General features: G+C 40.6%; 6 protein-coding genes and 1 pseudogene across 6 annotated transcripts in view; 4 read left to right on the top strand and 3 right to left on the bottom strand.

Moving 5' to 3' along the window:
* The window catches only part of sntg2 (syntrophin, gamma 2), a 104,169-nt gene extending 38,796 nt beyond the window's left edge, over positions 1–65,373 (top strand). The window contains exons 9-17 of the mRNA XM_085392152.1: positions 11,840–11,964; positions 25,491–25,620; positions 27,348–27,386; positions 28,506–28,622; positions 36,112–36,183; positions 36,456–36,662; positions 63,128–63,220; positions 63,611–63,721; positions 64,714–65,373. Of these exons, the coding sequence (XP_085248278.1) occupies positions 11,840–11,964; positions 25,491–25,620; positions 27,348–27,386; positions 28,506–28,622; positions 36,112–36,183; positions 36,456–36,662; positions 63,128–63,220; positions 63,611–63,721; positions 64,714–64,842 (1,023 nt within the window). The 3' untranslated portion in view covers positions 64,843–65,373. The remainder of the gene's footprint in view (positions 1–11,839; positions 11,965–25,490; positions 25,621–27,347; positions 27,387–28,505; positions 28,623–36,111; positions 36,184–36,455; positions 36,663–63,127; positions 63,221–63,610; positions 63,722–64,713) is intronic.
* An 8,973-nt stretch (positions 65,374–74,346) lies between these two features.
* On the top strand, positions 74,347–96,617 carry tpo (thyroid peroxidase). Its single transcript, XM_085392220.1, has 12 exons — positions 74,347–74,363; positions 74,463–74,623; positions 74,840–74,975; positions 76,303–76,432; positions 77,023–77,217; positions 77,996–78,478; positions 87,373–87,631; positions 90,759–90,929; positions 95,205–95,442; positions 95,520–95,728; positions 95,843–96,017; positions 96,611–96,617. The coding sequence occupies exons 1-12, from the start codon at positions 74,347–74,349 to the stop codon at positions 96,615–96,617; spliced, it is 2,181 nt and encodes a 726-aa protein (XP_085248346.1).
* A 16,274-nt stretch (positions 96,618–112,891) lies between these two features.
* LOC146646423 (uncharacterized) lies at positions 112,892–194,967 on the top strand. The gene is made up of 246 exons (XM_085392459.1): positions 112,892–113,035; positions 113,139–113,155; positions 113,256–113,271; positions 113,450–113,471; positions 113,586–113,658; positions 113,817–113,960; positions 114,054–114,250; positions 114,960–115,063; positions 115,153–115,271; positions 115,374–115,541; positions 115,920–116,119; positions 116,218–116,330; positions 116,483–116,589; positions 116,797–116,964; positions 117,181–117,380; positions 117,479–117,591; positions 117,744–117,850; positions 117,963–118,139; positions 118,385–118,593; positions 118,691–118,785; positions 118,893–118,918; positions 119,095–119,116; positions 119,210–119,237; positions 119,346–119,430; positions 119,551–119,697; positions 119,785–119,996; positions 120,084–120,187; positions 120,277–120,395; positions 120,498–120,665; positions 120,882–121,081; positions 121,180–121,292; positions 121,439–121,545; positions 121,753–121,920; positions 122,137–122,336; positions 122,435–122,547; positions 122,700–122,806; positions 123,014–123,181; positions 123,398–123,597; positions 123,696–123,808; positions 123,961–124,067; positions 124,180–124,356; positions 124,602–124,810; positions 124,908–125,002; positions 125,110–125,135; positions 125,312–125,333; positions 125,427–125,454; positions 125,563–125,647; positions 125,768–125,914; positions 126,002–126,213; positions 126,301–126,404; positions 126,494–126,612; positions 126,715–126,882; positions 127,099–127,298; positions 127,397–127,509; positions 127,656–127,762; positions 127,970–128,137; positions 128,354–128,553; positions 128,652–128,764; positions 128,917–129,023; positions 129,231–129,398; positions 129,615–129,814; positions 129,913–130,025; positions 130,178–130,284; positions 130,397–130,573; positions 130,819–131,027; positions 131,125–131,219; positions 131,327–131,352; positions 131,529–131,550; positions 131,644–131,671; positions 131,780–131,864; positions 131,985–132,131; positions 132,219–132,430; positions 132,518–132,621; positions 132,711–132,829; positions 132,932–133,099; positions 133,315–133,514; positions 133,613–133,725; positions 133,872–133,978; positions 134,186–134,353; positions 134,570–134,769; positions 134,868–134,980; positions 135,133–135,239; positions 135,447–135,614; positions 135,831–136,030; positions 136,129–136,241; positions 136,394–136,500; positions 136,613–136,789; positions 137,035–137,243; positions 137,341–137,435; positions 137,543–137,568; positions 137,745–137,766; positions 137,860–137,887; positions 137,996–138,080; positions 138,201–138,347; positions 138,435–138,646; positions 138,734–138,837; positions 138,927–139,045; positions 139,148–139,315; positions 139,531–139,730; positions 141,084–141,196; positions 145,044–145,150; positions 145,358–145,525; positions 145,742–145,941; positions 146,040–146,152; positions 146,305–146,411; positions 146,619–146,786; positions 147,003–147,202; positions 147,301–147,413; positions 147,566–147,672; positions 147,785–147,961; positions 148,207–148,415; positions 148,513–148,607; positions 148,715–148,740; positions 148,917–148,938; positions 149,032–149,059; positions 149,168–149,252; positions 149,373–149,519; positions 149,607–149,818; positions 149,906–150,009; positions 150,099–150,217; positions 150,320–150,487; positions 150,704–150,903; positions 151,002–151,114; positions 151,261–151,367; positions 151,575–151,742; positions 151,959–152,158; positions 152,257–152,369; positions 152,522–152,628; positions 154,002–154,178; positions 154,424–154,632; positions 154,730–154,824; positions 154,932–154,957; positions 155,134–155,155; positions 155,249–155,276; positions 155,385–155,469; positions 155,590–155,736; positions 155,824–156,035; positions 156,123–156,226; positions 156,316–156,434; positions 156,537–156,704; positions 156,921–157,120; positions 157,219–157,331; positions 157,478–157,584; positions 157,792–157,959; positions 158,176–158,375; positions 158,474–158,586; positions 158,739–158,845; positions 159,053–159,220; positions 159,437–159,636; positions 159,735–159,847; positions 160,000–160,106; positions 160,219–160,395; positions 160,641–160,849; positions 160,947–161,041; positions 161,149–161,174; positions 161,355–161,376; positions 161,470–161,497; positions 161,606–161,690; positions 161,811–161,957; positions 162,045–162,256; positions 162,344–162,447; positions 162,537–162,655; positions 162,758–162,925; positions 163,142–163,341; positions 163,440–163,552; positions 163,699–163,805; positions 164,013–164,180; positions 164,397–164,596; positions 164,695–164,807; positions 164,960–165,066; positions 165,274–165,441; positions 165,658–165,857; positions 165,956–166,068; positions 166,221–166,327; positions 166,440–166,616; positions 166,862–167,070; positions 167,168–167,262; positions 167,370–167,395; positions 167,576–167,597; positions 167,691–167,718; positions 167,827–167,911; positions 168,032–168,178; positions 168,266–168,477; positions 168,565–168,668; positions 168,758–168,876; positions 168,979–169,146; positions 169,363–169,562; positions 169,661–169,773; positions 169,920–170,026; positions 170,234–170,401; positions 170,618–170,817; positions 170,916–171,028; positions 171,181–171,287; positions 171,495–171,662; positions 171,879–172,078; positions 172,177–172,289; positions 172,442–172,548; positions 172,661–172,837; positions 173,083–173,291; positions 173,389–173,483; positions 173,591–173,616; positions 173,797–173,818; positions 173,912–173,939; positions 174,048–174,132; positions 174,253–174,399; positions 174,487–174,698; positions 174,786–174,889; positions 174,979–175,097; positions 175,200–175,367; positions 175,584–175,783; positions 175,882–175,994; positions 176,141–176,247; positions 176,455–176,622; positions 176,839–177,038; positions 177,137–177,249; positions 177,402–177,508; positions 177,716–177,883; positions 178,100–178,299; positions 178,398–178,510; positions 178,663–178,769; positions 179,028–179,183; positions 185,973–186,187; positions 186,343–186,428; positions 186,571–186,698; positions 186,799–186,924; positions 187,091–187,281; positions 187,364–187,455; positions 188,135–188,265; positions 188,393–188,517; positions 188,639–188,765; positions 189,039–189,251; positions 189,423–189,593; positions 189,783–189,929; positions 190,040–190,089; positions 190,189–190,321; positions 190,557–190,639; positions 190,742–190,868; positions 190,998–191,188; positions 192,038–192,128; positions 192,228–192,348; positions 192,670–192,851; positions 193,007–193,162; positions 193,246–193,379; positions 193,481–193,614; positions 193,706–193,800; positions 194,160–194,967. Exons 1-246 carry the CDS (start codon positions 112,981–112,983, stop codon positions 194,637–194,639), a joined length of 32,112 nt encoding a protein of 10,703 aa, XP_085248585.1. The 5' UTR covers positions 112,892–112,980; the 3' UTR covers positions 194,640–194,967.
* A 392-nt stretch (positions 194,968–195,359) lies between these two features.
* LOC146646422 (calpain-1 catalytic subunit-like) lies at positions 195,360–208,644 on the bottom strand. Its single transcript, XM_085392461.1, has 20 exons — positions 208,401–208,644; positions 207,778–207,847; positions 207,544–207,662; positions 207,200–207,333; positions 206,932–207,106; positions 205,432–205,506; positions 205,112–205,197; positions 204,087–204,161; positions 203,473–203,633; positions 202,634–202,800; positions 202,097–202,305; positions 200,209–200,248; positions 199,901–199,969; positions 199,702–199,759; positions 199,543–199,604; positions 199,283–199,351; positions 197,283–197,361; positions 196,476–196,592; positions 196,172–196,224; positions 195,360–196,073 (listed from the first exon to the last, which is right to left on the bottom strand). The coding sequence occupies exons 1-20, from the start codon at positions 208,635–208,637 to the stop codon at positions 196,047–196,049; spliced, it is 2,082 nt and encodes a 693-aa protein (XP_085248587.1). The 5' UTR covers positions 208,638–208,644; the 3' UTR covers positions 195,360–196,046.
* A 12,017-nt stretch (positions 208,645–220,661) lies between these two features.
* LOC146646421 (calpain-1 catalytic subunit-like) lies at positions 220,662–238,444 on the top strand. Its single transcript, XM_085392460.1, has 22 exons — positions 220,662–220,787; positions 222,341–222,608; positions 223,044–223,113; positions 223,195–223,313; positions 223,781–223,914; positions 223,996–224,170; positions 224,876–224,950; positions 225,030–225,115; positions 225,331–225,405; positions 225,532–225,692; positions 228,445–228,602; positions 228,898–228,909; positions 229,004–229,212; positions 229,328–229,367; positions 229,472–229,537; positions 230,687–230,744; positions 230,822–230,883; positions 232,492–232,560; positions 232,707–232,785; positions 237,505–237,621; positions 237,799–237,851; positions 238,418–238,444. The coding sequence occupies exons 2-22, from the start codon at positions 222,357–222,359 to the stop codon at positions 238,442–238,444; spliced, it is 2,097 nt and encodes a 698-aa protein (XP_085248586.1). The 5' UTR covers positions 220,662–220,787; positions 222,341–222,356.
* Positions 238,445–244,626: 6,182 nt separating this feature from the next.
* Positions 244,627–265,473, bottom strand: LOC146646420 (calpain-1 catalytic subunit-like; annotated as a pseudogene).
* Positions 265,474–277,648: 12,175 nt separating this feature from the next.
* On the bottom strand, positions 277,649–285,845 carry LOC146646419 (calpain-1 catalytic subunit-like). The gene is made up of 21 exons (XM_085391492.1): positions 285,609–285,845; positions 284,979–285,048; positions 284,776–284,894; positions 284,469–284,602; positions 284,206–284,380; positions 283,515–283,589; positions 282,627–282,712; positions 282,433–282,507; positions 282,088–282,248; positions 281,819–281,976; positions 281,463–281,474; positions 281,051–281,259; positions 280,891–280,936; positions 280,744–280,812; positions 280,557–280,614; positions 280,043–280,104; positions 279,769–279,837; positions 279,589–279,667; positions 278,390–278,506; positions 278,166–278,218; positions 277,649–278,043 (listed from the first exon to the last, which is right to left on the bottom strand). Exons 1-21 carry the CDS (start codon positions 285,843–285,845, stop codon positions 278,017–278,019), a joined length of 2,091 nt encoding a protein of 696 aa, XP_085247618.1. The 3' UTR covers positions 277,649–278,016.
* Positions 285,846–288,358: the final 2,513 nt, after the last annotated feature.

The raw sequence follows: 288,358 nt of genomic DNA, 5'->3' as shown, positions 1-288,358 counted from the left end.
AGAAGGTAAAAAGATATCAACTAAATCATATCATGATGAATTCTTGGCGACTAATTACTTTAAAAATATTTTTGCAATAGAGGTTTTCAGAAATGTTGTTAAGCAGGGGCAAATAACGCATCTAAATCTCAATATTTGTGCATTTCCCTGCCATCCTGTGAATATTGTGAGGTAAATCCAGGTTCTAAATTCTTGTTTCATTTTGTTAGAGTTACAGGTTTTGAAAGTGAAGCTTTTGGATACGACTTCTTTATTTTTCCATGAATCGGAAGATTCAGTCAACAGACAGAGAAGTCAATTTCTGACATGTTTCTGGAAATAAAATATTCCATCAGTCACTGAATGATATATGAACGAGTCCTCGGTGTAAAGCTTTAGATTACATAGAGGAATCCAAGTGGAAAGTTTGTAAGTGCTACTGAAGTGGAGATTTGTGGCTCAGAATATTAGAGGAAAGGGCATTTTGAAGAAAACAGCTGTTTGAAGAGGTGCTTGGGAAGAGTGTGCACGATATTGATATTTAAAAATCTAAGATAAATTAAATTTAAAGTAAATCTGAGGGTTTGCAAAATGTCTAACAAAGTGCAGACAAATCACACCAGAACGATTGTATTTGTTTGTGTTATTATTAATTCCTTGCTCTCTCCCACAGTGTCCTTTTTCCTTCCCCTCACCCCAAACTAGTTACATTAGATTGTGGCTCCGCCCTGAGCCTGGTTGTGCTGGAAGTTTCCTGTTAAAAGGGAGTTTTTCCTTCCCACATTCGCCAAGTGCTCGCTCATAGGGGCTCATCTGATTTTTGGGGTTTTCTTTATATTGTCAGATAAAGACCGTCCAATAATGCAAAGTGCCTTAAAGTGACTGTTGTCGTGATTTGGAGTTATATAAATAAAATAGAATTAAAGTCTGAAAAAAATGCATTAGTATGGAAGTACAGTAGCGGCAGTGGAGTTACCATCCACTGGTAACTCCATCCAAGTTACCAGTGGATGGAGAAATGATCTTTTAATTTTCTTTCCTTTTGTCTCACTATTGGAGTACTCAACCCGTTACTTGATCTATTAACTGCCTCCGTTGAGCCTAGAATGGACAGCTAGTAGGGGAAGAATGGCACTGATATTAGAAAACAGACACAGGAGGAGATTTTCTAAAACCATGAAGCTTCCTTCAATGAGGGCCCGACCGATATACTGCTGGGCTGATGATATCAACCGATATAAGCAATTGGCCAGTTAAGTTGACACTTATGACTAATAAATGAAAATGAAATGAAAATTAATCAAACATATCCATTCAATCTGAGCAGAGTTGGACAGAGCAAACATGAGTAAATAACTACCTTTATAACTGTTAGGGGTCATTATTAGTCTGATGAACAACTCTATTGGAGTTGTTCTTTAGAAAGAAAAAATATATATACTGGTTGCTTTATTGGAGTATCAGATTTTTAAATCCCAGTTTAACCTGTGGTTGAAACTCAAAGTTATAAAATAACTGCTTTTTAGGAAGCTTTGTTTCAACAACAGCAACAGGAGGAAACTCTGCTTCATTCAGCGACTATGAACTTATCACTCTAGGTAGCTCAGCAGGGCTGACCACTAGCATGGCAGCTGTTGTTCATACAAATCTCCTTTGACTTTGATGTGTTATTAAATGTGAAGTAATCCATAACATCCTCTGCACACATATGCTAGGATGGTGTTTTTTATTTTTTCCAGACTGCAGGTCCCAGGTCTGAGAGTTGGCCCCTGGCAGAGAGAGGAGAATTAATTACCTCAGCTAAAGTCTTGCTGTTGCTTCCAACATTCATGTCAAAACAAAGATTTACTGGCTTCACTGATCAAGATTGTTTTAGCCTAAGAGTAATACCTGCAAAATCACCAAAACCTATTTGTTTTCATATTTTTAGGGGCAAATGTTGTATTAGCAGTTTAAAATATTGTGAAATTATATCACGTTAGTTTTGGTCATTTTTTTTAACCCCTACATATTGTGCCCGTGTATATATTTTTATGCTTAATCATAGGCTATGTTAAATCAAAAGTGGCTCTATTTTAATAGCTCTGTGGCAAAATAACAAAGTGTAATTTTCATTTCACAGCTGCAGAATCAGAGTGTGACTCTGCCCACAATAGCAACAGAGCCTGTTTGAGTTCATGAAGCAGATGAATCAATCTGCCATCACAGGGTAGGAAGGGTCAAAAAGAAAACCGACCCAAGTCATTCATTTAGGTCTGTCATTCTACAAAGCTGTTATTCGCTCATTGAGCTTTCTTGGTCTTCAGTGGTAATGGCTGTGATTACAGTGTACTGCTGGGATGCCGGATTGGGAGACGTTTCAGTGTAGAAGCAGCTGACTTCACAGAGGGGATACTTCAGTCTTACCAGAGGACAGCGTGATGCAGTTTGCTCATTACCTTCACTGACAACACCGGCTACCAAAAACATGTGTGCATCAGTGCATCAAAGAGAAAGTGTTTTAGAGTTCTCCTGGATAAACAAAACTATTTACCTAAAGATAATATTTTGGTTTTAAGCTAAATCCTCAGATAATTCCATATTAATACATTCATTAATAATGGAAAGGGTCGCTTTAAAACAGTCTGGCTTGTCATTTCATATGCATTATTCAGAGTAATCATGAAGGACAGCAGGTGGTCATTTTAAGCTTTCATAGATTTAAAGTGTTTCCATTTAAAACTCTAGCAGGTGCTGGAGAAGCCCACGTCTCTGGACGGTCTGTGGACGATCTTACTATTTGCACAGAAAACCCTGACACATACCTGCCTATGCAAAAATAATTCTGGTACAAATCTGTAACAGATCAGCTGGCTCTGTATAAAGGGTCTTTACATAAAAATGTTTAGTTGTAAACCTGTCTGGCAACATGAGCAGTTTCCCGAGAACAGAAATAACATTTTTAAAAGCTGCAAAAATACAAAATGGAAAAAAGAGGGCCTCTGGAGTGTTTTTGGTCACGTCAACGGAGATTGTGCTTGCCTCACAGAGGACTGTTATGTGAGTGATTGTTTTTGTTCTTTGAGTAGGCCTAATTGTGTGTTGTGTTTCAGATTTTTTAGTGCAGTACAAGGCATGATTTCACTTTCATGTTCACAGAATAATGATAGGAAGCCTCAAGATAGAGATTTAAGGAAAAGTAGGGCAGCACATAACTTAATGGCATGCAATGTCATTTGATTTTCTTTTTGGGGGGAAAATTAATTAACTCAGTAGCATCATATGAAATGGTTTGTAAAGGAAATGTTCTTTAAGCATGAGGTCGGCCTCAGATGAACTACACTACAAAGCAAATGCACACTCTGTCATGTGGTTTACATGACATTTTAACCTCTCTCAGTTCTGCTTAGACTTTACAAAACAGACCACTGACTAAAGCTGCTAAAGGTTCAGGTATTTCTGTTTACAGGAGGTGGACAACAAAACTGAGCTGAAAGTGCATACTAGACTTATTTAGTCAAATCCCCATATAGATTTCATCGTTTTTTTCAGGGTGCCTCCGTCTCACCCTATTCCTAGCAACCTCTTTTGTCACACCACCCCATCTGCATGTCCTCCTTCGTTACATCCAGGAACTCAGTCATCTTCCTTTTTACCTCCTGACTCACGGCTCCATATTCCGCATCGTTTGTCCATTATATCCACTAGCCTTCTGCTGCACGTGTCCCAAACCCTCAACCTTGCCTAACTATGTCTTCGACTTGAGCCGACTCCCTCATATACTAATTTCTAATCTTGTTCTCCAAAATGAATTGGAGAAAAAAAAGGAATTGAGGGGGCCTACAGAAGTTATAGAAAAGATGCATCAATTTCAGAGCAATGCTATTGTGGAAAAAAGTGTTTGTAGCATGGGCACAAAAACCGTCTAACCCACCACTGGGACATTAATTTTACATTCCACATCATGTTTCTGTCCAATGTCATGGCCAAGCTAAGAGTGTGTATTTTATTTTCCTTTATTATGACAACCTTGATGCTTGATGACATCCATCAACGAAAGAGCAGTCTTAGACCTTTCGATAGTAAGAAAAAGGTATGAGCACCGTCACCATATGTTGTTTCAAAAGGGGACAATTTTCCAACAAAATTGATATTTTGTCACATAAACATTCCAAAGCACTAACAGGAAATGCTTTTGAGTTCCCCAGTTGTGAGAGAGGACTTTTATCTAGACTCACATTTTTCATTAACACTCAACAATCACACAGGGAGAAATGGTGGCGAGAGTTAGAGACTGCAATTTCTTCACTGACAGCACACCCAATAAACCCAAATCCTGTGCAGCCACCAGGGGCACGGTGGGGTGAGGAGCATGCTGCTCCTATTTTCTTGTCAGAAAAGACATTGCCTTTATTTGAGTTCATATTGCTCTTTACTCTTACATTAAATGGCTGCATTCTGCTGAATTCACTGTCAAAACTCAGCCTGGAAATGTGGGAAAAGTTAAAATCGTGAAGCCAAGTTGAGGGAAAGTTGGTACACAAACAAATTCCTTACAGAGGAATTGCAATAATACGTGGCAATGATGAACACCAGCTCATTCTCCTTGTGGAACGATGTCACGTACGAGTCCATTATTTGTTTTAACAACAAAAACTTACCTTTTAATTTTTTTTTAAAAAACTACATAATTTGGCTTCAGCTGAAACTGATTTACAAGACTTTTTTTCAGTGCCTTGCTTCCAGCATTGTGCAGCAGTGCTGAGTCACTGATGCACATAATAATAATACCTTAAGCTACATTTTCTAGGATTGCTCTGTTTTATGGTTGGTGGTTCAGCCAATTCTCCATCAGTCCATCAGACTGAGTAAAATCAGCTCTTAGATTATTTTGAGACTAATTTTACTTGCTTTATGAAATCCCACTCATCGTTTCTTTATTTATATATTACCCCTCAGCCGGCCAGCATGGACAACCAGTTTTGTCAGTTAATTGGATAACTTGAATGAGGTGATGTAGGATTATCAAATTGAGACTTTGTGCATCTACTCAGAGACTGAGGGGTAGCACTGGTGGCCACCAGTATTTTATTAAATGATCTTAAGCAATAGTTCTCCAGGATTTCTGAAGAACTGTCTTTGGTCATTGACTGCTTTTACACACATTTATAGTCCAGTCCTTGTACCTTACAATTTCCAGAGCAATGTGGTTTGTTAAGCAACTTACCACTGAACTATTAATCATTCAAGCTGAAAAAAGCCACCCAACTCAGGGGACAAATCAGTAGTTTGTCTCTGAATGATGGAGAACTTGGCAAAAAACCACCTTTAAATTTTATCTTCAGGCGCTGAGTTATTACCGACCTGTCAGTAAAACACAGTTTGTTACCATTTCTTTAATTCAGTCTATGAAAAGTGCTAAAGATAATGGCCTGAAAGGCATAAATTATTATTTCTGCACCAACAAGGTCAATCCCAAAAAGCTATTGGCCAAAAACGGCATTTCTAAGGATCGCGTGTGTCCTTGAGGACCTGAAGAAGTTTGTCCAGTAGATCTGCAGGAGTAGTAATATTTTGTGCTCATTAAAAATGTATTGTGCCATTCATTGTAGTTTTTAAGTCTGAGAAACTCACAAAAACCCATGTATCAAATATGATATGCTTGGCTTTAAAAGGTTAAGCCTGAAAGAATACAGAGGAAAGGCTGAGGTATCGCAGTTTACACAAGAACTGAAGTGAAAATCAGTGGCAAAAAGGATTTTTTAGGGACTGGTGAATCTGAGTTTTAAATTTATTCATTCAAATAGTCAGAGAGTTACAACAGATGGTGTCTACAAACATCTGTAAAACACAGTGGACACTCTGTCATTATTTTTAGCTACATGTCAGGTAGTGATTTTGGGGCTCTCGTCAAAATTGATGGACTTATGAACACAGAAAAATACAGTCTGAATATAGTTGGTCATACCAAATAATGCCATTCATCCTCATTAGAATTGCACAATTAGTGTTCTAAATTGCCCATAAGTGTTAGCATCTATGTGTTAGCGCTGCGATGGGCTGGTGAGCTCTCCAGGGTGTACCCCGCCTCTCATCCTATGGCAGCTGGGATATGTTGCAGAATAAGCCTAGAGAGCTACCAAAAAAAAATCATTACCAGTAAAACCTACTGGTTGGAAAAAGCCACACACAGGGAGAACATGCAAACTCCACACAGAAATCACTGCAGCACCCTTCTCCTTCCTCTTTTTTTAATTCATTGTTTTAGTAGAAGTATGGTTTAGACAGTCAAGACTCCTTCAGGATAATTTGCTGATTTTTGCGCCCTACATTGCTGTACATAAAATATTTTTCTGTACTAAAATGCTGATAATATATTTTAAGCTGAAAGGAGAGAGCTGTGCCTATATATTTTAGTAATGTCCTCTTAAATTTACTGAGCTTTGTCCTCACTAGCCTTTCCAATAATTATTCTCAGTTCATGACACTTCTCAAATATCAGTATCCGTGATGGAATGACTGGCTGTGGCTTTAGGTTCTGTTCCAGCTCCACAGAAGAGGCAGGTGCTTTGTCAGTGTAATCCATTCTGACAGCCTGATAGTTTTCCATTTCCTACCACCTCATCTACTCTCTGCAGAGCTCCACTTGAGAGTTAAGTAACATGTTGTTCGGGGTTGACATAATTGGAGCAGAGGATGATAATTTCTTTAGAAATATTGCTATTACTGGTGGCGAGCTGACAGGGGTCTGCATGCGACATGTTGCAGTTCAGCAATGATGTGTCTCAATGTGCAAAGGTGGGCATTTTTTCCTCTGCCGTTCACTCTCGACTGCAGTCCACCTAGCGGCTATTTAAATGCTCCATCTTCAGCCATTTCAAAGTCAGAGGAAGGCAGGTAGGCGATTTGGTTTCTCGCATTGTGAACACAAGCCTTCCTTTACTGTGCATGCAATGATAAAGTGGGACTACATCAGATTATTTTTTGGAGTTTTGGGATTTTGTGCTGACGGATAATCTTTGGCTTCAGGAACGATTCACTGTTTGATGTTCACTCTGCTTCACTCAGTTGATCCTCAAGCTTGTAACTCTTTAGATAATGAAGAACAGATGGATTACACATTAAGTATAGTGTGATTTGCATTTAAATGTGGCATACTTCCAACTGTCAAAGCTTTTGTCAACATTTTTTGCTGCAGGACTATTTAGAATAAATGACTGTTGGTGCAGCAGATCAGTCAGAAGCTCCATTAGAACTTGAAATTCTGAAACAATTTGAGGCACCATCAGGCCGACCCTCCTGGGTGATAAGTTAGCAGCGATGCAGGTGGATGCTTCTCTGGTGTCCTGGATTGTTGATTACCTGACAGGAAGACCACAATATGTACGTCTCCCACAGTGTGTGTCTGACAAGGTGATTAGCAACACAGGGGCACCACAGGGGACTGTCCTCTCCCCCTTCCTCTTCACCCTCTACACCACAGACTTCAGCCACTGCACAGAGACCTGCCATCTTCAGAAGTTTTCTGATGACTCTGCGGTGGTTGGATGCATCAGCAGGGATGATGAGACAGAGTACCGGGCTGTGGTCGACTCCTTTGTCACGTGGTGTGAGCAGAATCATCTGCAGCTCAACGTGGCAAAGACCAAGGAACTGATCGTGGACTTCAGGAAGACCAGGAAACACTTGACCCCTGTTTCAATCCAGGGGGTCAGTGTTGACATTGTGGAGGACTATAAATACCTTGGAGTACACATTGACAATAAACTGGACTGGGCTAAAAACACCACAGCACTTTACAGGAAGGGCCAGAGTCGTCTCTATTTTTTGAGGCGACTGAGGTCCTTCAACATCTGCCAGAAAATGCTGAGGATTTTCTATGAGTCTGTTGTGGCCAGTGCGATCCTCTATGCTGTTGCATGCTGGGGGAGCAGGCTGAGGGTCGCAGATGCCAACAGACTTAATAAACTGATCCATAAGGCCAGCAATGTTGTGGGGATGGAGCTGGACTCCCTCAAGGTGGTGTTGGAGAGGCGGATGCTGTCCAAGATAAAGACAATGTTGGATAACACCTCCCACCCACTCCATGACATGCTGGTCAGTCACAGGAGCACGTTCAGTGAGAGACTGAGATTACCGAAAAGCACCACTGAACGACACAGGAAATCATTCCTGCCTGTGGCCATCTCCCTGTACAACGCATCCACTTAACACACTGTTTGCTGCTACAGCTACACATGTTTCTTTTCCAAATATTTATTTATAAGTGACTTATGTATGTATGTATGTATATATATGTATATATTGTACTATTCTTAGTTAGCGTATTGTCTGTCTTGTCTTAATGTTGGTTTAAAATGGAGCACTGTAACAAAAAATAATTTCCCCCAGGGATCAATAAAGTATTCTGATTCTGATTCTGATTTTAATTATGTTACAGTCTGGTGGTTTTTTTGCTGCAAAAGCACGATTCTTACTTGGATACCAATAGTAATGATAGACCAAAATTAAAAACAGTAGGAAACATTTGCTTCAGCAATTTTGTCATAAGTGTTTGCATAAGATTAATATTCCTAAATTGTTACAAAATCTAGACTATACTTCAGACAACCCCAGAAGAACTGTTGAAAAGATGGCTTGAAACTGCACTGATCAGTATAGCCAATGAGTTCTTCAATGATCTAACGTCACACTGCACTGTGAATGGTGACATTGTTACCAAAAATTGAGACAAAGAACACAAAGAATTGTGTACGTTAATACTGATGTACCACAGGGATCTCTACTGAACCACTTTTGTTCTGGGAAATGCAGATCTCCATGCCAACAGCACACAAACAGTCTTCTCTTCTATTCCTCCTGACTCCTCCCATCTTATTGGCGAGTTGCTTGTCAGAATTTGTAACACTGCCCGCATTTAAAAATAAAGATCATATGTTTTATTTGACATAGTCACTATATATCAATGGTTCTATATTCATGACAGGAATTGGTGTTCAGTTGCTAGATTCCTTGCAAGCTTTTGTATGGACAAACTCCCACAAACATTGTTAGTTTCTTCCTCCAGTTAAGGGTTGTTTGGCTTTTTCATCTGTATTGATTTTTAACTGTTAATGGGAAATACATTTCCTTAAAACTCCCCAGACTTTATTAAGATTTTAAAATATGAAAGTTGGTGATCTTAAATTGCCCCTAAGTATGAATGTGCGTGCCCTGTGTTAGGCCTGTGACAGACTGGCCTAGGGTGTGGGTCTAGGGTGTACCCTGCCACTCAGCTATACTTAATACATAGACTTGATATCAGCCTCTTGGCTGGGATAGGCTCCAGCCGTTCTGAGAGAAAATGCCTTGTCAGAGGTCTGACGAGATGGGCAAGACTGCTTCAAGCTGAAAGGACATCACTTGTTACAACGCGGGTATGCAGAAGAGCTTCTCTAAAGAACCAGAACCTTTAACCTTGAAGCTCGTGGGCTACAGAAGATAACACCAGGCGCCACTGCTGTTAGCTAAGAACAAGAAACGGAGGCTAAAAATTGACATAATTCAACAGCATACTGGAAAAATGTTGTTTGGTCTGATGAGCCTTGATTTCTGTTACAAAATACAGATGGTGGGGTCAGAATTTTGAGTAAACTATATACACAATATTAAAGCATGGATCCATCCTGGCTTGTACGAACAGCTCAGGCTGCTGGTGGTGATGGTGAAACCGCACCACCCAGTAACATAGCTGAGGAGTGCATTTCGTTATAGGTATAATGCTTCAAAGGTATGCGGTATACAGCAATCAGCCATCATCGTTTTTCCTTAAACTTTCATCATATAGAAAACTTAAGCACAACTATTTTGAATACACATTTCATGCTCGTTCCTCTTCTGAACAGACTAATTCAGAGCGAGCTGCACTGACCATTATGGTAATGCTGAATTGCTCTGGAGTCCATTATAAAGTAATTTGAAGACTCGCCTAATGCCACGTTAAATGCCACCATCAACACGTATCCATAACACACATTTCCTTTTCATATTAACACATTGTATTATTGTTATACACCAGGCAGTTTTTAAACAGCAATTTTAGTTTTATTTGCCTAATTTTGCCTATGAATATCTAAATGCACTTCTGTATTTGCCAGAGGCTTGTATCCAGCACTCACCACTTATTAAAAAAAATCCATTAAAGAGAGCTGAGAGAGACACGGTCAACATGACTGAAACCTATCAATTTAAATGGCAAGTGTATTTCCCCTGAAATTACTCCCTAACACCTCAACATTTTTATAAGAACTAATTTCATTCTGTCATTAATCAATGTCAACAGGACGTTTTTCTTTGATATGTGACCATTTTCTGCAGATCCACTTGTGTTTTTGAGTATGTGTGAGTGAGGTGACGTTTTTGTAACTTCTCTCTCTTGTAAACGATGCTGCACATTTCCATTAACACAGCTGTAATCAGTATTTATCTGGGCACACTGGGAAGACTAACCGTTTCCCAGGTGAATGCTAATAAGATGATAATAGAAACATACTTAATCTACTCCAGCTTCTTTTTAGACACCAAAGAATGGCTGTTACCTGATTTATCTAAACTTTGTATGTAGCCTGATTGGTAGAATGTCTGTTTGTCCTGTTTGCTCTGTTCCTAAACGAAATGAAGCTTTAACTCTTCAGATTTTATACCTGGTTTGTTTAGTTTTATCAGACTGTGCCATGTTCCTTTGTTGTCTGGAGTCATGCTCTGCTGCAGACCAATACAATTGGACAAAGATTCTTTTCCAGGAACAGTTTTTGGTTTAGTTACAAACTTTTTTTAAAACCCAACTACAAGGCACTCTTTGTTAGTTTCCTGTAATGCTGTGGTCTCTCTGAATCAAGGTCTGAGTGCACAAAGTTTGTTGCTTTCCTTGTAACTGAAGAGAAACTTTTTTTTAACTTGTCATTTCCTCTCCAGGCACCGAAGAGACCAAACATGAGTATTTATACTCTCACCTGTGTGGCCTGTTAGAAAGTCCAGAATCCAGTCAGCAAGAACTTAACCAAGACTGATTACATCATGTGGTTTAATCGTGCTAAATGCCAAAGAAAAGCAGCAAGTTAAAAATAGTTTGCCGTCTTCCACTTATCTGTTGGGCCTATACAAACACTGTGGAGGGTCCTGTTCTCTTTAAATTGATGCCAACACCTGCTTAGTATTCCACAAAATCATTGACCACAAACACAATTGCTATACTCATAACAAAACAATTTCAAAGTGAATATTTTGAAATAAATGAAAGGTTTTTCTAACTGATTTATTCAGTTTCAGAACTGAAGGGAAGGATTTATGATGCGTGCTGAAGTCAGAACGTGGTTTCATTGCAGAAGTGAGAGTGCAATATTTACTCCATTAGCAAAATATGGACATTTTTAGGTTCTGCTGAGTGATTTTTTTAGTTTCAGTACAGTTATTCTAAACTTACTCACTGTGCACGTAGTTTACATGTAGAGTCTATACACAAGTTATTGATTATTTTCATCATGTTAACTGCAACAGGAGGTGATTTCCCTGATTACAGAGGAGATTTCTGTTAATATCTGGGGCACCAGATATACTTGCACCACTTACATTGAATAATTGGGTTTGATTTGGAAAGAAAAACTGTTGCTATTTGTATGTTTTTTAAGAAAACAGCTGGAGTCTGTAACTTCAGTATATCGAAGTTCAGACATGCTTGGCGTAAGCAGACAGTGAGAACTTCAGACAAAAATAGCTGATTAGCCCTGGTTGAGAAGGGAATTCTTTTGCATGTAAATGGTGCTTGTGTATCATCCATCAGTAATCAAAAGAATTTGGTCAACAGAAGCAGAAAGCTCACGCATTGTTCATGTATTCCACGCAGGCTCCATCACCCCCTTCGCCCTCAGCTAATGAACCAAAGTATGAGAAGCGCTGGCTGGATGCCGTCTCCCTGCCCTTGTTGATGGCCAGAGTCTCCAGATACAAAGCTGGCAAAGATAAATTAAGGTAAGGGTAATCCAGCATGATATAATTCACCTCCAAGGCGCACAGTTCACTGAGCGCAGTTGTTGGCTTAGCAAGCACTTTTCATTTAAGCGGGACGATGTTAATGCCAATATCTATGCACAGGCATAAACGGCTTAAAAGGTCACCGCAGCTACGAGGCTGTGGCTCAGAAGGTGCGACTGAGAGGACACTGGTCGAACTTGTAAAGGCTTTTGATTATTATACCCGTCCTTTTTTGTATTGATTTTCTTGTGCAATGTAATTTCACAACAGTTTTTTTTCCCCACAGGCTTTTTCAATCAGGCTTTTCAGTCATTTCGAAACTGTAGTACAAAATAAACCTACGAGGCCTGTTTGATATTGTTTCACATTTGACAGTCATAACCTATAGATCCCAAATGGCAGGCTTGTATAAACTGCTGAAATGCATTGATTTTTTTCCCCTTTGTGTAGCAACCATTTCTTTCAGTTCTCTTTGTGTTTCTGTGCGTTTTCTGTCATTTGAAGCACTGATTTATTTGGGTTTCTGTTTTTAGAGCCATCTCCTCTCATACAGTGGGGCAAAAAAGTATTTAGTCAGCCACCGATTGTGCAAGTTCCCCCACTTAAAATGATGACAGTGGTCAGTAATTTGCACCAGAGGTACACTTCAACTGTGAGAGACAGAATGTGAAAAAAAAAATCCATGAATTCACATGGTAGGATTTGTAAAGAATTTATTTGTAAATCAGGGTGGAAAATAAGTATTTGGTCAATAACAAAAATACAACTCAATACTTTGTAACATAACCTTTGTTGGCAATAACAGAGGTCAAACGTTTACTATAGGTCTTTACCAGGTTTGCACACACAGTAGCTGGTATTTTGGCCCATTCCTCCATGCAGATCTTCTCGAGAGCAGTGATGTTTTGGGGCTGTCGCCGAGCAACACGGACTTTCAACTCCCGCCACAGATTTTCTATGGGGTTGAGGTCTGGAGACTGGCTAGGCCACTCCAGGACTTTCAAATGCTTCTTAAGGAGCCACTCCTTTGTTGCCCGGGCGGTGTGTTTTGGATCATTGTCATGTTGGAAGACCCAGCCTCGTTTCATCTTCAAAGTTCTCACTGATGGAAGGAGGTTTTGGCTCAAAATCTCACGATACATGGCCCCATTCATTCTGTCCTTAACACGGATCAGTCGTCCTGTCCCCTTGGCAGAAAAACAGCCCCATAGCATGATGTTTCCACCCCCATGCTTCACAGTAGGTATGGTGTTCTTGGGATGCAACTCAGTATTCTTCTTCCTCCAAACACGACGAGTTGAGTTTATACCAAAAAGTTCTACTTTGGTTTCATCTGACCACATGACATTCTCCCAATCCTCTGCTGTATCATCCATGTGCTCTCTGGCAAACTTCAGACGGGCCTGGACATGCACTGGCTTCAGCAGCGGAACACGTCTGGCACTGCGGGATTTGATTCCCTGCCGTTGTAGTGTGTTACTGATGGTGACCTTTGTTACTTTGGTCCCAGCTCTCTGCAGGTCATTCACCAGGTCCCCCCGTGTGGTTCTGGGATCTTTGCTCACCGTTCTCATGATCATTTTGACCCCACGGGATGAGATCTTGCGTGGAGCCCCAGATCGAGGGAGATTATCAGTGGTCTTGTATGTCTTCCATTTTCTGATGATTGCTCCCACAGTTGATTTTTTCACACCAAGCTGCTTGCCTATTGTAGATTCACTCTTCCCAGTCTGGTGCAGGTCTACAATACTTTTCCTGGTGTCCTTTGAAAGCTCTTTGGTCTTGGCCATGGCGGAGTTTGGAGTCTGACTGTTTGAGGCTGTGGACAGGTGTCTTTTATACAGATGATGAGTTCAAACAGGTGCCATTCATACAGGTAACGAGTGGGGGACAGAAAAGCTTCTTACAGAAGACGTTACAGGTCTGTGAGAGCCAGAGATTTTCCTTGTTTGAGGTGACCAAATACTTATTTTCCACCCTGATTTACGAATAAATTCTTTACAAATCCTACCATGTGGATTCATGGATTTTTTTTTCACATTCTGTCTCTCACAGTTGAAGTGTACCTCTGCTGCAAATTACTGACCTCTGTCATCATTTTAGGTGGGGGAATTTGCACAATCGGTGGCTGACTAAATACTTTTTTGCCCCACTGTATATGTAGAATATTTCTGCACTGGGGGAAAATTATCATTAGCATCTTCACAGTAATTAGGAAGTTGTATCGTGTTGAATTTTCAAGTATCTACCATAAATCCATTGTTAATATGAGAGACTTTTTTGGGAGTGTCCCCTATTTGTGTAAAGTGATGGGTGCAATTTGCATTTGCTGCTGCTCATCGCAGTCCCAGTCACGAGGACAGCAATCTAAGCAGAGATGCCAAACCTCCACCTCTCCAAGCCACCTACTCCAGCTATTCTTGTGGGACACCGAGATATTATTATGCCATCCAAGTGACACAATCTCTGGTGTGTCCTGTGTCCGCCCGGGGGCCTCCCCTCAGCAGGACATGTCTGAAGCACCTTACATAGAGGCATCCGGAAAGCATTCTGGTCAGATGCCCGAACCATCTTAACTGGATCCTTTCAGCATGCAGAAGTATCTCCTCGTCTGAGCCCCTCCTCTAGCATAGAGCTCAACACTCTGTGTCTAAAGAAAAGCCCAGACAGTCTTCGGACCAAGATCCTTTTTTCCTCTGCTTGTATCCATGATATAATTTTTTTCGGTCACTACCCAGAGCGTGTGGCTGTAGATGATGGAACATGGATGCACCGGTAAATCAGCAGCTTCGGTTTAATGCCGAATTCTCTTAACATTCAGGCCGGTACAACATCTGCATCGCTGCACCAATCCATCTGTCAGTCTCCCCCTCCCTCAGTCCCTCACTCATGAACAAGATACTTGAACTCGTCCACTTGGGGCAGAAACTTGGTCCCAGCCCAGGATGCATTTACCACCTTTTACTGCCTGAAAATCATGACCATAGATTTGGAGGTGCTAATTTGCATTTCACTCAAATGCAAACCTCCCCATTGCAAACTGGAGGTCATCATCCATGTAAGGTAATTAACTAGCTTTAGCCACAGCAAAGTCTGGATATTTACATGCATCATATGCAGATATCCATATTATTTGTAGCCTGTAAGCAACAAATAATGTGAAACTGCCCATACAAACTTCTATTTCAAATCAATATAGCATCTATATCAATTTATCAAGCAATATATCAATTAGTATATTAGTGTAACATAGTGTCAAATCACAAATAAAATATTCACAGCCCTTTTTTGTGTTAGGTAAAAACAGCAGAGTCTATAAGTTTGAACAAGACAGTTGTCTATTTAAAGAATAAAATAACTGTCTGTTAAAATGATTATTAGAGATATTGATAAGAAATGAGCTGCTGTAGAAAATGCAGATACAAAGTTAGTCTGGTACCACGAGTTTAGGTGCTTGAGCTTGTGCTCTAAACAACTATTAGTTACCTTTTTCATGAACAGGAAGCTTAATAAAACCTCTAATTTCTTCCATTTAAATGGCTTTTCTTTCAAATTGGAAATTATTTACCTTAGTCCATTTTCCTTATCATTTCCTCCACTTGTGCTGAGCACTAGTCCCCACAGGGTGTGTCAAACTGCAGAATTCAGAAATTGCAGGTACTTAACGATAAATAAATGATGGGACTCTGCTCTGCTCAGTTAATTAAAAATGTTTATTAAACTTGTTTATGGGACTCCACATTGGTTATTATGTCGTTTCAAGCCTTAGGCAGCAGCGAGTGATAAGAAAATTATATAAAAGTGCTACACTGTGGTTTTTCCCTCCCTCATGTTCTCCCGTGTTACAGGAAGTGGTCGGCACATAGTTTAACAAAACTTTAGCTGGGCTGATTCTCACATAATTTAAAAAGAAAAAAAAAAAATCCTGCACTGGAAAACAAAAGCATGCTAAAGTAGTAACGGAAGCACTCGAAATGGACAACCGTATATTGAAAAGTATTGAAAAGCTTGAATTAAGTGTTTAGCATCTTTCCTAAATTACTTATTGAACATTGACCTAAATAGTCTCTAATGTCCTGTCAAGTTACTAATTCAGTGATTTCCAACATCTTTGTTTTTTTTTTTTACTCATCCTAACAGATATACTCAAGGTCGTCTCCATTAGCACCAAAAAGGTTCATATTTAAATGTGTAAACCTTATTTTATTACAGAAGTGAAATAATTTAGATGACTAACTACTGTGAGTCTAAACTGCAGCACATAATTAATTCTAACCAAATAAGATGTCATCCATGATCTATGTAGTAACGCTTATCTAATCCATCCTTTTATATTGTAAGTCAGTATGAAGCTCTAGAAAAGGTGCCGCTCCTCCTCGTGTTAGAGCCACACCAGCTATCATGCCGAGTACCCACAGACCTGTGGGGGCATTGTTAGGATCCGGAGTTGCTGCTGTTGGTCAAGTCCGAGTTCAGCAACACTAAAAAAAATTGGGTCACCTGACTCCTGACTGAAGATCAGCAGTTTTTTTGCTTGCTGATGGCATAGATTCATGGCAGATTTCATCATCAGGCTCCAACTGTGACATTCAGGGAGACAAGTTTTTTTTTGTACACATGCCCACCACAGTCCAAACTGTAACCTCAGTGGCAATCTTTAGGATGTGCTGCTGAAGACTTTACTCAGTGGTTCAACTCTCCAATCATTATCAATACTTAAAAACTACTCGGCAAAAAAAACCTCAAACTGAAATAAATCTGACATTGGAGAGGTGAGTCAAGGAGGCCATTTATGTAAAAAGGAACAAGCCTCTCTAAGAGTACATCTTTCAGTGCAGTGATTGCAGCCATTTCCCAATTGTTTGTACTCATGGACATTGATTAATGGTCATGGCAGTTTGCATATCAACAACGATGAAATCTCAATGCTCATTGTTATGCAGCGGCGCTGGTTTGGATTGTTATGCATGTGTATTGTTTATAAGGCTGGGGAAACCTGCAGTCAGCTGGGACTGTATAAGTCACTTAGATGAGTGAGGAAATGTTTCCCCCCACTGAAAATGCTGCATCCAGATAAGCAGAATCAACTTTCTGGGATTGCATAAGCTTATTATAAACAATGCTACGGTGAATGCTCGCCTTTAGCTAAAGGCGGTCCACCAAAGTAGTCTTGTGTATGACTTCTTTTTTTTTTTTTTGGCCGGGCACTGTATATTGAGATCAATGCATTACAGTATTAAAGGAGACAGATGTTTAAAAAAAAAAATCAATTCATCCATCTGCCCTGGTGGGAAGTCTCTGGGCTCCCTGTGAATGACCAAGCTCTTTTTCCTAAGGTGAGTTTAAACACTCCAGAGAAAGTTCATTTGTGGTATACACCAGAAATGGAGAATTATTTTGTCAAAGACATAACAAATATTATAATGAATTCATTTAAAGGAATGAGGACGCTTTCATATTTACACTGTAAATGTTGCATCTAAGATTTGTCTGTAAAAATCTTAAGGATGAAAGACAATTTGACATTTCAAAGTAAAAAATATTTTTGTAACTCTAAGATATCCTTATTAAATATATTCTTTATTGAAGTATCGCTTGATCAGTCCAAAGTACAGAATCTGCGGCACAGTTCGCAGCAGGAGGCGATGCGTCTGGAATTGCCCTTTACTCCTAAATTTTATATTTGGATGAAGCAACAGTCCTGCAATACTAAATCTGTCAAATGCTTAGTCCAATCAGCAGTCCAATGATTGGTAAGTAGGACCAAAGAAATGTATTGAGGAGATCTGGAGCTTGGTGACATTGAATGTAATAACCTGATGCTGAATCTGAAATACCAGAGTCCAGTCAATAGGGAACCCTGCAGGCAGTGAGCAGGTCAATATCAGAGTTTGCTCTGAAAAAAAATGTGGGTCTGTTAAAAAGCACAAATATAGATCGGATCAGTGTGGATGCGAGGGCCACAGCCATGCTTATATTATCCACCTCACATCTGACCTTATTATTCATTTACACACATTTACAACAATAAACATACATATTGCTGTTTTTTATGTTAATCATTTGTTCCTATCAGTAATTATCATGGCCATGGAATAAAACACATTCAACAGCAGAGAGCTGACAGGGGTTTGATTTGAGTTAGTTTAGCTTTGTGCTTAGTTGCGTTTGCATTTTATTTACACCGTTTGTTTTATTGGGGTTAGTATGCGAGGTCTCTCAGGTCATTTTGACTGGATAGTTTGTGCCTCGTTGCCAAACTCCAGTCGATGATAAATAATAAAAGACTGACTACCAGTCTGGATCAGGATGTTAAAGTCAGCAAGTTCTCACTGGCCTGGTGACCCATTATACACGGAGTGCAGAATTATTAGGCAAGTTGTATTTTTGAGGAATAATTTTATTATTGAACAACAACCATGTTCTCAATGAACCCAAAAAACTCATTAATATCAAAGCTGAATGTTTTTGGAAGTAGTTTTTAGTTTTAGCTATTTTAGGGGGATATCTGTGTGTGCAGGTGACTATTACTGTGCATAATTATTAGGCAACTTAACAAAAAACAAATATATACCCATTTCAATTATTTATTTTTACCAGTGAAACCAGTATAACATCTCCACATTCACAAATATACATTTCTGACATTCAAAAACAAGACAAAAACAAATCAGCGACCAATATAGCCACCTTTCTTTGCAAGGACACTCAAAAGCCTGCCATCCATGGATTCTGTCAGTATTTTGATCTGTTCACCATCAACATTGCGTGCAGCAGCAACCACAGCCTCCCAGACACTGTTCAGAGAGGTGTACTGTTTTCCCTCCTTGTAAATCTCACATTTGATGATGGACCACCGGTTGTCAATGGGGTTCAGATCAGGTGAACAAGGTGGCCATGTCGTTAGTTTTTCTTCTTTTATACCCTTTCTTGCCAGCCACGCTGTGGAGTACTTGGACGTGTGTGATGGAGCATTGTCCTGCATGAAAATCATGTTTTTCTTGAAGGATGCAGACTTCTTCCTGTACCACTGCTTGAAGAAGGTGTCTTCCAGAAACTGGCAGTAGGACTGGGAGTTGAGCTTGACTCCATCCTCAACCCGAAAAGGCCCCACAAGCTCATCTTTGATGATACCAGCCCAAACCAGTACTCCACCTCCACCTTGCTGGCGTCTGAGTCGGACTGGAGCTCTCTGCCCTTTACCAATCCAGCCACGGGCCCATCCATCTGGCCCATCAAGACTCACTCTCATTTCATCAGTCCATAAAACCTTAGAAAAACCAGTCTTGAGATATTTCTTGGCCCAGTCTTGACGTTTCAGCTTGTGTGTCTTGTTCAGTGGTGGTCGTCTTTCAGCCTTTCTTACCTTGGCCATGTCTCTGAGTATTGCACACCTTGTGCTTTTGGGCACTCCAGTGATGTTGCAGCTCTGAAATATGGCCAAACTGGTGGCAAGTGGCATCTTGGCAGCTGCACGCTTGACTTTTCTCAGTTCATGGGCAGTTATTTGGCGCCTTGGTTTTTCCACACGCTTCTTGCGACCCTGTTGACTATTTTGAATGAAACGCTTGATTGTTCGATGATCACGCTTCAGAAGCTTTGCAATTTTGAGACTGCTGCATCCCTCTGCAAGATATCTCACTATTTTTGACTTTTCTGAGCCTGTCAAGTCCTTCTTTTGACCCATTTTGCCAAAGGAAAGGACGTTGCCTAATAATTATGCACACCTGATATGGGGTGTTGATGTCATTAGACCACACCCCTTCTCATTACAGAGACGCACATCACCTAATATGCTTAATTGGTAGTAGGCTTTCGAGCCTATACAGCTTGGAGTAAGACAACATGCATGAAGAGGATGATGTGGACAAAATACTCATTTGCCTAATAATTCTGCACTCCCTGTATAATTTTTTTAATGGTTACTTATTGTTTTTATTCCATCTAAGAGAACAGTGCCATCAGCTACGGATTGACTATTAAACATTCCTTGTATTATTATTATATTAAACGTTAACTGGCCAGGCTGCTAGTGTGGCCGTCTTCATTCAGCTGACAGATGCACACTGTAGCCCAGGATTAACACTTGCATATGAAAATGCACTGATAGGTCATTCATGTCTTCGAATCAAAAATCTGATTCAGGGTGAATTTCTAACTTGGTAAGTCGCTCTGATAACCAGTTTTTGAGTTTTACTGACGTCAGAAATCAGAATAAACTTTGCCCAAAAGTAAACTGTCAAACATCAGTAAAAACCTTTCAATGAGATTAAGAATGCTTTGTCCAGATCTCAGCTACCTCTTATTTCTGACTCTGAGCCCTCTACCACTCATAAATGTATTTTATTTTTAATTTAGCTGCACAAGTTTCACTGTGCAGAATGAAGTGCAGGTCATCCAAACAAGGGTGTTCTGTGCTTAACTAAAAGTTGTGTAACTACGAGCATAATGTGTTGGAGCCAATCATTGCTCAAAGGACATCTTGTAACCAACAGCTACAGTACACTGTGTACAGAGAGAGGTGTTCTGCACTTGCTAACATGAGTTCTTGCAGAAGAGCAAGACTTCCAATCAAAGCAGTTCTGTCCATTCGGTTTTTCTTTGTGTTTTGGGGTTTTTTGTTAGGCTTTTTTTTTTGCTAGGTGTATGAGGAGTCAATAAAAACAGCGAAAAAGCTGCCAAATTCACAACAGTGAAGCGTGGTAATCACTGCTGTAAGCGAGAGAAATGTCAGGTGTCCAAGCCTTAAAAAAACAAATATCCAAATCCCCAAATTAAAAGCTGAATTAATTATCAGAAAATTAACATTTGATTTGATTAAATGAATAATAAGGTGCAGCACTCATTTTTCAGTTTGGCTCACACAGACCTGGATGGGGATAGCATATTTAATATTATCCTTATTATATTTTTACTTTGTTACATGCATATATCCTGTAATGCAAGAGTAGGTCCTGAGATGATTTCTATAAAGCTTTTCTAATATCTCATTCCCACTTGGAGGATTTTCCATTAGTGTTGATGGAAAGGTGTTGACTCATGGTCTCATTTAAAGTTGATGTGGACTCTGCACACTGCGGTCGATTTGTATCTGAAAGTTTAAACAATGCTCTAGTGGTCCTTGTTAGTACATGCTGTATGCTTCCAGTTGGTATGCCAGATACTTTTTCAAAGTTTTACTCTCAAATGCTAAATTTAATTCTACTCTTAACAAAATGTTAAGAGCAAAGAAGAGCAAGCCTTGTTTCTTTCTTTTTGAAAACATTTTTTCAGTAATACCGAGGTGTCAGAGATGTCCCTCATCGTGACGTAATGGCGTATTATCAGCCTTTTGTTTAAGCTATCAAAATGGATACATTTGAAAGGGAGGAGACCTTGCAGATTAGCAGGGCTTTGTCAGCCACACTTGTGTTAACAGCTGGGCTTTTTAAACAATTCTAAAAGCAAGCAATTATGTACTCAAAGTGTTATGCATCAAAGTTTCATCCTTGGCCAGTGTGAGTAAGTGCACTTAATAGGTTTGCAAACAGTTTTTGAGAAGGTACTCAGAAACATCACAGAAATAAAGGCAGTAACAAATATTACAGTGTTTTATGATATCATTTAGAAAATTTGCATGAATTGTCCCTTTTAATTCCTTACATGACATAAGAAGTGTTTATTTTCCAAAGAAAAGATGCCAAGCAGTGTGCAAACCTACTTTAGGGGCTCAGAAGCTAAATACAGGTGCAATTGAGTGACACTGGTGCAAAGATGTGTAGTTTGTGTGTAGAGAATTGTTTAAGATCCTGATGACACAGCACCATTTGACAAGGCAAAAGTACAGGTAATTACAGCTACAGTTGTTTCCCTTACACTTACATATAAAAGAGTCAGTCAGATAGAAAGTTAATGCAAGATTATCTGGCACAGCTTCCTGGTGTTGTGCAGCAGACAACCATAAGAACAGCACGAGCTTGTGCAAACAGTGCACTCATGGGTGCTGGTGCTCACTGCTACTTGCTAATCAATGCAGAAACAGGCAATCGTGTGTCTGTACGGGGAAAGCAAGACCTCGTGGTGGAGGCGCAACTGCTCACTGTTTGGCATTAAATTTTTTGGCTAAGATTCTTCTTAGTAGTTTCCAAAGGGGAATGAAAGGTCACTCAGGTGAACTGAAGCTTAATGATCATTTCTGTGAGAGGGATTTCCAGCAACCACGCTGGGACGGCGTCTTTTTGCACATTGGAAATAAAAGATATCACTACTGAATACCCAAAATATCTCCAAGGTTCAGAAGTTCATAATAAAAAGGATGCACTAGACCAGCGGTCCCCAACCTTTTTTGCGCCACGGACCGGTTTATGCCCGACAAAATTTTCACAGACCGGCCTTTAAGGTGTCGCGGATAAATACAACAAAATAAAACTAGTACTGGTACCGAAAAAAAGAAGACTTATTCATAACACACGTGAAAAGACCAAGTTAACGATAAAAACGATAACAAAATAACGCTGAAAACCGATAAAAACCCTGAAAACCATACATTTCACACCCGAGCCTCAACTCTCGCGGCCCGGTACCAAACGACTCACGGACCGGTACCGGTCTGAGGCCCGGGGGTTGGGGACTGCTGCACTAGACCACCGTCTTACCCATGCAACACTGTAATGCACACGCCTGACACTGAGTACATAACCTTGTCTTTATCACATCACCAACATTAGTAGACTAAACATATTGCAAAACTACTATTAAACAAATGGATGGGCTCCAGTTGTTCAGTGAAAGTAAATCCAGCAGAAAATACATGCACCAAGTTAAAATTTTCATATATTTTTAAGCACCGTAGCTCAAGCTCAATTCCAAAGAGATGAATGTGTTCCCAGTATACTTTCAACTCTGTTATATGCTCACCGTTTGTGCAATTTACACTTTTAATATAGGGGCACACCAGCGAAAAGTAAGGCTACTGTTAATTAGATAAAATTGCCATGGATTTCATGCCTGCACGCTACCAAGAAAATGACTATGTAGCCAAATGACCACTAAACATATTGACTGGTAGTTGTGGGAATTAAACTGGGACAAAAATGGGGGGTTTAATTTCGTGAAAATCACAACTTTAATTAAAGGAATATTATATTGCACTTTAATGATTCAAGCTGGGTGTTTGATCAGTGTCATGGATTCAAAGTTGCACTCACATCTATGCATTTCTTGGTAAGAAATCAAAAGCAAACAAGTTTCTCTCATTCATTATGCCGAGAATGAAATGCCCCAAAGCCTGCTCATTTCCCTGCTTCACTAATCAGTAGCCATGGCACATTTCCCCTCTCTCTGCCACTTGTACTATATTGAAACTAATGGCTTGATTCCCCCAAAAACAGCTTCTTCCTGTATATTCTTCGTGTGTTATCCTGCGTGTTGACTGGGTGATATGTCCATGCTCTGTCTCAGTGGATTTATTACTGCCTAGTCCAGCAGGCAAGACACAATAATTTGTGCCGCTGGGAATGGCGCAGATGTATGAAAAAACGCACTCTCCCTAGATCCCATCTCTCAGCAAGGATTTTTTTGTTCTGCTCAGTGAAGGTGGAAGGGCTTTAGCAGCTCCTCCTGACAGCGCTGTTCTCCCTACATTGAGCCGCCAGCTGTCCGTTCCTTTGATTAAGCTCTGCATTTTCAACTCCTCATTCACTGCCTTTTCTCTCTCGTATCTGCCCTTGTGCTGCATGGCCTCTAAAGTTTTACGTCATTTGAAAGAGATCTAATTGATATACCGTTTTATTTATTTATTTTTAAGGTGAGCTCATCAGCTGCTCATTTATCCATGCAGTACTCACTGAAATGCAACTAGATGCATTTGGCAATGCTTGCTCGAAAAACAAAGACTTTCTGAATATCCATTAGTGATGCTTCACAGTTACACAAACCACAACACAAGGCAAATTTGGGTCAGGCACTGGGACAGAAAGAATTTGCACCCTTGTTAAATCAAAAAAACCGACATTCCAGTCCAGCCAAAATCACCCCTGGAGAGTCACTGGGTCAGTACACAGGCAGCGGAACATACGATTTTAACAAGCCTGTTGCAGATACAGTATAACAGTCATGCTCAGATTTGTTAGGAATGCTGACTTTGTATAATCTAACCTCGAGTAGCTGCTCTGTCTGTGCGTGAAGATGGAGTGTTTGGTTTAGGAGCTGCCTAAGAAGATTTCCCTCTTCACACTGTGCGTTGGAAGCATTTTATTGTTTCTGTGTTTATCAGCCTTCATCTCACGTACCTTAACAGCATCATACTGCTGCTGCTCAACACTTCTCAAAAATTCAGGTTTTTTTCCCCTTCTTTCTAATGTTGTAGATTCTCCACTGCAGTGCCTAAAATTGCTTAACCATCTCATATAACCGTTTTTCCATGGCAACCATCTCCGAAGCTAAAAGTATCAGCATCGTACGAATGCACTGAAATTAAGTGTCAAAGCTTTGCATTCTGCTGATGAGCGTGATTCGCCTCAGATGACCTCATCAGAACCCCATCAACAGAGAAACTTAATTGTATTTGTAAAAGAATGCCCTTGACTGCAAACCACTCCAAAGTAACAAAAGAGGTTTTAAATACAGGCCTAAATAAAGGAAAGGAAATGAAGGGACACGTGAAGCAAATTTTTACTGTTAATATTCTCACTTTACTCTGTAAATGGTTTGTGATTGGTGGCTTTCTCAACCTTAACTGCAGTATGTTACATTTTCACATCTATTAGCTGGTTGGCCGTCATGCCGGGTGCTCTCTTCATCCTCTGGAGTATATTTGGGTTGGGTAGCTGGTAATCTGTCCAGTAGACCAATTCCACAGCGGTCATTTGACAGAAAACCTGAGCCCTAATAATAATAATAATTATGATTAGTATTATGACTATTATTACTGTCAACACTCTTATCTCGTAAGGGCTGCTGTGAATAAAGCACATAAATATGAATCTACAGCTAGCTTGACTGATTTGGCAGAAGCAATGGGAAAATGGCACAAAGTTACCACTCCTAGCTAAGAAATAGCTGGGAATAAAATTTCTAACAAAATGAGGAAAAAAGTATTTTAAAAAAGAAGTCCGTTTTAGCAAAGTTTACAATGAAAATGGGTGATGGTCCTGGTGTTTGAATTTTACCTATGGACAGAGCCAGATTGGTACTTTGTGCCCATCTCCAGAAGGTTGTTTGTCCTCTGGGCAGCTTTCTCTTAGCGGACCTCTCACCTTTTCATATTGTAGCAGCTAGTAGCAGTTTCTTTAAACATGTCCATAAAAAGATAGCTGCTGCTTGCGTCACTCATTGGTTTTGAAGCTTTAACCTGAACATTACAGTCATCAACATTTTATTAAAGTTGGGCGTTTTTACATAGGAGCCATCAGATGATAACCCTCCACTACATGTAATAATGCATCTATTAAGGCTTACAGACTATAAATTCACAGTTTGACGACTCAAGCTTCACTTGTTCAGTATCAGCATTGATCCTCTCGTCTCTGTCTTTACTCTACCAGGTTCAACTGTTTTGAAGTTTTTGCCTTGGATGGAGCCAGCACCAATATTCTTCAATTTTGCACTGCAGCAGAAAGCACAGACTGGCTCCAAGCAATATCCACAAATATCAATGACTTGACGCAGGAGAATGTAAGTGCATTTCTAAACATTAGAGGCTTGGTTGGATCTTCCTCTGAGTGTGTACTAAAAATGAAGGTGAAAAGAGTGATTCGAATGCTCTCGTGTTTCCATAAAGTTTAAAATGAATGATTTACACATGCACATTAATAGTTTCACAACGGGAGGAAGGAAGGAATCACAAAACTTGACAAAATTCAGGTTGTGAATTATTTTCCACTTTTGATCTGCTCAGTAATAAAAGAACCCTTGAAACTGTTTTGCCCACAGTTGTTCCCCCCATCACACATTAAAGTAGTTTTAATAGACCCTTCCTGGCAAGCACTCATTGACTCACAGTGGCACCTCTCCCCCTCTACTGACAAAAAAAAAAAAAGAAAAAAAAGATGCTCTTCGATACCTAATTAATGGCTGCTAAGTAGTCATTCGGCGCGTGCTCTGCTCGCTCTCATTTCCTCCTATTTCACTTTGATTATCACGCTGATGATGCGAATAGTTTTTGGTGAGGATGAAGACTTACTGTAAGCCCGTGCTCATCGATGGCACAGCTGCCTTTTTTAAAAAGTGTGATTAATTCATGCCTGCATTCACCTAATTACGGACGTGCAGCGTGATTGCTAAATGGCCAATCAGGATGTAATTGTGTTGCCACCTTGGGAGAGAGCGGAACTTTTGTTTTAATGACCTACAACCTTTAAATAGACTCTTTAACACTCTTGGGGTCCGTCGCAGACATGGTGGAAGACTATATGATGCTCTTTGATGTTCTTTTAGAGGAAATAGAGAAAAAAATATAAATATTTGGGCAGCAGCTTGCTGATATCTAATAATATGAAGATTTCAGGTGACGGTGAACTTTTCGAATGTAGCTCAGGTGGAACAAGCAAGTCGCGAGCCCCATGCTGATTGTGATATGCTGACACACCAGGTGTGCTTTCAGTGTGAAAATGCTTTGCTCTGGTTTGCAGCATTTTTCCTGCTGAGTGATAACCTCTGTGGCACATTTGGAAAATGCTTCTCTTTTTCTGGACCTATATTTTCTGAAGGTGGGCTTTAATTGACATGCACTGTCATCCAATGACTTTAAAATGGGTCTGCTATTTTGTGGATTGGTGGGGAGCCAACATGTCACTCCAGAGAGGCGTTTTTTCATTTTCCTTTATTTCACTGATTTCATTTATTGTGTCCATGAATTTATTAGATTCATTTGCAGGAAAGCATGTTTCCCAGGCAGTGCTGCCAACTTCAGATGTTTTTATTACCTCATTAATACTTTATAATACATTTATATTTGCTACTTAATTTACATTTGGTTTTTTTTGCTTTCCTGAGCAGTTTGTGTGGTGTGGTGGTGTTCACTGCCCCGCTAGAGAAGGCTACTGCCTTCATGTAGTTCCATGGGGCTACATGGACTTTAACAGTGTTTACGATGGCCATATGTGTCACAATAACATTTATATTAAAAGACTAAATGAGTCACTTAACCTGTGGTTTTAACAAACAAGCTGATTTGTTTATTTATAATAAGTTCTGTAGCATTTAAGTGGTTAGACCTTAGCTTCTCTTGACACGCAGAATGTAAATAGACATTTAAAACTGGTTAGAGTTTGTAAAAATGCACAAAAGCTTTTTAACGCTTTGATTCAAAGCTATTAAGGGTTCAGAATGTTTTTATGTAATCTGAAATGTAAATATGTTTTCTAACTGTATATCTGTTTAATTTCTGTTTCTTTTAATAGATAAAGATCATCAACAAGTACTGCTCTTCAGATGATCAAGTATGTCATTATTTGCCTAACTTGACACAAACACATCATTTTTGTATCTTTTTGAGAACAGGTGCTTAATTGCCAGAAGACCAACAGGCCAATTAAATTCCTTCTGACAGCACACCTTCAGACCACAAAAGAGGCGAAAATCAAACTGAAAATGCCGTCCAACTGCTTGGACGACACTATCAATGTGTATCCCTGCTCTATGAGCAGAAACCTGCCATGTGTGAAATGGCCTGTTGAAGTTAACTCAAATATTTTCCACTGACCATATTCTGGGTGTGAATATCTATTTTAGTCTCTAAAGCAGAGGTCTCAACTGCAGACTGCAATGTTTTAGAAACGGCACTTCTAGCCGTTACATTCATCTCACTTAACACTCGTCCAAAGCTCCTTTTGAACGGCCATAACAGCGTTTCTAGTTATTGTCGTGGCCTTTTTTTTTTTTTTTTTTTATTGTTGTCAAGTTTTCAATTTAGTTACTACTGGTGAGCACATTCCTAGGAGTATACCAATGTATCCCATGTTGGCAGTAACTTTATACACATGTCTATTTAAGTTTTTTGTGAGAAATGTTATAAATGTGTTTAAAATGGCATCGTCTGCGTACGACTGCAGCTCTGTGCAAAATCATCAGGGCAATATGAAAATTCAATTCAATTTGTCAGGGGAAAAAAAAAGTAGAACTTGCTCACTCAAAACTTTACTGCAGGATGCTTTAGATAGAACGTATTGCCAGCAAACAGTCAAGGCCCGAACTTAGAAATCACTGGACGTTGTTAACCACAGGATACGGGAGTGTAGCTGATAAGCAGTGCTTGGGATTTTCTCTGCTTTCCTCTGCTTAGATGAGACTTCCAAGTCAATCTGGAGTAGATAAAAGGAAATTGTTGCAGTGCAGCTGAGACTGCAGAACTGTATTGAAAAGTATCGTTTTAAATGGATGTTTTCTGAGCTGCGTCATTGGGTCCCCCCCCATTCACTTACTTTGTCAGTGCACTGTAGACCATTCTTTTCCATTTTCTTAGTAAGAACATATTTTTCATTGTGTGTGTCTTTTTGTGTATTATCTATTTATTTATTTCAAATCAAATAATGAAAATGTATCCTTCTGAATCTCTGCAGATTGTTCACATGGGCTGGGCATGCGAATGCCCCGAGGGTAGCGCTCCCGGTCGATCTTCAACATTTAAGTTCCTGGCACTCCGAGGACCATATTTTTATATCTTCAAAAGTCCGCCGGTAATTTGTTTTTTCAATTTTCCTATTCAATATGGAGAGGAAATTGGTACATTTCTGTGGTGGGTCAGAAACCTGACTAGAGTTGGGCAGGTTTATAAATCATTTCTTCTAAAGTGAATCATAAATAAAATACATTTCTACAGCTGGCTTTTAGAAAGGAGGGGTTGTGGTATGGTGCATATGTTTGGTGTGGTACTGGATACATGTAATTAGCAAAGGCAACAGATTAAAAAATAAGAGCTCTCGGTCCTCATGTTCTCAGTAGATGAAAAGCCTGAAGTTTTGAAACATAAGAAAACAATTTGCCCACATTTTGTGTTTAATATTGTTGTGAGACCTCTGTGTCATCGTGTAATGTTGATACTTACAGAATCTTTTTTTTTTTTACAATAAACATGTAATATCAGAATAACAGAAATGACAGTTGGCCATTATATTGTTTATAGTGCAATTCCTCTAGTAGTTTATATCGGAGGTACAGAATGGAGCATACGAGCTTTTATTCTGTCCTTCTCTGTACCAGAAGTTCTGTTCACTCGTTGGTATAAAAACCACTGGACACTAAAGTGTCTTTTGTCCTCCTTATATAATTTAGAAAGTGTTTCTGGTTAATCACAGTTATTCAGTGGTTTTTCTCCCGAGGTAGTGTGTGCACATTAATTGTGAGTTAAGTTTTCTTGGCCTTCCTGCTGGACTGTGTCTTTGTTACCCTTTACACAACTGTACACAGGAGAAGCTAATGTTCTCTTTGATGGTTCGTTAGTGTAGCAAACTTTGGTGTGCATGTATTTGCTCTGTTTAAATTCAGATTGTCAGAGACTTTTGATCTCTTCTTAGCTGCAGTTTGAGAACAGAATCCAAGCGTTTCCTGACCATTTTATGAGGAGGCACGAAATAATAATAATGACTATTGACGACAGTGGCTGTAGGTGAACAAATACAGTGCAGCATTTCTTCATAAATATTTTCATTTCAAATTGCTCATTATTGTGAAAGAGAAAAAATACTGTAAGAGGGGGGAAAATTTTTTGTAAAAAGCTTGTTTTAAGTCATAAAGAAAATTCTCTTGCTTGAACAAGTTGCAGCAAATTAAAGTTTTTCCAGGCTTGAAGTGTGCCAGGCAGGCACCTGTAAGTGCAAACGTCCCGAAAGGAACTCCAGATATTGCAAGCCTTAGGTCTGCTCACATCTACTTATTACAAATACTGGATAACATTTCAAACCCAGCAGACCAAAATAATATGAAGGGTCTTACAAGAGGGCGACCCCCATCACCAAGATCTGCAAAAGCAGATCTCGTATCTAATCTTGTGAAGCCATCTTACACTTCCTGAGAAAACAGCATGCGTGTTACCCAAAAGTGCAAACCCCCCCCCCAAAAAACATCTCATGCATGTTGAGTGCTGCTCTTTTATGATTGGTGAGGACCATTCCACATGTAAAATGCAGTGGTGAGTGAGAAAACAGTTATGATAAAAGCAGGTGGAGCAGCTTCAAGCTGAATAGCAAAGCAAATATAGAAAAATAATTATATTCAAGAGCAGATAAAACTGTAGATTCCTCAAATATCTTACATCTCGTAAAAGTGTGTTCTCAAAAACCAGTTTTAGACCGTTTTTCCTTGGTGGGTGTTCCACATTAATATTTAAAAATGAGTATAGCATTCAGCTGGGCTCCTAATAATATATATTAACAGTTTAAATGTTACAGCCATGAAGAAATTTGGATATGAATGGTGGGCTGAAGATTCTCTGGTGACTTTATTAATAGAATGCACCAGGTTTTATTTTAGTTTGGAGTTTAGTTTAATTAGAGATGTGTGAAATGTATCAAAAGCAGGCTGTAGATTTGCAAAGAAGATGTTAAGGAAAGAGGTAGTCGCATATAAAAGTAGCACCATCTGTGTTAACTTTAGTTTTTGGTGCCAGAGATAAATTTTATGGTGAATAAAAAAGGTCCAAGACTGGATTCCCTGCTGAACACCTGTGCAAACTACAAGGACATCTGGGCTGAAGTCTTTGGAGTACAAATTAAACAGTAGAGTGTCTAGTAGAGTGTCACGATACTGAATTAAATGCTTTTGAGAAATCCACAGAATAAAACAAAGAACCTTTAAGATGGTTATTAGTCTTTATATACGCTTACCTACTGCAATTAACTTAAAAATGAGCTATAAGAAGAGCAGTTAGCCCAGCACAGAGGCAAAACAGGGAGAGGTCCAGTTTAAACTGACAACTTTACGACATATCTTATATCCGCTTATCAATCCAAAAAAAAGAAGAAGAAAACATTAGAACATATAGAATTAAAGATTTTATTGTTTTAAAATATCTTCGAATAAAATTAAATGATAATTGAAAGAATGGAAATCAGATTTAGCTTTTCTAATAAGTACAAGACAGTTTTTTCTTAGTAGCTGAAACTTTGCAGATAGAAGATTGTTAGATATTCAAAATCAGTCTGTTCTGCAATGAGAGCATTGTGGAGGAGAACCAAGGATTATACACAGATATATTCTGAAAATTTTAAGGCGGCATGATTAAGTACATATTAAAATTTGTGACGTGATGAAAGGTAGGTCATGATTGGAAACGTTTTCAATTTAATTGAGGTCAGAGTGCTGCTGTTCCTTAAAAAAATAAATCTTTTCATTAAGATATTTAAAATTCAGTTTATTTATAAAATGTAGCAGGTTGTTAGTCTGAAGGTCAAACATTTTTCTGTCACATGTAGTTGGGCACTGGTAGCTGATGTATCCAGAAGAAATTGCACCAGTGGGTTATTTAAGTGGGTTATTTGTTCAAATATGATCTATCATGGTTGATCTAAAAGGAATGCATTTATTTGGACATGTAAGGCTACAAATCAATTATTATATAATAATCTCTTGTAATGTTGTTGTAATGTAGCAGAACGTTTAGAGAGCAAATCTAAATTCAAGTCACACTCAATAACTTCCTCAGAACTAACATGTAATGGCAATACTTCGGCAGTCTCTGACAGGGCTGAACTGCTTGCAGCAGGGAGATGATGAACTCCAGTAACAGTAAAATGTGCACTACCTCCAGGGGAGTCAATAACAATATATTCAGTAGTCTGGTAGCGAAGCAACATTAACAAGGCAAGCCTCTGTGTAGAGCCTTTGACACAGTCATACTGCACCTTGTTGTTTTCCTGTCAATGCCAAAGACATGTAGTAATGCAAATTTATGTCCACATGATTGACCTGATTAGGCAAGTTTCAGTAAGGACAAAAATTCTCTTATGTCAACAAAATGCAATTTTTGGAATTGTAAGGGGCTTCTTATGTTTAGATGTAATATAGCTCACTGAACTGTACTGAGAGGTCATTTCAGTGGAGATGTGTTCTCTCTCTCGGGAGGCTGTGTATTGATCATTGAAAGATTATTTAATTTAACTATAGATAAGGTGGGTCAGAAGCTAGAGCGGATCAGGGTAGATGAGGATTCCTCCATTCTGCATGTCAAAGTATCCTTGAGTAAGGTCCTGGATCTATCAGAGTCGTGACTGGGTGAATGAGGCTTGTAGTAAAAAGTACTGTTAAACTAGGAAAAGTGCTAAACAAGTACCAGTCCACTCATCTGGATTAATAACTACCTAACAGCATTTCACTTCAGTAATTTTGCAGGAACACTCATATCAGTTGCCTTTCTTCTGATATGCAGCCTTCTTCAGTGGCCAGCTGTATGGACAGTATGAGTCCTGCTTAGCTTCCTTTTATTCCCCTTTTCCCGCCAACTGGTACTCAGCTGTATGAGACACTTTTCATATTTACAGCTAAATCAACAAGTAGGTCTGAGAGACCATTACCTGACCATGAGATGAGAAGCTTCTTCCTCCCACACGCTGAAGACATGCATGTAAGGTTATTTGGTGACTCTAAATTGGCTACATATGTGAGGTTGATGGAGTGAAATGTATAGAATAAAAGTGCTATATGAATGTATGCTTAAAGTTCTCTGAGGGGTCAGTAAGATGACAAAAGCATTGTATATATGTGGATATTACATAGCTCAACAGCCAGTATTGCTGCCTCTCTGTACTCATTAGCACACTGACAGCATTTCCATGTACTGAATATCTTAAAGAGCTCTGCTAACCTTGCCCTTGCTACTTGACATCCCACTGTCCATTTGCATATGTGCAAGAAATTAAGCATTTCATCATCTATGCAGATGCTTTCTGCAACTCACGTAGGCACACTGTTGCATTCCTTTTGACTTCCATCCTCTGCTCGAGTCTCCAGACTGGCTCTGTTTCTGTGTCAGGTTACACGGCTGTCTGAACAGTGCATTTTTACAATTCCCTCTGCACACTGATGCTTTGTGTTAACATTAGTGATGGTCACCCCAGCTGTTTGTTGAAATGGCAGGAACAAGAGCCTGGCCTTGTTTAAACTACACTTGCTGATACCATCAAACGGGCCCTTTGTTGCAACCTGTGCATCATTGTGCTTGAGACATCACTACAGGAAAAAGAATCATAACCATCAGAGATTTTTAGTAACACTGGGTGAGAGGCCTCTGGTCTGGTATACTCAACCACATACATAAGCTACAACATTAAAACTTAATCTGGCACAACCCCCCCATTCCCAAGAAAACAGATTTAACCTGGTAGGGCATGGACAAAGGACCTATGGGGGTGTCCTGTGAAGTTCTAGGATATTGGTTTGTGGGTTCTGCAGCTGGGTCGTACTCTTAGCGTGGGGGATTTTGCTTGGTCTTTAGAAGATTTGATGTCCATTAAATGGCAGAACCTAAAGTTTACCAGGAGAAGGTTATAATGTAATGAGATCATTAGCATTATTAACTTCACCTGTCAGTGCTGATAATATTTTGGCCAGTATAATTTTTAAACTGTTCTTTAAAGTGCTGCAGGAAAGTCTTTTACAAAGAGTATGCCAGAGGCTAAAAAAAAAATTGTGACACAGAAATGGTGTTTTTGAAGGTGAGCTTAGGAAGAAAAAACCCCAAACCTTTTTGTAGCTTTTCGTAGTTTTTAAATAAAGAGAAAAAGCTACAGGCTGGGAGCAGGCGAGAACTGCAGTACACTACACACAACGCAGATCAGTTACAAAAATGAAAAGGGTTTTTTTTGGTTAAGATATAGGCCAGTCATAGGACCAACAAATCATGTTTACAGGATGAGAGCAAAAGAAGTGAGCAGCTGTACTTTTAATGAACAATACTAATGGATGTATTGTGAAGTCACTGAAGTTATGGTTCCTTGAGCTAAAGACATTATGCAGCTGGTGGGCTGTGAAATGCCAGACGTGTCCTCTAGCTTGTGTTGAAAAATGGTAGTAGCCAATATCCCAGAGGCCGAGAGGCCTTGAATATTCAGCAGTATGTTTTTATTAGTATCAATTATCATGTGTCAAAAAGAAGTCAACAGTAACAGCTCAGCAGAGTAAGAGAAAATTTACTTTAGTACTTCAACAATGTTAGCTGTTGGAAACCAAAAAAAGGCCTTATTTTTATTATTTTAAATCCAAAATTTTCCGCATATGGGATAAAACATGGCCGAATGAATATACCCAAACCAACAGTGTGTGATTTTGCACCACGACTGTCATTTCACCACCACGTCCATGACATGACGCCTGGCGCGAACAGTAAGGAGTCTTTAGGGATGTTTACGGCTGTCGCTACGTGTTATTCAGTCATTTAGATTTTTCATGCAAAGCTGATTTTGTATGGGATGTTTTGTTGTTTTGTTATTTATAGGACCAGTACAACACAACCTATCGTAAAGAAGACAAAGAGGCAGTAGACATTGTTCATTGTGATTAAATAAGTGGAAATACACTGAGGAACGATTTTAGAACAGTTTCACAACTAATTTTGTTTACCTGGGACATAATGGATCTTTCTTTGATCTTATTAGATGCTATCACACTGGAAAATTATTTTAAATACCTAAACAAAATCAATCAACAAATTAAGGATTTTCTTTATGCACAAGCAAACTGAATGTTGCAGAAGATGCAGCAGACATTTTCATGAATTCAGTAGTTTAGTTTATTAAGATCCCCGTTAGCTCCTGCAATAGCAGTACCTACTCTTCCTGGAGTGTGACGAAATTTAATAAAAAAAAAAAAAATTTCATACAAAAAAGACGTACTACATTAAAAGAAAAAAAAAAGGCTCAAAAACAAGAGAACACCACAATTAAAACCAATAGCTCCACATTAAATATCTGTAAGAATCACAACTCACTTTTGCTTTTTAAATGATCAACTGACCAACATGCTCATCACACAGATGTCTGAAACCTAACAAAAAATAACCAATTCTACTGACTATTCCCGTGTAATTGTAATTTTATATATATATATATATATATATATATATATATATATATATAGTTTCAATTTTTTGCAAAAAGTTGTGTTAATTCCTAAGATCAAGAATAGTCCTCAGAGTAGTCATTTGAGGATGACTATTCTATCCAGTCTGTACTTTGGAGTCAGACGTATAAATATGTTTAAAATTTAAATGATAAAAGCTCCTTCTAGGATAATGCTGATTGTTTGTTGTTGTGAAACTAAACCAAACCAAACTAAACAAGGAGCTAAACTTAAGTTGCATAAGATTATTTACTCAATTGTACAGTAACTCCTAACATAACTCTTGCATGTGTGTCTCTGATTTCTAGGAGTTGGTCAGTTAGCTTGATGCTAACACCTAATGAAAGTACAAATCTAAGACTAGTCATGAAATTTAGTTAATAATGTTAAATATTAAATCATCAAAAATACTTACTTCAGGTAATTCTAAAGCTAATGTTGAAATAGCATAAAGAAAAAAAAGGATGGATTTTTGCTTACCAAAGAGGATTATAAACATCAACTACACTACAGATATTTAATATTATTAGCATACGTGTAACCTTTTCAGATGACTGATCATCAGGCTTATAGTGTCCACTTGGCAAAAAAAATCAAATGACCGCACTTTGTGCATAACATTGTATCTCAGTTTAAGCACACCCCAAATAAAGCTCCCAGCCTTGCGTTGGACATGCAGTAAGCCTGTATGTCTACTAAATTCAGCCGTCACTTTCATTTTTAATTTTTCTTTCTGTGGCCATAAAAAAATATTCTCAGTTGGATTTTTTACAAATCCCAATTTAAATCTGAGGGATTATTTAAAGTTGTTATTTGTGAAACAAAACCTGAAAGTCCTAGTTTTTAAAGGCTCTGGTTTATTTTGCTGTAGTCTTTGAAATCTACGCGTTACTTTCATGATTTAAATGTTCTCCCCGTGCCGAGTGCAGCAGGATCAATCCATTTTGCTCCCTGACACTGGCAGTCATCCAGGGCTTCACAGAAAGCAACAAAGTGACCTGCCTAACTTTCATTTGCATTTATTATGTGGATGAGGAAGTGCTGCTAACAAGTGCAAAAAAGCTTGTTTGTATACGCTTCCTCTTCATCTCATCCTCCTTGATGTTTATTTCTCAGATCAGTGCTGCTGACTGGGGACAAGCTGAAACAACATATAACCTCTATGAGGTTCTTTTCAAGGTTCACAAGGTAAGTTATGAGAAGGATGCTGTGATGTGCATCAGGGCTGTTCAAATTTTGATCACCTCTTTGCTCTCTTTAAAGATGTTTTCCTCTTTGAGCATGTCGTATAGTGATTCAGGGAGCTGTCTAACCAAGGCATGTACACAGAGAAGGTTCATCTGTTTAATCTGCGAATATAGAGAAATACTAGTGATTCCTTCTACTTACATCAGCTGTAGAAAGTGAAATAACAGCGTACCTTTCCCCCAGTATGTAGTAATTACAAGCTTGCATTACAGCTGTGGATGGCAGAGGACTGCTGGCTCCAGGCAAGGCTCTACTTGGGACTGGAGCATTCTCCTGAGCAGGACACGGAGTCTCTGTGCTTCAGTATTCTGGTCGGCCACGGCCAGAGCCACACCTTCAGGGTAGAGCTGGCCACTGACCTGGCTATCTGGGAGAAGTCCTTCCAAAGGGCGGTCTTCTTGGAAGTGCAGCGAATACAAGTGAGTACTTTCATATAAAATGATCTCGGACCATTTTTGGGTATTTTCTGTTTGAATATTAGTTCGAATGGAGTGCCTCTAAAATAAAGCACCTTTTTCTCAACTCAAAGGAGGAACGCGAAGTATTGAATGTTTGTGGAAATTAAGACCACAGCACAACTCTGTGTTTCCGTTGGGCTTTAGAGCCAGAAGGAAGATAAATAGCATCAATAATCTTGGATGATGACTAAAATGTACTCTTCCAAATGCAAACATGACAGTCTGAAAATGGAGCTTTATAATCCTTTAATACCAGTATTATTGCATAGGAACATTACAGCACAATTGCATTTGTGTGTAATATTCCTGTACAATCGTGCACTGGTCCATTTAACATAACAGAACAGCACAAAAATGTTAACATAAAATTTGAAAGCCATTTAAATCCTTCTGTAACACCTATATGATATAGCTATGGTTATTGTCATTGCACCTTTTGTTTTGAGGAAGTGACTTGCATTCATCATTTACTTCCTGTATTTATTAAAACTGTGTATATTATATTTGATACATGAGTTTTTGAACACCTCTTAAAGAAGAAGAAAAATCTGTGTTGATTGGTTAGATGGAGACAATGAGCTGGAAAGGATGTGCAGCAGGTTAGGATGATTAAAGACAGAGATAGAAATGGATGGAGTTAAGTTAGTGGAGTGCAGAGAATTAGTAAGGTGGAAGCGAGGGTAGCTGTGTAAAGGAATGAAGTGTGGAAAGCCGTGTTTATCCAGGTGGCATACCTGTGATGGTATGAAGATGTCTTGAAGAGAGGATGTGGTGTTTTTTAAACTCGAGTGTTTAACACAATCTTGGACAAAAACTGGTTCACCCGAAAGACAAAACGCCAAAACACAGACTTAACAATGTGGTGTATGCTGTACAGTGCAGCGAGGAATGCTCAGACCTCTACATTGGAGAGACCAAACAGCCACTTCACAAGCGCATGGCACAACACAGAAGAGCCACCTCCACAGGACAAGACTCAGCTGTCCATCTGCATCTTAAGGATAAAGGACACTCTTTCGAGGATGCCAATGTTCACATTTTGGACAGAGAGGACAGATGGTTTGAAAGAGGAGTGAAAGAAGCCATCTATGTCCACTGTGAGCGACCATCTTTGAACAGAGGCGGGGGTTTACGACACCAACTCTCTGCCATCTATAATCCAGTTTTGAGATCCCTTCCCAGACGCCTTAACGCCCACTCACATCCTGGGCCATCTGACCTCAGGAATTCGCATGATAAGGTGGGGCCAGGTTTCACAATGAACACACCCGAAACTCTGGCTGATGGGGACCCACACCCAGTTTCACACCTTGGCTCAGGCGATTAGAGGATCATCAGGGGGTCCTTTTGTCCCTCTGTGGGGGGTCACTCCCACTAGGTTATATCTGGGACTCTCCACCATTTGACCTTAGAACTGAAGAAACTTCTCGGATGAGAGGTGAAACGTCTTCAAGCAACTTAAAGAAGTCCAGACGCTTTTCTTTGCAAGCTCCTTTGACAATCTTGGAGATTGAGAAACTGCCAGAAGAGTAGAAGAATGAGACCAATTTTCAAGAACAGGGTTGATGTGCAGAGCTGTAGTAACTAGAAAGAGATGAGGCTGATTAGCCATGAAGAGTTGTTGAAGCTAGGTTAAGTGACACTCGGTGACATGCGTTAGGGCTTCATGCTGAGAATGAACACTACAGCTGTGATGTTTGCTTGATGTTTGATGATGGAGAAGAATAGAGACGATCAGACAGAGTTTCACTGTGCCTTTGTAGATCTAGAGAAAAGCTCTCTGAACCCCTTTTGTTTGCAGTGGTGATGGACAGGTTAACAGATGAGACGAGACAGCGGTCTCTGTGGACTTTTACAGATGACACTCATGAAATCTGTAGTGAGAGTAGGAATAGAATACATGTGTGTGAATGAGAGGTAGGCAGGTGGAAAGGTGAACATGCAAAGTTGGATGAATTTAAATACCTGTATTCAACCAGCTGAAACTATAGACAGTGCACAGGAGAGGTCAAGAAGAGAGTGCAGGCTGGGTGGAGCAGTTGGAGACAAGTCTCTGGGATGATTTGTGACAGAAGCCTAGCAGTGAGTCTAACAGCAGAAGGAGGAGGCCGAGTTGAAGATGTTAGGATTTTCATTGGATGTGACCAGAATGGACTGGATTAGAAATGAGTACATCAGAGGGACAGGTCAGGCCGAGCAGTTTAGAGGCTGAGATGGTTTGGACATATGCAGAGGAGGGATAGAGGATATACTGGACAAAGGATGCCAAAGATGGGCCTGCCAGGTACACCACAGAAGATTCATGGCTGTAATGAAGGAGGACACGGTAGAGGGTTGGTGTGACACAGGAGGGATAGGGGTGAGATGGAGGCAGATGATCCACTGTGGCAACCTCTAAAGGGAGCAGGCAGAAGAGAACATTTGGAAGACGTCTAAATCAGTAAAACAATCAGTACTTTTCTGTGATATAAAAATCTAACACATTATCTCCCCACTGGTGAATTACAGGCAATTACAGGCGTGTCTTTTCTTTTGACTAAGGAAACCTTTGTTAATTCCAGTTTTGTTATGAATAACCATTACTTGAAATCTGTCAAAAATGTCATATTTGTAAGTTTTGGGTTTTTTTTAGTTTCTGTTTAAATATACAAAGACATTTACAAACAGTTATTTTAATAATAGAATTTCACCAACATGATTTGGTGTGTCGGGTTTGATGCGGTGAGCAGTTAAGAGTTTTCGTGGCACAGATAGTGCAAATAAAATTAGAGATTAGATTTGGGTCTGAGGGAATCATTATTCAGTCGTATGGCTACACCAGGCTTAACATGCCACAACATTTTTGAATTCTCTGGTTACAGCTCAGAAAAATGCCAGAGGCCTTACCTGCTTCAGATGAATTTGTCTGGCTTGCAAATGGGGCTTAACTGGTCCCCTGACAGTTCCATCCAGCCCATTCCTCCTCTCAGTTTGACAAACATGCACTGAGTTTCGTATCTTTCCCTTGATTTAGGGTATCAAATAGACCGAAATCCCTCATGGAGGCTGGTTGTCATCAAAGTCTGAAAAAGTTGGTCTTTTAGTTTGTGTCCAACGAGCTACATGATCGTTACACATCGCAGGGCTTGGTGAACAAATGACAGCTGGGACAAAAAGCTTTAAAGGTTTTTGAACTGTGATTTCTTCTGATAATAATAAATAAATGTTTCCTTAATTCTTGCTAGGAGCAACGCTTGAATTTATTTTCTGACACGAGCAGTTTCTCTCGTATTTCAGGCCTGCTTATATTAATCACAGTGGTGTCTGCCTATGCAGCTACCCTTGGAAACTATTGTGATGATTGTCAAACCAGCGAATCACTTGTCTAGTTGACAGATGTGTAAAACACTTCTTAATTATAATAACAGATCAGTTCATTTTTTTGGCAACTTACAAGTATATGGATGTAGAGCTCATTGTAATTTGCTGTCTAGGCCAGCTGCCAATAGTTTGACTGCAACTTAAAATTAATAATTAAAATACATTCAGTTTAAATGTTTCATCCTTAACATACATAACAAAATGTTACAGCATACAGCAGGAAAACTCAAACCTTACTGTTTCAGACAAAGTGATATCACACAAAAGGGGAAAAAAAGGCTCAACCAGAAATACTTTGGGTGTAGGACCTGACAATGAGTCACACGAATTCTTTGTAGTGCATTTGAGCTGGCGCTATATAATGCTGCATCTTGGACACCTCCCAATGTTCAGACAAACCTCCCAGTGAAAGACACTTTATTTTCAGTCTTTTTTTGTTTTCGTAGATTTTATTGGCCTGCATGTTAATTTAACACTGATGTTTAGGAGTTTAAAGCCATCGCCAGGCCACAGAAGCTCTGTGTTTTTGTGCTCGTTCTGTAGCGAAATACTTCAGGGGCAACTTTTGATTTTTCAAACACCTGCTGGTGTTTTGTCGTTCTCTTTGTGGTCGGCTCTGCTTCATCAGAGGGCAGATGTTTGGAGGTTATTTCTTTGATGCTGGCTAACTAATGCCAACTGTGAGCCGCACTTCATATTTAAAGTGGATTCACTGAATACTAAACCCAGATCCAGAGAAAGCTGCAGCTACCTCAGGTGAGGGCTGAGCGCATTTGGTATTTGGGCTGATTTAGCAGGGAAATAATGTGTTTGTGTTGCCCTGAATGCATTTCCATGTGCCTACCAAAAATATATATATATACACTGCGTGTGTGGCAATGATGGAGAGAGGGAGCTCTTTGATATTAAAATTGTGCCGCTTTCATTATCTGACTGGATATAACCCAACCCAAACAAACTCTAGGCCCAACTGCTTTTTAATAAATCTTCTTACCGTACCCCTAAAATACTACTTCCATAATCAACACTGTGTGTTAAGTTACCTCAATATTTTCAGAGAAATGCATATTTCACCATGTGTTACAAAAAAAAAAGAAGGGGAAATTGGATAAAATCAGGGCAAAAGAAGAATCTGCAAACCTGAAAAAAGAAACTACCTGCTGTAGATGAATAGTATCTAAAAGTCATGTTTTTAAGAAATAGAAAAAAATAGAGATACAGCTGACCCTTCATTTACTGTTAAATTATGTTGCTGTCATGAAGCCATTCCTATGAAAGGTATGCCAAACACAACAAGTGGACTGAAAAAACAGCCGTGAGGAATCCTGATTTGGAATTTTTGGTTCAAAATTGTCTTTCACAGTGAATTTCCAAAGGTTTCATTTCTCAGCTTAATACCAACACAGTGAAATCACGCCTGGGTAAAATAAAAACAGAGTGGAAAGTCATGGATTGTCTCCCCCAGAGTCCAGACCTCAACATTACTGAAGCAGTGTGGGATCATTTTGAAGCAGAATGGAACAAAAGGCAGCCAGCATGTAACCAAAGAGAAGCTTTGAATGTCCTTTGAGAAGCCTAGAGAACTGTTCCTGAAGACTACTTCAAGATATGAACAATAAAGGTTTCGGGCTGTATTCTTCAACACAGTGTAAGGTATTGACTTTGAAAGGTTAGAACTGTACAAACTTTTTTCTCTCATTCTGTATTTCCACGCATCTTTCTACACCTATTTCACATTTTCCAAGCAAAATACAAAGAAATGAGGGGCGGTTCATGACTTTTGCACTTTGCACTTTTTTGTCAAGCTTGTTCCAAAAGTGAGTCAGTCCCCATTGTTAAAATGCCCTTTGAATAGTCACGATCTTTAACAATAAAAAGCATTAAACAGCTTCACAAAAAGGAGTGTCCCCAAAATGACGATCAGTTGAAGTATTGACATAAATTAGCAGATTAAATATTAAATAAATGTAGCTAACTAGTTATTACAATGCAGCTTCAAAAGAATCCTAATTTGCACGAGGGTGCAATTTAATGTTTGCTTCAGACTTTTGTACCTGAGATCAAAACACAACACAGAAAAGCAGAGATGGGCTTTTAGCTTTTATGTGACACCGTTTATATGCACATATATTGTCTTTGTTTTTTGTTTTTTTTTGAAAAAAAAAAAAAAGCCTTTTAATGTTGGCTCCTTTTTCACATGAACAAAAGTAAGTTAATCAATGAAGGTCAAATGAATAAAAAGCAATTAAGCCTAATATTTGTTTCTTGTGATAAATGTGCTGAAGCCTAAAAACTCATTGATAAACCTGAAGTCTCAGTTCAGTATTGTTAGCGTGTTTCTCTTTTCCCTCAGTCTTTTCAGAAGCTAATGTGCTCAGTCGGGTTTTATCCGTTGATGGCCAGTTCAAGAACCTTCAGTTTTTATTTCTATTAAAAGCTTTGTGTTTAGGATTGTTGTTATGTAGGGAGAACAAGGGCCAGCCAATGAGACAGAGTTATTAACAGCCAGGGTAAACTAGAAGTGAATAGAGCCTGTTGCTGTCATTATGTGCCATGAATCAACACTGGGAAACAAACTAATCCATGTACCCGAGCAGCCGTAAGGGGCCATGATGGGACGTGATTTGCTAAACATTTCATGTTTCACACGTCTGCTTCTAAAGCAGAAAAGTGAAGCCAACCCAGTTCTTCATCAGTGTTACACTGATGTCAGTGACTCGGTCCCCACTGACCCCCATGTTAAAGCGCCCAAACTCATAAGACAGACAAACATGAATATTTTAACAGGATGAGCAAGTTATCAGTTTAGTTTTGTTTTTCCTATGAAGTAACTAAAGTTATGGTGTTATATGATTACCTGGCACTGAATCTACCAAGGAAGATCACTTTTTTAAAAATAAATAAAAATACTGAAATTAAGGTTCAACGTCCGATCCACAGGCCAGTCGGTGACACCCCATTGCCTGTCTTGGTTTCACACCTGTTTTAATCATGGCCACTTCTCGTCTTTCTCCTCACTTTGACTTTCTACCGCTACATTTTGGTAAATGCCAATCCAGCCTATGGATTCCTCCTTGCTGATAAGAGATTTGCATCTTGCAGCCTCGTCTCTGGGAGTCTGCTGCCCGTTCTTTTGTCTTGATCTTGTGATATTTTCACACCTGTGCTTTCTAGACTGAGAGTGACGTCCTTGACTGTCGTTTTGAAGTTCTTCTTCACAGCTCCAGGGATTTTTCTGTCATCAGCTGAAATTGTTCGCTATGGGCAACCTGTCCTGTGTTTATTTCAAAGTCTAGCACTGGGTACCTTTTCCTTCAGATCTTCCCACACTGCTGTTCTTTATATATTGTTATGATTCTGTCTTTTTTGCTTTCAGACGAGCTGTGTTTCTGTCAGTCAGGTTTCTGGTCGTGTTGTATGCCTTTGGCTTTAGCTGCAAGAAACTCATCTGCTTGTTGTTTTTAACGAACTTTCCCTATTTTGTGAAATAGTAAAATGCATGGAAATCAAAAGTTGATAGTTTCTCCTTTACTGTCATTTTTGTTTTGATTTTAAAATCAAAACAATAATAAACAGAGTATGAAATGCTTTTCACCTTTTGAGGGCACTTTAGTTTTGAAGTTAGATTTTTTTTTTCTGATCAACACCCTGGTGTTAGTCAACCACATTATGTGTTAAAAAAAAGTAAAAAAAAAAAAAAAAAATCAGCACTGCTCATTTCTGCCAATTTAATGCTTCAGCAGTGAGAAGTTATTTAAAAGTGATGAAGTTCAGTGTGATTTTCACTTAGTCTTATTAAGAAACTAATTGCTTCTAAAACAGAACGACTAGCCAGCACTCCGTTTTCCATAAATGTTATTGTTACTTTCAGCGCATTTATCACAAGGAACCAAATTCAAATTCAAATTTTATTTGTCACGTACACAGTCATACACAGTACGATATGTAGTGAAATGCTTGGACAACTGCTCGTGACCTAAAGAAAACAAAAAAGGAAAGGCTATGAATAAGATAGGAAATAAATATGAAAAATTAAAAAGGGTAAATTTAACTAGGAAGGAATAAAATATAAATTAAGGTTAAAAATGAAATAACTGTACAACACAAATTAGAATGAAGGGTAAATTTAACTGGGAAGAATAAGATAAAATATATAAATTAAAGTTGAAAATAAAATAACTGTACAACAAAATACACAATACACAATATAGAACTATATAAGAATGTATGAAGAAATCTAAATATAAATAAATATATACACAATAACAGCAGCTGTACAAGTATTAACCGGAAATGAAGAATATAGTGACCAGTGTTGTGCAAAACCAAAGTCCAGAAAGTCCAGTGTGTGTGTAAGAACTGTATGTGTGGGTCAGTACTGTGTGGTGGTGTGATTGAGAGACCGTATCGCCTGCGGGAAGAAGCTCCTCCTCAGTCTCTCTGTGTTGGTCTTCAGGGAGCGGAATCGCTTTCCTGACCTCAACAGAGAGAACAGTCTGTTGTTGGGATGGCTGAGGTCCTTCACGATCTTCCTGGCCTTGGTCCAGCACCGCCTGCTGTAGATTGAGTGCAGGTCAGGGAGCTCGGAGCGGATGGTGCGCTCAGCTGACCGCACAACCCTCTGTAGAGCTCGTCTGTCCTGCATGGTGCTGTTCCCGAACCAGGTTAAGATGTTTCCCGCCAGGATGCTCTCTATGGTGCACGAGTAAAAGTTCCTGAGCACCTTGGAGGGCAGTTGGAAGTCTCTCAAGCGTCTGAGGTGGTAGAGACGCTGTCGGGCCTTTTTCACCACGGTGTTGATGTGACAGGACCATGACAGGTCCTGCGTGATGTGAACTCCGAGGTATTTGAAGCTGTCCACTCTCTCCACTGGGCACTCGTTGATGACGGGGGTCTGGTAGTTCCTCTCCTGCTTAGTGCTGAAGTCCACTATCAGCTCCTTTGTCTTACTGACGTTTAGAAGGAGGTTGTTCCTCTGGCACCAGTTCTCCAGATTCCTAATCTCCTTCACGTAGGCCGTCTCGTTGTTATCAGAGATCAGGCCCACCACGACGGTGTCGTCAGCAAACTTGATGATGGTGGTGGAGCTGGTAGTGGCCACACAGTCATATGTGTACAAAGAGTACAGCAGGGGGCTCAGAACACACCCCTGGGGGGCTCCAGTGCTGAGAGTGGTGGAGGCTGAGACATGTCCGCCCATCCTTACTGCCTGTGGTCTGCCAGTTAGGAAGTTGGAGATCCACTGACACATAGATGAGCTGAGTCCCAGATGCTCCAGCTTGGTGGTGAGTGTGGAGGGAATTATGGTATTAAATGCAGAGCTGTAGTCTATGAAGAGCATTTTAACATAATTCCCCCTTCTAGTGTCCAAGTGAGTGAGTGATGTGTGGAGGAGATGAGAGATGGCATCGTCTGTGGAACGATTTGGACGGTAAGCGAACTGTAGTGGGTCCAGTGTGTCTGGTAGTGAAGAAATGATGAAGTCTCTGACCAGGCGTTCAAAGCACTTCATCACTACTGAGGTGAGGGCTACAGGGCGATAGTCATTGAGAGAAGCAGGGTGGGGTTTCTTCGGGACAGGAACAATGATGGACTCTTTGAAGCATGTGGGGATCACCGACTGAGATAAAGAGATGTTGAATATCTCAGTGAACACAGGAGCTAGCTGGTATGCGCAGTCTCTTAGGATACGACCTGGGATGCCGTCTGGTCCTGCTGCTTTCCTGGTGTTTACTCTCTTGAAGGCTCTCCTTACTTCATGCTCGGAGATGACGAGCACGTTTCCGGTGCTGGCAGTATCTTCCTGTCTGCAGCCGTTAGCGCCGCTAACACTAGCATTGTTGGAGACCTTAGCTGCAGCCTCGAAGCGAGCATAGAAAGTGTTCAGCTCGTCTGTCAGAGTCACAGCCGCGTTCGTCATACCGGTTGTTGGTGTTTTATAGTCCGTTATTGTCCTTAGTCCCCGCCACAGGCTCCTAGAGTCACTCTGTTGGAGTTGTGACTCTAGTTTCCTCCCGTAGCGCTGCTTCGCCTCTTTCACCGCCCTCCGCACGTTATATGACGCGGCTTTGTACGGGTCCATGTCCCCCGTCATGAGTCCCGTGTTGTAGGCAGCGGTGCGGGATCTCAGAGCGTCGCGGATGGTTTTATCCACCCACGGCTTCTGGTTGGGAAACGTTGTGATAGTCTTTGTCTCCACGGTATCATCCGCTAGTTTCCCGATGAATCCCACAACCGCTTCCGTAAACACGTTGACGTCATCGTCGGAGCTGTTTCTGAACATGCCCCAGTCTGCGTCATCGAGTGCGTCCTGTAACGCGGCCACCGATTGATCCGTCCAGCGCGCGACCTTCCTCTGAACCGGAACTTCCTGTTTCAGCCTTTGTTTGTATTTTGGCATGAGGAAGATGGCGGCGTGATCAGATTTGCCAAACGGGGGGCGGGATTGTGCCTTGTAGCCGTCCTTGACCGTAGTGTAGCAGTGGTCCAGTGTCCTTTCACCTCTGGTGGGGCAGGTGATGTGTTGATAAAAGTTCGGCGCTGCACGTTTGAGGTTGGCACTATTAAAGTCCCCCGTCACAATAAGCGCAGCGTCCCAGTGTTGTGTCTGGTGCCGTGTCCACTTGTGGTGGAATATAAACGGCACTTATAATGACCGATGTAAATTCCCGAGGTAGATAAAAAGGACGACACATGATGGACAGTAGTTCCAGATTTGGTGTGCAGGAGCGTGTGAGAGGAACAACGTTCGCACTGTTGCACCAGTTGTTGTTCACCATTAAACACACGCCGCCTCCCCTTGACTTCCCCGAGTCCCGTGTCCTGTCCATGCGGTGAACCGAGAAGAACTCGGCCGGCTGGATGGCGTGGTCCGGCACCGCTGGGTTCAGCCATGTCTCGGTGAAGCAGAGGAGATTGCAGTCCCGAATGTCTCTCTGGAACTTTATCCTGGCCCTGAGGTCGTCAAGCTTGTTCTCCAGTGACTGGACGTTGGCGAGCAGGATGCTAGGCAGAGGTGTGCACGAGCTCTCAGCCTGTTCCTGACGCCGGCTCGCTTCCCTCTAGGCCGCCGCCGCTTCCCTTTGTTCTCCCTCGAGATCTCACTCGGCCAGCTCGGATCCGGAGTTAAAAACTTCGAATTGTGAGTACATTGTATACCAATAGAAACAAGAGTGTCACTGTCATACCTAATGTACCCAATGGTGATGATTTTGCCGATTTAGAAACGCTGAAAACTAACTTAAAAAACAAAGACAAAGAAAAAGTGGTCGGAGCAGTCGTGACGGCAGCCGACCTCACCGGCGCCATCTTAAAAAACAAAAACCTAAAGAATTAGTCTTCACATCAATGAGCCATTAAATTGCCTCTTAAGCAAAAATGTTTAAAGTGGAAAGCTCTTGTGGAGAGTGCTTTGTTAAGAAATCTGTGGTTGTAGCTGTTTCATGTCCATCAAGAGGTCTAAACATAAATACTCCACAGACAGCTTAAGAAGCCAGGAGTCACCCAGGACGCTCTTCCCCTGTTTTCTCAGTTATGTTAACTTTCATAATTTAGTTTAATTGGCTTCTAATTTTTTATCCAGTCAGCACGTGCGAGACCACATAGATCCCAAAAACATTTGACGCAGCACTTTGCCTTTCAATTTATTATGCCAGCATCTTATTTGTGTCCGCTCTCTCTAGTTTGTTTCACTGTAGGATCTTTACATTACAATATAAAGCACTTTGATGCAACTGTCCTTGTGATTTGATGCTATATAAATCAAATTCAGCTAAATTCAATTGCTGCATAGCTTTGTGTAATGTCCTATGTAGACTTTCTAATAGTTGTAAGTCAGATGGCTCAAATGTGGCATGCTAACAAAATGGGAACAGAGGACTTTGTAACTTTACAATATTACTTTTGAGAACAGGGCACCTTATTGGCACCAGTTCTCTGGTAAGTGTGGATTGAGCTGCACGCTGTTGGTCTGTGAGCAGATTTCCCACTAAAGGATGTCTGATATTTTAGTCAGAAACAGACTCCATGAGAAGCACGCTGGAGGTCATTCTGAATGACTTTGGCAGAGCTCGTCTTCACAGAAATGAGCCGATATGGGTCCTGCTGCTGGGTTGGTGCCCTACTATAGCTCTATCTAGCTTTTTCTGTGTAATGGGGCATTTCCTCCACATGCTTTAGACTGTGCTGGGAGACACAGCAGACACCCCTTACAACAGCATGTATGCATTTGCCATCCAGGAGGAGTGGGGCTACCTGTGCAACCTGAATGGGCAGGAGATACCATCTCATGCTACTAGTAGTGACAAGGACGCCAGCAAAGACAGAGGAAAATCAGTCAGGAGGGATAAGCAGAGAGCAATGGTCTGTGGACACAACCTTTCTGAAGGTTGTCTGGTTGTTGCCTCTCCAGTGCACACTGTCACTTTCTTTTGCAGCAAAGCCGGTGTAAAAGGAAGTGACAGCAATAGCTCATACTTGCATTATACTCAACCGTATGTCGAATAATTGCACGGTGCCAAATTTTTGGGTTGCATAAAAATTCACCGTTTGTAATGAACAAATTGTCTGACACTAAATTTTCTGGCGAATAACAGATGCTTTGGGTGTAAATATTAACAAATGAATGTGTGAGGGATATAAGGATATTCCTCTGGGATTTATAGCGGCTGGAATTGTTTGGCCATTGGCGTCTTTGTGTTGGAGTATTTTAATTGTGTGAACTGTGGCAGGATTCAGTGTGATATCTGGCAGCAGCGCTGCGAGAAATTTCCATCTTTTGACACATAATTCATTTTAAAGTTTGAATTATTTAGCCAGTACCTATTCTCTTTCTTTTCTGTTCTCTGCTTTGATGTTCGAGCTGAAAATGAAAACGTGGCTTTTCCTTTTTTCCTGCATATTTGCGTAATTTTCTTTGTGTAAATGTCCGCTCCTTAAAAGTCAACAGCTGTCAGCTTCATCTTCAATCATGAATTCAGAAAGCTTCTAAAATGGAAGAATGTTGATTGAATATTAATGCATTTGATGAGAATCAACTTTCTGATAAATAATAAAGAATCCAAAAAAGCATCTTATGAGATGACCTGCATCTATGGATTCTACTGTGGCCACTTGAAATGTTTACTTCTAGTGGGTTAGAAGCTGTGGATGAATTTAAATGGAGACCTTTTTTTATATATTTGGTCTCAGGAAAAAGACAGAATCAGCAAAACTAAACAAATTTAAAATCGTTATGTGGAACAACCATCAACAGCAACGTGAGCACAAAAAACGATAAATGGCTTCTTCCTTGAATCATACACAACATTTATTAAATGTGAATTTCATTTCTGTAAATGTGGAACTTCAAATAAATCATGAAAAGCAGATAAAAGACCTGAACAGGGGAAATAACTTCAGTAATGGCACAGTGAAGATGATAGTCTCAGGCAACACAGAGAGGGAGAGAGGACCCAAAGAAATCTTGAGATGCTGCAAAAAGGTATGTGCAAAAAGGGTTTGATGGTGTTGATGAAAGTAAAATGCGAACAAAGTACAATAAAAACAGTCTTAGCCTATAATTTAAACCTTCACTAAAGCTTCTGCTTCACTAGAGAAATTGACAAAATATATAATAAAATCAGGAAAAAAAGGAAATGCTGAATTTTTATATTCTTTTTCACCATTCAAAGTTAGATTTTTTTTTTCCCACCGAGTCAGACATCGCCTCCTTTCCAGTAGTTAAATGGGGCACAACTGGGAAGTTAGGGCCTCCAGGTGTTAGTACAGTAGTTTTTACTTAACAGTACTGGGTGAAAATGGGCGGGGTTTTTTTCCTTTTCTTTACATCTTTGATGATTCTGAATTTTGGCTTCGGGGCCCCATCGGCAGGGATTCTAACAGCACTGACTGAAGTCACACTGAACTGGACCTCCAGAACTTTTTGGAATATTTTTCATGGACTTGCCCGATAATACATACTAATAATACCTCTGATGACATTCTGTTTCTTAGTTTCTTACTTAGCATTAATTAGCAAATTTGTGTGCTTTGTAGCCACACAGTTTATGATTACAGCTTGCTTGAATCCTAAAAGTCACACTTGGCAACTACTGGCTTCAAAAACATAACATAGCACTGACCAAGCTTTAAAATATCGAGTCCTCTTGCTAGGCCATTGCAAAAAGACTGACATCAGACTCATGTATTTGTAATATAACTTGCACACCTCGGTGACATGTGCTTGATCAGGATTTAGTAAGGCAAATAAATCAAAGAATGTCACTGAAGTTTAACACGTTAAACCAGCCGTATGCTTCTGCTCATTATTGAAAAGGAAAACAGTATTAATATTTAATTCAAATCCATCCCCTCATCTGTACTTTTTAAGATGGAAATTGAGCTGCGGCTCTGAAAACATTCCTCACGTCGCAGAAAAGGAACGCAGGATGGAACGAGGCCACTTGTTCGTTTTCGTTTTCACCACAGTATAAAGCCCCTTCTGTGAATCCGTTTGTGCCGCATTAAATTCACAACTGAATTATCCGAGGACTCGCAGATTTTTCCCCATTTGAACATTATTACCACAGTAATTCCCAGTTTCTTTAATTCCAGCCTCAGATTGAGGAAGGGGGAAAGAACATTTGATTCACCTACTGCAATAAGCACAATCACAAGCACAGATGTCGAGTTCCTTGCTTAAAGCCAAAATGCAGTCGCCTCTGCCTGTATCATTTAGTTTCTCATGGAACTTTAAAATCTTGCACACAGCCATGTCCATTATACTCGAGAATTAAAAAAGTATGGCACATGTCAGGTCAGACTTTTCATGAAACGGCCAGCGGTGCCTTTAATTCTTCTACATTCCCACCCTTTCACCTCTGAAGTGCGGCCAGCCAAAGATAAAGGCTAAAAACACTATGAAGCCTTAGGGCTTTGGTGCGTGGGGCCCTTAAGTAGGGACATTTATAAATATTACAAAGCAGAGCACCTGTCAGAAGCCATTTAAATCACACAGTCATAATCTAAAATCCTTTCCGGGTCACCATGGGAACCAGGCATAATTAAATGGCATCTTATTTCACTTTTGAACAGCAAACCAAACGTGGGTATAATACCAGCAAGCAGCATCTTTGACTCGACAATCTGAAAGTCTTGGGAAGCATGTATAATCCTTTTATGTCCGGAGAGCTCATGTGGTCACTGAGAGTTTAGAGTCATAATTCCACAGGACTCAATTACATTCTCCAGTTAATTCGGCAGATGCTAATTCCTAAGTCCAAATCACTGTAGAAAACCGTCTTACATAGAGCAGCAGCATAACATTTTTATTCTGCACAAGGGAAGCTAAAATTACTAATGTCTCTAGCAGTTGTGCTGCTGTTTGCCAATATTCCCTTTTGGGAATGCGATGTGGTTTCTGTATCAAAGAACACCCTGGTAGCTAGGGCTGTAGTGTCGGGATCAGCTGGTCTGTAGGTTGATATGCTGCTATTTTTCCTTACAGAGAAAAAAGTAATACTATTACTAGTGCATCTCATCGAATTAGAATATTGTTCAAATTTCAGATAAATATATGTCCCAAGATCACAACTCAATAATTGTTTGTTGCTCCTTTACCATGGATTACTGCAGCATGCCATGGAGGTGATCGACTTGAGGCACTGCTGAGCTACAGCTCATCTGTCTTTTTGGGTCGGGGTTTCCTTGTTGATGATGGACAGCAAACCATTTGGTAGTAGTTTTGGTGCTGAGAGCAAGTCCTGCTGGAAAAGGAAATCAGCATCTCTTTAAGGATTGTTAGCAGATGGGAGCACGAGGTGGTCTAAAATCTGTTATCACTCTGCTGTGTTGGATTTGATAAAACACCAGGAGAGGACGTGGCACACTGGGTAAATTTTACCCTGGACTTCAAACACCTTGGATTCTGAGCCTCTCCCCTGTTTATCCGGTCCATCCGGCAAAATTTTCCCTGAAAAGGTGAAACTTTGGACCACTGAGTTCCTTTCCTCCTTAGCCCAGGTAAGACACCAATGAGGTCTGTGATTCAGGAGTGGTGAAGTTAGTAACAGTGTAGCACCTTTCCCGAAGGCATCTGTGTTATGATGGCTCCTGATTTACGGACACCTGTATCAGTTGTAAAACTCTTCCTTGTTCTTGAACTTTTCTCAACAATCCTCTTAAGGCTGCAGTCATCCTTTTGTTTTTTGTTTTTTTTAAAACCACACTTCTCTCTTCCATTAATATGCTTCGATACAGCGCTCTGAGCAAGCCAGCCTTTTCAGCAATGACCTTCTGTGGCTTACTCTCCTTGTGAAGGATGTCGATTGTCATCTGGACAACTGTCAAGTCAGCAAGCTTACCCAAGATTGTGGTTTCATGTATTGAACAAGAAGCACTCAGAGCACAAACCCTCAGCCAAGGCAGGTCAGTCTCTGGGCAGTATTTGCTTTTTAAGATTATAATGTTGTATTTTATATTCATTGTCCTTCTTTTGTTCTTTTTAAACACAGAAGTTTGTAGCGCAGTAAAAAGTGTAAGGTGACATTCAGTTCTTTCTCTTTTATTTTTTTGGACGCACTTTTGTGCTGTTGAGTGTAATCCATTATTTTTAGCACATCTTTAAATAGACTTTATGTCAAAGAAGCCAGTGGTGTACTTGTATTTTGTTAAAATGGGTGGCCAAGGAGTTGAGTGTAGCAGCTGCTTGAAAACAGAAATTCCTCTCATCAGTGAGATCTTAAGGGACATGGGCACAGTTTGATACACTGTGTCGCATTGTTGGTCCAAAGATAACGAGTTTGATGGCTCTGAGTGGATTTTTAAATAATAAGAGTGCAGATTTTGGCACTCAGTGTGATAATTTGTTTTTATTATTACAAACAGAAACAATCAGTTTTGTTTCATCATTTATTTAACAAAACAAGTTTTTATTATGCATATTTTTTCTTCAGAATAAAAAGGTCTCCTGAGGGTTGTAACAATCCCATTATGTAAGTATTGTGTAATCCATTTGCTTAGATACTGAATGTGAATGAGTGTTGAATGGGCAGGATCTAAACTACGTCTTTGATGGTTGTCAGAGGCAAAGGTAATTTCAGATTTCTTAAGACTTTGTTTCCTCGTATTTTCATAATGACTGATTTCCCTGCTTCTCTAGGTGAAAACGTCATGGGTTTAATTAAAATAAACCCTCTCACTGCGTTAACCATATGTTAGCAAAATGAAAAGGGAACCCCGAGTTCTCAGAATGACCAGTCCCACCCCTACAATTTGCCATGAAAATACAGCTAGCTCACACTTTAAGTGCCTTTGTAGTGAAGCTAAGTTTTCTCTGTGGACCAACATATTTTGCAGCGAGACAGGACTCTATACTTTTCACAAAGCCTTGAGGAGTTGAGGGAACTCTTCCCTTTAATTTATTTCAAGTCAAAAGGCTTTAACTTGGAACAGTGTAAAGAAATATACATTTTGGGTCAATAAGTTTTTGCCTTGCATTTCTACCTAGCTGAAATAACCTGAAATTTGACCCTAACAATGTTGATTCACAGCATAATGGACCGATGGCATTAACCACAGCAGCTTTGCAGGCTTATATGCTACTCTTTGTTCAGTGTCACCTCACACAAACCATACGCTCTGGGGTGTTACTTCTGAAACCGGTATTAGCTGGATAAACCACAAAGATGAGATTCATTTTTTTATCTATACAAGCATTTCGAAATGGGTTAGTTCAGTTTTACAACAGAATACTTTGAACAATATGAACAAAATTGGTGGTTTGGCAAATCTGTGAGCTCTCTGAGCTGCACATCATGTTGCACCCCTAAGCCTTTCCAGAAGGCTGCATCTGGACCGGTCTTCAAAACACTGGATCAGACGCTTCCAAGTAGAAAAACCCAGTTCAATGCTCATGGCAGCCACCATAAATGTGCTATCAGTCACAAAGAAGGGAATAAATGTATGGCATCAGGCCTTCAGCATGTATGCTGGGGGGGTGGGGGCATAAAATCAACTGCTCCAACCCAACAATGTTTGTATTTAACACTTTTTTGCACTTTCCATGTTCACATGTGCACGATTGGAGAGAGCGCTGAGTTAAAGCACTCTTGTGACCCCAAACACGCTGTTCATTGTAACAGGGAGAATCACTGAACAAAATATTTAATTCATGCGTTTGACTTTGCTGCTACAGTTAGAAGATCAGAGCACACGGAGCTCATGCGAGGCTCTGTGGGCGCTGCACTATCCAAACAGGCCAGACTGTAATGTCTTCAGGCACTGTGCATCGCACAAAAAATAAAAAGCCAACAATCGAACCGTGGGAGATACAGACTGGCTCGGTTAGAGGCGGTTCACTGTGCTTTATAGAATATCGCGCTTAAAATCAACTTTAAAAGATATTGTATTACGATAAAATAATATCGCACTCTGTGCTGTTTTAAAACAGGCATGTGTTGTTAAAATTTGTTAAAAATAAAATCAATGCAACTATTTATAAATATGTTTCTGATAAAAAAAAAAAAAAAACCCTTACAGTTGTTAGAATTATAGCTTTGCAGCAGTAGCTCATCCCTGGAGGCCAGTGTAAATCTTGCATTTCTCAGGCCACCTTGAGTCAACCTTTCTACAAACATAAAGGTCAGAGACGTTATAGAGGTTTAAGTAGAGGGAGATAAGAGATAACAAAACTTATCTTATCTCTTATGGTTTAAACAGCACATTTATTGGCCCCATGTGTACCTAAAGTGTTGATCTAGTGTTACGTTTAAGACTTTTCTGCCTACACCACTTTGTGAAAGCGAGCTATGGAAACTATCAGAGTTTAGGATTATTTCTGTGGCACTCTGGACTTGCAAAACAAAATTCTTTGGAAGCTTGGTTACTGCTTTGCGTCTGTGGTTAGTCGGTTATTTGACATGACTGTGCTGCAAAGCTATTCAACGATGAAGGTAACAGTTTGATTGGCTGTTTACTGTTAAATTGAACCAGAGGACTGTTGAAAATACCATTTCAGAGGATGAGTCCTCAATGTCGATGTTATTTGTTGTGTACTGCTCATGTAGAACAAACCATTAGCTCCAAATTTAAGACCTGTTTTACAGGGTTTCTGTGCTGTGTTATCTGGAAATATTGTCTAATCTTGCGCATTAATCTCGAACAGATTCTATCTATATCCACGAAGACTGGCAGCAGCAGAAGAAATTAAAGAATGATTTAACCTGCTGATTTCATCTTTACATACAAATATTTCTCATAAAAATAGAACTTTGTGCTGTGTAACCTTGTGTTATGTTCAGTTCTCAAACCTGGAGAAAGGCATCAGGCCAACTCTGGCTCAGAAACGGGCACTGCAATGTTGAGAAAAAGATAATAGTCAGCCAGAGGCAGTTTTCAACCAACTCATGCAGATGTTATCTTTGCATTTTAAAAGCTTAAAAAAAATCTACTTGTGAAAAGTATGTAATTACTGTCAAGAAATGTGAAGCTTGCGCTGTCTGCTTCTGTCTGAAATCAAGGATCCATTGTTTCAGAAGTAACTTGGACATAGAAATTGTAACTAAATAAGGAAGACGGCACTCACCAGGCAATTATTTGCATTGAAATAACGCATGCAGAGAACAGTGAATATTATATGCAGTAATCCAGAAGGGTCAATTACTGATCATTCATTCATGCATGTTAAAGATCCTGCTGTATGCAGCTGATAGTTGCCAAGTTTCAATAACATAATGGTCTAGTATATCATTATTATTATAAATAAGAATGTTAATGGCAGATGATTTGTGGGTGAAATGTGTCCTATTGAGTAGAGCCATACAAAGATTAAATTGTTAACTTGGCGGCGGGTGCTTAAGATGCAGGGCATTAATTTGATTGTCCAGGTTTCGTGTCCTCTATGCAGCCTGTGCTACATGATCGATGTGACCAGTACAGTAGGCTGACAAAGGGGTACACAAGCAAAGGGAAGACAGTCAGAAAGTTCTGTGAATGTTAATGTATTTTCTTGCATTCAACATCAAAAGGCATGGACACATTCGTACATTAACTGGCCGTGTTTTTCCAGCACAGAAGCAAACCCAAACTGCAGGACGGATGAAGAATAGACCTGATTTCATTCTCTCTTCTTTGCTTTAACAATATCCCATTCCTCTGCTGTGCCAGACATTAGCTTCAAAGGGGAGCGATAATATGCAGGGGTGTTTGATGCTGCAGTCACACAGTCAGCTCTTTGCCAGCTAATGATTGGCTGAATCCGCTCTTGATGTAACATCAGTGTCAATTGTCAAATTGCGAGTGACATTCAGGACAGCCTGAAATCCAGGCTAAACAACTAGACTGACACACATCTCTAACAATGCAATCTGATGTCAAACCGCTGATTGATGCCCAACATTTCTGCATGTATTTGAATGGCATTATGAATACAGGTAATCTCTCTTTGGCCGTTTGGACAGGGCATTGAAACACTTTATATACTCAATGCTTCTGACCAAGCTGAGGCTGCATGGGCAGTTTCCCTCCCTATTAGTATGAAACCAAACATAAATATGGTAATGTAGCATTTTTTCAGTCTTTAATGATGCAATTGTGGGACACTGTCCTTTGGGAAGCCAATGAAAGTGATGAAGGGTTTCAATTTGCCTGTGAATCTCTGTTCTCCAGCCAATTAGGCGAGCCTCCTGTGGTTTCTGAGGAGCACTCAGCAGAATCCAACGTATACTAACCTTCAAACTGACTGGATCAGGGCATTACATAAACACTGCTGATGGGTATGAGTACAGGGTTTAACAGACAAAGCTGCCCAGCGTGTGTCCTCTAACACATTTTTAATCTTTTGGTTATTTGGAGGTGATGAAACCCATCATGGCACCAATGGGGGTCTTTTAACTCAGGATTAGCAGTAAAGTTGTCATATTTCGGGCGATTGTGGCTCAAGTTGGGAGTTCGCCTTGTAATCGGAAGGTTGCCGGTTCGAGCCCCGGCTTGCACAGTCTCGGTCGTTGTGTCCTTCGGCAAGACACTTCACCCGTTGCCTACTGGTGGTGGTCAGAGGGCCCGCTGGCGCCAGTGTCCGGCAGCCTCGCCTCTGTCAGTGCGCCCCAGGGTGGCTGTGGCTACAATGTAGCTTTCCATCACCAGTGTGTGAATGGGTGGATGACTGGATATGTAAAGCACTTTGGGATCCTTAGGGACTAGTAAAGCGCTATATAAATACAGGCCATTTACCATTTACTATTTCACTTGTGCTGTATGGTATAAGCTGAAATATCACCAAGCATGTTAGAGTCATGGGTTATGCAGAACCTGTCTTGCTTTGGCCTGTCCACAAATACATGACTGTTTTGGTAAATATGGTGTTGAACAGGGTTTTTCAAAGGTTTTCTTTGGACATTGGCTGTTTGTTCCCTCATTTTCAGTCCACCTCTTGTACTTGACCATTTTTTGAGAAAAGTTTGTTTGTTTGTTTACTTGCCTGAGCTACTGAACCTCAAGCATAAAAAAGCAAAAACACAGTATTTTTCTCATTTCTTTACTTGACTATGCAAAAAAAATGCCAACGATAACAGTTTGACAGGCACAAAATAGTAATTTTGCACCATCAGTGTTACTCCTAAAGCTCTATTAGCCGGAAACATGGCATATCTTGACATGATGTGAAGCGTTTCCTTAAAGAATGGCAGAAACTGGAAAAGTGGTCAGGCCTAAAAGAAACAAAACAAAAGAAACCCCAAAACATATGAACGACAGCAGATGAAGTTACGTCCCTAGGAAAAAATAAATAAATGGGAAAAGATAAAGCAAAGACCTGACACAGAATCTGTGAAATGCATCTGACCATTTACTTTTCACTGACACTCATCAGAAATGCTTTAGTGTCGCTGTCAAGAAGGCTTTCTTAAGGAAAGGGAACAGGAAGAAAAAGGCGATGTATCCCAAATTACACAAGAAGTGGACTGAAAATCAGTGGCAACGGGAGTGATGCATCTAAATTTGAAATTTCGTGATTCAAACATCAGCATGTCTGAGGTCAAGAGAACAATACAACTCATTGTCTAGAAGGGGTAAAAAAAAAAAAACAAAAAACAAACTTAAAGTTAAGTTTCCTTGCAGGTGATGAATATTGCAAACTGTGTTTCCCTGTAGGTGGTGCACTTGTCCTCTTTAAGTGCATTGTCTTTCATATTTTTTGTCTACCTGCTTCAAGAACTTTTCATCTGATCATAATTTCCACAATAATAACGGTAAAATTTTGGGGGACATTTTCTGTTGCCTGATATTAACCGATATCGGCCTGTTGACATAAACGATGTACAGCGGGGAGTGGACGACGTTTCTATATGGTCTCACGGCACTTTTATGTTGGCTGAATATTTAAAACATAAAGAGAGTTTGAAAGCAATAATTAAAAAACCCAGAACAGCTGCACTGTATCAGCTGTTCAAATTTTACATTTGGGTAATGACCCAGGATTTGGCATTTCTGAATATTTTTATATTAAGCTATCAAAATAATCAAGTGTTACTTTAGGCACCTGATGTTGATGATAACTGATTTATACATTTTCTTTCTTAAAATCTTGTCAACTTGAGAAACATGTCACCGAGGATTTTCAAATTAACACTTTATGTGCAGCTACGACATTCAATACAGTCAAAGTGTTGGTGAATGTTACGAGTTACTTTCCTCAGTGTGGGGTTAAAAAAAAATGCTGCAGGTCACTGAAAAGTCTTTTTTAATGAGCATGAATTCTTAGAAAAATTTGTATTTTTGTTCTTAAAATATTTTTTGTTTACTTTCTGTTTGCAATTGCAGTGAAGTTTTACATGTTTATCTTCAGTTTGTGTATTTGCATGTTAACATTTGCTAATAAGCATCAAATAAAGCTAAGGCTTAATATCATTGAGTATATAGCCATAACCAATTAGTCATGAAAATCCACCCCGAACAGCCTTTATTGCAAATCCACTCATTGTTTAGATATGTTGTTCTAAAAGCCAACTAACCCAACCAGTTTCCCTTTTAAACAGTGGAAGTCTTTGAGAAGCAATAGGCAGTGACACATCACATAAGCAGCTTGACACCAGCCCATGTGCCTGGCTGTCGTCCAGCACATGAAGTTCTTCTAGTCACTGATGTGTAGAGGGTGGGGTCAGTTCAGGGTGGATTCCATTTGTTTTGGTTACAATAGAAAACACCTGTCACCACCGCCTTAGCTCGGTAATTTCTTTATTTAACAGCTTCCTGTTAGAAGGCATGCAGCCATTGAATAAACAACTTCGTGTTCAGTTTCATATAATGTTAGAAAAGTTCATCTTGATTTAGTGTAAGTAGCAAATACATTTCATGCTCGTCAGCAAACATGGCAGTTTGTCCTGATGGTGTTCCAAATTCTCACAAGCTCAGACATTTTTAACATATCTGCTTGTGAGAACAGCTTGCGTCAACACAACCTGTTCTCCTCGATCTCTGTGTTGTACATTGTGTGAGGGCAGTACACTGTGACATCTCTGTTAGGTGTGGTCACTTAAGTACACTTACCCTCACAGTGACACAGGGTGTGGTCAGATGTGAGCTAAACGTTGCCTCAGGCTGGAGCTGTTTGTGGTACGTATTTAGCACCTTTTCAGTGGTTAAGAAAGTGCATCTGCGTCCTTCACAGTCTTCGTTACCACCCTTCTTTTTCATCTCCTCGACACCCTTTATGATCAATTATGACAGACACAGCAGATCTTCACACTTGTGAGCGTTCCCTGTGTCTTCTTTCCCTTCTACACACATGCTCCTACTTCTGTCAAACTTAAGGAGATTTTCTTTAAAAATATTTCATGTTGCTAATTCCCTCAGAAAAATCCTTTCCAATTAGTGAAGTGTAGTCACTGCTCACCGTGTCACAACAGAGTCTTACATTTGGTGACAGAAAGAACTTAGCAGCTGGCCTGCTACTGTGGGTTTCCTTTTTTCTTCATTTTTTCACCCCATTCCTTTCACAGCTGAATTCACGACACCACTAAAGACAGGGCGGTTGAGGTCTGTGAGCACAAAACACTTTCAGTAAAAGGACTGTACAGTCCCTTGCCACATTCTCTGCACACTGCACTGTATAATTAAAAACCACCATGCCCCTGCTGTCTGTGGACATAAAACGAAAATATAGCACAAATACAAAAATCAGAATACACTTCTTGCCATTCCAACTGAGTGGACCGCACAATCGAAAAATGAAGTCGTGAGGCAAGAGAAGCCTTTTGAGGCATAATGCTCCGCAGAGGCTGAAAAGCTTACACATCAGTGCTTTCAAAAGATTTGCGTGAAAAGAATTGGAAAACACATGCTTGTTTGTGTTCCAGCAGGAAAATGAATGTTAAAAATTTATACCTTTTAAAATAGATTTCCCGTGTCATGTGTCTTGACATTATCAGAACGCCGCACAGGATGCTGGGTGTGCCAACAGCTCAAGACCAAAATTAATAAATAAATACATTTCAAAAACAGATTTGCTCTTCTTATCAGATATTGCCAGCCTAACATGTCAGACTTTCACAAGAGCTCTACACATGGGAAATGCCTATGATGTATGACTGATGAAATATATAACCGTTTTATACTCACAATGAGTCCATCATACAATTAGAACATGCTGTTTGTATGAGGATCCAAATAACAGCAATGTTTCATTGGCGTACATCTGCTTGTTTTAACATTGTGAGTTTGAAAAAAGTCGATTAAATTACACTAAATGTATTTTTTCTCATACCCACATAATTCAAGGATCAAGAAAACCTTGCTTATAGTTCACTTTACTGCTGTAGACTCTTCACCTTACAGTATATACATTCAACGGCATAAATGTTTGTTAGGCATAACTGTTCAAATGCTTGTTACACAAATGAGCCAATCCATTGGCAGCAACTTGGTGTGTTTCTTTCAGAAACAGCTCATTTTCTGGGACTTTTCCCTACACAGCCATTCCTGTGTTTACAGAGAATGGTCCAAACAAACAAAAAGAGAAAAAAAGTCCCCCAAAAAGGAAATATCCAACAACCACTTGCTGCAACCCAGCCATGGTATGCAGAAGACCATCTAGGAATGAATAACACATCAAACTTTGAAGCAGATTGGCTGCAGCAGCAGAGGACCACACAAGGTGCCACTGCTGTTAGCTAAGAACAGGAAACCGAAGCTTCGATTCACACTGGCTCACCACAATTAGACAATAGAAGACTAGAAAAAGTAGTATAGTTAGTCAGTCATATAACTATAATCATATAGTTAGGGCTGGATCAGGTGTCCCTGAATCCTCCCTAATGTTGGGCATACACTGTGCAATTTTTGGATAATTTTTAGCCGATTTTTGAGTCGTGATCCGTTTTGGTGATCGGCCCGAGTTTCGCCTTCATCGTGTATCGTGCATGGTGTAGTATACGTGGGGTAACGAGAAGCGATTAACACCTCACGACCAGCTCCCGATCATCAATCTTGGTCGTAAGAAAATCAAACCTGTTTGAAATCCTGTCGGCCGTCTTGAGGGTGTCACCGCAGCCTCTCACTCTGCGCACACGCAAACACAGAAATGAAAGTGAAGAGACGGAGCAGCACGGCAGTGCAGCATGTGATCTGGACACAAGTGATGGAGGCACAACTTTGGCAAGCTCATCTGAGCCTTTTCGATGTGGCCTCACAAAATTATCACGACCACAACAACCGTGAAAATAATTGGATGGACATTGCTACTCAATCACAGCTGCCTGATCAATGTTTTTCATTAGCAATTTTGCAAAGTTGATGGTGGTGGTGTGTGCGCGTCTGTGTGAGTGAAAGACAGAGGGAGAGCGAGCGACAGATTTTCTGTGTCCATAACATGAAGGTTACATGCACAGTGTGAGCACTCAGGTCGCATCAGAGCATCGGGCCGTATAGTGTGAGACCCTGCATCATGACCTACAAACGTCTAACCCCTGCGAGTCAATCGTGCAGTTTGAGTTTTGCTGAATGGAAAAAAACCCAAATTGCACAGTGTTTGCCCATCTTTAGTTATGATGCAATAGTTGTAGCCTTTTTGGGGATTCCCATGATGCATTGTGTATTTCTGCTTTAGTCACCTTTCTCACTCACTATGTGTTAATAGACCTCTCTGCATTGAATCATGCTTGTTATAAATCTCTGGCTCTCTTACACAGCATGTCTTTATCCTAGCCGCCCTTCCCTGAGCCTGGTTCTGCTGGAGGTTTCTTCCTGTTAAAAGGGAGTTTTTCCTTCCCACTGTTGCCAAAGTGCTTGCTCATAGGGCGTCATATGATTGCTGGGTTTTTCTCTGTCTGTATTATAGGGGTCTACCATATAAAGTGCCATGAGGCGACTGTTGTTGCGATTTGGCGCTGTAGAAGAAAAATGTTGAATGTTCCGATGAGTCTCGATTTCTGTTGCGGCAGGGTCAGAATTTGGATGCGGCCCATATCACAGGCACCAGATCTCAATCCAGTTGCACACATTGAGGTGTGGTGGAGCAGATTTGCTTCATGGAACATAAAAGTAAAAATTGTACTGACGTGATTGCTGTTGTCAGCTGACATCGAGAAAATAAAATTAAACTGAATCCATACTCTGAACTTTTATCAAATACTCTAACATTCTTGTACACATTTCTTACAGTGGACATTTTGGCATGTGACACTTGGGTGTAGTGAATGTCAGTGAATGCAACATTAACCTTGAACATGATCATTCTGGCACAGCTAAATGGAACACAGCCATTGCTAATTGGATTAGTTACACCTGTGCTTTTCAAAGCATAACAAATCAAAACAGCTGCTGGAAAGTAAAGCATACTTTGTGTTGTCATAAAAACAGTATAATGGAGGGTTTACACAGATGTATGGTGAATGCTAAGCAGGTTATTTATTTATCTATACTACAAATGTATTCAGGGTACTGCTGTGAATGCATGCAAGACTACCATTCCTCTCTGGGTTTGATGCAAGGCTGTGGATGCTAATGCAGAGCGGTACTAAGTACCTTTGTACAGCAATGTAATGCACAAAATGTGTCAGCCAGTTTGTTAATGGATGTCAATTCTCTCTCACCAGTCCAAAAGCTACATGTGCAGCAGCCAGGGGAATGTGCTGTGCTTCACCATAGATTTTGCATCAGGCTTCACCTGCTCTGAAAGCACTTCAAAGGTGACATTTTACCGAGTTCACAATTCTTGTTGGCATACTGCTTCAACTGTTCTTAGTTTTGAGATGACAGTTCAAAATCTCCTTACTGATGTTTGCTTAGGCTCTAATTGTAGCTATTTGAGGGGAAAAAAATGCTAAATTTAACATTTTGCACAAATTAATTTCTTCCATTAAGACCTTTATTTCTTCAAGAATAGTATGCTCTTATTAAAATGACAGTTTGAGTTTAATTTAGCAGCTCTGCACTGGTTAAAATCCATCATAAAATAACTTTAAAGATGGTCCGCTGTGTTTCCTCAACTGCACATTAAAATGACATTTCCTGATCATGCAGCCTGTTGTGCTCATTATTGAAACCCCTCTGCTGTGTTTTTTATCCTTCCCTTGTAGACAATACTGTGGCGATACAAGTTCTCTCAACTTAAAGGCTCCTCTGACGACGGGAAAACCAGGGTAAAGCTCCTTTTTAAGAATCCCGAAAGCAAGCAGATAGAAATGAAGGTAATAAAACATTTCTTGCCCCAATTTAATAAAATTAAATGTACTTGTTTAATTCTAGTTGGATTCTTTTACACTAGTTGTGACTCGAAGTGCGGGATTTCTAATTAGTCTCTGCCTCTGTAGCACCGTGCATAAATCAAATAGTCAAGATGTGATTAAACTGCAGACTTTTAGCTTTATTTAAGTGGTTTAACTCAAATATTTTATTAACTGTTTAGGAGTTACGGCCATTTTTATACATGTGAAACTCTGAAAATGGGAGCCTAAGTAATTGGACAGACTTGTAAGGACTCAAGGATCCTTCTTCAATACTTGGATGAAAACTCTCTGAAGCCAGTGTCAGAAGTCTAGAACCCGTGAGCACAAACTGCTGTGTTTCCTGCAGCCACTTTTCGTCCGTCTAAAGGTTTTTTTTTTCAGAACCTTGCAGGTTCTTTTAGATGTTTTCTGACAAACTGTAATCTGGCCTTCTTGGTCTTGATTGTAGCCGGTGGTTTACACCTCTGTATTTACCTGAAAGTGTCTCTTGATTGCAGACTTTGACAAGAGTGAGAGCGCTCTTGTCATTCAGGTATTTCAGTGTTGCCAGTTGATTCCTTCGTTTTAACAGTGAACCAGATTGTTGATTTTTTTTTAAATGCATTATTGCCTTACATTTGTTAGACCTCTTGAATTTAAGCTGAATGACTGAACTTTAATCACATCAATCCACTCTAGTGAATTACCAGAAAAAAAAGTCATTGTCTAAATATGACCTGGCTGCATATAAATCATGCTGGAAGAAGCTAGTTACCCTGACATACACTGTTATCATTCTCTTGTGCAACTCCTAGTATTGTGACAGATGTGGAGAGTGCAGATAGCATCAGCCACAACTGCCAAATTAATTAATAAACCACAATTACCTGTTAACTTTTTTAAATACTGTGATTTGGATTGTGAACATAACGGACTAATCAGTGCGTCTCTTGTCCTTGACGTGTGCTTTTCAGGAGCTGGAGTTTGCTAATCTGACAGCCGTCCTCCACTGTATACATTCTTTTATCGCTGCCAAAGTGGCCTCCATGGACCCTCTCTTTATGTGCAGTCAAAGCTTCCTTGGAAATTACACGAACAGTTAAGAAGACACGTCCTCATCGTGATGTGCACCTGAGGCAAATCAGCAGTATTTTATGCACAGAGCCCATTGATATGTATATCTTGTTCTTGCTATTTTTGTATGGACTTCTGAAAAAGACATCTTTGTAAAAGACTCTTGAGGTGGGTAATGTCAGATCTACTGAAGGAAAGATGAGGTTTCACTTTTAGACAACTAGAGATATCCAGTGGGAAAAGATATACAGTCCTTCCATTCTTCTGTTTGCCCCCCCCCCATTTGATAATTATTCAGAGTGAAACTTAACACCTATGATAAAAAAATAAAAAAAATGTAGCTGCCGCTGTGTTTAACAGAAAACCTAAAAATGAATTAAAAATAAAAGAAATTTCAGCTGGGTAAATGAAGCGGATATCGTCACAGGGGGATACAGGATTAAAACAGGCCTTTGACAGGGATATTTCCAACAATGATGAGAAAGCGTATTCTTTTTTTCTTGTTTTTTTTTTTTTTTAAATCCCCCCAAACTTCCTGTGGTTTACCTAGTAATGTCATGTCTGAAAAGGTACCGCAAGCACCTTACAATAAAAAGCAAAAATAATAGCCTCCAAATAACCACCGAGTTGACTCGACAGCACTCTGATACGGGCCCAGACTAAAATTAAAGAAACTTCCCAAAGGCAGCGCTGGTGCCAGGCTTCAGTACTTCACTGGTTTGGAATAAATTGCAAGTTGTTTGTGTTACTGTTTCCATCTTTTGTATCAAATAAAAAGGCAAACGTCCAGAGTGTTGCATTTCTCTGGCAAACAACATTTTAAGCTTCACAGTATTGTTAGAGTCCTTTTTTTTTTTTTTTAATTCTTTTTCTGAATCTCATCCTGATATGGTGAAAATACTGTGCATCTTCAACTTTCTGTAATGGTTTTAGTGTTAAATAACATGTTTGCTGTAGTTTCAATAAATCGCTTACAGAGTTCAACTTTGTCATCCAAGGCATGTTAAAGCTCCCTGTGGGTCTACATGTGTCTACTTTCACACTTTAGAATCTGCTAGCCCAGCTGCTGATTTCCGTCTTAATACTGCATTTGTGCGCCAAAAATACTTTTTCTGTCTTTTCCAAAAACAAAAAGAAAACGCTGCACAGGTAGCTACGTTTTATTGGAAGAGCCTGTTCCACTACTTGTTTTCAACTGAACTGGGCTGCAGCACAGTCTCATTAAACTGAGTAGTTTAATTCTGTGAGTTAGTAACTTGGGTCTTTTCACCAAGAGGTCACTGATCAGAGAATACCAACAAGTACAAGGTCAACAGACAGCTGTTTACAAACTGTTCCTTTAGCCTGTGTCTCCTGGTCCTTGAACTTTAACTCGGTACAGTTGTCTTTGCTACCCACAATAAACCAGGGAATAGTAACCCAGACGTTTTTGTTTTGTTGGTTTTTCTTTCTTTTCTTGTTTATGTGAAGTTATCTGGAGTTCTCCAGCCAGCATATTAATTCATTAACGGGTTAATTGAATGATTTTTGTCATCTATGGGGCAGAGTTAATTATTCCCATTGTCCTTTTTGCTGTTCTGCTTCCACTGCTCAAACTGTCACACCACATCTCCAACTCCATACACATTGGTCGAAAGGTCACAAGCAGTTTGAACCCAACAGGATATGTTACTTGTGTGCCATTGAAGAGAAAAGCTTGCACTGGCTTCTCACAGGTGAGTGATGACAGCACATGTACTTTTTTTCCCTTTCTTTGAAAAGAAAGAAAGAAAAAAAGAACAGGTGGGGCCTGTCCTGGAGGCAATGCTGCGAGAGACTAAACCTTTCTATGTAGGTGTTCTTAGTCTAAAGTGGTTGAATTGAAGGCAGTTGGGCTTCTTTTAGTCTCTTTAAGGTTTTTCATCTGTTTTCCAAAAGGCCTTCAGTTTTCCACAGTGGTAGTCAGGACATGTCAGGTCATGTTTTTGTGCTGCTGCCCCACCCTTCCTTTTATGATAGTAAATAAACTGATTGTTGTTAGTGACTTTTGTGTTTTCATTGTGCATCATAACGACAAGGCTATGGGTGTGCTCTTGGGCATTTAGTTCCACAGTTCGCTTATTCTTAATTAACTGCAGGTGTGGCAAATATTTAATACATGTGGGCAGGATAATAATCATTTTTCTGTCATTTTCCTGGTACATCATCCTTGCCTCAATATTAACAACAGCCAGCAGCTACATTATAAAAACTAGCTTTCTGCTGCTGGAACGCAACTAGATATTCTTCTTTGTTGGAATTCCAAATATTGTGTCGTGTATGTATGACGTCTGTGTATTCCAGTTCAGTTGCAAGTGGATCATTATTTCATTTAACACTGCAGTGTTCAGTTTGATCATCAACGCAACGATCAACTTGAAATGCTGCATTCCTACGTAGGTTGTAGCAGCAGTCGCAGTGTGAGGACTTTCCCCAAATTTAATTAATAACCAATACAAAAGCCAACTTCCAAGATCTCCTACTACTGTGCTAGCACAGCAATGTAAAGACACGACAGGAAAGAAAATAAAATAGGTGGACAGATGCCTGTATGCAGGTTAAAGTGATTGTAACAAGGATAAAACACAATGTTGGAATGCCACATTACAGCTAGTTCTAGTGAAGTATTCCCATTTTTTAACATGACACCCATTATGACACCTGTGTTGCAATATTTCATTCTAGCTAGCAAGACCTATAACAGCACAGGTTGTTCCTGTAAATTTTTAAACAGATAGCCTCCAGGTAAGAAAATTCACAGTCAGCAAAACATCAAGCAGCAGAAAAAATTACAGTACATCCACAAAGTAAATTCCTTCTGTCAAAACCAGTTTTGTCCTTGAGAATTTCTGCAGTAACTCTGCACTTCCCACTGAGCATGTGCCGAGTAAGTAACAGTTAAACCCTTATATTCCAAGGCACAGAAGTGAGTGTTTAGGTTTGGGCCTCACAGTGTATGTCATACACTCATGTAATGATTCATACTTTTGGCCTGAGCTGGATTGACACAGATTGTTAGTTGATATTTTTTCCTGCGTTTTTAGATTATGGCAGTGATACCGGTGGTTGCGCTATACATTTTAAACCTGGTATCATATATTGTTTGATAAAATATTCAAAAGGACCCTATAATAAGAACTTTTAAAGGAGCAAATATTTATTATTTTTACTAACATACTACTAGATAATTACTAGAAAAAAAATCCAAGGTCCACACAGCAATCGATTAGATATTAACATCAAACTGTTTTATACTGAATAAAATAAATAAATAATATTCGGTTTTACGAAGATGACGAGAGATTTTCTATTATTATACAGAACTGAATGAAAAATGTACTTTCACTGGCCGTCTGTAACCTGTGGCTTGGGTAGGCTGCATACTGATGTATGCTGCTTCAGTTTTGACTGTCACCCTCTGTAAGTGTTTTATGTATATATGCAACTTACAGGTAAAAATAAACAAAAGGACTGAGTTTGTGCTTACTGCTGGACTTTTATTCTAAAAAGATGTGAAAGTGGAAACTGCAGAAAGCAACAGCGGTTAGAGATGGACTGTCAGTAAAACGGAATAAAAGATATTAAATGGGATATTTGCATGATAATACATCAGGCTATGGTGGAAGGAATGCACACGCTTCATCCTCTACAAGCTCTGATTTATTTAGTGAAAAGTTTGGGCTTAAACAGCTTGAAAGATAAAAGCAGCCACAGTGTTTAAAAAAAAAAAAAAAAAAAAAAAAAAAAGGAAGAGGTGAGATGATCTCCAGCTCACTGCTGAAGTCACTAAACACACAAACGGCATCACGGAGTTACATCAGCAACATGTCAAGCATGAATTTCTAGCACTGAGCTCAACTTTCAATGGGCCGTGACTCTCACAGTTGGCTCCACTTGCAGCATTGGAAACCGTGTGCTAACTGGAGTATTTGTGATGGAAAATTTTCTGGGACCTTTCTGTGTCACTGTTCCCTGCAGACGGAATATAAAACTGAAAATATACTCAGCAGGACGGAAGGAAAAAAAGGAAGCAGGGCCGTATATCTGCCAAAAATGACTGCAGCTATTATTGTGTACTTTTTATTACAACAATAATGTTTCAGAAGAAAAAAAATAAATAAAAAGGTACTGACAAGCCCTCACATGTACGTAGATGACCTTAATATTGCGTTTCTGGAAGTCTGCTAGGTTGAATGTTGTTTAAGCAGCCAACACATTCAGCACAACAGCTTTGCATGGTATTTTAAAATATGGATTAAATGAATAGCATCATTGTAAAAATGTTTATGATATTAACAGCACGGATCTCTACTAAACTGCTAATTTTGGAAATTGAAACTCATTTTAGAGATCTTATTTAAATAAGTGGTTGTTATTGGGGTTCATATAGCCGAGTTTCACTTGCTTTTCTGTTTAAAGGTGCCCTGTGGAGCTGGCTTCATGAAAAAAGAGATGTGGATACATCCATTTATAATGGTTTAAACTATTTATCTTATATCTATATCCTCTTTCATGTTTAATTGGTGAGTTTATTAGTATATTAGGTTAGTAAATTAGTATAAGAAATAAATGATACAGAGTGCTCTACATTTTTAAAGTAAGTTGCAAACAGTTATTGGGCATTTTATCCATTGACTAATATAATCATATCTTTCTGCAAAAAGTGTAGTCACCCTCCAAAGTTTTTTAATTCAAAAATGTGCACTTCTTCATTTTTCACACCAAGAATGTAGAGACTGCCTCTGTGCACCACCACAATTGATTTTAAATCAAACAAAGATGTGGTTGAATTTTATTAATAAAAATTGAAAGAGGCTAAAAAGAAATCAGAAATTTGACTGACAAGGGGTTTCATGACAAGGCCTGTCACCCATTTCATGCCAAATAAAGTAGACTCTGTATCTGAAGTTGACTCGAGGTGTTGGATTTGCATTTGTACTTTTCAATTTAATTTTGAATATGAAGTCCAAAAAGAGGTCAGTACAAGGAAAGGAGGCTATCATTATCCCGAATAAAACAAAATAACCAGAGAGGGAGAGCAAAATCTTTATTAGTGGCCAAATCAAAAATCTTGTCGTCTTCAAGAAAGAACGCAGTAAAAGGCCTGAAACATCACGGAAGTTAAGAAACAACTTCACAACATCTGGCCAAGCCAAGAAAAGAACACTCTCGGATATTATTGACAAGGTTTACAATGAAGAGATGCCTTCAAGAATGGAAATATAGAGAGTTTATAACAAGGTGCAAACCATTGCTTCCACTCAAGAACAGGAAGGCCAGAAAGATTTGTCATTAAACCTCTAAAAGAGTCTGCACAGTCCTGGAAAAATGCTGTAGACAAATAAAACCGCGGTTATCTTGTAGCAGAATGATGGGAGAGCAAGGAGCAAACCTGATTATGATCCACAGCATACCACCACATTATCTCTCAAACACAGTGTAGATACCGTTATGGCATGTGTATGCATGGCTATCAGTGGAAGCTGGTCACTGGTGTTTACTGATGATGTGACTACTGAAGCAGTGCAGGTGTATCCTCTCTGCTGAGATTCAACCAAACCATGCAAACCTGATTAGGAAGGCACTTCATGGTGCATGACCCAAAACAAACCCGAGTCTCTTGAGAAATGGGATACTGTTCAGCACCCAAGTCAGTGACCTGATCTCAACAAAATAGAACAACTTTTCAGTTATTATATACAAAACTGGTGGCAGGGAGACCCACAAAAAAGCAGCAACTGAAGGTCACTGCAGTAAAGGCCTGGCAGAGCATCTCAAGGGAGGAAACGTCAAACAGTCCCAGACTGCAAAAGATTTTCATAAATAATTAAAAATAATCCTTGTATTTAAAGTTCTATTAGTCAATTACTTTTGAGCAACGTCTCTAGCAGGAGAGTTTATCTTCACTTAAAATGAACACAAATCACTGAATTTTCAAGCCGTTTGTTACAAAAGATGTAAAAACAGAAAGAAAAGAAGAAAGGAGAAAAAAAATGTAAAAACACTTCAAGTGAGAACAAGAGAAACACCAAGTCTCTGAGTTACTCAAGTGTGAGCTGGTTTACTTAACCATGGCATTGGGCTCCCAGGTTTCTCAGTATACAAGTGCACGCTGCACCACAAACACAGCTCTCAGATCTTGGATTGTTGGTGACAGTAAGAATGGCATACTTTCATTGCCTTTGTCTTGTAATGATTTCCTGCATTTCTCTTCCAAGTTTTACAGCAGATGATGTCAAAACACTGACCGGTAAGTATATTTTTATTTGTGCATTTTATGTATTTGCTGAAACTGTCATGAAAAATATTGGATCATTTATAAATATTAGATAAAATTCATGAATTGAACTGGAAGAACTGAAACGACTGATGTTCTTTTTGGGCACGGCTATAATGTACGTAATGGAATAAGAAAGCACATTTTATGCAGCTTTCAACTTCTTCAGCCTTACAATTAGAGTGAAACCTATAATCAACCAAGTATGATTTCAGGATAATTTCAGGATTTGGGGTATATGAAACCAGCTTCTTCTCACCCAGAAAATAGATTTCAGAATATAATTCATACTGCTCACTGGTGCAATACATTTATTATGAACCAGCCTGTGCAGAGATATTTTAGGCAGGGTCTCTAGTTATTACTGAGAACGAGGGTTAAATGATATCAGTATCAGGACATATTGTTACTTGGTACTGAAGTATAGTTCTTCAGATAAGAACACAGTGAACACTATCACTGGGTGGATAAATAGTCCTTGAGGGCTTCAGTGGATGCAAAGTAAATGGTGCTAAATTGTCAGGTCATTGTGCCCCAAAAGGCACTGCTAAGCCTGACCATGACTTGAGCTACATGGACTCTTTGGAATAACACAAGTTACTCAGAAATAGGTTCTTTGGTCTTTTAAGTGCCCTTAAATGAATTCTAAGGTCAGTGACTATGCAACAACATCAAAACATAGCTCTCAAGGATGGGATGCTACTTGGCCAGCATGGAGCTGGTTCAGTCCACGTTTCTATTATTTCCCCAGTCATCTCATTAAAAACCTCCATCCATACGTCTTTGTAACCTCTTATCTAATTCATTCGCTCAATGGACGAGAGGATTGACACCATCACAAGGCTAACCCAGAGATCCTTGAGAGGGAGCGTTCACACATCATCCCAAGAGTTTCATCTTGTTTTTACTTCTGAGAAATCATTTAAAGATTACTCCTCCCTTGGGGTCACTATCAGCTTTCTTTCACCAGAACTTTGTCTTCATGTAGCAAATTCTTTGTTGGTGCTGAAGTTGCTTTTCTCCCTCAGAGAAAAGAGCTGGATGTGTTGGATACAGTTGATCTGGTTAAATCAAAACTTTAGTAATGTGCCATGCACTGTCCTCTTAGAAGTTTCTATTCAAGCAATATCACAGTGCATGGCACGTTACTAAAGTTTTGATTTAACCAGATCTACTGTATCCAACACATTTTTCTTAAGAGAAAATTATTTTATTGTATTTTTTTCTTCAATTTTTTTCATGCACTGCTTAAATAAGTTGACTGGATACAGAAATATTTAGGATTCTGCACAGAGTCATTTACATTGTGGGCGACCGTGGCTCAGGGGGTTGGGAATCGCACCTGTAACCGGAAGGTCGCTGGTTCGATCCCTGGGCTCTCTGTCCTGGTCGTTGTGTCCTTGGGCAAGACACTTTACCCTACTTGCCTACTGGTGTTGGCCAGAGGGGCCGATGGCGCGATATGGCAGCCTCGCTTCTGTCAGTCTGCCCCAGGGCAGCTGTGGCTACAACCGTAGCTGCCTCCACCAGTGTGTGAATGTGAGAGTGAATGAATAGTGGTATTGTAAAGCGCTTTGGGTGCCTAGAAAAGCGCTATATAAATCCAATCCATTATTACATTAAAACAAACAATGTTTGTTCACAGTATAAAGTTCAAGTGAACACTTTCACCTTTTGTTGCCTTATTTTAATCATTTAAAATCAAATGATTTAATGTGTATTTTAATATTTTGTTAATACCAACATTTTGAATGCTACGTTAATAATAAAAACTGCAAATACTGGACAAATTACTTGATTTAATATCCATCCATCCAGCTTCTGTTTGCCCTTTTAAGGGGCGCTGGAGCCTATCCCAGCTGTCTTAGGGCGAGAGGCAGGGTACACCCTGGACAGGTCGCCAGTCTGTCGCAGGGCTAACACTCACATTCCCACCTATGGGCAATTTAGTGTTTCCAATTAACCTATCCCCACTAACTGTCTTTGGGCTGTGGGAGGAGAGTACTGGGGGAGAACCCACGCAAACCACCAAATACCAGACAAATTACTTAATTTAATGTTCCAAAATGGCATCTATTTATTTTAAAGTAAGTTAGTTAAGTAAGTTAAGTATGTGAAAAGCAGTGAAAATTCACTTGTAACAACTAGAAATATCAACCTTTTTAAAAACACATGTGGATAGTTCTCAAGTTATCAATATTAAAATTTTGAAATATTAAAGTACAGACTCAAATACCACATAATATTTAAAAAGTACTGTACATTAGTACAAAGCAGTGTGGCAGAAGTGAACAAAACAATCTGCTGTACTTTGTGGCTTGTGCTTTTATTATGTTTTTATTCTAATATGCATTTTATATTACCCCTGTGTATTAGTGGCATTGACCTGTGAGTATATTTGATACTTTGCTAAGGCCTTATAATACTCGTGTTACTTCTCTGTCTCTTATGTTAAGCACTTTGGTATAACGCTGGTTTTTAAATGTGCTCTTTAAATAAAGATTGTTGTTGTTGTTGTTTAACTATATTTTGAAGACTGGCTGTAGCTTAACTACCTTCATATGTTGTTAGTGAGTCAAACAGTTTAGTTACTTTTTACTTGTGGTTGTTACTCAGATTACTATCGGTTTTGCACTGTAATAAGAAACTACAGATTTTCACTTGTACTTTACATTCCCCATCCTTGAAACCCCTTTGACCATTCCCCTTCCATTTTTTCTTTAATCCTGACCGCTGTGCAGGAACGCCCCGGTCATGCATTCGTCACTGAGCCACTTGAACTTTGTGCAGTGGAAAAGGACAAGTGTTGCTCGGTGCTTACGCAGCATTAACGTCATCGTGTTTTAATGCCCCAGATCTCTCCCAGAGATCTCCGTGTCTTTAGTCTGCTCACATAAATACATGATGCTTGAACAGTTTCACTGATAAACTGAAAATGAATGTGAATTGTCAATTTAATTATTGTTTTTGTTATTCCTTTTTCTAGTTTTAGTTCAAACAGTATATCTCCTTAGTCATGTTTTGGTGTTCAACTACTCCCAGTGTGAACTACTTTGTAGCATCTCAGAAACAAGTTACTTTGATCCATGTATATTTAATATCATCATTACAGAATAAGAACATGATAGATGAAATGATATTTTTAAAATGTCTCATGCTGATCAAAAAATACATTTTCCAGCTTCATCCATCAAAGGATTACTTATTTCATCACATCAAGAAAGCCTTTATGATGTAGATGAAGACTTACTCGACGTCAGGCAACGGTAATACGCCTCAGTTTTACCTCAAATAATCTGTGCAGAAAAGGATCAAAGGAACTCTAACTGCCCTTTTATCTGTTTTTCTCGCTAGGTGGACCAAACCCTCAGCTTCCCAACACATGCTTAAATTTTTTCGGCAAGCCGACCCTGAGACGAAGCACATTTCTAGGGCTGCAGAGGTTTTCCAAAAGACTCTTCGTGTCCTAAAGAAGAAAGTGAAACAGAGATATAATCAGGAGCTCACAACACCCGGTAGAATTACTTTCTTTTAGGAAACTCGGTTTCACCTTGGATGGAACATTTAGAAAAGTTTTCATTACATTTTTAGTCAGACCACCTTTACTAGTTCTGTCATTGTAAAACAGTTTAACCGGCCACACATGATCAGCAACAGAATTTCAATAATGTTTGCTCAGATTTAAAAGTTTCATATCAATCAGTCCAACTCTGCCTGCTTTGTTACTCTAGCTCAAGAACAACTGTTGTCATGGAAACATTTGAAGCTGATTGCAGAGCTGTCAAAATGTCCTCCTACAAGTCCAGCCACCTGTCGGTACACCCATCTCTACAAGTATCGACTGATATCAGGACTCTGCAACAACAGGTAGTTAAAATGACATCTGAACAACCGTTTCCCCTAAATGAAAACTTCATTTCATATCCAATGTAAATTTTGTCTTAGCAAGCACATAATTAGGCCTCCAGGCAAAACTACAGTATGTCAGGATTAGAAAAGCCATTATCTGTTTTGATAGTTTCGATGCATACAGGTAGCAAATAAATGTATTAATAATCATCAGCATCATCTTAAACTTAATGAAATATATTTAGTTATGTTCACTTCACTGCATGCTGTTTTTAGTAAAGCATTTCTCAAACAATTAAAAATAAAAACTTCCTGAACTAGTCAACATTCTTGAATATTCAAGTACCTGTCAAGTTTCAAATGTTGATTCATCAATAATTTGTATATTCATAATTTCTCATTATTTTTAATTACTGAAATGCAACACGAGCCACAATCTCTTCCTCGCAGGGGAACAGGTGAACCTGCTTCCTAAGCTAAGCCCCTTCAAAAACTTCCACTCCTCCACTGCCCACTTGAGTCCGACTTCAAAAGCATGTGAAAGCCTATAGTTTGCCCATTTTAAAGACCCCACTTTACAGCTTTAAAGAGTATATTTTCTGCCTGGTGCAAGGCAGTCTTGCCCTCTGTGGGTAAACTCACCCTTTAGAACCCTTGCACAGGGGTTATTTAAAAAAATAAAAAATATATATATATATTTTTTATAATGGCCAAAAAAAAAGGGGGGGGGGGGGGGTGACTCCTTGTTACTTTACTTTCCTAAAGAGATTGGTGTCAAATGCTAGTTTTCAGCCTTAATGTTGTCATAATGTTAATTTTGTAAATTATGGTGATAAAGGAGGGCATGTTTTGCCTATGAGCATTTATTATCATTTGGTTTCTTCCCTCGCTTGTGATGTCTAATTAAAAGGAAAGTAGAAAATTCTCAAATCAAGAAGCTGGAACTATGAAATGTTTGTCAGCCGCCAGCTGATAAGTTATCTTGTTATCTTGTGTGTGTGTGCCAGCTGTTGACGAGGAGGCAAAAGGCAACAAAAAAATAAATACATGACAGGTTCTTGCAATCCTTTTTGGTTTTAAACAGTCATTTAAGAGCATAAAATTGATGCTGTTGCAATGATCCTAAGTCAATGTGCAGCAACGATGATGTTTCTCACAGGATCATAACCACAAACTAACCGTCAAAACAGATACTGTCATTTCTGTACATTTAATTTATATGAATGTACTGAATGCACCATTTTAAACCTTAATAATCCAGTAAACTGGATGATGCTTTCAGTAAGGGGTTATACAGTTTTGCATGGCAGTATTTTTGGACACACTTCATGTTTCTCTTTGTCAGGCAAAATCCTCGCTGGGGAGCAGCCAACACTGCCTTGGTCAGATGGCTACCAGCTGAATACGAAGACGGGGAGAGCGAACCAAAAGGCTGGAACCCAGAACGGCTCCATAATGGATTCCAACTTCCCCCGGTAATCTACAAAATACCGGTCCAACAGACACAAAAGTCTTGGTGGATAAATAACAGAAATGTAGAAATGAAGCCGACTCGCCCTGCAAAACCCTGAGTTAATGTAGCATTTCATTTATTTTTCCTCACCTGTTTCACAGCAGATAACGTCCACAGCAATTTAGGAAGAGCACAGGAGAGTGTGAGATGACATAGATTAGAACCGCATTTATATATTGCATCTAGCGTATACACTACATCCATAACCTAAAAACAGTTGGTTTCTTATCATGTGGATAAACATAATTTCTTCCAAAAAAGCAGATGAAACCGTTTTGCTCACACTTGAATTCAATTTTAGTCCTAATTTATGCATTCATTACACAGAGTGAGGGCCTTTAGTTGGAGAACTCATCAAATATGCATCACTTGTATCCAGCCAACAGTTTACCACCATATCTGACTGCTGAAATTTACTACAGTGTTTCAGATAATAAATCAGAGTCCTAATATTCCATTTCTTATTGACTCACAGTGAGTGAACAACATCTTGATACTTCATGTGTTGCATTACTTGAGCACTACAAAATACAAATCCTGCTTTGTCTACAGGCCCGGACAGTCAGCAGGGAAATAATGACGAGTGCTTCTAAATGGAAAGATGATTCCTACTCTCAGCTGCTGGCGGACTGGGGCCAGTATATATCCCATGACATAACCCTGACGCCTCAAAGCACCAGCACCGATGGGTCAGATGTGGACTGTTTAAAAACGTGTGAAAATGTGCATCCGTGCTTTCCCATTAAGGTAAACAGAGAATCCATCATTTTCTTTATTTTTGTTGCTTGCACTTGTTTGTGTAAAAAATAAAAAAAAAATAAAAAATCCCTTTTTTCCTGGACTTTTGCACAATAGCAGCCCAGTGAAGCTCACCCAGTTTGATCCTGAGATAATCACATATTTAAATACATAAAATAACACAGTAATAGGTTCATTGTAGTACTTCCCAAAAAAACCCATTTACATTAAAAACAAACAAACTTTTAAAATCTCTGTTGCTATGAACTCCCTGGTGGTGGTGATGGACAGAGCTGTGCATCCTTGTTTGAAAAGTTCAAGAGCATGGTGTTAATGTTTTTGTCACCAGGCCTGTTTGTACTATAGGACCCTCTGTACTTGTATGACAGCTAGCTTTAAACTATGGAAAAAATGGAAGCCATGGTAATCTGGAGACCGAGTGCATGAGAAAAATCTCACACCATGCATAGATGTTACAGCTAGCTAGATGACAAGCGGTCACCTGCCCAGAGTTATAAACTTCTCCAACTGCCTTTAGTTATTAGCAGGAGCCCAGTCAGTCCTTTTTAATGCCATCCTACTTTGCAGGTGACATCTGACAAAATGACACCTTTCACTCTGGGATAAGGCATTGCTTTATATTACATACGTTTACTTTTCCAAATGTGAATTGGGCCTTCAAAATTCCATGACAAAGACGACAACAAATACATGTGGTAGATCAGCAGTAGTTTAAAGTTTACCGGAAGCCCTAAATGATCAGTAAATGATTCTATCCTCTCTGCAGATGAATGATGGTCTACAAGGCTGTATGCCATTTTTTCGCTCCACATCAGACTGCTTTGTCAATTTTCAGTCTGGTATAAGACAAGCCCTGCAGCGACAACAGCTCAATGCCATGACTTCATTCATTGATGCTTCTGCTGTCTACGGCCACAATCAAAAGCTGGAGAGCTTCCTTCGTGACCTTCCTGGCCGTAATGGAAAACTTGCTGTCAATGCCCGATTCAAAGATCCAAAAGGAAGGCCTTATCTCCCATTTGTAACCAAGCTGCCATCAGCCTGCCACCAAGATCTGCAAGGGGAAAGAGTTGAATGCTTCAGTGCAGGAGACAACCGGGTCAGCGAAGGTCTGCCTCTGACTTCTTTGCACACGCTGTGGCTCAGAGAACACAATCGAATTGCAGAGGCACTGAAACACATCAACGGTCACTGGAGCCCAGAGATGATATACCAAGAGACTCGTAAGATCATAGGTGCACTGCACCAGGTAAGTGACAACCAAACCCAACTGAATCAGATGTAAAAAGTGACACAAAAAATTCAGTTTCAGTTGACATTTCATGTGATTCATGGAACAAACTACTGAATTTAAAAGAAAGTATCCAAAATGTTAATTTACTAGCACTCAAGTAGGCACACAAAGGTAATTAGACTGATTAATTTGATGAATTCATTAGGCTAATATTTTGGATTCTGCTCAGATTCATTTATGCAAAGTCTGCAATCTGTCATTTCAGAATAAAAGTTGCACATTTTGAAATGTAGCAGCAATCTGCAGCAGAAAGGCAAAAAAGCTTTCAGCACTGTAAACTCTGTATTTCCAGGTTGCATCACACTTTTTCTCTTTCAAGTTTTTGCACTCTCAAGGCTACTTTGCAAGTACTTGCGATGAGTCAGCATCTCCCATGCAAACTGCAGTACTGTGCAAGTAACCAAAGCAGTCACAGGAAAGTTTGTGTCACAGCACCTTCTCTGTGACCAGATTCACCTGCCTTCACATGAGGTTGATAGTCAGCAGTTTCCAGCAGCCACTCGCCAACCGGTCAAGAAATACATTTTTCCTAGTTGACCAGTGGTTGCCAACAGTCTCCAGGCCTGTGTGACTTTTTATATTGCCAATTTTGTTTTTATTATAAACATCTCAAGTAGGCTAATAGTGATTTTAGTCATTTAAAACTAAATCTAAAATTTGTCAAACCCCTGTCCAATTCAATTTCAATTCAATTCAATTTCTTTATTGTCCCACAAGGGGAAATTAGTTTAGCAGCAGGAGGATAAGAACAAACACCCACCCTAAAGCTACTTTCAGTTTTGCATGCTTGGCCGCTCAAGGAAAACAAACATAATTCAATTTCTGCTATTTAATGTTTAACATTAACTGCCTAGTATTACCACAGAAGAAGCACCGTTTGCATTCACAGGCACGCTAACCTTTGAAAAAGCTTCAAAAGGGTACTAGATCAAATTTGAGAGGGATGGTTTAGAAATGAAACGAAATGCAGGTTGTGCTCTAATCTATGTGAAGGCAAGACCACTAAAGTTCTAATGGATTCACACGTAGTGGGGCGTTTTAGACTTTAAAATCTGGACATACCATCCTCTATCACCAGCGCTGTTAAATAAGCGTAGCTACGACACTAGACGCAGAATATGATGAAAATAAAAGCTACTGTGATTCGCAGCTATAAAGCTTCTGCCGAGTAACACAAATGATGCCTGAGGGGGAACAAACTAATCTAGCATTTATGAGCACAGTGATTTCAGAGTCTGCAGATGCGAGTGTGTCACAATTACGTGGGAGAGCTGATATGAATGAGATGTATAAAAGAAAAGAAGCGATTCTTTTCATTTGAAGTTACTCGAGGTTATAACAGCATTGACTGTATTGTGTCTGAAGCTGCTGTGCACATGGAAAACAAACTCTGGTATTTCTGTGATGCACAGAAATTGCAGGCATACAATAAAACAACACACAACATGTACGCTCTTGTGACAATCTACAAGTATAGAAACTTATATCCTATACACTTTTTAAAAATAAAAATCTTGTATCCCTAAAGCTGAGGCAGAAAAAGTGTCTTAGACAACATTGTCTCCATTTACTGTGTTTTTCACTTTATCATGTCATTTCATCTGACATTAAAAAGTGACACTGTAGGTACAATAGCAGTATGGGTCTGTAGCAGTGAGACTAAAGGATGGTTCAGGGTCGCCTGATACAGCCTCAACTATATGCTTCATCAAAAACGAAACCTTAAAAATAGAGAGGATGTGTGTCTCCTGAAACCAAACTGGGAGCTGGTTCCACAGGAGAGAGGTCTGAAAGCTGAAGGCTCTGCCTCCCAGTCTGCATTTAGTGAACCACAGTCTAATTCAGGGGTCCCCAATCCCAGTCCACGAGGGCCGGTGTCCCTGCAGGTTTTAGATCTCACCCTGGGTCAACACACCTGAATCACATGATTAGTTCATTACCAGGCCTCTGGAGAACTGCAAGACATGTTGAGAAGGTAATTTATCCATTTAAATCAGCTGTGATGGATCAAGGACATCTAAAACCTGCAGGGACACCGGCCCTCCTGGACTGGGATTGGGGACCCCTGGTCTAATTATTCAAGACCTTACTGAAGAAGTAACAAAAGCACAAACTAGATTTTCAACATCACTTAGAGGATTTTCTCTTTTTCACTGATCAGATAAAAGAAAGCAGTCCTGCATTGTTTTCAAGATGAATGTTTTAGCACCATGTATAAGAATGACAGTTCCCTCTGCGAGCTGAGCGAGACATTATGAAGATAAACAGTGAAAAGCCTTCTCTATGGGGAAAGCTCTGCTGATTTAATGAATTCAGAAGTTGTCCGACCCTGACAGCTGCTGTTTTAAGTCTGATGACTGTGAGGATCAACCAGCCATGGAATTCCCTGCTTTGCTGTCATTGCTGGTGATGCTGCAGTTTTCATATCTGAAAACTGCAACTCCTAAGCCCATAAATTGGTATAAATTGGCTGCAGGGAACCATTTTATCTTAAACACTGTTCACATTAATATTATACATATTTGCAAGTCTCTGCTTGTAGTCGCTAGAGACAGAACAACAGAAAATTATCATGTGAATCACCTTATTTTTTTTCCAGTCAACACCTTTACCCAGCAGTTGTTTTAAAGCTTCCTCTAAGAATCTTGCCCAGCACCAAACAGCTAAGAAACCTAGCTACCATTAATTTGTGCAGAAACATGTCCCCAAATAATTACTGTTAATTATCTGCCTGATTTCAAATTGGAAACTGACGTATCCACTGAACTGGTCAGTGTATTTGTAGCACTGTGTCCCTCCAGTCCACAGAAACAGCCAGTAAATGCAAGCAGCTACATTTCCTCAGTTTTGCTCCAAACAAAACACGAGTCTGTTCTTTCTTTGTAGGTTCTTGATAATGAAGTAACAGATGGCATCACAGCTATGATGGCTCTCTCATTTTATTTATTTTTACGTGTCTTTATTATCCAATAGATACGCTTTTTACTACTGCTAAAGATGAGATCACACATTTTGTGGCAGGCCAGGCTTCAGAGCTTAGCAGAAACTGTTACCATCTCAGTGGTGTTGGGTGCAGGCACGTTGTGCACTACAATGACTGATTGGACTATTCCTTTCAGCTTCAGGCAGAGGGCGATTAATGATGAAGGAAGCGTGTGTACATTCTTCATGAAAAGTGACGAAGAAAATGTTTTATGATTGAATGCAAAGGATTTGTTGCTTATACCGAAGGGGAGCGGTGACCCTGGCGCTATCTTAAAGTTTCCCCAAACATTTTATTAGCAAGGGGAAAATAAGTCAGATTTTGTGTGCTGACATTTGACAACAGCAGTGGATTAGAAACTAGTATTTTCAGGTGACTCAGGGACAATGCTAGGGGAAAGAGATTTACAATATTAAAAAGAGATGGCCTAAGGTGGAAGGGTTCTTTAAATAATTTGGGAGGGTGAAGCATAAAAGGCAGGTAAAGGATTTACATACTGAAGCTATGACCAGCTTGGAAAATCCCTGTATTGGAAGCAGAGTGAAAAGTGAGGGACTATCTAGTCTGACCAGCCTGCAAACCAGCAGAATGTAACGTTATCTATTTTAACAAAAGGGGGAGGAAAAAAAGAATTAAAGTAGTACAGAAGGGGGGGGGGGGGGTAAGAGAATTCAAAACTAAACTACAAGCACTTTTTAATACATGACAGATTTGTTGACTGTTTTTAGCAAGGCCTGCAGACTAGGAGATCTGTTTTTTCAGATGTAGAAAATGTAATCCCACAAGCATTTGGAAAGTATGAGGCTTGACAGCAACAGCTTGATACTGATGGAGTAACTTTGAAGTAATTAAGGGCGACTGAGTAAATACCTGGTATGATGGTTTACTACTTGATGTAAACTGATGTTGGAGCAACCAGTGATGACTTAATGTTTGATTAATGTTCTCAGTGTTTGAATCAGAGAACGTACTTGTGAAGAAAGGTAGGATGAGATCATTATGAATTAATCAGTCCAAATGAGTCACCATTACAGTATCTCCCAGCTCTAGTAAATATCATCATCCACCATCTAGTCCCGGATTAGGAGTCGCTAAGTTGTGATCGAATAATTATTTAAAGTGAAAGGAAACATGTAAAGGAAAATTCATACAGACTTCAGGGGATCGGGCTGCTTTTACACTCGACTGTATAATGCATGTATGAAACGCATGAAAGCCCAAAGTTCAGAAGATGGACTACAACATATGCATTTTTCCTTACAGCAACAGTTTTACCTGTTGTCCTCAAATATCACTTCATTCCAGAGATTGGACTAAAAAAATGCAACATATGCCAGAAATAATAAACTAAAAACAATATGCTTATTTTTCATGATCTAATGCAACTCCATTCTCCTTTCCTTGTTTAAGATTTCTACAAACAATGTAAAATTATTTAGATCAATCACCTACCTCAGCTGATCTGAAGGGACATCAGAAGTGCAGAGGGAAGGTGAACTGACACTCTGAGAAGGGAGACTGAGACGTTGTACACACAGGAGGGTGACTGTGGTAGTGGACGTGTGTGGGGGAAAATCACACAGCTGAACTGAATCTAACTGATGAGACAAGGGAAGCAAAACTGAACATAACAGAAGGGAGACTATCAAAATAAAACAGGAAGTAACAGAATGCAGGAATGCATACTTGAAAAAAAGATAGTGAGTGAAACGAACATAGTGACAAGAAAGACTTTATACAGAAGACAGAGCACAAAGATGAGACTAGAACAGACAGGATACGAAGGGAACGAAAGTCGTCAAATAAGGAACTGAAGAAAAGTTGAAGTCAGAATCACCAGGAGAAAATATTCTCAAAGGACTAAATAGAGAACTGCAAGAGATAAGACTCAGGACCGTGAAATAGATGAACTTCGATCAGTTAGTACGCTGTATATTCTGGATTTAGAGAACTTATTAACCACTACTTTCTTCATGCAAGGCAGCAACTGGACAAGTAGCAGATTTTATTACAGCAGCATCACGTTGGGTTTAACAGGATATTTTTGAAAATGGAAAACATATCAGCAGGTTATGGCATGAAACAGAAAACATGCTTATATTTAAGATTGACATGATCTGCACCACTTCATTTTGTTTACTGTTTTCATGAATTAGAGCAGTAATTATCTGCTTTCATTTCATAGGAAGGATAGTCCAGTGAATCTTTTGGTAAAAGATGTAATAAAGACCCACCTTTCCTTATTATTTAGAAATTTGGACCAGCTTTTAATTGTGAAACTTTCCTAAGCAAATCTGACTATTCATAGACATTCTCAGTTTTCAGGAACTGGTGTAGTTTTTGTGCCTTTTTCTGGTAAAAATGTTGACGGTTAATCAGGTTTTCAGTCTAATGAGTTGTTAATTAGAGAAAAAAAACAAACATGTTTGCTTTTTTTCCACAGTAGACATTTTCTGTGGAGCCAACAGAGAAAAAACACAGATGAAACTAATTTTGTTAACAGTGACTCATTTCCATTAAGCGTGAGCTCTTGTATGCAAAATAAAAATACTGGAACTTGATGTAGGCGTCGTTAACGTTGTCAATCACTGATCAGGTGAGAAAGAAACCAACCAAAATAAACAGATAGGAACTAAACAGGGTCACTCGAGATGCAAGAGTGTTCGAGAAACCATTCAGTAACACTTGTCTAAACAACTTACCTGCCACAGCTATTAACTTCTAATTCTTAATAATAATTGAGGCATACATAGCAGCGCCACTGAGAAGGATCTTTAATATCAGGACTGAAATGTCTTCCTGTAATGTGGAAGTTTGCTGTAATTGTGTCCCTCTGGGGGGAAAAGCATCTAACTGCAGTCCTTTCAGCAGCTATCAGCTCCTTGTTGTGCTTTTCGGTCCATATGGTTGAATCCCAACAGCTCTCACGAAGCCCTCCACCCCCTCCACCCCACTTTAAAATCCTCCTGCAGCTGTTCCCGACAAACAAGCTCACACGGGGTGAGTGTTTTTTAGAATGCTGTTTTCATTTTGCATTATTCTTGACAAGCTACTGTAAAAGCACAACTTTAATGCTTTAAATTATGCACTACATCAGTAATTGCTAACAGAAAAACCCACTTTCAGGCCAAAGGTACTGTAGGTAGCAATTAGGCTGGGAAGTGTTTTAAGGCGGATGCCAGTTGATGCATACCTGCAGACGTAGTATGTTTCTGTGGCTACACTGTTTATGTCAGAGTTATCAATCCAAAAATATTGGTCAGTTGCCCCCTCCATTCTAACTGTACTGGAATACTAATTATAAAAATCTAATTTAACTGATTGGCATAGAAATGGAGATTTGTTTTCTTCTGGTTGGACATCAACAGGAATGCGAGCAAATATGTTATCGAGCAAATAACAATGTTTACATTGTTTGACCGTGTGGCTGTCGTACTGCATTGCTCCTCCTACACCGGGTATGCTACAACACTAACAGAGACTGGGTGTGTTTAAAGTATATACAGAAAACATTTCTTTGAAGATTACACATTTTAGCATGGAGATAAAAATCAAAGCCAGAAATGCACACACTCACAACGTACTCTAATTAGAAGAAAACACTTAAATAGGTCACCATATGGAAACAACTTAATGAAAAGCTTTACACCCGAGTCAGCAAAAGGTTTGTGTTATTATTTTGTATCATTAAATATTCCCATGTACTAAAAAAGTAACATAAAATCTGCAGCTCAGGCTGTGAGTGAAAACAGTGGGGAGCAGGCAGGTGAAACTATCCGTACTTTGTTTCCAGTAGACTGTTTGTGGGCAGCCATTTCAAAACATCACTCTACAAGACTTGCAGAACAAACAGACTGAAAGGTCAGAAGCCATTTCAATACAGAGAGAAAGTCTATTATTTGCAGGAAACAAGAAATGATCAGCTAACAACATCTGGTTTCATTCTGACTTCAATCACAGTGCACAGTTGTGAAGGGCTTTTGCTTTTCCAGAAGTGTAGAGGTAATATCATTATGTTCTATTTAGTTGTAAAGTGGGAGAGACATAGCGGGAGAATTATTGTTAAAAAGAAAGGAGAAAAAAAACGATACAGTTTGAAGGGCCAGACCTGCTTCGCCTAAAGTGCTTCAGTCCATTAAGTAAGAGCCTCAGCTGTTGAACAGCATCACATTTATGAGCTTCATTATCTGAAAAATGCAATTCAACTGCAAATCATACAGCGTGCAATAACAATTAGAAAATAATTCTGTGAATTTACTTGTTATTTTATTAAAGGAGCTCTTTTAAAATTCCGTACTGCACTTTTATTAAGGTTTGGGGCTTTCTCCAAGCCAGAAAAATCAAAGGCCATCCCATGATAGCCTGGCTTTTAACCCCTAGTACAGTATGGATTACATTTCCAGGAGCCTTCTTCTTATAATGCAGCTGGGTGAATTAGAAGGTGAGGAATAAATTTCAAGCAAAAAAAAAAAAAGCCTGGCATGTTGTAAAGGAGATAAAATGAAGTGTGTGAAAGGTTGAACACAAGCACAAGCTCATTAAATGGAATACTAAACCCAACACTCATCAGCCACAACATGAAAACCACCTGCATAAGATTGTATACGTGGCCTTCACGCTGCTAAAACAGCTTTGACCCACTGAGGCCTGGAAATGAGATCCATTAAGGTGTTTGCAACCTGTGAATTGTAAAGTGGGCCCTCTGTGGATTGAGGGTTCAAACCTTGGGATATTTCCTGTTTTTAAGTAATTATTTTGCAGTTTTGTGATGTATCTGCATGTGTCTGCAATGGAAGGCTGCCTGAGTCACCATGGAATGAGTAAACGGTTTGCATCAGTGTTACCAGCAGCACATTCCAGTTTAATATGATGATGAATTTTATTAACTTCACTTGTTGATAGTTTTAATGTAATGTCTGATCAGCCTGTCTGATCTGTAATTGGTGGACTACAATAGTCTAATATATGGTTTTGGTTACTATCCTGTAATATATGACTCACTGGGCTCCTGTACTTGGTAGATACTTCAGTTTCTTGTCTTGAACCTGAGGAAAGTTTTTTTTCTCACTTTTCGGTCATGCTCAAAACCTCTTTGAATTGTTTTTCCAGGAGCCAAATTCCAGATGTGATGTGGCCTGAGTTCATAAAAAATCTTATATGAATTTGAGCTGATTTTCTGTCAGTTGTCACTGTGACTTTTCTCTGACTTTTCTTTTTTCCTCCTGTTTTTTTCTGTTTAGGCAGTACCGAGTTTAGACCTGCTAAACTCTGTATTGGTGAAGGTTGTGTGGGCCACATAAACCCTGAGGGGAATACCTGGTTTTTCCATCTTTCCCATTGTGCTCTAATCATTTCATCTAAAAAATGTGCATAAAATCCAAATTGGTTATTTTACTGTGTGTGGTTCCAGTGCTTCCTTTGCAATAAATAACTAACTGATGTAAAAATGATGGACGATCTCTCACTAATGTATGTGTTGGCTTCCGTGCATTTTTGTGTGTGTGGGGTTGCACCCTTGTGACATGAGTCGAGATTCGGGTGCTGAAGTGAGGCATTTATAAATAGTGATGAGGACAGATGAAATTCTCTGCAGTAAACCGTGAGGAAACAAGCGTGCAATCACAGCCAGGGTTATTATACAAGTAGACATTTCACTGGTAATCCTACAGGGATTCCTTTAGCTGTATGTATATACACATTCACAGATATCATTTCAGGTATTCAAAGAGGATATTTTGTATTTATTTGTAAAGTATGCTTCTATTCAAACTCAGTATAGACTTTAGAATTTGGTGATAGACACATAAAATCTTTTGCGCTTTTTCCCTTTTTCTGATGTCCATCCGTTTTCTTTTTTGATTCCCAGATCATAACCCTAAGAGACTATGCTCCAAAAATCATTGGCCCAGAGTCCTTCAAACATTACATTGGTCCCTACAGGGGATACGATCCATCTGTGGACCCCTCTATCGCCAACGTGTTCGCCGCAGCCGCATTCAGGTTCGGCCATGCTACCATCTCCCCAATCCTCTGCAGACTGAATGAGAGCTTCCAGGAGGATGAGCGCTTCCCCCACTTGAGACTGCACAATACTTTATTCAGTCCATGGAGAATAGTCAAAGAAGGTCAGTGCACTCATATGAGAATGGAAACCAATAACACATCCTGCAAGCACAGTAAACACACCGAAAGAAAGGAGGAAGAAGAAAAATACTCTTTTTAGGTCAGCTCCAGAATCAGCTGCATACATGCAGTTTAAAAAAATTTACACAAGCAGGATCAGAATTTTTGTTTTCTATAAAAAACCCAGAAAATGAGCGATACAGAGTGCACCCATTCACAGGAAGAATAATCGATCGTACAGGCTGTAGGGACCTTTTTTTTATTCATTGCCACTTCATGTTTTAACCTATTCTTTAATTTGACCAGAACATTAAGGTTATACATTTTTCAGCAGAACATTTTGGTATTGTGACCATTATGATCAAACTAACTGAAAACCCAAACAGCAGCAAAGGGACACATGTATTAGTGAGTAGTGTCAAGTTTCCACTTGGACGTTTGGTCCAGCCGTGTAGCTTAGCTTTCCGACGTTTGCATATATTTTGTTTTGCCACATTTCTTTTATTCACTGTTTTCCTCAATATTAAATAACAGCAAGAAGACTGTAAATCATTCTGATGATTGTGATGGGTTATATGAGAGAGCAATTGTATGTATGTTAAGTCTTTAAATCTGAAAAAGAATAATATGCTTTGTCTAAATTATTAAGTAAAATGTTGCAACCAGCTTCTTTTCTAAGCCTACAACAATTATATTCATTCCCACCTGTATTCATGACCACTGGGGAATGTGGGTTCAGTGTTCATACTTGGATTATGTTGTTTTCTAGCCACTAAATACTTCAGTGGTCAGCTTATTCAGGTTGAGGCTGTGTATACTTGTTTTTTTTTAGAGTTTTTTGCCTGCTGGGAATGAAAATGATACATTGAGTCTCAACAAAATCAGAAATGCCACGCACAGTCTTTCTGCTGTTCTCTTCATGTCTGCATGCTACTCTGGCTTTCTCCAGTATCCCCCCCCCAAATGCATAAGGTTAGGTTAACGACTGATTCTACATTGGTTGTAGATATGAGTCAGCGCATGACTCTCTGTGTTGATGCTGCAACAGACTGGCACCCCACCTCTTGCCCCCTTGATAGCTGGAATAGGCTCGACATGTAGCTCCCTTGTGATGTTGAAGTGGATAACCTGAAGTGGATGGATGGATCGATGAACAACTGTGACACACTCACCTTTTATCATATCCTAAAGATCAGAATTTCTGGGTCTGCTTACAAAAGTTTGAGGTGTTTTCATTTTTACTTTAAAATACTTTTCACTGTATTTCCATACAGTGAAAAGTATTTTAAGGTCATAGCTGTGTGCAAAGTGTGAAAAACAGATCCATAATAATTAGAACACTTACTTGGCTGAAATTCACATTGAAGATCATGTTCTCTGGCATGTGCAGACAGCCTCCAGCATTCCTGTACCATGCTTTTGGAAATACTGTTACAACCACATATGCTATATGGTGTGCAATTTTATCCTGGAAGTCAAACATTCTGTTCTGTTTCAAACTAGCTCAAATTTTGTGTGAAGGATCAATTTCCAAACCTAGATTGAGCACATCAGGTGAGTAGTGAGATCAAGAGTATGCTTGTTTATTTTCTTTCTTTCCCTTAGTCTTCATCAGGCTGTGCACCATAAATTCATCCCCCAGGGTGGGAATGCCGGTATCAAATTTGACTGTTATGTCCTGAGGGAGAGCATTCAGAAGAAACGATCTGAACTGCAGTGCTTGCCAGAAGGACATCTCATGCTGGCTCAGAGCTAACTGAAAACACAGGATGTTTTTTTTTTTTTTTTGCCCACACCAACAGAATCTTCGCTCACCACCTGGACCACTCGTCGGATTTGGCTCTCTGCAACTTAGTCCACTTCTTGAAAATGAAAAACAAGTTGATGGGTCACTGTTTGGACACACTGGAGGAGATCCAGCGTGTATCACGGATGGAGCTTGATGCACTGACAGAATGCGACTGTGAAAAGTGTCATTTTTTCCCCACAGTGGCTCTGCGATCGACCTCCACTTGCCATCGCCATTCCATACGTCATCATTCATCGTCTTTTGAAGCAGTTAAAACGATCTTTTAGGTTGTCAGAACGTTGCAATTGGTTCTCATGAATCTCATTTGATATTTTGTAATATAAAAATAATGAGAGATATTTAATCCACTTTAAAACTTCAACATCCATTTTTGAAATAAAAAACAAACACAAAACAAATAGTTATATATTATAATATTCATACTATATTATATTATGGCCAATTCACAATAATATTTATAGTACATTAAAACCATACTGCACAAAAACCTATTAACAGCAATTCACTGACCCAGAAAACCTTGTGTTGCTTTTTCTTACTGGGACCCATAGTGAGCATCTCCACTGTGATGCTCACTATGGGTGCGTCACAGCAGAAAGACTGAGATGACATTTCTCAGCCTTTCTGCTGAGAAATGTCATCTGGGTAGATTGACTTTGTGGATCCTATTATTTCTACTGCCCTGACCCCATGACATTGTACAATAAAATGTGGTCTACTTAGCTCTTCACCAGCTGGTCTCACATTTAAATGGATTATGCTACCTCAAATATTATCTTGACACCAGTTGGGATGTTTTGCTGACCTCCAGTGGCTGAAGCTGTTACCTTGCTGCTTCCTTGCTGTGTTCAGTTGCCTTACAACTGAAAACCATGTTTATTACTTTTATAAAACTATAAAAATGTATTGTCATGATAACCAGCATGTTCATCCTCAACAGTCCATTCATTCTATTTGCTGAAAAGAAATGTTTGGACAATGGAGGGCCCCTGGGAAGTACCAAATCCAAGCCCGGGAGTGATTTCTGAGCAGCAACAATGAAAGCATCCAGTCCAGAGAAAACAGTACCTTCCAACCATATGTTGTTTTTCTTGTCATTGTGGTCAACCCCTGGATTATAGTCGGGCTGTATTCCAAAAAAATCAATGAGGTTTTCACAGTTTAATAACATTGCAATATATTATCTTTTTAATAGAGAAAACAACAAAAAAGAAATACAAAGTCACAGTCTTAACAGCAACCCACAACAACACATGAACTATAAATAATAATTAATACTAATGACTCTGGAAAAATAAGTAATAGGCTTTTGTTTCTAGGGGGGATTGAACCAGTCCTGAGAGGCGTAATTGGATCTGCAGCGTCAGCTGTTAGCGCAGACATGCTGTTGGCTGATGAAGTAACAGAGAGGCTAGTGGTCCTTGATACACTGAAGCAGATGGACCTGGCTGCGCTGAACCTGCAGAGAGGACGAGATCACGGCCTCCCAGGTAAGATCTTGGCTGAGAGTCAGATCTGTCATTCAAATGCCATTAGATTATCCTCGTCAAATCAAAGCGACAGTAACCACTCCACACCCTGTTTAAAAAAACAAACAAAAAAAACCCACATCATTTGTCCTTCCCTTTGTCAACAAACTGTGTTTCTTAGTGACCATTGACAAACCATTGACATATTTAATGGGTGGTCATTAATATGAGTACTCTGTTGTTGCTTCCTGGTTCCTTACAGTGTGGACAATAAGGAATGAGCAGTGCTGTAATAAATTACTTTTTAGCTTGGAGCTATGTAGGCCCACAAGGACGAAGTAGATATAGAAGTGAAATTTTAAAACTAACAATACAAGAACAACATGAATTTTGGTATTTGTTTAAAAAGAAAAAGAAAAGAAGTGATCTGGCAAACAATCCTGCTTTTCTTGATTTGTTATTATAAAGCTGACAGATGAGTCATAAAGCCTGATAAGCACGCTGATCCAAATCAAACACATCACTCCCCTGAGCATCCCAGAGCATTTCACACTGATTCTGGGACGCTATTTGTGTTCATTTAAAGGAATAATAACACAGTATGGGAATTAAATTTATTTAATCTCTCACCAAGCATGCAAACAACATGATCAGTGACTGATGTTGTCCTTTCTCCTCATTTCTGCGTTTTCTCTTCTTACCGTCTCTCCTGACACCAGGAGAATAAAAACCAAGGCAATCATAAAGCTCTATATCACCGGAAACACCTGTGCATTATTTACCCAAGCTTTCATGCCCAAGCCAGCTCTGCCTTCTGCTCCTGTCAATGATCTTGTTTCAGTTCTAAAGTTTTGACTGTATTAATGCCATTGCTCCCACAAAGATCAAAGTTATCCCTGAAAAGAAAAAAAGGCACCATGGAGGAACGCCAAGCTGGTAAAAGCTCAAAAAAGAGAGCAGACAGGCAGAACGCAGGTGGTGGAAAACAAAACTTCATGTTCATTATGACATGTATAAAAAAAGACTGCAGCTATAGCTTGAAAGTTAAGTCCCTTTTTTTCTGAGATTGGTAATCAATATAACACACACACCTCAATGCATGAAATAGCTGTGCATCTTTTTTAAAGTTGACAGTCTGTGAGGATAAAGTTTGTATTCATATACACTGGTGAAAATAACTATTTGAATTTGTAAGTTTGCCCACTTAGAAAAGAAAGAAATGAACTGTCTCTAATTTTATGGTAGTTCTATTTTAATGGAGAGAGTCATTGAATGAAATAAGCATTTAATCCCCAAACAAAACATACCTTACTCTACTACTTTGTGGGGAAACCCTTGTTGGCAAGCACTGCAGTGAACCCTTTGTTGTACTTTGCCACCATTTTTTTTTACACAACTCGAAAGACACTCTGTAAAACTTTTAGGTTTCTTTGCTTCTGTTTGGCAACTCAAAGCTTCAGCTTCTTCCATAGGATCGTGTTCTAATAAAGTAAAGGAGGTTCTTGTCGATAATTATATGGTACATGGACCTGTCCACTGAAGCAGCAGAAAAACAACCCCAAAGCATAATGTTCCCGACTTTGTGCTTGATTGTGTGGGTGGTGCTCTTTGAGTCATACTCTCTTATGTCAAACGGGTCGAATTGATTGCAAAGAGCTCAATTTTAATTTATCTGACCAAAGCACTTTTCCCCAAGCCTTCTCTGTTCACTGGCAAACAGACAAACTTAAGATGGGCGTGTAGATATGGCTTCTTTAGCCAGGGGAACTTGTCGGCAGTGCCTTATCAGTGGTGTTCTTGGTGGTGACGGTGGTCCCAACTGCTTTCAGATTATGAACAAGCTCCTCCTGTGTAGTTTTGGGCTGATCCACCACCATCCTCAAAATTATGAAACAAGACCTTGCACGGAGTTCCAGATTAAGGTCTGTCGATGGCTGTTTTATATTTCTTCCATTTCCAAACAACTCCACCAACAGTTGTCATCTTCCCAACAAGCTTTTTGATGGTCTTGTTGCTTTGTGAGCATTTCTCTAAGTGAGCAAACTTGCAGATTCAAATAATCCCCTCACAAGAGGAGTCATGAGAAAGAAAGAAAAAAAAACCCCAGAATATCACAAGAAAACGGCAATATAGAAAGTAGCACTGTGAAAGAATCCTATACAGCCAGGTGCGTTTGAAGCATTAGTGCAGAATGATAGATGAGTTCAATAGTGTCATAGCAGCTAGAGTCAGATTTAGGTTATTGTGTGCAGTTCTGTTCAGATCCCTTCATGTCTTAAGGGAAGTAAATGAGAGTATGGTGAGTCGGGTTAAGGTGGAAAGACTGGATTTGATCTCCTGATTTTTTTATTCTTAATGTCATGCCAAATTTCCACAGCCATTGCTAAATATGAAGAATGGTCACCTCTACTCAACAGGGGACACATCCATTATAATCACATGGGTGCCAGAAAAAACAAAAAAAAAGCAAAAAGTGTGGCATCCAGGCTGTGGTTGCACAGTTTGTTTATGGGGAAGAACTGTACCAAAGGGTGAGCTGTAATCAGCAAAAATGATCTTTTGATTCATTTTCCAGGTGAGAGAGCACTATCTGCATAGCTGTAGAGATCTGTTAGGGCTGCATATATACTGTATGGAAGAACTCGCATGAGTTTTTAGCCTTCTTTTATGCTGCTTGTTTTACAGCAATTTGATGTTCCAATTTAAAGTCACTGTCCACAGCAGCCCAGCAGTGGTTGATTGTGATAAGCACACGTTAACCAGGATCCACCCATCCATGAATGAACCAATCTACATAGCATATATAGCTGTCATAGGGAGAGAGGCGGGGTGCATCCTGGATAGGTTGCCAGTCACTGGCTTCCTGCATCTTGAGTTAATAAATAATTAAATCAGATAGGCAGTTTAATAATCATATCAATCAGGTGGATTTTACTTGCCCTGCAGTCTGGCATTCTTCCAGCTTCCATGATGACACGAACTCAGGAAATCAGAAAGTAATATCACCTGATTCTCTCACCTGCACTCTACATGCTTCCCTTTTTTCTTTTCATTCGTTTTTGTCACAGTACTTTTCTTTAACATTTAGCAATGATGTTAAAGCTATAGAATGGGAAGCTAGCATCAACTTAGTTACGTTTTTACATGACAGGAAATCTCAAAGGGAAAATGACTGAAAATATGCACAGACTGAGTCTCCTGGAACACAATCTGTTATTCACTTAAAATACAACGTCTGTACTTGAGGGGAAAAAGTGCTTTGCGATAACTTGAAAAGGGACTAAGATGAAAGTGAGAACAAATAATTTAAAAGGTATTAATTGCTTCACAAGTAATGTTTGACAAAATGGAAATTGAGCTATTCTTTTCAACATTTTCAACAGTTGATCTGTATATGACGTGTTCTCAAAGTTATCTGGTTATTTCATATTTCATGCCTTTGAAAAGAAACTGAATGCTTATTTTGTGATATAATGCTGCATGAGAATATATTTAAAGCTGTAAAAAGTGCTGGTTTAGATTCACAGAGCACCTATGCCTGTAGCAGGAAAGCCTGTGGCATTCGTGCTCACTCATAGGTCAACGTTTTTCTATTTTTTTGCAATGCATTCTATTGACTTTCCATGCAAGTTTAATCTTTTTTTACTGTACTTAAATCTTTTGAAGCATTTTGAATTGCCTTGTGTCTGAAAGGTGCCAAAATCTTGCATTGCCTAGTTTAACTCCACTGACTTTACACATCAGACTCTTGGGAATAGTTATTACCAATGTGAAAAAAGCTTTTTGCAGTTCCAGTGCAGCTGTGCTAAATCTCATATCCAAGGACCATGCCTTTTCCCTGGAACTTTTAGTAAAACGGTTATCAAGACTATCTTTTTCAATCTCTTTATTTGTATCTTTATATGTCTTTAACTTCTAGTCAATGACAGCATTAATTTAAGCAAAAGCTTTTTTAAAAAATATAAAAAAAATACGACATAAGAAAGACAACTTTGTGCACAACTAAAAACAAGACAGACCATCTTAGACTTTAGTTTTAAATCAGTGGGTTGTTTTCATTTGGTCAAGCTCATATTTTTGTGTCAGAGAAATCAGAGAAACGATGCTGCAGTGAGCTCTAGCAGTTCTGCTGAATGGGTTTTATTTGGACAGCTGGCGTCCCATTTCTTCCTGTTTCTAGCTAAGCTTTAATAGCTTCCTGTACGTAGTCTTCATAAAGAGAACTCTTGACAAGACATCCAAATTTAAATGAATATATTCACTTTTAAATGACACTGTGCTAAAATTCCTTTTCAGGATACAACAATTGGAGGGAATTCTGTGGATTGCAGCGCATTAAGACATTGGATGATTTGTCACTGGCCGCGGGAGACTCCAGGGTTGCTAAGAGAATACTTGACATATACAAACATCCCGACAACATCGATGTATATCCAGGAGGACTTGTTGAAAGGCTTTTGCCTGGCTCAAGAACTGGTCCTCTCTTTGCTTGCCTGATTGGAAGGCAGATGAAAGTGCTCCGTGATGGTGACAGGTACGTAAGATTTGTCTAGGTTGAACATTCAAATGAAATCAAGGCTTCAGTGAAACTTGTGTATTTTTCATTTTCAGGTTTTGGTGGGAAGCTGATGGTGTGTTTACCCAGCAACAGAAGGAGGAACTTTTAAAATTTTCTCTATCCCATCTGATCTGTGATAATAGCGACATAGGAGAAGTTCCTCTTGATCCTTTCAGATTGGGGAAGTATCCATCTCATTATGTCTCCTGTGATCAGATACCCTCAATAAATTTGGAAGCTTGGAAAGACGAAATGGGCGAAGGTCAGCCTGTGAAATTTTTGGCAAATCTTTCGCCTATTATTTAAAAAATCATTGCCTTAAATTGGTTTCCTTTTTTCTGCCACATATTAACGAGAAACATTTACCCAATTCCAGACTTAAAACGGTGTGGCCTTCCTAAACAGATCAACAATGGAGATTATATCTTGTCCTCTACATCTCGAAAACTGGTTGCTCTATACTCTTGTTACCATGGTTTCACATTAAAGGGTGCCGCTGTCATAGTTTGCATGGGCAATCGATGGTGTAATCAACCTCCACAATGTAACAGGTATGTAAACTATTTATGAACTATCTACTTGATGTTTACCTGCAGTACTTTATGTGAGGGATTCACATTGAAATATACTTTATAATGCAGATCCACCTTTGTAGGATTTGGTTGAGCACCACAGACATTCCCCATTTTGCAGGGTGTATATGCTTGTGCAGAACTACTGTCTGAGTGGTGCTTTACTGCTATCTGCTGGTACTAAAGGAGAGTGAAGTGTTTTAGCAGGGTTTCTTCATAGTTTGAGCCATTTGCTAAAGATCACTGACTCAATACGCTTGTAAGCCTATACACACTTATTATTATGTTAAAAGTATAATCAGGTAATTACAAATAACAGGTGTTTAAAAATGATCTTGCAAACACTGCCTCTTTCAGGCTGTAAACAAAATGTTTTCTCATTTTTTGTAAATCCGGTCATTGTTTTGGTTTTTTGTCTGTTTTTAAAAAAAGAAACAAACAAAAAAACTTTCCTTCATGTTTTCAGGTATTTGTGGGAACACGATAAGAGAATTACTCACCACTAATAAAAACTTGGCAAGCACGTTGCACTCATTAAAGCATTTTTCTGTTCTGAAATCTTGTCTGTGCAGTTCGTAATTCTAGGAAGACAATTAAAATATTTGTATGTTTTTTTCAATGAACACATTCGTTTAATGCTGGGAAAATGTTTGTGTTTCTCAGAAGATGTTCTTACTATAAAATACGCAATAAGATACCATTATGAGAACTGCGTCAACATTAAACCTCAATGAGTAAACCTGCTGGGGAGCAGGTTTACTTTATGTAAACAGGATTAGATCGCGGCCACGCAGGTATGTCCGCGTCATTCATACGAAAGCAACAGCGATATTCCACCACTGTTTCACCATAAATAAATAACATCAATGTAACTAAAGATAATGCAGCACTTGATCCTTTTATTGATTTCACACAGATACATACAGGTCATTTCCTAAAAAAGGGAAATGTACTATTAACATTCTATTACATGTATGTGATTATTACAGATGTAATTCATATTTCAGAGTAGTAATTGTAAATTACTTCGTGTAATCAAGATGAGAGACCACGGCTATAAAAGCGAAGGTGGATTTGGGAAGCCTGTCGCAGCCATGTCCTGTCCGTATACGCGAGCCACCCATTGCGGAAGGTGCAAGATTGATAAGGAGAGTCCTCAGAATTCAGCGTATATTGCGGGACAGACAGGATCCTTTAGCTCAGCGCGACAGTGTGCTCATAGAGAGATATCGATTTTCCCGTGAGGGTATTATTCACTTAACCAACTTGTTGACGAGGGGGTGCAGGACCACCACCTGTCTTTTTTTTTGCTCTGCCCTTTTCTTGGTTGCTGTTATAAACAAACAAACAGAGTATTCCAGGGTCTCTTTCCAAGAGACGAAAAGCAATATAAGTGATAAATATTACCATTCTGTAGAATATTCTTATATTTCACTTTTACTTGTTCCCATGTTCTAGTGGGTCCTGTTGTGGCTCTAATGTGAAAGGGGATATAATATAACATATTATAATATAATATAATGTAATATAATATTGGATAATATGGTGTGATATGATAAATCTACCCTACCGCCTACTGGTGTTGGCCAGAGGGGCCGATGGCGCAATATGGCAGCCTGGCTTCTGTCAGTCTGCCCCAGGGCAGCTGTGGCTACAACCGTAGCTGCCTCCACCAGTGTGTGAATGTGAGAGTGACTGAATAGTGGCATTGTAAAGCGCTTTGGGTGCCTTGAAAAGCGCTATATAAATCCACTCCATTATTATTGTTATTATTGAATTACTTACGAGTTTGATTTGTCAGCAACTTTCTGCCAGCCCTCTCTCCTTGCTTTTGCAGCCTTTGCAGTGTTCCCTTGCGTTTTAATTAAACTCTGAAACTCCTGAAATCCCTCACTCAAGAGTTCTTGCTCTGCTGCCGAAAAATACCGAGCGCGCTCCTTCGACATTTTCGCCGACCAATCAAAGGGTTGCCGATCAATGTTTCTACTATCGATGCGTAGCCCCTGTTGGGCCACCCAGTGATCTCACATTACTTCATCCAGCTATACTAATCGTCAACAACAGGTGTGTTCGGGGAACCGGAATAGCGAGCTCAGAGTTAGCGCGATGATTTGGTCTTGGATGTTTCATTTAATCTTGGATGTAGTAAGCGACGTACGAAGCACAGGGCCCTGGTTTCAGTATTATTCTGTGAGACAATAAAAATAACACCATGTTTTTGTTTTCCTTTACAGGGAATCAGCCCTAAGATGTTAGCGATGCAACAGAATGGGAAATGCTACATGAGTTTATAATCAAGTTCACATGATTTTTCTTTGATTTTATTATCTGCAACATTTAACTTTGGAAAAAAATACTAATATTTATGTACTTATATATGTAAACATTTCTCTTCACGCATGTGATTTTTAATTTTTATTTCACAAAAGGTAAGAAAAAAAGTAAATTCTTGTATAGCTCTGTGATAATAAACGTCCACGCACACAGCGTTACACCTGTGGTGTTTTTTTCAATTTGCAGTCTATTTCTGCAGCAGATTTTCAGTTGCCCTCATACCACACACAGATCTCTATTCAGGTCCCGGCGGCATACTTGAAAGGGAAGAATTCAGATATGTGTGAGTCAGCCTCCCTCTCCTGACACCACACCCTGAACACACTCTCCCAAGCACCTTTCAAGAAACATTACAAAGTGCTTCAAAACAAACTGCTAGAATGTAAAAACTAAAGCAAGTTCATAAAGATGAGTTTTTCGCTCAGAGGGAGAGAGTGCCAGTGTTGCAAAAGCTTTGTCTCCTTCGGTGTGATGCATAGCCAGTAGGGCCCTGATGAGGCCCTACTGGCTATGCCAAAATCCAATTCCAAAAGTGGAGTCTGAATTTAAAGAAGACCCAGTGCAGCTGGAGTGTGACATGTGAGTATTTAAAAGAAGTCTCGCAGCAGAATTCTGAGCAACACTGCTAACACAGTGGATGCAAAACAGCCTTTTCCCGTAATGGGGAATAAAATACGATCCTTTTCTGAAATCTGTCCAAATGACTCATACAAGCCACCTGTTTCACGTACTGAGTGCCAAAAACGTGTTGGTTGCGCCGGTCTGCCTTATTGTGTGATGCCACTCAACACAGAAAACCCTTTGCATGCTACCTAGAAGTGCAAGAAACAAAGCTGTGAAAAGTTTTATTATTCTTTCTGTAACTCTCTTCATCGCGACCTCATCCAACATGCACAGAAAAGTCTTCTACATTTATAGAAAGTAACCAATATTGGAATTTTGACTGATATCTGGTTAAAATGTAGTAAGTTCAACTAAATATGTTGCACCAGAAAAACACCCACAGTTTAAGCAAAAGACAAAGACGTCCTGTATAATATAAACATTTACTATATATTTTATTTTTTTCTTTTATGTAACAAAAAGCCTGCTGAGCACAGCATAGTGCAGACATCTGCACTATGAAGAACATGCCAGGAATTATCTGAGTGGCATTTTACTTTAATGACAGTTTATCCTTCACATGATCAAGAATCATTAACTATGACTTCAGACATATGTATTTAAGTTTTGTTTTGTTTTAATCAAGTATTTCTTACAGTTATTTTTAAAAAAGAGTTGGCCCATTCACATGGCAAGAACAAAGGCGCTGATGTTTTTGTTTTTTATAATATTACTAGTATTAAACTACATTTAAGTCCCCAACAGATAAGGATTGTATGAATGAATGTTCAAATGTTAAAATTAATGACAGCACAAGAAGGAAAAACACTGAACAAGCACAGCTCGGTTGGGAGGGTTGTCATGAGAAAGCTTCTCTGATACAATAAACATGGCAGCACTGCTTAGGTTTGTAAAGCAACATTTGATAAAACCACAAGACTTGAAGAGTAATCTTTTTTTACAGATGACACCAAATTGAGGATGTTTGGTCATAATACACAGCACCACATTTGGAGAAAGCCAAACACCATGCCAACTGTCAGCACAGTGCGTGGAGAAGTAATGATTTGGACCTGGGCATCACCTCGCAGTCATTGAGTTGACCAAAATCCCTCTGTATATAAAAGTAGCACAAGGTGACACTTTTGTGCCATTAGCTTAGCTAGTTTCAACAATGTATAATTCACAGCGATTTTCTTGGCACTTAACACCAACACTGCATTTTCTCTTCCATGGCTGCTGTGTCTGTTGGGATGGTGTTAGTTCTGTGTGGCAATGTCCTGATAACACAATGAGCTTGCATCAAGACGTTAGGCTAACTGCCCTTTCTAAATTGCCCATATGTGCAGATTCGAGTGTGCATCTCTGTCTCTCTATTATGGCCTTGTGACTAACTGGCAACCTGCCCAGTGTGTACTCCACCAATCACATTGCGTTACATGTGATACCTTTCAGACTCTCCCACAACTTCAAGAATAAGTGGTCACGAAAGTGGGAATAAAATAATTGGCACATAATTTGCCCTTTTCAGGTAATGAAGTTACAGGCAAGTCTTACTGATAACAATACAGGAGCTGTCTATATTCAGTTACCTTGCAGCCTCTATGAAATATTCTTAGCTTCGTCTACACCTCACACCTGATATCTGAGGGATCTCATGGTCAGTGAACAGTTATATAATTTCAATAGTTGTTGCTGTTATAACCATTGTATCCTTCTTGGAGCTCTATTTTATTATTCTGTAAGCAACTTTGTAACTATATTTTGAAAAGCTTTACACAAAGCTTTTTAGTATATTAAGTTGTAGATCTCAAAGCCCACTAGGCCATAACTGTCTTCACACATTATTAATCTCAGTGAGACCTACCTGAATAAATAAAGGATATAGATATTAATACTTTGACATTACTAGTGGTAACACTGATAGACTTTTTCACAACAGTTCATCAGGCAAAATCCCTTCTCTCAGATAAGGTATTTTGGACACTTTTGCCTACTGCTCTGCTTTCTGACTTTCATGGCTGCAGACACATAGTATAGACAGATGCCAGAGAAATACTTCAAGACCACCAATCAAATCTATTGATTGTGTTAGACAGCAGAGTTTCAGAGATTACTCTTTTGGGGAATATGCAATAAAAAATGAGAGACCTTGTGAAACAATCCTTATCATTTCTAAAGAGGTGGCGAACTTTTGTGGACTCCTCCTGTCTTATGTGACCATTTTTGTTTGTGTTATAAGTTCTGGTGTACTCCTAATGTAGGTATTTAAAACTTTCCTGAGGCTGCTATATGAGTCATCTTGTTGAGCCCCATCAAGGCAGGGTTTCAATTTAGAATTCCTAACAGCATCTGGTTCCAAGGATTTACCTCAGTAAGTAAAGACACAACACAACTTCCTTCAACTTCATTCGCTGACTTCATTAAACAATCAGAGTAAAAAAATGTGCTGGGTGTGTGTGGGAACTAAAACACTGGTCTAAAAATAAACACTTAAACACTGGTGGAATTATTCTGCGAAATTATAACTACAAACAGGTCAAATGTGCAGTAGGAAACCTCCGTGGTACATCTTTCTTACTGATTTATATAAGTCTTATTTTCTGACACCAAGTGTGAAATATAGTGCCTTTGTCTAAATAGCTATGTTGCTGTAAGAATATCTACATTCCTCTGGTATTTTCTAAAAAAGTAAATTCTAAAGTAAAATGAGTGATTTTTTTTTCTGTCGTTGCTGTCATGTTAAAAAGAAAGTACAGCGCAACCAAAAAACATTCAAGAACATTCAATCCTCCTAGAAGTTTTTATCTCAGCAAATTCTTCCCAAGGTCAGACCATGCAGAGTGCAGATAATACGTAAGTTCAAGACTGTACTTTCCTCAGTTAGCATGATAAATGTTTGAGTTCATGACAGTACAATCAGAAAAAAGCCTGAGCAAGTATCGGAAGGCTCGCCAGGAGAAAGGAGGATTTAAGTTTCTAAAGTTGATAAACCACAAGACCTCTGTAAAAATTTTGTCTGGATAGCTGAGATGTTTGGAGAAAAACAAACATCCCATACTGTCTGTAAAACATGGTGGTGGAATGTCTGTTTTGTAGTCACAGGACCTGTACAGTCATAAAGTAGACCAAGAACTCCTATGTATACTGTACCAAAGTGATCTAGAGTCAAATTTGAGGCCATCTAAAGCTTGGCTGAAATTCTATCATGCAATAGCAAAATGATCCCAAGGTGTCGTAATTATCCAGAAACTGTCCAGACCTCAACCGGATTCACATGCTGTAGGAGGGTCTTAGGAGAGATGTGGATAAACAAATGCCTTCAAACTTTAATGAACAGCATTTTAAAGAAGAGTGACCCAAAAGTCTTCTACAAGAACATGAGGAACTAACAAAGTTATTTTGCTGCTGAAGGCCATAAAACACACTGTTGAGTGATGGGAAGTACCTTCTTTTGCTCCTTCATTTTGAGACATTTTTTGTTAAGTAAATGATACAGTGTAACACTGATAAGTGTAGAAATATGTATCCTCTATGGAAAATGTGGCATTTTAGGTAATGGATCTTACATAGAATTACCATGAATGATGCTTCCACAATACAAATCTAACCACTAACCAATAGAAATGTGGCATGAAATGACATGCTAATATATTCAACACTGGCCCAATGCACAAAAAAGCTTAACAAACCTAAATGAGCTAGATAAGAGGAAAACATATAAATATTTGTTTAGGATGTCAAAAAGAAGATACTCTAGTCACTTGTAGCAATGAGTGGTTGGGTGGGAAAAATATTTATTCCACAGCTGGTTGCAGCTGGTTGTTTGACAGTCACTGTGAAATCGATTGCTAAAATAGTAACTAAGTCTCAAGACAGGTCAATGACTCCCAGGTAACCACCTGTTGTGCTAACGTGTTTGTTTATCCACCTTGAGGAATCACCAGTTGAAACACTTTATTATGATTATTATTTATTAAAGCACTGAACAATTAAAAATGATCATGTACATGGATCTCTTCTGTTTAGAAATTTGTTAGGCTGTAAAAGAGTTAGCTGGAGTCAATCTTTCCAGAAGAGAATAACCTCAATTCACAGATTTTTATATGAGAATTTGCATCTATCTGATCAGTTAAAACCGATGAGGAGAAGCTACTTGCTTTGCAGGCACTGAGCTATGGGAGGTGGCCGTGACCGGTACCAGGCGCCAGTTATCGTGCCTTCAGCTGCCCCCGCACATTCTTTTATAGTAATATGTCTGCAGGTTTCTAAGTAATTATTCAATCAGTAAAAACTTATAGATTCTACTAATCCTAAATAAAGATCAAACCCATCAGCTGCTAGAAAATATTCATACTCTTTGGTCCAGTCATGGCAGGCCTCAGTTACACAGACCTAGAGACCAGTCAGCGACCCTCTATCCTTTATTAGTCTAAAGAATATAAAGTATGAATTTCCTTACTGGTTGGCAAATGGTTGCAGGAGGTTGCTGGCATTCACAGGTGGGAAACTGTTCACAAAGATGCATGGGCTGTTTCTCTGAAAACCAAAAACTTTAACAGGAAGTTGTTGACTATTCTCTAGAATTGTGTGACTGATATGATGTAAGAGTGGACTAAGCCAGCGGTCCCCAACCTTTTTTGCGCCACGGACCGGTTTATGCCCGACAATATTTTCACGGACCGGCCTTTAAGGTGTCGCGGATAAATACAACAAAATAAAACTAGTACCGGTACCGAAAAAAAGAAGATTTATTCATAACACACGTGAAAAGACCCAGGAAAACCGAGTTAACGATAAAAACGATAACAAACTAATGCTGAAAACCGATAAAAACCCTGAAAACCATACATTTCACACCTGAGCCTCAACTCTCGCGGCCCGGTACCAAACGACTCACGGACCGGTACCGGTTCGAGGCCCGGGAGTTGGGGACCGCTGGACTAAGCTATCCTACAACTGTCTATTTGTAGATGGTAGACAGTTGCAGGATAGCTTAGTCAAATCTTATATCACTTTGATGAAATTATTCTTGTTGGGTTATATATATATAAGTATTTCAAAGAAAAACAAGCTTTTACTTGTACAGGTATGTTGGGAAAGTCAATGATATCCATTCAATTTATTCATATGACTGTAGCTAGAGTATAACACTGCTCCAGTAGGCAGTATTACAAAAACTCCTTGCAGCCGTCTCACTTTTCTGCATGGCACAACTGGTTTTGTCACATTACCCACAATGCATCATTGTTGCTTAACACTGAATACAGAACAGTGTGCAGTGGCCAATGCAATCTCTAGCCTTAATAAAGCTGTAGTTCTGCTTTAATCAGTTCATGACTTTCTTAAGTTTTAGCATCAAACCTCATTCCCTCACCCAGCATTAAAGTCAATGATTAGTTTCATGGACCTGCTTTGTTTTCCCAAACTAATGAATCAGTGATGAAAAAAATATCTCACATATGTAGTAAATACTCACATCAGTCAGTCATATGAGCATGCACATAATCCCATTTGGAGTTTATATGACATGCTTTCAAGAAAGCAAAAGATGGAAGATGTTTCCACCTTCATGCTGTAAGTATGAATAGGTGTCAGTTATTATCCATCGAGAGTTTACTGACTAAAACAGTCCACTGCAGATTGCAACTAACTGGTAAAGACGTACCTTTTTCTAGAACTTATAGAAGTTATTATATGAAATCTAGGTAGAGTTCACGCAGGATATTATTTAGATATCTATAGTGAAAGGCTTGCTCTCATTTTAAATAGATTGTTTTAAATAGATGTTTTTTTTTTAAATTTTCCTTTCCAGTCACCTTTCTCACTCACTATGTGTTAAAATACCTCTCTGCATTGAATCATATCTGTTATTAATCACTGGACGCCCCTCCCTGAGCCTGGTTCTGTCGGAGGTTTCTTCCTGTTAAAAGGGAGTTTTTCCTTCCCACTGTCGCCAAAGTGCTTGCTCATAGGGGGTCATATGATTGTTGGGTTTTTCTCTGTATCTACTGTACAATATAAAGCGCCTTGAGGCAACTTTTGTTGTGATTTGGCGCTATATAAATAAAATAAAATTGAATTGAATTGAATTGAATTGAAAATTCATCTAAATCCTTTACCTACTCTGATGCATGCTCATGTAGCTGAGCACTTGAACACAGTTGAGTGCCACTGCCAGAAAGATGGAAAAATACAGGAAATCTTTAACCTCTCATAGCACCAGCAGTAACTTTAGATTTAAGCTCCTTATTGTATCATATTTTATTGTATCATAATGTTCCATACAATATTGTATTTCATTTACTGAGCAATTTTGTTTTTCATATTTTTCACAACACAATATATACACAACACACAAAACAGTAATTTCCCAACATTGGCCATACAGGGAGTGCAGAATTATTAGGCAAATGAGTATTTTGTCCACATCGTCCTCTTCATGCATGTTGTCTTACTCCAAGCTGTATAGGCTCGAAAGCCTACTACCAATTAAGCATATTAGGTGATGTGCGTCTCTGTAATGAGAAGGGGTGTGGTCTAATGACATCAACACCCTATATCAGGTGTGCATAATTATTAGGCAACGTCCTTTCCTTTGGCAAAATGGGTCAAAAGAAGGACTTGACAGGCTCAGAAAAGTCAAAAATAGTGAGATATCTTGCAGAGGGATGCAGCAGTCTCAAAATTGCAAAGCTTCTGAAGCGTGATCATCGAACAATCAAGCGTTTCATTCAAAATAGTCAACAGGGTCGCAAGAAGCGTGTGGAAAAACCAAGGCGCCAAATAACTGCCCATGAACTGAGAAAAGTCAAGCGTGCAGCTGCCAAGATGCCACTTGCCACCAGTTTGGCCATATTTCAGAGCTGCAACATCACTGGAGTGCCCAAAAGCACAAGGTGTGCAATACTCAGAGACATGGCCAAGGTAAGAAAGGCTGAAAGACGACCACCACTGAACAAGACACACAAGCTGAAACGTCAAGACTGGGCCAAGAAATATCTCAAGACTGATTTTTCTAAGGTTTTATGGACTGATGAAATGAGAGTGAGTCTTGATGGGCCAGATGGATGGGCCCGTGGCTGGATTGGTAAAGGGCAGAGAGCTCAGACGCCAGCAAGGTGGAGGTGGAGTACTGGTTTGGGCTGGTATCATCAAAGATGAGCTTGTGGGGCCTTTTCGGGTTGAGGATGGAGTCAAGCTCAACTCCCAGTCCTACTGCCAGTTTCTGGAAGACACCTTCTTCAAGCAGTGGTGCAGGAAGAAGTCTGCATCCTTCAAGAAAAACATGATTTTCATGCAGGACAATGCTCCATCACACACGTCCAAGTACTCCACAGCGTGGCTGGCAAGAAAGGGTATAAAAGAAGAAAAACTAATGACATGGCCTCCTTGTTCACCTGATCTGAACCCCACTGAGAACCTGTGGTCCATCATCAAATGTGAGATTTACAAGGAGGGAAAACAGTACACCTCTCTGAACAGTGTCTGGGAGGCTGTGGTTGCTGCTGCACGCAATGTTGATGGTGAACAGATCAAAACACTGACAGAATCCATGGATGGCAGGCTTTTGAGTGTCCTTGCAAAGAAAGGTGGCTATATTGGTCGCTGATTTGTTTTTGTTTTGTTTTTGAATGTCAGAAATGTATATTTGTGAATGTGGAGATGTTATATTGGTGTCACTGGTAAAAATAAATAATTGAAATGGGTATATATTTGTTTTTTGTTAAGTTGCCTAATAATTATGCACAGTAATAGTCACCTGCACACACAGATACCCCCCTAAAATAGCTAAAACTAAAAACAAACTAAAAACTACTTCCAAAAACATTTAGCTTTGATATTAATGAGTTTTTTGGGTTCATTGAGAACATGGTTGTTGTTCAATAATAAAATTATTCCTCAAAAATACAACTTGCCTAATAATTCTGCACTCCCTGTAGATATTATCTTATCTTACCTTACCAATGACCGGCTTGTGCTTTGAAGATTGTGATAGCTTCTCCTTAGCTTTGTGCAGTCTTTCAGTGTGCATTTCAGTGAGCATTTGAAAAATGTAGTCTTTTGTAACGCTATTCCTGAAGGTTCTGCACAATAGATATAACATAAACATCAAAACCCTCTCAAAATTTTCACAACTCTTTGCATCTCCTGGGCAACAAACGTTATCACTGAACATCTGATAACTATACGATATTAATAAGCGATGGCAATGCAAAATTTGTTTTTCTAGAATGTACCAAATTTTCAATGTCTTGATGCATGCTCAATCATCCAGGTGAGGAAATCCCAAAAACATTAATTCTGTTCATCTAGACGTAACGTTTTCAGCGGGAGAAACGTTTCTTCACTCCTCCAAGTTACTTCTTGAGTCTTAGCTCACTCGAGGTTTCCCCAACCTTATAAACAGTACCTTTGCAAAATGACTGAAACTAGCACCACTGAATGAAACATGGGCAGTGAGGTCAGATTCTTGATCATTAATATGCAAATTGTCATAACCATTGATCAACAATAACGTCACAATATGACGTTTACAATTCTGGGTTCCAAAGATTATACTACCCCTTTTCCCTACTTCTTTTTAGACAATATGTGAAAATGTGTCACGGGGGTGAAGAACAGTAACACTTTCAATAATTTAGCAATGACACAACAGTAATTGCACCTGAAAAAACAAGTTTAACTGTGGTTTTGCTTTTTAGGCGTGTCCTATTTTAACACATTACAGTTACTGGCATCAAAGAATAAGTGCTACGTTGGAATGTTAATAGGTGAATATATCTGAAATGGTGTCACATTTTGTCACCACATAATACAACGCTGCATTTTCTGTACATGCTCTGGTCACGTGTCAGATTGATTATTACAATTCTATCCTTCCAAACGTCTCTATAGACATCAACTGGTGTAAAATGCAGGTGCTCATCGTATTACCAGACCTTTCTATAGAAAATATTAATACTGTCTTTCAACAGGTTCACAGGCTTCCTGTAAAAATACTGCATAAATGTTAAGATTCTGTTTCTTACTTTCAAATCTCTCCATGATCTCGCACCTCCATATATCTCTGATCTTCTGCACATGGCCACTCGTTCTTGTACTCTGAGATTTTCCTTTTCGGTTGCTCTTGTTATATTCCCTGCTCGCCTGACTATCTGAACTATGAGCTTTCAGCCAAGGGGTGCCTCATATCTGGAACTCTTTCACACCACATTTGCATTATTGACCCCCTATCTCCAAAGCCAGTGTTAAAACACATCTTATGAAGCGTTCCTATTCTCTTTCATTCTGTATTGCTGACTTTTTAATTATATGATGTTTTCCAACTGTTGGAGCCTCTGGAATATTGTGATTTTTGTATTTATTTCCCCAAAAGTTGATTCTGTTCATCTGGAAGTAGTGTTTTTGTCATAGTTCGGCTGTGTGCCGGCAGGAATTGGACCCAAACGCAAACTCAATGGAGACAGGACTGAACTCAAAATGACAGCTTTTATTGCTGAACACAAAAACTCTACAAAATCTAAACTGGAAAAACTCTAACAAAACACACAGGGAGCTACAGGTAGAAACACACAGCATGAGGGATGACACGACACTGACTCAGAGAAACACAGGGTTTAAATACACTGGGGAGTAACGAGGGGAATGAGACACAGAAGGAGGGCACAGCTGGGAGAAATCAGGACTGATGAGACAAGCAAAGCAGGACACATTCACATAAGACACGGACCTTCAAAGTAAAACAGGAAGGATCACACAGAGACGCGAACTTGACACAGTGGAGACAGCAATTAAGAAACACAGAGACATAAACCATAAGGCAGAGGACTCTAAGAACCGAAAGACACAGAGGGGAAATCAAACATGCAGACACAGACTTACACAGAACAGAGGGGACACAGAGAAACATGAAGGGCAAGGGATCGAAACTAGAAACCATAGAATAACTCACACAAGTACAATAATACAAACATCACAAAGAACTAAAAACGCTGGGTCAGGAGACCCAGGACCGTGACAGTTTTCAGTGGGATAAACATTTCATTACTCATCACAGTGACTTCTTTAGGTATTTAATTGCTTGTAAGGTGTCTTTGAGTGTCTTGAAAAGCACTTTGGTCTCAGAATCTCATCTCTGCTTTTCTGGTTCTGTTGGCTTCATGATGGCCTCCAGCTCGCACTGGAACGGTTTGCAGCCGAGTGTAAAGCAGTGGGAATGAGACTCAGCACCTCCAAATCTGAGGCCATGGTCCTCAGACGGAAAAGGGTGGAGTGCCCACTCCAGGTCCAGGACAAGTTCCTGCCCCAAGTGGAGGAGTTTAAGTATCTCCGGGTCTTGTTCGCGAGTGACGGGAGAAGGGAGCAGGAGATCGACAGACGGATTGGTGCTGCAGCCGCAGTGGACACTGCACCGGTCTGTTGTGGTGAAGAGGGAGCTCAGTGTAAAAGCGAAGCTCTCAATTTACCAGTCAATCTATGACACTACCCTCACCTATGGTCACGAGCTGTGGGTACTAACCGAAAAAAAGAGATCGCGGATGCAAGCAGCGGAAATGGGCTTTCTCCAAAGGGTGGCTGGCCTCTCCCTTAGAGATAAGGTGAGAAGTTCAGTCATCCAAGAGGGGATCAGAGTAAAGCTGCTGCTTCCTCCACATCGAAAGGAGTAACAGTTTTAATAATTTAGTAATGACACAACAGTAATTGCACAGCTTCACTTTACTTTCGGTTGTAAAACCAAAACTTGACGATGTTACTGTTTTATTGTAAATTTTGTGAATGGTTTTGTTGGGATGTATCAGTATAACTTTCTGACCAGTTTTATAGTCAAAAATATAACAATGTCAACAACAGGTCCAAACGACACTGATGTAACCTACGTAGATTTTGCATAACATTGAAACTCACAGAGGTGGGACCAAGTCATTGTTTTGCAAGTCTCAAGTAAGTCTCAAGTCTTTATCCTCAAGTCTCAAGTCAAGTCTCAAGTAATGTCAGGCAAGTCAGAGTCGAGTCTCAAGTCACTGGTGTAAAAGTCCGAGTCAAGTCACAAGTCTGAAACTTTGAATTTCAAGTCCTTTCGAGTCTTTAAAAAAAAAAAAACGAAAAAAATAATGTTGCAGTTATGCTAAATGTAAATGTTAGACCATGTAATTTTAAAATCTGTGTTTTTCTCAACACATGACAAAATAGTGAACTTAGAAAATATACACAAATTGTGAAATTGCACCTCTTTAAAATGCAGCTCAATTAAACCTAGCTCCAAGAATAATTTTCACCGACAGTTCTGAGATAAGCTGCATGTTATTCTTGGATGCGGTTGTAGGACCAGCTTTAAAATCGCATGACAAAAATATCATACATATTAAAAAAAACTGTATCACCAACGTAGCCTGGACAACATTTGCTAGTTAGATGAAGTCAGCTATCTCATCGTAGCATATTTATATGCATATTTATAATTATACGGTTCTTGGAGTGAGTGCATACACTCATGAAGTTTAGTAACTTCAGGTCACTGCAACAAGCCCAGGTACAGTTTACCGACGGATGGGTGCAGGACCTTGAAATGCACCGTGTAGAACGAAAGACCATCGTACGTATCATAAGTTTACCAGTCTCACAAATCGTCGTCATAAATACACATTCCTTAACCGTTTATTAATAGGATCTTTGAGCTCAACGGTAATTAATTAGTAGTGGAAATAATTTCTGGTACGCGTTACAGAAATGTAGCAGTGACAATAATATTGTATGCTGTAATCATACTGGGCAATTAGTGATACAAAACAACTGTTTTATCCTGTGAATAAAAGTATATGTTTTTGTCAATGTACCATAATAACAGAAGCGAAACGCAATATTGTGTCAGGACAATTCACTATTTATGCACAATAAACACAATAAATAAAGGAGCATAGCGCGACAATTTCTGTTCAGCGTCAGACTTGCTTGTAACCTATATCACCAATTATGTTAAGAAAAATGACGTATTAACTACTAAAAAACACTGACCTTCGTGTAAATGCTTGGAGCAGACTAACCTGTGAGCTGGAGTGTTCTGGGACGTTATATTTGATCTTTGAATGGCTGCAATCCAGGCCATCCGTCGCGTCTTTGTTACTTCGGAAACATGGCTTGAACAATTTCTCTTCAACGACGTAATCCGATAACAACCGATCTCTTTACCCGTCGGCTTCCCGTGGCTGTCATGCGACCGGCTATTGCAGTTAATAATACAACGGCTTCTTGACATTTTTGTGTTTCTTTTTATCGCTGTATAACTGATTTTAATTGAAAGCCTGCGTGCGCTAGTACCGCTTGCCACGAGTTCCCAGAATCCTTTGCGGTTCTACCCGTGAATGACGTCACATTTTCAATCTCTATATAATATGCATGTTAAATTTTATATTTGGGGTAAAATATCAAGTCTTTTCAAGTAAACCGGTTCAAGTCCAATTCAAGTCCCAAGTCATTGGTGTAAAAGTCCAAGTCAAGTCACAAGTCTTAGAACATTTTTTCAAGTCAAGTCTAAAGTCATAAAATTAATGACTCGAGTCTGACTCGAGTCCAAGTCATGTGACTCGAGTCCACACCTCTGGAAACTCATCAACCCGGTTGTACTAGTGTTTGTTGAGCCCAGAAGCAAATTCTTTATGATCTTCCAACTACTACTAAACAACTACAGTGACTGGGCAGAAACAGTGATGTGTTTCAGCTTTTAAGGAGTATGTTTGGTCTCAAGAAAAGTAAAGCCAAAATTAAGGAAGGTGTTTTTGAAATCTTCTCCTAAAGTCCATGAACTAATGCTTAATGAAGAGTTCAAAAGAAAAAGCCAGCTGAATTAAAAGCTTAGGAAGCATTCAAGCAGATAGTCCAGAATTTTCATGCCAATTACAGAACAGAGATTTATGCTAGACTAAAAGCATATAAGGTACCAAATCTGGGAAATGTCAGTGATAAGGACACAGAAATGAGGATGTTTTCAGGTAACGAGATTATTATTTGAGATGCATGAGATTTGCCTAGGTGCCTAGGTGAAGGAAGTGAAAAGCAATGGAGGCTAGATTGTATTCCCTGATTTGGTCTTCAAAGTTCATGCTTGCATCCAAATTATTGCCAGTACCACTACAGTATATGTAAACTCTAAAAGGTAACGATGGACTGCCTTCATAAGGGGTAACAATTTTATTACTCAGCAGTTGCTGAGTAATGTGAGACTGAGGTGGAAAAAAGGAGGTCTAGGTAACCCAAAATCATATCCTCTTTGTTTTCTTTTTAGCCATAAACATTGATTTTGCCAAACTTTATCCAAAATCATAACATTTCCTTTAACCCCGTTGTAGGTAGTTATAACCAAAGCATTTACATATCAACAGTCCTTAATCATATTTCGCAAATTCCATGTTCTGTTGACTGAATAATGATCATCTATCCAAAGTGTAGTCCATACTGTTTGTGCACAGTGTTTGGCAATGTGTTTACCCAATGGAATCTTTTAGAACATTCTCAGCATGTTTTGCTTCATCTGCTCTAATTTTCTTTTACTCCACCCAGTGTATACCTGCTTCACCACTAACAGCAATCTTCAGTCTTCTCTCACAGAGTGAAGGAGTTCAAGAGGTGAGTTCAACCAGTTAAACATCTTTCTATGGCTTATCTCGCTTTCTGATATACTCTGTTATTAATTTATAATCACTGTACAGAAGTAAGAAATAATCCATACTATTTAATCTTGCTTTTAGCTTTGGAGGGATTAAAAAGAAAATGTATGCATTGTGTATGTATAACATGTCATTCAAACGTCATACTTTTATGTTCTTTACTATTGAGTTTCTGTATCAAAAATTCTTAGATCTAATGCAGTGCAATAATTAAAATGCCCTTTTATCACTTCATTTTTCTTTTCCAGTATCACTTTACATCTTTATCTAAAATAAAAATTAAATAATCTGAAAATCAACTGAGGGGCAAAAAAAAAAGAAGTGAGAACTGAGTTCTCACGATGGGTGGCATAAGAATGTCAGTGCAAGTTCTGCTACTGTCATCTATTGGCATTGGTAAGTATCTCTGAACATTCAATTAGTCATTTAATAGAATATATATCCTTATCTAACACTTTTCTTTTTTATAAAAAAAAAAAATCTATAGTATGTATGTCAGGACTGGTCTCTGCAACTGTAAGTGTTTTTTTTTTCAAGATTAAATAATTAAATCAAAAACAATGAAATACAATGAAATACATGAATTAACATGTTCTTTTATAAATTTACATTACAGTCCAACACAACACAAGGTAAGTTTTTTTATACATATAAACCATATGCAATTTTATATGAATATAAAATAAAATGTCACCTTTTTCTTCTTTTAAAAGTTAATCCATTAACATAATTCTTATCCATGTTCCATTAATTATTAATTTGAAAATGTTAATACATGTGTTCATTCATTTTCTTTTTTGCATTTTATAGGACCAGGTTTATCTGAAAACAGGTAGGCATGCAAACTCAAATAACAGTTTGTAGACCTAATACATTCCAGGGATGTTATTTTAGTTAAAGATGACTTTATTATTCATTTCTGTTACCGTGTTTTTTCTTATTTAAGCAAAGCCACCACTCATACCAACGGTTTCCAGGAAACTTGCCATGCAGCAAATCTACAAGATGCCACTCAAAGAGTAAGCCTTTTGGAATTAATTTGAGTAAAAAATGATCAATTCATCGTTAAACCTTAAATTGTTAAATGTCCCCACAAAGCATTGTTGATAAATGACTCCCCCTTGTGCTAAGTTACTGACAGTAACCCAGTGCTTTCACCTGCTCTATGTGTTCTTAGAGCTCTGCTGCAGTGGACAAACTGACAGGCGAGTTATCCTGTAAAAGGGGTAAAAATGCAAGCTTAACAGATGAAAAGTCGAGGATGGTGGAACAAAATCTCAGGCAGATTGTAGAGTCGACTTTACAAGTGTTCTTTGACCTGGTAAATGAGCTAATGCTTTACTTCAGTATAGTGTAGGTGTAAAACATGTAACAGCTTTTAAGAATGGTAAATGGCAAATTTGTCTTGTAACAGAACAACAATGTCCCTGGATTTGATGTTCTGGATGTATTTGGAGTCATGGACAGCCTTCGTTTGGGTAATGACAGTGACCCCGAATTCATCAGGCTGTGGTTCTCTGTGAAGATGATTCCTCTTTTGCCTTATGTCAATGGAAACTTCCTAAACCAGCTCAGCAAGTGGAACTTCAGCTGCACCTCTTTCCAAGAGATGTAAGTGAATAAATTCCATTTTACCAATTATTGCTGGTGACTGCTGTTAACTGCTTATGGAAATCATTAAAGACATAAACAATTTTAATTGAATATTCTAACATGTAACACATTTCTCACTGTGTATTGCATTGAATGTTGATGTCAGGGTCCCAAAGTCCACTGAAATCACTAAAAAAAGGAAGAAAGAAAAATGCGTATCACATAATTGTTAAATTACAAGTCAGACCAAACAAGTTATGACTGTGTGACCCAGCTGTTGTAAAAGAGGCATACACCTTAATATAAGGTGGTCGTTTGTGAAGGTGTTTCTTTAAAATAAGAATGTTATATAATGATTCAGAAATTATGTAATTGAAAATAAGTCAAAAGGAGAATTTCAACTGAAAATTGCTACCCACGATGTAAAACGCGGTTGGAAACTTTTCCAGACATGAAAAGACTGAGGTTAAAAGAGTTCACTATCCCATATTAGAATACCATATGAAATGATCAAATTATGAAAGGAAATGAAAATGTGGATGAATAAACGAAAGAAATATAGGTCTTATTCTGTGTAGAAGAGCTTGTGACAAAATGTACCAATTCGTTGATTACAATGTTTTAAAATATTAATGGGATTTAAGTTTGAAATGGTTGTGATTGAATTATGTTGAATTATGTTGAATTTTGAATATGTTATTTATTGAAAGCTTTCTCTCAAATGTAGCATTCAGGCATTTGGAAGGCAAAAGGCATCCATGAACAGAGACACACAGCAAGCAGTCTTCACTCACTTCATCAAACCGTTCTTGTCAAGAAATGACTCAACAGGTAAAAGGAGAAACTCAAGCTCACTTTGGTTTTTCCAAGACAACATGTGGTATATTACCCTGTCAATAACTTTCTTGCTTTTTCTGCAGATCCTGGCTGTGTCTCATCTATCACGGGGAGCCAAGCGTGGCTAAAGGCAAACCTTGGCGACTTCTCTGATTTTGCAACTGTGCAGGACTTGGAAGCCTTCAATCCTAATTTGTCCGCTGTGAGTGCCAACTGCAGATGTACATCTTCCTGTAAACGGAATTCTTTCACCCAGAACATTTCCATGACTGCTGTCTGATATTATGCTGGTTCTCTTTTGTAGGCTGAATTGTTGTCAGTCCTCAGTCCTTCTCAGGTGGCACAGCTGGTACTGAGTTTGGGAGCTTCCAATAACACAGATTTAATTGATCGTGTGTTTGAGCGACTGCAAGAGGGCAATGCTCTAAAAAATGTGGATGGATTCCTCACACAACTGACAGCCAATGGACAGGTATGCTAGGCTTCTAAAAGGGTGAAGGAGGACAATCCTGGTGTTTTATTCCAGCAGGATAAGACAGAATAAGACATTTGCTAAACCGCTACACAACTCTTCAAGGAGTCTATCATAGAAAAGAATTGCTTGCAGCGTTTGTACCATCTGTCAGTGCGCCCCAGAGTGGCTGTGGCTACAATGTAGCTTACCATCACCAGTGTGTGAATGTGTGCGTGAATGGGTGGATGACTGGATATGTAAAGCGCTTTGAGGTCCTTAGGGACTAGTAAAGCGCTATATAAATACAGGCCATTTACCATTTACCATGTTGTATGAGTACATTTACAACATGCAGTCTCTGTATTGCTTAGCTTCTTTTCCACTTCAATTTCACAGATGACAATTTTCCAGCCTGTTGTGAGAGATCGGATCATGAATACGACCTTCATTATCATCAGTCCACATTTCTCCACTTTCACGACAAACAACTATGAACTTTGGTTCCATGTGAAACTGATTCCTATCCTTGCCAGTTTTACTCCAGAAATGCTCATAAACACAACCACAAACATCAGCTGCACGAACTACCAAGTCATGTGAGTAGTTTTCTTGGAGCAATCAAGATTTTGTTGCAAATGAAAATGACAATACTGACAAAGAACAGCATGAGAATGTTTTCTTTCAACTGTTGCAGTGTGAGTGGGTTGGCTATAGTTATCCAGGAGATGCCACTGTACAGACGGCAAGAGATCACACATGGTCTGCTGGGCTATCTAAGAAATGCTGAAAATGCCATCAATGAGCCAGGTAGGGCAGACATAGGGTGCGTTATGTGTTTTCCAGTGTGAAATGTCTTGAAAAGCACTCAGACAAAAAACTTGCCCACAAATTCTTTCATGTCTACCAGTCAAAAACCTTCCTAAATTTGGCACATCCTAACTTTTGTTTGTATGCCTTAGCTTGCAGGCAACAAAATGAGAGTGATGCCCAATGGGTTAAAGCAAATCTGGGTCCATTCGTGCAATATACATCATACTCTGACCTCAAAGACTTCAACATCTCTACGGTAAGCCCTACATTGCACTTCTAGTCCTCCCTTAAGAACAGGAAAACAAAATTGTAGACTTAAGAAGACAAACACAGGAGTTTATTTTGCCATATCAAAAATACAAGCAAATCATAGAGCACACTTTCTTTGGTTGCAAACGCTAATCCTTTACCCACAGCATTGGTCATTACTGTTGTCTGATATTATGTTGATTCCCTGTTGTAGGCTGGATTGTTGTCAACGCTCAATCCCTCTGAGGTGGCACAGCTGCTACTGAGCTCTGGAGCCTCAAATAACACAGATTTTATTGATCTTGTGTTTGAAAAACTTGAAGAGGGCAATGTTCTAAAAAATGTGGATGAATTCCTGACACAGCTGACAGCCAATGGACAGGTAGGCTAGCCTCCTAAAAGGGTGAAGGAGGACAATGCAGATATTTGATTCCAGAAGTAAACACAGAATAAAACATCGGTCTCAACCGCTACATCCATTGTTGGCTATTGTATCTTAGAAAACAAATGGTTACAGCTTTTGTACCATGTTGTATGGGTGTACTTCCAACATGCAATCTCACCTTTGCTTATGTCTTTTTCCACTTTAATATGACAGACCCCACATTTCCAGCCTGTTGTGAGAGATCGGATCATGAATACGACCTTCATCATCATCAGTCCACATTTCTCCACTTTCACGACAAACGACTATGAACTTTGGTTCCATGTGAAACTGATTCCTATCCTTGCCAGTTTTACTCCAGAAATGCTCATAAACACAACCACAAACATCAGCTGCATGAATTACCAAGTCATGTGAGTAGTTTTCTTGGAGCAATCAAGATTTTGTTGCAAATGAAAATGACAACACTGACAAAGAACAGCATGAGAACGTTTTCTTTCAACTGTTGCAGTGTGAATGGGTTGGCTTCAGTTATCCAGGAGATGCCACTGTACAGACGGCAAGAGATCACACATGGTCTGCTGGGCTACCTAAGAAATGCTGAAAATGCCATCAATGAGCCAGGTAGGGCAGACATAGGGTGCGTTATGTGCTTTCCAGTGTGAAATGTCTTGAAAAGCACTCAGACAAAAAACTTGCCCACATATTCTTTCATGTCTACCTGTCAAAAACCTTCCTAAATTTGGCACATCCTAACTTTTGTTTGTATGTCTTAGCTTGCAGGCAACAAAATGAGAGTGATGCCCAATGGGTTAAAGCAAATCTGGGTCCATTCGTCCAATATACATCATACTCTGACCTCAAAGACTTCAACATCTCTACGGTAAGCTTTACTCTTATTACTCTTCCTGTCTTTCTTGAGAATAGCAAAGCAAAATTCTGGAAATTATACAAAAGACATGCATTTCATGAATTCTACTTTTTTGTATCCATAGCTGGCAGTTCTGGACGTTCTTTCACCATCGCAAAAGGCTGATCTAATCCTAGATCCAAACAGTGGTGCTTTAAACGATGCACATGTTGTAAGGGAGGTGTTGACAAGCTTGACAGAGACCAGTGATTATGAGCAGCTCAACCAATTCTTCCAGGCTTTTGCAAACATCAACAAGCAGGTGAATTCTCATTGGTAACCTTACCTCAGCGCAAACATCAACAAATGTTAACAGTGTTCTTTCATAAACCTGCTCAAGTGTTTAACTGAAAATGATCCATTTCTGATATGCTTCATGCCTTGAGGCATCCCTGCTGTACAGAAGTACAAAGATTTAGTTTAGATAAGCTCCCCCTCATCTCCGCATTTCCACAAAGACTTCAGAACTTCCTCTCTGACCTTATTATGATCCCCTTCTCTTTTCAGAGAAATGTCACCCTCATCCAAAATCCAGATGTGCGAGACACCATTTTGAGCCTGACCTTGACAGCCCTTGCTCCTCAGCTTAAAGACTTTCAGCCAGAAGACTATCAACAGTGGTTCCAGGTTTATTTGGTTCCTGTGATGGCGAGCATCCTTCCTAGCAGCTTGCGGGTGATCCCCAGTAACATCACCTGTGAATCCTACCAGGCTGTGTAAGATATTTCTGATATCCACAGTTAGACATTTGGGTGTGCACAATGCCAAGCTGAGGCTCCTGACAAGTCACAATGAATTCTTTTCTTCCTTTAGATACGATGGTCTTGCGCAGAGTTTGGCAGCATTGCCACTGGACCTTTCACAGGGCGTGAGATCAAGCAAGCAGTACCTCCAGGACACATTCCCACGTATGTGGCAAATGGGCTTTCCTGACTAAACTTTTCCCAAAAGCCCAGTACCAGCACTGTAATGACTACTCCATTGATTTGTTTCCTTTCTTTTTCTTCTCAAACAGGCTGCTCAGTTCCAGCTTCCTTTGTGGTAAGATTAGTTTTTTGGGGGGTGGGTGGGTGGGTGTGGGGGGTGTCTTACATGGGTTATCCAATATTTGATCCAGGTTTGGCACACTAATTGGGCCAACTGTGACAAAGTCAAGGTATTTACACTTGAAGAAGATGTTTCCACTATACTAACACTCATATTTTCTTTGTCTTCAGTGCAAGGTGACCCCAGTTCATGGTAAGTCTGTCTAGAAGTACACATTTCAACTCTAAGGATATAAATGCATTCTGAAGGACTATTATCTGACACACAACCATTCTCTTTTCACAGTGAATCTCATTTGTAATGGAGTTGATGGGTGGGTGAAATGCCGTTTTGTTCAATGTTGATTCTGTCTAGGTAAAATTTGTTAACACAGTGTAATTAAGGGGACATTGGATTTCAATTTATTGTGTTTTTTCCACAGTTCAAAACTTGAGCAAATCCTGTCAGCTGGCAATTCCTCGGCAGCCCTGTGCAATTTCACCATCACAGAACATGCCTGTTCCTCTGTAAGATTCCTTTTTAAACTCCAAAAACAGAACATGGATTTTGCCCCATTATGGTCCTGAGACAAATCTCCATGAGCTCTGACAAAATGGCTGTATTCTTTGTCAATTTTCTTTTTCAAGGCTCCCTATCTCACATCCAGCAACTTGGTCACACTGCTGAACTGCACACTGAAAAGCCAAAACATATACCCAGTAGAAGTCTGGAAGCTTTTCTTCCAAAAAGCCTCTGCTGTACTGGACCAGGCCCTTGAGACATTTGCTAACATGGTAAGTACAAAATCACATTTTCACAATATTGCCATTTCCCTGCGTGAAGTTTGGGTCCAGCTACAATTATTTTTCTGCCAATTCAAGGCCGTCAACAACACCTACCCGACCTCGTCAAATGTGCTCGAGGCTCTTGGAGAAGTGAGAATTGACAACTTCAGCCAGGCACAACTACAGAGTGAGGAGTTCATTACCAGCTGGTTCAAGACAAAGATCCGTCCGTTTCTGGCCGTTCCATCTTTCAACTTCCTATTTTGCCTTAGCTCCAAAAACTTCAGCTGCCAGACATACCAGACTGTGTAAGTAAATATGAGACATATAGCTCTGTTCTGCAAATGTGCAGTTGACTAGAAGTTTAGATGTTGAAAGCTTTCTCTCAAATGTAGCATTCAGGCATTTGGAAGGCAAAAGGCATCCATGGACAGAGACACACAGCAAGCAGTCTTCACTCACTTCATCAAACCGTTCTTGTCAAGAAATGACTCAACAGGTAAAAGGAGAAACTCAAGCTCACTTTGGTTTTTCCATGACAACATGTGGTATATTACCCTGTCAATAACTTTCTTGCTTTTTCTGCAGATCCTGGCTGTGTCTCATCTATCACGGGGAGCCAAGCGTGGCTAAAGGCAAACCTTGGCGACTTCTCTGATTTTGCAACTGTGCAGGACTTGGAAGCCTTCAATCCTAATTTGTCCGCTGTGAGTGCCAACTGCAGATGTACATCTTCCTGTAAACGGAATTCTTTTACCCAGAACATTTCCATGACTGCTGTCTGATATTATGCTGGTTCTCTTTTGTAGGCTGAATTGTTGTCAGTCCTCAGTCCTTCTCAGGTGGCACAGCTGGTACTGAGTTTGGGAGCCTCCAATAACACAGATTTGATTGATCGTGTGTTTGAGCGACTGCAAGAGGGCAACGCTCTAGAAAATGTGGATGGATTCCTCACACAACTGACAGCCAATGGACAGGTATGCTAGGCTTCTAAAAGGGTGAAGGAGGACAATCCTGGTGTTTTATTCCAGCAGGATAAGACAGAATAAGACATTTGCTAAACCGCTACACAACTCTTCAAGGAGTCTATTATAGAGAAGACTTGTTTGCAACCTTTGTGACATGTTGTATGAGTACATTTACAACATGCAGTCTCTGTATTGCTTAGCTTCTTTTCCACCTCAATTTCACAGATGCCAATTTTCCAGCCTGTTGTGAGAGATCGGATCATGAATGCGACCTTCATCGTCATCAGTCCACATTTCTCCACTTTCACGACAAACGACTATGAACTTTGGTTCCATGTGAAACTGATTCCTATCCTTGCCAGTTTTACTCCAGAAATGCTCATAAACACAATCACAAACATCAGCTGCATGAACTACCAAGTCATGTGAGTAGTTTTCTTGGAGCAATCAAGATTTTGTTGCAAATGAAAATGACAATAGAGACAAAGAACAGCATGAGAATGTTTTCTTTCAACTGTTGCAGTGTGAGTGGGTTGGTTTCAGTTATCCAGGAGATGCCACTGTACAGACGGCAAGAGATCACACATGGTCTGCTGGGCTACCTAAGAAATGCTGAAAATGCCATCAATGAGCCAGGTAGAGCAGACATAGGGTGCATTATGTGTTTTCCAGTGTGAAATGTCTTGAAAAGCACTCAGACAAAAAACTTAAATTCTTTCATGTCTACCAGTCACAAACCTTCCTAAATTGAGCACATCCTAACTTTTGTCTGCATGCCTTAGCTTGCAGGCAACAAAATGAGAGTGATGCCCAATGGGTTAAAGCAAATCTGGGTCCATTCGTCCAATATACATCATACTCTGACCTCAAAGACTTCAACATCTCTACGGTAAGCCCTACATTGCACTTCTAGTCCTCCCTTAAGAACAGGAAAACAAAATTGTAGACTTAAGAAGACAAACACAGGAGTTTATTTTGCCATATCAAAAATACAAGCAAATCATAAAGCACACTTTCTTTGGTTGCAAACTCTATTCATTTACCCACAGCATTGGTCATTACTGTTGTCTGATATTATGTTGATTCCCTGTTGTAGGCTGGATTGTTGTCAACGCTCAATCCCTCTGAGGTGGCACAGCTGCTACTGAGCTCTGGAGCCTCAAATAACACAGATTTTATTGATCTTGTGTTTGAAAAACTTGAAGAGGGCAATGTTCTAAAAAATGTGGATGAATTCCTGACACAGCTGACAGCCAATGGACAGGTAGGCTAGCCTCCTAAAAGGGTGAAGGAGGACAATGCGGATATTTGATTCTAGAAGTAAACACAGAATAAGACATCGGTCTCAACCGCTACATCCATTGTTGGCTATTGTATCTTAGAAAACAAATGGTTACAGCCTTTGTACCATGTTGTATGGGTGTACTTCCAACATGCAATCTCACCTTTGCTTATGTCTTTTTCCACTTTAATATGACAGACCGCACATTTCCAGCCTGTTGTGAGAGATCGGATCATGAATACGACCTTCATCGTCATCAGTCCACATTTCTCCACTTTCACGACAAACGACTATGAACTTTGGTTCCATGTGAAACTGATTCCTATCCTTGCCAGTTTTACTCCAGAAATGCTCATAAACACAACCACAAACATCAGCTGCATGAATTACCAAGTCATGTGAGTAGTTTTCTTGGAGCAATCAAGATTTTGTTGCAAATGAAAATGACAATAGTGACAAAAAACAGCATGAGAATGTTTTCTTTCAACTGTTGCAGTGTGAGTGGGTTGGCTATAGTTATCCAGGAGATGCCACTGTACAGACGGCAAGAGATCACACATGGTCTGCTGGGCTACCTAAGAAATGCTGAAAATGCCATCAATGAGCCAGGTAGGGCAGACATAGGGTGCGTTATGTGTTTTCCAGTGTGAAATGTCTTGAAAAGCACTCAGACAAAAAACTTGCCCACAAATTCTTTCATGTCTACCAGTCAAAAACCTTCCTAAATTTGGCACATCCTAACTTTTGTTTGTATGCCTTAGCTTGCAGGCAACAAAATGAGAGTGATGCCCAATGGGTTAAAGCAAATCTGGGTCCATTCGTCCAATATACATCATACTCTGACCTCAAAGACTTCAACATCTCTACGGTAAGCCCTACATTGCACTTCTAGTCCTCCCTTAAGAACAGGAAAACAAAATTGTAGACTTAAGAAGACAAACACAGGAGTTTATTTTGCCATATCAAAAATACAAGCAAATCATAAAGCACACTTTCTTTGGTTGCAAACACTAATCCTTTACCCACAGCATTGGTCATTACTGTTGTCTGATATTATGTTGATTCCCTGTTGTAGGCTGGATTGTTGTCAACGCTCAATCCCTCTGAGGTGGCACAGCTGCTACTGAGCTCTGGAGCCTCAAATAACACAGATTTTATTGATCTTGTGTTTGAAAAACTTGAAGAGGGCAATGTTCTAAAAAATGTGGATGAATTCCTGACACAGCTGACAGCCAATGGACAGGTAGGCTAGCCTCCTAAAAGGGTGAAGGAGGACAATGCAGATATTTGATTCCAGAAGTAAACACAGAATAAAACATCGGTCTCAACCGCTACATCCATTGTTGGCTATTGTATCTTAGAAAACAAATGGTTACAGCTTTTGTACCATGTTGTATGGGTGTACTTCCAACATGCAATCTCACCTTTGCTTATGTCTTTTTCCACTTTAATATGACAGACCCCACATTTCCAGCCTGTTGTGAGAGATCGGATCATGAATACGACCTTCATCATCATCAGTCCACATTTCTCCACTTTCACGACAAACGACTATGAACTTTGGTTCCATGTGAAACTGATTCCTATCCTTGCCAGTTTTACTCCAGAAATGCTCATAAACACAACCACAAACATCAGCTGCATGAATTACCAAGTCATGTGAGTAGTTTTCTTGGAGCAATCAAGATTTTGTTGCAAATGAAAATGACAATACTGACAAAGAACAGCATGAGAACGTTTTCTTTCAACTGTTGCAGTGTGAGTGGGTTGGCTTCAGTTATCCAGGAGATGCCACTGTACAGACGGCAAGAGATCACACATGGTCTGCTGGGCTACCTAAGAAATGCTGAAAATGCCATCAATGAGCCAGGTAGGGCAGACATAGGGTGCGTTATGTGCTTTCCAGTGTGAAATGTCTTGAAAAGCACTCAGACAAAAAACTTGCCCACATATTCTTTCATGTCTACCTGTCAAAAACCTTCCTAAATTTGGCACATCCTAACTTTTGTTTGTATGCCTTAGCTTGCAGGCAACAAAATGAGAGTGATGCCCAATGGGTTAAAGCAAATCTGGGTCCATTCGTCCAATATACATCATACTCTGACCTCAAAGACTTCAACATCTCTACGGTAAGCTTTACTCTTATTACTCTTCCTGTCTTTCTTGAGAATAGCAAAGCAAAATTCTGGAAATTATACAAAAGACATGCATTTCATGAATTCTACTTTTTTGTATCCATAGCTGGCAGTTCTGGACGTTCTTTCACCATCGCAAAAGGCTGATCTAATCCTAGATCCAAACAGTGGTGCTTTAAACGATGCACATGTTGTAAGGGAGGTGTTGACAAGCTTGACAGAGACCAGTGATTATGAGCAGCTCAACCAATTCTTCCAGGCTTTTGCAAACATCAACAAGCAGGTGAATTCTCATTGGTAACCTTACCTCAGCGCAAACATCAACAAATGTTAACAGTGTTCTTTCATAAACCTGCTCAAGTGTTTAACTGAAAATGATCCATTTCTGATATGCTTCATGCCTTGAGGCATCCCTGCTGTACAGAAGTACAAAGATTTAGTTTAGATAAGCTCCCCCTCATCTCCGCATTTCCACAAAGACTTCAGAACTTCCTCTCTGACCTTATTATGATCCCCTTCTCTTTTCAGAGAAATGTCACCCTCATCCAAAATCCAGATGTGCGAGACACCATTTTGAGCCTGACCTTGACAGCCCTTGCTCCTCAGCTTAAAGACTTTCAGCCAGAAGACTATCAACAGTGGTTCCAGGTTTATTTGGTTCCTGTGATGGCGAGCATCCTTCCTAGCAGCTTGCGGGTGATCCCCAGTAACATCACCTGTGAATCCTACCAGGCTGTGTAAGATATTTCTGATATCCACAGTTAGACATTTGGGTGTGCACAATGCCAAGCTGAGGCTCCTGACAAGTCACAATGAATTCTTTTCTTCCTTTAGATACGATGGTCTTGCGCAGAGTTTGGCAGCATTGCCACTGGACCTTTCACAGGGCGTGAGATCAAGCAAGCAGTACCTCCAGGACACATTCCCACGTATGTGGCAAATGGGCTTTCCTGACTAAACTTTTCCCAAAAGCCCAGTACCAGCACTGTAATGACTACTCCATTGATTTGTTTCCTTTCTTTTTCTTCTCAAACAGGCTGCTCAGTTCCAGCTTCCTTTGTGGTAAGATTAGTTTTTTGGGGGGTGGGTGGGTGGGTGTGGGGGGTGTCTTACATGGGTTATCCAATATTTGATCCAGGTTTGGCACACTAATTGGGCCAACTGTGACAAAGTCAAGGTATTTACACTTGAAGAAGATGTTTCCACTATACTAACACTCATATTTTATTTGTCTTCAGTGCAAGGTGACCCCAGTTCATGGTAAGTCTGTCTAGAAGTACACATTTCAACTCTAAGGATATAAATGCATTCTGAAGGACTATTATCTGACACACAACCATTCTCTTTTCACAGTGAATCTCATTTGTAATGGAGTTGATGGGTGGGTGAAATGCCGTTTTGTTCAATGTTGATTCTGTCTAGGTAAAATTTGTTAACACAGTGTAATTAAGGGGACATTGGATTTCAATTTATTGTGTTTTTTCCACAGTTCAAAACTTGAGCAAATCCTGTCAGCTGGCAATTCCTCGGCAGCCCTGTGCAATTTCACCATCACAGAACATGCCTGTTCCTCTGTAAGATTCCTTTTTAAACTCCAAAAACAGAACATGGATTTTGCCCCATTATGGTCCTGAGACAAATCTCCATGAGCTCTGACAAAATGGCTGTATTCTTTGTCAATTTTCTTTTTCAAGGCTCCCTATCTCACATCCAGCAACTTGGTCACACTGCTGAACTGCACACTGAAAAGCCAAAACATATACCCAGTAGAAGTCTGGAAGCTTTTCTTCCAAAAAGCCTCTGCTGTACTGGACCAGGCCCTTGAGACATTTGCTAACATGGTAAGTACAAAATCACATTTTCACAATATTGCCATTTCCCTGCGTGAAGTTTGGGTCCAGCTACAATTATTTTTCTGCCAATTCAAGGCCGTCAACAACACCTACCCGACCTCGTCAAATGTGCTCGAGGCTCTTGGAGAAGTGAGAATTGACAACTTCAGCCAGGCACAACTACAGAGTGAGGAGTTCATTACCAGCTGGTTCAAGACAAAGATCCGTCCGTTTCTGGCCGTTCCATCTTTCAACTTCCTATTTTGCCTTAGCTCCAAAAACTTCAGCTGCCAGACATACCAGACTGTGTAAGTAAATATGAGACATATAGCTCTGTTCTGCAAATGTGCAGTTGACTAGAAGTTTAGATGTTGAAAGCTTTCTCTCAAATGTAGCATTCAGGCATTTGGAAGGCAAAAGGCATCCATGGACAGAGACACACAGCAAGCAGTCTTCACTCACTTCATCAAACCGTTCTTGTCAAGAAATGACTCAACAGGTAAAAGGAGAAACTCAAGCTCACTTTGGTTTTTCCATGACAACATGTGGTATATTACCCTGTCAATAACTTTCTTGCTTTTTCTGCAGATCCTGGCTGTGTCTCATCTATCACGGGGAGCCAAGCGTGGCTAAAGGCAAACCTTGGCGACTTCTCTGATTTTGCAACTGTGCAGGACTTGGAAGCCTTCAATCCTAATTTGTCCGCTGTGAGTGCCAACTGCAGATGTACATCTTCCTGTAAACGGAATTCTTTTACCCAGAACATTTCCATGACTGCTGTCTGATATTATGCTGGTTCTCTTTTGTAGGCTGAATTGTTGTCAGTCCTCAGTCCTTCTCAGGTGGCACAGCTGGTACTGAGTTTGGGAGCCTCCAATAACACAGATTTGATTGATCGTGTGTTTGAGCGACTGCAAGAGGGCAACGCTCTAGAAAATGTGGATGGATTCCTCACACAACTGACAGCCAATGGACAGGTATGCTAGGCTTCTAAAAGGGTGAAGGAGGACAATCCTGGTGTTTTATTCCAGCAGGATAAGACAGAATAAGACATTTGCTAAACCGCTACACAACTCTTCAAGGAGTCTATTATAGAGAAGACTTGTTTGCAACCTTTGTGACATGTTGTATGAGTACATTTACAACATGCAGTCTCTGTATTGCTTAGCTTCTTTTCCACCTCAATTTCACAGATGCCAATTTTCCAGCCTGTTGTGAGAGATCGGATCATGAATGCGACCTTCATCGTCATCAGTCCACATTTCTCCACTTTCACGACAAACGACTATGAACTTTGGTTCCATGTGAAACTGATTCCTATCCTTGCCAGTTTTACTCCAGAAATGCTCATAAACACAATCACAAACATCAGCTGCATGAACTACCAAGTCATGTGAGTAGTTTTCTTGGAGCAATCAAGATTTTGTTGCAAATGAAAATGACAATAGAGACAAAGAACAGCATGAGAATGTTTTCTTTCAACTGTTGCAGTGTGAGTGGGTTGGTTTCAGTTATCCAGGAGATGCCACTGTACAGACGGCAAGAGATCACACATGGTCTGCTGGGCTACCTAAGAAATGCTGAAAATGCCATCAATGAGCCAGGTAGAGCAGACATAGGGTGCATTATGTGTTTTCCAGTGTGAAATGTCTTGAAAAGCACTCAGACAAAAAACTTAAATTCTTTCATGTCTACCAGTCACAAACCTTCCTAAATTGAGCACATCCTAACTTTTGTCTGCATGCCTTAGCTTGCAGGCAACAAAATGAGAGTGATGCCCAATGGGTTAAAGCAAATCTGGGTCCATTCGTCCAATATACAGCGTACTCTGACCTCAAAGACTTCAACATCTCTACGGTAAGCCCTACATTGCACTTCTAGTCCTCCCTTAAGAACAGGAAAACAAAATTGTAGACTTAAGAAGACAAACACAGGAGTTTATTTTGCCATATCAAAAATACAAGCAAATCATAGAGCACACTTTCTTTGGTTGCAAACTCTATTCATTTACCCACAGCATTGGTCATTACTGCTGTCTGATATTATGTTGATTCCCTGTTGTAGGCTGGATTGTTGTCAACGCTCAATCCCTCTGAGGTGGCACAGCTGCTACTGAGCTCTGGAGCCTCAAATAACACAGATTTTATTGATCTTGTGTTTGAAAAACTTGAAGAGGGCAATGTTCTAAAAAATCTGGATGAATTCCTGACACAGCTGACAGCCAATGGACAGGTAGGCTAGCCTCCTAAAAGGGTGAAGGAGGACAATGCGGATATTTGATTCTAGAAGTAAACACAGAATAAGACATCGGTCTCAACCGCTACATCCATTGTTGGCTATTGTATCTTAGAAAACAAATGGTTACAGCCTTTGTACCATGTTGTATGGGTGTACTTCCAACATGCAATCTCACCTTTGCTTATGTCTTTTTCCACTTTAATATGACAGACCCCACATTTCCAGCCTGTTGTGAGAGATCGGATCATGAATACGACCTTCATCGTCATCAGTCCACATTTCTCCACTTTCACGACAAACGACTATGAACTTTGGTTCCATGTGAAACTGATTCCTATCCTTGCCAGTTTTACTCCAGAAATGCTCATAAACACAACCACAAACATCAGCTGCATGAATTACCAAGTCATGTGAGTAGTTTTCTTGGAGCAATCAAGATTTTGTTGCAAATGAAAATGACAATAGTGACAAAAAACAGCATGAGAATGTTTTCTTTCAACTGTTGCAGTGTGAGTGGGTTGGCTATAGTTATCCAGGAGATGCCACTGTACAGACGGCAAGAGATCACACATGGTCTGCTGGGCTACCTAAGAAATGCTGAAAATGCCATCAATGAGCCAGGTAGGGCAGACATAGGGTGCGTTATGTGTTTTCCAGTGTGAAATGTCTTGAAAAGCACTCAGACAAAAAACTTGCCCACAAATTCTTTCATGTCTACCTGTCAAAAACCTTCCTAAATTTGGCACATCCTAACTTTTGTTTGTATGCCTTAGCTTGCAGGCAACAAAATGAGAGTGATGCCCAATGGGTTAAAGCAAATCTGGGTCCATTCGTCCAATATACATCATACTCTGACCTCAAAGACTTCAACATCTCTACGGTAAGCCCTACATTGCACTTCTAGTCCTCCCTTAAGAACAGGAAAACAAAATTGTAGACTTAAGAAGACAAACACAGGAGTTTATTTTGCCATATCAAAAATACAAGCAAATCATAGAGCACACTTTCTTTGGTTGCAAACGCTAATCCTTTACCCACAGCATTGGTCATTACTGTTGTCTGATATTATGTTGATTCCCTGTTGTAGGCTGGATTGTTGTCAACGCTCAATCCCTCTGAGGTGGCACAGCTGCTACTGAGCTCTGGAGCCTCAAATAACACAGATTTTATTGATCTTGTGTTTGAAAAACTTGAAGAGGGCAATGTTCTAAAAAATGTGGATGAATTCCTGACACAGCTGACAGCCAATGGACAGGTAGGCTAGCCTCCTAAAAGGGTGAAGGAGGACAATGCAGATATTTGATTCCAGAAGTAAACACAGAATAAAACATAGGTCTCAACCGCTACATCCATTGTTGGCTATTGTATCTTAGAAAACAAATGGTTACAGCTTTTGTACCATGTTGTATGGGTGTACTTCCAACATGCAATCTCACCTTTGCTTATGTCTTTTTCCACTTTAATATGACAGACCCCACATTTCCAGCCTGTTGTGAGAGATCGGATCATGAATACGACCTTCATCATCATCAGTCCACATTTCTCCACTTTCACGACAAACGACTATGAACTTTGGTTCCATGTGAAACTGATTCCTATCCTTGCCAGTTTTACTCCAGAAATGCTCATAAACACAACCACAAACATCAGCTGCATGAATTACCAAGTCATGTGAGTAGTTTTCTTGGAGCAATCAAGATTTTGTTGCAAATGAAAATGACAACACTGACAAAGAACAGCATGAGAACGTTTTCTTTCAACTGTTGCAGTGTGAGTGGGTTGGCTTCAGTTATCCAGGAGATGCCACTGTACAGACGGCAAGAGATCACACATGGTCTGCTGGGCTACCTAAGAAATGCTGAAAATGCCATCAATGAGCCAGGTAGGGCAGACATAGGGTGCGTTATGTGCTTTCCAGTGTGAAATGTCTTGAAAAGCACTCAGACAAAAAACTTGCCCACATATTCTTTCATGTCTACCTGTCAAAAACCTTCCTAAATTTGGCACATCCTAACTTTTGTTTGTATGTCTTAGCTTGCAGGCAACAAAATGAGAGTGATGCCCAATGGGTTAAAGCAAATCTGGGTCCATTCGTCCAATATACATCATACTCTGACCTCAAAGACTTCAACATCTCTACGGTAAGCTTTACTCTTATTACTCTTCCTGTCTTTCTTGAGAATAGCAAAGCAAAATTCTGGAAATTATACAAAAGACATGCATTTCATGAATTCTACTTTTTTGTATCCATAGCTGGCAGTTCTGGACGTTCTTTCACCATCGCAAAAGGCTGATCTAATCCTAGATCCAAACAGTGGTGCTTTAAACGATGCACATGTTGTAAGGGAGGTGTTGACAAGCTTGACAGAGACCAGTGATTATGAGCAGCTCAACCAATTCTTCCAGGCTTTTGCAAACATCAACAAGCAGGTGAATTCTCATTGGTAACCTTACCTCAGCGCAAACATCAACAAATGTTAACAGTGTTCTTTCATAAACCTGCTCAAGTGTTTAACTGAAAATGATCCATTTCTGATATGCTTCATGCCTTGAGGCATCCCTGCTGTACAGAAGTACAAAGATTTAGTTTAGATAAGCTCCCCCTCATCTCCGCATTTCCACAAAGACTTCAGAACTTCCTCTCTGACCTTATTATGATCCCCTTCTCTTTTCAGAGAAATGTCACCCTCATCCAAAATCCAGATGTGCGAGACACCATTTTGAGCCTGACCTTGACAGCCCTTGCTCCTCAGCTTAAAGACTTTCAGCCAGAAGACTATCAACAGTGGTTCCAGGTTTATTTGGTTCCTGTGATGGCGAGCATCCTTCCTAGCAGCTTGCGGGTGATCCCCAGTAACATCACCTGTGAATCCTACCAGGCTGTGTAAGATATTTCTGATATCCACAGTTAGACATTTGGGTGTGCACAATGCCAAGCTGAGGCTCCTGACAAGTCACAATGAATTCTTTTCTTCCTTTAGATACGATGGTCTTGCGCAGAGTTTGGCAGCATTGCCACTGGACCTTTCACAGGGCGTGAGATCAAGCAAGCAGTACCTCCAGGACACATTCCCACGTATGTGGCAAATGGGCTTTCCTGACTAAACTTTTCCCAAAAGCCCAGTACCAGCACTGTAATGACTACTCCATTGATTTGTTTCCTTTCTTTTTCTTCTCAAACAGGCTGCTCAGTTCCAGCTTCCTTTGTGGTAAGATTAGTTTTTTGGGGGGTGGGTGGGTGGGTGTGGGGGGTGTCTTACATGGGTTATCCAATATTTGATCCAGGTTTGGCACACTAATTGGGCCAACTGTGACAAAGTCAAGGTATTTACACTTGAAGAAGATGTTTCCACTATACTAACACTCATATTTTCTTTGTCTTCAGTGCAAGGTGACCCCAGTTCATGGTAAGTCTGTCTAGAAGTACACATTTCAACTCTAAGGATATAAATGCATTCTGAAGGACTATTATCTGACACACAACCATTCTCTTTTCACAGTGAATCTCATTTGTAATGGAGTTGATGGGTGGGTGAAATGCCGTTTTGTTCAATGTTGATTCTGTCTAGGTAAAATTTGTTAACACAGTGTAATTAAGGGGACATTGGATTTCAATTTATTGTGTTTTTTCCACAGTTCAAAACTTGAGCAAATCCTGTCAGCTGGCAATTCCTCGGCAGCCCTGTGCAATTTCACCATCACAGAACATGCCTGTTCCTCTGTAAGATTCCTTTTTAAACTCCAAAAACAGAACATGGATTTTGCCCCATTATGGTCCTGAGACAAATCTCCATGAGCTCTGACAAAATGGCTGTATTCTTTGTCAATTTTCTTTTTCAAGGCTCCCTATCTCACATCCAGCAACTTGGTCACACTGCTGAACTGCACACTGAAAAGCCAAAACATATACCCAGTAGAAGTCTGGAAGCTTTTCTTCCAAAAAGCCTCTGCTGTACTGGACCAGGCCCTTGAGACATTTGCTAACATGGTAAGTACAAAATCACATTTTCACAATATTGCCATTTCCCTGCGTGAAGTTTGGGTCCAGCTACAATTATTTTTCTGCCAATTCAAGGCCGTCAACAACACCTACCCGACCTCGTCAAATGTGCTCGAGGCTCTTGGAGAAGTGAGAATTGACAACTTCAGCCAGGCACAACTACAGAGTGAGGAGTTCATTACCAGCTGGTTCAAGACAAAGATCCGTCCGTTTCTGGCCGTTCCATCTTTCAACTTCCTATTTTGCCTTAGCTCCAAAAACTTCAGCTGCCAGACATACCAGACTGTGTAAGTAAATATGAGACATATAGCTCTGTTCTGCAAATGTGCAGTTGACTAGAAGTTTAGATGTTGAAAGCTTTCTCTCAAATGTAGCATTCAGGCATTTGGAAGCCAAAAGGCATCCATGGACAGAGACACACAGCAAGCAGTCTTCACTCACTTCATCAAACCGTTCTTGTCAAGAAATGACTCAACAGGTAAAAGGAGAAACTCAAGCTCACTTTGGTTTTTCCATGACAACATGTGGTATATTACCCTGTCAATAACTTTCTTGCTTTTTCTGCAGATCCTGGCTGTGTCTCATCTATCACGGGGAGCCAAGCGTGGCTAAAGGCAAACCTTGGCGACTTCTCTGATTTTGCAACTGTGCAGGACTTGGAAGCCTTCAATCCTAATTTGTCCGCTGTGAGTGCCAACTGCAGATGTACATCTTCCTGTAAACGGAATTCTTTTACCCAGAACATTTCCATGACTGCTGTCTGATATTATGCTGGTTCTCTTTTGTAGGCTGAATTGTTGTCAGTCCTCAGTCCTTCTCAGGTGGCACAGCTGGTACTGAGTTTGGGAGCCTCCAATAACACAGATTTGATTGATCGTGTGTTTGAGCGACTGCAAGAGGGCAACGCTCTAGAAAATGTGGATGGATTCCTCACACAACTGACAGCCAATGGACAGGTATGCTAGGCTTCTAAAAGGGTGAAGGAGGACAATCCTGGTGTTTTATTCCAGCAGGATAAGACAGAATAAGACATTTGCTAAACCGCTACACAACCTTCAAGGAGTCTATTATAGAGAAGACTTGTTTGCAACCTTTGTGACATGTTGTATGAGTACATTTACAACATGCAGTCTCTGTATTGCTTAGCTTCTTTTCCACCTCAATTTCACAGATGCCAATTTTCCAGCCTGTTGTGAGAGATCGGATCATGAATGCGACCTTCATCGTCATCAGTCCACATTTCTCCACTTTCACGACAAACGACTATGAACTTTGGTTCCATGTGAAACTGATTCCTATCCTTGCCAGTTTTACTCCAGAAATGCTCATAAACACAATCACAAACATCAGCTGCATGAACTACCAAGTCATGTGAGTAGTTTTCTTGGAGCAATCAAGATTTTGTTGCAAATGAAAATGACAATAGAGACAAAGAACAGCATGAGAATGTTTTCTTTCAACTGTTGCAGTGTGAGTGGGTTGGTTTCAGTTATCCAGGAGATGCCACTGTACAGACGGCAAGAGATCACACATGGTCTGCTGGGCTACCTAAGAAATGCTGAAAATGCCATCAATGAGCCAGGTAGAGCAGACATAGGGTGCATTATGTGTTTTCCAGTGTGAAATGTCTTGAAAAGCACTCAGACAAAAAACTTAAATTCTTTCATGTCTACCAGTCACAAACCTTCCTAAATTGAGCACATCCTAACTTTTGTCTGCATGCCTTAGCTTGCAGGCAACAAAATGAGAGTGATGCCCAATGGGTTAAAGCAAATCTGGGTCCATTCGTCCAATATACAGCGTACTCTGACCTCAAAGACTTCAACATCTCTACGGTAAGCCCTACATTGCACTTCTAGTCCTCCCTTAAGAACAGGAAAACAAAATTGTAGACTTAAGAAGACAAACACAGGAGTTTATTTTGCCATATCAAAAATACAAGCAAATCATAAAGCACACTTTCTTTGGTTGCAAACTCTATTCATTTACCCACAGCATTGGTCATTACTGCTGTCTGATATTATGTTGATTCCCTGTTGTAGGCTGGATTGTTGTCAACGCTCAATCCCTCTGAGGTGGCACAGCTGCTACTGAGCTCTGGAGCCTCAAATAACACAGATTTTATTGATCTTGTGTTTGAAAAACTTGAAGAGGGCAATGTTCTAAAAAATCTGGATGAATTCCTGACACAGCTGACAGCCAATGGACAGGTAGGCTAGCCTCCTAAAAGGGTGAAGGAGGACAATGCGGATATTTGATTCTAGAAGTAAACACAGAATAAGACATCGGTCTCAACCGCTACATCCATTGTTGGCTATTGTATCTTAGAAAACAAATGGTTACAGCCTTTGTACCATGTTGTATGGGTGTACTTCCAACATGCAATCTCACCTTTGCTTATGTCTTTTTCCACTTTAATATGACAGACCCCACATTTCCAGCCTGTTGTGAGAGATCGGATCATGAATACGACCTTCATCGTCATCAGTCCACATTTCTCCACTTTCACGACAAACGACTATGAACTTTGGTTCCATGTGAAACTGATTCCTATCCTTGCCAGTTTTACTCCAGAAATGCTCATAAACACAACCACAAACATCAGCTGCATGAATTACCAAGTCATGTGAGTAGTTTTCTTGGAGCAATCAAGATTTTGTTGCAAATGAAAATGACAATAGTGACAAAAAACAGCATGAGAATGTTTTCTTTCAACTGTTGCAGTGTGAGTGGGTTGGCTATAGTTATCCAGGAGATGCCACTGTACAGACGGCAAGAGATCACACATGGTCTGCTGGGCTACCTAAGAAATGCTGAAAATGCCATCAATGAGCCAGGTAGGGCAGACATAGGGTGCGTTATGTGTTTTCCAGTGTGAAATGTCTTGAAAAGCACTCAGACAAAAAACTTGCCCACAAATTCTTTCATGTCTACCAGTCAAAAACCTTCCTAAATTTGGCACATCCTAACTTTTGTTTGTATGCCTTAGCTTGCAGGCAACAAAATGAGAGTGATGCCCAATGGGTTAAAGCAAATCTGGGTCCATTCGTCCAATATACATCATACTCTGACCTCAAAGACTTCAACATCTCTACGGTAAGCCCTACATTGCACTTCTAGTCCTCCCTTAAGAACAGGAAAACAAAATTGTAGACTTAAGAAGACAAACACAGGAGTTTATTTTGCCATATCAAAAATACAAGCAAATCATAAAGCACACTTTCTTTGGTTGCAAACACTAATCCTTTACCCACAGCATTGGTCATTACTGTTGTTTGATATTATGTTGATTCCCTGTTGTAGGCTGGATTGTTGTCAACGCTCAATCCCTCTGAGGTGGCACAGCTGCTACTGAGCTCTGGAGCCTCAAATAACACAGATTTTATTGATCTTGTGTTTGAAAAACTTGAAGAGGGCAATGCTCTAAAAAATGTGGATGAATTCCTGACACAGCTGACAGCCAATGGACAGGTAGGCTAGCCTCCTAAAAGGGTGAAGGAGGACAATGCAGATATTTGATTCCAGAAGTAAACACAGAATAAAACATCGGTCTCAACCGCTACATCCATTGTTGGCTATTGTATCTTAGAAAACAAATGGTTACAGCTTTTGTACCATGTTGTATGGGTGTACTTCCAACATGCAATCTCACCTTTGCTTATGTCTTTTTCCACTTTAATATGACAGACCCCACATTTCCAGCCTGTTGTGAGAGATCGGATCATGAATACGACCTTCATCATCATCAGTCCACATTTCTCCACTTTCACGACAAACGACTATGAACTTTGGTTCCATGTGAAACTGATTCCTATCCTTGCCAGTTTTACTCCAGAAATGCTCATAAACACAACCACAAACATCAGCTGCATGAATTACCAAGTCATGTGAGTAGTTTTCTTGGAGCAATCAAGATTTTGTTGCAAATGAAAATGACAATACTGACAAAGAACAGCATGAGAACGTTTTCTTTCAACTGTTGCAGTGTGAGTGGGTTGGCTTCAGTTATCCAGGAGATGCCACTGTACAGACGGCAAGAGATCACACATGGTCTGCTGGGCTACCTAAGAAATGCTGAAAATGCCATCAATGAGCCAGGTAGGGCAGACATAGGGTGCGTTATGTGCTTTCCAGTGTGAAATGTCTTGAAAAGCACTCAGACAAAAAACTTGCCCACATATTCTTTCATGTCTACCTGTCAAAAACCTTCCTAAATTTGGCACATCCTAACTTTTGTTTGTATGCCTTAGCTTGCAGGCAACAAAATGAGAGTGATGCCCAATGGGTTAAAGCAAATCTGGGTCCATTCGTCCAATATACATCATACTCTGACCTCAAAGACTTCAACATCTCTACGGTAAGCTTTACTCTTATTACTCTTCCTGTCTTTCTTGAGAATAGCAAAGCAAAATTCTGGAAATTATACAAAAGACATGCATTTCATGAATTCTACTTTTTTGTATCCATAGCTGGCAGTTCTGGACGTTCTTTCACCATCGCAAAAGGCTGATCTAATCCTAGATCCAAACAGTGGTGCTTTAAACGATGCACATGTTGTAAGGGAGGTGTTGACAAGCTTGACAGAGACCAGTGATTATGAGCAGCTCAACCAATTCTTCCAGGCTTTTGCAAACATCAACAAGCAGGTGAATTCTCATTGGTAACCTTACCTCAGCGCAAACATCAACAAATGTTAACAGTGTTCTTTCATAAACCTGCTCAAGTGTTTAACTGAAAATGATCCATTTCTGATATGCTTCATGCCTTGAGGCATCCCTGCTGTACAGAAGTACAAAGATTTAGTTTAGATAAGCTCCCCCTCATCTCCGCATTTCCACAAAGACTTCAGAACTTCCTCTCTGACCTTATTATGATCCCCTTCTCTTTTCAGAGAAATGTCACCCTCATCCAAAATCCAGATGTGCGAGACACCATTTTGAGCCTGACCTTGACAGCCCTTGCTCCTCAGCTTAAAGACTTTCAGCCAGAAGACTATCAACAGTGGTTCCAGGTTTATTTGGTTCCTGTGATGGCGAGCATCCTTCCTAGCAGCTTGCGGGTGATCCCCAGTAACATCACCTGTGAATCCTACCAGGCTGTGTAAGATATTTCTGATATCCACAGTTAGACATTTGGGTGTGCACAATGCCAAGCTGAGGCTCCTGACAAGTCACAATGAATTCTTTTCTTCCTTTAGATACGATGGTCTTGCGCAGAGTTTGGCAGCATTGCCACTGGACCTTTCACAGGGCGTGAGATCAAGCAAGCAGTACCTCCAGGACACATTCCCACGTATGTGGCAAATGGGCTTTCCTGACTAAACTTTTCCCAAAAGCCCAGTACCAGCACTGTAATGACTACTCCATTGATTTGTTTCCTTTCTTTTTCTTCTCAAACAGGCTGCTCAGTTCCAGCTTCCTTTGTGGTAAGATTAGTTTTTTGGGGGGTGGGTGGGTGGGTGTGGGGGGTGTCTTACATGGGTTATCCAATATTTGATCCAGGTTTGGCACACTAATTGGGCCAACTGTGACAAAGTCAAGGTATTTACACTTGAAGAAGATGTTTCCACTATACTAACACTCATATTTTATTTGTCTTCAGTGCAAGGTGACCCCAGTTCATGGTAAGTCTGTCTAGAAGTACACATTTCAACTCTAAGGATATAAATGCATTCTGAAGGACTATTATCTGACACACAACCATTCTCTTTTCACAGTGAATCTCATTTGTAATGGAGTTGATGGGTGGGTGAAATGCCGTTTTGTTCAATGTTGATTCTGTCTAGGTAAAATTTGTTAACACAGTGTAATTAAGGGGACATTGGATTTCAATTTATTGTGTTTTTTCCACAGTTCAAAACTTGAGCAAATCCTGTCAGCTGGCAATTCCTCGGCAGCCCTGTGCAATTTCACCATCACAGAACATGCCTGTTCCTCTGTAAGATTCCTTTTTAAACTCCAAAAACAGAACATGGATTTTGCCCCATTATGGTCCTGAGACAAATCTCCATGAGCTCTGACAAAATGGCTGTATTCTTTGTCAATTTTCTTTTTCAAGGCTCCCTATCTCACATCCAGCAACTTGGTCACACTGCTGAACTGCACACTGAAAAGCCAAAACATATACCCAGTAGAAGTCTGGAAGCTTTTCTTCCAAAAAGCCTCTGCTGTACTGGACCAGGCCCTTGAGACATTTGCTAACATGGTAAGTACAAAATCACATTTTCACAATATTGCCATTTCCCTGCGTGAAGTTTGGGTCCAGCTACAATTATTTTTCTGCCAATTCAAGGCCGTCAACAACACCTACCCGACCTCGTCAAATGTGCTCGAGGCTCTTGGAGAAGTGAGAATTGACAACTTCAGCCAGGCACAACTACAGAGTGAGGAGTTCATTACCAGCTGGTTCAAGACAAAGATCCGTCCGTTTCTGGCCGTTCCATCTTTCAACTTCCTATTTTGCCTTAGCTCCAAAAACTTCAGCTGCCAGACATACCAGACTGTGTAAGTAAATATGAGACATATAGCTCTGTTCTGCAAATGTGCAGTTGACTAGAAGTTTAGATGTTGAAAGCTTTCTCTCAAATGTAGCATTCAGGCATTTGGAAGCCAAAAGGCATCCATGGACAGAGACACACAGCAAGCAGTCTTCACTCACTTCATCAAACCGTTCTTGTCAAGAAATGACTCAACAGGTAAAAGGAGAAACTCAAGCTCACTTTGGTTTTTCCATGACAACATGTGGTATATTACCCTGTCAATAACTTTCTTGCTTTTTCTGCAGATCCTGGCTGTGTCTCATCTATCACGGGGAGCCAAGCGTGGCTAAAGGCAAACCTTGGCGACTTCTCTGATTTTGCAACTGTGCAGGACTTGGAAGCCTTCAATCCTAATTTGTCCGCTGTGAGTGCCAACTGCAGATGTACATCTTCCTGTAAACGGAATTCTTTTACCCAGAACATTTCCATGACTGCTGTCTGATATTATGCTGGTTCTCTTTTGTAGGCTGAATTGTTGTCAGTCCTCAGTCCTTCTCAGGTGGCACAGCTGGTACTGAGTTTGGGAGCCTCCAATAACACAGATTTGATTGATCGTGTGTTTGAGCGACTGCAAGAGGGCAACGCTCTAGAAAATGTGGATGGATTCCTCACACAACTGACAGCCAATGGACAGGTATGCTAGGCTTCTAAAAGGGTGAAGGAGGACAATCCTGGTGTTTTATTCCAGCAGGATAAGACAGAATAAGACATTTGCTAAACCGCTACACAACCTTCAAGGAGTCTATTATAGAGAAGACTTGTTTGCAACCTTTGTGACATGTTGTATGAGTACATTTACAACATGCAGTCTCTGTATTGCTTAGCTTCTTTTCCACCTCAATTTCACAGATGCCAATTTTCCAGCCTGTTGTGAGAGATCGGATCATGAATGCGACCTTCATCGTCATCAGTCCACATTTCTCCACTTTCACGACAAACGACTATGAACTTTGGTTCCATGTGAAACTGATTCCTATCCTTGCCAGTTTTACTCCAGAAATGCTCATAAACACAATCACAAACATCAGCTGCATGAACTACCAAGTCATGTGAGTAGTTTTCTTGGAGCAATCAAGATTTTGTTGCAAATGAAAATGACAATAGAGACAAAGAACAGCATGAGAATGTTTTCTTTCAACTGTTGCAGTGTGAGTGGGTTGGTTTCAGTTATCCAGGAGATGCCACTGTACAGACGGCAAGAGATCACACATGGTCTGCTGGGCTACCTAAGAAATGCTGAAAATGCCATCAATGAGCCAGGTAGAGCAGACATAGGGTGCATTATGTGTTTTCCAGTGTGAAATGTCTTGAAAAGCACTCAGACAAAAAACTTAAATTCTTTCATGTCTACCAGTCACAAACCTTCCTAAATTGAGCACATCCTAACTTTTGTCTGCATGCCTTAGCTTGCAGGCAACAAAATGAGAGTGATGCCCAATGGGTTAAAGCAAATCTGGGTCCATTCGTCCAATATACAGCGTACTCTGACCTCAAAGACTTCAACATCTCTACGGTAAGCCCTACATTGCACTTCTAGTCCTCCCTTAAGAACAGGAAAACAAAATTGTAGACTTAAGAAGACAAACACAGGAGTTTATTTTGCCATATCAAAAATACAAGCAAATCATAAAGCACACTTTCTTTGGTTGCAAACTCTATTCATTTACCCACAGCATTGGTCATTACTGCTGTCTGATATTATGTTGATTCCCTGTTGTAGGCTGGATTGTTGTCAACGCTCAATCCCTCTGAGGTGGCACAGCTGCTACTGAGCTCTGGAGCCTCAAATAACACAGATTTTATTGATCTTGTGTTTGAAAAACTTGAAGAGGGCAATGTTCTAAAAAATCTGGATGAATTCCTGACACAGCTGACAGCCAATGGACAGGTAGGCTAGCCTCCTAAAAGGGTGAAGGAGGACAATGCGGATATTTGATTCTAGAAGTAAACACAGAATAAGACATCGGTCTCAACCGCTACATCCATTGTTGGCTATTGTATCTTAGAAAACAAATGGTTACAGCCTTTGTACCATGTTGTATGGGTGTACTTCCAACATGCAATCTCACCTTTGCTTATGTCTTTTTCCACTTTAATATGACAGACCCCACATTTCCAGCCTGTTGTGAGAGATCGGATCATGAATACGACCTTCATCGTCATCAGTCCACATTTCTCCACTTTCACGACAAACGACTATGAACTTTGGTTCCATGTGAAACTGATTCCTATCCTTGCCAGTTTTACTCCAGAAATGCTCATAAACACAACCACAAACATCAGCTGCATGAATTACCAAGTCATGTGAGTAGTTTTCTTGGAGCAATCAAGATTTTGTTGCAAATGAAAATGACAATAGTGACAAAAAACAGCATGAGAATGTTTTCTTTCAACTGTTGCAGTGTGAGTGGGTTGGCTATAGTTATCCAGGAGATGCCACTGTACAGACGGCAAGAGATCACACATGGTCTGCTGGGCTACCTAAGAAATGCTGAAAATGCCATCAATGAGCCAGGTAGGGCAGACATAGGGTGCGTTATGTGCTTTCCAGTGTGAAATGTCTTGAAAAGCACTCAGACAAAAAACTTGCCCACATATTCTTTCATGTCTACCTGTCAAAAACCTTCCTAAATTTGGCACATCCTAACTTTTGTTTGTATGCCTTAGCTTGCAGGCAACAAAATGAGAGTGATGCCCAATGGGTTAAAGCAAATCTGGGTCCATTCGTCCAATATACATCATACTCTGACCTCAAAGACTTCAACATCTCTACGGTAAGCTTTACTCTTATTACTCTTCCTGTCTTTCTTGAGAATAGCAAAGCAAAATTCTGGAAATTATACAAAAGACATGCATTTCATGAATTCTACTTTTTTGTATCCATAGCTGGCAGTTCTGGACGTTCTTTCACCATCGCAAAAGGCTGATCTAATCCTAGATCCAAACAGTGGTGCTTTAAACGATGCACATGTTGTAAGGGAGGTGTTGACAAGCTTGACAGAGACCAGTGATTATGAGCAGCTCAACCAATTCTTCCAGGCTTTTGCAAACATCAACAAGCAGGTGAATTCTCATTGGTAACCTTACCTCAGCGCAAACATCAACAAATGTTAACAGTGTTCTTTCATAAACCTGCTCAAGTGTTTAACTGAAAATGATCCATTTCTGATATGCTTCATGCCTTGAGGCATCCCTGCTGTACAGAAGTACAAAGATTTAGTTTAGATAAGCTCCCCCTCATCTCCGCATTTCCACAAAGACTTCAGAACTTCCTCTCTGACCTTATTATGATCCCCTTCTCTTTTCAGAGAAATGTCACCCTCATCCAAAATCCAGATGTGCGAGACACCATTTTGAGCCTGACCTTGACAGCCCTTGCTCCTCAGCTTAAAGACTTTCAGCCAGAAGACTATCAACAGTGGTTCCAGGTTTATTTGGTTCCTGTGATGGCGAGCATCCTTCCTAGCAGCTTGCGGGTGATCCCCAGTAACATCACCTGTGAATCCTACCAGGCTGTGTAAGATATTTCTGATATCCACAGTTAGACATTTGGGTGTGCACAATGCCAAGCTGAGGCTCCTGACAAGTCACAATGAATTCTTTTCTTCCTTTAGATACGATGGTCTTGCGCAGAGTTTGGCAGCATTGCCACTGGACCTTTCACAGGGCGTGAGATCAAGCAAGCAGTACCTCCAGGACACATTCCCACGTATGTGGCAAATGGGCTTTCCTGACTAAACTTTTCCCAAAAGCCCAGTACCAGCACTGTAATGACTACTCCATTGATTTGTTTCCTTTCTTTTTCTTCTCAAACAGGCTGCTCAGTTCCAGCTTCCTTTGTGGTAAGATTAGTTTTTTGGGGGGTGGGTGGGTGGGTGTGGGGGGTGTCTTACATGGGTTATCCAATATTTGATCCAGGTTTGGCACACTAATTGGGCCAACTGTGACAAAGTCAAGGTATTTACACTTGAAGAAGATGTTTCCACTATACTAACACTCATATTTTCTTTGTCTTCAGTGCAAGGTGACCCCAGTTCATGGTAAGTCTGTCTAGAAGTACACATTTCAACTCTAAGGATATAAATGCATTCTGAAGGACTATTATCTGACACACAACCATTCTCTTTTCACAGTGAATCTCATTTGTAATGGAGTTGATGGGTGGGTGAAATGCCGTTTTGTTCAATGTTGATTCTGTCTAGGTAAAATTTGTTAACACAGTGTAATTAAGGGGACATTGGATTTCAATTTATTGTGTTTTTTCCACAGTTCAAAACTTGAGCAAATCCTGTCAGCTGGCAATTCCTCGGCAGCCCTGTGCAATTTCACCATCACAGAACATGCCTGTTCCTCTGTAAGATTCCTTTTTAAACTCCAAAAACAGAACATGGATTTTGCCCCATTATGGTCCTGAGACAAATCTCCATGAGCTCTGACAAAATGGCTGTATTCTTTGTCAATTTTCTTTTTCAAGGCTCCCTATCTCACATCCAGCAACTTGGTCACACTGCTGAACTGCACACTGAAAAGCCAAAACATATACCCAGTAGAAGTCTGGAAGCTTTTCTTCCAAAAAGCCTCTGCTGTACTGGACCAGGCCCTTGAGACATTTGCTAACATGGTAAGTACAAAATCACATTTTCACAATATTGCCATTTCCCTGCGTGAAGTTTGGGTCCAGCTACAATTATTTTTCTGCCAATTCAAGGCCGTCAACAACACCTACCCGACCTCGTCAAATGTGCTCGAGGCTCTTGGAGAAGTGAGAATTGACAACTTCAGCCAGGCACAACTACAGAGTGAGGAGTTCATTACCAGCTGGTTCAAGACAAAGATCCGTCCGTTTCTGGCCGTTCCATCTTTCAACTTCCTATTTTGCCTTAGCTCCGAAAACTTCAGCTGCCAGACATACCAGACTGTGTAAGTAAATATGAGACATATAGCTCTGTTCTGCAAATGTGCAGTTGACTAGAAGTTTAGATGTTGAAAGCTTTCTCTCAAATGTAGCATTCAGGCATTTGGAAGCCAAAAGGCATCCATGGACAGAGACACACAGCAAGCAGTCTTCACTCACTTCATCAAACCGTTCTTGTCAAGAAATGACTCAACAGGTAAAAGGAGAAACTCAAGCTCACTTTGGTTTTTCCATGACAACATGTGGTATATTACCCTGTCAATAACTTTCTTGCTTTTTCTGCAGATCCTGGCTGTGTCTCATCTATCACGGGGAGCCAAGCGTGGCTAAAGGCAAACCTTGGCGACTTCTCTGATTTTGCAACTGTGCAGGACTTGGAAGCCTTCAATCCTAATTTGTCCGCTGTGAGTGCCAACTGCAGATGTACATCTTCCTGTAAACGGAATTCTTTTACCCAGAACATTTCCATGACTGCTGTCTGATATTATGCTGGTTCTCTTTTGTAGGCTGAATTGTTGTCAGTCCTCAGTCCTTCTCAGGTGGCACAGCTGGTACTGAGTTTGGGAGCCTCCAATAACACAGATTTGATTGATCGTGTGTTTGAGCGACTGCAAGAGGGCAACGCTCTAGAAAATGTGGATGGATTCCTCACACAACTGACAGCCAATGGACAGGTATGCTAGGCTTCTAAAAGGGTGAAGGAGGACAATCCTGGTGTTTTATTCCAGCAGGATAAGACAGAATAAGACATTTGCTAAACCGCTACACAACTCTTCAAGGAGTCTATTATAGAGAAGACTTGTTTGCAACCTTTGTGACATGTTGTATGAGTACATTTACAACATGCAGTCTCTGTATTGCTTAGCTTCTTTTCCACCTCAATTTCACAGATGCCAATTTTCCAGCCTGTTGTGAGAGATCGGATCATGAATGCGACCTTCATCGTCATCAGTCCGCATTTCTCCACTTTCACGACAAACGACTATGAACTTTGGTTCCATGTGAAACTGATTCCTATCCTTGCCAGTTTTACTCCAGAAATGCTCATAAACACAATCACAAACATCAGCTGCATGAACTACCAAGTCATGTGAGTAGTTTTCTTGGAGCAATCAACATTTTGTTGCAAATGAAAATGACAATAGAGACAAAGAACAGCATGAGAATGTTTTCTTTCAACTGTTGCAGTGTGAGTGGGTTGGTTTCAGTTATCCAGGAGATGCCACTGTACAGACGGCAAGAGATCACACATGGTCTGCTGGGCTACCTAAGAAATGCTGAAAATGCCATCAATGAGCCAGGTAGAGCAGACATAGGGTGCATTATGTGTTTTCCAGTGTGAAATGTCTTGAAAAGCACTCAGACAAAAAACTTAAATTCTTTCATGTCTACCAGTCACAAACCTTCCTAAATTGAGCACATCCTAACTTTTGTCTGCATGCCTTAGCTTGCAGGCAACAAAATGAGAGTGATGCCCAATGGGTTAAAGCAAATCTGGGTCCATTCGTCCAATATACAGCGTACTCTGACCTCAAAGACTTCAACATCTCTACGGTAAGCCCTACATTGCACTTCTAGTCCTCCCTTAAGAACAGGAAAACAAAATTGTAGACTTAAGAAGACAAACACAGGAGTTTATTTTGCCATATCAAAAATACAAGCAAATCATAGAGCACACTTTCTTTGGTTGCAAACTCTATTCATTTACCCACAGCATTGGTCATTACTGCTGTCTGATATTATGTTGATTCCCTGTTGTAGGCTGGATTGTTGTCAACGCTCAATCCCTCTGAGGTGGCACAGCTGCTACTGAGCTCTGGAGCCTCAAATAACACAGATTTTATTGATCTTGTGTTTGAAAAACTTGAAGAGGGCAATGTTCTAAAAAATGTGGATGAATTCCTGACACAGCTGACAGCCAATGGACAGGTAGGCTAGCCTCCTAAAAGGGTGAAGGAGGACAATGCGGATATTTGATTCTAGAAGTAAACACAGAATAAGACATCGGTCTCAACCGCTACATCCATTGTTGGCTATTGTATCTTAGAAAACAAATGGTTACAGCCTTTGTACCATGTTGTATGGGTGTACTTCCAACATGCAATCTCACCTTTGCTTATGTCTTTTTCCACTTTAATATGACAGACCCCACATTTCCAGCCTGTTGTGAGAGATCGGATCATGAATACGACCTTCATCGTCATCAGTCCACATTTCTCCACTTTCACGACAAACGACTATGAACTTTGGTTCCATGTGAAACTGATTCCTATCCTTGCCAGTTTTACTCCAGAAATGCTCATAAACACAACCACAAACATCAGCTGCATGAATTACCAAGTCATGTGAGTAGTTTTCTTGGAGCAATCAAGATTTTGTTGCAAATGAAAATGACAATAGTGACAAAAAACAGCATGAGAATGTTTTCTTTCAACTGTTGCAGTGTGAGTGGGTTGGCTATAGTTATCCAGGAGATGCCACTGTACAGACGGCAAGAGATCACACATGGTCTGCTGGGCTACCTAAGAAATGCTGAAAATGCCATCAATGAGCCAGGTAGGGCAGACATAGGGTGCGTTATGTGTTTTCCAGTGTGAAATGTCTTGAAAAGCACTCAGACAAAAAACTTGCCCACAAATTCTTTCATGTCTACCAGTCAAAAACCTTCCTAAATTTGGCACATCCTAACTTTTGTTTGTATGCCTTAGCTTGCAGGCAACAAAATGAGAGTGATGCCCAATGGGTTAAAGCAAATCTGGGTCCATTCGTCCAATATACATCATACTCTGACCTCAAAGACTTCAACATCTCTACGGTAAGCCCTACATTGCACTTCTAGTCCTCCCTTAAGAACAGGAAAACAAAATTGTAGACTTAAGAAGACAAACACAGGAGTTTATTTTGCCATATCAAAAATACAAGCAAATCATAAAGCACACTTTCTTTGGTTGCAAACACTAATCCTTTACCCACAGCATTGGTCATTACTGTTGTTTGATATTATGTTGATTCCCTGTTGTAGGCTGGATTGTTGTCAACGCTCAATCCCTCTGAGGTGGCACAGCTGCTACTGAGCTCTGGAGCCTCAAATAACACAGATTTTATTGATCTTGTGTTTGAAAAACTTGAAGAGGGCAATGCTCTAAAAAATGTGGATGAATTCCTGACACAGCTGACAGCCAATGGACAGGTAGGCTAGCCTCCTAAAAGGGTGAAGGAGGACAATGCAGATATTTGATTCCAGAAGTAAACACAGAATAAAACATCGGTCTCAACCGCTACATCCATTGTTGGCTATTGTATCTTAGAAAACAAATGGTTACAGCTTTTGTACCATGTTGTATGGGTGTACTTCCAACATGCAATCTCACCTTTGCTTATGTCTTTTTCCACTTTAATATGACAGACCCCACATTTCCAGCCTGTTGTGAGAGATCGGATCATGAATACGACCTTCATCATCATCAGTCCACATTTCTCCACTTTCACGACAAACGACTATGAACTTTGGTTCCATGTGAAACTGATTCCTATCCTTGCCAGTTTTACTCCAGAAATGCTCATAAACACAACCACAAACATCAGCTGCATGAATTACCAAGTCATGTGAGTAGTTTTCTTGGAGCAATCAAGATTTTGTTGCAAATGAAAATGACAATACTGACAAAGAACAGCATGAGAACGTTTTCTTTCAACTGTTGCAGTGTGAGTGGGTTGGCTTCAGTTATCCAGGAGATGCCACTGTACAGACGGCAAGAGATCACACATGGTCTGCTGGGCTACCTAAGAAATGCTGAAAATGCCATCAATGAGCCAGGTAGGGCAGACATAGGGTGCGTTATGTGCTTTCCAGTGTGAAATGTCTTGAAAAGCACTCAGACAAAAAACTTGCCCACATATTCTTTCATGTCTACCTGTCAAAAACCTTCCTAAATTTGGCACATCCTAACTTTTGTTTGTATGCCTTAGCTTGCAGGCAACAAAATGAGAGTGATGCCCAATGGGTTAAAGCAAATCTGGGTCCATTCGTCCAATATACATCATACTCTGACCTCAAAGACTTCAACATCTCTACGGTAAGCTTTACTCTTATTACTCTTCCTGTCTTTCTTGAGAATAGCAAAGCAAAATTCTGGAAATTATACAAAAGACATGCATTTCATGAATTCTACTTTTTTGTATCCATAGCTGGCAGTTCTGGACGTTCTTTCACCATCGCAAAAGGCTGATCTAATCCTAGATCCAAACAGTGGTGCTTTAAACGATGCACATGTTGTAAGGGAGGTGTTGACAAGCTTGACAGAGACCAGTGATTATGAGCAGCTCAACCAATTCTTCCAGGCTTTTGCAAACATCAACAAGCAGGTGAATTCTCATTGGTAACCTTACCTCAGCGCAAACATCAACAAATGTTAACAGTGTTCTTTCATAAACCTGCTCAAGTGTTTAACTGAAAATGATCCATTTCTGATATGCTTCATGCCTTGAGGCATCCCTGCTGTACAGAAGTACAAAGATTTAGTTTAGATAAGCTCCCCCTCATCTCCGCATTTCCACAAAGACTTCAGAACTTCCTCTCTGACCTTATTATGATCCCCTTCTCTTTTCAGAGAAATGTCACCCTCATCCAAAATCCAGATGTGCGAGACACCATTTTGAGCCTGACCTTGACAGCCCTTGCTCCTCAGCTTAAAGACTTTCAGCCAGAAGACTATCAACAGTGGTTCCAGGTTTATTTGGTTCCTGTGATGGCGAGCATCCTTCCTAGCAGCTTGCGGGTGATCCCCAGTAACATCACCTGTGAATCCTACCAGGCTGTGTAAGATATTTCTGATATCCACAGTTAGACATTTGGGTGTGCACAATGCCAAGCTGAGGCTCCTGACAAGTCACAATGAATTCTTTTCTTCCTTTAGATACGATGGTCTTGCGCAGAGTTTGGCAGCATTGCCACTGGACCTTTCACAGGGCGTGAGATCAAGCAAGCAGTACCTCCAGGACACATTCCCACGTATGTGGCAAATGGGCTTTCCTGACTAAACTTTTCCCAAAAGCCCAGTACCAGCACTGTAATGACTACTCCATTGATTTGTTTCCTTTCTTTTTCTTCTCAAACAGGCTGCTCAGTTCCAGCTTCCTTTGTGGTAAGATTAGTTTTTTGGGGGGTGGGTGGGTGGGTGTGGGGGGTGTCTTACATGGGTTATCCAATATTTGATCCAGGTTTGGCACACTAATTGGGCCAACTGTGACAAAGTCAAGGTATTTACACTTGAAGAAGATGTTTCCACTATACTAACACTCATATTTTCTTTGTCTTCAGTGCAAGGTGACCCCAGTTCATGGTAAGTCTGTCTAGAAGTACACATTTCAACTCTAAGGATATAAATGCATTCTGAAGGACTATTATCTGACACACAACCATTCTCTTTTCACAGTGAATCTCATTTGTAATGGAGTTGATGGGTGGGTGAAATGCCGTTTTGTTCAATGTTGATTCTGTCTAGGTAAAATTTGTTAACACAGTGTAATTAAGGGGACATTGGATTTCAATTTATTGTGTTTTTTCCACAGTTCAAAACTTGAGCAAATCCTGTCAGCTGGCAATTCCTCGGCAGCCCTGTGCAATTTCACCATCACAGAACATGCCTGTTCCTCTGTAAGATTCCTTTTTAAACTCCAAAAACAGAACATGGATTTTGCCCCATTATGGTCCTGAGACAAATCTCCATGAGCTCTGACAAAATGGCTGTATTCTTTGTCAATTTTCTTTTTCAAGGCTCCCTATCTCACATCCAGCAACTTGGTCACACTGCTGAACTGCACACTGAAAAGCCAAAACATATACCCAGTAGAAGTCTGGAAGCTTTTCTTCCAAAAAGCCTCTGCTGTACTGGACCAGGCCCTTGAGACATTTGCTAACATGGTAAGTACAAAATCACATTTTCACAATATTGCCATTTCCCTGCGTGAAGTTTGGGTCCAGCTACAATTATTTTTCTGCCAATTCAAGGCCGTCAACAACACCTACCCGACCTCGTCAAATGTGCTCGAGGCTCTTGGAGAAGTGAGAATTGACAACTTCAGCCAGGCACAACTACAGAGTGAGGAGTTCATTACCAGCTGGTTCAAGACAAAGATCCGTCCGTTTCTGGCCGTTCCATCTTTCAACTTCCTATTTTGCCTTAGCTCCGAAAACTTCAGCTGCCAGACATACCAGACTGTGTAAGTAAATATGAGACATATAGCTCTGTTCTGCAAATGTGCAGTTGACTAGAAGTTTAGATGTTGAAAGCTTTCTCTCAAATGTAGCATTCAGGCATTTGGAAGCCAAAAGGCATCCATGGACAGAGACACACAGCAAGCAGTCTTCACTCACTTCATCAAACCGTTCTTGTCAAGAAATGACTCAACAGGTAAAAGGAGAAACTCAAGCTCACTTTGGTTTTTCCATGACAACATGTGGTATATTACCCTGTCAATAACTTTCTTGCTTTTTCTGCAGATCCTGGCTGTGTCTCATCTATCACGGGGAGCCAAGCGTGGCTAAAGGCAAACCTTGGCAACTTCTCTGATTTTGCAACTGTGCAGGACTTGGAAGCCTTCAATCCTAATTTGTCCGCTGTGAGTGCCAACTGCAGATGTACATCTTCCTGTAAACGGAATTCTTTTACCCAGAACATTTCCATGACTGCTGTCTGATATTATGCTGGTTCTCTTTTGTAGGCTGAATTGTTGTCAGTCCTCAGTCCTTCTCAGGTGGCACAGCTGGTACTGAGTTTGGGAGCCTCCAATAACACAGATTTGATTGATCGTGTGTTTGAGCGACTGCAAGAGGGCAACGCTCTAGAAAATGTGGATGGATTCCTCACACAACTGACAGCCAATGGACAGGTATGCTAGGCTTCTAAAAGGGTGAAGGAGGACAATCCTGGTGTTTTATTCCAGCAGGATAAGACAGAATAAGACATTTGCTAAACCGCTACACAACTCTTCAAGGAGTCTATTATAGAGAAGACTTGTTTGCAACCTTTGTGACATGTTGTATGAGTACATTTACAACATGCAGTCTCTGTATTGCTTAGCTTCTTTTCCACCTCAATTTCACAGATGCCAATTTTCCAGCCTGTTGTGAGAGATCGGATCATGAATGCGACCTTCATCGTCATCAGTCCGCATTTCTCCACTTTCACGACAAACGACTATGAACTTTGGTTCCATGTGAAACTGATTCCTATCCTTGCCAGTTTTACTCCAGAAATGCTCATAAACACAATCACAAACATCAGCTGCATGAACTACCAAGTCATGTGAGTAGTTTTCTTGGAGCAATCAACATTTTGTTGCAAATGAAAATGACAATAGAGACAAAGAACAGCATGAGAATGTTTTCTTTCAACTGTTGCAGTGTGAGTGGGTTGGTTTCAGTTATCCAGGAGATGCCACTGTACAGACGGCAAGAGATCACACATGGTCTGCTGGGCTACCTAAGAAATGCTGAAAATGCCATCAATGAGCCAGGTAGAGCAGACATAGGGTGCATTATGTGTTTTCCAGTGTGAAATGTCTTGAAAAGCACTCAGACAAAAAACTTAAATTCTTTCATGTCTACCAGTCACAAACCTTCCTAAATTGAGCACATCCTAACTTTTGTCTGCATGCCTTAGCTTGCAGGCAACAAAATGAGAGTGATGCCCAATGGGTTAAAGCAAATCTGGGTCCATTCGTCCAATATACAGCGTACTCTGACCTCAAAGACTTCAACATCTCTACGGTAAGCCCTACATTGCACTTCTAGTCCTCCCTTAAGAACAGGAAAACAAAATTGTAGACTTAAGAAGACAAACACAGGAGTTTATTTTGCCATATCAAAAATACAAGCAAATCATAGAGCACACTTTCTTTGGTTGCAAACTCTATTCATTTACCCACAGCATTGGTCATTACTGCTGTCTGATATTATGTTGATTCCCTGTTGTAGGCTGGATTGTTGTCAACGCTCAATCCCTCTGAGGTGGCACAGCTGCTACTGAGCTCTGGAGCCTCAAATAACACAGATTTTATTGATCTTGTGTTTGAAAAACTTGAAGAGGGCAATGTTCTAAAAAATGTGGATGAATTCCTGACACAGCTGACAGCCAATGGACAGGTAGGCTAGCCTCCTAAAAGGGTGAAGGAGGACAATGCGGATATTTGATTCTAGAAGTAAACACAGAATAAGACATCGGTCTCAACCGCTACATCCATTGTTGGCTATTGTATCTTAGAAAACAAATGGTTACAGCCTTTGTACCATGTTGTATGGGTGTACTTCCAACATGCAATCTCACCTTTGCTTATGTCTTTTTCCACTTTAATATGACAGACCCCACATTTCCAGCCTGTTGTGAGAGATCGGATCATGAATACGACCTTCATCGTCATCAGTCCACATTTCTCCACTTTCACGACAAACGACTATGAACTTTGGTTCCATGTGAAACTGATTCCTATCCTTGCCAGTTTTACTCCAGAAATGCTCATAAACACAACCACAAACATCAGCTGCATGAATTACCAAGTCATGTGAGTAGTTTTCTTGGAGCAATCAAGATTTTGTTGCAAATGAAAATGACAATAGTGACAAAAAACAGCATGAGAATGTTTTCTTTCAACTGTTGCAGTGTGAGTGGGTTGGCTATAGTTATCCAGGAGATGCCACTGTACAGACGGCAAGAGATCACACATGGTCTGCTGGGCTACCTAAGAAATGCTGAAAATGCCATCAATGAGCCAGGTAGGGCAGACATAGGGTGCATTATGTGTTTTCCAGTGTGAAATGTCTTGAAAAGCACTCAGACAAAAAACTTGCCCACAAATTCTTTCATGTCTACCTGTCAAAAACCTTCCTAAATTTGGCACATCCTAACTTTTGTTTGTATGCCTTAGCTTGCAGGCAACAAAATGAGAGTGATGCCCAATGGGTTAAAGCAAATCTGGGTCCATTCGTCCAATATACATCATACTCTGACCTCAAAGACTTCAACATCTCTACGGTAAGCCCTACATTGCACTTCTAGTCCTCCCTTAAGAACAGGAAAACAAAATTGTAGACTTAAGAAGACAAACACAGGAGTTTATTTTGCCATATCAAAAATACAAGCAAATCATAGAGCACACTTTCTTTGGTTGCAAACGCTAATCCTTTACCCACAGCATTTGTCATTACTGTTGTCTGATATTATGTTGATTCCCTGTTGTAGGCTGGATTGTTGTCAACGCTCAATCCCTCTGAGGTGGCACAGCTGCTACTGAGCTCTGGAGCCTCAAATAACACAGATTTTATTGATCTTGTGTTTGAAAAACTTGAAGAGGGCAATGTTCTAAAAAATGTGGATGAATTCCTGACACAGCTGACAGCCAATGGACAGGTAGGCTAGCCTCCTAAAAGGGTGAAGGAGGACAATGCAGATATTTGATTCCAGAAGTAAACACAGAATAAAACATAGGTCTCAACCGCTACATCCATTGTTGGCTATTGTATCTTAGAAAACAAATGGTTACAGCTTTTGTACCATGTTGTATGGGTGTACTTCCAACATGCAATCTCACCTTTGCTTATGTCTTTTTCCACTTTAATATGACAGACCCCACATTTCCAGCCTGTTGTGAGAGATCGGATCATGAATACGACCTTCATCATCATCAGTCCACATTTCTCCACTTTCACGACAAACGACTATGAACTTTGGTTCCATGTGAAACTGATTCCTATCCTTGCCAGTTTTACTCCAGAAATGCTCATAAACACAACCACAAACATCAGCTGCATGAATTACCAAGTCATGTGAGTAGTTTTCTTGGAGCAATCAAGATTTTGTTGCAAATGAAAATGACAACACTGACAAAGAACAGCATGAGAACGTTTTCTTTCAACTGTTGCAGTGTGAATGGGTTGGCTTCAGTTATCCAGGAGATGCCACTGTACAGACGGCAAGAGATCACACATGGTCTGCTGGGCTACCTAAGAAATGCTGAAAATGCCATCAATGAGCCAGGTAGGGCAGACATAGGGTGCGTTATGTGCTTTCCAGTGTGAAATGTCTTGAAAAGCACTCAGACAAAAAACTTGCCCACATATTCTTTCATGTCTACCTGTCAAAAACCTTCCTAAATTTGGCACATCCTAACTTTTGTTTGTATGTCTTAGCTTGCAGGCAACAAAATGAGAGTGATGCCCAATGGGTTAAAGCAAATCTGGGTCCATTCGTCCAATATACATCATACTCTGACCTCAAAGACTTCAACATCTCTACGGTAAGCTTTACTCTTATTACTCTTCCTGTCTTTCTTGAGAATAGCAAAGCAAAATTCTGGAAATTATACAAAAGACATGCATTTCATGAATTCTACTTTTTTGTATCCATAGCTGGCAGTTCTGGACGTTCTTTCACCATCGCAAAAGGCTGATCTAATCCTAGATCCAAACAGTGGTGCTTTAAACGATGCACATGTTGTAAGGGAGGTGTTGACAAGCTTGACAGAGACCAGTGATTATGAGCAGCTCAACCAATTCTTCCAGGCTTTTGCAAACATCAACAAGCAGGTGAATTCTCATTGGTAACCTTACCTCAGCGCAAACATCAACAAATGTTAACAGTGTTCTTTCATAAACCTGCTCAAGTGTTTAACTGAAAATGATCCATTTCTGATATGCTTCATGCCTTGAGGCATCCCTGCTGTACAGAAGTACAAAGATTTAGTTTAGATAAGCTCCCCCTCATCTCCGCATTTCCACAAAGACTTCAGAACTTCCTCTCTGACCTTATTATGATCCCCTTCTCTTTTCAGAGAAATGTCACCCTCATCCAAAATCCAGATGTGCGAGACACCATTTTGAGCCTGACCTTGACAGCCCTTGCTCCTCAGCTTAAAGACTTTCAGCCAGAAGACTATCAACAGTGGTTCCAGGTTTATTTGGTTCCTGTGATGGCGAGCATCCTTCCTAGCAGCTTGCGGGTGATCCCCAGTAACATCACCTGTGAATCCTACCAGGCTGTGTAAGATATTTCTGATATCCACAGTTAGACATTTGGGTGTGCACAATGCCAAGCTGAGGCTCCTGACAAGTCACAATGAATTCTTTTCTTCCTTTAGATACGATGGTCTTGCGCAGAGTTTGGCAGCATTGCCACTGGACCTTTCACAGGGCGTGAGATCAAGCAAGCAGTACCTCCAGGACACATTCCCACGTATGTGGCAAATGGGCTTTCCTGACTAAACTTTTCCCAAAAGCCCAGTACCAGCACTGTAATGACTACTCCATTGATTTGTTTCCTTTCTTTTTCTTCTCAAACAGGCTGCTCAGTTCCAGCTTCCTTTGTGGTAAGATTAGTTTTTTGGGGGGTGGGTGGGTGGGTGTGGGGGGTGTCTTACATGGGTTATCCAATATTTGATCCAGGTTTGGCACACTAATTGGGCCAACTGTGACAAAGTCAAGGTATTTACACTTGAAGAAGATGTTTCCACTATACTAACACTCATATTTTCTTTGTCTTCAGTGCAAGGTGACCCCAGTTCATGGTAAGTCTGTCTAGAAGTACACATTTCAACTCTAAGGATATAAATGCATTCTGAAGGACTATTATCTGACACACAACCATTCTCTTTTCACAGTGAATCTCATTTGTAATGGAGTTGATGGGTGGGTGAAATGCCGTTTTGTTCAATGTTGATTCTGTCTAGGTAAAATTTGTTAACACAGTGTAATTAAGGGGACATTGGATTTCAATTTATTGTGTTTTTTCCACAGTTCAAAACTTGAGCAAATCCTGTCAGCTGGCAATTCCTCGGCAGCCCTGTGCAATTTCACCATCACAGAACATGCCTGTTCCTCTGTAAGATTCCTTTTTAAACTCCAAAAACAGAACATGGATTTTGCCCCATTATGGTCCTGAGACAAATCTCCATGAGCTCTGACAAAATGGCTGTATTCTTTGTCAATTTTCTTTTTCAAGGCTCCCTATCTCACATCCAGCAACTTGGTCACACTGCTGAACTGCACACTGAAAAGCCAAAACATATACCCAGTAGAAGTCTGGAAGCTTTTCTTCCAAAAAGCCTCTGCTGTACTGGACCAGGCCCTTGAGACATTTGCTAACATGGTAAGTACAAAATCACATTTTCACAATATTGCCATTTCCCTGCGTGAAGTTTGGGTCCAGCTACAATTATTTTTCTGCCAATTCAAGGCCGTCAACAACACCTACCCGACCTCGTCAAATGTGCTCGAGGCTCTTGGAGAAGTGAGAATTGACAACTTCAGCCAGGCACAACTACAGAGTGAGGAGTTCATTACCAGCTGGTTCAAGACAAAGATCCGTCCGTTTCTGGCCGTTCCATCTTTCAACTTCCTATTTTGCCTTAGCTCCAAAAACTTCAGCTGCCAGACATACCAGACTGTGTAAGTAAATATGAGACATATAGCTCTGTTCTGCAAATGTGCAGTTGACTAGAAGTTTAGATGTTGAAAGCTTTCTCTCAAATGTAGCATTCAGGCATTTGGAAGCCAAAAGGCATCCATGGACAGAGACACACAGCAAGCAGTCTTCACTCACTTCATCAAACCGTTCTTGTCAAGAAATGACTCAACAGGTAAAAGGAGAAACTCAAGCTCACTTTGGTTTTTCCATGACAACATGTGGTATATTACCCTGTCAATAACTTTCTTGCTTTTTCTGCAGATCCTGGCTGTGTCTCATCTATCACGGGGAGCCAAGCGTGGCTAAAGGCAAACCTTGGCGACTTCTCTGATTTTGCAACTGTGCAGGACTTGGAAGCCTTCAATCCTAATTTGTCCGCTGTGAGTGCCAACTGCAGATGTACATCTTCCTGTAAACGGAATTCTTTTACCCAGAACATTTCCATGACTGCTGTCTGATATTATGCTGGTTCTCTTTTGTAGGCTGAATTGTTGTCAGTCCTCAGTCCTTCTCAGGTGGCACAGCTGGTACTGAGTTTGGGAGCTTCCAATAACACAGATTTGATTGATCGTGTGTTTGAGCGACTGCAAGAGGGCAACGCTCTAGAAAATGTGGATGGATTCCTCACACAACTGACAGCCAATGGACAGGTATGCTAGGCTTCTAAAAGGGTGAAGGAGGACAATCCTGGTGTTTTATTCCAGCAGGATAAGACAGAATAAGACATTTGCTAAACCGCTACACAACTCTTCAAGGAGTCTATCATAGAGAAGACTTGTTTGCAACCTTTGTGACATGTTGTATGAGTACATTTACAACATGCAGTCTCTGTATTGCTTAGCTTCTTTTCCACCTCAATTTCACAGATGCCAATTTTCCAGCCTGTTGTGAGAGATCGGATCATGAATGCGACCTTCATCGTCATCAGTCCGCATTTCTCCACTTTCACGACAAACGACTATGAACTTTGGTTCCATGTGAAACTGATTCCTATCCTTGCCAGTTTTACTCCAGAAATGCTCATAAACACAATCACAAACATCAGCTGCATGAACTACCAAGTCATGTGAGTAGTTTTCTTGGAGCAATCAAGATTTTGTTGCAAATGAAAATGACAATAGAGACAAAGAACAGCATGAGAATGTTTTCTTTCAACTGTTGCAGTGTGAGTGGGTTGGTTTCAGTTATCCAGGAGATGCCACTGTACAGACGGCAAGAGATCACACATGGTCTGCTGGGCTACCTAAGAAATGCTGAAAATGCCATCAATGAGCCAGGTAGAGCAGACATAGGGTGCATTATGTGTTTTCCAGTGTGAAATGTCTTGAAAAGCACTCAGACAAAAAACTTAAATTCTTTCATGTCTACCAGTCACAAACCTTCCTAAATTGAGCACATCCTAACTTTTGTCTGCATGCCTTAGCTTGCAGGCAACAAAATGAGAGTGATGCCCAATGGGTTAAAGCAAATCTGGGTCCATTCGTCCAATATACAGCGTACTCTGACCTCAAAGACTTCAACATCTCTACGGTAAGCCCTACATTGCACTTCTAGTCCTCCCTTAAGAACAGGAAAACAAAATTGTAGACTTAAGAAGACAAACACAGGAGTTTATTTTGCCATATCAAAAATACAAGCAAATCATAGAGCACACTTTCTTTGGTTGCAAACTCTATTCATTTACCCACAGCATTGGTCATTACTGCTGTCTGATATTATGTTGATTCCCTGTTGTAGGCTGGATTGTTGTCAACGCTCAATCCCTCTGAGGTGGCACAGCTGCTACTGAGCTCTGGAGCCTCAAATAACACAGATTTTATTGATCTTGTGTTTGAAAAACTTGAAGAGGGCAATGTTCTAAAAAATGTGGATGAATTCCTGACACAGCTGACAGCCAATGGACAGGTAGGCTAGCCTCCTAAAAGGGTGAAGGAGGACAATGCGGATATTTGATTCTAGAAGTAAACACAGAATAAGACATCGGTCTCAACCGCTACATCCATTGTTGGCTATTGTATCTTAGAAAACAAATGGTTACAGCCTTTGTACCATGTTGTATGGGTGTACTTCCAACATGCAATCTCACCTTTGCTTATGTCTTTTTCCACTTTAATATGACAGACCCCACATTTCCAGCCTGTTGTGAGAGATCGGATCATGAATACGACCTTCATCGTCATCAGTCCACATTTCTCCACTTTCACGACAAACGACTATGAACTTTGGTTCCATGTGAAACTGATTCCTATCCTTGCCAGTTTTACTCCAGAAATGCTCATAAACACAACCACAAACATCAGCTGCATGAATTACCAAGTCATGTGAGTAGTTTTCTTGGAGCAATCAAGATTTTGTTGCAAATGAAAATGACAATAGTGACAAAAAACAGCATGAGAATGTTTTCTTTCAACTGTTGCAGTGTGAGTGGGTTGGCTATAGTTATCCAGGAGATGCCACTGTACAGACGGCAAGAGATCACACATGGTCTGCTGGGCTACCTAAGAAATGCTGAAAATGCCATCAATGAGCCAGGTAGGGCAGACTTAGGGTGCGTTATGTGTTTTCCAGTGTGAAATGTCTTGAAAAGCACTCAGACAAAAAACTTGCCCACAAATTCTTTCATGTCTACCTGTCAAAAACCTTCCTAAATTTGGCACATCCTAACTTTTGTTTGTATGCCTTAGCTTGCAGGCAACAAAATGAGAGTGATGCCCAATGGGTTAAAGCAAATCTGGGTCCATTCGTGCAATATACATCATACTCTGACCTCAAAGACTTCAACATCTCTACGGTAAGCCCTACATTGCACTTCTAGTCCTCCCTTAAGAACAGGAAAACAAAATTGTAGACTTAAGAAGACAAACACAGGAGTTTATTTTGCCATATCAAAAATACAAGCAAATCATAGAGCACACTTTCTTTGGTTGCAAACGCTAATCCTTTACCCACAGCATTGGTCATTACTGTTGTCTGATATTATGTTGATTCCCTGTTGTAGGCTGGATTGTTGTCAACGCTCAATCCCTCTGAGGTGGCACAGCTGCTACTGAGCTCTGGAGCCTCAAATAACACAGATTTTATTGATCTTGTGTTTGAAAAACTTGAAGAGGGCAATGTTCTAAAAAATGTGGATGAATTCCTGACACAGCTGACAGCCAATGGACAGGTAGGCTAGCCTCCTAAAAGGGTGAAGGAGGACAATGCAGATATTTGATTCCAGAAGTAAACACAGAATAAAACATAGGTCTCAACCGCTACATCCATTGTTGGCTATTGTATCTTAGAAAACAAATGGTTACAGCTTTTGTACCATGTTGTATGGGTGTACTTCCAACATGCAATCTCACCTTTGCTTATGTCTTTTTCCACTTTAATATGACAGACCCCACATTTCCAGCCTGTTGTGAGAGATCGGATCATGAATACGACCTTCATCATCATCAGTCCACATTTCTCCACTTTCACGACAAACGACTATGAACTTTGGTTCCATGTGAAACTGATTCCTATCCTTGCCAGTTTTACTCCAGAAATGCTCATAAACACAACCACAAACATCAGCTGCATGAATTACCAAGTCATGTGAGTAGTTTTCTTGGAGCAATCAAGATTTTGTTGCAAATGAAAATGACAATACTGACAAAGAACAGCATGAGAACGTTTTCTTTCAACTGTTGCAGTGTGAGTGGGTTGGCTTCAGTTATCCAGGAGATGCCACTGTACAGACGGCAAGAGATCACACATGGTCTGCTGGGCTACCTAAGAAATGCTGAAAATGCCATCAATGAGCCAGGTAGGGCAGACATAGGGTGCGTTATGTGCTTTCCAGTGTGAAATGTCTTGAAAAGCACTCAGACAAAAAACTTGCCCACATATTCTTTCATGTCTACCTGTCAAAAACCTTCCTAAATTTGGCACATCCTAACTTTTGTTTGTATGCCTTAGCTTGCAGGCAACAAAATGAGAGTGATGCCCAATGGGTTAAAGCAAATCTGGGTCCATTCGTCCAATATACATCATACTCTGACCTCAAAGACTTCAACATCTCTACGGTAAGCTTTACTCTTATTACTCTTCCTGTCTTTCTTGAGAATAGCAAAGCAAAATTCTGGAAATTATACAAAAGACATGCATTTCATGAATTCTACTTTTTTGTATCCATAGCTGGCAGTTCTGGACGTTCTTTCACCATCGCAAAAGGCTGATCTAATCCTAGATCCAAACAGTGGTGCTTTAAACGATGCACATGTTGTAAGGGAGGTGTTGACAAGCTTGACAGAGACCAGTGATTATGAGCAGCTCAACCAATTCTTCCAGGCTTTTGCAAACATCAACAAGCAGGTGAATTCTCATTGGTAACCTTACCTCAGCGCAAACATCAACAAATGTTAACAGTGTTCTTTCATAAACCTGCTCAAGTGTTTAACTGAAAATGATCCATTTCTGATATGCTTCATGCCTTGAGGCATCCCTGCTGTACAGAAGTACAAAGATTTAGTTTAGATAAGCTCCCCCTCATCTCCGCATTTCCACAAAGACTTCAGAACTTCCTCTCTGACCTTATTATGATCCCCTTCTCTTTTCAGAGAAATGTCACCCTCATCCAAAATCCAGATGTGCGAGACACCATTTTGAGCCTGACCTTGACAGCCCTTGCTCCTCAGCTTAAAGACTTTCAGCCAGAAGACTATCAACAGTGGTTCCAGGTTTATTTGGTTCCTGTGATGGCGAGCATCCTTCCTAGCAGCTTGCGGGTGATCCCCAGTAACATCACCTGTGAATCCTACCAGGCTGTGTAAGATATTTCTGATATCCACAGTTAGACATTTGGGTGTGCACAATGCCAAGCTGAGGCTCCTGACAAGTCACAATGAATTCTTTTCTTCCTTTAGATACGATGGTCTTGCGCAGAGTTTGGCAGCATTGCCACTGGACCTTTCACAGGGCGTGAGATCAAGCAAGCAGTACCTCCAGGACACATTCCCACGTATGTGGCAAATGGGCTTTCCTGACTAAACTTTTCCCAAAAGCCCAGTACCAGCACTGTAATGACTACTCCATTGATTTGTTTCCTTTCTTTTTCTTCTCAAACAGGCTGCTCAGTTCCAGCTTCCTTTGTGGTAAGATTAGTTTTTTGGGGGGTGGGTGGGTGGGTGGGTGTGGGGGGTGTCTTACATGGGTTATCCAATATTTGATCCAGGTTTGGCACACTAATTGGGCCAACTGTGACAAAGTCAAGGTATTTACACTTGAAGAAGATGTTTCCACTATACTAACACTCATATTTTATTTGTCTTCAGTGCAAGGTGACCCCAGTTCATGGTAAGTCTGTCTAGAAGTACACATTTCAACTCTAAGGATATAAATGCATTCTGAAGGACTATTATCTGACACACAACCATTCTCTTTTCACAGTGAATCTCATTTGTAATGGAGTTGATGGGTGGGTGAAATACCGTTTTGTTCAATGTTGATTCTGTCTAGGTAAAATTTGTTAACACAGTGTAATTAAGGGGACATTGGATTTCAATTTATTGTGTTTTTTCCACAGTTCAAAACTTGAGCAAATCCTGTCAGCTGGCAATTCCTCGGCAGCCCTGTGCAATTTCACCATCACAGAACATGCCTGTTCCTCTGTAAGATTCCTTTTTAAACTCCAAAAACAGAACATGGATTTTGCCCCATTATGGTCCTGAGACAAATCTCCATGAGCTCTGACAAAATGGCTGTATTCTTTGTCAATTTTCTTTTTCAAGGCTCCCTATCTCACATCCAGCAACTTGGTCACACTGCTGAACTGCACACTGAAAAGCCAAAACATATACCCAGTAGAAGTCTGGAAGCTTTTCTTCCAAAAAGCCTCTGCTGTACTGGACCAGGCCCTTGAGACATTTGCTAACATGGTAAGTACAAAATCACATTTTCACAATATTGCCATTTCCCTGCGTGAAGTTTGGGTCCAGCTACAATTATTTTTCTGCCAATTCAAGGCCGTCAACAACACCTACCCGACCTCGTCAAATGTGCTCGAGGCTCTTGGAGAAGTGAGAATTGACAACTTCAGCCAGGCACAACTACAGAGTGAGGAGTTCATTACCAGCTGGTTCAAGACAAAGATCCGTCCGTTTCTGGCCGTTCCATCTTTCAACTTCCTATTTTGCCTTAGCTCCAAAAACTTCAGCTGCCAGACATACCAGACTGTGTAAGTAAATATGAGACATATAGCTCTGTTCTGCAAATGTGCAGTTGACTAGAAGTTTAGATGTTGAAAGCTTTCTCTCAAATGTAGCATTCAGGCATTTGGAAGCCAAAAGGCATCCATGGACAGAGACACACAGCAAGCAGTCTTCACTCACTTCATCAAACCGTTCTTGTCAAGAAATGACTCAACAGGTAAAAGGAGAAACTCAAGCTCACTTTGGTTTTTCCATGACAACATGTGGTATATTACCCTGTCAATAACTTTCTTGCTTTTTCTGCAGATCCTGGCTGTGTCTCATCTATCACGGGGAGCCAAGCGTGGCTAAAGGCAAACCTTGGCGACTTCTCTGATTTTGCAACTGTGCAGGACTTGGAAGCCTTCAATCCTAATTTGTCCGCTGTGAGTGCCAACTGCAGATGTACATCTTCCTGTAAACGGAATTCTTTTACCCAGAACATTTCCATGACTGCTGTCTGATATTATGCTGGTTCTCTTTTGTAGGCTGAATTGTTGTCAGTCCTCAGTCCTTCTCAGGTGGCACAGCTGGTACTGAGTTTGGGAGCTTCCAATAACACAGATTTGATTGATCGTGTGTTTGAGCGACTGCAAGAGGGCAACGCTCTAGAAAATGTGGATGGATTCCTCACACAACTGACAGCCAATGGACAGGTATGCTAGGCTTCTAAAAGGGTGAAGGAGGACAATCCTGGTGTTTTATTCCAGCAGGATAAGACAGAATAAGACATTTGCTAAACCGCTACACAACTCTTCAAGGAGTCTATCATAGAGAAGACTTGTTTGCAACCTTTGTGACATGTTGTATGAGTACATTTACAACATGCAGTCTCTGTATTGCTTAGCTTCTTTTCCACCTCAATTTCACAGATGCCAATTTTCCAGCCTGTTGTGAGAGATCGGATCATGAATGCGACCTTCATCGTCATCAGTCCGCATTTCTCCACTTTCACGACAAACGACTATGAACTTTGGTTCCATGTGAAACTGATTCCTATCCTTGCCAGTTTTACTCCAGAAATGCTCATAAACACAATCACAAACATCAGCTGCATGAACTACCAAGTCATGTGAGTAGTTTTCTTGGAGCAATCAAGATTTTGTTGCAAATGAAAATGACAATAGAGACAAAGAACAGCATGAGAATGTTTTCTTTCAACTGTTGCAGTGTGAGTGGGTTGGTTTCAGTTATCCAGGAGATGCCACTGTACAGACGGCAAGAGATCACACATGGTCTGCTGGGCTACCTAAGAAATGCTGAAAATGCCATCAATGAGCCAGGTAGAGCAGACATAGGGTGCATTATGTGTTTTCCAGTGTGAAATGTCTTGAAAAGCACTCAGACAAAAAACTTAAATTCTTTCATGTCTACCAGTCACAAACCTTCCTAAATTGAGCACATCCTAACTTTTGTCTGCATGCCTTAGCTTGCAGGCAACAAAATGAGAGTGATGCCCAATGGGTTAAAGCAAATCTGGGTCCATTCGTCCAATATACAGCGTACTCTGACCTCAAAGACTTCAACATCTCTACGGTAAGCCCTACATTGCACTTCTAGTCCTCCCTTAAGAACAGGAAAACAAAATTGTAGACTTAAGAAGACAAACACAGGAGTTTATTTTGCCATATCAAAAATACAAGCAAATCATAGAGCACACTTTCTTTGGTTGCAAACTCTATTCATTTACCCACAGCATTGGTCATTACTGCTGTCTGATATTATGTTGATTCCCTGTTGTAGGCTGGATTGTTGTCAACGCTCAATCCCTCTGAGGTGGCACAGCTGCTACTGAGCTCTGGAGCCTCAAATAACACAGATTTTATTGATCTTGTGTTTGAAAAACTTGAAGAGGGCAATGTTCTAAAAAATGTGGATGAATTCCTGACACAGCTGACAGCCAATGGACAGGTAGGCTAGCCTCCTAAAAGGGTGAAGGAGGACAATGCGGATATTTGATTCTAGAAGTAAACACAGAATAAGACATCGGTCTCAACCGCTACATCCATTGTTGGCTATTGTATCTTAGAAAACAAATGGTTACAGCCTTTGTACCATGTTGTATGGGTGTACTTCCAACATGCAATCTCACCTTTGCTTATGTCTTTTTCCACTTTAATATGACAGACCCCACATTTCCAGCCTGTTGTGAGAGATCGGATCATGAATACGACCTTCATCGTCATCAGTCCACATTTCTCCACTTTCACGACAAACGACTATGAACTTTGGTTCCATGTGAAACTGATTCCTATCCTTGCCAGTTTTACTCCAGAAATGCTCATAAACACAACCACAAACATCAGCTGCATGAATTACCAAGTCATGTGAGTAGTTTTCTTGGAGCAATCAAGATTTTGTTGCAAATGAAAATGACAATAGTGACAAAAAACAGCATGAGAATGTTTTCTTTCAACTGTTGCAGTGTGAGTGGGTTGGCTATAGTTATCCAGGAGATGCCACTGTACAGACGGCAAGAGATCACACATGGTCTGCTGGGCTACCTAAGAAATGCTGAAAATGCCATCAATGAGCCAGGTAGGGCAGACTTAGGGTGCGTTATGTGTTTTCCAGTGTGAAATGTCTTGAAAAGCACTCAGACAAAAAACTTGCCCACAAATTCTTTCATGTCTACCTGTCAAAAACCTTCCTAAATTTGGCACATCCTAACTTTTGTTTGTATGCCTTAGCTTGCAGGCAACAAAATGAGAGTGATGCCCAATGGGTTAAAGCAAATCTGGGTCCATTCGTGCAATATACATCATACTCTGACCTCAAAGACTTCAACATCTCTACGGTAAGCCCTACATTGCACTTCTAGTCCTCCCTTAAGAACAGGAAAACAAAATTGTAGACTTAAGAAGACAAACACAGGAGTTTATTTTGCCATATCAAAAATACAAGCAAATCATAGAGCACACTTTCTTTGGTTGCAAACGCTAATCCTTTACCCACAGCATTGGTCATTACTGTTGTCTGATATTATGTTGATTCCCTGTTGTAGGCTGGATTGTTGTCAACGCTCAATCCCTCTGAGGTGGCACAGCTGCTACTGAGCTCTGGAGCCTCAAATAACACAGATTTTATTGATCTTGTGTTTGAAAAACTTGAAGAGGGCAATGTTCTAAAAAATGTGGATGAATTCCTGACACAGCTGACAGCCAATGGACAGGTAGGCTAGCCTCCTAAAAGGGTGAAGGAGGACAATGCAGATATTTGATTCCAGAAGTAAACACAGAATAAAACATAGGTCTCAACCGCTACATCCATTGTTGGCTATTGTATCTTAGAAAACAAATGGTTACAGCTTTTGTACCATGTTGTATGGGTGTACTTCCAACATGCAATCTCACCTTTGCTTATGTCTTTTTCCACTTTAATATGACAGACCCCACATTTCCAGCCTGTTGTGAGAGATCGGATCATGAATACGACCTTCATCATCATCAGTCCACATTTCTCCACTTTCACGACAAACGACTATGAACTTTGGTTCCATGTGAAACTGATTCCTATCCTTGCCAGTTTTACTCCAGAAATGCTCATAAACACAACCACAAACATCAGCTGCATGAATTACCAAGTCATGTGAGTAGTTTTCTTGGAGCAATCAAGATTTTGTTGCAAATGAAAATGACAATACTGACAAAGAACAGCATGAGAACGTTTTCTTTCAACTGTTGCAGTGTGAGTGGGTTGGCTTCAGTTATCCAGGAGATGCCACTGTACAGACGGCAAGAGATCACACATGGTCTGCTGGGCTACCTAAGAAATGCTGAAAATGCCATCAATGAGCCAGGTAGGGCAGACATAGGGTGCGTTATGTGCTTTCCAGTGTGAAATGTCTTGAAAAGCACTCAGACAAAAAACTTGCCCACATATTCTTTCATGTCTACCTGTCAAAAACCTTCCTAAATTTGGCACATCCTAACTTTTGTTTGTATGCCTTAGCTTGCAGGCAACAAAATGAGAGTGATGCCCAATGGGTTAAAGCAAATCTGGGTCCATTCGTCCAATATACATCATACTCTGACCTCAAAGACTTCAACATCTCTACGGTAAGCTTTACTCTTATTACTCTTCCTGTCTTTCTTGAGAATAGCAAAGCAAAATTCTGGAAATTATACAAAAGACATGCATTTCATGAATTCTACTTTTTTGTATCCATAGCTGGCAGTTCTGGACGTTCTTTCACCATCGCAAAAGGCTGATCTAATCCTAGATCCAAACAGTGGTGCTTTAAACGATGCACATGTTGTAAGGGAGGTGTTGACAAGCTTGACAGAGACCAGTGATTATGAGCAGCTCAACCAATTCTTCCAGGCTTTTGCAAACATCAACAAGCAGGTGAATTCTCATTGGTAACCTTACCTCAGCGCAAACATCAACAAATGTTAACAGTGTTCTTTCATAAACCTGCTCAAGTGTTTAACTGAAAATGATCCATTTCTGATATGCTTCATGCCTTGAGGCATCCCTGCTGTACAGAAGTACAAAGATTTAGTTTAGATAAGCTCCCCCTCATCTCCGCATTTCCACAAAGACTTCAGAACTTCCTCTCTGACCTTATTATGATCCCCTTCTCTTTTCAGAGAAATGTCACCCTCATCCAAAATCCAGATGTGCGAGACACCATTTTGAGCCTGACCTTGACAGCCCTTGCTCCTCAGCTTAAAGACTTTCAGCCAGAAGACTATCAACAGTGGTTCCAGGTTTATTTGGTTCCTGTGATGGCGAGCATCCTTCCTAGCAGCTTGCGGGTGATCCCCAGTAACATCACCTGTGAATCCTACCAGGCTGTGTAAGATATTTCTGATATCCACAGTTAGACATTTGGGTGTGCACAATGCCAAGCTGAGGCTCCTGACAAGTCACAATGAATTCTTTTCTTCCTTTAGATACGATGGTCTTGCGCAGAGTTTGGCAGCATTGCCACTGGACCTTTCACAGGGCGTGAGATCAAGCAAGCAGTACCTCCAGGACACATTCCCACGTATGTGGCAAATGGGCTTTCCTGACTAAACTTTTCCCAAAAGCCCAGTACCAGCACTGTAATGACTACTCCATTGATTTGTTTCCTTTCTTTTTCTTCTCAAACAGGCTGCTCAGTTCCAGCTTCCTTTGTGGTAAGATTAGTTTTTTGGGGGGTGGGTGGGTGGGTGGGTGTGGGGGGTGTCTTACATGGGTTATCCAATATTTGATCCAGGTTTGGCACACTAATTGGGCCAACTGTGACAAAGTCAAGGTATTTACACTTGAAGAAGATGTTTCCACTATACTAACACTCATATTTTATTTGTCTTCAGTGCAAGGTGACCCCAGTTCATGGTAAGTCTGTCTAGAAGTACACATTTCAACTCTAAGGATATAAATGCATTCTGAAGGACTATTATCTGACACACAACCATTCTCTTTTCACAGTGAATCTCATTTGTAATGGAGTTGATGGGTGGGTGAAATACCGTTTTGTTCAATGTTGATTCTGTCTAGGTAAAATTTGTTAACACAGTGTAATTAAGGGGACATTGGATTTCAATTTATTGTGTTTTTTCCACAGTTCAAAACTTGAGCAAATCCTGTCAGCTGGCAATTCCTCGGCAGCCCTGTGCAATTTCACCATCACAGAACATGCCTGTTCCTCTGTAAGATTCCTTTTTAAACTCCAAAAACAGAACATGGATTTTGCCCCATTATGGTCCTGAGACAAATCTCCATGAGCTCTGACAAAATGGCTGTATTCTTTGTCAATTTTCTTTTTCAAGGCTCCCTATCTCACATCCAGCAACTTGGTCACACTGCTGAACTGCACACTGAAAAGCCAAAACATATACCCAGTAGAAGTCTGGAAGCTTTTCTTCCAAAAAGCCTCTGCTGTACTGGACCAGGCCCTTGAGACATTTGCTAACATGGTAAGTACAAAATCACATTTTCACAATATTGCCATTTCCCTGCGTGAAGTTTGGGTCCAGCTACAATTATTTTTCTGCCAATTCAAGGCCGTCAACAACACCTACCCGACCTCGTCAAATGTGCTCGAGGCTCTTGGAGAAGTGAGAATTGACAACTTCAGCCAGGCACAACTACAGAGTGAGGAGTTCATTACCAGCTGGTTCAAGACAAAGATCCGTCCGTTTCTGGCCGTTCCATCTTTCAACTTCCTATTTTGCCTTAGCTCCAAAAACTTCAGCTGCCAGACATACCAGACTGTGTAAGTAAATATGAGACATATAGCTCTGTTCTGCAAATGTGCAGTTGACTAGAAGTTTAGATGTTGAAAGCTTTCTCTCAAATGTAGCATTCAGGCATTTGGAAGGCAAAAGGCATCCATGGACAGAGACACACAGCAAGCAGTCTTCACTCACTTCATCAAACCGTTCTTGTCAAGAAATGACTCAACAGGTAAAAGGAGAAACTCAAGCTCACTTTGGTTTTTCCATGACAACATGTGGTATATTACCCTGTCAATAACTTTCTTGCTTTTTCTGCAGATCCTGGCTGTGTCTCATCTATCACGGGGAGCCAAGCGTGGCTAAAGGCAAACCTTGGCGACTTCTCTGATTTTGCAACTGTGCAGGACTTGGAAGCCTTCAATCCTAATTTGTCCGCTGTGAGTGCCAACTGCAGATGTACATCTTCCTGTAAACGGAATTCTTTTACCCAGAACATTTCCATGACTGCTGTCTGATATTATGCTGGTTCTCTTTTGTAGGCTGAATTGTTGTCAGTCCTCAGTCCTTCTCAGGTGGCACAGCTGGTACTGAGTTTGGGAGCTTCCAATAACACAGATTTGATTGATCGTGTGTTTGAGCGACTGCAAGAGGGCAACGCTCTAGAAAATGTGGATGGATTCCTCACACAACTGACAGCCAATGGACAGGTATGCTAGGCTTCTAAAAGGGTGAAGGAGGACAATCCTGGTGTTTTATTCCAGCAGGATAAGACAGAATAAGACATTTGCTAAACCGCTACACAACTCTTCAAGGAGTCTATCATAGAGAAGACTTGTTTGCAACCTTTGTGACATGTTGTATGAGTACATTTACAACATGCAGTCTCTGTATTGCTTAGCTTCTTTTCCACCTCAATTTCACAGATGCCAATTTTCCAGCCTGTTGTGAGAGATCGGATCATGAATGCGACCTTCATCGTCATCAGTCCGCATTTCTCCACTTTCACGACAAACGACTATGAACTTTGGTTCCATGTGAAACTGATTCCTATCCTTGCCAGTTTTACTCCAGAAATGCTCATAAACACAATCACAAACATCAGCTGCATGAACTACCAAGTCATGTGAGTAGTTTTCTTGGAGCAATCAAGATTTTGTTGCAAATGAAAATGACAATAGAGACAAAGAACAGCATGAGAATGTTTTCTTTCAACTGTTGCAGTGTGAGTGGGTTGGTTTCAGTTATCCAGGAGATGCCACTGTACAGACGGCAAGAGATCACACATGGTCTGCTGGGCTACCTAAGAAATGCTGAAAATGCCATCAATGAGCCAGGTAGAGCAGACATAGGGTGCATTATGTGTTTTCCAGTGTGAAATGTCTTGAAAAGCACTCAGACAAAAAACTTAAATTCTTTCATGTCTACCAGTCACAAACCTTCCTAAATTGAGCACATCCTAACTTTTGTCTGCATGCCTTAGCTTGCAGGCAACAAAATGAGAGTGATGCCCAATGGGTTAAAGCAAATCTGGGTCCATTCGTCCAATATACAGCGTACTCTGACCTCAAAGACTTCAACATCTCTACGGTAAGCCCTACATTGCACTTCTAGTCCTCCCTTAAGAACAGGAAAACAAAATTGTAGACTTAAGAAGACAAACACAGGAGTTTATTTTGCCATATCAAAAATACAAGCAAATCATAGAGCACACTTTCTTTGGTTGCAAACTCTATTCATTTACCCACAGCATTGGTCATTACTGCTGTCTGATATTATGTTGATTCCCTGTTGTAGGCTGGATTGTTGTCAACGCTCAATCCCTCTGAGGTGGCACAGCTGCTACTGAGCTCTGGAGCCTCAAATAACACAGATTTTATTGATCTTGTGTTTGAAAAACTTGAAGAGGGCAATGTTCTAAAAAATGTGGATGAATTCCTGACACAGCTGACAGCCAATGGACAGGTAGGCTAGCCTCCTAAAAGGGTGAAGGAGGACAATGCGGATATTTGATTCTAGAAGTAAACACAGAATAAGACATCGGTCTCAACCGCTACATCCATTGTTGGCTATTGTATCTTAGAAAACAAATGGTTACAGCCTTTGTACCATGTTGTATGGGTGTACTTCCAACATGCAATCTCACCTTTGCTTATGTCTTTTTCCACTTTAATATGACAGACCCCACATTTCCAGCCTGTTGTGAGAGATCGGATCATGAATACGACCTTCATCGTCATCAGTCCACATTTCTCCACTTTCACGACAAACGACTATGAACTTTGGTTCCATGTGAAACTGATTCCTATCCTTGCCAGTTTTACTCCAGAAATGCTCATAAACACAACCACAAACATCAGCTGCATGAATTACCAAGTCATGTGAGTAGTTTTCTTGGAGCAATCAAGATTTTGTTGCAAATGAAAATGACAATAGTGACAAAAAACAGCATGAGAATGTTTTCTTTCAACTGTTGCAGTGTGAGTGGGTTGGCTATAGTTATCCAGGAGATGCCACTGTACAGACGGCAAGAGATCACACATGGTCTGCTGGGCTACCTAAGAAATGCTGAAAATGCCATCAATGAGCCAGGTAGGGCAGACTTAGGGTGCGTTATGTGTTTTCCAGTGTGAAATGTCTTGAAAAGCACTCAGACAAAAAACTTGCCCACAAATTCTTTCATGTCTACCTGTCAAAAACCTTCCTAAATTTGGCACATCCTAACTTTTGTTTGTATGCCTTAGCTTGCAGGCAACAAAATGAGAGTGATGCCCAATGGGTTAAAGCAAATCTGGGTCCATTCGTGCAATATACATCATACTCTGACCTCAAAGACTTCAACATCTCTACGGTAAGCCCTACATTGCACTTCTAGTCCTCCCTTAAGAACAGGAAAACAAAATTGTAGACTTAAGAAGACAAACACAGGAGTTTATTTTGCCATATCAAAAATACAAGCAAATCATAGAGCACACTTTCTTTGGTTGCAAACGCTAATCCTTTACCCACAGCATTGGTCATTACTGTTGTCTGATATTATGTTGATTCCCTGTTGTAGGCTGGATTGTTGTCAACGCTCAATCCCTCTGAGGTGGCACAGCTGCTACTGAGCTCTGGAGCCTCAAATAACACAGATTTTATTGATCTTGTGTTTGAAAAACTTGAAGAGGGCAATGTTCTAAAAAATGTGGATGAATTCCTGACACAGCTGACAGCCAATGGACAGGTAGGCTAGCCTCCTAAAAGGGTGAAGGAGGACAATGCAGATATTTGATTCCAGAAGTAAACACAGAATAAAACATAGGTCTCAACCGCTACATCCATTGTTGGCTATTGTATCTTAGAAAACAAATGGTTACAGCTTTTGTACCATGTTGTATGGGTGTACTTCCAACATGCAATCTCACCTTTGCTTATGTCTTTTTCCACTTTAATATGACAGACCCCACATTTCCAGCCTGTTGTGAGAGATCGGATCATGAATACGACCTTCATCATCATCAGTCCACATTTCTCCACTTTCACGACAAACGACTATGAACTTTGGTTCCATGTGAAACTGATTCCTATCCTTGCCAGTTTTACTCCAGAAATGCTCATAAACACAACCACAAACATCAGCTGCATGAATTACCAAGTCATGTGAGTAGTTTTCTTGGAGCAATCAAGATTTTGTTGCAAATGAAAATGACAATACTGACAAAGAACAGCATGAGAACGTTTTCTTTCAACTGTTGCAGTGTGAGTGGGTTGGCTTCAGTTATCCAGGAGATGCCACTGTACAGACGGCAAGAGATCACACATGGTCTGCTGGGCTACCTAAGAAATGCTGAAAATGCCATCAATGAGCCAGGTAGGGCAGACATAGGGTGCGTTATGTGCTTTCCAGTGTGAAATGTCTTGAAAAGCACTCAGACAAAAAACTTGCCCACATATTCTTTCATGTCTACCTGTCAAAAACCTTCCTAAATTTGGCACATCCTAACTTTTGTTTGTATGCCTTAGCTTGCAGGCAACAAAATGAGAGTGATGCCCAATGGGTTAAAGCAAATCTGGGTCCATTCGTCCAATATACATCATACTCTGACCTCAAAGACTTCAACATCTCTACGGTAAGCTTTACTCTTATTACTCTTCCTGTCTTTCTTGAGAATAGCAAAGCAAAATTCTGGAAATTATACAAAAGACATGCATTTCATGAATTCTACTTTTTTGTATCCATAGCTGGCAGTTCTGGACGTTCTTTCACCATCGCAAAAGGCTGATCTAATCCTAGATCCAAACAGTGGTGCTTTAAACGATGCACATGTTGTAAGGGAGGTGTTGACAAGCTTGACAGAGACCAGTGATTATGAGCAGCTCAACCAATTCTTCCAGGCTTTTGCAAACATCAACAAGCAGGTGAATTCTCATTGGTAACCTTACCTCAGCGCAAACATCAACAAATGTTAACAGTGTTCTTTCATAAACCTGCTCAAGTGTTTAACTGAAAATGATCCATTTCTGATATGCTTCATGCCTTGAGGCATCCCTGCTGTACAGAAGTACAAAGATTTAGTTTAGATAAGCTCCCCCTCATCTCCGCATTTCCACAAAGACTTCAGAACTTCCTCTCTGACCTTATTATGATCCCCTTCTCTTTTCAGAGAAATGTCACCCTCATCCAAAATCCAGATGTGCGAGACACCATTTTGAGCCTGACCTTGACAGCCCTTGCTCCTCAGCTTAAAGACTTTCAGCCAGAAGACTATCAACAGTGGTTCCAGGTTTATTTGGTTCCTGTGATGGCGAGCATCCTTCCTAGCAGCTTGCGGGTGATCCCCAGTAACATCACCTGTGAATCCTACCAGGCTGTGTAAGATATTTCTGATATCCACAGTTAGACATTTGGGTGTGCACAATGCCAAGCTGAGGCTCCTGACAAGTCACAATGAATTCTTTTCTTCCTTTAGATACGATGGTCTTGCGCAGAGTTTGGCAGCATTGCCACTGGACCTTTCACAGGGCGTGAGATCAAGCAAGCAGTACCTCCAGGACACATTCCCACGTATGTGGCAAATGGGCTTTCCTGACTAAACTTTTCCCAAAAGCCCAGTACCAGCACTGTAATGACTACTCCATTGATTTGTTTCCTTTCTTTTTCTTCTCAAACAGGCTGCTCAGTTCCAGCTTCCTTTGTGGTAAGATTAGTTTTTTGGGGGGTGGGTGGGTGGGTGGGTGTGGGGGGTGTCTTACATGGGTTATCCAATATTTGATCCAGGTTTGGCACACTAATTGGGCCAACTGTGACAAAGTCAAGGTATTTACACTTGAAGAAGATGTTTCCACTATACTAACACTCATATTTTATTTGTCTTCAGTGCAAGGTGACCCCAGTTCATGGTAAGTCTGTCTAGAAGTACACATTTCAACTCTAAGGATATAAATGCATTCTGAAGGACTATTATCTGACACACAACCATTCTCTTTTCACAGTGAATCTCATTTGTAATGGAGTTGATGGGTGGGTGAAATACCGTTTTGTTCAATGTTGATTCTGTCTAGGTAAAATTTGTTAACACAGTGTAATTAAGGGGACATTGGATTTCAATTTATTGTGTTTTTTCCACAGTTCAAAACTTGAGCAAATCCTGTCAGCTGGCAATTCCTCGGCAGCCCTGTGCAATTTCACCATCACAGAACATGCCTGTTCCTCTGTAAGATTCCTTTTTAAACTCCAAAAACAGAACATGGATTTTGCCCCATTATGGTCCTGAGACAAATCTCCATGAGCTCTGACAAAATGGCTGTATTCTTTGTCAATTTTCTTTTTCAAGGCTCCCTATCTCACATCCAGCAACTTGGTCACACTGCTGAACTGCACACTGAAAAGCCAAAACATATACCCAGTAGAAGTCTGGAAGCTTTTCTTCCAAAAAGCCTCTGCTGTACTGGACCAGGCCCTTGAGACATTTGCTAACATGGTAAGTACAAAATCACATTTTCACAATATTGCCATTTCCCTGCGTGAAGTTTGGGTCCAGCTACAATTATTTTTCTGCCAATTCAAGGCCGTCAACAACACCTACCCGACCTCGTCAAATGTGCTCGAGGCTCTTGGAGAAGTGAGAATTGACAACTTCAGCCAGGCACAACTACAGAGTGAGGAGTTCATTACCAGCTGGTTCAAGACAAAGATCCGTCCGTTTCTGGCCGTTCCATCTTTCAACTTCCTATTTTGCCTTAGCTCCAAAAACTTCAGCTGCCAGACATACCAGACTGTGTAAGTAAATATGAGACATATAGCTCTGTTCTGCAAATGTGCAGTTGACTAGAAGTTTAGATGTTGAAAGCTTTCTCTCAAATGTAGCATTCAGGCATTTGGAAGCCAAAAGGCATCCATGGACAGAGACACACAGCAAGCAGTCTTCACTCACTTCATCAAACCGTTCTTGTCAAGAAATGACTCAACAGGTAAAAGGAGAAACTCAAGCTCACTTTGGTTTTTCCATGACAACATGTGGTATATTACCCTGTCAATAACTTTCTTGCTTTTTCTGCAGATCCTGGCTGTGTCTCATCTATCACGGGGAGCCAAGCGTGGCTAAAGGCAAACCTTGGCGACTTCTCTGATTTTGCAACTGTGCAGGACTTGGAAGCCTTCAATCCTAATTTGTCCGCTGTGAGTGCCAACTGCAGATGTACATCTTCCTGTAAACGGAATTCTTTTACCCAGAACATTTCCATGACTGCTGTCTGATATTATGCTGGTTCTCTTTTGTAGGCTGAATTGTTGTCAGTCCTCAGTCCTTCTCAGGTGGCACAGCTGGTACTGAGTTTGGGAGCTTCCAATAACACAGATTTGATTGATCGTGTGTTTGAGCGACTGCAAGAGGGCAACGCTCTAGAAAATGTGGATGGATTCCTCACACAACTGACAGCCAATGGACAGGTATGCTAGGCTTCTAAAAGGGTGAAGGAGGACAATCCTGGTGTTTTATTCCAGCAGGATAAGACAGAATAAGACATTTGCTAAACCGCTACACAACTCTTCAAGGAGTCTATCATAGAGAAGACTTGTTTGCAACCTTTGTGACATGTTGTATGAGTACATTTACAACATGCAGTCTCTGTATTGCTTAGCTTCTTTTCCACCTCAATTTCACAGATGCCAATTTTCCAGCCTGTTGTGAGAGATCGGATCATGAATGCGACCTTCATCGTCATCAGTCCGCATTTCTCCACTTTCACGACAAACGACTATGAACTTTGGTTCCATGTGAAACTGATTCCTATCCTTGCCAGTTTTACTCCAGAAATGCTCATAAACACAATCACAAACATCAGCTGCATGAACTACCAAGTCATGTGAGTAGTTTTCTTGGAGCAATCAAGATTTTGTTGCAAATGAAAATGACAATAGAGACAAACAACAGCATGAGAATGTTTTCTTTCAACTGTTGCAGTGTGAGTGGGTTGGTTTCAGTTATCCAGGAGATGCCACTGTACAGACGGCAAGAGATCACACATGGTCTGCTGGGCTACCTAAGAAATGCTGAAAATGCCATCAATGAGCCAGGTAGAGCAGACATAGGGTGCATTATGTGTTTTCCAGTGTGAAATGTCTTGAAAAGCACTCAGACAAAAAACTTAAATTCTTTCATGTCTACCAGTCACAAACCTTCCTAAATTGAGCACATCCTAACTTTTGTCTGCATGCCTTAGCTTGCAGGCAACAAAATGAGAGTGATGCCCAATGGGTTAAAGCAAATCTGGGTCCATTCGTCCAATATACAGCGTACTCTGACCTCAAAGACTTCAACATCTCTACGGTAAGCCCTACATTGCACTTCTAGTCCTCCCTTAAGAACAGGAAAACAAAATTGTAGACTTAAGAAGACAAACACAGGAGTTTATTTTGCCATATCAAAAATACAAGCAAATCATAGAGCACACTTTCTTTGGTTGCAAACTCTATTCATTTACCTACAGCATTGGTCATTACTGCTGTCTGATATTATGTTGATTCCCTGTTGTAGGCTGGATTGTTGTCAACACTCAATCCCTCTGAGGTGGCACAGCTGCTACTGAGCTCTGGAGCCTCAAATAACACAGATTTTATTGATCTTGTGTTTGAAAAACTTGAAGAGGGCAATGTTCTAAAAAATGTGGATGAATTCCTGACACAGCTGACAGCCAATGGACAGGTAGGCTAGCCTCCTAAAAGGGTGAAGGAGGACAATGCGGATATTTGATTCTAGAAGTAAACACAGAATAAGACATCGGTCTCAACCGCTACATCCATTGTTGGCTATTGTATCTTAGAAAACAAATGGTTACAGCCTTTGTACCATGTTGTATGGGTGTACTTCCAACATGCAATCTCACCTTTGCTTATGTCTTTTTCCACTTTAATATGACAGACCCCACATTTCCAGCCTGTTGTGAGAGATCGGATCATGAATACAACCTTCATCGTCATCAGTCCACATTTCTCCACTTTCACGACAAACGACTATGAACTTTGGTTCCATGTGAAACTGATTCCTATCCTTGCCAGTTTTACTCCAGAAATGCTCATAAACACAACCACAAACATCAGCTGCATGAATTACCAAGTCATGTGAGTAGTTTTCTTGGAGCAATCAAGATTTTGTTGCAAATGAAAATGACAATAGAGACAAAAAACAGCATGAGAATGTTTTCTTTCAACTGTTGCAGTGTGAGTGGGTTGGCTATAGTTATCCAGGAGATGCCACTGTACAGACGGCAAGAGATCACACATGGTCTGCTGGGCTACCTAAGAAATGCTGAAAATGCCATCAATGAGCCAGGTAGGGCAGACATAGGGTGCGTTATGTGTTTTCCAGTGTGAAATGTCTTGAAAAGCACTCAGACAAAAAACTTGCCCACAAATTCTTTCATGTCTACCAGTCACAAACCTTGCTAAATTGAGCACATCCTAACTTTTGTCTGCATGCCTTAGCTTGCAGGCAACAAAATGAGAGTGATGCCCAATGGGTTAAAGCAAATCTGGGTCCATTCGTCCAATATACATCATACTCTGACCTCAAAGACTTCAACATCTCTACGGTAAGCCCTACATTGCACTTCTAGTCCTCCCTTAAGAACAGGAAAACAAAATTGTAGACTTAAGAAGACAAACACAGGAGTTTATTTTGCCATATCAAAAATACAAGCAAATCATAGAGCACACTTTCTTTGGTTGCAAACTCTAATCCTTTACCCACAGCATTGGTCATTACTGTTGTCTGATAATATGTTGATTCCCTGTTGTAGGCTGGATTGTTGTCAACGCTCAATCCCTCTGAGGTGGCACAGCTGCTACTGAGCTCTGGAGCCTCAAATAACACAGATTTTATTGATCTTGTGTTTGAAAAACTTGAAGAGGGCAATGTTCTAAAAAATGTGGATGAATTCCTGACACAGCTGACAGCCAATGGACAGGTAGGCTAGCCTCCTAAAAGGGTGAAGGAGGACAATGCGGATATTTGATTCTAGAAGTAAACACAGAATAAAACATAGGTCTCAACCGCTACATCCATTGTTGGCTATTGTATCTGAGAAAACAAATGGTTACAGCTTTTGTACCATGTTGTATGGGTGTACTTCCAACATGCAATCTCACCTTTGCTTATGTCTTTTTCCACTTTAACATGACAGAGCCCACACTTCCAGCCTGTTGTGAGAGATCGGATCATGAATACGACCTTCATCATCATCAGTCCACATTTCTCCACTTTCACGACAAACGACTATGAACTTTGGTTCCATGTGAAACTGATTCCTATCCTTGCCAGTTTTACTCCAGAAATGCTCATAAACACAACCACAAACATCAGCTGCATGAATTACCAAGTCATGTGAGTAGTTTTCTTGGAGCAATCAAGATTTTGTTGCAAATGAAAATGACAATACTGACAAAGAACAGCATGAGAACGTTTTCTTTCAACTGTTGCAGTGTGAGTGGGTTGGCTTCAGTTATCCAGGAGATGCCACTGTACAGACGGCAAGAGATCACACATGGTCTGCTGGGCTACCTAAGAAATGCTGAAAATGCCATCAATGAGCCAGGTAGGGCAGACATAGGGTGCGTTATGTGCTTTCCAGTGTGAAATGTCTTGAAAAGCACTCAGACAAAAAACTTGCCCACATATTCTTTCATGTCTACCTGTCAAAAACCTTCCTAAATTTGGCACATCCTAACTTTTGTTTGTATGCCTTAGCTTGCAGGCAACAAAATGAGAGTGATGCCCAATGGGTTAAAGCAAATCTGGGTCCATTTGTCCAATATACATCATACTCTGACCTCAAAGACTTCAACATCTCCATGGTAAGCCATAAATTTTAGTTCTTGTCCTCCCTGAGAACAGTAAAACAACATTCTAGAATATTTTACGTCCAAAAAAATGTTTTGGGTGTGCAGCAATAATAGAGTGGGGTTACCCCCTATGATGAATTAACCTTAGAGGGTTAAAGGTAAATAAGTGAAAAACATATAGTGTCCCTCACAGTGAATTGAAGAAAACAAATGTAGGCATATGCCAACTTGTTTTTGTTTTCTTACTGAATTGCTGGTTGTATCTTCCAGGTGAATATAGCAGATATGCTCACTTTTAGTCAGGTGGTCAACCTTGCAGCAACTCCTTCCCAGCTAAAGAGCAAGGAAGATGTTATGAACGTCATGGCAGTCATCAATCCTTTTGACTTTGGCGCTTTCTTTGATGAAGTCTCACCAGCTATTAAGGTAATCATCATAGTTTTCTTAGTTTTATGAATAAAGCTGGGGAATTTCCCCCAGGAAATAAACTACACTAAACTCAATAGAAAAGCTGCATTTTTTCAGGTTAATGCTGAAATTGTATAGAAACTGAAAATTAAAAACTGCCAGTGACATGACTATTGCTGTATAGTCATGCTGAAAGGTATACTTACTTACTATAAAGATTGACAGACCATGTGACTTTCGCGCATTGCATGCCGGGTACTCGTGGCAAAACAATCAAAGCAATGCATCAAACGTAAGCATTTGCAACACCGCAAAACGTTCATTCTCCGGTTCCAATACCTTCTTGCTTTTTCTTTGCCCCCCAAAAAAGTTATGTACAAAACGAAGGAGAACAATGCCGGTCCGTACAAAGACAGACTTGATAAAAAGTCAAAGAAAAGATACGAGGAAAAAATCAAAGGAGTGAAAGGGTAAGACCCTTACGAGCACACAGAATGGACAAAATACGTTAGCGTGCTGCCCAACCTTCACCACGATCATATATATAATTATACGGTTCTTGGAGTGAGTGCATACACTCATGAAGTTTAGTAACAGGTACAGTTTACCGACGGATGGGTACAGGACCTTGAAATGCACCGTGTAGAACGAAAGACCATCGTACATATCATAAGTTTACCAGTCTCACAAATCGTCTTCATAAATACACATTCGTTAAACGTTTATTAATAGGACCTTTAAGCTCATTAGTAATTAATTAGTATTGGAAATAATTTCTGGTTCGCATTACAGAAATGTAGCAGTGACAATAATATTGTATGCTGTAATCGTACTGGGCAATTAGTGATACAAAAAAACCTTTTTTACCCTGTGAATAAAAGTATATGTTTTTGTCAATGTACCATGGTAATAACAAGCGAAACACAATATTGTGTCAGGACAATTCACTATTTATGCACAATAAACAAAGGAGCATAGCGCGACAATTTCTGTTTAGCACCAGACTTGCTTGTAACCTATATCACGAATGATGTTATGAAAAATGACGTATTAACTACAACAAAACACTTACCTTTGTGGAAATGCTTGGAGCAGACTAACATGTGAGCTGGAGTGTTCTGGGACGTTATATTTGGTCTTCGAATGGCTGCAATCCAGGCCATACGTTGGCTCTTTGTTACTTCGGAAACATGGCTTGAACAATTTCTCTTCAACGACATAGTCCGATAACAACCGATCTCTTTACCCGTCGGCTTCCCGTGGCTGTCATGCGACCGGCTATTGCAGTTAATAATACAACAGCTTCTTGCAATTTTTTGTGTTTCTTTTTATCGCTGTGTAATGTAATTTCAATTGAAAGCCTGCGTGCGCTAGTACCTCTTGCCACGAGTTCCCAGAATCCTTTGCGGTTTTACCCCTGAATGACGCCACATTTTCAATCTCTATACTGCTGTGAGACTTTGTTACTGCATTATTACTGGAAGTAATTTCAAACCATTAGCTTTTTTAATGGACACTTGCTTTTAATAGTGGCTAGCAAACGCCTACTATTAAAACAGTTAGCTTACCTATACATGGTAACATAAATGACTTAAAGGTAACACAAGGTAAGTGTTTTTGGGGACAGAATAAAGTGACGGAACAGTTGTGGAACTGACAATAGTCGTGTCCATATTCATGGGCTGCATCCTCCTGAGGACCTGGCGTTCGCGGTCTACGTGGGCCAGGTCCTCAGAAGGTCGGGTAGGCCGGAAGTAAACAGCTGTGAAATTGGACGGTCTAGCCTTCTGATTAGCGTCACCGCTGTCTCGGTGGAGTTTAATAAACTTGGCCATCTGCTCCTTGCTATCTAAAATATAACAGGACACTGGTGTAAATTCTCGACCATCTCACACTTCTGTTTAGTCAGTTTTCTGTTTGACGTTTATTCAGCTGTGTGAAAACTAAGGAGGAACCCACCCGGGGGATTAATAAAGTTTTATTTTATCTAATCTAATCTAATAACTTTAATCTCAGCCAAACCGATTGACTCACGAACAAATAAAACACTGAAAAAAGCCAAACAATAAAATTTTTAGGTTGTCTAAGTGACTTATATATTACGTTTAACCTGAGTAGCGAAAGTCTGCAGTGATCTGAAAATGATGTGCCGGGAGTTGTGCCGTTCTCAGCGGCTTCAGTGACCCTCGAGCTCTCGGCTAGCTATCGAGCTGGTGGGTAACAGACGTCTCTAAAAACATCAAAGCACTTTTGCAAATATGCGATATCTTGATAAATCGAGCAGATATTTGAAGTTTACACACCCACATTCTCGCCTGAAAATATGTTAAAAGTTTATTTTGTGACCCATAAAGATTAATAGGAGTAATTTTAAAACTTAGTAGCGGCCGCCATTGCCGGAAACTGGAGTTTGGCTGGGCCACGCTATGAATTCTGGGATATGGTGGGCCACGAAGGAAACACCCGACCCATCCGTCAAATTCGGGGAAAAGGAGGTCACACTTGTTGGCTGCATTCGGAGGATTCTACGAATTTGGACAGCCTTCGGTGCGTCGCTGTGTCGTAATCGGTCTACAAATGCGTCCTCAGGAGGATGCAGCCCATGAATTTGGACACGACCAATCTAAGCAGAAACAGCTAATATCAAATATGTATCTGCAGTAGTGATGGTAAATTCGATTCTTTTTACTGAATCGAGTTTGAATGAGTTACTCACCAAAGTGAATCGAGTTTTTTGAGTCATTGAGTCACTGAGTCAGTTGACCAGAGAGTGCAAAATCAGAATCAGAATCAGAATCAGAATACTTTATTGATCCCTGGGGGAAATTATTTTTTGTTACAGTGCTCCATTTTAAACCAACATTAATACAAGACAGACAATACGCTAACTAAGAATAGTACAATATATACATATATATACATACATACATACATAAGTCACTTATAAATAAATAGTTGGAAAAGAAACATGTGTAGCTGTAGCAGCAAACAGTGTGTTAAGTGGATGCGTTGTACAGGGAGATAGCCACAGGCAGGAATGATTTCCTGTGTCGTTCAGTGGTGCTTTTCGGTAATCTCAGTCTCTCACTGAACGAGCTCCTGTGACTGACCAACATGTCATGGAGTGGGTGGGAGGTGTTATCCAACATTGTCTTTATCTTGGACAGCATCCGCCTCTCCGACACCACCTTGAGGGAGTCCAGCTCCATCCCCACAACATTGCTGGCCTTACGGATCAGTTTATTAAGTCTGTTGGCATCTGCGACCCTCAGCCTGCTCCCCCAGCATGCAACAGCATAGAGGATCGCACTGGCCACAACAGACTCATAGAAAATCCTCAGCATTTTCTGGCAGATGTTGAAGGACCTCAGTCGCCTCAAAAAATAGAGACGACTCTGGCCCTTCCTGTAAAGTGCTGTGGTGTTTTTAGCCCAGTCCAGTTTATTGTCAATGTGTACTCCAAGGTATTTATAGTCCTCCACAATGTCAACACTGACCCCCTGGATTGAAACAGGGGTCAAGTGTTTCCTGGTCTTCCTGAAGTCCACGATCAGTTCCTTGGTCTTTGCCACGTTGAGCTGCAGATGATTCTGCTCACACCACGTGACAAAGGAGTCGACCACAGCCCGGTACTCTGTCTCATCATCCCTGCTGATGCATCCAACCACCGCAGAGTCATCAGAAAACTTCTGAAGATGGCAGGTCTCTGTGCAGTGGCTGAAGTCTGTGGTGTAGAGGGTGAAGAGGAAGGGGGAGAGGACAGTCCCCTGTGGTGCCCCTGTGTTGCTAATCACCTTGTCAGACACACACTGTGGGAGACGTACATATTGTGGTCTTCCTGTCAGGTAATCAACAATCCAGGACACCAGAGAATCATCCACCTGCATCGCTGCTAACTTATCACCCAGGAGGGTCGGCCTGATGGTGTTGAAAGCACTGGAAAAGTCAAAAAACATGACCCTCACAGTGCTCGCCGGCTGGTCCAGATGGGTGTAGACACGATTGAGCAGGTAGATGATGGCGTCCTCAGTTCCGAGACGAGGCTGATAAGCGAACTGAAGGGGATCCAGATGTGGTCTTACTATGGGTCGCAGCTGGTCCAGGATGAGCCTTTCCAGGGTCTTCATGATGTGGGAGGTCAGTGCCACGGGCCTGTAATCCTGGGGGCCACTGGGACGAGGCGTCTTTGGTACAGGGACGAGGCATGATGTCTTCCACATCACCGGGACCCTCTGCAGACTCAGACTCAGCATAAACAGTTTATGAAAGACTCCACACAGCTGGGGGGCACAGGTCTTGAGGACAAGGGGACTCACTCCGTCTGGTCCAGCAGACTTGCCTGAGTGAAGTCTCCTCATTTGCATCTCAACCTGGTATTGAGTGAAGGTGATGGGTGGGGGAGGGGTGTCAGGAATCTCACAGGAGGCAACATGTGAAGAGAGAGGCTGGCACAGTGGTGTGGCTCTGGATTCCAGGCTGACTGCAGGTGAGGTTGTGGGGGTGGGAGCAGACACTGTGGTGTCGAATCTATTGAAAAACAGATTCAACTCGTCGGCTCTATTCTCACCTCCCTCAGCTCCCCTGCTGTTGGTTGGCCTGAATCCAGTGATGGTCTTCATGCCCCTCCACATCTCTCTCATGCTGTTCTGCTGGAGTTTCCACTCCAGCTTCCTCCTGTAATTGTCCTTAGCCTCTCTGATCTTGTCCTTTAGTAACACCTGGATCTTCCTCACCTCCTCTTTGTTGCCCCCTCTGAAAGCCCTCTTCTTGTTGTTGAGGAGGGCTTTGATGTCCTTAGTCACCCACGGCTTGTTATTTGGGTAACAATGAACAGTCTGAGCTGGAACAATGGAGTCGGTGCAGAAAGTTATGTAGCCTGTGATACACTCAGTAAGCCCATTGATGTCCTCGGCGTGAGGCTCACAGAGTGTTTCCCAGTCGGTCACCTCGAAACAGCCCTGTACATTAAAACATGTACATTTTCACTCAAACTTAATTTGTTTCTCTTTTCATGTAAATCCTACTGCTAAGATGAGTGATTGAAAAAGAAAAACAACTATTTTTATAGAGCAAAAAAAAGATATCTAAAGGGAACATTTATTTTATTCATTTTTATTTTATTTTATTAGTATTTTCCTCAAATGTGTCAAATATATATTTTCTCATCTAAATGTCCTCTGAGCTGTGTGCCAGGGGGCGGTAATGCTCCATAACATTGGTTGCCAACCAAGAAGAAGAAGCTGTGAGCCAGGAGGGAGGGGGTGAGTGAGTGAGTGATTCGTTCATGCTAAGATTCAGCACAGGAGGGAGAGGGTGAGTGAGTCCTGAGTGATTCGTTCATGCTACGATTCAGCGCAGGAAGGGAGGGGGTGAGTAACTCAAATGTGCTGTTAGCATGTTAGCAGAGCGATGCTACGGTGAACCAATGAGCTATTGTCTTGATGTGAGCTTTCTACCCAGGGTTTTTTCTTCCAGTTCAGAGCAGAAATGTTTTTGGCTGTTGTTTTTTTCCACACAATTTTAATTAAAAGCTAGATATATTTCTACTAATGAAATTAGTTTGCTAACAGCAACAGGGATGAGTCAGTGAGTCAGTTGGGCTTGTGAATCATGATTCACGAGTCAGTAAAGTGATTCTCGAGTATAGAACGATTCGTTCTTGATTCGCGCATTACTAATCTGCAGTAGTATATGACTCATGCGATCAAAACACAGATTTCCTTACATGTTTTTCTCCCTCGCAATAGTGAAGAATCCTCCTCTTCTTTTTAGTTCCCAGTTTTTTGTTTTGTTTTCTTTCACTTCCGCAGTTGTTCCGTCACCTTAAAGTCTCCCCCAAAACACTTCTGTTGTTTTTGAGAAATTTCTCTTGTGCTTTAACGTATTTTGTGTTTTAATTTTCTTTTATTGTCTTTTTTGTGCTTTTGTGGCTTGTGTCTATTTGTTATTGCTCTCTTAAGTTGCAGTACATTTGACCTCTCAGCCATCTCTAATTCTTACCTTTCTTGGCAGTTCGTTTAGATAGCTAGTTTTGACTTTCAATCTGGGTTTAGATAGGTTAAGGCAACGTTTTATTTATTTATTTATTTGTTTTGTCATCCATTCATTCATTCATCCATTCATTGCAGCCTCAGGGAAGTGTTTTTGGTTGGTTTGTTTTTTGGGGGGCGGGGCTTAGGTTTGGGCAGCTAGGCTTTACATTTGTTCACAATTGTTAGAGTAAGTAGTTATTTCCGTCTGCTGCTTTATGGTTAGTGTAGGCATCAGTGTGCCTTTGTATCTTTAGTTTATATTTGTAGTTTAGGCAACACACATACTTGCTTTGGTTTAGGAATTAATTGTGAATATGTGATTAACTGTTGTGAAACCACTCTCAGAAAGACAGGCTTGGCACGACCATCAAGGAAGTTAAGGAGAAGGTTGTTTGTTTCTGTGGTCCTGACATATAATCTTTGAAATGTATATATCACAACTCTGTGTTAAAAGGTTATGATCATTTCTGTCAGACAGTGCTGTTCAGATATCAAAACAGGTTGTTTTAGTTAAAAAAAAAACTGATGCCATTTCTTCTGTGCAGCGTTTCCACACCATCTTTTGGTTGTAAGCTGCAGTTTAAGCTTTTGACTTGTAAACAGTTCTAAGCCAGACGTTGAAAGTTAAAAAAGTAATTCTGGATAACACAATGGGGAAAAACAGGTTATTAAAATTCAGCTGTGTTTCAAAACTAACAGCTGGATTATGGTTCAAATTCAAATACTTTTTACTTTCTTGTAAGCATTTTACTCATGCTATGTAATTTCACCCCAGGTCCACTCAGCTAACTACTCACAGGAAGTGAAGTCTGCATTCCTTGAAGCAGTTTTCAACAGAGGGAATCTGTCATCTCCAACTGTCAGTGATGGAGACTTCCTGCTATGGCTCAGAGTTCGCCTGAGTCCTCTCCTGACCAACCTCTCTTCCAGCCTGGTGACACCCTTATTCAGCATCGGGATAAAAAGGAGTTGTAACAGCAGCCAAGAGATGTAAGAATTTGTACACTCAGTTTTAGAAATTGCTGTATATTTGCTGTGATCAACAACACCTTGGGGTAAATGTTATGTGGAGGATTCTGGATCAAATGAAGTGGCGTTTGATCGATATTTCTATAATTGTTTTTTTCCAATTTGTCTGAATTTAGGTTTGCATTGCTGGACACATTGACCACAACACTCAGCAGCAGCACCCAAAGCGAGATCTACAAAAACATCATTGTCTTCCTTCAAGGTTTGTTAACTCAAAAGCTAATAATGAAAAACATCTGTGACATAAGTTACTGTTTTGTTTTCACTTGTTTGTTCTTCAGATGTGACATGTGTAACCAAATCAATGTTAGTTTAAAAAGTGATTTCCTTTGTGTTAAAAACAGGTCCACCACCACTCAAGTGTTACGGTGGTGGAAGCTTCTATGTCTATCTGAGGAACACTTTCCTCAGCTTTGGTTTTCCAGATTTGTCCACGTTAGTGTCACTTCTGCCACCAATGCGCAAATCAGAGGTAAAAAATAGATAAATAAGGAAATAAAATAGCACACACCTGTGCACTAATATAATATATTAAATTATGTATTCTGTTTTGTTTTTTAATCTTTCTCCAGCTTCTGGATACCATCAGCACCTCAGAGCTTGGCCAGTTCCTTAGTCAGCCCAATGTGATTGGTAACAGTACTGACATCTGTGTCATCTTCAACAACTACAACAACACTTCTGCCTTCCTTGAGACTGTATGTCCCTTAAATACTGTCTACGTTTTACATACAACATTATTGGCTTCACAGAAAATGTATACTGACCTTAGCAGTATTCAAGCAAGAATACTGCTTGTCACTTAAATTGACAGTTTTACTTCAGTTTGTCATTACATGTGAAAACGTATGTGTTATACCCTAGGAGGATGTTCAAGACAATGTAAAGAAGGTGATCCTCCCCTGTATTTGGCCTTCTGCGCTGAATAGCAGGAGCAGAGCTGAGGCTAATTTATGGTTTGACCTACGACTGAGGAACTATCTTAGATTCCTCAGCAAGAGCCTCATCAGCCCCGACGAAGTGCAGAACGCCTCATGTTTTGCCTTCCAGAAACTGTAAGTCTCTTTTTCATTGTGTCTCAAGATAAGTGAATTAATTACATGATGACCACGTTTTTCATCATTTTCCTTTCAACAGGGTCTATGTGATGGGAAATAACTTCGCATACAACAGCTCTGAGTTTGAACAGCAGTACGTTTATACCACCATCAAGACCTACTTGAGTGCTGGTAAGATTTATTAATGATCAAAAGTGTTGTAAAAGCACTGTGTATGTATACATCTGTGTGTGGAATTCAAGGAATTTAAAAACTATGTCTGCTTGTCTTTTTTTTTTTTCAAATTATATGAAATGGGTAAAAATTATTTTAAAAATATACTGCCCGACTATTCACAAAGAGTTTGTAAAATGCACCTAGCTGCAACAATTTACATTTGTGGAAAAAGATCAGAATCTACTTCTAAGAGGGGGTTTACAGTTTATGTGGAATGATTACTGCAGTCATGTTTCCTCCTGGTTTGAATCTGCTTCAACATTTTGATCTATATACCATATTAAACACCTTCCTTCCTTACATACTTATTGCATTAGCGGATATGTGTAGGCATACATGTTCCACACAGCCCCAAAGGATAATAGCAACTGCCAGACAGAGAAGAAACATGTATGTGCTAACTTACTGGGACGAAACAGGTGGTGTAACATGCGTGGACCTTACCAAATATAAAGTGCACATAACACGCATCTGTTTGTCTTTTCTGGCTCATCAGTGTGCTTGCTGAGTGAAAAGAGTAGGTGGTCTTAAATTTTGAGCCACGTAATGCCAAAACTGATGTCGATTCGTATAAGGGGAGATCGCTTAACAAGTTATTTATTGTCTGTGTGTTCTGCTTTTCTTGGTTCCACAGGTTCTGGAGCCAGATGCTACAATGCCAGTGATGCAGAACTGAACTCTACTGCCTGGTTTGTCAGTAACATCGGGAACTTTGTGACATTTATCACTCTGGATGACCTCACCACCTTTGTCTCCACCGCTCAGGTATTTCCAGAGATCACATATGCACAGTTAATAAAGCAAAATACAAAGTCCGTGATTTTGGTGGGAATGTTAACATGGTTAACAGAAATCAGTATTATCGACCTGTTTTGTTTCTTAATTTTTAAAGTTTCAAGTGTTCTTGAAGAACCAAGCCAACCTGGAACTCTTCAACAATAACGCAATCCCAGCAAATGTAACCAACTACTATGTCACACAGCTTTTTGCATTCGATCCGAACTTCAAGCCGGTCAAGTAAGTATTACCAGCCTGATAAAAACAGCAAACTGTGTTATGTGAACCATACACCGCATATAATTTAGCAGTTCAGTGGTAGTCATTCTGTATTTGTAGTTAAAAATCTGTTTTCATTCAGTCTCCCAGGCTTTTTCCTGTGCTCTTCTGCGGTGCCACCTTTGGCATATACTACTATGACTGAAGCTGAAACCATGGTTATCTTAGACAATCTGAAGACTTTCTGCAATGGCACCCAGGACCCTGAGGTACCAGCCCTAAAAACAAACAGAGTTGAATTGTTTCTAGCAAAAACCAACCATAAATCTCATTGTTGTAAATGCTGGTTTTGAGCTAAATGTTAACAAAAAAACCTGAACTCTGAACAGTATGCTCTCTCGCAAAGGCCATCTTAATTTTAACTCTGTTAAAATTAGTCCCTTATTAATAATATAACTCTGGTACTTAATAACTATGTTATCAGACATAATTCTCTTTGCAGTTACTCCTGTTTACACATGTTTTGATATTTTATTTGAAAGGTTTCTGCTGCTTTGGCATCCAACATCAAGACAATTACACCACAGTTATTTACAGCTCTTGGAAGCTCCAGCGCAGGGCTGAGTAACAGCCAGATCAGTTCAGTTCCCTCATCAGTGCTCATCTCTTCTTTGTCCACCCTGGGCTCAATCAGTACCTGGAGCCAGGATCAGGCCTCAATAATCATCCAAACCCTTACTGCCTCAGGCTTCCAGGTAACGCCCTTCAGGTCCACTTAATATACCTGATATCCATGTTAGATCTTAAATGCATGTGCCTAACGATGTTATATATTAATCCAGTAAGGTTTTATAAAATACAAAATAACTCTAAGATGCTTACCACTTTAGAGAATGAGGCTTCAAAAACTTGAAATGTGTTAACAGATCAACAGCGAATCTTCCCTGGCATCCCTTGGCACGCTTGTTATTGGACTTCCTTCAGAAGCAATAGAAAACACCAGCGCTTCTGTGCTACTCAGCGTCTCAAAGAGCACCACCTTCGTTTCCAACATGCTGGCAGCCCCAAGTGTTGTCCAAATGACCTTCGTCAAAAAGGTACAACGTTAGCTTCCACAAGACAATATAAAGTAAATGCTATGATCTGGAGGACATCAACTTATTTATCTTTGGCATTATGATATTTAAATATTAGAATTACTTTGATATCAATATTAACTCTGTATTCCATGATATTATTACTCCACTCATTACATTTAATCCTAAATGCATTTACCTACCTGGTAGATCATTTCTCTGGACACAAATCCATCACAAGTGGTGCTGAATGTGCCAGATGCTATGGCAGTTGAGATCCCACCATCCCTGTTGGTGTTTTCTGACCAATCTGCAGACATCACCGTGCTCAATAGAAAAACCTGGACACCAGATCAGGTTAACATTTTGTTAAATACACACAATAGCATTATTAATCAAAAATGACTTTTTAAAGTCGATGTTACAGATAATAATACGAAACTTTTGTTCTTTTTTTGTTCTTTTAGGCTGCCATCTTTTTTGGGGTCCTTGACAACACAAACTTTGACATTGAGCAGTAAGTGAACAAGTCATATAACTATTTGGCCCTGTAGGTTTATTTTGAAGAGGGGATTATTTATCATTTCTTCCTGGTGTTCATCAATCCTCCCCGCAGGCTTTCTCCCTCAGTGCTGCAAGGCTTCACTTGCACTTCTGCCCAGAAAATGACACAATTCAGGACCAAGGAGCTAATCAGGGCCTGTAGGCCCCGGTCAGGCCGAGCCAAAGTGCAGTTAAAGGAATCCCAGGTAACATCTGTTAGAAAGGAATTTAATAATATTACTATGACTCTTAAAATGAAGTTAACAATTAAGATGTGTATGTTATATGGATATAATATACCAGAAACATAAATCATCAGGTTGAGGATTTCTTTTTCTTTTGAAAGTTAGGATAATGCACGAATCATCAGTTTCAGTGTTAGAAACAGCTTACTTGCATATCACTGAGGAATCCTCTTTTTTCCCACACTGTTTTCTACAGCTAACCTGCATGCTCAACTTGCTGAGTGGAGAAATCTCACAAAACTTTACAGATTATCCATCAGACATGCTTCTCTACTTAAGGTGATTCGGTGTCTCCAAGCATTTTCTTGCACTCACCTTAAAATGCATCACTAATGTGAAGAATAATTACTGATTTTACCTTTCTTTTTTTTCTAAAAACAGCAGCAAAAATGTTAACAAAGGCAACTGCAGGTCATACTTTTCTGCACTGGGTGCGGCAGACTTCTCTGTGGCCTCCAAAATCTTGAATAAGGGCTCGCAGCTGTTCCGTGAAGCCACTGTGTGCTTGGTGAGTGATGGTTTTTTTTACATGTATATGTCTAAAGGTAATAAATGCATGAATTACACTCTGACACTGATAAGGTTGCATGCGTGCACAGTTTTTTAAATACAGCATTTTCCTGTTTTCTGTTTTCAGGGTATAAATGGCTTGAGCCTGAGCAGAGAGAATATAGAGATCTTGGGGAACATGGCTTGCACTCTGGATGGGTCTTACATACAGAACGCAGATCCTCTCATCCTGGAGAAACTTAAAGCCTGCAATGACTTCTCTGCCAGCCAGGTGGCAGCCATGGAGACATTGCTGCTGTCTGGAACAACACAATATGGGTACAATGATAAAAACAAGTCATTCTGTCAGGAGTTTAAAAAACACAACTAGTAGTGTTGTTAATGCTGTTGTGCATCATGCACACATCAAACATATCAAACATGGTGACAATTGTGTTCATATTTGCAGTGTGATTGATTTGTTACTGAAAAGGAGAATATCTGAACATCTGAGGGGAAGCCATGAGCCAATCACAGTTTTGGCCGTGCCGATATTATACCTTCAACCACTCTGGGGAACAATGTTTCATAAAGTTTCCAGGCTTAGAGGAGTTAGATAAGTTATATAACAGATTTGCAGTTTAATCTTGTATCTTGAGTCAGATTAAACTATATAATCCATTACATAATCCTCTGATTTAGCCTCTAAGGAAAACAGTTACATTTTGTGGCTTCCGGTATAGAGAGCTGGTGTAGACTGCAGAAGCGTTTGATTACAGATGTGGGGAGTTTTGTGCTTTAAGCTAGTTTAAGCTAAGTCATCGGCCTTTTGAAATTGGGCTAAGGAACTCTGAGCAGACAACAATTAGAAACCAAACAGCTCTCAAAGGAAATTCATAAGCAAACTTCAATAATTTTATTATGCAGAGATTAATTTGCACCAAAAGCACAACTCTGTAACTCAGTTATATTTTTTGTAGAGCTATCAGTTAGCTGCACCATACAAGTTTAACTCCTACCTTATTTTTTTAAATGAAGTCATAAACCTTGATTCATTGGCACAAACTTGCCAGTTTCATTTTGAGGACTTTGTATATATAATACCTAGTAGCCATGCCACCAAATTTTGTAGCCCATACTACCTCTTTCAAGTTAGCACTGTAAGAAAATATCCTCTTCTATTTTCAGAAATGCCGCTTCCTGGAACAAGCAAACACTGGAGAACCTCGTACCCCTTCCACTCTACTTCACAAGAAATATCTGGAACCGGTTCGATTCTGTATGTTTTTTCTCGTTGCTTGATAGTATCTAGTCTAACAATATTCATTCAAATAACTTGTGTTAGAAATCAGTTTGGGTACCTTTGTGTTTTTTACAGACAACAAAGAAAATGTTCCTGAAGACCTTCATGCTCAAACTGAGGGAAGCAAACACAGAGAAAAGCAAGCTCAAGACGCTGTTCCAAGCGATCAGCGGCCGGACAACAAAACGAGGAGCAGGTGCGACCTTGCTCTTATTTGTTTTCACACCAGCTATTCAAACTGAAGCAAAAACAATTAGTCAGCGGGAGATTAATAATTGTATAACTGTATAACTTAAATAAATAGACAATGTAAATACTTTGCTTTAGTGGTACGAGTACAGATAGCAAAAGATTCAGTGAACTTAGAGAAGTCAGGTTTTAAAGTTAGACAGACTTGCACAATAACCCATATTTTATGCTCAAATGTTATATGACTTAATTATTATATTTGCTTTTATATATAAAGGCAACCGTAGCTTGCACAGCACTCTCATCTGCATCTCTAATTGTTCTTAAGGTTGTACCACGGGCAACATCACCCAGGTGATAGTTAGCGACTCCGCCTTCCCCTTTGGCTATGATCTCACGCAGTTTGACCTCTGCCTGGATGTTCCCGTTCTGAAAGAAAACCTCAACTCCATCTGCAACAAAGTGGCTGATAATGGTTTCCAGACTGTCATCCTAAAGAAACTCAATGAGGTATTTTGTGTGGGAATTTTGAAAAAGAGCCAAAATGTCATTCATTATGTTAGACGGACTTATTATTAAATGGCAGAATTTGCAAATGAGATATTGTTTCAAATTTGGGATTTAGCACATTAGCACATAGCATTACACATTCTCTATTGTTGCAGGCATTCCCGTCAGGGATTCCTGATCAGGATGTCCAGTTGCTTGGATCAGTGTCTCGTGTGGCATCACTTGACGATATATCCAAGTGGAACATAACCAAAATTGACACCCTTGCAGCTCTAATGAAAGCTGAAGATGGACCCTGGGAGGCAGCAAAGGTATAAGAGGTGGAATTCATTTCACTTTTATCCTTAATAGTCTTATTATTCTTACATGATACCTTTTCTTTAATGTCGCTTAGAGCAACAAAATCATCACTCAGTATCTGAGCACTTCTGGAAACTCGCTGGGCAGCACTGAGCTGACCATTATTGACTCCAACCTGTGCTCACTAAACACCAGTACACTGCAGACCATCAGCCCAGACAGCATCAGGTTGGTGTCAGATTGCAGCTCAACGATATAAAAACATTGCCAAATGTGAGTGGTCATGCACACGTAACACTGTATGTCTCTTTCTTCTTTCCCCTTGACAGAAATGCCAGCCCTCTGAATGTGTCATCATGTTCAGCTGAGCAGAAGCAAGTCCTGTATGGCATCAGTACCACTTCCTTCAGCTCACAACGGTCCAGCTCCAGTATCATTTACCAGTTGATTAAGCCCTATCTAGGTGAGAATACATTTTGTCTGTTTGCGTAGCTGTTTCTCTATTTCTCATAAAACTGCTTTCTAATTTCCTGTTTCATTTCCTTTCTTGATAGGTGGAGCACCTCTGCAGGATATAGTAACACTGTCAACACAAAACATCAGCATGGACATAAGCACTTTCAGCAGTCTGGACCCTGCTGTTATAGCTGTAAGAATAGTTGTTAAAGAAATGAAACGAAAACTTTTTGGACATCCGCCTACATCTAATTTTTATTGTGACTTTATTATATGTCTGAGTTGTGCCTTGAAAACTATGATTTTCTTTTTAAATAGTTCTTATAAGAAATAGCTAAACTGCTGCTGATATATGTAAATGTCAACCAAGTTCCTGATTTAGGTGCTTTGGCAACATAAACCACCATATGTAGTCTTTCAAATTTCTCATGCTCTTTATTTAACATAATATGATAATATTTAAAAAGAAGGCATTTATATTTGGCTTCTTTGTCTTGTGTGTTAACAGCTTCAGACTAATTTTGTTTTCTGTTATTTATTTAAAATTCACAGAATTTGACTGTGAGCAACGTTAAAGGCCTCGTGGGTATGCACCTACCTGATCTGAAGCTGTTTGAGAATAATACTGTAGTTCAGACCTGGATCAACCTGCAGCTGCAGTCAGAGCTGGACACACTGAATCTGGGTCTGATCAGCAACAGAATCAGCCCAACTCCAGGCTCCAACAGCACCACCACTGCACCAGGGTCCAACAGCACCACCATTGCACCAGGCTCCAACAGCACCACCACTGCACCAGGGTCCAACAGCACCACCACTGCACCAGGCTCCAACAGCACCACCACTGCACCAGGGTCCAACAGCACCACCATTGCACCAGGCTCCAACAGCACCACCACTGCACCAGGCTCCAACCGCACCACCACTGCCTCTCTAACCAATGGGGAAGTGGAGCTTGGAAAATCCCAGACAACTATGATGCTGGGTGCTCTGCTAACAGCTGTACTACAAATGCTACTACAACCAGCCTAAAAACATACCTAGCTTTCACATTCTTATAATAATCAATAATCATGAATCAGTGATTTTTTTTAAATGTAGCTTGAGGGTGAATATTTTATTTATTTGTTTAATTTAATTCAAATTACCGTTCAAATGTTTAATTTCTGCTTCATCCATATGTCAAATAATTTAACTGATATGTAATCAAAACTATGATGTAATCTTTATTTTTTAATATATTTTAATAGTACTCTGGAATTTTAAAATGAAGAACTTCTAATAAATTCTAATAATCATTGGCAAATCTTTCTTAAAACTAAATTACATTATAATTTGAACCAAGAAATTTTCTGTTCTGTCATTATTTCAACTGTATTGCTATTGATAAAATCAATAAAAACATGGAAATAAATATCTGACGCCTATGTCTCTGCCTGTTGAACAATCAGAACGATCAGGCATCATATTTTTGAATAGTTTCTCGCTCTGTTGTAAATTCAAAACTTTAAACTCAAGCTTAAGAATGAAAGGTTTAGGGTTCAGAGCATTTTATCTGAGTGTTTTTTAAATGGCGGCCAAAGAATTGATTTGTGAATTCTCTGTTCAGTGAGGCTCAGTTTTTATGTCATGCTTTTCATTCATTTATTTTTTTCATCTAAAAAGGGGGTTTGTACGTGAAATTCTGATGCTTGTCGTAGCTGCTTGAATCATTTCTTTGTGTAGAAGCTGATAATAATATAAAAAAAAAAATCCATTCCAAGCTAAAAATTCAGTAACCCACTTAAAATGCTCTATCAGAAACACTTTTTACAGACATATCAGATATCCTGGCACCATAAGGCTGCACGTACAGGCACACATGGTCTCAGCTAAATAACAAAGTAAAGTTTCAACCAATTGATGGCACTAGATGAAAGGTTATCCAATCACAACAGTGAATACATTTTTTCCCGAGACATCAAATTTAATCTCACATCATCCAAAAGCTTTTTGCATATTTCAATGTGACTCTAGGTTGGGAGACAATCAAAAAAAACCCTCTTACGGTATCATAGCAGTGGAAAAGAAAATGCAGCAACCCACTTAAAAAGAACTTCAGTAACAGAAACATTTAGCAAAGGTGGAGTACATGGGCTATAAAGATTTGACACAAACTTTGTGCTTCTAAAGCACCACCACCTTTGAACTTTGAATTAGTTTTTGTAAAAAATGATTTCAGTGTAAAATAATCACAGATGCTGCACACTCACGGTTCTATCTGTTGTACTGTAAAGTTTCTACTCCTCACAGATTTGTAGTCTAACTCTACTGCCCTGTTCATATACTGTAAACCTTCACCCAGTGGTTGCATATCATGATTTTTTTTTCATGCTGAAAAACTCTTTTTTGTTTATTTCTTCTTTGTTCTCATTCCTGCAGGTCATCTCCTCTGTCAGGTTAAGTGTACATTGCAATGTACATCCACTGCAATAAAAAATCATAGATTATTAATGTTTCATACCTTAAAATCTCGCGCATGCATGACATGATTCGTTAACTATTTTAAAATGAAGTGTAGTCACCTCTGTTTCCTGAAGAGTCATAGCCTTGCCATCAGACAACTGGTTGAAGATTTCTGTGGAGAAAGACATAAATCCTTATAGTTAAGAAAAAGTAGAAGTTTCACAACTTGTTCTGACTTCATCCTTTTGGTGTCCCGTCAGTGATGTAATGAGTATTTCTGAGTAATTTCTAATTGTAAAGAAAATAAAGAGAAAAGACAGATATTGCAGATATTCAAATCTAATTCAAGTTCCACAGTTGACAACTTTTAACCTTTGAAGAATATAAAATATGTCTACTGTAATTTTCTTCAGTTTTACTTACGATACATGCATTCAAAGCGGAGTACTAGACTGATGAAGCTCTCCAGAGTAATGTGCCCAGACGAGGTGCCGTAACGGAGAGCCATCAAATTCAGCATCTCATCGCTGATCTTCTTTCCTGACCAACATACAGTTCATAAGATGAAGTCAGTGGAGTGTGTATTAGGGCTGGTTGCTACCAGATACAAACAGACACGCTGCTAGACAGGTGGTTTGTGTAGAATATCAAAGCAAGTGCTAATACTTTACAAAAATACTATTTACATAACCTTCAGAACATATTAATACTGAATGTATGATTGCCATTACTGTCTTCATTGTAGAATTTAAGCTGGATCCTGATCTTTTCTCTGCTTTAATGCCTTACTTTGGTATTTTACTAAACTGAGGAATAATCATTTTGGCCACATAGAAGAAGCAGAGACATGTTGCAAATAAAAAACTTTAATATGACAATTTAATTCGTTGGTAACCAGTCATATAGCCCACTTATTTAGACTCTTTAAGCTTGGTTTTTGGTCTTTACCAGCTTCTGGGTGCCACATAGTGTGAGAGCCACCACTACAGAAAGTGACCAAAAATAAGCAGACAGCTAAACACTGAGCTAAAACCTGATACAGAGCTGCATGAAGGGAGAGATTTAAATAAATGATTGTTAGAGGGACCATTGTTTTCATGTTCATTTTGTTTTTCTAAAAATGTTAACTATACCATTGTTTTACATAGAAAATGTGAAAGACTCAATAATCACAGGATAGTTTTGTGTTCCAACAGTATCTTAAAATGGGTTTTAAAATTAAATGTCTACCTGAGGCTATCATAGCATTTCTCAGCTCGCTTAGTGACAGCGTCCCTGTTTTCGAAACATCACAGCGGGAGAAAATTTCCTGTGTGAAAAGCACATAATTAGCGATTATAATGTTAGAATATTTATAATAAGACGTTTGCATGGGTTAGAACCAGTGACCTTCTGCCCCTCAGCAGCACTGGGACATTTCCTGGTTTTAGTTTTTCCTTCCATGAGCAGTCAGCTTGACCACCAATAAAATAACGGAGAAACAGAACAGTGAGGGAGAGATTACAGACAAGCTTAAAAATGAAACAAATCCACTTCAGTTTGTGAAGTTTTGTTACTTTTGCTCGAAGACTGTATATAAAGTCTTGCTTGAAAATGTAAGATAATCTTTGTTTAATTATTTTTTATGTCACATTTTCACATTGTGTGTGTGTGTGTGTGTGTGTGTATGTGTGTGTGTGTGTGTGTAGGGCTGTATTTGATATTTGAAAATCAATGGTTGACATGTTAAAAGACTTCATAGATAATTGTGTAATAACTACACGTAAATGCATTAGAACATCCGTCGTTATGGACTTAAAGTGATTTCTCTTTGTAGCATGATCAACTGTTGAATGAACTCTGACATTGAGACAATCCTAATATACACAATGGATTAGTCTACAAAAGGAGTAGTCTGGTGGTGTGGGTGAGATAAAGTCAACATCCTGATAATTGTGGCATCCTGAGTATTTTAAGGATCAAAAACAAGCCTCAGAATTCTTGTTGAAGTTTTTTAACGTGTGCTCCCACCTGATTTGGTTTTAAGGCGATATTTAGTTTCGCCAGTAGGTGGCAGTGGCGTCTCAGACAAATGAGAGACTGGCAAAATAATCCCTTACAAAAGTAACGCGGGCCAGTTATTGTAATGGAAGCTGTCAGTGACACAGAACTGCTGTTTTGCTGTGTTTCAGGTGAGAGCAGTATACGAGAACTCTATACATTTATGTAAAGTTGATAGTTATTTAAAGTAACATGTTTGGAGTGTAATTCTTGTTTATAAGGCGTTTGATGTGACCAAAGAAGAGAGTTGATTCACGTTATCCGTGGCTAACGCTAGTAACCTTTGTGCGCTAAGTCAGCGGTCCCCAACCTTTTTTGCACCACGGACCGGTTTATGCCCGGCAATATTTTCATGGACCGGCCTTTAAGGTGTCGCGGATGAATACAACAAAATAAAACTAGTACCGGTACCGGAAAAATTTTACCGAAAATTTTTTCATAACACACGTGAAAAGACCCAGGAAAACCGAGTAAACGATAAAAACGATAACAAAATAACGCTGAAAACCGATAAAAACCCTGAAAACCGAGTAAACGATAAAAACGATAACAAAATAACGCTGAAAACCGATAAAAACCCTGAAAACTATACATTTCACACCTGAGCCTCAACTCTCGCGGCCCGGTACCGGTCCGAGGCCCGGGGGTTGGGGACCGCTGCGCTAAGTGATGTTAGTCTCCTGGGTTAAACTGTTTAACCGTGTTGTTCCATCAGAAATATGATAGAAAACAATTAGCTGGTTTCAGTAAAAGTTATAAGAAATGTTTTGATAAACCAGCCAGTACATCTTATGCTGTGTATTGTTCACTGGTCTGTCATTTGCTCTGTTTACTAAGGGCTGATTACTAAAGGGCCATTACACATAATACCTTACAAAAGTAACGCAGGCCAGTTATTGTAATGGAAGCCGTCAGTAACACAGAGTTGCTGTTTTGCTGTGTTTCAGAGCAATAAACCTCAATGTGCAACTGGATGAACATTATTTCTTGTGTGCTACAGCCTTCCTGATGTCATCACCAAATCTGAAATCATATGTTTCCCAGGTCGCTCCCTTTGTTCAGTGAGTTCTTATATGCAAATGTGACAGTTTGTGTTCAAACTAAATCCTGCTTTCACCTCTGATTACCTGTCAGGTAACCCTGCCTTTGTGTTGTGATGACATCTTTGACATTTACTATGTTTATCTTACCTGGTATGTGACAGCCTTCTTCCACAGACGAACAAATTCCTCATCATTCAGCTTTCCAGTCACAGATGTCTTTTTAAGGTACCATTAAGATATCAGAACTGTGCATTTTTGCATTATTGAGTAAAAGGGCAGGCAGGTTTTGACTTGTACACTGTTAATATGTTTTATGTAAGTGCAGTTATTGTAAGGGTTTGCTCCAGTAAGCAGCTGAAATGAAGCCAATATAAATGCACCCAAGTCAATATGACACTCGAGGATACATCCATCAGAGCTACCATGCTGCGACAGGCATCGATTGTGAATCCTCCAGATTTCAAGTCTCCTAAAAAAGAAAAAAGTAAATCATACTAGGACACTCGGCACCATCTACATGGGATTATTATTTTAACTGTGTAGCCTTTCACTTTTACTGTGCAAACCTTTTAGTATTTTTCCATTTAGGAGCCTCTTGAGCTGCTCTGCATCCACTTCTTCATACTGGAAAGTAATCAAAGCTTAATGTGATGGTTGGGTTACTTTTAAGCGTTTCTTATTATCTAACTCATTAAAAAAAAAGCAAATAGACATGTGTCCCCCCCCCAAAAAAAGGAACTATTGTTACAAGACACAATCCTTTACCTTGTCAGAATGCTGACGGAACAGTGTCCTTTTACGTTCGTCATCCTCACTCTTTCCCACTGGTGTGTTCTGCAAAAGAGCGGTGCTCTAAGCATGTTTTTATCTCTATATTAATGATTAGACTGTGTCATTCAATCAATGTTAACAAAAAAAACAACAACAACCAAGGTTAAAAAGTGAGTGAGTATGGGGTCAGTATGGGGTCAGTTGTTCAGAATTAACTCTACCAAATACCAAGGGGTTATTTTCACTATTATTTGACAGTATATATTTCTACTGGATGATGTAACATGATCCATCTTATTCACCTCTTCCAATTCCATATATTCATGACCACTGGAGTTCTCACTGAGGACACAGGACAGATAAAAGGAATGAGTACAACTTTTTTTCACCAGCAAGTAAAAGTAGTGTGCAGGATTGTCATTCGGGAGATCACAGGAGCAACAACTTTGTGATAGACCCTGAGGACGATACAGCCATGTGATACCTGAGCACCACAGCACTACAGGTCCACACAGACTGACAGGTCAGTGTACCAATGACACACATTTATAGAATTCCCCATTCAAAATTCCTTCCCACTTGCCCAGCTTTGCACACCCACATAGTAAGAATGCAAACTTTTAACAAATAACAATTAATGATTTTAAATCTCGCAGCATGGTGGCACGGTGGTTAGCACTGTTGCCGAACAGCAAGAAGGTCCTGAGTTCAATTCCACCATCAGGCCGGGGGCTTTCTGTGTGGAGTTTGTATGTTCTCCCCGTGTTTGCGTGGGTTCTCTCCGGGTACTCTGGCTTCCTCCCACCAAAGACATGCACTTATTGGGGATAGGTTAATTGGTTAATCTAAATTGCCCATAGGTGTGAATGTGAGTGCGAATGGTTGTCTGTCCCTGTGTGTTAGCCCTGCGACAGACTGGCGACCTGTCCAGGGTGTACCCTGCCTCTCGCCCTATGACAGCTGGGATTGGCTCCAGCACCCCCCACGACCCTGAAAAGGATAAGTGGTAGCGAATGGATGGATTTTAAATCTTTCAAAACAGCTCCGCCATAAGAACTCCATCTATCAGACTTTGCACTCGTATAATCAGTGACAGCACTGCTCAAACTCAGTCTTTTGGTAAAATCCTTCTGCTCTTCTCTCTCCAAAATGCCACTTCTTTACTTGCTTGCTAAACATCTTTTATAGTGCCAATAATACTCTTTACGACACTTAGACGCATAGTTGATGTCAAAAGTTCCCCAGGCAATTCCACAGATGATTGAGAGCATCATCAAAACCTTCCAAAAAAGGCACCTGCTTAAATCAGTGCAGTATAAACATATAGTAGAACTTTTACAACTAGACACAGTCAAAACAGGTTGTATGATATGGATGGGCACCATTGCTTGTCATGTTGCCCGCGCCTCCTCTGCCCCACCCTTTCTGTCAAAAAGGGTTTGAGATTATGTTTATTTTTTAGCATTTACTACCCCAACTTTGAACATTACTTGTCACTACACTATTTTGCCAAAAGACTTGCTTGGAAAGAAAAGCTTCTGGACTTCTTTAAGTTTCCTTGAAGACGTTTCAACAGTCATCCAGCTTCTTTAGTTTCAGTTCACATCAGAGAACTGAAACTGAAGAAACATATATATACATTTAAATGTGTTAATAATGTGTGTTTAAACACTTTTCAGTATTTGCTCTAATTCATCCCAAAGGTGATCTGTCAGGACTCTGTGCAGGCCACTCAAGTTCTTCCACACCAAACTCACTCATCCACGTCTTTACGGACCTTGCTTTGTGCACTGGTATGCAGTTTTATTGGCACAGGAAGGGGTTATGTCCAAACTGGTCCCACAAAGTTGGAAGCATGTCAAAAATGCTTTGTTATGCTGAAGCATTAAGAGTTCCTTTCACTGCAACTAATGAGCCGAGCCCAACTCCTAAAAAACGGCCGCACACGATAATCCCGCAAGGAAATTTCACGACTCGACTTGTTGCACAGATGTCATCCTATCGCCATGCTGGAAGTCACTGAGCTCCTGGGAATGACCTATTCTTTCACAAATGTTTGTAGAAGGAGTCTGCATGCCTAAGTACTTGATTTTATAACCATGAAAATGATTGGAACACCTGGATTAAATTATTTGGACGGGTGAGTGAATACTTTTGCCAGTGTAGTGTATAAGATTGCAAGTATCTTACTGCACGTGGGTCTCTGCCTTGGACACGATGGTCAGGATGAAGGAGGCTGTCTCATTGGGACTGAAGGTGGATGGCACAATCACGTATTCACCAGGCTTCAGCATCATTAACTCCATCACCTCACGGGCATTTATGTAGGATTTAGTGTAGGCAACAAGTTTGCTCGCACTGAAGAAAGAGGCTGGGAATTTCCCGCTGTGTGCCATGTACTGTAATATCAGTTTTAAACAGATATTTAATCTCTTCCGCTCTGTCTCGGTCCTGTTATTTGAAAATTGTGAAATGAAATGTTTGCTGTGGGAAAATACTCACGTTTTCAGGCACCTTAGAGGAAATCACAGAAAAAAAAATTAGATCACGTGAATTATGTCTTTATAAAAGCTAAATGGAAACTAATGATTTAGGAATTGAAGGGTTTTTTGTAAATGAGGCACAAAACTCCCACTTTTCATTAGTTTACTACATGACTTCTACACATGCAGTGCAGAGTACACCAATCTAACCAGTGTGATGGAAACAATAAAGGCTAATCTTTACCTCAAATACAGAAAATCCAATGTAGAGGTTCTGGACCAGGCGTCTATTCCTTTTATCTGGCTTTTGCATGAGAGACACCAGCATGTTGACTTCACCCTGTTTCCCAGCACATTCACTGGATAATTCATCAATCTTGACCCGATACTGTGGATTTGTCCAGAAGCTCTCTGAAAAGCAAAGAAGGAAATCATTTTGGAGTTTTCCATTAATCTATTATTATTATTATTATTATTATTATTATTATTATTATTATTATTAAGTAAACCTTAACAAGCAGCTACAAGATGATAGACTGACTCCACAGAAATACGACACTTTCTCTTCACAGTTCCCAAATTATTGCAATTATATTTAATGGCTCAGTCACACTAGAGTAAAAATAGCACTTCCTTGGCCTTGGCACCTCCAAGGTCATTGGATAGGCCACATGATATGTTAGGAAGTACCCTGTCTCCAAAAAAATTATCCTCTGACTACAATCACTGCCAGACTCCTGTGCTTATCTCTGGTTACCATTTGATCATATTTATATGTTTTATTGGTATTTTGAAGCATCAAAGTCACTTTGAAGATGATAACTGACTGCTGGTGGTCACAGACCTGTTCCCGTCTTCGAAGGAACCCTTTCAGAGTCAGTGAGATTGTATGGTCAGGATTTTGGTCACACTGTAGTCTACAAAGATTGATTATAGCGCAAAGGAAATAAATGATAGTTGCAATTAGTTTAGAATTGCTAAAAGGCATGTGGTGCTGTGCAAATGGATGTAGCAAAGAGATCATTTATTTCCATAACTAAGGCATTTAATGAGGCTTTAACTTATTAGAGCTTTTGAATATACCAGGGTTCTTCATGCAGCCTCCAGCAGTGGTTCCTGCAACCCATCGACCTTCATAAATGGAGGTTTTCCAGTGACAGGTAGAGTTTCCATCCAGGAAGTCAGGACACATACAGCAGATGTCGAGCTCTGAATAGGTCTTACAGAAGTCTTTCAGACTCATCCTTGAAAACAGATATAAATTTAGGTAATAATGAGTTCTGGCAGTTTCGTGATAATGAACGATAACAAAAAATGAACAGAAATATAAAAAGCATGTATTCTGCAACAATTTGTTGATTTAATGGAATCTACACAAAAGCGTAGCAGCTTTTGTTTAGCAGCTTTCACTGGAAGTCAAATTCTAACTCTATAGACTCTTTTGCCCTTGAATAGCTATTCTATTATTTATATTATTCTATTATTCTATTATTCTATTAAACTATGTTCAAAGAAACTAACTATATAATCTAATTTAACTTTTAAGCATTTGAGCATAGAGATGTATAACACAAATACATTTGAGTACTTAGGGTTAGAAAGCATCTTTTTGTTCTTCTTTTGTTTAATTATGGTAAGAACTTATTATTGTGTAACTAATTACTGTGTTGCATTTGTCACATTTTGATTTTTCTTACCAAAACTCGCCGTCATCATAGACTGCTAGGCACATATCTCGATCTTGAGGACTCACAGTTTGCCACAGAGGTGACCTTTTTGGAAATTTTTCAGAGAAGGAAGAGGAGGCATATGAATACAATATTGTCATATTCTAAACTTTTCAAATTTAAGCTCATTCAAGCTACAACTACTCCTCTCTACTCATGTGGATGACGTGTGGGAAATTAGTGACCTTTGCAGTCAACAAAGAGTCTTTCAGAGCTGTCAGGAGACTTTTTCTTCTGCCTCGTGTGCAAGACAGACCTTGTTTCAATAGTTTCAAACAGAGCCATTAGAGAATGCCTCCAAACCACAAACCACACCTAAAATCATCAAGTATTTCAAAATAAGAAACTCTAGAATAAAACCTTCAAGTCCTGTCAAAACTTGCCATCTGTGGGGGTTTTTTCTTCACTTACATAAGAAGTTCATAATTAAGAGATTACGCTGATAAGAAACCAACACAAAAGCTTCTCATGGCTCTGATCCACATATCCTCAGCTATCCTCAGCCCTTCCTTGCATGCCTAAAAATGTATTTATAATAATGCATTTATATAGCGCTTTACAGGGCCCTCAAAGCGCTTTACAATTCCACTATTCATTCACTCACTGGTGGAGGCAAACTACAGTTGTAGCCACAGCTGCCCTGGGGCAGACTGACAGAAGCGAGGCTGCCATATCGCACCATCGGCCCCTCTGGCCATCACCAGTAGGTAGGTGAAGTGTCTTGCCCAAGGACACAATGACCGAGACTATCCGAGCCGGGGTTCGAACCGGCAGCCTTCCAGTTACAAGACGAACTGCCAACTCTTTGAGCCACGATCGCCCCTTAAGTTTATAACTGAGGAAATTACTAAAACAAAACACACAGGACTTCTTGATACTTCCCTGTGAGCATAATATATATATATATAATGCTATTCCACCACTGCTAAATTATCTCAGTATTTTTTCTCCTGAGGTACAAAACCAGAGAAATGGTGAGTGCAAGATGCTCTAACCGATCACTCCAGTCTCCATTCCACTCTCCGTGGCCCCAGGGATTCCACAAACGCACCAGGTTCACCATCTGCCCTCGGCTAATCATCTGCACACCAAAGGAAACCACATTTGTAGTTTCTTTAATAAAAAAAATACACTGCTTTACAGTAAATGCAAGCTCGGTACCTTTATTACCTTAAAATGAATGAAATTAATTGTTTGCTGAGGTAAACATCATTAGAAACTTAAAAACGCAACTCTTGCTAATAGAACGTTAACAACCACTCTATTTTAGTTTGCTGCATGTTGTATTATCTTTTAAACAAATTCCAGACCTTACCTGTTTAACACCTGTGACAGCGTAAGCATGGCTTTGGACCAGCCCATTTGGTAGTACAATGTTTTCAGTTGTCTCCTACAAAGAATTAACACATGTAAACATTCCAAGTTCAGTTTAAATTAGCACAACTTAAGAAAAATATCATTTTGCTTTTGAGTCTTGCAGGTAATAAATAGTGAACACACAAGAACGAGCTGAGTTGGCTAATTGGCAAATTTTAAATGAAAACAAAATCATATTAGCAAACTTTGGCTTTTCAAAGTAGTAAAGAACCAGTATATTGTTGCTTATGTTAGCATTACTCGTGTGTCAGCAAATTAAATTTCATTTAATAATAATGGATTGGATTTATATAGCGCTTTTCAAGGCACCCAAAGCGCTTTACAATGCCACTATTCATTCACTCTCGCATTCACACACTGGTGGAGGCAAGCTACGGTTGTAGCTTGTTCAGACTGACAGAAGCAAGGCTGCCATATCGCGCCATCCCCCTCTGGCCAACACCAGTAGGCGGTAGGGTAAAAAGTGTCTTGCCCAAGGACACAACGACCAGGACAGAGAGCCCGGGGATCGAACCGGCAACCTTCCGGTTACAGATACGCTTCCCAACCCCCTGAGCCACGGTCGCCCCATGTATTTGCTCATACAGTAGGATATATCAACATTATTTGGAAAACAAACAGCTTCTTAAATTCTTGTGAAGGTTCAAATGGTGCAAGATTATCATACATCATATGAGACGTGCTTCTGCTGGATTAAGTGCTTTCACTCATCATGAGAGTAAACCATCTGGACAAGTATTTCAGAGTCTAATGTATCAGTAGCTCTCTCTGTCTGAAAAGACTTATCCGTGTAGTTACTGTTTGAGGGGCCAAACAAGATCCTGTGGAGCCACTTATGGGTCATTAATTAATTAAAATAAACTACATGATGAAAAAGGTGAAGATTCTTTCATACAAACAGAAATGCAACCCACAAAGTATTGGTACTGTTCTGCTGTAATTTAAGGTATTTAGAAAGATAATACATGCAAAACACTGATTATACTTTAATTTGAATTCTGATAAAAAATATCTCTAAAAACATGATCGTCAAAAACATTTACCAGTGTTTTCTTTTCACAACATACTATGGCTCTGAGAGTGGTTCACTCTTGCATTAACATGTACGGGATTTTCTTCATTCTATTAAACTGTACTGCTTTCTAGGTATTGCGCTTAACTTCAGGGAAACAGGGCGGTGCTGTTTACTTTAATGTGACAGGTAGATTTCCAGCCGCTGTGAATGGGGGAGTTATCAAACCACTTTCTCAAAATGGAACAATCCCAACACAGTGTTTTTATTTTTCTGCTGGGAGAAGATAACTCTGAGCTAAGAGCTATTATTCTGAAGGTTCTTTTTTATCACCCGATCTTTCAGTAAGACAGACACCCCTGACTGTTTTCAAAACAAAGATTACAAGGCAGCATGTTGCTTTATGTGGTGTAAATCAATGCTTACACCCTGTGGTGTCCCACAACCCATCAGTGACTTGGATTGACCAGCTCGACACATCATTTCCCACAGGTCTGGAGGGGGCTTTGACAGATCAATATAAATGTGGACCCCACCAGTGAAGTCTACCAATGCCTCGGCAGGAGTTCCAGCATTCATATCTGTGTAGGAACCACACACCCTGAAAAAAAGTGGATATATTGTTATTTTTACTGACAAATAACTCCCACAAAGAGCACTGTAAACTGAGAAATAACACAGGGTTTTTACATACTTTGCATAGGCTTTTTCCAGCAAAGCTGGCCAAAATTCAGTTGGATCTCTGGAGTGGACAAAAATGAGTCTGCCATCAATTGTTGGTAGTTTGTCATCAATGATGACATCCACCCATTTTCCAAATCTCCAGAACTAAGCAGTTGAGAGAGAAGAGAAAGCGAAAAGGTTTTATGCATTGTTTAATGCAACCTGCTTTTAGATATTTATCTTTGGCAATGGCAGAATATCAAAACAAAAGACTCGTAATATTTCAAGTAATTCTTAAACAACTTTAAAATGTACAGACAACATTTTACCACTGACTTTTCAATGGTATGAATGATATTATGGTACTGTATATACCCTGAAGTGGAACAGTCCACAGTAATCCTCGTGAAAGTTTTGCTCAAGTGGAACAACTTGTCCAAGGATGTGATTCTGAAATGTCAGAGCTCCAATAGAGGCAATAAACCAGCAGTTTTCTGTAAAAATATGTAGTTGAGTTGTCAGAATGATTTACTGTGCAGATATCGCAGTAGTAATTGTGCTGATTATGGTTAGATTGACACAAAGAAGTGAAAGAATAAGTATACTTACTAACCCAACCTTGACCAAAGTCGAACCTGGACACCCCGTCAGCAACAAACGATGGATTTGGAACAATTTTCTGAAATAACAAAACAAACTCTTATCTTTATGGATTATTGTTATTATTTCTTTATTATTATCATCATTATTATTATTGGGCTTACTGCAACAAAAGTTATAGAAGTTAAAGAAACATTAACAATCATTTGACAAATTAACAGTTGGTGTTTCATACAGTTTTGTCTTTGTTTCCCTTGAAGAAATACTTCATGCAGCTAAAATGTGCATCCTCGTTTGTGGTTGGTAAAGCATTCAGGCACACCATGAAACAAAGGTTCCAATAACCCAACGTACAAATGAATTAGCAGATTTCTATGCTTCATGAAGAGCCTTAACTATCTAGATTTGTAGATTGTTAGAGCATCGGCGTGGTGGGGGTATGGCCTTCGGCTCCACTGCAGAGGAGCTGCAGAGCTGGACGGATTGGTGTGATCAGTTACACTGGCACCGCCCACCAAACCCAATGCCCCACCACTCCTCTGCAGCAGAGCCACAGACCACACCCTCTCCTCAAACAGCTTTCATGATTATATGTACTTGCATTTGGGGTTTTCAGCCAATGCAACACTCACCCCTGGTCTCAGCCACACCACTCGGTCAAGGTCAGAAGGCGTCAGTATCCCATTGCCGATTGAATTTCTGTCAGGGGGAAACATCTCATCGATGTACCTTAGATGTTGGATGAGACAGTACTGTTTCAGCTGGTGGAAGTCTTGGTTTAGGAACCTCTCGGGGTTGGTGACAGTCCCGTAGCCATTTTTCATGTGGCGTGCACTGATGATGTTCATGCACACACCTGGAGGAGGCATAGCTGCAGGGTTTGAAAGCTGTTGAAAACAAACATTAAGAAGTGTAAAGATTAGCTTTAATTCTCATTACACAAACTCGTTTTTCTTCTTCGACGTGCCCAAAGGACATCACTAAGTAGGTGTACTCCTTTACACAAGAGTCTTTTACATAAGACTGTAAAGTATTTTTCAGCGTTAATAATGTAACAATACCAACACCACATAACTGTTACAAAAAGAGGTAAAAAAAAAAAAGTGTAAACCAAGCTGCTTAAGAATGTTTACAGTACGAGTACAGTACCTTGCCTTACCTCAAAAAGCTAGATAGCAGTGACTGTGGGTGGAGAGAAACTCTGCTGTTTTTATCATACCTGTAAATGCCCGAGGCTGCTTCTGTCAGCACGTGATAAGCCCTCCCTGATCTGTTTTTTTTTACTGGTACAGCTGTCTGTTGTTCACGAACGGAGAGAAGAATAGAAGAAATGCAGACATTTACATGATTAAAAGCTTCCAAGTCAGTCAACTCTGCAAATATGCAAGTATCAAGTCACAAAGCATGATTATTGTAATTCACTTTATTTTGGTCTCCACTCTACCTGTCACAGGCTGGGTCTCCGACCCAGCACTCTGAGTTTTCTTTGTAGTTTTTGATATGTTATTAGTTTGTGTTATTTCCTATTTGCCTTTAGTTTAGGCAGTTATTGTTCCTGGGTTTTCTATGTTTTGGGGTTTTCTATTTATTTCATCACGTATTAGGTCTGTTAAGTTGTGTTGTCATTTCCTGTTTTATTCTGACAATGTCATGTGTTCTTTGTTCATTGTATTTAGCTTTCCTCTCCTGGTCCTGTCATTAGGTTTATGTCTGTCAGCTGTTTTCCCCCATGTGTCGCCACTTCCCCTGATCACCTCATGTCTGTATTTAAGCCTTTTGTTTTCTTCATGCCATTGTCAGTTCGTCTGTTTATCTCACCAGAGTTACAGTCATAGTCATAGTCATAGTCTTAGTCTTAGCCTGTTTATTTTCCACCTCAATCATAGTTATAGTTTTTGGTCTTAGTACCTTTAGTGTTTTGTTTCTTAGTGTTTTGCCAGCTTAGTGTTTTGTTTCTTAGTGTTTTGCCTGTTTGCTTTGGTCTCTTGGTTCATTTCCTGTCGTCATCGCAATAAAGGTTCACTTTTCTGTTAATCATTACTATTCCTCGTCATCATCTGCTTCTGGGTCCTGTTTCCGCACACATCGGCGCACCCCGCCGTGACAGAACGAACTGACCAGTCATGGACCCAGCGGATTCTGCTCTCACCGAGTGTCTGGAGGAGACTGCTCGGATCCAAGCGATCCTCGACCGCTTCTTTACAGCGCCCGATTTGAAGAGCAAGCTGGTAATGATTAACGTTGCTGAAGCTATTATGGAGAGGGATCCCCGCCTTCTCCAGCTCCCGGACTCACCTGCCATAGTTGATGCCTTTACGAGGATAAAGGAGATGCTGCAGGCCCAGGGACTGTCGAGTCAGGAAATGGCTTCCAGCACCCACCAGTCACAACAACCCCACAATCAGTCATCTCCATTGCTGCCTCCGGAACCTGAGTGTGTTCGTGTCGGTTCGCTGAGATTCGCCGCAGCGTCACCACCTCTCAGCTCACCAGTTTCCACGCCCTCATCACAGTCTCGCCATACTCCTGTCACAGTTCAGCGCGAGGAAGCGCCGCACACCATAGACTTGGACGACGACGAGCGCCAGTCTATATTCTGCGCTCTCTTGGAGGAGGAGCTCCGGTGGAAGCCGTGGCTCATTCCGGAGCACGAGCACTCTTTCCGGGGAACTCGACTGGCTCTCGGGGGACCTCGGAGTTACCAGGGACTTCCACCCATCGCTCCGCCGTCTTCCACTCCTAAGAAAAAGCGGCGTGCGCGCCACCGACGCTCCGTATCACAAACGCAAGTGAGTGATTACATTTTGGCTCCTCATGTTTTCTCTCAGGAAGTTGTTGAAATTGACACTACTTTTCCGGTTAATGAGCCCGGCTATACCGAGACTGTTTGTCCTGGAAAAGCTAGCCATCAGGCTCAGCTAAGCTGCTGTGGGACTGCTATCCAGGCCGGTTTGGAGCCGGAGACGGAGGTACAGCTGGTGCAGCCAATTTCAGTGTCAGCCGGAGGGCCCGGGGAGCCCGTCCGGCCTCATGTTTCGTCTGCTGGAGGTTCAGGAGAACCCAGCCAGCTTCATGCTTCATTTGCTGGAGGTTCAGGAGAACCCAGCCAGCTTCATGCTTCGTCTGCTGGAGGTTCAGAAGAATCCAGCCAGCTTCAGGCTTCGTTTGCTGGAGGTTCAGGAGAATCCAGCCAGCTTCATGCTTCGTCTGCTGGAGGTTCAGGAGAATCCAGCCAGCTTCATGCTTCGTCTGCTGAAGGTTCAGGAGAACCACACCAGCCTCATGCCTCGTCAGCTGGAGGGCCCGGGGAGCCCATCCAGCCTCATGCCTCGTCAGCTGGAGGGCCCGAGGAGCCCATCCAGCCTCATGCCTCGTCAGCTGGAGGGCCCGAGGAGCCCATCCAGCCTCATGCCTCGTCAGCTGGAGGGCCCGAGGAGCCCATCCAGCCTCATGCCACGTCAGCTGGGGGTTCAGGAGAACCGCACCAGCCTCATGCCACGTCTGCTGGAGGGCCCGAGGAGCCCGTCCAGCCTCACGCCACGTCAGCTGGCGGGCCCGAGGAGCCCGTTCAGCCTCATGCTTCGTCAGCTGGAGGGCCTGAGGAGCCCGTCTGGCCACCTTCTGCTTCACCACCTGTGACTGCAGCGCCACCTCCTGCGGCTCCCGTGCCGCCGCCTGCAGGACCACCACCTGCTGCGCTACTGCTTGCTGCTTCTACGCCTCAGCCTGAGGACGACGCCTCACCTGGTTCTGCCACACCTCAGTCTGAGAACTCATACAAACTCATTTCACCCACTATAGACTGTGTGTTGCTGCAACTTGAAAAGCAACCTGCCTCGTCAGCTGGAGGGCCCGAGGAGCCCGTCCAGCCTCATGCCTCGTCAGCTGGAGGGTCCGAGGGGACCGTTCAGCCACCATCTGCGGCCGCCTCGTCATCGGCTGGTCCAGCTTCAGCCTGTGCCTCGCCAGGCCCAGCCTCATCAGAGCCTTCAGCCTCGCCTGGTCCGGCCTCGTCAGAGTCTTCAGCCTCGTCTGGTCCGGCCTCGTCAGAGTCTTCAGCCTCGTCTGGTCCAGCTTCGTCAGAGTCTTCAGCCTCGTCGGGTCCAGCTTCGTCAGAGTCTTCAGCCTCGTCGGGTCCAGCTTCGTCAGAGTCTTCAGCCTCGTCGGGTCCGGCCTCAGAGTCTTCAGCCTCGTCGGTCCGGCCTCAGAGTCTTCAGCCTCGTCGGGTCCGGCCTCTGCCTGTGCTTCTGCTACGCCGGGTCCGGCCTCTGCCTGTGCTTCTGCTACGCCTGGTCCGGCCTCTGCCTGTGCTTCTGCTACGCCTGGTCTGGCCTCTGCCTCTGCTTCTGATAGGCCTGGTCCGGCCTCAGCCTCTGCTTCAGCGTCGCCTGGGCCAGCCTCTGCTTCAGCGTCACCTGGTCTTGTGCCCTCCAAGCCTCGGCCGGTACGCCTGACACTTGGGCGCCGCTGCCGCCTTCCGCACGGCCGGCCCCCTGAACTGTTTCCGCCCCGTCACCTTCCGCACGGCCGGCCCCCTGAACTGTTTCCACGTCACCGCCGTCGAGGTCGGCCCCTGAACCGTTTCCGTGTCGCCGCCGTTGCCGTCCGCACGGACGGCCCCCTGATCACATGAACTGTGGCTTTCTGGACCGTCACCCCCCGGGCCGGCCCCCTGATCACATGGACTATGACTTTCTGGACCGTCACCCTCCGGGTCGGTCCCCTGAGGAGTCATGAACTGTTCCCTGCGCTCCAGTGATTTTTGATGGACATTTTGGTTTTTTTTGGCCTTGTTTCCTGTTTTATTCTGACAATGTCATGTGTTCTTTGTTCATTGTATTTAGCTTTCCTCTCCTGGTCCTGTCATTAGGTTTATGTCTGTCAGCTGTTTTCCCCCATGTGTCGCCACTTCCCCTGATCACCTCATGTCTGTATTTAAGCCTTTTGTTTTCTTCATGCCATTGTCAGTTCGTCTGTTTATCTCACCAGAGTTACAGTCATAGTCATAGTCATAGTCTTAGCCTGTTTATTTTCCACCTCAATCATAGTTATAGTTTTTGGTCTTAGTACCTTTAGTGTTTTGTTTCTTAGTGTTTTGCCAGCTTAGTGTTTTGTTTCTTAGTGTTTTGCCTGTTTGCTTTGGTCTCTTGGTTCATTTCCTGTCGTCATCGCAATAAAGGTTCACTTTTCTGTTAATCATTACTATTCCTCGTCATCATCTGCTTCTGGGTCCTGTTTCCGCACACATCGGCGCACCCCGCCGTGACACTACCCTTCTACATAGATTACAGACAGTCCAGAATGCCACTGCACGCATTCTAACTAAAACTAAGAAGTTTGCTCACATCACTCCCGTCCTTGCTGATCTGCACTGGTTGCCTGTGAAATTTCGTATTCAATTTAAAATTCTGTTGCTTACTTTTAAAATTACTAATAACACAGGACCAAGCTATCTTAAGGAACTCTTAAACTCATATGCTCCTGCGAGGGCTTTAAGATCATCCTCACAGTTATTGTTGGTTCAGCCCAGATCTCGTTTGAAGTCTAGAGGTGATCGAGCGTTTGCTCTAGCTGCACCTGAGCTGTGGAACAATCACCCGATTGGCATCCGGGCGTCTGATTCTATTCAATCTTTTAAATCACGGCTTAAAACATATCTGTTTGAACTTGCTTTTTCTACCAGTTAAATCCTGGCCTTGTTTGCAGTGAGTTATTCTATTAATTTTTCTGTTTGTCTTGCGTTGTCTTGCGTTGTCTATGTTCTCTATCACTGTGTTTGATGGTACAGCTTTACTTTGCTATAGCTATGTGCTATAGTTTACTCTTATTAGTGGTTTTTACCTGTGAACATAATTCCACACTTATATGACTCTGATGTTATAGTGTTAATTGTTCTATTGTTTTATTCTTTTATGTAAAGCACTTTGGCATCCCCTTGGCTTTTAAATGTGCTCTATAAATAAAGATTGTTGTTGTTGTTGTTGTTGTCCAAGAATGATTAATGATAAATGCAAAACCTAATACGGCAAAGATGGGAAAATAGCTCGGTTTTGAATCCAGGGTTTGAGTTTTTGTGAGTTCATGGTTGCTTTTGTTTTGAATGATTCAAATATAAATCCACTTTTCACATAGTCTTTATGAAAAAAGATGACTAGCACATTCAAATCACCTTAAAACGTTGTCTAAACAAAGTAATTTGACTGTTTTTTTGAGAGTCAAAATGTAGAAAGCAGATGTCGTCTGTTGTGCATCTGCCTTTGTGTTTTTAAGGTGTAGTTTCAGGGTGGAGCTCTCATGACAGACAGGTAACAGATTCCCTGTATTAAAGTCCAAAGATGACATTTTTAAACATGTTTTAAAATATGGGAGATTATAGTTGTTCTTTGCATGCTACCGTGCAGATGGTAGCACGCAAATGTACCCATCTCACATTAAAATAAATTATAACACATAATTAACATAATTAAGATTAACGGGTGATAATATTCAATATGAGTTAGTAAATACTTCTTATTCTATACCACAAACATTCAGTTATGACTTGAATTAAATTGTGAATGGATTGACAGATAATACACAGACCAATAGTAGCTGTATCTCAGCCTATATAATATTTTATTCCTTTCATTACCCTTTGAATCAACTCTGCTCATTAAAGTAGGCTGACGCTGCCCTTCTGGACTCAAGAAACTATTTTTAACCATATTTTTTCACTTTCTTTTTGAAAAAAGGTTAACTATAAATACAATATTGGTTCCTTTAGTATCTTCAGTCACAGAGAGTTCAGCTTGACTTGCCAGTGTAATGTCAGTTCAGTTGTTAAATTTGACCTATTAACTAAACAAGGCTTAGTGTCATGCGGCGGCTGTGTGAAGGCAAGAGAGGAACCAAATGCACGGCTCTAGACACACGGGGATGAACTCAAAGGCCGGTCTTTATTAACAGGAACATAAGAAGTCATATAAAACTATACTGGGAGCAACTAAAAGCTGAGGCGCTGGGAAGACACGGAAAATGCACACAACCTAGAGGGACGACGCAACACAGAACAAAGGGACACTCTGACATAAATACACAGAAGGTAACGAGGGAAGTGGGAACACACGGGGAACACAGCTGAAGACAATTACTCATGGCCGAGCAGGGAGGACACGAAACTGACGATACTGACACCAAGATGTGGACCTTAAACACAACACAGTACACCGAGATGAGCACGGAGAGAGAGAGGCAGAGAGAGAGGCAGAGAAGAAGGATGAATACGAGGGGATGAGGAGAACACAGAACACATAGGATGGGAACATGGTACCAGAGCAAACACCACAATAAAAACATGGACACAGAGGGAATCCAAATACCAAACCAAACAATCCAATGGACATAAGAAACAAAATACAAAACTACAGAAAAACTAAGAACACTGGGTCAAAATGACCCAGGACCATGACAGTACCCCCCCCCCCCCCCCTCAAGGGCTGGCTCCAGACAGCCCAAACACAGGAAAACAAAACCCAAACAGAAAACGACCCAGGGCGGGCGGCGGGGGCCCAGGACGGAGGGCTCGGAACAAAAAACAAAAACGAACAACAGAAAACACAGGAGCACAAGACCAAAGGTCAAAGAAAGTTCAGGGGGCCGACCATGCGGAAGGCAACGGCGGAGACATGGAACCAGTTCAGGGGGCCGACCATGCGGAAGGCAACGGCGGCGATGCGGAAACAGTTCAGGAGGCCGGCCGTGCGCAAGGCAACGGCGGCGACGTGGAAACAGTTCAGGAGGCCGGCCGTGCGCAAGGCAACGGCGGCGGCGAAGGAGACAACGGAGCAGTTCAGGAGGCCGACCGCGCGGAAGGCAGCGGCGGCGGCGAAGGAGACGACGGAGCAGTTCAGGGGGCCGACCGCGCGGAAGGCAGCGGCGGCGGCGAAGGAGACGACGGAGCAGTTCAGGGGGCCGACCGCGCGGAAGGCAGCGGCGGCCCTCCAGTCTCAGGCGTGCTGGCCATGGCCTGGTGGGCACAGGACCAGACGAGGCAGGACCAGACGAGGCAGGACCAGACGGTGGCGATGCGGGGGCCGGACCAGGCGAAGCAAAGGCTGAGGCTGGACCAGACGAGGAGGAAGACTCGGAGGCTGGACCAGACGAGGACGAAGACTCGGAGGCCGGACCAGACGAGGACGAAGACTCGGAGGCCGGACCAGGCGGAGCTGCAGAGGCTGAGGCCGGACCAGGCGGAGCTGCAGAGGCTGAGGCTGGACCAGGCGGAGCTGCAGAGGCTGAGATCGGACCAGGCGTAGCAGAAGCACAGGCTGAGATCGGACCAGGCGTAGCAGAAGCACAGGCAGAGGCTGGCCCAGGCGTAGCAGAAGCACAAGCAGAGGCTGGCCCAGGCGTAACAGAAGCACAGGCGGATGCAGCTGGACCAGGCGTAGCAGAAGCACAGGCGGATGCAGCTGGACCAGGCGTTGACGAGGCGGTCGCAGGTGGCGGCTGGACAGGCTCCTCGGGCCCTCCAGCTGACGTGGCAGAAGGCTGAACGGGCTCCTCGGGCCCTCCAGCGGAGACAGGTGGCTGAACGGGCTCCTCGGGCCCTCCAGCGGAGACAGGTGGCTGAACGGGCCCCTCGGACCCTCCAGCGGAGACAGGTGGCTGAACGGGCTCCTCGGGCCCTCCAGCGGAGACAGGTGGCTGAACGGGCCCCTCGGACCCTCCAGCGGAGACAGGAGGCTGAACGGGCCCCTCGGACCCTCCAGCGGAGACAGGAGGCTGAACGGGCTCACTGGAACCCCCAGCGGACGAGGTAGATGGCGGCGTGGGAGCCGCGGAGTCCTGGATGAGCTCATCCGAGCTTCCAGCAGGAGCTGATGTAGAGCCAGAGAGGTTTGGGACCCCTGGCTGAATGTTAAGCCGAACAGAAGACCGTATTGCTATCGGGGACTGGGCCAATGGTTCAGGTGCGAGCTGAGCTACTGGAGATGCGGATGAGAGTGGGAGCTGAGCTACTGATGGTGGTGAAGTAGATAACTGCACGGGAGACTGAACTGAGGGCGTCTGCACTGGCACAGGGGACTGAACTGATGTCTGTTGTAACGGAGGTGGTGAGAGTGGAGTAGGCAGTGGAGTTGATGACTTCACAGGAGAATGAACCAGAGGTGAGTGCACAGGAGACTGAGCTAGAGGTGGTAGTGATAGTTGAGGGGAAAGTGGAGCTGGTGATTGAGTGGATGACTGTGCTAAAGGAGGCTGCACTGGGGACACTGGAGACTGCACTGGGGAAAGCAGAGCTGCAGGAGACTGCGCTAGAGACTGCAGTGATGGTTGTAGTGGAGGTGTGACGGGTGGAGGAGTGGCTGAAGTGGCTGCGGGTCGGGCGGCTAACGGCTCAGCTACAGAGTGTATTAATGGCAGGGTTATGGGTCGAATGACTGACTGAGGGGCATCCTGTGCAGCTGAGTGCAATGATGGGTGTGGGAGCGGATGTAGGACAGGTGGCAGTGTCAGTTCCCCTGGGCCTACAACGCAGTTGAAAGGTGCAGGCACCTGCTGGACACCAGTCGCTCCCACCTGAGGAGTAGGTACAGGTGCAGAGACTGGCTGGGTCCTGGCGGGCCCCACCTCAGCGGTTGGCACAGATTTCGGCAGGGATTGGGCGGCTGCTGTCCCCACCCGAGGAGCCGATACGGGTGCAGGGACCAGCAGAGCCTCAGTTGACCCGGAAACCGGAACAGGGACCAGCTGGGCGCCAGCCCCCCTCACCTGGGGAATTGAGACAGGTGCAGGTGAGTGCTGGGCCGCAGTTATCCCTAGAACACAAGGGGCCTGGGAGGCGGGCCTAGAAAGAACAGTCTGCAAGAGATCGATTCCCTGCCCTGAGTGAGCGGATGAGGAACAGCGCTCTGACTTCGTAGCGTTAAGTGTACTAAAGCTGTAGCTTACAGGCACTAATGCATCACCTTCAGTGTGTACAGACTCTAGAGAAATGTGATCAGCTGATGCACCAACAGTCTTAGAGCTTCTTTCTTCGGAGCTAACCGTACTTATACTGACAGAGGAGGGGTTAATAGCCGATGTAAACATAGGTCTGTGCACCGGAGAGGCAGATGAAACAAAGTCTTTTACCACCGGATCGCCGGAAGCAGTAAACCTAGGGTAAACAGTGGTGGGTGTAGAGCCCCCTGACTCAAGAACATTTGAATCAGTACATACGTCAGAATGGACAATCCCCGGGGGTGATGGCTCAGAAGCAACGAGCTGGGGTCGAGCTATCACAGGAACATTTACAGTCTTGGATTTTACTGTTTTACCATCTAAGGGGGCATGTAGTAAAGCCCCAGGGGTGAGCTTAACTGCAAAACAATCATCCTCAGCAGACACACAGGTAAAGGGCACAGAAACAGGTGTCTCTAACTCAGGAAATGCTGACTTCGAGTTTTTAGACCTAGGAAACACTAGCGAAGGATGATCTTTCTCGAATATGAGCCCAAACGTAGGAGAAACTGTCTCTGAGTTGACCCTCCGGGCAGTACAATGGTTCATAAGAAGTTCGGGTTCAGATTCAACGTTTACAGACCGTGAGCCTTTAGCGTCTACGGCAAGAGTCACAGAGTTTGCATTCCTGCATTCGGAGTAGTGAGAACTAGCCTCAGAGTGAACAGAGAAAGTGTCTTTGTCACTCACCCCAGCCGGCTGCCCAGTAGTCCCGGAATCCGACTGAGGAGAGGACCGGCGACGGCGTCTCCTCCTTAATGAGGGAACGGAGGTGACGGGGAAAACCGGTGATGATGCGGGGGTGACGGTCTCCTCTTCATCATCCGACCACATCGCTGCTAGGAGAGCAGCGGGAGAGCGACGGTCAGAGCTGAGAGGGGATGGAGAAGGGCTCTGCGGCAGCGGCGCCAAAAAACCCTCTCGTTTTAGCAGCTGCTGTTGTGACACCGAGAGCCCCGTCTGCTGCTGCGGTACCGTCGCGGCGAGCTTAGTTTGCTGCTGCTGCGGCGGCTGATGGGCGGAGATCTCCGTCTGCAGTCGCTGTGGCGTGGAATCCCGGGAACGGACATTGTCTGCCAGCTCACGGGCTTGTAATGCCTCCTTAGCTCGGCTCAATTCATCGATAAAGCCTTCATAGCAGGTGAGCTGCTGAAGGAAAGGGTTTCCCTCGATTATTGCCTTTATGGCGTTAAGTCCGACGGAAATTGTCCGTGAGTCCGAGGCGTGGGTTATTCGTTGCACCAGACTCTGTACACGGAGAATATCTCCCTCACGGGCGGAGCCTGCTGGGTCCATTTCGTGGTTGCGTCGTTCTGTCATGCGGCGGCTGTGTGAAGGCAAGAGAGGACCCAAATGCACGGCTCTAGACACACGGGGATGAACTCAAAGGCCGGTCTTTATTAACAGGAACATAAGAAGTCATATAAAACTATACTGGGAGCAACTAAAAGCTGAGGCGCTGGGAAGACACGGAAAATGCACACAACCTAGAGGGACGACGCAACACAGAACAAAGGGACACTCTGACATAAATACACAGAAGGTAACGAGGGAAGTGGGAACACACGAGGAACACAGCTGAAGACAATTACTCATGGCCGAGCAGGGAGGACACGAAACTGACGATACTGACACCAAGATGTGGACCTTAAACACAACACAGTACACAGAGATGAGCACGGAGAGAGAGAGGCAGAGAGAGAGGCAGAGAAGAAGGATGAATACGAGGGGATGAGGAGAACACAGAACACATAGGATGGGAACACGGTACCAGAGCAAACACCACAATAAAAACATGGACACAGAGGGAATCCAAATACCAAACCAAACAATCCAATGGACATAAGAAACAAAATACAAAACTACAGAAAAACTAAGAACACTGGGTCAAAATGACCCAGGACCATGACACTTAGCAGCACCAGAAAGCAACTGTGTGCCTGCTATTGTTTACACAGTGAATAATCATTAAGTCTAACGCTAGTGGTGGCAGGTGTGTCATGGTAGTTGGCACACACCTTACATTAGCCTGGGATACGTCCAAGCCATGTGCTCAATTTATAAATTTCATGCTGCTGTTTAGGGCAGGACACTTTGCTTCAAACGTCTATATTTCATAGGATGTTTGTTCTAAAGCGACACATACGCTGACAGTTTACTGACCATGTGACTCCCAGTAACAGGTCTTATTAGGGGTTTTCTTTGTATGTTTGCTTAAAGGTAATTAACTAAGTAAATTGGGTCAGACGGGGTAAAGTGGCTCTTTGTCTGACAGGTGTGTGGGCACAAATTTGGTTTAGGATGGCTGTCACACAAATATAATATATGGGCTTTGTTTTAAGAAACAAAGAATGATTTCTTAAATGTGTTCAGCACGTCACTGTGTCTGCTGAGATCATCTCAAAATGGTGACTAATGTTGATTTTTTTTATGGCAACAGTTATTTATCAACTATAGAACTTTTGAGGTTCACACAAAGATATAAAAAACAGATTTCAGTCATACTGTGAGGACTGCAAATACTGGAAGCCAACAAGAAGCACAGCCATAGTGAGCAGGAGATGCTCTGTATCTCATTGTACATCTGTCTAGTGACAATAAAGGCACTCTATTCTATTCTACTCTACTGCAAGCAGTGAGTACTTTCAATTTTACTGCTGACAGGCTAACCATTAACAGCAACTGCTGTTCTCTAAACATGAAAGTGGATACCATAAACACATAAACGTATAAGACTGTGATACACATAAATATGGGCTAGTGGAGGGTCACTTGAATGAAGTGAAACTCTCTCTAGGCCCTCTCTCTTTTGGTCATACAGTAGCTTGCAGGAAGTAGATTATTATGAGCTACAGGTCAGCACAGGCGTGGTTTGTTCAAAGGTGATTTTCATATCTGTGTTAGAAACATAAGGACGGCGTGCACAGCCTCAGGTGCTTAAATGCAGAGTCGAAGCTACTTGGTTCTCACCCACCGGTTCACCGCGACGCAACTACACCTTTTTCTGCACAGCTTTTCACTTTTGAGTAAGTGAGGTAAGACCTGCTTTTAAAACTTTAAACCAGATGATCCTTAATTTGCATTTGTATCAGTGTGGTCCTTCCTGCTGCTGTGAATGCAAACTATGGGCTTTGTAAGTTCAAATGTTATTACTGGTGCAGTTTGTTAGGTGGCAGCTGTGTGCGGACAGGGATAGGACCCAAGGTGCAGACTCCGGAGACAGTCGTGAACTGAAAATGGCTTTAATGTGATACTCAAAATATAACATAACTGGAAAAACTCAAAATAAACTTAAACTGGAGGAATGACAGAACACACAGCAAGGTAAACGGTAGATTGCGACACGGACACAGAGAAACACAGGGCTTAAATACACAGAAGGAGCAATCAGGGAATGAACACACTGAGATAAGACAGAGACCTTCAAAGTAAAACAGGAAACACATAACACAGACTCACATGCAGGCACTACAGAGGGAACAGAGATGTGGGACCAGGGCAGACACAAACACTGACTGAACACAGGGATATAGGAACTAAGGATACACAGAGACGCGAACTAGACAAGGGGATACAGGTGATAGAAAGACAGAGCAACTAAAGAAGACAGAGACATAAACCATAAGACAGAACTCAAAGAAACCAAAGACTAGAAAGTATAAATAATATAATAAACTCAAAAACCCTGGGTCAACGACCCAGGCATCCTAACACAGTTGACCTTACAAGGTATTGTTTATGCATGAAGATATTATATTTTTAAGACTATCATAAAAAAAGTGTTTATAGAAGAAGAAAGTGTACTTTATTGGTCCCCGTGGGGAAAATCGCTCTCTGCATTTAACCCATTCACTCAGTGAAGCAGTGGGCAGCCATTGGGCGCCCGGGGAGCAGTGTGTAGGGACGGTACCTTGCTCAGGGGTACCTCAGGGTAGCTGTTCAGGGGAATCGAACCCCCGACCTTGCGATCATGGGGCCACCACTCTACCTACTGAGCTATCCCTCCCCAGAATTTGTTTACATTTTTAGACACTAACAAAAGAGAAGCCCCTGAAAAAGAATGAATGTTAAAGGTATACTTTTACATTTTTCCATTCAGGGTGCAAATAAGGTCCAACATAATGAAAACCTTTACATTTTACATATATTTTTAATGTTTGGAACAATATAACATAATAATTAATATAAAAGCCTTTAACCTTGTTTTCCTGACAAAAAAGTTCTCAAAAATGCCTAATTATTATTAGTATTATAATGTTAATAATAATCTTGTTGTAAACTATGTTTCATAATAGTTGGGCGAACCGCAATTTGCAATAATTTCACATGAACTATCTAAAGTTTGAACTCATTTTTGCTCTTTTTCAGCGAGCTGCAAATATGATTTTATGCACCATAATGGAATTATCTTTTTCCATCATACTGTAGCTCATTATATTTATTTAAAATATGTATCATTTGTGTCATGACTTCCCATTTTGAAATGCCATTCCCACACCCTTGATCTATACCCAACCTAAATAGGTAGTGCTGCGTTCTTTAATCTCTTATATTTTCTGGAGTTTTAATGCAAAATTCTTGTAAACAGTTCAAAAACTGCAGTGATGCCTCCTCCCGGTGTATGCTTGAACATCATAGAGGCCCGCTACAAGAAGGACGGTTTCGGAAAATTCACCAAGCCCCAGAAGTTCTTGGGCCAAGACTACGAGCAGTTGAAACAGTACTGCCTCACAAGAGGAGTAAGCTTCATTGATGAGACATTTCTACCTGACAGAAGGTCCATTGGTCAAGAGATACTACGCCATGGCATACTGAGCCCTTCTGAACTGGCCTGTGTGGAGTGGCGGCGACCAGCAGTGAGTGTAATTTTGTAAAGCTAAACTGCTCAGCTGATTATAAAAAGAGCAATTCAGTTTTAGTACTTTCACTGCATTTAGATTGAGTCTCACTACACGAAGAATTTCTTATTCTACGGTTCAAAAACAGCACAGTCAGGTTTCTGGTTTAGTTTGTCAGAGCTCGACACAGATATTTGATACACTGCAGCTTTAAGTACAAGTAATACCTTCTCTTATACTTTCCAAAAACAGATTTCAGGTATGCTTTTTTGTTTGGTTCAACGAAACAACAGTCTTCAACATGCTATTGTGACTCTTAAGATAATTGAAAGATTATTTCAGTGTGGATGAATAAATGCACATTTTTGTGAAGGATACACTAAAAGAAATGTGCATCCTTTCCTTTAACACTTCCAGAACTTTACTTCCTGATCAGCACTCTCCCTTTTTCAGGAAATTGTTCGTTTTCCAGTCTTAGTACTTGACGGAGTCTCCAGGTTTGATTTTGGTCAAGGGAAACTAGGTAGGGAAATGTCTTCATGAATATATTTATTGTTCTCCTCACCTGATTTCCTGTGGTAACCCTGAGAATATTTTTGAACAGGAAACTGCTGGTTTCTTGCGTCAATCGGAGCGCTGACGTTCCAGAAATCCATTTTCGCAGAAGTTGTCCCGCTTGAACAACGATTTGATGAGAACTACTGTGGGATTTTTCACTTCAGGGTAAACACCAACATGTAACAACACAAAATATTTTTATTGATCACTACTTGTGTTCAATAAAAACACACCTGTCAAAAATACTTAGTGATTTATTTTTGAGATGTTCCTTTTTGTTTGTATTTTAACCACAGCAGAATAAACTAGCTAAAAAGCATGTGCTATGGGTTTAAAAATTTTTTTACTGCTTATATTTTATTTTAACACATTTTCATGTTGAAACTAAACTGTGTGTAACGTAAATGCAGAATCCTGCAACTTTTAGGGTCACAGGAGAGGAAATAAATTGCTGGATATGCATTTTCCTAAATATCAGATTGGCCTGAAAGGGAACAAAATTCCTGGCCCGAATCATCTTTTCATCTATCATCACTTTTACAGACCGAGGTCGAGCGCCAACACGCTACAAGACTTTTTTTTTTTTAAATAATAAATCAAGAGTGACATGCTAGATTCTTTTTTCCCCCCAGTTCTGGAGATTTGGGCAGTGGGAGGATGTGGTCATTGATGACAAACTACCAACAATCAATGGCAGACTAATCTTTGTTCATTCCAAAAACCAAAATGAATTCTGGCCTGCTCTCCTGGAGAAAGCCTATGCTAAGTATGCAATCTTAATCTTAGACATAATGAGAGTTGAAGGTGTGATTTCTCTAAATATTAAAAAACTGTATTATCCTGTCAGGGTTTGTGGTTCCTACTCCGACATGATTGCTGGAACTCCTTCAGAGGCTATGAGGGACTTCACCGGTGGCGTTCACATTAACATCGAGCTGTCACAACCGAGTCCAAGCCTGTGGGGGCTGATCTGCAGAGCTGGCAAATCAAACACACTGATGGGCTGTGGTACACCTCCCAGGGTAAGTAGAACTACACCACACAGAAGCACCAGCATTGGCTTAATCTCCCTGATACTTCTGCTGCCCTATACTCACTCATACAGGACTTGTTTTTATACTTTCATTTTGATCTCACTAAACACCTATAAAGTTTTATAACTGTATCCGGCGCAGTTTTGGTATCATTTTGTCAGAATCTACCTAGAGACAGAGGTTTAAACATCTGCCAAAGCAGCTAAAAAGACCTTAGTCATGGTTATAAGCTTTTATTACAGTCACTTTATAAATGCCGCTATAAAACGACTGTTTGTAACACTTATAACATGGTCTTGACATTACCCAAGGATAAAGTTCATTGGCAAGGCAGGGATGGCTCTGTGTGTGCTATAGACAGAGAATCAAGACTCAAATGCTGGAAAACCTTTGCTTACATGAGCCAGTTTGATATAAATGAATGGGTCCTGTTTTAAGACACCAAAGCTGCTTTTGTTCAGTTATTGTGCGTACTCATGCCAGTCTGACATTTAGTATATATTTAACTCTGCAAGGAAATAACATTTTGAAAAACATCTGAGCAAAGTAGTGTCGAATTTAGCCACAAGCAAACAATTTCACAGTCACTTGCACACGTAAAATGATTTATTGGCTTCATCATCATCAATAGAAGTTGATGTTCTTAATGTATAATATTCTACTTTACTAGTGGCAAATGCTTTTGTCTTGTAGGAGACATCTGGTAACGAAATATTACCAAATGGACTGGTTGCAGGCCATGCATACACTGTGACAAGTATCAAAGAGGTAAAGATTTGTACTGGAAATAGAAAAAAAATCAAATGATACTTAAAATTAACAAAAAAAAATGGTGGTTTGCGGTCAGATGATGAGTCGAGGAAAAATCGTATACCTTGTGCGTTTGTGGAATCCCTGGGGTACAGGAGAGTGGAAAGGAGACTGGAGTGATCGGTAAGTCAGACTCACACTCATGGCTCTCAACTTAAAAGATGGAAAGCAAATCAATGTCAAAACCTATGTGGTAGCCTTCTATCTAGTGTAAAGATTATATTTCAAGTATGGCTGTGGACACATGCAGGAGAGCTTTTCTGAACTCCCTTTGAATATTCAAAAGAATTTTGAAAAGCTGTCTCTTTGTCTAAATAAAATGACAAATTTTCTTTGAGGTCTCCTCTGTGGCAAACTGTGAGTCCTGAAGACCGTGAAATGTGCCTTTCAGTGGCTGATGATGGAGAGTTTTGGTAAGAAAACTTGTGAAATTAAAAAACAAAAAACCAAACACAAAATACAAACACTTTTTGCATTGTACCCTAACAGCCCATCCAGATGTAAAACAAGTAATCTCAAAATTCATCTGATTTTTACAGGATGACCTTTGAAGATTTCTGTAAGTTCTACGCAGATATTGACATCTGCGGGCTGTCTCCTGACTTCTTTAATGAAAGTGACTCTAGTCAGTGGACGACCTCTGTGTATGAGGGCCGATGGGTTGCAGGAACCACTGCTGGAGGTTGCCTTAATTACAGAGGTATTAAATCTCATTGCAAATGCGTTGAAACATTAAATACATACAGTATCAGTTGAAAGTTTTAGAACACCCCAATTTTATTTATTTTTTGTGAAAATTATGCATTTTACTGTCTCATTGCACTCTGAAATGAAAACATTGTACAAATAAGCAGTTGGAGTTAAAAAAATAAATCATGGAATCAATTTAGAGACCAAAATGTACTATCAACTTTGACTCTTCAAAGTAGCCACCGTTGGCAGATACAAAGCGCTTTGAGTGCTCCAGGAGAGAAAAGCTCTATATAAGAATCAGTCCAATAACCATTTACCATAGAACAGCTGGACACACCTGTGTCATTCGTTCTACAATAGAAATCAAATATTATTCTGAAAGTTCTTCCCATATCTGTTGCAGAAGTTCCCATAAATGTGTGGCACTTGTAGGTTGCTTTGCTTTCACTCTTCTGTCCAGTTCATCCCAAACCAGCTCAATGGGATTTAATTCTGGAGACTGTGCTGGACACTCCATGTTTTCAAGCTTATCTTGTTCTTTTTTTCCTGAGGTAGTTGTGGCATAGCTTGGATTTATGTTTTGGTTCATTATCTTGCTGTAGGATGAACACCTGAACAACTAGGTGCATACTAGAGGGTATTGCATGGCGCTGCAGATTGCTTTGGTAGCTGTTTTGGTTTAGGGTGCCTCTCACTATGTACAAGTCACCCACCCTGGATCCAGCAAAACAGCCTGAGACCATCACACTTCCTCTTCCATGTTTGACAGTTGATGCCACACACTGTGGAACCATTCTTCCCCTACTTGAGTACAAAGATCCTGCATGGTGAACCGAAGAGTTCAAATTTTGATTCATCAGTCCACAATACCTTCTTCCAGTCTTCAGTAGTCCAGTGGCGATGTTTCATGGCCCAGGCAAGCCTCTTTGTCTTATTCTGATGTCTTAGCATTGTCCTGTCAAACCTGCAGCTCGAAGTCTTCTCTTCACAGTTGAAACTGAGACTTGCTTACTATGACCACTATTAAACTGTGCTTGAAGCTGTTGTCCTGTGAGCCACGTAGTTTCTCAGAAACGTGTCCTCTGAGTTATTTGAGGTGGCTGTAGCTCAGGTGGCAGAGCAGGTCAGCCACTAATCAGAAGGTCGGTGGTTCGATCCCAGATACTAACCATGTTTGCCTACTGGTGGTGGTCAGAGGGCCCGGTGGCGCCTGTGTCCGGCAGCCTTGCCTCTGTCAGTGTGCCCCAGGGCAGCTGTGGCTACAATGTAGCTTGCTATCGCCAGTGTGTGAATGGGTGAATGACTGAATGTAGTGTAAAGCGCTTTGGGGTCCTATGGACTAGAAAAGCGCTATACAAATGCAGGCCATTTACCATTTGTGGCTTTGGGTCTGCCAGACCTCTTCCTGTCAGAGTTTGCTCCAGTTTCTGAGTGCCTTTTGATGGGGAAGAAAACAGTACTCACTGTCATGAAATGTTTCTCCGACTGAAAACGCTTCGTCCAGATGAACAGAATCAATTTTTCAGGATACATTTTTAAGCGTTATGATGGTCTGTCTCGCTTCCATTGTTAATTGCATTTTTCTGGCCATTTTTGTAGCAACGCAGTGCTTTCTGCAGTACAGTACTGTTCAACTGATCACAAGGGTATGGTACCACAGTGTGTTTTATACTGCTTTTATGCAGACAGAGGGGGTTGGAAGGAATCCAGAAAAGTTGGAACCCATGTAGGAATCAGTAATTGAAGTTTTCAACGCTTGATCAACCTCCATTGTCCCAGCACAGCTTTTAATTGCTAACCCATTTTGTGTTCCATGAAAAAGGCCTTTGTGTATAATTCCAAAAATGTACATTAATTTGGGTAACCACGCCATTTAAAAAAAAATCTTATTTATTTATCTTTTTTACCTCCGGTAGTTCACTTACCTTTGTACCATTTCAAGCTATTCACTGGACTTGAATGACTTGAATTGCAATAAATAATTGGGAAAATTGGGATGTTCTAAAACTTTTGACCGAGAGTGTATACTAGAAAGAATGTACCGAAATTGGTAAAGCACGAACACATACATGTAGTGTTTGTGTGATTTTAATATTTAACAGATTCACATTTAAGATTTTTATGAACCTCGGTTTCTTTATCCATCTTATTATATTTGATGAAATAGACAATTAAAAGAGATAAAAGAGTCCTGAAGGTCATAGGTGCTATGTAGGAATTTATTTCAGCAATTATTAAATAAGATTATTCTTTTAGTCTTGATGCGGACCCTAAAATTAACAATGGGTCCAATAGGGCAACAAGTTCTTTAGTTAGTGTAGTTAGTATTAAGGTCATTGCTTATTTTTTTTTTAGTTTAACATAACTCTGTTATGTTAAACTAAAAAAAATGTGAATGCAAATTTCAGCTATTTTTTCCAAGTATTGTAGGTATTAAAATTCTGTAACCAGTAGTAAAAAATATGTTACAATATTAAAAGCCCAAATATGGTAACATAGATTTTTCTTGTGAATGGAAAGAATAAGTTGGACATCCATAACAATACAGACCCATAAACAGAGTTGTAAAGTCTTTTCCACAGTATATTATCTATATAGCTCATTTAATTGCATGACTTTGTCATTTATTAAACAAAAGTTCAGTGAACCTTTCACCCACCTGACCTGGACTATTTAACCAGCCTTGCTTTCAGGTTCATTTTTGAACTTTCATTTTTTTGTGTCCAGCAAATAAACCATGTTTTTTATTTGCTTTCTAGACAGTTTCTGGACTAATCCACAGTGTCGTTTCAAAATTTGCGGTGGATACTCAGAGAAAGACGGTGATAAAAACATAATGGTGTCTCTCATGCAAAAGCCCGAAAAAAGGAACAGACACCTGGCGCAAAACCTCCACATTGGGTTTTTCATATTTGAGGTAAACATTACTCTTTGCTGCCTAATATGGAAATGTCATGACACTTTTATGTTTTGAATCGTTTCCAAGTTGCAAAGGTATTGCACATCAGGATGGTGATAAGGATAACCTCAACTTGAAGGCTACACTGCTATTCCTTCAATGATTAAACCTTTGGCTCAGTTGTCATCATCTTTGAAGAGCATATAATCATTAGTAAAAGATGCATACAGATTTCATTAGGGTTGTATTCTGACACTAACTGAGTATATTTCTTATTCTGAACATGAACCAACTTGCACTGATTTCCTTCAAGGTGACTGAAAAAGTAAGAAACAGTTTGTATCCAGTTCCCATTTACAGATACAGCAGTCCCACTTTAAATGGTGTAAGATAACTGACATATCTACCTGCTATTTCAGTATAAGACACAGAGAGGGAAGTTTACAGAGGAGTTCTTCAAATCCCAGGCACCTGTTGCCCAAACTAAAACCTACCTGAATGCCCGTGAGGTGATGGAGTTCTTTATGTTAAAGCATGGGGAATACTTGATTGTGCCATCCACCTTCAATCCCAACGAGACAGCCTCCTTTATCCTGACCATCCACGCAAAATCAGAGACCAACTGCTAGTATGCACGCTCATTGTTTGTGCAAACACAACATTGCTAAATTGGAACAATCTGCATGAGATATATGCAAAACAGACAAGAACAAATAAATTGTGATTTTTTTCTTTCTCTGCAGTGATAATTCTGGTGATCACAAACATGAGCTTGATGAGAAGGTGGGTGTTCAACAATAAATCACGTCTGGTTGCGGTTGTGTTATATGCTAAATGATATGTAAATAGCTTTTTATTTAACACAGAATTTAATTTCTCTGTTTCAGGTCAAGGTAAAAAATCAACAAGATGATGAACAAAGGAGAGAGTTTTTCCATAAACACTCTGACAAGGTAACTTCCTGTTATTTTCTCACGAGCATACTTGACACTGTTGAGTTTACTATTTCTCTTATATAGACTGAGTTTTATCACACAGTGGAAACTTTTGTTTGTTTGATAAGATTTTTTTCATCTTTATCTAAAACTTATCTGTGAGAGGTTTGACTAACTATTATACTTCAGTGCACAAAATAAAACTGTTTGACTTCTGTATACAATGAACATAAAACGTGCTAACACGAAAGTTTAAATGCATTTCGTTACATTTGTTCAACTAAAAAAATCCACAACAGAACATCAGTTGTGTATAAAAGTGAGAAATTTTAAAGTGAAAGCTTAATCATCCTGATTAATTTTTTGGCTACTTTAAAGATGCACTTGTGGTTTAGTTGTCTTCTCACTGTTGGTTATTTAGTAGCAATTTAAGCTAGGATCAAAATATGCATATCTTGTATGACACATCATTATTGGGTCAGTAGGGTGAAGAAAGCTTAACTTACTGAAGAACTAAGTTGATATAAATAAGACAGAAATAAAATATGAAAATGGAAAAAGACTGTTTAAATATTAGCATTGTATAGCTCTAAATTACACATTTCTTTAAGACAAGTTCAGTGTCCATAGTAATAAAACCAAGGTACTTATAGACAAACTTTTTCTAATTTAGTGTCCTATGAAAAGTAGCAATATTTAACTGGCTAAGTAATGTTAGCCAGCTTTATTGGAAACTTTTTTTTTTTTAAATGGGTTTTAATCTGAGTTCAAATCTTTTTTGAAAGCACTTAGATGTTTCCAGACACGACAAAAATCAACGTGTAACTCACTTAATTATGAGAACTGTGAATAACAGTGGCCCTAGAATTGCACCCACATGCTGAACTAATAGCCATGCATTACTTCATGTATCCATCTTTTCCATCTAAAATAATTATTTCGGGGCAACTTGAAATAACTGGATTACAACTCGTAATATTTAGCTTGATGGGTTAGAGTTTTGCTAAAGCTAGCAAAGATTTTGTATTGTAAAAGAGAAATTACAGCAATACACAAATTAGTCAGAGTGTGTGTTTGCTAGTGTGTGTGGACAGTTTAATTTGGACGTTAACAAGTGACCGAGGCTCATAAACAGAAGTATAAGAGAAACCCTGTTTTCGTTTCCAGTATGAAGAAGTGGATGCTGAGCAGCTTCAGAGGCTTCTAAATGAAAACATCCTAAAAGGTTTGGACTTCAAGAGACTACAGCTTAAGAGCTCAAGATTTATATATTTCTGAAATATATATTTCTGTTTCATTTAGGAGACCTGAAATCTGGAGGCTTCAGTATTGACGCCTGTCGCAGCATGGTTGCATTAATGGATGTATCCTGTTGTGGTGCATGTGACATTTGTCATAGTCACTCAGACAATGCAAATAATAGATTTACATGTTCTCCACATTTTCAAACATTTGCATGCATGATCACAGCAAGTAATTTGAAAATAATATCAAAAAGTATCTTAAACAGAGTTAAACAGTCAACAATCCAGGTGAGGAAGTCCCAACAAATTCTGTTCATCTGGATGTAGCATTGAAGGATATCTCAGAGTTCTTGCCAAATAAAAGTCTTAATTTTATCTCATGTTTTTGGAAAAAGGCCAGTTAGAAAAGTCTTCACCTTGTCACTTTGAGGTTTTATGAGAGTTTCTTCATATGGTTAGCAGTCCTGTAGAGTTCACGCTTTAGTGGGTCAGCACCAGTGTTGGGAAGGTTACTTTTAAAATGTATTCCACTACAGATTACAGAATACATGCCCCAAATTGTATTTTGTAACGTATTCCGTTACGTTACTCAATGAGAGTAACGTATTCTGAATACTTTGGATTACTTAATATATTATCATGCTTTTTACAACTACATGAATGTACTATTGCAGTGCGAACTATTACTTTTACTGAAGGTTATTCACCATACTAATACCAACTAGATGTTTAAATCTTAATATAAAATGAGTAACACTAGGGTGGACATTAGGTAAGGCTGCACTTTTTGCAGCGATCTCGTATAGAAAACTATTCTGCGCTTATATAAAACAGGTCCGCGGCTCCGAACCGTAAAGGCGTAAAACCATAAAGGGACCTCTGGCTAATACGTCGGGTTCGTGTCGGGCTCGTAGCTGAAAACTAGCTTTACTTTGTTGTCTGGGTCAACTTTGCTAGTGAAAGACAGAGAGAGGCGTTGAAAGGCTGCTCCAAAGGAATTTATTGTTTCGGAGGAAAACACGAACACGATGTAAAGTCGAGTCTTAACAGCTTACTTACAGCTGGGCTCGTCAGGCACTCTTTTTGGCTGCAGTGGTTATTATTATATTTACATGCTTCCAGCTCCCGTTTCTGCTCGGTGACAGCTCGTACTTTTCCTTTTTCTTCCTCCCTCGCTCACAGACACATAACGGGTATGGCAGTCCATCCACCCTGCAGCACGGACTACACTGCCCATGAGGCTACATTCTTTAGAGCGATGACTGTAACACTCTCCCTATTGCCTTCATATTAAATCATTTTTGTGAATAATTTTTAAAAATATTTCTTCACGTCATTATGCGGGTTGCAAGTAGAGGTGACATGGACTGCGAGATTGAGACACAGACATTAGAGCCTCTTAATGCGTGTTTTGTTTGGGTTTCCACCAGCGTGGAAACCAAAAATAAAGAGGGCATAGCCTAACATATGAAACAGGAAAATACCCTCGCGTAATCCATTCATTTCGACCAAGTAACTGTATTCTGATAACACCTTTATAAACGGTAACTGTAACGGAATACAGTTAGTCATATTTTGTATTTTAAATATGTAACGGCGGTACATGTATTCCGTTACTCCCCAACATTGGTCAGCACAGCTTCTTGGCTTGTAGAGGAGCTACCCAGTTGGCCAGTACATGTTTTACTCGCACACATAGCTTTGTTGCCTTAATGTTGGGTAAAACAGACATCAATTACAGGAAAACTCAACAGTGAGGAATTTCTTCGTCTGTGGAACAAAGTTGTTACATTCAAGGTAAAGACAATGAAAATTAGGTTAAATATTTGATGCTGAAAAAAGTAAAAAAAAATTTGAACTACATGCACTGCTCTATAGTTAATTATGTATGGATAATACTTCTGCTACATTCCAATTGTGGCTTTTTTCTTTTTGTTTTCTAGGAAATTTTCTTCCGCACTGATGTTTCAAGAACCGGAACGCTGTCACTGAGAGAACTACGAAATGCATTCTTAGTTTCAGGTAGGCCTGCTTGGAATTCATTCATTCATTAATGTTCCTGAAACTACACTCTCCTGCAATCCTCTCACTGGACTCCCAAATGGCTAAGGCACACCACAACAAAAAATAGGACTGCTATTTCTTGTGACTGGGAAAAAACTTGGCAATTGATGCTTTGTGCTGGTCGTATGCAAGTAATTGCGATCACCAACTGATTGCCCAGAGCTTGCAACACCTTCAATCTCATGGCAAACATTTTCAATTGCAAAGAGATTGCTCATTTCACCTGGCGGAAGGCAACCTGTCTCCAAGGGATTATGGTGTACCTCAGATTGACTGCATCATTGTCTGACAGATTGGTGAAGGTTTGCAAATAACAGCCATGTTATTTATAAATGCAGATAAACTGCCAACAAGTTGCAATCAATCTGAGTCAGCCTCTGCTAATGACAGCAACTTGCTTTACTTTGAAAATGGACACTCGACTCAGCCGATGGCCATCTGGTTGTATTCTGGTTATCTTCCTATTAGTGCTGCCAGCGTCAATCTCGGAAAGAATAAGATAAAATATATAAATTAAAGTTAAAAAATAAAATAACTGTGCAACAAAATACACAATACACAGTATAGAACTATATAAGAATGTATGAAGAAATATAAATATATATATACACACAATAACAGCAGCTGTACAAGTATTAACTGGAAATAAAGAAATATAATGTCCAGTGTTGTGCAATCCACATTTGTAAGTGTCTTGTGCAGTGCAAATATGCCTAAAGTGATTAAGTGATGAAGTGAAAACAATGTCCAGAATGTCCAGTGTGTGTGTAAGAACTATATGTGTGGGTCAGTACTGTGTGGTGGTGTGATTGAGAGACCGTATCGCCTGCGGGAAGAAGCTCCTCCTCAGTCTCTCTGTGTTGGTCTTCAGGGAGCGGAATCGCTTTCCTGACCTCAACAGAGAGAACAGTCTGTTGTTGGGATGGCTGAGGTCCTTCACGATCTTCCTGGCCTTGGTCCAGCATCGCCTGCTGTAGATTGAGTGCAGGTCAGGGAGCTCGGAGCGGATGGTGCGCTCAGCTGACCGCACAACCCTCTGTAGAGCTCGTCTGTCCTGCATGGTGCTGTTCCCGAACCAGGTTAAGGTGTTTCCCGTCAGGATGCTCTCTATGGTGCACGAGTAAAAGTTCCTGAGCACCTTGGAGGGCAGTTGGAAGTCTCTCAAGAATCTGAGGTGGTAGAGACGCTGACGGGCCTTTTTCACCACGGTGTTGATGTGACAGGACCATGACAGGTCCTGCGTGATGTGAACTCCGAGGTATTTGAAGCTGTCCACTCTCTCCACTGGGCACTCGTTGATGACGGGGGTCTGGTAGTTCCTCTCCTGCTTAGTGCTGAAGTCCACTATCAGCTCCTTTGTCTTACTGACGTTTAGAAGGAGGTTGTTCCTCTGGCACCAGTTCTCCAGATTCCTAACCTCCTTCAGGTAGGCCGTCTCGTTGTTATCAGAGATCAGGCCCACGACGACGGTGTCGTCAGCAAACTTGATGATGGTGGTGGAGCTGGTAGTGGCCACACAGTCATGTGTACAGAGAGTACAGCAGGGGGCTCAGAACACACCCCTGGGGGCTCCAGTGCTGAGAGTGGTGTCCGCCCATCCTTACTGCCTGTGGTCTGCCAGTTAGGAAGTTGGAGATCCACTGACACATAGATGAGCTGAGTCCCAGATGCTCCAGCTTGGTGGTGAGTGTGGAGGGAATTATGGTATTAAATGCAGAGCTGTAGTCTATGAAGAGCATTTTAACATAATTCCCCCTTCTAGTGTCCAAGTGAGTGAGTGATGTGTGGAGGAGATGAGAGATGGCATCGTCTGTGGAACGATTTGGACGGTAAGCGAACTGTAGTGGGTCCAGTGTGTCTGGTAGTGAAGAAATGATGAAGTCTCTGACCAGGCGTTCAAAGCACTTCATCACTACTGAGGTGAGGGCTACAGGGCGATAGTCATTGAGAGAAGCAGGGTGGGGTTTCTTCGGGACAGGAACAATGATGGACTCTTTAAAGCATGTGGGGATCACCGACTGAGATAAAGAGATGTTGAATATCTCAGTGAACACAGGAGCTAGCTGGTATGCGCAGTCTCTGAGGATACGACCTGGGATGCCGTCTGGTCCTGCTGCTTTCCTGGTGTTCACTCTTGTTAAGGTTCAAAATATTGGGGATGGACACCAGAGGAAAAACCCACAATAACAACACTGGTCCGGTCGGGTTGAGTCAAACGATGATTTAATGATCACACACGTGGGAGATGGACACTGTATGCAGACAGTCTCAGATCTCATCTCAAAAAACACATCACCATAGTTTTATGAAATCAGGGTATTAGAACGCCCCCTCATGCGTAGTGACAGGTGTAATACAATCAATGTTGACAATTTTATTTAACACAAAGAATAACATTGTCTCCTTCCCGAGGGCAGACGCTGACTGCCCCCGTCTCCTGGAACCGTCTGTACCCTGCTAAGACACAACATGGCAGCTACAAGGACTCTTTCATTTGTTAAGACCATCAGTGTGTATTGCTCTAAATCAAGTATATAATATTAAATGAATATTGCTGGATCAGCTACTTCTACTTAAAACATATTAAAACATGACTAAGCACAAAATCACCAAGAATAACATCTTATAAGTGCTGTGTAAGCGCGTGCGGCCTTCCAAGCTCAAAGCCTTTGCCCTCCATAGATCAGCCAGACTCGCGCTGGCTGTAGCTTTTAACCTTTAATTACCTTGAGCACAACTCTAGAATAAGCAACAAACTGCAATGTGTATGGAATGATCATGGTTACATCTGCAATGGAAAATCATGTTATTATTCTGGTACCTGTAAGAAAAGATCAAACTAAAGTTATCACCATCACTGTAATGCAAAGAATAATGTAAGGTCAAAAACTTCAATTTATGCTTAATGCAAAGCTGGTTATATACTTCTAATGAACTAATAATGCCATATTAAAATAATGAATGAAAATGAGAAAAACATCCCCTCCTTATTTTACACTCTCTTGAAGGCTCTCCTTACTTCATGCTCGGAGATGACGAGCACGTTTCCGGTGCTGGCAGTATCTTCCTGTCTGCAGCCGTTAGCGCCGCTAGCACTAGCATTGTTGGAGTCCTTAGCTGCAGCCTAGAAGCGAGCATAGAAAGTGTTCAGCTCGTCTGTCAGAGTCACAGCCGCGTTCGTCATACCGGTTGTTGGTGCTTTATAGTCCGTTATTGTCCTTAGTCCCCACCACAGGCTCCTAGAGTCACTCTGTTGGAGTTGTGACTCTAGTTTCCTCCCGAAGCGCTGCTTCGCCTCTTTCACCGCCTTCCGCACGTTATATGATGCGGCTTTGTACGGGTCCATTTCCCCCGTCGTGAGTCCCGTATTGTAGGCAGCGGTGCGGGATCTCAGAGCGTCGCGGATGGTTTTATCCACCCACGGCTTCTGGTTGGGAAACGTTGTGATAGTCTTTGTCTCCACGGTATCATCCGCTAGTTTCCCAATGAATCCCACAACCGCTTCCGTAAACACGTTGACATCATCATCGGAGCTGTTTCTGAACATGTCCCAGTCTGCGTCGTCGAGTGCGTCCTGTAACGCGGCCACCGATTGATCCGTCCAGCGCGCGACCTTCCTCTGAACCGGAACTTCCTGTTTCAGCCTTTGTTTGTATTTTGGCATGAGGAAGATGGCGGCGTGATCGGATTTGCCAAACGGAGGGCGAGATTGTGCCTTGTAGCCATCCTTGACCGTAGTGTAGCAGTGGTCCAGTGCCCTTTCACCTCGGGTGGGGCAGGTGATGTGTTGATAAAAGTTTGGCGCTGCACGTTTGAGGTTGGCACTATTAAAGTCCCCCGTCACAATAAGCGCAGCGTCCCGGTGTTGTGTCTGGTGCTGTGTGAGTGCCTCATGCAGCTCGCATAAGGCGGTGACCGTGTCCACTTGTGGTGGAATATAAACGGCACTTATAATGACCGATGTAAATTCCCGAGGTAGATAAAAAGGACGACACATGATGGACAGTAGTTCCAGATTTGGTGTGCAGGAGCGTGTGAGAGGAACAACGTTCGCACTGTTGCACCAGTTATTGTTCACCATTAAACACACGCCGCCTCCTCTTGACTTCCCCGAGTCCCGTGTCCTGTCCATGCGGTGAACCGAGAAGAACTCGGCCGGCTGGATGGCGTGGTCCGGCACCGCTGGGTTCAGCCATGTCTGTATCCTGGCCCTGAGGTCGTCAAGCTTGTTCTCCAGTGACTGGACGTTGGCAAGCAGGATGCTAGGCAGAGGTGTGCGGTGTGCACGAGCTCTCAGCCTGTTCCTGATGCCGGCTCGCTTCCCTCTAAGCCGCCGCTTCCCTCTAGGCCTCCGCTTCCCTTTGTTCTCCCTCAAGATCTCGCTCGGCCAGCTCGGATCCGGAGTTAAAAACTTCGAATTGTGAGTACATTGTATACCAATAGAAACAAGAGTGTCACTGTCATACCTAATGTACCCAATGGTGATGATTTTGCCGATTTAGAGACGCTGAAAACTAACTTAAAAAACAAAGACAAAGAAAAGGTGGTCGGAGCAGTCGTGACGGCAGCCGACCTCACCAGCGCCATCTTGTTAACTTTGTTAGAATCTAAGAGTTTCTGACCGAAGTCTCAATGTAAGTCATTAATGTGAATTTGTGTGTTTAATGTGCTTGTCAGGAATAAGGGTGAGTGACGACATGCTGAATCTGATGGCTCTGCGCTACGGCGCCTCCTCTGGACACATGACGCTGGAGAGCTTCATCAGTCTCATCCTTCGCTTTGACTGCATGAACAGTAAGTGAAGACAAGTGGGACAAGCTATGATCTGTTTATTTCTGTTTGTGATTTATCTGAAGTAAGTCAATCAAAAAATACAACCTCACAATGGAAAACTTTAACCTTTTTGTTGTGGAAGACATTAATTTTATACGTATCTTTTAAGAGATTCAATTAATTTTTGCTCATCAACAGAAATCTTCAGACAGTTATCTGATGGAAAAGCAATGACTCTTCAAGAGTCTGAGGTAATAAAGCCAGCTTGTTCTCATTAGTACATTTTATAACACATGTTGATTCATTTTGAAGTTCAGAGGAAAGAAAAATACATTATTTTTAAAACTGAAAATAAATTTATATACTATTCATAAATTATTTTACACGAAAGGAAACAGTTGCATACTCCTTGTGCATACCTTGAGCTACTTTGTGACCAAGTAGGGCATGTCCGGGATTTTAAAACACGTTGGTAAGGTTAGACAGTTAGCAACTGTTAATGTGTTAAGGGCAAACTTAGATTGGCATTTGCTAAAAGTTCAACTGATTTCACTTATATCCCTCAAGTGCAGCTTTTTTGAATGTTGTTATGATTAAAGTTTTTGAGAGTTACAAATATAGCCATCAAAGAGGGATGAAAGATACTGAGCCTTTTATCTTGGCCAGCTTTTATAGTTCAGCAGTCCGAGGAGAGCTATGTCAGTTGAAGACTCTCCCATGTCAGCCAGTGATCAAGAAGAGTAGGCCAGGATGTCCTTGGAGATAGGTGGAGGGGCTGCACATACTGCACTAACAACCGGTCTCTCTTTATTTCCAGTGGATGTACATTTCGATGTACACTTAACGCAAAGGAATGGACGTTTGATGCACAGTTCATCTGCACGCACTGAAGAAGAGATCCATGTATATTTTTTCCTGCTAAGCTCTAAGTTGTCATTTAGATAATTGCCAAAATGCAAAATGCTTTCAAGATAACTTTTCTCAAAAAGTAGACATTTCTATTTTTAATTGTCATTTACTTGGCAATTTGTTTTTTACTGAGACAGACAGAGAAGACAGAAACTTATTGTAGAGGGAACAATCTGAGATATATAACGTGAATATAAATAATCAATGAAAATTAAATACTACAAGAATGTGCTTGCATGTAAAAGGCGGCTCTGAATTAGTAACTGTTCTAACAGAAAAACAGGAAAAGGCTATAAAGGATGTTTTTTCCTTGTGCACTTTGAGCTCATTAAACACACATAGATTACTGTATGTGAGGGTGCAATGTTTGGCCATGATGCTTTATTGATTAATTCATCACTCATTATTGACACAACAGTGCAAGAAAGCACCAGTGTGGTTGGAATCAATATACTGTTGAAATGATTTTATATCGTTATTCAAATGCAGCTCTTTTTGATAAATGCATTATGCACATATGTATCTGGCTTTTTCTTATTTTCCCACTGTCAACTCCTCATTTCAGGTTCAGGTTACTTTTTACATATAAGGCTCAATCATTTGGAAAGCATTCAGGGCCATTATCAAAAACACTCAAAATCACTGGAAAATTTTCATGTAAATACATTTAAATAAAGAAAAAAGAAGAAGAAGAAGAAGAAGTTTAGCAAATGAACCATGAATTCAAATTCTGGCACCAGAATCTGGAAGGTATTCATTGATTCAGCTGCAGCTCAGTGTTTGTAAACTGTAAGGGTATGTAGTAGAGGAAAAGCACCTAGGTATAGAGGCTAGCTCATCAAGCATCATGGGAAGTGGCACACTTCAACTCTTGATCGTGGCTCAAGAGTTGGGAGTTCGCCTTGTAATCGGAAGGTTGCCGGTTCGAGCCCCGGCTTGGACAGTCTCGGTCGTTGTGTCCTTCGGCAAGACACTTCACCCGTTGCCTACTGGTGGTGGTCAGAGGGCCCGCTGGCGCCAGTGTCCGGCAGCCTCACCTCTGTCAGTGTGGCTGTGGCTACAATGTAGCTTGCCATCACCAGTGTGTGAATGGGTGGATGACTGGATGTGAAAGCGCTTTGGGGTCCTTAGGGACTAGTAAAAGCGCTATATAAATACAGGCCATTTACCATTTTCCTTGTGTAAAAACTCCCCAGTGAGCATGAGCTCAGTGAAACTCTAATAATTTCCAGCATAAATTTACTTACACCAGTAGCCTTGCTAAATGTTTGTAAATATTCCAAGACAGTACCAAGAGTTTCCCCTCTCAAGCATTTCAGAAGGTACAAAGGGAATGTTAATCCACAACACTGTAGTGAAATTAACAGGAAACACATATTCCCAGTATGTCAGCGTTTCTTCAATGGTTCCCTGTTAAATCTTGAGTTAAATTTTAAAAACTTTCACTTACATATAAAAGTCCTAAATACTCAAACCCTGTGATATCTTACACACCTCAAATACCATGTTAACTTAATAAAGAACTTTCATCCTCCACTGCAGACTTACTTGCTGCTTGTAGAGAAACTCTGTCTGCTTTTGAGATTAGTCTTATGCTGTTATAGGCTCAGGATTCTGCTGAGCTTCCCATGATGACGCTCTTAACATTTATTCTCACCTGTTTTCAACTCCCCAGACACTTACATACCACTGCTACATGTCATTAAAGTTTGTCTTTTCTCTCACATGGCATGCGAATGGTCTTTGTCTTCGTCCCTTATGCTTTCCTTTTTCTACACTCAGCAGTGGGCGATGACATTAAAAAGGAAGTTTTCCTTCCCACCTTTGCTACCTTTATCCATATTAGATCATCCTCTCAAATGGGCGGAGAGACCAGTCAATGGCCCACTGGTAACTGGCAGTTGCTAGGGAAAAGGGTGTATTCTGGCAACGGCTGGTGATAACATTGTTTGCAAAGAGATATATAACGTTGCCAGAGGTGTGGACTCGAGTCACATGACTTGGACTCGAGTCAGACTCGAGTCCAAGACTCCTTTGTTTATTGTGCATAAATAGTGAATTGTCCTGACACAATATTAAGTTTCGCTTCTGTTATTATGGTACATTGACAAAAACATATACTTTTATTCACAGGATAAAACAGTTTTTTGTATCACTAATTGCCCAGTACGATTACAGCATACAATATTATTGTCACTGCTACATTTCTGTGATGCTACCAGAAATTATTTCCAGTACTAATTAATTACCATTGAGCTCAAAGGTCCTATTAATAAACGGTTAACGAATGTGTATTTATGAAGACGATTTGTGAGACTGGTAAACTTATGATACGTACGATGGTCTTTACTTTCTACTCGGTGCATTTCAAGGTCCTGTACCCATCCGTCGGTAAACTGTACCTGGGCTTGTTGCAGTGACCTGAAGTTACTAAACTTTCATGAGTGTATGCACTCACTCCAAGAACCGTATAATTATAAATATGCATATAAATATGCTACAATGAGATAGCTGACTTCATCTAACTAGCAAATGTTGTCCAGGCTACGTTGGTGACGCAGTTTTTTTAATGTGTATGATATTTTTGTCATGCGATTTTAAAGCCGGTCCTACAACCGCATCCAAGAATAACATGCGGCTTATCTCAGAACTGTCGGTGAAAATTATTCTAGGAGCTAAGTTTGATTGAGCTGCATTTTATAGAGGTGCAATTTCACAATTTGTATATATTTTCTATGTTCACTATTTTGTCATGTGTTGAGAAAAACACAGATTTAAAAATTACATGGTCTAATATTTACATTTAGCATATAACTGCAACATGCTTTTTTCGTTTTTTTTTTTTAAAGACTCGAAAGGACTTGAAATTCAAAATTTCAGACTTGTGACTTTACTCGGACTTTTACACCAGTGACTTGAGACTCGGCTCTGACTTGCCTGACATTACTTGAGACTTGACTTGTGACTTGAGGATAAAGACTTGAGACTTACTTGAGACTTGCAAAACAATGACTTGGTCCCACCTCTGAACGTTGCACTGAAAATCTCCTTGTGATTGCTTTGATTGCTAGCAGGCTTCCACAAATACCAGTCATTTTCATGGAAGCAGCAGTGAAACTGTGAAAAAGGGGATTAGTGTTGGGGTTGTTATTCAAAGAATAATGTATTACACATTAGTCATTATCCTAAGTCTTGCTGCTGGGCTGGTCTCGGCATTGGCTTAGTTTTATCATCACTTTGGATCCTTGGGTTACTTTGCGTTAGCATGCTAGTGTCCTATAGAGTCATTTTGTGCAATAAAAATAAAAGTACTTTCTATACCATTTTCCTCTTGTAACACTTGGTTGTCCATTGGTTGCGGCAGCAGGATACAATTTTTATTTTGAAAAGTTGTATCCTACTGCTTTCTCTGTGTCCACTTTGGATTGGAATTTCTTGGACGTTTCTTATTACAGCTCAGAGAGTAAGTAGCGAGTTTCTGCAGACAAGTTGGCATCTTTTGTGCAAACTACCGGTGGCAACCTGCTTGTGAATAAAAGCATCACAAGGCCAGCAGCAACAAGTACCATCTAGCAGCCACCAGTTAATCTATGCTTTCACTTCAGTTAGTTACTAAATATCAAGAACTTTGAAAGTTTCTTCAAGTGCAACATAGAAAAAAAACCATCAAACAGAAAAATAAAGGTTCTCGTTAGGGTCTCACATAATAATAAAGCAAGACTTCTCTCAGTTCAGAGGATAAATTCATCAAGTTACTGGCCCGAGAAAAAGCCAATTAATGGTACACAACATTAACATTTCCGAGTTCAAGCAGCAGACACAACTGAGCATCACCAGCTCTGAGATACATACAATCAAAGAAACCATTACTGAGGGAGACCAAGAAGGAGGATCAAACTGCTTTGTTAAACACACACACACACACACACACACACACACACACACACACACACACACACACACACACACACACACACACACACACACACACACACACACACAGAGATCCCAACAGTGTGTGAATGGATGTTTGCTTTACAGCATTTTCACTCACATCTGCTTTATAAATAGTGGAACAATTATTTGCTTCGCAGAAGGAACAAGACTTACAGCAAAACAAAGGCTCTGTGAGGGCTACTGGCCTGAAACACACCTTTTTTGGGTTGGGGTATAGCATGAAGGCAAATCCACTTCCTCCTGGGTTCTTGGAAAAACTCCAGGTGATGAGCTCATGAAGGTCCTGTAGAGAATAAACATGAATGAATGAGTTAAATGGTGGAGTACACCTTGGACTGGTCACCTGGCAAGAAACTTTTTATATATTTTTTAAATTTCTAAAGCATTCAAAGTGATAGAGGGAAGTAACCATAAAAGTGTCTACATATAAAATACGATTTTATTAAGAAAATGTAACTTTACAGGCAGCTATGCAGCTAAATATATAAAAACCCACAAGACAAATTATTTTTAAAGGTCCCAGCTGTTGGAAAAAAAGAGAATTGCTGAAGATCACAAAGAAAATGCTTTATTCAAAGAAGCAGAACGCAACCTCTCACTATTAGCTTAGGATTGAAACTGACCCAATGAAGTTTGCTGCTTCCTTTCCCCAATATAAAAGGAATTTTAAAAAGCAGCTGAAATAGAAAAATACATATAAAAACAAATGTACAGTTAAATGTGACATTTTTTTCTTTGAATTTCCATTTTCCTAGATTTTTTAAAATTTATTTACTTATCAGTTTAATTTCCCATCCACTTCATTCATTTTTGATTCATACAGTAGTCCCATGTCATTCACTAACTTCTGTATTTTGTTTCTATTAAAACTAGAGATGGACCGATCTGATATTACGTATTGGTATCAGTCCAATACTGACCTAAATTACTGGATCGGATATCAGAGAGAAATCGGAGAGAAATCAAAAATGTAATCCGATCCATTAAATATCACGTAACTCAGCTCATAACCTTAGCACGTCGAGCAGTATGCGTGACGTGATAGAGTGGCTGTGGCGTGCGAGACCTCTCGGTGGTCTGGTTGAGTGTTTGGAGCCTCGCTACCAAACCAGCATTTCATCTCCAAGAAAGTTATCCCAGAGAGAAGTAAAGCAAGTGTGTAAATTCATCTCTGAATGTTTGTACAGCATTCCCATATTAAGCCCTGCCTCTTCTGCAGGGGCGGGTGTAGCAAAATTTAGCCAGGGGGGCCGATAGGGCATTAACAGGAAAAGGGGGGCACAAAAACATACTTTTCTTTCTTATTCTCAGTTAAAATGTCTAGCTTTTAATAAATAACTATCTGAATCTTACACCCAAAGTTTTAATCTGATGTAAAATGTATAAAATCCATTACTGTATATAGTAACTATTAAGTCTAATATACCCTAGGAAGCTACTTTTTTCCTTTGGGAAGGTTCAATCTGTGCAGTCTGCAAATTTGTTGAAGAAAGATGTTAAGCATCATGAGGTGGAGGGTGGGGGTGCTTCCCTTTTTTTTTTTTTTTTTTTTGCTGGGAGTTGGCAACCCTATTACCGTAGTTAGGTTGCTTAATATTTCCGCTAAGTGCTCTTTAAAATACCAGAATAAGGAGGATGGAGTAGGTTTAAGTTTATTAGATTGATCAGTTTTGCTGAACTATGAAATATTTTGGGTGCAGTGTATTTTTTGCATACAGGTTTAACAGAATAGCTTTATTTATTTATTTTTTTAAAACTTCAGTATGAACTTATACAAAACACAGCAAGATATTAAAACAGTTTTATTGATTAAAAAATACACTATATCGGATTCATATCGGTATCAGCAGATATCCAAATTTATGATATCGGTATCGGTATTGGACATACAAAAGTGGTATCGTGCCATCTCTAATTCAAACACAGATTGACAAGTTTGCAATACTATTTATAAATAAAAAGCAGTTATTCAGTCATTGACATAATATGCAGAGAGGCATATGGTTTACAGCTTTAAATGATAGTGTTTGTTATAGTTTCACATTATTGTGTTTAGTTGTTTCAAAGTAATAAAGTGTTATAGCTAATTCACAGAAAACAAGTTTTTGAAATATCTTCTTGTGTTTTCCAGATGAAACGTGCATCTGTCTTTCAGCTGGCTTAAGTGTACATGGAAACGTACATCCACTGAAAATAAGACAGAGATTATTTATTAATAACATTTAAGTATCACCATTTAAACGAATGCATTTTCTTTGTATAAATATTTATATTTATTTATTCGTTTGCTCTGTCAGCACTAAAGTGACTTTATTACCTCTGACTCCTTGAGATTAATGGATTTTCCATCAGACAACTGTTTGAAGATTTCTGTTGAAGAACACAACTTTGAGTTTAAACTGTACAAATCATGAACCTTAATCAAATCTTAGAAGCGAGAAAGATGTTTTCAACTGAAAAAACTTTTCATTCTCACTGCATGAGATTTATTTTCAGCTATCTACACATCTACTGTTGTTATTTCTTCTCGGCTTCACTTACTCTTCATGCAGTCCAAGCGAATCATGAGATTGATGAAGCACTCCAGTGCCATGTGTCCAGAGGAGGCGCCATAGCGCAGAGCCATCAGACTGAGCATGTCATCTGAAACCTTCATTCCTGAAGAACACACACAGTCAGACTTCAGGAGGAGTTTGCTTATCTATCCATCTATCTAATTGCATTATTAAGCTGGTATGAAATCCCATGCCATTTGTGAGGATGACAGACAGTAGTCACAATATTCAGCCATGTGCAAAGTCATAAGGATGACCTGACATCAAGAGTAAGTAAGTAGGATGTGGGCCAACAGCTGGACTCGGGATCATCTAATCTTGCCATCAGGCTTTAAATATGTTTGGAAAACAATCTCATCCAGCTCCAAAGGAGCTATTCAGGGCTTTGGTTGTTTCATGGGATGGGTAGTGTACAGGGAGGGAGGTTCTCTGGTTGAACCTGTCCTGTCTGGCTGATGCAAATAAAGCAGAAGTCACAGATAAAGGTATATTTTGCCTAACCAGATAATAAGGACAAGGGGGGCAGGTATTTGCAGATATTAGAAACCCTCATTTCCCCTCATCCAAATGCACCAGGAAGTGGTTTGTGTGCTTGTAAATTTATGATGATAATTTTTATCCAAACATTAACATGTTTACTGTGACGTTTACAATATCATCTATATAATGAATATATATTAATTATACAATACTATACTATAATTCTTGTATTTTTTCTAATGATAATTTATGCAGTTAAACTATAATCTAGAATTTTATTACATAATTTAATGTGATTCAGTGTTGCAGTATGAAGCACAGAATTTTTTTTTTGTTCATACTATTTATATTTGAACATATTACATTTATATTAAATATACTGAATCCTTGTCTGATATACCTGAAGCTACAAATGCGTTCCTCAGCTCACTCAGTGACAGCGTTCCTGTTTTTGAAACGTCGGTGAGGAAGAAAGTCTCCTGATAAGAGAAGAAAAAAAAAAGAAACTGTGATCAGGGAAAATCTTCACATCTATAGCAGATGTAGTGATATATGTTTTAAGACTGTTTTTTTCCCTTTACCTTGTACTTGGTGACCTTGTTCCACAGACGGACAAATTCCTCACTGTTTAGTTTGCCTGTGATTGATGTCTTTTAAAACCCACATTAAGGTAGCAAAGGGACAAATCTTAGTCTGGTCTTTCAGATGAGTAATGCTGGTTATATCAACAGAAGACCACTCAGGTTTGCTTACACATAGACTATTCTTCTGTTATGTACCTACAAAGATTCATTGTTACTTTTCAACAGCTCAGAAAGGCAAACTACAAAGTTTCTTAATCTGCTTTTTCCAGTATCACATGTATTATAACAGGATACATCCATTAGAGCCACCATGCTGCGACAGGCATCAAGGCTGAACCCTCCAGATTTCATTTCTCCTAAATAAAACAGAGTTGAATTAGCAAAGACAGTGTAGCACAATTGTCATCCACAGTATTCAGAGTCATAGACTGCATGTCGAAGTAGCCATGGCGATTAAGAAACTGAGGGTCTTGCACACCCTGCTGTATTACTGATGTTTACACTCATGTGGACCACAGTTAATTTTGTATTAATAAGTTAGAGTCATAGTCTCATAAACCAGAGTTTGCCAGAGTCCGATGAAGGCTTACAGGAAATAATACTGATTTATAAATTGGACGGGTCAGACCTGGAAACTACGCTATATGAACAAAAGTATTTACAGGGCTCCAAACCTCCTCTGGCAATAACATCAGCACAAAAACTGTGCACAAGGAGCTTCATGGAATGGGTTCCCATGGCCAAACAGCCATGTGTAGGTGGCCCAGTAAATTTAAATTGAGCTTGACAGACTTTTTAAAGGCCAAACCTTTCAGGATGTTTTCATTTAGAAGCCTCTGGAGCTGCTCAGCATCCACTTCTTCATACTGAAACATTAATTGATTTGGTTTACTACATGATACATTACACAGACGTTAGACACATAATGCTATATAAACTTGTAATATTGCAGTAATGCGGCTAATATTATTAGCAAAAAGATCTTTTTTAATTACCTTGTCAGAGTATTGACGGAAGAATGTTTTCTTGTTTTCTTCATCCTGATGGTTTTTTACTTTTGTGACCTGACGAGTCAACAGTTCACATTAATAACACATGAACAGCAAAATAACACGGACACAATTAAATGATTTGTTACAAACCTTTTCAACTGGCTCATATCTTTGCTCATTTGAATTTGAATTCTCACTGTGGGGAGACCAATATGCATTACTTTCATAGAAATCAATTGTAATGTGTCAAATGCAAATTTTGTTTCAAAACTTTTTTTTATGTCATATCTTCAGACATCGAGGGTGAGCATACTAGCAACATGTCTCTTCTCTTGAGTGGATGGTGAGGATGAAGGAGGCTGTCTCGTTGGGTTTGAAGGTGGATGGCACAATCAGGTATTCACCAGGCTTCAGCATAAGGAACTCTATCACCTCACGAGCATTCATGTATTTATCACTCCGAGCAACAGGCAGATGGGTGTTGAAGAACATTGCTGGAAACTTCCCACTTTGCGTTTTGTACTGAAATTATTCAAAGTGATATTTCAGCTCCCCAATTTCATTTGAAGAAGTTTCTGAAGTGCGTACAGACATGTCAACTTGAAGGTTTTATGTATCAGCACATAAATTAGCTGTAAAATGAGATAAATACAATCACAAATGAACACCAACAGTTGGCGTACAACAAATTGAAACACTGTGGCGGGACCTCGAGAGAGTTGAGCATAAACAAATGCAGACAAACCTCAATGAATTGCAGCAACAATGTTCTTTCACGTTATTGCTGCTAAAGCTGGTTCTACAGCTTATTGAACCATGGGGTGTACTTAGTTTTTCCACACACCTCTTATTTGGCTTGGCCTTTGTTACATAAATAATTACACAGTGTGTTATATCATGCATTGTTTTTGATTTAAACAATCTTACAACCAGAGGCGGAGCCAGACATTTGAAACACCCGGGGCTTAGCCCAAAAGGGTAGTATGCATGTGGGATTTTTTTTTTTTTTTTTTTTTGGGGGGGGGGGGGGGGGGGGTTAGAAATGAGTGAAAGATTAATAGGCTCTGTTTTGAGTTTTGTTCAAAAAAGAATGTCTTCTTATAGGGAAAAATATATATCACATGTGCAGGACACCTTAAACTAGTTTTTTAATTAAGCGGCAAGGCAGAACAAGGTCAGGGCTGTATCAAGACATGAGGACTAAACCCCAATTCAACCAGACTCAGAACTGATCCAGAATTAAAACAGGACTACAAGAGTTCAAAATCAGGAGTACTTGGGATTTAACCAAGACAGAACCACAATCAGAACTAGATGATAGTAGCACTAAAAATCATCATAGACCTGCACTACACTTGTTTAATTCTACCAAAGTACACTATTTAGATTGAGAAAAGTTTATATAATTATTTAGCCTTGTTGTGCAAACAAGCCTGCAAAACTTAATAAATATAGAATTTGAAAAATAACAAACCTAAAAAGAAACACTAGGTACGAGATACATGAGTACCTATTATACGGTGATACTTTTGGCAAACGACCATTTGACTAACATGTGTGTCTCACCTGCTCTTGTTCCATCTCTGTTCTGTCCTCATTCTCCATCTCCCTCTCTGTTCCTCTCTCTCCCTCTGTGTGCTGACAATCATCAAATATACAGGTGAAACCAGATATTTACAAACTCTTCAGATCAAAACACAAACACTTTTTTAATTGCAACATCAAATCAGACTAAATGTTTATTTTTTTTGATTGATAAATATAAAAAACACATTTGTTAACTTTAAGAGTAAAGAGAGAAACTATCTGTATTTCTTAATTGTAAATGGCACCAAATTGTATTCAAAATTGAGCCACACTTATGGAGGTCCACAGTTCTTTTTCTGGTGTTTTGGTTGATATCGCTTGGTTTTCCCATTTCAAAGAAACAGGCTCTGTGTTTTGCCTTATATGCATCCACAGCTGTGCCACCACTTTACTCACATGGACTCTACTAACCTATCAGAAGCTTCTTCAGCTCAGAATGGAATCCTCTGGAGTTTTCTTATTAATTAACAATAAACTTAGTGTACATGTACTCCTAAATTTGATGAAAGTGATAAAAATAGATCTCTCTCTCTCTCTTTATTCTGACATTTAACTAATTCAAAATATATTTCAATATTTATCTAAAACAAAAGTTTACTCTAAATTGATGTTGTACAGTAAAAATATTTTATGTTTTCTCCCTAAAGTGTATGTAAATATCTGGTTACAAATGTGAATATCCTGCTGTGTACTGAAACCCCTCTTGTTTTGCATAGAAATATACTGAACAACATACAAAGCATAATATATAAAATAACATTTACCTGAGTTTTTTCTTTGAAAGAACCCTCTAATGTCCATTCTTATATTTCAGTACATAACTGAAACCGATTTAGTCGGGGAGGGTAAGAACTGAAAATATGAAATAAACACACGTAAGCTAAGACTCTCTTAAAAAAATAGCATTTGTTCGGCTTTTCATTTCGCCATTTGTTGATTCACTTGAAGAGCGAGTAACGTAATATTGGTCAAGTGATCAGTTTGATATCAATCTTTCATGATGCACCGTCATATTTACATTATTTGTACAGTAGGAATGATTTGCTTTGGTACCTGGTCAAACTTAAGCTCTCCTTAGTATGGCTGGCTCCGTTTCTCCAACAGCGCACTCACTGCTGGCAGCAGCTGCCCCACCCCCTCTCTCAGTCGCTTAGTGACTGAGCTCGGATCATACCAATATCAGGGGGGATTCATGCACAGTCGTAAATTCCCACAGTGTGCACTATGTGCTTCGAATATTGTGTGTACTTTTTGTTTTATACAGTTGTCAGCCAGGCATCTAACTATGAAAAAATTACACTCCAAAAGACCCCGGGCTTCTGACAAAACAACCCGGGCTTAAGCCCAGTAAGCCACCCCCACGCTCCGCCCCTGCTTACAACATAGCAGTGTTTCCTGATACATAAAACCTTAATAGTGAAAGACAGTGTACTTTCTTTTTCACATCACCATACAGTGGCTTGCAACAGTATTCGGCCCCCTTGAACTTTCCCACATTTTGTCACATTACAGCCACAAACATGAATCAATTTTATTGGAATTCCACGTGAAAGACCAATTCAAAGTGGTGTACACGTGAGAAGTGGAACGAAAATCATACATGATTCCAAACATTTTTTACAAATAAATAACTGCAAAGTGGGGTGTGCGTAATTATTCAGCCCCCTGAGTTAATACTTTGTAGAACCACCTTTTGCTGCAATTACAGCTGCCAGTGTTTTAGGGTCTGTCTCTACCAGCTTCGCACATCTAGAGACTGAAATCTAAGGAGCTTGGAAAGAAAACCGTCTGGACTTCTTTAAGTTGCTTAAAGACGTTTCACCTCTCATCCAAGAAGCTTCTTCAGTTCTAAGGTCAAATGGTGGAGAGTCCCAGATTTAAACCCAGTGGGAGTATCCCCCCAATAGAGGGAGCCAAGGGAGCCTTGGCTCATGTGATTAGGTAGAGGATCATCAGGGGGACCTTTTGTCCCTCTTTTGGGGGGATACTCCTACTGGGTTTAAATCTGGGACTCTCCACCATTTGACCTTAGAACTGAAGAAGCTTCTTGGATGAGAGGTGAAACGTCTTCAAGCAACTTAAAGAAGCCCAGACGCTTTTCTTTCCAAGCTCCTTAGATTACGATGATCTGGATGACTGAGAACCTTCACAGACATCTACAGACTGAAATCTTTGCCCATTCTTCTTTGCAAAACAGCTCCAGCTCAGTCAGATTAGATGGACAGCGTTTGTGAACAGCAGTTTTCAGATCTTGCCACAGATTCTGGATTGGATTTAGATCTGGACTTTGACTGGGCCATTCTAACACATGGATATGTTTTGTTTTAAACCAGTCCATTGTTGCCCTGGCTTTATGTTTAGGGTCGTTGTCCTGCTGGAAGGTGAACCTCCGCCCCAGTCTCAAGTCTTATGCAGACTCCAAGAGGTTTTCTTCCAAGATTGCCCTGTATTTGGCTCCATCCATCTTCCCATCAACTCTGACCAGCTTCCCTGTCCCTGCTGAAGAGAAGCACCCCCAGAGCATGATGCTGCCACCACCATATTTGACAGTGGGGATGGTGTGTTCAGAGTGATGTGCAGTGTTAGTTTTCCGCCATACACAGCGTTTTGCATTTTGGCCAAAAAGTTCCATTTTGGTCTCATCTGACCAGAGCAGCTTCTTCCACATGTTTGCTGTGTCCCCCACGTGGCTTGTGGCAAACTGCAAACAAGTCTTCTTATGGTTTCTGTTAACAATGGCTTTCTTCTTGCCACTCTTTATGCAAAGACCAACTTTGTGCAGTGCACGACTAATAGTTTTCCTATGGACAGATTCCCCCACCTGAGCTGTAGATCTCTGCAGCTCGTCCAGAGTCACCATGGGCCTCTTGGCTGCATTTCTGATCAGCGCTCTCCTTGTTCGGCCTGTGAGTTTAGGTGGACGGCCTTGTCTTGGTAGGTTTACAGTTGTGCCATACTCCTTCCATTTCTGAATGATTGCTTGAACAGTGCTCCGTGTGATGTTCAAGGCTTGGGAAATCTTTTTGTAGCCTAAGCCTGCTTTAAATTTCTCAATAACTTCATCCCTGACCTGTCTGGTGTGTTCTTTGGACTTCATGGTGTTGTTGCTCCCAATATTCTCTTAGACAACCTCTGAGGCTGTCACAGAGCAGCTGTATTTGTACTGACATTAGATTACACACAGGTGCACTCTGTTTAGTCATTAGCACTCATCAGGCAATGTCTATGGGCAACTGACTGCACTCAGACCAAAGGGGGCTGAATAATTACGCACACCCCACTTTGCAGTTATTTATTTGTAAAAAATGTTTGGAATCATGTATGATTTTCGTTCCCCTTCTCACGTGTACACCACTTTGTGTTGGTCTTTCACGTGGAATTCTAATAAAATTGATTCATGTTTGTGGCTGTAATGTGACAAAATGTGGGAAAGTTCAAGGGGGCCGAATACTTTTGCAAGCCACTGTATGTGTATTATAAACATGAAATAGAATAAATTAGCTTCTTACGTCTTTGGTCACCTTGAAGGACGTCAGGAATTTCATTCATGTTGGGAATAAATAATAATTCAGTTAGTCATTAGTTAGTTATTTCAACATGTGCACAGCCACTGTATGAATGTTTGGACAGCATATTAAAGCTTGGCTTGCTAACAAAATGTTTTCTAGCCCACAAATAATTTTTATGTTGTAGTTAATTTTTGATCTGTCATTTTCTGCATTTAAATGCCACATTATTATTGTTGTTTCCACATTACGATACAAATTCTGACAATGGTTAAATACATTTTCATGCTCTGAAAATGTCAACTTCAACATGGTTTTTATTTTCACCATAGTTAGTTTATGTTCTCTTTTGCATGCATTTTCTTTCCATATGTATGATAGATAGAGACAGAGAAATACTTACTAAATATACAGAAAAACCAATGTGGAGGTTCTACACCAGGCGTCTGTTCCTCTTGTCAGGCTTTTGCATGAGAGACACTAGGATGTTTTTCTCCCCATTGGACTCAGAGTTTTCACCTACGACCTTAATTCGATACTGTGGATTTGTCCAGAAAGTGTCTGGAGGACATAGAGGGAAAAATATGTTTTATTTACATGAATTGAAGATTAAAACATTATGTTTTTGCTGTATGTGGCGCTGGCCCTTTCCCTCATTCCCCTTATTTGTCAGAGCTCAGTGACAATCAGTTTCTGCATGTTTCTGTAACATCTTATTTTCTTGCAAATGTGTTTTTCTGTATTATAGCAAAACATTAATATTGTTTTAATGTACAACAGAACATTTAAACACCTATATTCCAGTATATGCTATATAATTACCTCTGTTATTTATGCAGCCTCCAGCAGTAGTTCCAGCAACCCACCGACCCTCGTACACAGAGGTCTTCCACTGAGCAGAGGATTTTCCATCTATGAAGTCTGGTTTCAGGCCACAGATGTCAAGATCTGTGTAGAACTTACAGAGATCTTCAAATGCCATCCTGTTAATAAAATCAGGTAGATTCTCATTCCTAATTTATTTAGATGTGATGTCAAAGTATAAAACTCTAAGCTTATAACATAGTACAGAGTAAATAAAGCAAAAAAAGAGAAAACTACAACTTCTGGTGGTATTAATATAATACCGCCAGAGGTTGTAGTTTTCTTTTGACGAAATTTGCTTACCAAAACTCTCCATCATCAGCCACTGAAAGGCACTTTTGGCGGTCTTGAGAACTCAGTGTTCCACATGGGGGACCTTAAAGACAGTATTTTAGGTAAGAGATGACACATTATGTTGTTAATTTTTATCTAGAGTTGCATGTATTGAAGAAAAAATATTCCCTAAGTAAATATAGGCAGTGTTTGGTAAGTTACTTTAAATTAGTAACTTAGTTACATTAATAGTTACTTCTATCAAAAGTAACTCTGTTACTTCAAGTTACTCGTTACTTTCAAAGTAACTAGTTACTAGGGAAAGTAACTTTGGTTTTACTCAGAATTCTCTTGTTAATGTGTTGCTTCCATAACTTTGCCAGTCTTCTAGCTTGCTTACTTTCCACAAGTGCACTGTGCTACCTTCCAACAGAAAGGAAAAAATAATGTGCATATTTCCACGAGAGAAATCCAACGCCTGGGCCGTCGTTGAGCACCCCCATGATTCTAGCCTACGTCACAGCGTCATGTGCGCTTCTTACATCCAACACAAAAACTGCAGTCGTGGTGCTTTGATTGTACTCAGAACTCGGAAATTCTGCCTTCTGAATAGGAAGATGTAGGTAACACCAGACTGCAGATGAGCTGCATACAGGGCTGGACTGGGACAAAAAATCAGCCCAGGCATTTTGACTAGAGAGCGGCCGCCATTATAGGAAAAATCATAAAGCCTTTGAATGAAAACAAATGCTGTTGTGACAGTGATATACACTGTTTTGATGGTATATATGTATCAATCTATCAATTGTTTGTTGTAAGATTGAGATAATTATTCATTAAAAGCTAGATATTTTAAATGAGAATAAGAAAGAAAAGTATTTCTTTGTGCCCCCCTCTCCCTGTTAATGCCCTACATGGCCCCCCCGGCAAAACTTAGCTAGACCCGCCCCTGCAGTTGCCAGCCGTCAGCTACGTAAAAAAGGATCCTGGGGTTATTTGTCTCTCAGAAACAGTTCATAACTTCCCTTCAACTCATTCATGTCACCTAAAAGGTAAACCTGTTTCTCCATCACCTGTTCAGCTCTGATGATTCAGTAAAGACATCTCCTGGTTTCATCTTCATGTTTCCCTCTCACCACATACCCAAACCGATATCATGACCAGCAGCTTTTACAGCTGTGGCTCCAGCAAACATCAGCTGATACTAGAAAGCATCTAAGTATTCTAACAACAGCTGATCAAGCTTAAACGTGCTGCTGTTGTTTAGCGCGACATCCGCTGGTTTCCTCTTTCGGCGCAAAGTGAGCGATAAACAAACGAGAGAGAAAATCCGATCAGCTGATCATTGATCAGTTTCATGATTGAAGTAGCAACAGGAGAGGGAGGGGTGAGAATGAGAGAAGAAGAGGCAGCTGTGCAGCAAAGACACAGAATAACTCCAGCTTTGTGTCTTTTTCATTCTAGCTGAAGTCCGGGACAAACTGTGTCCCTTTTCACCTCGATACGAAACGCTTGATATTTTCTCTGAATACAAGACAATTCCGTTTTTCATGGGACGGTTGGCAACACTAATAATTAACCTTATGAACAAAATAAAGTTCAACATCAGTAACATCATAGCACCCACCCAGCTGTATAGAAACTCTGTCATGCTAGCTAGTACCCAGAATGAAAAAGTCGCATAACGAAAATAAACTACCCCTAAACTTGGTTTATATCTCACCCAGAGAGACTGCAGGTCATAACTTCTTACCTGAAGTTCAGTTCACCTGACACTCCGACCGTCGGCCGCCTCTGGTCTCTGCTTCACCTGCTTCCCCTTTCCCCCATCCACCTGCTGGCCTCCTCCACTTGCTAATGTTACTGAATCTGTGGAAGCTCCACGATAGCCACCGCAAGAAGTAACGAATAACGACCCTATCTAAATCCCAGTAACGATTGAATCCTGATTTTGGCATAATAACTAGTTACCGTGCTCGTTACCACAATAATAACGTAGTTACTGTAACGCGTTAGTCCCAACACTCAATATAGGTTAAAAGGTTGTACTTTCACCTGCATTTTAAACTAAATATTACACCGGTTTGTTTAAGCAGTAACTGGAAAAAACAGTTCAGACTAAATTTCCCTTAAAGACCAGAACTACTTGAGTAACTGAGTCACTTTTAGAGCAGCAAGTACACAATGCAGATGTCAACATTTTTACAACATGTAATTTTATCCATCATGTCTTCATGAAACAGTACCAAAGCTGATTACTGCTTACCAATCACTCCAGTCTCCTTCCCACTCTCCTTTGCCCCAGGGGTTCCACAAACGGATCAGCTTCACAACTTTTCCTTGGCTAATAAGCTGGCAGCAGGCAACAGAAAAATCAGTTGTTATGGTATTTAAATGTATGCTCAAAGGTTTTTAAATCTCCCCTTTAACATATTTGTCCAATATGTCAGGAACCTGTTTTTGCTGTAATTCTTCCTAAACTGCATACTGTGGGAAATGTTATTACTGTAGATTCACTTCCAATAATAACTGTGATTACTGTATAATTCTTTACCTCTTTAACCCCTGTTACAGTGTAGGCGTGCCCTTGGACCAGTCCATTTGGCAAAACTGTGTTAGCAGATGTTTCCTACAACCAAAGAACATTATTTTTATTTTTTACAATGACCAAAGACTTCTGATACAATAATATCATTAGGAAAAAGTGACTGCAAAATTTTTCGTTATGTTGATTTAAAGCAAATTTCAACATTTTGCGACACACTTATTTGTCTTCATAAAGCTACTTCTGGCAGTCAATTAACAAAAAAGTTCAAATCAAATCAAATCAAATCACTTTTATTGTCACATCACATGTGCAGGTACATTGGTACAGCACATGTGAGTGAAATTCTTGTGTGCGAGCTTCACAAGCAACAGAGTTGTGCAAAATACAATAATGTAAACAAGCAAAATACAAGAATGGCTACATCTGAAACTAATAAATATATGTACAATATATAATAGTATATGCATTTCTGGATGTGTATACTAAATATTTTTCTACGTGTGTGTGTGTGTGTGTGTGTGTGTGTGTGTGTGTGTGTGTGTGTGTGTGTGTGTGTGTGTGTGTGTGTGTGTGTGTACACATATTTTACAAATTAAATAGAGTAAACAATAAATAAAAATATATAAAATAAAATATACAGAGTGAGACATGTGCAAAACAGTGGCGTTACTGTACAGTATGGAGTGCATAATGTTAAAGTTCCAGTAGTGAAGCTGAGGTGTCTATGAAGTGTTCAGCAGTCTGATGGCCTGGTGGAAGAAGCTGTCTCTCAGTCTGCTGGTTCGGGACCGGATGCTGCAGAACCTCCTTCCTGATGGAAGTAGTCTGAACAGTTTATGGCTGGGGTGACTGGAGTCCTTGATGATCCTCCCCGCTTTCCTCAGGCACCGCTTCCTGTAGATGTCTTGGAGGGAGGGAAGCTCACCTCCAATTATCCGTTCAGAGCACCGCACTACTCGCTGGAGAGTCTAGCTATCAACTCAAGTCACCCTCAATATAAGGATTCACAGATGCGGGAGACCAAAGTTACAAAAAAAATATTTCTTCTAAAATTAAAAAAAGGCTTTTGCCATGAAAATGATGGGTATAATCTATGTACATCATTCTCAGTTCATGTATGCATACAAAAAAAATCCACATCACAAGATGCTTGTGTTCAAGTATATTCACCATCTTCATCTCCATGATTTAGCATTCTCATCTTTCCATGAGAAGGCGGTGCTGTTGCCATACCAGGTGGTGATGCATCCAGTGAGGATGCTCTCAATGGCACAGTGATAGAAGGTCCTGAGGATGCAGGGACTCATGCCGAATCTTTTCAGTCTCCTGAGAAAGAAGAGGCGCTGCTGCGCCTTCTTCACTGTTTTGTTTGTGTGTACTGACCATGTAAGATCCTCAGCCAGGTGTACGCCAAGGAACCGGAAGCTGCTCACTCTCTCCACAGCAGCGCCGTTGATGGTGATGGGGGTGTGTACTTCTCTGCACCTCCGGAAGTCCACTATCAACTCCTTTGTCTTTGCGACGTTGAGGGTGAGATGGTTGTAAGTAAGTAAGTAAGTAAAATTTATTTATATAGCACTTTTTAAGACAAAAACGCTGTTACAAAGTGCTTCACATAAAAACATGTCAAACGAACAATATTAGAAGAAATATAAAAGCATATCAAACAGGCAATAGTACAATATAAATATAAAATAAGACAACATATTACCCAAATGCCTGTCTAAACAGATGAGTTTTAAGCTGTTTTTTAAAAGAGGCCACCGTGTCGATGGTGCGTAGTGAGGAGGGTAAACCGTTCCACAGTATTGGAGCCAGGGTTTGAAAAGCGTGATCCCCCTTTGTTTTCAGACGAGTCCGTGGAATAGATAGACGACCACTATCAGTGGATCTAAGAGTTCGCTTTGGAGAATAGGGTTTGAGAAGCTCCGAGATATAGATGGGGGCCTCACCTTGTAGAGACATAAACGTAAAGGTGAGGATTTTAAACTTATATCTATACCCAATCGGAAGCCAATGCAAGGATTTTAGTATAGGAGTGATATGGGAAAATTTATTGCTGTGGGTTAAAAGCCTTGCTGCAGCATTTTGAACCGCTTGGAGCCGATTTAGTGAGGCCTTAGATACACAGGAGAAAAGTGCATTACAATAGTCTAGCCGGGAGGAAATAAAGGTGTGGACAAGCATCTCCAGTTCGGTTGTGGAGACAATAGTCCTGAGTTTGGCAATATTTCTTAAGTGGAAAAAGCAGGAACGGGTCACGGATTTAATATGAACGTCAAAGGACAAAGATTGGTCAAAAATTATCCCAAGATTCCGAGCAGTGGCTTTTATCGTCGATGAAAAAGCACCCAGATGTTGACTAATTTGGGGCTTGATATTCTCTGGGGCAAGGATTAAGCACTCTGTCTTATCTGCGTTCAGTTGCAGGAAATTGTTTGTCATCCAAAGATTAATTTCCTTAAGACAGTCCATAAGAGTGGATAGCTTGTCTAATTCCCAAGATTTAAAAGAAATGTATAATTGGATGTCGTCTGCATACAAATGATAAGAAATATTTTTGAAACCGCTAATGATCCGGCCTAAGGGAAGAATATATAGTGAAAATAACAGGGGGCTTAAAACCGAACCTTGTGGAACTCCACATAGGAACTTCGCCACGTCTGATTGGAAGTTTCCCACTGAAACTAGAAGCGTCCTATCTTCCAGAAATGAGGTGAACCACTTTAGGACAGATCCAGATATCCCTACCATGCAATTTAAGCGATGGATTAAGATCTGATGGTCAACGGTATCAAAGGCTGAACTAAGGTCCAGAAGAACCAGGACTGAGCAATCACCCCTGTCTGCAGCCATCAAGAGGTCATTTGTGACTTTCAGCAGAGCTGTTTCTGTAGAGTGTAACTTTCTAAAACCCGATTGGAATTTATCAAGAATGTTATGCTTCTCCAGCGCTTTCTTTACTTGTAGCCAAACAACTTTTTCTAAGATTTTAGAGATAAAAGGAAGTTTTGAGATGGGCCTGTAGCTTGACTGAAGTGTTGGATCCAGGTTAGGCTTTTTCAGCAGAGGTTGAATAACCCCCTGTTTAAAGCACCTGGGGACAGAGCCAGATAGCAATGAATGGTTTATCAGCGTGACCACAGAGGGCCCGATGGTCTCAAAAACTTTACAAAATAGATGAGTAGGTAAGACATCAGCTAAACTCGTTGAAGGATTCAATTGAGTCAGTGTTTCCAATAAATCCTCTAAAGAAACTGGGAGGAAAGATTCCATAATTATGGAGTGTGGACGATCATAGTTGGTGGGGTTACCTGAGGGAGTTATGTTACCTCTTAGGCAACTAATCTTATCTTGAAAAAATTTTAAAAATTCATTACAGTCTTTATCTGAAAAGACAGGTATACATGGCGTTGGGGGGGAGACGATGCTACTCACTGTATCAAAGACAACTTTCGGATTTCTTTTTCCTACTGCAAGTAGTTGAGAGAAGTAAGTGGCTCTTGAGTCTGTCACCATGTCATTAAAGGTAGATAATAGTTCTTTTAAATGGAGCTTGTGAACCTCGAGTTTTGTGATTTTTCCACAGGCGCTCGGTTTTTCGGCATATTCGCCTAAAGCTGCGGATAGCTTCTGTAAACCAGGGCGGGCATTTAACAGTACTGCCTTTCCTGATTTTAAGAGGAGCCACTTTATCTAGAATTTTTTGACATTGTGAATTGAAGGAGGCCATCTGCTGATCTATATCATCTGTTTCAGATAAATTGTTATCAAACAATTCCATAAATTCTTCTACCGCTGAGTCGTTAATTAATCGTGAACGCTTCTCATAAACAGAGGGTAGAGTGTCATAAGTAAAAGAAAGGTCAAATAAAAGGTATTTATGATCACTAATAAAAATGTCTCTGCAATGGACTGGGCCAATATCCAAACCCAGTGATAATATCAGGTCCAGGGTGTGGCCACCACTGTGTGTTGGCCCAGTCACATGTTGGACAAGGTTAAAAGAGTCTAAGAGAGTGAGAAAATCCGAAGCAGCGTGACATGAACTGTCATCAACATGAAGATTAAAATCCCCCAGCAGAAGAATTCTTTCCAGCTTAATGGTGGAGGATAGAAAATCCCCAAACTCCACTAAGAAACTCCTAGCTAGTCCCGGTGGCCTATAGATTAAAATCACATAGAAGGGGTGAGTCCTATTGATCTTCATCATCTGGATTTCAAAGGAGTTAAAGGAGGGGGTCTTTACCAGCCGACAGAAAAAGGAGTTTCTAGAAATAACTGCCAACCCACCACCACGTCCTGAGAGACGCGGTGTGGTTAAGCACTTACAGTCTGCTGGACACAGTTCATTAAAATGGACAAATTCCATATTCCGCTGCCAGGTTTCAGTTAGGAACATAAAGTCCAAATTATTCCTAATGAAAAGGTCGTTGAGAACAAATGCCTTATTTGAGATCGAGCGGCAATTTAATAGAGCCATGTTAATCGGCGGTGCTGGAGCATCACTGTTTACACCCTGAGGGGCTTGGTGCAGGTTCGCACTGCATACTCCTCGGGGCTTTTTACCGTTTAGTATAATCCGTGGGACAATAGGACGGTCACTCACATGGTCTGGGAAGACTGTTCTCAGACACGGCGTCCTGATGAAGCCCAAGTGGGGAAGCTGTGTATTTAGCTGGAGGTCCGCCTTAGCAAAAACATCCAATGTTGAGAGCTCCAAGCAGGACGTTAAATCAGCGGTACTCTTATATTTCCGTAATCTCACTTGGATGCCCGCTCTCCTTCCTCGTCTTCTCTGACGGTGATTTGTCCGGGAATGGCGGCTCCGGTTTTTCCCTGGCCCGGGCAAGCAAGGGACGTAATGGGCAACAGCTGATCGCCCGGAGGGTGGAGAGAAGCCTCGAAAATATTTCCAGGTTTCATCCATAGATTCCATAGTTGATTTAATCCGAAGTAAAGTGTGGCGATCGTAAACATAGGTAGCTGTAATCTTATCCACAGACAGCAGCAAAATCGGTAATGCAACATAAAACAGGAGAACACAGAGTTTGACAGCGGCATTGCCGATCACAGGCGCCATCTTGTCAAAAGAGTAGCATGATAAGACCCACTGGTGTCTTGACACCAGTGGGTCAGGGCGCTGACCTCCTCCCTGTAAGCTGTCTCATCACTGTTGGTGATAAGACCCACCACTGTAGTGTCGTCCGCAAACTTCACAATGATGTTGGAGTTGTTAGTGGCCGTGCAGTCGTAGGTGTAGAGTGAGTACAGGAGAGGGCTCAGTACACACCCCTGTGGAGCACCAGTGTTCAGTGTGACGGGGGATGAGGTGATGCTGCCCAGTCTGACCACCTGGCGTCTGTCAGACAGGAAGCTAAGGATCCAGCTGCAGAGGGAGCTGCTCAGTCCTAGATCCTGCAGTTTCCTATCCAGCTTCGAGGGAACGATGGTATTGAATGCTGAGCTGTAATCTACAAACAGCATTCTCACATACGTGTCTCTCTTCTCCAGGTGTGACAGGGCAGTATGTAGTGTCAGGGCTATGGCATCATCAGTGGACCTGTTGTGGTGGTATGCGAACTGTAGAGGGTCCAGTGAGTCGGGTAGTGCAGAGCAGATGAAGTCCCTGACCAGCTTCTCGAAGCATTTGCTTACGATGGGGGTCAGGGCTACAGGTCGCCAGTCGTTCAATGAGGAGATGGTGGAGGATTTGGGTACAGGGACGATGGTGGCCATTTTGAAGCAGGCTGGGACTACAGACAGAGAGAGGGAAAGGTTGAAGATGTGCGTGAACACTCCAGCCAGCTGAGCCGCGCATGACTTGAGGACGCGGCCGGGAATCCCGTCCGGACCAGTAGCTTTGCGTGCGTTCACCTTCCTGAAGCACCTCCGCACATCCTCCTCAGACACAGTGTGCGCACTGACGTCATCCACGGTGCGCACACTGTCCGGTCTCATGGTGTTCGCTGTGTCGAATCTAGTGTAGAATACGTTTAGATCCTCACACAGAGAGGCCGTGGTCTGCAGTGTGCTGGTTTTCCCTCTAAAGTCTGTGATCGTGTTTAGTCCCTGCCACATACTCCGAGGGTTGTCAAACTGTTGCTCCACCCTGTCCCTGTACTCACGTTTGGCTGCTTTGATCGTCTTCCGGAGTTGGTAATGTGCGTGTTTGTAGTCCGATGTACTCTGAAAGTTTTGCAACTTTCAGAGTCAAATAGGTCAAAACTGTCTTCTAGTTCCAGAATCTACATTCCCAATTAAGCGCATCCCAAAGTGCATGCTAACTTGGGTTGCATTTTTGCAGTATTGGTTGATTACTCCATAACTGTAACTTATCATTACATCATTGCTTTAGTTTTATATTTTTCGTGGAATATGTTACCAGTTTTATCAGTTGATAATGAAGTGCAGTCTGAGTGGAAAACACTCAACACATTTTAAATCTCACCATCTCTCATCCGCAAAACAAAATCATGATGTGGGAGACCAGGAAGTATTGGCTATCAAGCTCACTTCGGAGGAATGGAGGCACTGGCTGGAGAGCATGGCTCAACCATTTATTGTTTGGACAGACCACAAAAATCTGGCATATCTGCAATCATCTAAACATCTAAATACTTGACAGAGACGCCCGTGAATATGTTATAGCCTGTTCAACCTGCGCTTGGAATAAGCACTGGAACCAACCACCTGCTGGTCGATTACAACCACTGCCTACTGCTCTCCAATGTGTTGCAACATCCAATCAATCTATCTGAAGCTAGCAGCTACCTTGGGTGGAGTACACAATAGCCTGACATCTCGGTGTGGTGGGGCATTGTCTGCTGGGCTGTGCGGACGCACCTGCAGGGCATCCGCAATCACGCCCGACGTGTTAAAACATGGCGACTCAAGGGTTGGTTTGTGTTGTGGCGAGAAGTGCTGAATAAAGATGGCTAAAATTCAAGATCTGTGGTCCCACCGTGCCTTATTCTCACCACACTGGTGCCGAAACCCAGGACGCGGCACAACAGAGCCAGGGCAGGGAGGGGCTGTCCCAGATGATGGCTGACTTGGCGGCTATCCAGCAGGAGCAGGTGGCAGAGGTACGCGTTAGGCACCTTAGCAGCCGGAGGTGGTAGACGAGGCAGGCAATAGTCCGCGCCGGCCGGAGGAGAGTAAGCGGCTGGGTGAAGGGCTGCTACTGCCAGGAGCAGTGGAGGAGCTGCTCCAGCCGAATGCGGCAGACAAGGCACGCGAGGTGTCTACACCTACTGGAGGTAGAGGAGCCACTGCGGGAAGGGCTGCTCCAGCCGGGAGTGGTGGAGGAGGCCCTCAAGTCGGAGGTGTACGAGGTGCGAGGGGGTCCATGCCTGCTGGGTGAGGAGCCGCTGCATGAGGGGTTGCTCCAGCCGGGAGTGGTAGAGGAGCCGCTGCAGCCAGAGAGGAATCAGGTGCACGAGGGTCCTGTCCAGCCGGGAGCAGTGGAGCAGCTGCTCCAGCCGGAGACAATGGAGGAGCCACGCAGGGAGACAGAGGTCCCCGTGTAAGGGGGACCTGCACGAACTGGGGCCAAGAGCAAGACGCAAGCTGTCCTGGAACAATGGACGAGTGTCCAACCGCCTTTGAGCAGGTGCTCACGGCTGTGCCTGCAGGGTCGTGCCGGTTCGCCAGGTATTCAACTGCCGGACCAGTGTCGCTGCTGGAGGCGTGGGCGGCCTCCGCAAGAGACACTGCCCTGTCATCAGGTTGGAGGCCGGTGGGCGGGAGTAGGTTCGGCCAGATGGCTCCCCGGCCTCAATCGGGCGATGGGTTGTATGTGGTGGGGGTATGTGGTGGGGTGTGGTCTGCGGTGCCGTGCGGACGCACCTGCAGGACATCCGCAATCACGCCCGCCGTGTTAAAACACAGGACTCAGGGGTTGATGTGTGTTGAGGTGAGAAGTGCTGAATAAAGATGGCTCAAATTCAAGATGGTCCCGCTGTGCCTTATTCTCGCCACACTCGGCTACTGCTCTGACTCTGTTTATTTGTGCTTACCCCTTGAGGTGTACCACAGCTCATCAATGTGTTGGATTTGCCAGCTCTGCATATCAGCCCCCACACGTCTGAACTGGCGTCCGACAGCTGGACGCACATGTGGACGCCACCGGTGAAATCCATCACAGCCTCTGAAGGAGTTCCAGAAGTCATGTCGGTGTAGGAACCACAAACCCTGACAGAGGTAGATAATATTTTTCACAGATCCCCCACATGTAACTTGTTCACTGTATATCGGATAAATCATATGTTTCTTTGCATACTTGGCATAAGCTTTCTCCAGCAGAGCAGGCCAGAACTCATTTGGATCTTTGGAGTGAACAAAGATTAGTCTGCCATTGATCGTCGGCAACTTGTCATCAATGACGACGTCCACCCACCGCCCGAATCTCCAGAACTAAAGTAAAGATACAATTGTTTTGTGAGCTTGTTGTGTTTCATGAAATTTGATCATTAGAGACAAAATAATCCAAACTCTGTGAAATAAACAGCTTTTAAATTTTCGTTTAGTGGGGGAAAAAAACAGTTAAAGATAATAATTACTTCTCTTATTCTGATAGTTTAATGATGTTTACCCTGAAGTGAAAAATGCCACAGTAGTTCTCTTTGATTTTTTGGTCGAGCGGAACAACTTGTTCAAAAATGTGATTCTGGAAAGTCAGTGCGCCGATTGATGCAAGAAACCAGCAGTTTCCTGTTTAACAACAACAAAAAAAGAACAATCAGGACTGTAGGCAGATACAAGAGTGTAAATATTAGGAGTGAAGAAATGACCCTACCAAGTACACCTTGACCAAAGTCAAATCTGGAGACGCCATCAACCACAAATTCAGCATCAGGAGCAATTTGCTGTAAAACAGGGAGTATGCCCCAAATTTGAGAGGTTTGGGTCTCAGTTTGAAATATGAAACTCTTCCAGGGCCCTTAATTCACAACTTTTTTATATAACAGAAAATGAAATAAACTGAATAATTATCCTGAAAAGAAGCTCATGATCAAAAGTCAGTCAGAAAAAGAAAGAATAATCATAATTTTGTAAACTTGTGGCTTTGATTCTTTTCAGAATGTGAATATTTCATGTTATTTTTAAACTAGATTACAAACTAACTAAACAGGTTGTTTAGGATAACAGAATGCATTTTTAATAGAATATCTTTTATTTAATCTTTAAGGATTGATTTAATTCTTTTTCACAGCCACTAGAGGGCACTGTTATAGTCAAAATTTAACTTCTTGAGTCATGAGAAGATTTATAGTTTCACAATCTCAAATATGGTAGGGCAAAGGTGGAAAAAAATGTTGCTTTGCAGTAATGTGATACTGCGTCTAATGTGCAGTTTAAACATCTTTAAATACTCACCGCAGGTCTTAGCCACTTCACGTGGGCCAGGTCGGAGGGCTTCAGTATCCCCTGGCCAACAGACTTTGCATCAGGGGGGAACATGTCATCGAGGTACCTTACTCCTTTGGTTAGACAGTACTGTTTCAGGTTCTTGAAGTCTTGGTTAAAGAACTTCTCAGGGTTGGAGATGCTCCCATATCCCATCTGCTTGTGACGAGCCTCCATAATGTTCAGGCATGCACCAGGAGGAGGCATTGCTGCAGTGTTTGTCTCTGTTTTCAAGAAGTTGGCATGTAAATTTGACAGATTAGTATAATAAATGACACAGTACAAAAAAAACATATAATATATATATTATAATATATTAATATATATAAATAATGCAAACATTGTTTAGGTTATTTTCTTTCAAAAGAAAAAGAAAATAACTGCAACAAAAAAAGTATCAATGAAATGCCCATATAGTAAGAATATTTAAGAACTATTACTATGAAACTAATAAAAACAAAACAAAACCTAACACTAAAAATAAACAGAAAAAGAAAAACTATAATAACTTTGATTTGAGTCATTAGTCCTTAAATTGTTAAACAAACATTTTACCTGAACGAGTCACGAAAGAGGAAGCATGTTGTTTAGTAGATACGGAGCAGGTCTGCAGGTAAGAGTGGACAGGCTTCAGTCTTATATAATGCCCACAATCCCCTAAATCAGCCAGGAAAGGTTGTGGCTCCTCCTTACCTTACTATGGAAATTTCACTTAAACTCCACCACTTTCCTTGGAATTACCCTTGAACCTGCAGGGTTAGTTTTATAGGTGTTTACACACAAGTGTTACGTTTGTAGTCCAAGCGAGTGAAAAAACGCAACACGAGGGTTAGCCCCCCCCCACTCCCCACCCAAGTAAGTACACCGACAACAATACCGTTCAAGTGGTAAGCAGCCGTTTATTTTCGTCGGCAGTGAGCAATGCCAAAACAACAAACAAAACTCCCTAGCGATCCCTACGCTTCCCTACACCAAATAAAAAAGAAGCCAAACAAAAGACAAGTCGCTTACCTACCTTTCTAAGGGAAAAAACAGGAGAAAACGTGTTAAAAAAAAAAACGGCTTCTCACGCCTACAAGGCTGCGGCAGTGACAGTGATATATCAGGTGAACCAACCCGTGATCACTATTTGACAATCTATTTACAATTATTTACAATATAATAGCCATCCCACCCAGATATACTATTTACACTATTTACAACCAAGTAGACATCCCAACCAGATATACACTCAAAACTCTACACTGCACTAACATAGATCATCACACAGGTTCTTGGTCGAGTGGTGGAGGCTCGGGGAGAGCTTCCAGGTGGCTGTCGTTAAGTCCTTAAGTACCGGAGGTGGTCCATCAATTATCCACACAGGATCCACACAGGACAGGCAGAGACTCCACCCGGATACCCAGCAGCCACGCCCAGGTTTCCACCTCCTAGGAGAGAAAAAGGGGAAAGATACCCACAGCCATCCCCCCCGTGGGAGGCATAACACAACACACACATCACTGGGTCGTAACAGTTCTCCCCCCCAAAAAAATCAAACATCCATCCCTACACAAAGATGTTTGATTCAAGACCGAGAGAGGGCATCAGCCATAACATTCTCTAAGCCCTTTTTGTAACGGATCTCAATGTTGAAGTCCTGTAAGAGTAAGGACCAGCGCATAAGGCGCTGGTTGCTATTCTGCATCCGAGACAGGAACTGGAGAGGGTTGTGGTCCGAGAATACGATGGTTGGAACAGGACTGGATCCAAGGTACACCTCAAAGTGCTGCAAGGCTAATAACAAGGCTAAGGCTTCCTTCTCGATCGTGCTGTAATGTAGTTGGTATTTTAGAAATTTCTTGGAAAAATAACAGACCGGATGGTCGATGCCATTTACATCCTCCTGCAAGAGCACCGCCCCAGCCCCCAAGGCACTCGCATCCACCTCAAGCTTGAATGGACGTGCGAAATCAGGGGCGGCCAACACAGGAGCACTGCAAAGGAGAGCTTTGACAGCTTCAAAAGCAAACTGACATGTCTCCGACCATGTGAATGGTGATTTTGGACTGGCAAGACTGGTCAACGGGGCTACTACCTTAGAGAAGTTCTTGCAGAAACCACGATAATAACCTGCCATGCCTAGAAACCGCCGCAGCTCCCGACGGGTCTGCGGAGCGGGAAAGTCCAGTATTGCCTGCACTTTCACCGCAACCGGGAGAACCTGACCCTGTCCGACTCGTTTCCCCAGGTAGGTTACCGCAGCCTTTCCAAACTCGCACTTAGCCAAATTTAGTGTCAGAGAGGCATCACGCAGGCGGTCAAATATTTCACTAAGGGTTTTGAGGTGTTCAGGCCAAGTGGAGGAATAGGCAACTATGTCATCCAGATACACTTCACAGTTTCTAACTCCATGCAGCACCGTGTTCATCAGCCGCTGGAAGGTAGCTGGGGCATTCCGTAGCCCAAACGGCATGACAGTATACTGTAAAAAATGGTCAGGCGTAACAAAAGCACTGATTTCGGAAGCCCGGTCAGTTAACGGAACCTGCCAGTATCCTTTTAGGAGGTCAAGCTTGGTCACAAAGGTGGCTGACCCAACACGGTCGACTAAGTCATCCATGCGGGGGAGTGGGAAGGAGTCTGGTTTCGTAACAGCGTTTACTTTTCGGAAGTCGTTACAGAACCGGGAGGTTTGATCGGGTTCTGGGACCAGAAGTGATGGTGAGCTCCAAGAGCTATTACTGGGAATCGCAAAACCATGGTCGAGGAGATACTGGGCTTCCTGCTGCATTACAGCACGCTTCGTGGGATTTACTCGGTATGCATGTTGCTTGATGGGTGTGTGATCGCCCACATCAATATCGTGGCTTAGCACATGAGTTTGAGTGGGGATATCACCGAACAGAGTCGGGTAGTTTGTAATGAGCTCACGGACATCAGATTTTTCGGGATCAGACAGATGAGCCAAACAGGCATCCAAGTCAGCCAAGATTTCAGAGTTTTTAAGACGCACCCCCGAAACAGAGCGGTGCCTATCGTCCAACCCATCATCACAGGGTTGAGAGACGGACACCGACACGATAGGTAACACAGACGAAGACCGGCGTTCGCGATCAATGTATTCCTTCAACATATTGATGTGACAGACGCGACTTTTCTTCTTACGATCAGGGGTTAACACCACGTAGACAGTTTCACTCAATTTGCGCTCAATGCCATAGGGGCCGGAAAACCTTGCCTGCAGGGGTGAACCAACGACAGGCAGGAGAACCAACACGCGATCCCCAGACTGGAACCTCCGCACTACCGACTTTCTATCAAAACGGGTTTTCATTCTGACCTGAGCCTTTTCTAGCGCGCCACGAGCAGTGTTGCAGGCATCATGCAGCCTCTCTTTAAATGAGCTAACATAGTCCAGAATGTTTTCTTCCGGATGATGTTTCTCTGAGAGAAATCTCTCTCTCAAAAGACGTAACGGGCCGCGCACCGTGTGGCCAAAAACTAACTCAGCAGGACTGAACCCCAAAGACTCCTGGCACGTCTCCCTGACGGCGAACAATAGCAGGGGCAACCCCTCATCCCACTCACGGCCAGACTCAGCGCAATGTTTGCGAAGCATGCTTTTCAGAGTTTGGTGGAACCTTTCCAATGCACCCTGACTCTCCGGGTGATATGCGCTGGAAGTGTGATGGGTGACACCGAGCTCGGTCATAACCTGGGCAAAAACTCTGGACATAAAGTTTGTGCCTTGATCCATCTGGATACGTTTAGGCAGTCCAAAGATAGAAAAGAACTTAACTAGGGCCTTCACAATCCCACGGGTTTTTAACGAGCGCAATGGGATAGCCTCAGGATAACGGGTGGCAATACACATCATGGTGAGTAGATATTGATTTCCGGACTTTGTTTTTGGAAGGGGACCAACACAATCAATGATAACATGTTCAAAAGGTTCCCCAACCACGGGGATGGGCTTTAACGGCGCAGTTGGAATCACCTGATTTGGTTTACCGGCAAGCTGACATGTGTGGCACGAGCGGCAAAATTTCACCACATCAGATTTAAGACCAGGGGCCTGTTCTTCGTACCGCGCTAAGTGAGTTAGCTGGATGAGATTGTTGACGATTTCGCGTGATCCTGGATCGTTCGGTTCCCCGAAGCCAGAGGTCAGCCACAGCCATCCCCCCCGTGGGAGGCATAACACAACACACACATCACTGGGTCGTAACACAAGTCATGTTAGTCCCTTTCACTTCTGAATGTACAGGTGCAATGTTCTGTATACAGCTTTCTGTTTTTTATTAAAACATCACATGAATGAAAATAATCAGAAGGCAGAGCCAAACATTTTCAGCTCTCATGACCGTTACAGTGAGTGAATAATCCTTGATACTGAAAAGCAAGCAAGAGGAAAGAATAACCCAAAAGTTTTCTTGACTTCAGTGCAAATATGTAACTCTGTTGTTGTATGTTGTCTGCTAAATATAAAATGTTTTAGATATTTGAACAACCTTGAGTAAGTCTGATTACACTTACAGGACTGCCATGGTACCGGTAGTTGGCATTTATTTTGATAATGATAAGTAAAATATTTACTCACATAAAAACTGACTTCATCGGTTAACTGAAAAGGTAATTTGCTTGTGTACATGTGCAGTAAAAGATAGTGATGTTACTTGCTTAACAAAGCTTTACTACCATATTTTTTGCACTATAAAGCCCACTTCAAGTCCTTTAATCTTCTCAAAAATCAGTAATTGGGTTGATGCATTCTCAATCATCCAGAAAAGTAAATCTCCAAAAGTTGATTCTGTTCATCTGGACGTAGCGTTTTGTGGGAGAAACGTTTCGTCACTCATCCAAGTGACTTCTTCAGTCTTAGCTGACTGCAGGAGCAATTGAAGGAACAATGAAGGAACATTGAAAAATCAGTAATGCACCTGTATGAATTCAGGTTGTGCTTGCTGACCTCGAATCGATTTTATGTGGTATACGCGTTGCTGCTTTACCAGGTAACAATTAAGTTTAACATCCAGGCATCCATGAAAACCGAATGCATTAAATTTAATGCAGTTAAAACTTAGCGGGAAGTTAGCTCGCTAGTTTCCACCTACAAGACATCATAAACCACAGAGGCTGCGCTGTGTGCAGCTGGCAGAGGAAATAAACTGTCATGGTTCTGGGTCAATTTTGACCCAGCTTTTTCTTTTTCTGTTTTGTTTTGCTAAATATATGAATTATTTGGGTTTTTGAGTTGTGCTTGGTTGATTTTGTATTAAGGGTTATTCTTGGTTTTGTTCTCTTTACTTTATTTGGTGTTCTGGCCATTAGTTTAAGTCACTGTCTTCTCTGTTTCATGTGTCATATTCTTTCTGTCTATCTCTCTGTGTCAAGTTTGCGTTTTCGTGATTGAAACCAAAGAGGTCATTGTTGATTTCAGGAGGCACAGCACTTAGTCCTCCTCAGCATCAACAGGGAGTGTTTGGAGAGGGTCCACCTTTCGGTTCCTTGATAACACAGTTCCACCCCGCACTCCAAGGACTTCCCACTATTAACCACCACTATGTAATACTTATTTTTACATGCAATAACCAAAACTGTAAACACACAACATTATTTATTTGCATATTTATTTCCTTTTTTCTTTTTTTTCCTGGATTTGTATATCTGTACATTTCATATACACAGTATCTCACAAAAGTGAGTGCAACCCCCTACAATTTTTTGTAAATATTTTGTTATGTTTTCATGGGACAAAACTGAAGATATGACACTTTGGTACAATGTATTAAAGTATACAGCTTCTATAACTGTGTAAATTTGCTGTCCCGTTTAAATAACGCACACAGCCATTATTGCTTAAACCTCTGGCAACAAAAGTGAGCACACCCCTAAGTGAAAATGTCCAAATTGTGCCCAGTTAGCTATTTTCCTTTCCTGGCGTAATGTGACTCATGAGTGTTACAAGGTTCCAGGTGCAAATGGGAAATAGGTGTGTTGAATTTGCTACCACACTCTCTCATACTGGTCACTGGAAGTTTAACATGGCACACCATAGCAAAATCATGGGAAAAAAGAATTGTTACTTTACATAAAGATGGCTTAGGCAGTAAGAATCTTGCCAACACCCTGAAACCGAGCTGCAGCACGGAGACCAGTAGTGAGTGTTTTGAAAGTAGAGCTGATGGTTCACCTAAAATGTGAATATTAGGTGAAGTATATATCCTAATATTGTAAAATGTTACTAAAATGTTGAGCAAATTTTTTAAAAGAGCAATTCAGTTTTAGTACTTTCACTGCATTTAGATTGAGTCTCACTACACGTAGAATTTCTTATTCCACGGTTCAAAAACAGCACAGTCAGGTTTCTGGTTTAGTTTGTCACAGCTGGAAACAGATATTTGATACACTGTTTCTAATACAAGCAATATCTTGTATTAGAAATACAAACAGATTTCAGGGATGTTTTTTAGTGTGGTTCAACCAAAACAGTCTTCAACATGCTATTGTGACTCTTATAACAATTGAAAGATTATTTCAGTGTGCATGAATATATGCACATTTTTGTGAAGGATACACTAACAAAGAAATGTGCATCCTTTCTTTTAAGACTTTCAGAGCTTTACTCTCTGATCAGCACTCTCCCTTTTTCAGGAAATTGTTTGTTTTCCAGCCTTTGTACTTGACGGAGTCTCCAGGTTTGATTTTGGTCAAGGAAACTTCATAGGTGAAATGTATTCGTGAATATATATGAATATATATTTATTGTTCTCCTCACATGATTTCCTCTAGTAACCATGAGAATATTTTTGAACAGGAAACTGCTGATGAGAATAACTGTGGGATTTTTCACTTCAGTGTAAATACCAACATCTAACAACACATCTGATTATAATTTTTTGACAGATATATTTTTATTGATCACTACTTGTGTTCAATAAAAACACACCTATCAAAAATACTCACCGATTTATTTATTTATTTATTTTTGAGATGTTGCTTTTTGTTTGTATTTTAACCACAGCAGAATGAACTAGCTAACAAGCATGTGCTACATGGTTTAAAATTCTTTTACTGCTTATATTTTATTTTAACACATTTTCATGTTAAAACTAAACTGTGTGTAATTGTAACCTCATAAATGACTGGTTTATGATACCAGAGGCCAGTAAGTCACAGTCCCCGCCTTTGCCTGCTGCCCATCCAACGTAAATGCAGAATCTCCAACTTTTAGGGCCAAAGGGAGGAAGTAACTTGCTATTTTGCTAAACACATCCCAATAAATAGATTGGCCTGAAAGGGAATAAAATCCCTGGCCTAAAACATCATTTCATCTATCATCACTTTTACAGACCGAGGTCGAGCCCCAACACGCTACAAGACATTTTTTGAATAATAAATCAAGAGTGGCAAACTAGATTCATTCTTTTTTTTCCCCCAGTTCTGGAGATTTGGGCAGTGGGAGGATGTGGTCATTGATGACAAACTACCAACAATCAATGGCAGACTAATCTTTTTCATTCCAAAAACCAAAATGAGTTCTGGCCTGCTCTCCTGGAGAAAGCCTATGCCAAGTATGCAGTCTTAATCTTAGACATAATGAGAGTTGAAGGTGTGATTTCTCTAAATATCTGTAAAAAAACAAACAAACTATTATTTTGTCAGGGTTTGTGGCTCCTACTCTGACATGATTGCTGGAACTCCTTCAGAGGCTATGATGGACTTCACCGGCGGCGTCCACATTAACATCGAGCTGTCACAACCGAGTCCAAGCCTGTGGAGGCTGATCTGCAGAACTGGCAACTCAAACACACTGATGGGCTGTGGTACACCTCCCAGGGTAAGTAGAACTACACCACACAGAACCACCAGCATTGGCTTAATGTCCCTGATACTTCTGCTGCCCTATACTCACTCATACATGAGGACTTATTTTCATTCCTTTCACTAAACACCTATAAAGTTATATAACTATATCCTGCTGTGGTATAATTTCGTCAGAATTTACCCAGAGACAGCGGTTTAAACATCTGCCAAAGCAACTGAAAGGACCTTAATCCTTTTATAGAGGCATTTATAAAGTGACTGTAATAAAAGCTTAAGATAAGATAAGATAAGATAACCTTTATTAGTCCCACACGTGGGAAATTTGTTTTGTCACAGCAGGAAGTGGACAGTGCAAAAGTTATGAGGCAAAAATTAGAATACAATAAGAATAAATACAGTACACAACTGTACAGAATAGAATAAAATAAAATACTATATACAGCAGAATAAAATAAAATAAATATACAATAAGATAAAAATAGAATACAAATACAAATACTATATACAACTGAGTAAACACTGCTTGCATTAAAGAGTCCTGCATTTTGGGTCTTACTTCGCCACATACCCATGGTCTGCCACCACAGACCGTGACAGAATGATCCAGCCACACATGGACCCAGCGGACTCTGAGGAGACGCTCAGGAGGGAGATAATGGATAAAATTTACAACCTGTGTGATCTGTGGTGGAAGAACCCTGGGGAAGGGTTGCGTCACGCCATAGAGAGGCGGCTGCAGTAAACACTTTTTAATTTTCCCAGGAAAGACAGTTTCTGGACCAAACCACAGTGTCGTTTCAAATTTTGCAGTGGCTCAGACAAAGATGGCGATAAAAACATAATGGTGTCACTCATTCAAAAGCCTGAAAAAAGGAACAGTCACCTGGTGCAAAACCTCCACATTGGGTTTTTCATATTTGAGGTAAACATTGCTCTTCACTGTCTAACATGGATATGTCATGACACCTTTATTTCTTGAATCTGACACTTGATTGTGCCATCTACCTTCAATCCCAGTGGCCTCTATCCTGACCATCCACCCAAAAGCAGAGACCAACTGCTAGTATGCACACTCATAAGTGCATACTAGCAGGGCTGAAGGACAAAATATGGCAATGCTAAATTGGAACAATCTTCATGATACATGTGCAAACATGGAAATGTTTTTCTGTGAAGAAGAAATATGCATCACAAACATGAGCTTGATGAGAATGTGGGTATTCAACAATAAATCATGTCTCATTGCTGTTGTGTTATTTGCTAAGTGATAATGTGAATACCTTTTTATTTAGGTCAAAGTCAAAAGTCCACAGGAAGATGAACATAAGAGACTTTTTCAATAAACACTCTGACAAGGTAACTTCTCACTGGCACACTTGACACTGTTGAGTTTACTATGTCTCCTATTTCTATTGAGTTTTATCACAAAGTAGAAACTTTACTTTAAAAATGATGCATATTGGTGTCAGAATGGTGATAAGAACTTTAAGGTAAACTTATCCATGAGAGGTTTGACTATTATACTTCAATAGACGTGATTAAACTGTTTGACTTCTGTATATAATGAACATGAAATGTGCTAAATTCTTTAGAAATGTAAAGAATGTTGGAAAATGGACATTTATTTGAATTTGTTCTAAACGAATAAAATTCATAACAGAACATCAGTTATGTATAAAAGGGAGAAATTTTAAATGGAAACCTCAATCATCCTGATCGTTCCTTATGTGTCTTTAAAGATGCACTTGTGGTTTAGCTTTCTTCTCACTGGTGATGATTTATCACAGTTGTTTAGTAGCAAATTCAGATAGGATCAAAATATGCATATTTGGTAGAAAGCATATTTTCCTGGCTCAGAATGATGAAAAAAGCTCAACTTAGTTAATATAAATAAGACATAGAAGAACTTTCCCTAATTTGGTATCCAATTAAAAGTAGCAATATTTAACCTAAAGCAATGTTAGTCATCTTTCCATCAATCTTCTTCTGCTTATCTGGGGCCAGGTCACGGGGGCAGCAGCATCAGCAGAGAAGCTCAGACCTCCCTCTCTCTAGCCATCTCCTCCAGCTTGTCCAGGGGAACACCAATACGTTCCCAGACCAGCCAAGAGATATAAACTCTCCAGTGTGCCCTGTGTCTGCCCTGGGGCCTCCTCCCAGTGGGACATGCCTGGAACACCTCACCCAGGAGGCATCCTTATGAGATGCCCTCACAGCCTCAACTGACTCCTTTCGATGTGGAGGAGCAGAGGCTCTACTTTGAGCCCCTCCTGGGTGGCCGAACTCCTCACCTTATCGCGAAGGGAGAGGCCAGCCACCCTTCAGAGGGAGCCATTTCCGCCGCTTGTATCTGCAATCTCGTTCGTTCGGTCACAACATCTCGTGACCATAGGTGAAGGTAGTAATCAATCGGTAGATCGAGAGCTTTGCTTTTATGCTCCGCTCTCTCTTCACCACGACGGACCAGAATAGTGTCTGCATCACTGTAGCCGCAGCACCAATACATCTGTTGATCTCCCATTCCTTTCTCCCATCACTTGGGAACAAGATACTTGAACTCCTCTACTTGGGGCAGGAACTCATCCATGACCCGGAGTGGGCACTCCACCCTTTTCCAGCTCAGGACCATGGCCTCAGATTTGGAGGTGCTGATTCTCATTTCCACCACTTTAAACTCAGCTGTGAACCTTTCCAGTGCGAGCTGGAAACCACCCCATAAAGCCAACAGAACCAGATGACCGCTATGGGCACCAAGCTCTTGCAATGGTTGTATAAGGATTGAATAGCCTGTAGCAATGGGCAAGACAATCAATACTACCAAAGCACCTCCCACACTCTGAGGGACACAGTCGAATGTCTTTTCCAAGTCCACAAAACACATGTGGACTAGTTGGACAAACTCCCATGCACCCCCAAGTATCCTTGAGAGGCTAAAGAGCTGGTCCAGTGTTACACTGTACAATGACAATAAATTCATTTCTAAGTTGCAAGTTCTTCACGACCAGGACGAAAATCGCTTTGTTCCTCCTGTATTTAAGATTCGACTAACAAACGGACTCTTCTTTCCAACACTGGCATAGACTTTCCCAGGGAGGCTGAGGAGTGTGATCCCCCTATAGTTGGAATACACCCTCCTGTCCCCGTTCTTAAAGATGTGAACCACCACTCTGGTCTAGCAGTCCAGATGTACCGCCCCCGATCTCCATGGAACATTTGGAGGTGTGTCAACCAAGACTGCCCTACAACACCCAAAGCCCTTAGCAACTCAGGGCGATCCTCATCCACCCCAGGGGCCCTGCAACCAAGGAGTTGTTTTACTGCCTCAGTGACCTCACCCTCAAATATAAACGAGTTGTCCTCCTCTTCCCAACACTCTGCTTCCTCAGCAGAAGATGTGCCATTGATATTAAGGAGGTCCTCGAAGTATTCCTTCCACCACCCAACAATGTTCTCAGTTGAAGTCAGCTACATTCCGCCTGCACTATACACAGTGCAGGTAGAGTATCGCTTTCCCCTCCCAAGTCGCTCAACAGTTTTCCATCAGTTTGAAAGTCTTTTTCAATGGCCTTTCCAAACTCCTCTCATACCCGAATTTTTGCTTCAGGCACTGCCCAAGCCATATTCTGCTTGGCCTGTTGGCACCTACTGGCTGCTTCCAAAGTCCCACGGGCTAACCAAGCCCAATAGGACTTCTCCTTCAGTCTGGTGGCTCCCTTCACCTCGGGTTTCCTCCATTTGGTTCGGGGGTTACCACCACAACAGGCACCAATCACCTTGCAGCCGCAGCGGCTTTAGCAATGGAGGCGCTGAACACGGTCCATTTGGACTCAGTGTCCCCCAATCTCCCTTGGAATGCTGTTGCAGCTCTGCCGGTGGTGTGAGTTGAAGATCTCGCGGACCAGGACCTTTGCTAAGCATTCCCAGCACACCCTCACTATACTGCTAGGTCTGTCCAGCATCATCTTCCACCACCTAATCCAACTCACAACTGATCAGTTGACAGCTCAGCCCGACCCTTCACCCTAGTGCTCAGAACATATGGCCACAGGTCTGGTGATACGTTAATAAAAACTGATCATTGACCTACTGCCTAGGGTGCCTCGGTGTCACCTGCATTTTTAGACATCCTTATGTAAGCAAATGTCTAAATGCTTTAGACGTTTTTTAGTATGTCTAAAGCATTCAATGTAATAAAGGGAAGTATCTATAAAAGTGTCTGGGTAAAAGAAGATCTCTCAAAGAAAAATCAAAGACGGCAAATCTACAAAATAACACATGATTTTATTAAGAAAATGTAACTTTAACAGGCAATTATGCAGCTAAATATATCAAAACCCACAAAACAAATGATAAGATTAAAAAAAATCCCAGCTGCTGGAAAAAAGAAAATTGCTGAAGATCACAAAGGCAATGCTTCATTGAAAGGAGGAGAACGCAACCTCTCACTATTGAAACTGACCCACTGAAGTTTGGTACTTCCTTTCCCCAATATAAAAGGAATTTTAAAAAGCAGCTGATATAGAAAATTACATATAAAAACAAAGGTACTAGTTAAATTTGACATTTTCTTCCTTTGAATTTCCATTTTCCGAGTTTTTGTAGTTATCTTATCAGTTTAATTTCCCATCCACTTCATTCATTTTTGACTGATACAATAGTCCCATGTCATTCACGAACATCTGTATTATGTTTCTATTATAAAACACAGATTGACAAGTTTGCAGTACTAGTCACAAAAAAATGCAGTTATTCAGTCTTTGACATAATATGCAGAGAGGCATAAGGTTTACAGCTTTAAATGTTAGTGTTTGTTATAGTTTCACATTATTGTGTTTAGTTGTTTCAAAGTAATAAAGTGTTATAGCTAATTCACAGAAAACAAGTTTTTGAAATATCTTCTTGTGTTTTCCAGATGAAACGTGCATCTGTCTTTCAGCTGGCTTAAGTGTACATGGAAACGTACATCCACTGAAAATAAGACAGATTATTTATTAACATTTAAGTATCACTTAAACTGATGCGTTTTCTTTGTATAAATATTTATATTTATTTATTCGTTTGCTCTGTCAGCACTAAAGTGACTTTATTACCTCTGACTCCTTGAGATTAATGGATTTTCCATCAGACAACTGTTTGAAGATTTCTGTTGAAGAACACAACTTTGAGTTTAAACTGTACAAATCATGAACCTTAATCAAATCTTAGAAGCGAGAAAGATGTTTTCCACTGAAAAAACTTTTCATTCTCACTGCATGAGATTTATTTTCAGCTATCTACACATCTACTGTTGTTATTTCTTCTCGGCTTCACTTACTCTTCATGCAGTCCAAGCGAATCATGAGACTGATGAAGCACTCCAGTGCCATGTGTCCAGAGGAGGCGCCATAGCGCAGAGCCATCAGACTGAGCATGTCATCTGAAACCTTCATTCCTGAAGAACACACACAGTCAGACTTCAGGAGGAGTTTGCTGAGATATATGTACATACATACATATACTAGTGCTGTCAGCGTTAATCTCGTTAAAATGATGTTAACGCGCCGTCCAGCTGCACGCACGGGTCAATCCGCGCTATCTTGCTAATGAAGATTTGCCGCGTTAATGTAGTTATGGCAGTGGTTCCCGAACTTTTTTTGCTGGGGCCCCCTTTGTTTTACAAGAAAAATGTTCGCCCCCCGCATGCACAAACACATCCTCCAGCCACACACGCCCATATTTTGTTTTCAAACACCAACAGTTTATTTCACATCTCAAACATTTAGTAAACAATTAAACAAATACAAGTAATCTGCAATAAATTACAGGTAGTGATAAAATACACTACTAAATCTTTTACGCTACGTCCACACCTACACGGGTATTTTTGAAAACGCAGCTGTTTCTATGCGTTTGGGCCTTTCGTCAGCACGTAAACGGCGTTTGGAATCACCGAAAATGGAGATTTTTTTAAAACTCCTTTTTTAGACTCCTTTTCCATCCCTCCGTGTGGACGAGGGATAGACAGTTCGTCAGGCAACGTCAAAGGTATGTGCCTTTTTTCACGTCACGCTGTGCGCACGTTATTGTTTACATGAGATGAATTGCAGAATGGCAGATAAACAGTATTTTGTCTCCATCTTCAGGTTTTACACGCTTACATACACACACGATATGCTTCATCGTATTTTCTAGTCTTTGGCTTAGAATTAAGTTGGTTTGGAAACATATTTGGCGATGCGTCATCTCCTGCTTTGCGTTTGTGTGGACACCCGTCAAAAACCTGTCCATTATGCTAGCAGTGTCCAAGTGTCCTTTTTTTTTTTTTTCTTTTCATACCCCCTGCAATGGCTCTGCGCCCCACCCTAGGGGGTGGGCCACACACTTTGGGAAGCTCTGGGTTATGGCGCTAGCATTATTTTAACGAGATTAACGCTGACAGCACTAATATATACTAATACACACACATATATGTATATATACATACATATACACACATGTACATATATATACACACATATAACTATAAACATATACCTGAAGCTACAAATGCATTCCTCAGCTCACTCAGTGACAGCGTTCCTGTTTTTGAAACGTCGGTGAGGAAGAAAGTCTCCTGATAAGAGAAGACTGAAACCATGAAACTGATCAGGGAAAATCTTCACATCTATAGCAGATGTATTGATATATGTTTTAAGGCTGTTTTTTTCCCTTTACCTTGTACTTGGTGACCTTGTTCCACAGACGGACAAATTCCTCACTGTTTAGTTTGCCTGTGATCGATGTCTTTTAAAACCCACATTAAGGTAGCAAAGGGACAAATCTTAGTCTGGTCTTTCAGATGAGTAATGCTGGTTATATCAACAGAGAAGCACTTAGGTTTGCTTACATATAGACTTCTGCAATAGTTACTTTTCAACAGCTCAAAAAGGCAAACTACAAAGTTTCTTAATCTGCTTTTTCCAGTATCACATGTATTATAACAGGATACATCCATTAGAGCCACCATGCTGCGACAGGCATCAAGGCTGAACCCTCCAGATTTCATTTCTCCTAAATAAAACAGAGTTGAATTAGCAAAGACAGTGTAGCACAATTGTCATCCACAGTATTCAGAGTCATAGACTGCATGTCGAAGTAGCCATGGCGACTAAGAAACTTAGGGTCTTGCACACCCTGCTGTATTACTGATGTTTACACTAATGTGGACCACAGTTAATTTTGTATTAATAAGTTAGAGTCATATTCTCATAAACCAGAGTTTGCCAGAGTCCGATGAAGGCTTACAGGAAATAATACTGATTTATAAATTGGACGGGTCAGACCTGGAAACTACGCTATATGAACAAAAGTATTTACAGGGCTCCAAACCTCCTCTGGCAATAACATCAGCACAAAAACTGTGCACAAGGAGCTTCATGGAATGGGTTCCCATGGCCAAACAGCCATGTGTAGGTGGCCCAGTAAATTTAAATTGAGCTTGACAGACTTTTTAAAGGCCAAACCTTTCAGGATGTTTTCATTTAGAAGCCTCTGGAGCTGCTCAGCATCCACTTCTTCATACTGAAACATTAATTGATTTGGTTTACTACATGATACATTACACAGACGTTAGACACATAATGCTATATAAACTTGTAATATTGCAGTAATGCGGCTAATATTATTAGCAAAAAGATCTTTTTTAATTACCTTGTCAGAGTATTGACGGAAGAATGTTTTCTTGTTTTCTTCATCCTGATGGTTTTTTACTTTTGTGACCTGACGAGTCAACAGTTCACATTAATAACACATGAACAGCAAAATAACACGGACACAATTAAATGATTTGTTACAAACCTTTTCAACTGGCTCATATCTTTGCTCATTTGAATTTGAATTCTCACTGTGGGGAGACCAATATGCATTACTTTCATAGAAATCAACTGTAATGTGTCAAATGCAAATTTTGTTTTAAATTTTTTTATGTCATATCATCAGACATCGACAGTGAGCATACTAGCAACAAGTCTCTTCTCTTGAGTGGATGGTGAGGATGAAGGAGGCTGTCTCGTTGGGTTTGAAGGTGGATGGCACAATCAGGTATTCACCAGGCTTCAGCATAAGGAACTCTATCACCTCACGAGCATTCATGTATTTATCACTCCGAGCAACAGGCAGATGGGTGTTGAAGAACATTGCTGGAAACTTCCCACTTTGCGTTTTGTACTGAAATTATTCAAAGTGATATTTCAGCTCCCCAATTTCATTTGAAGAAGTTTCTGAAGTGCGTACAGACATGTCAACTTGAAGGTTTTATGTATCAGCGCATACAGATACACAGAACCTTAATAGTGAAAGACAGTGTACTTTCCTTTTCACATCACCATATGTGTATTATAAACATGAAATAGATTAAATTAGTTTCTTACGTCTTCGGACACCTTGAAGGACGTCAGATGAATTTTGTTCATGTTGGGAATAAACAATAATTCAGTTAGTCGTTAGTTAGTTATTTCAACATGTGCACAGCCACTGTATGAATGCTTGGACAGCATATTAAAGCTTGGCTTGCTAACAAAATGGTTTTTTGTATGTTGTAGTAAATTTTTGATCTGTCATTTTCTGCATTTCAACACCACATTATTATTGTTGTTTCCACATTACGATACAAGTTCTGACAATAGTTAAATACATTTTCATGCTCTGAAAATGTCAACTTCAACATGGTATTTGTTTTCACCATAGTTATGCATGTATGAATGATATGACAAAGAGAAATATTTACCAAATATACAGCAAAACCAATGTGGAGGTTCTGCACCAGGCGTCTGTTCCTCTTGTCAGGCTTTTGCATGAGAGACACTAGGATGTTTTTCTCCCCATTGGACTCAGAGTTTTCACCTACGACCTTAATTCGATACTGTGGATTTGTCCAGAAAGTGTCTGGAGGACATAGAGGGAAAAATATGTTTTATTTACATGAATTGAAGATTAAAAAATTATGTTCTGCTGAACATTTAAACACCTATATTCCAGTATATGCTATATAATTACCTCTGTTATTTATGCAGCCTCCAGCAGTAGTTCCAGCAACCCACCGACCCTCGTACACAGAGGTCTTCCACTGAGCAGAGGATTTTCCATCTATGAAGTCTGGTTTCAGGCCACAGATGTCAAGATCTGTGTAGAACTTACAGAAATCTTCAAATGCCATCCTGTTAATAAAATCAGGTAGATTCTCATTCCTAATTTATTTAGATGTCATGTCAAAGTATAAAACTCTAAGCTTATGACATAGTACAGAGTAAATAAAGCAAAAAAAGAGAAAACTACAACTTCTGGTGGTATTAATATAATTCCGCCAGAGGTTGTAGTTTTCTTTTGACGAAATTTGCTTACCAAAACTCTCCATCATCAGCCACTGAAAGGCACATTTGGCGGTCTTGAGAACTCACAATGTCCCACATGGGGGACCTTAAAGACAGTATTTTAGGTAAGAGATGACACATTATGTTGGTAATTTTTATCCAGAGTTGCATATTTTGAAGAAAATTATTCTCTAATTAAATATACCAAAGCTGATTACTGCTTACCGATCACTCCAGTCTCCTACCCACTCTCCTTTGCCCCAGGGGTTCCACAAACGGATCAGCTTCACAAGTTTTCCTTGGCTAATAAGCTGGCCGCAGGCACCAGAAAAATCACAGTTATTGGTTCGATGCATTCTCAATCATCCAGGTAAGTAAATCACAAAAGGTTCATTCTGTTCATCTGGACGTAACGTTTTCAATGCAAGAAACGTTTCGTCACTCATCCAAGTGACGTCTTCAGTTTCAGCTGACTGCAGGTTTCCCCAACCTTATAAACAGTACATTGCACAATGACTGAAACGAGCATCACTGAACGAACAATCAGCTGGAAACACTGGTTTGAGGGGGAGTCAAGGAGGCCATTTACGTGATTGCAGCCATTCCCCAACTCTCTGTGGATGGTACTCATTGCCACTGATCAGTGGTCTTTGATCAGTAGTTGTTAGTCAATGGTCATGAGAATTTGCATATTAATGATCAAGGAACTGATCTCAGAGCCCATTGTTCATTCAGTGGTTCTATTTTCAGTCATTGTGCAAATGTACTGTTTATAAGGTTGGGGAAACCTGCAGTCAGCTGAGACTGAATAAGTCACTTGGATGAGTGACGAAACGTTTCTCCCACAAAACGCTACGTCCAGATGAACAGAATCAACCTTCTGGGACATATTATTGTTGTATTTAAATGTATGCTTAAAGGTTTTTAAATCTCCCCTAAACATTTTGTCTAATATGTCATGCGCTTGTTTTTGCTGTAATTCTTCCTACACTGCATACTGTGATACTATGTGATAGCATTCTTTTTATTGCTGTAATCTTACCAGGGAAGTATTATTACTGTAGATTCACTTCCAATACTAACTGTGATTACTGTGTAAGTATAATTCTTTACCTCTTTAACCCCTGTCACAGTGTAGGCGTGCCCTTGGACCAGTCCATTTGGCAAAACTGTGTTAGCAGATGTTTCCTACAATCAAGGAACATTGGTCATTGTAAAAGCATAAAAAATGAAAATAAAGACTTCTGATACAATAATATCATTAGAAAAAAGTGACTGCAAAGTTTGGTTATGTTGACTTAAAGCAAATTTCAACATTTTGGGACACTTTGTCTTCATAAAAGATGTTTCTGGCAGTCAACCAACCGCTTCACAAAAAACTTAAAATAGATTTTGAACTTTCAGAGTCTACTAAGTCAAAACAGTCTTCTTGTTCCAGGATTTGCATTCCCACTTAAGCAGTCCCAAAGTGCATGCTAACTTGGGTTGTATTTGTGCAATATTGGTTGATTATGCCATAAATATAACTTCATCATTACATCATTGATTTAGTTTTATAGTTTTTAGGCAATATGATACCAGTTTTATTGGTAGATGATGAAGTGCAGTCTGAGTGGAAAACACAGACTTTGTTATAACTCACCTCAAAATGCATAAAATGTTTGTTAAAATGTCAAAACAGTTTCACAGCATCTCTAATCTATACTAACACTAATCAAAGTCCTCTAAGCCCTTTTTTGTAGTTGGAGAATAATCTCCCTGAATAACCTCGGGCTGTTTCTGAGTTCTGTTTTTTTGTGCTTACCCCTTGAGGTGTACCACAGCCCATCAATGTGTTGGATTTGCCAGCTCTGCATATCAGCCCCCACATGTCTGAACTGGCGTCCGACAGCTGGACGCACATGTGGACGCCACCGGTAAAATCCATCATAGCCTCTGAAGGAGTTCCAGAAGTCATGTCGGTGTAGGAACCACAAACCCTGACAGAGGTAGATAATATTTTTCACAGATCCCCCACATGTAACTTGTTCACTGTATATCGGATAAATCATATGTTTCTTTGCATACTTGGCATAAGCTTTCTCCAGCAGAGCAGGCCAGAACTCATTTGGATCTTTGGAGTGAACAAAGATTAGTCTGCCATTGATCGTCGGCAACTTGTCATCAATGACGACGTCCACCCACCGCCCGAATCTCCAGAACTTAAATAAAGATACAATTGTTTTGTGAGCTTGTTGTGTTTCATGAAATTTGATCATTAGAGACAAAATAATCCAAACTCTGAAATAAACAGCTTTTAAGTTTTAGTTTAGTGGAGAAAAACAGTTAAAGATAATAATTACTTCTCTTATTCTGATAGTTTAATGATGTTTACCCTGAAGTGAAAAATGCCACAGTAGTTCTCTTTGATTTTTTGGTCGAGCGGAACAACTTGTTCAAAAATGTGATTCTGGAAAGTCAGTGCGCCGATTGATGCAAGAAACCAGCAGTTTCCTGGTTAACAACAACAAAAAAGAACAATCAGGACTGTAGGCAGATACAAGAGTGTAAATATTAGGAGTGAAGAAATGACCCTACCAAGTACACCTTGACCAAAGTCAAATCTGGAGACGCCATCAACCACAAATTCAGCATCAGGAGCAATTTGCTGTAAAACAGGGAGTCAGTTTTCAAATATAAGGATTGCTTCACTCATTTCCACTTAATGTATCCGACCATTCCCAAATTTAAGAGGTTTGGGGCCAAGTTTGAAATATGAAACTCTACTTCACAGGCTTAAATATCAGGATTAATTTAATTATTGTCACATCCACTAGAGGGCACTGTTACAGTGAAAATCTCACTTCTTGGTTCATAAGAAGAGCTACATTTTCACAATCTCAAATGCAGTGGGGCAAAGGTGGAAAAGATATTGTATTTTGTTTTCTAAAATTCTAAAATGAATTATTAGCTCATGTCTAGCAGTCTAGGGCAACCACTTTTATTTTTGAAATGTTAAGCATTATTGTTAGCTGTGTACTGGGACTGTGTGAATTGAAGAACAGCTCATTCAAACACTTTTACAATCTGACTGCAGAAAAATGTCATTAGCAGAAAATTTAAACTGAATCACTTGCAGTGAAAAAGGGGGAATCAGTCCCCGGCTGATTAAACATTTAGATGTGATAGAGCATCTAATGTGCAATTTAAATATCTTTAAATACTCACCGCAGGTCTTAGCCACTTCACGTGGGCCAGGTCGGAGGGCTTCAGTATCCCCTGGCCAATAGACTTTGCATCAGGGGGGAACATGTCATCGAGGTACCTTACTCCTTTGATTAGACAGTACTGCTTCAGGTTCTTGAAGTCTTGGTTACAGAACCTTTCAGGGTTGGAGATGCTCCCATATCCCTTCTGCTTGTGACGAGCCTCCATAATGTTCAGGCATGCACCAGGAAGAGGCATTGCTGCAGTGTTTGTGTCTGTTTTCAAGAAGTTGGCATGTAAATTTGATAGATTAGTATAATAAATGATATGCTACAAAGAAACAATGTCAGCTCAAATCCTAACAGTAAAATTAAATTCTTCTTAAAATGATCAGTACGCTCCTCAAACCTCTAGGGTGATTATCAGTCTACTCCACCTCTAGATTACAACCAGTAAATTACATTAAATATTTTTTTGGTAACATAACTTTAGATATTAAAAATAAAGCTTGGTTGATGTAAGAATTGATGTAAAAAGTCAATGCCAAAAAAACATGACATACTCTGTCATTTCATATATTTAATTGTCATATAAGACAATTTTATTCTTCTTTGCTTGTGTTTAAATTCAGTACTTCAGAAAAGGTTATTTGTAGGCATGCTTCTTTATGTATGAAAATCTCTGTCTGCACAAAACAAGTACATACAAATTACAAATTCATTAGACCACCACCCAGTGTAATGTTTATACCACAGCTGCTCTCAATTAACAGTATTAGTAAATACCAAAATCATGTTTTATGTTTCTGTAACCAACTGTATGTGTAGCCTCTTTAATCAAAATAGTATTTTTAAAGCTGTTGTTATCCATTAATTTTCATATTTCATACAACTGTAATTTTATTTTAATTTGCCTAATAGATAACAATATAATTCTAAGTAATTTCTAAAAACACATTTTCATTCTTGTTATGATAGATGGTCTAATAAATTTGTTAAGCACTGTATGCCCATTTGCTTTTTAGGAAGCAGCTCAGCTCATGCTTAATGTTTATATTGACTATAGCTGCTACTACTAATAATATTAATAGAATTAACTAAAAACAATATACATACTGAGATTAAAGTGGTAGACATTTAGAGGAAATTACCTAAGATTTAACTCAGTTTTATGAGCCGTTTTTTGCAAGGTAACAGTCTGCAACAGCACAAGTGCAGCACAAGTGCAGCACCTGTTCTAATAGGTATAGGTGACCCATAATGATAAAGGTGGGTCGCCTAACTAAATCTAGGTGAGAAAAAAAATAGGTGAAATAATATATAAATATTAAAAACATTGCTTGGGTTTTTTTTCTCTTTTAAAAGAAAAAGAACTGCAATTTACAATAAAATATCAATGAAATGCCCATATAGTAATAATATTTAATGAGACTATGAAACTAATAAAAACAAAACAAAACCTAACACTAAAAATAAACAGAAAAAGAAAAAGAAAAACTATAATAACTGATTTTAGTCATTTGTCCTAAAATTGTTAAACAAACATCTTACCTGAACGAGTCACGAAAGAGGAAGCGTGTTGTTTAGTAGATATGGAGCAGGTCTGCAGGTAAGAGTGGACAGGCTTCAGTCTTATATAATGCCCACAATCCCCTAAATCAGACAGGACAGGTTGTGGCTCCTCCTTATCTTACAATGCAAATTTCACTCAAACTCCACCACTTTCCTTGGAATTACTCTGGAACCTGCAGGGTTAGTTTTATAGGTGTTTACACACAAGTCATGTTAATTCTTAATGTACAGGTGTGATGCCCTGTATACAGCTTCCTGGTTTTTATTTAAAATAACCCAAAGGTTTGCTTGACTTCAGCGCAAATATGTAACTCTGTTGTTGTATGTTGTCTGCTAAATAAACATTATATTTTAGATGTTTGAACAACCTTGAGTAAGTTTGTTTAAACTTACAGGGCTGCCATGGTAGTTGGCATCCACTTTATTTTTGGTTTCTTCGAGCATTTGTGCATGTTAGAACTTGTAACTACACAAAGATTTTATGGCTGACAGTTAAATCTTTTTGCCTCTAAAGTGTTTGACTACTGTAGAACAAGAAAAAAAATTCACTAACAAAATAACTGACTTCACCAATTAAACTGCATGCCAAGATATTTTTGCTGATGTACATGTGCAGTAAAGATCCTGATGTTACTTGTTTAACAAAGATTTACTATATGATATATTTAAATATTTACAGACGTGGACAAAAATGTTGCTACCCTTCGGTCAATGAAAGAAAAACTCACAATGGTCACAGCAATAACTTTAATCTGACAAAAGTAATAATAAATAAAAGTTCTATAAATCTTAACCAATGAAAGTCAGACATTGCTTTTCAACCAAGCTTCAACTGAATTATTTAAAAAATAAATGCATGAAACAGGCCTGGACAAAAATGATGGTACCCACAACTTAATATTTTGTTGCACAACCTTTTGAGGCAAACACTGCAATCAAACGATTCCTGTAACTGTCACCTCTCAGCAGGTATTTTGGTCCACTCCTCATGAGCAAACTGATCCAGTTGTTTCCGGTTTGAAGGCTGCCTTTTCCAGACTGCATGTTTCAGCTCCTTCCAAAGATGCTCAATAGGATTGAGGTCAGGGTTCATAGAAGGCCACTTTAAAATAGTCTTATGTTTTCCTCTTAGCCATTCTTGGGTGTTTTTAGCTGTGTTTTGTGTCATTGTCCTGTCGTAAGACCCATGATCTGCGACTG

Source organism: Rhamphochromis longiceps, linkage group LG19, assembly GCF_057381845.1.
Source record: "Rhamphochromis longiceps isolate RC_006_pf linkage group LG19, R_longiceps_female_GT1.1, whole genome shotgun sequence".
Classification (NCBI taxonomy): Eukaryota; Metazoa; Chordata; class Actinopteri; order Cichliformes; family Cichlidae; genus Rhamphochromis; species Rhamphochromis longiceps.
Note: the sequence above shows the minus strand (reverse complement) of the source record. Positions and strands in the feature narration are given on the sequence as shown.

Coding starts and splice junctions, on each gene's coding strand:
- tpo (XM_085392220.1), top strand. Junction 76,433..77,022: donor ATGGATTCCAACTTCCCCCG/GTAATCTACAAA, acceptor CTTTGTCTACAG/GCCCGGACAGTCAGCAGGGA. Junction 90,930..95,204: donor ACGAGATCACGGCCTCCCAG/GTAAGATCTTGG, acceptor ATTCCTTTTCAG/GATACAACAATTGGAGGGAA.
- LOC146646423 (XM_085392459.1), top strand. CDS start 112,981: ATGGGTGGCATAAGAATGTCAGTGCAAGTTCTGCTACTGTCATCTATT. Junction 154,179..154,423: donor TTGCAAACATCAACAAGCAG/GTGAATTCTCAT, acceptor TTCTCTTTTCAG/AGAAATGTCACCCTCATCCA. Junction 171,663..171,878: donor AGCTGACAGCCAATGGACAG/GTAGGCTAGCCT, acceptor TTAATATGACAG/ACCCCACATTTCCAGCCTGT.
- LOC146646422 (XM_085392461.1), bottom strand. CDS start 208,637: ATGCCTCCTCCAGGTGTGTGCATGAACATCATCAGTGCACGCCACATG. Junction 205,507..206,931: donor GTTGTGGGACACCACAGGGT/GTAAGCATTGAT, acceptor AATTCTTTGTAG/GAGACAACTGAAAACATTGT. Junction 205,198..205,431: donor CTGTCACAGGTGTTAAACAG/GTAAGGTCTGGA, acceptor TTTGGTGTGCAG/ATGATTAGCCGAGGGCAGAT.
- LOC146646421 (XM_085392460.1), top strand. CDS start 222,357: ATGCCTCCTCCCGGTGTATGCTTGAACATCATAGAGGCCCGCTACAAG. Junction 223,114..223,194: donor TTTTGGTCAAGGGAAACTAG/GTAGGGAAATGT, acceptor ATTTTTGAACAG/GAAACTGCTGGTTTCTTGCG. Junction 232,561..232,706: donor ACAAAGTTGTTACATTCAAG/GTAAAGACAATG, acceptor TTTGTTTTCTAG/GAAATTTTCTTCCGCACTGA.
- LOC146646419 (XM_085391492.1), bottom strand. CDS start 285,845: ATGCCTCTTCCTGGTGCATGCCTGAACATTATGGAGGCTCGTCACAAG. Junction 279,838..280,042: donor GCATGGTGGCTCTAATGGAT/GTATCCTGTTAT, acceptor GGGTTTTAAAAG/ACATCGATCACAGGCAAACT. Junction 279,668..279,768: donor ACAAGGTCACCAAGTACAAG/GTAAAGGGAAAA, acceptor TTCTCTTATCAG/GAGACTTTCTTCCTCACCGA.